Raw genomic sequence first — 288,358 nt, 5'->3', positions numbered from 1 at the left:
TATAGCGCCAAATCACAACAAATGTCGCCTCAAGGCGCTTCATAGATACAGAGAAAAGCCCAACAATCATATGACCCCCTATGAGCAAGCACTTTGGCGACAGTGGGAAGGAAAAACTCCCTTTTAACAGGAAGAAACCTCCGGCAGAACCAGGCTCAGGGAGGGGCGGCCATCTGCTGCGACCGGTTGGGGTGAGAGAAGGGTTCAGCCCTAGAAAACGGCAGCCTACACCGTGGAAACTGTGATAAACAGCCGGGCAGTGCTCACCTGTACAGAAACGACAGTTTATTAGTATTGTCATACCTTGAGGCGACTTTTGTTGTGATTTGGTGCTATATAAATAAAATAAAATTGAAATTGAATCATACAGCAGCAACTCATTTTGTCCTTCAGGCAGGCAAATGAAACATGCACCTTGCAGATTTTAACAGCTTCGCAAATCAAATGCAAAACAATTTCTCGAAAATATCCACAAATATTGATGAATCCACACTGTGGAGCGTGAGTCTGCCGGTACTGCTTTTCATGTTATCTACAGATCGTCCTCATAAGAGCAACCTGGTGAAACTGTGCTGTCCTTAAGGACGAACTCATGTTGCCTGGTGGGAGGCAACCTGTCTCAAAACAATTGAGGCCTACCTGCAATCACTCTCAGGCAGATTTGCGAATGCTTGCAAATAATTGTCGTCTAATTCATAAACCAGCAAGTTGCAATCAGTCGAAGTTAGCCTGCGATGATGAGCGCAACCCATCTGTGCTGTGTAGTCTTTGGGAAAGGGGGCTTGATTGGTTCCCAATTAGTTGTATTCTGGTATATTCCTATACAGATGCAAGGTTAGGTTGCAATTAAACCACTGTCCTGCAGCAACTACGTCACTGTTTGTGGATGAATTTTGGTTCTAGATGTTCTAGAGCAGGGGTGTCGAACTCCAGGCCTCGAGGGCCCGTGTCCTGCAGGTTTTAGACGTCATCCTGGGTCAACACACTTGAATCAAATGATTAGTTCATTACCAGGCTTCTGGAGAACTTCAAGACATGTTGAGAAGGTAATTTAGCCCTTTAAATCAGCTGTGATGGATCAAGGACACATCTAAAACCTGCAGGACCCTCGAGGCCTGGAGTTCGACACCTGTGTTTTAGAGGTTCCAGCTGAAATGATTGAATTTGTGACGTTTGCTGATTCATCCCAATTCATGGCTGTATTATGTAAATGACAGCAGTTCAATAGTAGGTCAGGCCCGGTCCAAATCTTTGACACTGCCACTTCACAGGTGACAAGACCACAAGCTCATTGCACTAATTGGTTGCAATTTTAGTTCATGCTGCAGTCTCCAACCACTGTTTTTCCCCACTGTGACTGTAGCATTACACACCATCTCAGACTCTTTAACTTAACAGCTTGAAGCTCTCATTAAGGTTAACTGTCAGAAGGTTTGCCATGGCGATGACCAACTTACATACAGCAGCAGCCCACCTGACTTTATGTTTCTTCATGTTTTCAAATGTTGTGGCTGCCAGTTCCCACTCACCCCCTACTGTAAATGCTTTCAGCAGCTTTCAATTATACATTTGCATCAGTTCTTTTTCCTGTGATGCACGGAGGGAGGAATGGATGGAAATGAAGCTGGAGGAAAAGATTTTGAAACAAAGAATATGGAATCACAACACACAGAAATAAAGAAACAAGCAAATAAATTGAAGAGTGAAGGATGGAGCAGTCAATGGGGACTAACAGATGGAGAGATTAAAACCAAACACAAAGATTCAGCGTGCAAAATCCAGGGCGGAAAAAAAGAAGCCCTGAGAAGCTCCACAGAGACGGAGAAGAAGAGTAAAAAATGAGGCCGATAAGCTGGAACGACGCAACTTTATTGCAACTTCTATTTATCCATTCTCCATCTTTGTCATGGGAGGAAAACATCCTGAAATAGTAGTGTTGAAGACAAGCAAAGAGAGAAAAATAGGAAACAGCCACTCGGTCTTCCACGTCTGACGTCATTCTGATCTTTTACCCCCTCCCGCCTCTTCCACTCTTTTCTCATCTGTTCTCATGTATGATTTAACGCTGCTCATCATATATTAATGATCTGGTCAAGTAAACGGCTGTCTTGGAAGCAAGAATGTGACAACACGAGGGCAAAATCTACCTAACAGCCTTCCACTGTCGGTGTTGAGATTGGATTAACTTTAGCCAATTCTTCTTGTTTTTCCCCCGTAAGCATCGATGGGGTTATTAAACTCTTCCTATTCTCAACATTCTCTGATAGGCTCATTAACATTCTTAGTTTTAATTAAAAATGCAAACCTATTTTTTAATAGCTGCACAGTTTCATCAAATCCAAATAGTCTTTGAGTCTTATATAACAAAAAAAATTATTATGCCACATTTGGTTGCCTTGGAAGGTTTGTAATTCTCATTGCAGTCAATATCTATTACTTAATGAAGCATGACGCATCTTAAGGCTGTCACCAAGGTGATTAACATTGTGCTTTATTACAGCGGTCTCCAACCTTTGTTGCGCCACAGACCGGTTTATGTCCGACAATATTTTCACGGACCGGCCTTTAAGTTGTTGCGGATAAATACAACAAAATAAAACCAGTACTAGTATCAAAAAAAAGAAGATTTAGTCATAACACACGGGAAAAGACACAGGGAAACTGAGTTAACGATGAAAACGATAAAAAAAAAAAATACAGATTAAAAACCCTGAAAACCATAAATTTCACACCCGAGCCTCAAGTCTCGCGGACCGGTACCAAACGACTCACGGACTGGTACAGGTCCGTGGCCCGGGAGTTGGGGATCGCTGCTTTATTACATTGCAATTGACAATGTTCAAATATGATTTGCTGGCACTGAATAAATGTCCAGTGATAAAACAATGTGACATTATACCCAGGCTCTTTTGCTTGAATCATATAGCAGCGCTCCAGCTTTAAACTTCAGGTAAACATGCAAACATAACCACTTGTGCCAAAGTAGTTAGCATTACACATCGAAGGACAGCTGCAGGAGAAAAAACTGAGCACATGTGTGCGGGGTGGCTGTAGCACCGGAAGGTTGTTGGTTCGATCCCAAGCTCCTCCAATCTACATGCCAAATATCCTTGGGCAAGATATTAACCTGTTGCCCTCCAATGCATCCATCGGAGTGTGAATGTTAGATAGAAGCACTAAAACTAAAAAAAAAACCTTAGATAAAGTGATTGGGTGAATACACGAGTTGTATAAAGCGCTTTGAGTGCTCAGTGAGAGTAGAAAAGAGCTATATAAGAACCAGTCCATTTACATGTGGAAACACAGCTGACCCCCACCAAAAAAAAATATTTTAAACAAATGAGCAAAATAAAATAAGCTCATGCACGGCTGTATCTTGGCACCGTGTTGCTTTGAATTGAATGCTAATATTTCATGCAAAACTCAAAAAAGCCTGTATATGTAAAGCAAAAGGTTTAAATAATATACTCTTGGATTTGTGTGATATCACAGAGAAAGAATATCCAGGAGATGTGTTTCCTGCTGCAAAACACAGAAGCCCCGCCCACCTGCTGTTCAGTCCTTCTGTTATTGAAGGTCAGCCAATTAGAAGAAAGTTGGCTTAGAGCAAGAGGAAGTAAAACTGGATGTTTCAGCCAGAGGTTGAACTGATGGGGCTGCACTACATGATACATTTTTTGGAATTGTTAACATTCCGAAGCCACTCTAGTAGAATCCAAGATTAAAAATATGAACATATGGATAATGCAACACTCTATCATCAGTACTTTATTAGAAGTAGATGCCTTGTGGGCATATGGTCAAACATTAAGTTAATAATGCAGTTTTTACCTCTTGTTGGCACTAGAACAGCAAAAGTCAAGGGAATAAACTCAAGTCAGCAGGACTCATCACATTCAGCATCATTTACAAAACAGAATTCAGTTGTGATCCTAAACATAAATCAACTGACTACGCCAAATAGTCTTCAGAAAATCTCCTTTTGTGTCTCTCTAAGCAACGTCTAGACTTGATATAATGAAATTTCCTGTTGTTTATCTCAGAATACTGTGGTTTAGGTGTCCTCAGTTTGCAGTGAACTTCACATCATTCCTTGCTGATATTTACAAGTTGAGTCTTTGGCTTTGGTTAACCATGATTTAGTTCACTGAAATAAAAGTGTTTCATCTTTTTTCCAAAATGTTTGCTCTGCAACCTCTTCAGGTCCACGGATATCTCTGTCTAAATGTCTTTTTTGTACTGGTAACGTATAAAGGAAGATCAGCGAGGCAGACACCAACAATCTGATGAGGTTTGAAATTTATTGCTTTTAAACATGTAAGTCCAAATGGGATTCTCCAAATCTACTTAAGCAAGGATGCTCATACCTGACATTTTTTTATGAATCGAAAGTAGACGTGTGTATTAATATTAAGACTAAAAGAAGACAAGTATTTTATTGTAAATTAGCCCCTTGAAAAAACTGATTATGTTGTAACATTGAAAGATCTTAGAAAAATCAAGCTATTTCCCTCATGACACTAAGAGCAAGTAGGGGACGGTAGGGACGGTGAATACCAAGAGCTGTGTCCCAATTCATAGGCAGCATCCTTCGGAGGCCGCATTTGAAGGCCGATTATGTCACAGCCATGCGACGAAGGCTTTCCCAATTCAAAGGCTGCTCCAAATGCGTCCTTCATTTCCCTGAATTTGAAGGATGGGTTGGGTGTATCCTTCGTGGCCCAACCTATCCAAGAATACATAGCGCGGCCCAGCCAATTACAGTTTCCAACAATGGCGGCAGCTACTAGTTTTAATGTTACTCTTTCTGGGTCACAAAATACACTTTTTAACGTATTTTCGGGCGAGAATGTAGCTGTGTAAACTTCAAATATGTGCTCGGTCCATCAAAACATCATATATTTGCAAAAGTAGACGGCTGAATTTATTAGACTCCACCGGGACAGCTGGTGAGACAAATCTGAAGGCTAGACCATCCCATTTCACAGCCTTCTCGGTCTTCAGAGGACCCGGCCTTCGCGGTCTACGTGGGCTGGATGCGGCCTATGAATTGGGACATACCTAAGAAAAGCCTCGTCATACCTGCAGAGATCTGTTGCTGAGACAGTTCAGTTGTGACCCAAGTGGTTGGTTGACAGCCCGATACCTCCCCGATACCTCCCCGATCCCTCCCCGATACCTCCCCGATACCTTCCCGATACCTCCCCGATACCTGGGAACCTTTAAGGTGGCGTAAGTGAGATATTGCATTCATAATTACATGCTGATATACACAATATGTGGTTTTGGTGTCATAGGCCAGCTGTCCACATTGCCCAGAATTTAAAAAAGTTCAGCGGGCTTGGAAAATGTTTTTTTTCTCAGTGCATGGAAAAAGACTGTAATTAAGAAAATGACATTTCTGAGTGAGTGGCGTGAATATAGACGATCTCCTGCCTTGCTTGAGTAATGACACCTTTGGTTGATTGACTGTCATTAGAAGCTCAAGGTGAGGGCTTTTAAGCAGTGGGATATATATATCACCATGCCAACCACTGCCAGGGCTGCGTGCGGCAGCTCGCCAAAATCTCTCTCACTCTCTCCGTCTCTTTCGGTCTCCGCCCCTGGCACATGAAAATCTACCACTTGTCTCTTTCTCTCCCCTCAGTCTTCTTCATTTACTCCTCCTCTTTCTGTCTGCCCTCTTGCACTCCTCCCATCACCACCCGGGGTGCCGACAGTTGGTCTTACCGAATGTGAGCCCTTTTCCAAATCCTCCTCTCCTCTTCGGCCCTATTTGTTTTATTCATCTCTCTCTAGCCATCATTTGCTCCCCTTCTCTCTCTCTCTACCTCCACCTGCCCTTTCCTCTACCTCTTGTCTTTTAGATTCATCTATCTTCTTCCCTCCACCGATTCTGCCTCTGTCTGTCCTTTTTCCTTGCCCTTCCCTCCATCCGTTCATCTTCCTCCCTCTCTTTCCATTTACTGCCGGCCCCTGAAACCTATTCATCTTCCTCTGACATCTCCACCACTCTCTTTCTCTCTGCCCCCTTCATCAGTCTATCCTTCTTCGTCTACCTATCACTCACAATACCTGCACAAGTGTGTTTATAACCTGGAGGTCTCAAGAGGTTTTTATCATTGTCCATCAGGGGAAATGAGAGTAAGGAAAGTGAATGAGCTGCACAGAATATCTCCGGGAATCGTGATGCTGTCACATGTATGAATTCTAAAAGCCGGTCATGTCAGTGAGCATACAACTCTCCAGCTGCTGTATTTAACAATGCAATAACTGATCACGTCAGCCTGATCAGAGGGATGAAACACTGCAATTCATACTTGAATAGGGAGAAGAAAAATGCACTAAATTATTATTAAATGTAGGAACGATGTGTGTCATTCACTCTAGTTTTAGTTACCTGTCTTAAAAGGGATGCAATTGACCCCTTACATGTTTCAGGCTTTGACTCTCTCGTATCTTATTCTCTTTGAAAGCTGTGACATCAGGGTCGCTCAAATGGGGATTTATTGATCTGCTTTGCTTGTCCTGCTTGTGGTAAAGAGCAATTCGACTATATCAAGCGCCAGGCGGTCACATTATGTTCCAGCTCAGCTGCCAGCCGATCAAATCACATTATGAACATGTGCAGGGCTGTCTTTTGACATGGAAATTAAGAAGCTCATCGTTATGGTGAGTAATCACCACGATGTATTTGAACAAAGTTAGTTGGGCAGCTACCTCATCCTAAAAGAAGTCATGAGGTATTGGCTGTTGTCAATGTGATGACCATACCAGCGAGAAAGAAGGTCAAACTAATGAGGGTAAAATGCACTATGAGCACATAAGCTAAACAATTATACTCCTTTTGAATTGATCTCTTGTGGCTACCTATACAGTTGCAGTACTTTCATTGCTGGCTCCAAAGAGCTCCTCACAGCGCACTCTTGAACGTATCTCTGCTTTTTTCAGTTGTTCATTGGATCAACAGATCTCTCTCCAGTTTACCCGTCACCTCCAACTCTATCTGCTATATATCTATCTCTCATATATATACTGAGCATGAAGACTGAAAGCCCTCTCCACACTAAGCTTTACTGGCAATGCTTTTATTCCATAGTGAAGAAATCAATAATCACAAGCCATAAAGCACACTACCAAGTGCTTGTGAAAACAGCGAGTGTTTGTGCATGATCTATGTGAGTCTAGTTCCAGTCCACTCTGTGCTGACATTTTAAAAGCACTGGTCAGTCTTTCTTAAACTTTTTTTTTCTCTAGCAAAACAAACTGCTTAAACGTTCCCCCGCTATTAATGCACAGACAAAATAACAGAGAAGGAGGCGTAGGCACAAAGGAGGACGATGATGATGCAGGATTATAGACGGCAAACGCTGGAGCACTGAGAAGAACCACTACGGCAAAAGGGAGAAGGTGGAAGAGGTGATAAAGAGGAAATGGTTGAACTTTAAAGCTGAAAACATGATACACTGTATCATTCTCTAAAATGAAGAGACAAAGAAGAATAAAAGTGAGGTGATGACAGGGACAAGAGTTCGATCGAGAATTAGTGGAGGAAAGAAATCGAAAGATTAATAAAAAGGCAGATGAGAGATAGACGCATGGATGTTGAGATCAGCGCAGAAAAACAGGACAGAGAAGAAGAGAGCAGGGCAAAAACTGAAGGGAAAGTAAGTAGAGAGGAAAAGATAAGGGACAAATGGGGAGGGGGGAGGGCAGCAGGATGAAACAGATAATGTGGTAAATAGAGTCAGATGGAGAGAAGAAAAAGAACTGGAAAGGAGAGTGAGTGCTTATGTGAGTCACATCATCTCCACAAGCTATCAGTGATTTTAATGACTCTGACATCAATGTGTGTGTGTGCATGTGTGTGTGTATGAGTGTGTATCATACTAGATTACCCTGAGGTAATGCAGTCAGGAACTGGCTCATCACTCTTCTACAACAGCGTACATTCATCATGTCAGAGTGAGGTTTCTCAAGCACTGGACTGAGACCCAAAACAGGTTGCAAGTTTCACCGGTGGGTTCCCACTAGACTGATGCAAGAGGATATGAATTGATATCCTTTGTGAGAGTGAAACTGATAAACTTCAAAGCAAATAACAGCTGGTAAAATCTGAACAGAAACAATTTTTTATTGCTAACCAATGACTCAAAGATCAGTGAACAACAGTAAAGCTATTGTTATTATGAACTTTTATTGCTCTATGTACTTATAAACTCTTCTCCATAAATGTTCTGCCTGAATAGATAAAGGAGACTGCAGTCTATTGTTTTGATGAAACTACACAATTATCAACCAAGCTAGCAAGCTAGTTAGCAAACAGACTGCAAACGTGTTAGCCTGGATAGCTTCTTTGTCTCTGAATAAATAAAACAACCAATCTGCAACAGAATCCGACACTCTTTTTAAAAAAATATATACAAGTGTTAAAAAGTGTAAAGATTCTTTCAAAATTAGTTAAATGCACAAATGAGCCAATAATAACATTGAAATTAGCAAAATACGGGCTTTGTAGTAAGACAGCTAACATGCTAACTGACAAAGAAAGTAATCTAGCAATAAAATCATATTGATCAAATTATGTAAAATCCTGTAAAATATAAAATTATGTAAAATTCTGATGAAAAAATAAAAATAGAAAGAATCTTAGAGAGTTATTGTGACTGCTATCAACTGCTCGATGGCTAGCATGTTAGCTGTTAGCTATGTTAGCTAACCAAATACAGATGATTTTAAACTACTAGATACAAAAGTGATGGTTTTTATTGGATTATTGGATCCACATAATGTGATTTTTCAGAGTCAAAATTAATCTTTTAAATCATCATAAATAAATAAAAAACTGGATACTGTCATTATCATCACCTACAAGCATCTCCTTCCATGGAAAAATGTCCCACCTGCAACTGACCCAGTTTATCGTTTTATTTAAACACTTATCAACTGATTGCACCTGATTGCTAACACAGCTGCAATCAGAATATGTCTCCTATTTACATTAAAATCTGCCTGGTTTTCTAGTTTGGTAATTCCAGCCAAGCTGCAGAAACAGAAGCCTTGCAGGAGGCTGCTGCTACGATTTCACTTGATTTCATTAGTTTGTTACTGCCATCGGAGCTAAAGGTCACCGCTCTGGCAGAATTTAACAATCCCCTCCAACAAATCAGAGGGCAAACAATTAGTTAATATGAGGCAATGGCTGCAGTATAACTGCAAAATGACTGAAGTGAAAACAGAAAAAAGGGAGATAAACTTTGCTATTGTTACTTTTCTCTACAGAACAAGTTCCTCTGGGTTTTGCGAAGCTATGATGGGATGTTTTATTTTTTTTATGCTTTTACACTTTATAGATCAAACTATTAAATGACACAAAATTATCATTATTTATCATTACTGATAGATTTACCAGTAAAAATGTTACATTTAAATGACAGATACATTTATGTCATTTTCTAACAAAAACAGAACAGTAGCAGATGACAGAAATCGATGAGTATTTAAAAATATATTTATATAGATATAAATATATATAGATAGATATATAAGATGGCATAGAAAAGAGTGCGTTGGTTGAGCGTCTTGGCAGTTACATGTTGGTGTTTTAGATCCAACTGCGGACACTGCACTCTCATATGGTAGCAGCTTCTCAACTGCACAAACTAGTCCACCCTAAGGCACACCCTGCTTTATTTTTTATTTTACTCTAAATGGGACAATGACTTATCAAATGAACATAATGCTATAATAGTATTATAATATGGCTTAAAAATAGCTAAATGGCAAACTTACCAAGAAAGTGTTTAAATGAAGTGAGGAGTAGGTTAAAAATAGACTTAAAGTTGGACTTTGGTACATAAGAAGTTGCTCTCTGATGGCCCTTACGGAAACGCGGGGTGAGAATGCAGTGGTGGTTTCCTGAGTTTATGAAAAAGTGAGAGAAGTGGTGTAAATCATAAGCTCATATTTCCTTCTTTTGAACACCAAAGTCCATGAAGCAAAAACTGCAACATGAAGCAATGAATTTAGTCAGCCTGCTGAGAAAGAGTCTAAAAGCTCTAAGGAAACCCACAGTCAAAATAAAGAACTGGAAAAGTGGCACTCCAGCTGACCCAACCCATGTAACTCTACCTTGGCCTTCTAATAAACCGAACTGTGTGAGTCCTTTAGTGTGGTTTCAGCATGGCAGGGTAGAGACCGGTGGAACTGGGTGGGTGAGGGACTGTGCGGTTGTGGAGCAGAGACTACAGGGGGGTACGGTGTATACAAAAGGGCAGGGACCAGCAGCCCTCTGCAAGAACTCTTGGTAGGTCTCAGAGCCATGATTACAAGGCGTGCACAGTCCACAGGGGTTTGATGACAGGGATTCATTGGCAAGAGTCAGCGTGTGCTGTACTTGCGTATGTGGGTACATAACTCAGACTGTAGAGTGTGTTTGTGTGTGAGTGTGTGCATACTTGGCAATGAAAATTGCTGGAACTGCAGGGCTAAAAAAACAACCACAGGGGAGCATGTAGGGCGATGCAGTACAAAGACAGAGACACACAGAGCGCGAGTGGCAGCAGAAACAGGGAGTGACGGGGATTCTAGATGGCAGAACAGAAAGAGAGATTTAAGGAAAGGACGAAGACACAACGACAGCGACGGAGAAGCACACATCCAGAAAAAGACGGAAGCAGCAGGCTTAGCATTTCAAAGCTGTTCTAACTGAAGGCTGATTTGGATGCTAGCAACACAACATCATGTTTCTGATATGATGTGAAATCTCTCCAACTTCGGCGGTCAGGCCACTGGCTTCGTCTCAGACCCCGCAAATCAACAGAATTTTTGTTTTGCTGCTTAAACAGCAGCACCGCAAGAGGAAGAGGCAGAGGAAGGGAGGGCAAGAGGAGCCAGAGGCAGGGATTACAAATGGGTAAAATGTGTGTTTAGAGAAAGCCCGCGGTGCTCTTTGGTTATGTGTGTGCGGCACTGCAAGTTGAATAACTGTAGTAGGGAGAAAAATGTCAATAGGCAAAGAACAGATGGTGGCTGCCACATCAATTTTGATACACAGCTGAAACGTAAGACGCTCGGGCCCGCACACGCGAAGAGAAACGGATGCACATGCACAATGAGGCGAACACAGAAGGCTTCTACCGTTGTAAAAGATGTTGACTTAAGCTACTTACTCTGACTGCTCTGACATTAAAGGAGATGAAGAAAAGTAGGGGGATATAAGAGTCAAAAGGCACAGAGAAGGAGGAGAAACAAGAAGAGGCGAGAGAGGAGAGGAAAAGGGAGGATAAAAGCTCGCATCCTCTCTATCCTCCCTCTTTCGCTCCTCTCTGTCTTTATTTTTGCTCTCCGACTCTGTCAGCAGTCTATCTCTGACTGCTCTCAGTCTTTCTCTCTGTCAGGCAGACCATGACTGCGCCCAAATGTGATTTGCTTTTTAATCTTCATAATCCACTTGGCCAATAAATGTTTTGCTTTACTAATTAAAGAACAAACAATGGATGTGTGTCCTTCTCTCTTTCTATCTCACACACACACACACACAATAGATGCGGTAGATGTTTCCATATCTCGCAATAAATCTTCGAGAAGAGTGGGCAATGGGGGGGCGCGAGATATTATGGAGAACGTGATCAGACAGACGGTAGTTTTGGAACTTCCGGTGCAGACAGCACAAAAACAAATCCTTAGAAGAAAACTACAAATTAAAAAAAAAGAAAACAGACAACAAGGCTTCTTTTCCCACTCCTATAATTTCTCCCTTTTATTCTTTATCTTTCTGTTCTTCGCTTTTCTTTCCGTCGTCTCCGCTTTATTGTGCTTACAATGGGAGGGGATCAAAAGTTGCTAAGGCAACAAACGGGGAGAAGACAAGAAAGAGGAAAAACTCTCGCGGTTATGGAAGCATCCTGACGTTTTTCAGCAGAACAAAGGGGGGAGGGGGAGTTTAAAGTGTTTATCTGTCCATTTGCAGGCTGTCATTTGAACCTAAAAGGATGCAGGCCTTATAGAATAGACAGGATTAGAATCCAGCTGACAGAATAAATAAAAATTGTCATGAAAAGCACAAAAATATGTATCGCCCTGATGTCTATTGTTATAAAAAGTCTTTCTGTGTAGCACCTCACTTTCTAAGTCTAAACTGAACCAGTGAGTTTGTGTTAATGAGGAAATTCTCCATTTGCTGCAAACAACGTACTTTTCTGCACCATAATGCAGCCTCAAGAGACAATTGGAATAAATGTAAATGCTATCCTAATCCACCTCTATATACACACCATAAAACTTTCAATTAAATCTGCCATCATGGAGTATTCATAGCACCTTATCATCCGAGCAGGAGCTCTCAGACTACAGGCTCACTAGTGGTTCCTTTTCCAAAGGTAAGAGGAGACGCAGAGCCTTCAGCCCTGAGCCATCCTGTAGTTATGCTGCTATAAGCCCAGACTGCTGTGGGACTTCCTCTGATATCCCTTCTTTTCACTCCCCACATGTTCAGGTATCACCTGCCTGTCTTCCTGTTAAAAAGGAGTTCTTCCTTCCCACTTTTGCCAAGTGTTGCACACAGGGGATCATCTGATTGCTGAGGTTTTCTCTCTAATATTGATGAAATGAGCTTAAATTTTTCACCCAGAGAACTACTGCTCACTGGACATCTATTTTTCCTACCGTTGGAGATGGTCGTGTGGGAGAATCCCAGCAGATTTCTAAATACAGAGACTGAGGCTTTAACCCAGAGTTGTTGTATCCTGGTTTAATTTTTGGTTTGCTTTTCCTTCCTCGTGTGTTTAGGTTAAATCTAACTTACCTTGTGTTCCATTGTCGGTCTTATGCGTCTAGCTGCTTCCTAGTCTTTTTAGTTTGGTGCTTTGTCTTTAGTTTTGCTTCTCTTGTTACATCATCAATGATTTGTTCCCCAGATGTTACTGCTCCCTGATCATCTTTTGAACATGGTGATAGAGTATTTCTTTTGTTGAGAAATCCACTGTTTGCTGCGTGTTCTCCTTGCTCTGCTTGACCCGAGTTTCCTCAGCATCCTTATGATCACTTGGATTTTTTGGATCAAGAAGCATTAGAGCTGGTTTATCCTTGTCTTAAGGGTCCTGGATTTGGGTTGATAAAACGTTATCCTTCACACAGGTTTAGTAGTATAGTAACTAACACGAAACATTCAAAATCACCTTACATACTCTGATTCTTAGTGTGAACTCGAGCAGGTCGTTTTGCCTTAATGCACCCAGTTTCTACCTTGTGTCTGGGTGAATAGATGCATGCATTAATGGATAATTGAACAGCCCTACCTAAAAAAAAATGGTCGGTGAGTGTGTGACCAAAGATTTTGCTTGTTCACTTGAAAAACAAGGCCTGAAAAATGTACACAAAACAATCTATATACCTACTAAAAATAAAATAGAAGATGATTTAATTTATTTATTCATTAAACTACACATGTATATTATTCTAGGTCTAACACAATATAGGGTCACTCTTAAAACCGAGATGGTATATTCTGTATAAAAAGAAAACGTCTGTGAAAATAAGAGAAACAAGCATGGGACTACAAGAGTAGCGGCCTAACAGAAAAACGTGTGTCTGATTTGTTAATGCTAATGCAGTGTTAGTAGGCAAACACTGTGTGATCAGTCACGTTTGTCCAATTAACTTTTGAAATCAAAATAAAACACATCATTACAATTTCAAGATAGCACCCAGAAGCTGTTTTGAAATGTGCTCCATGGTTTTAGGGTGTATTTTTCTAATAAGAGCTCTGCTGCATAAATATGCCCGGCAGGAAGCACTATCCATCTTAACTAACCAGGGAAAAAAGCCTGTGTGTGTGCGTGTGAGACACAGATACACTGCTCGACAGCTTCAACGTGTGACATTCACACAAAGCAGCAGGCAAACATCCAAACAATGAATGACAGAAACATGTTTGGAGCATCGTGTTTGTGTTTTTCTGCTGCGCGATTGAATATTTGTATCATTACCAAATATGTGCTCAGACTTTTTTATCCTGGTGTCAGCTCCATCACGTCTGATAAACAGCACGTGCCAAGTTTAATCACAGATGATGATTTAAAGAAAAGAGTTTAAGAAGTGTGCTGACTGGCAGGATCGACACGATGTGAAGAGATGTGCATTGTTTGTAAAAACCTGAAAGCGCTGTGATTGCGCTTGTGTGTTTGTGTGTGTGAGTTTGATGATCTGACACCAGCTAGATGAGCAACATAGATGATTGTGTGGAAATGAAGCTAGCTGCTGACACACAAACACAAGCACCTGGAGCAACAATCAAGCTGAAACACTGACTCTGCGTCTGTATTTATATGCACACACGCCCACACACACATGCACACACACACACGTGCACACACACACACACACGTGGTGGATTTGGAGTTCAAAGGATGTTTTATTTTGGGAACAGCTTCGGGTTAGTCACCCTACATTGGTGACAGACGGAGAAACAGGTTGCAAATATCAAACACTTTACAAGCACTGCAACATGCTCAAACACCCACGCAAACACACAAACACACACAGACTCACATTCTCACTCTCCTTGTATTTCCTTCCTTTCTCTCTCCCTTAATTCCGAGAAACATCTCGCCAAAGGGAGGATGTGTTGTTGTAAACTTGCTAGCTTGCTTCTCCTTCACCAGCAGCTAATGTATGATCACAGCTCTTCTGACAGCTTTGTCAAAAACACTAAGAAATTGTGTTCAGGCTCATTAAAACATAACGCACAATGGCAGGATGCTGGGATTAGAGCAGATGAAGTGGTGATACGGCCGGTGCATTCTGGGTAGTGTTTAAGTGGATATCTGTGATATCATTTTGAAGCAAATTAATAATTATGTATCACTCAGGGGATTGTCGTGTGAGTCTAAATGATCTAAACTCATCAAACACTTACTGTCCAGTTGTATCAGAAATGCTTTAGATTCCTCCAGATGTGTCTCGGGTTGTACTTTTAACTCCATTTACAGAGTTTAACCAGTGAACATAAGCATAGCCCAAAGTGGGCACTGTTAACATGTGGGGTTAAACGTTACAATGATTTACCTGGCCTGTACCACTACACTTGCTGTCTCTGGAACATCTGCCCCCATTCCGTCTTTCACATAATGGTATGATCCCAGTCTGTCTTTGCATGTGATTGTTACCATCAAAATAAAGTCCCACCCCTTCCTGCATGGATTCCCAGCAGAGCTGAAGATTTGGCTCCGCATACAGTCGACCCATTAGTAATTGAGATGTGAAATTATCCGGCCCATGAACGGTAAGTTTGACCTCTAAATCTCGAAGCATGAACGACAGTTACAGTTACGGTAGTCGTGAACACGTGTTGTCCAAGTGCGTAGTTTTTCCGTAGGACCAACGCAAAGCTATGCACAGCTTTGCGTTGGTCATTGTTGTTATACCTGTTTGCTGTCACCAGGGGGCAGTGTTAAAAACACTCCTGTGAGCTACTCTTGCCACCATCTGTTGTTGGTCTTTGAATGAGCTGCGGAAAAGAGCCAAGTTGGAACATTCAAAGAGGTGAAGTGAAACAAAGTGTTCAAATTCTGCTGACGTTCCCAGTCATGTTCAGGCTCATTTTTCTACCTGCGTCGAGCATAATCTCCATATATCTCCAGCGCATATCTCCAAAATACACGCTGCCTGATTTTTGGACAACACAATCATGTCTGCATAGGTTGCATAACTTTAATCCTTCACCCTGCACAACAGCATGTTAATGCAAATGGATACAAGTGCAGCACCATCCACCCACACATAATGTAAATAGTCAATGATCCTGGATGACCTCACAGTTTAGTCACTGGTAATATTCTGCTCTCCACTGAGTTCACTTATACAGTTCAGAAAACACCAGCCAGCATTGCCCGCTTTACATTCACTAAACACCAAAGATGGTCCTTGTTATTACGGCTTTTCCTCTCATTATGCAAAATGAAACCCCCCTTACATAAACCATATCGAATAAAAGAGCCACACAGGAAGCTAAGATGTAGCTTCACCTCGGTGTTTCAGTACGGTGTTATATTTGGTTCTAAAACTACTTGTACAAATACATATTCCATTCTTATGAGCTAATATTAGCCCAAGCACGGTAGCATAATATAAATAGTTCATATAAAATCTGCCAACAGTGGCAATCATTTGATCACAGTCAGAGCCCCTTTGGCTGCAATCGAGAAGCTTGGCTGATAAATTCACCCGTTTTTTTATTCAAAGCCATTCGAGGGAGCAAAAAGCTGAACAGGTGCTGGAGTAAGTATGGAGTTCACACACACAAAACCAACATCCATCCATCCTCTTCCAGACAAAAAACAAAACATTGACCCCCCCCCATTTTTCAGAACTCAGTCGAAGTTAAATACCTCATCATTCATATGCTCACATACTTTAAAAAAGTCCCAGAAATGGTAAGGATGAGTGAGTGCACACTATATGCACGCATGCACACACACAGTGCAAGGCAGTAATTGAACAGGCGTTGGCACAGTTCGGTGGCGACACCTGTTTCAAATTTATAATGAGCAGCCAGGGGAGAGGACCACACGCAAACACAGCCACAGACGCGCGCGCACACATTTTTCTGCAGCTTGGCTGTGAATCTGCACTGAGCTGCAGGTCATAGGGAGGCTAAGAATAAACAGACCCCTCTCTTTCCTGCTTCTGTATATAGTACTCACACGCCCTCTGATTAACAAAGGCCTATCAAAGGCAGAGGTGGCAGATAAAGACCTGCAGACAGAAAACGGAGCAAAGCTCGTGAAGTCCGACGGGGAAAAACAAAAGGGTAATTAAAAAAACACATTTGTTCATTAATTAGCTGAACAGAGAGAGAATTAATTCATTGCTGCAGCATTTAATGGGAGTCCAGACAGTAAAGAAATGTAGATGCACAGTGCTATGTGGGTAACATATACTTTTACATATACTGGATCCTCCCATTTGTGTTTACATATCACTCTGGATTTAATCATTATTTACTATTAATCTCTGGCTCTCTTCAACAGTGTGTCTTTTCTCCTGTCTTCCTCCTCTCCCCCAACAACTGGTCATGGCAGATGGCTGTCCTTTCCTGTGCTAAAAGGGAGTTTTTTGTTCCCACTGTCACCAAGTGCTTGCTCATAGGGGTCCTTCGATTGTTTGGGGGGTTTCTGCATAATTGACCCTGTGCACGAGAAAATGCTAACTTCCTGGTTTGACACCAGATGTGGGGTTGTACATTTCCGGTAGCTTTACTTTGCGGTCAATCGCTACTGCGAAGATATCCTCCAAAATCATGTCCAAAACTCGAAAACGGAAAAAAACCGATAAAAAATCTAATGATCAATTTTGACGTTTAAAGCGTTTGATCGATCAGTTGTTTACATCACTCAACACAAGCAGAACTGCAGCAGAAGACACATCGTCCACATTCAGAAGCACATCTCTGTATAGTGACTGGTCTTATGATTTAAACAGGCAAATGTTCAGCATTCAAACTACAGGTGAAGAATAGTCAAACCAGATGTTTCCCAATATGTCGAGATCAGCTAGTCAAGTACACACCTACACAGCATGTTAACGAACCGTGAAAAAAGCCACACAAAAAATGAATGATTGCTGGTAACGGTTTCTATACATTAGTATTTACGAAGGGTATGTTGTGACTTACCTTCAAAATTACAGCGGTCCCTCGTTATAACGCGGTTCACATTTCACCTCGCTGTTTCGCAGATTTTTTAGTGCAAGTTTGCATGCTTATTTTTTTTACATCACATTGTGTCCTGCGTCCTGATCGCTGCAGACGATCTCCTCCTTGACGTCTCTCCTGTACAATACAGAATCGCTGCATCGATCGCTAGCAGTGTGACTCTGAAGAGCAGTACTGTATGTCCACGATGTCCACGAAACGTTTTGCACCTTCAAAAAATAAAACTGGCAACTTGATTTCACCTATCGCTGGTTATTTTTAGAACATAACACCTGCGATAAACGAGGGACAGCTGAGAAATATAACATTTGAATCCCTTTTCTCTTTTGCTCTGAGGCGCGGGGATAAATATCGACAAGTCGATGAACATCATTTACAGATATATTGGGTAAATGCCCGAGACATCTATAGAAATGTAAATCGCCGCTTGATTCATTCACTTGCTTAACTTGATTTGGACCGTAAACAGGGCGCGAATAGGACACCGGAAACAAAGCTCCCCACAGGAGTTTCCGCACCGGAAGTAGCATATGCTAACGTGCACATAGTCAATTGCAGGGTCTTTACCTTACAATACTGAGGTGACTGTTGCTGTGATTTGGTGCAACATGAATAAAGTTTAATTGAATGTGACTGAGTGAATTGTACAGCAGCGTATTCAGGTCCGACTTGACTCACCCACAGACTTGCTTATGCTGTTAAGTCGACGCCTTGATTGAACTGAGACATCTAAATATTGATACGTGCATCTGTATCTCATAACACTGATGTATTCCATCACAGAAAGTGATGCCATACGGGTACAAGAACTGGCTAAAACGGTCGCTTTTGTGTTACGCATGTATGTGGCCACATTCGTCATTTTTCTCCTGTCACATACTTTACAGTGTAACGCTAGAGCTTTAGGTGTTTGCTGCATTAAAGTTTTAGTTTCACTTCGCTTCTGCGGGAGCCCTCATACGTGATAGGCTCCTTCAAGCGGCACACACCCGGTTTTTAAAGCTGGATTTCTGTTTGAATGATGACATCATCTGGGTTATTTTCAGAAATCTGAAAGCTGCTTCTTCGTCTTCCTTTTAAGAGGATGTGCAGGTTGAGTAGTTCTCCTCACGACTGACATTAATGTGTAAAAATGGTTTTGCTTAATAAAGGGAAGCTCCATCTTGGGCTTCTGAGAGCGGACACCTTCAGCACGACCTCTTGGAGTATCTGTGATGTAGGGAGGCAAAAGAAAAAAGGACTTTTCCTTTGTGGGCTCAGCGTAGCATTACATTTTCTTCTATAATAAAATCGAGTGGAAGCGCCTCTTCCTTCTCTTCACTTCGCTGTCAGTTCAGCTCCAGCAACTTTTAGATTTCCCACAAGATTTTTTTCAGCTGCACCTGACTCGCCCTTCGTCATGTTTCCCCCGTCTCAGTCCGTTCTCCTCCTCTCACCACTTTACCGTTTTCCTGAGCTTTAAGCAAAGCTCATTCCGGCAGACAGCGTGAATGACAGATTAATGTTGGGTTGCTTAAATGCAGGATATAGGCGAAAGGGGGTAAACAAAACAATTACACAGATTGGAGGAGAACTCAAGGAAGTGGAGGGAGGCGTGTGGACACTGAGTTATGTCTGGGTTGTGATCCAGCTGAATTGCTTTGGCAGCAAGTCCCTGTTCTTACGGTGTTGGCTGGAGAAGATGGGGAGAAGGATGTAATTAAGAAGAGAAGGTGGAGGGAAATAAAGGTGCCAGGTAGAGCGAGAGGAAGGGAGAAGAGAAGGAAAAGTCTGACAATGTAAACAAGCAAAAGGTGAAAGGCAGAGGGGAGCAAGATGCAAATGAAGAGAAGTCAAAGGTGCGCAGAAGCGAGGGATAAGTGAGAGAGGAGAGTGATGGGAGGTGAGGTATGAGGAAAAGGTGGAGAAGCAGGAGGAGGGCTTGAGAAAACTCATCTAAAAATCTGCCAGGAAAATATGTGAGAGATTAGTGTGGAGAAAACATGATGAACTCCAGAAATGTGATGAGGCAAAGGCAGAAAGCAGAGGGGAGAAGGAGAAACGAGTGCAGCAGATTAAAGCAGGTTCACATTAGTGTGCAGGAGGATTTTTGACAAGTAGTTCAAAAGCACAATGATGAAAAGAGAAAGCACACAGAGAGGGGCAGCAGCGAGAGAAGATGAACAATAAGTGAGCACAGACTGAATCAGTGAAGTAAGAGAGAGAGGGAGTGAGACGAGAACAAAAGGGGTAAAACCGTAAAGAGAAAGAGCCAGTTACTGATGACGAGGGCAGATCGAGCCACCTTAAACCCAAAGTAATGAATCAGAAGTGGATGGATAGACTTATTTAAGTATAAAAAACAATATCACATTGAGAAAAAGCAAAGGAAAAATTAGTTATAAGCGCTGACCGGCGAAAAGAGCGAGGAAATGAAAGGTTAGGGTCGGGGAATAAATGCAGAGGTGAAGAATAGAAGGAGCGAGGCGGGAGACGCCAGGATGGATAGATCAATTTACCACAGGGGCTTTCTCACCAGCATATCCCTCGCTCAGCTGGCTCACACTTCTATACATGGAAACATTGGATTATCGATCCATCCCCTCCTTTCCCCAGCAGTCACCCTGCTCGTCTGAAGCAACAGCTTCAAGGCCTCTCAGCGTCTTTGCTTTTGCTTTTGTATTTGATGCAAACTATACACTGTCTCCATTCCTCCTCAGCTCACAGTCTCAGTCACAGAAGGCATCTCAGCTTCTTTTGCAAGTGCTTTGGTTGCTAGCAGACACTTGCTAACTAACCACAGAGCTGTAGCAAAAGCTAAGGAAATCCCAAAAAGTTGATTCGGTTTACTGGACGTAGCGTTTTTGTTTTTTGCGACTATTTTCACCTTGCAAACAACCTCCTGCAACCACTCACCAACTGATCTGGGACAACACTTTTCCATAGCGAGTGGTGGTTACCAGTGCATGACTGACTGGTCTCTATGCTTGTGCGACTTTGGCTTTAGCAATCTAAACTAACTAAAATACACTGTTGGTTGATGTAGATCAGCAGAATCAGAATCAATAGCTTTTTGTTTTTGCAGCAGTCGTTTATATGCACAATCTTTAGCAGTTCCTTTAAGTATATTAAATACATTAACTATGACTCCATGACTCCCATATATACACTGAGTTATTCTCCGATGCTTCATAAAAACATGCCCTTCATTACTAATCTACATCCAGCAGAGGAAGACGCTCATTGCTGCTTATGCTTCACCCACAAAGTTGCAATCTCTCAGGGTTGAAACACACTTTACTAAGTGATCTTTTTAATCCTCTTTAGCAAACACACCACCAATAGTTTAACTTTCAGCTAATCTGATCTGCTGCAGTCTCAGACCCACTGATACCAGCGTTGTATTTAACGTCCTCTGCTCATATAACAGCAGCTCTCAGAAGACTGCCTCAGCTTTACAGTTTGCATGGTTTGATTACACTTAACTCTTGTCTTTTGCTTTATCTTCTCTCGCACTCCCTTTCATCTCTCCCTGACCTTGCAGCAGTGACTGCACCATCAGCACATCGCTCCGTCCCAAACGCACAAGAACACGCTATGACCTGTGCTTTAAAGACGCTCTGCTTAGAGGTTTGCTGGTGTCAGACGTTTGTGTTCATTTGTAAATTCTAATCTGATGCAATCGCAAACCACTAAATCGAACACCAGCCCTTCACCTTAGCCAACATTTAGTTCTAATCTGAACTCCAAAGCCATAATTTTTCTTCTCAAGCAGAACTTTGAAGGCAAATATTCCCCAAAGGGTCAAAAACCTAAATCTAGGTTTAACCTTAAACCTCACACACACACAAAGCTTTTGAAAACACACCGATGTCATAACACCACCTGGCTCAGACCTTATTCACTGTAACCTTGTCAATCTAATAAAATATTCTTAAATTATGCACAGATGTCCTCACGCTTACATCTAAAAGTCTAATTGGTCCTCATACATATAGATATGTGAAACCACACACACTCTTACACACACGTACGCAGAGGGCTTGCTTTATGGGCCCCGAGTGGCGTTGGAGAAACTGCATTCCCAACCATTTTATGTACTGGTCAATTTAACACCGCTAACTTCAGCATATTAAAAATGCATGCGCCCAAGGACGCAAGAGCAATTTTATGAATGTGTATGTGTGCACCCATGTGTTTGCAAGCATTTAATGCAGAGAAGCCTGCCTGGAAATGTGACATTATTACACTGTTATCTACCTAATAGAGCCATTTATACAGCAGAATACTTGATTAACCTACACAGCAATTTCTGAGTAGAAATCAATCACAGGAAGGAAAACAGAGGGAATGTGAGGGCGTCATTGTTGATCCATTAATGTCCCAATCTCCATATGATGTCACACCAACCGCAAAATGTAAAAAATACACCAGGACGGTGGTCAAAGGTGGATGAAATGTGATGCAGACAACAGCGAGGTACTCACATGGTCTCATCATTCTGAAACTCCAGCTTGCCTGCAGCCATTTCGTAGTCCTCCCCTCCCTTAGCGGTTCCATCCAAGGTTCGATAGGGAATGGCGACCAGGCCTCGAGCCCCCGACGTCCTGAGCACCTTCACCTCCATCACGCCGACACTTTCACTCACCCTTTGAGTGGCACTTTCAAATGTAAAGATGCCTAAGAATTAATGAAAGAAAGAATTTATTTCACAGGGGAGAAACACTAAAAAGCTTGACAAACACCTACACACTCACGCACTAGCTTGCTCTCAGAGGTGCACGGTATATACTGTACAGTAAGAGGATAGCAGATCACTTCCCACTCTCTCTGGATGAAACACAATGGGTAAACACCCACTCTCCACTCATCCACCTGCATTTTTAACTCCCTGGATGTTTTCAAATTGCAGAAAAACGTCGCAACACTGGAAGGACGGGCTCTTTGTCACCTTCTAATGATGCTGTTTTATGGACACCCAGAGGCGACAACCTATGGCACACCAACAGATTCATGTGGACTCCTGATAGCAGTAAAGCACAGGTTTACAGGGTGCAAAAAGCTGTTCTACTTTGCAGTGTAAGCACAAGGTAGGCGCTTCGCAAAACAAATATGTCTATTTGACTAATGTGGAATCAAATACCAAGAAATAGTGAGAATTGAAATTTCAGTTTACAAAATGTTTAGATATACAGGGTGGGCCATTTCTATAGATACACCGTAATAAAATGGGAATGGTTGGTGATATTAAAGTCCTGTTTGTGGCACATTAGTATATGTGAGGGGGCAAACTCCTCAAGATGGGTGGTGACCATGGTGGCCATTTAGAAGTCGGCCATCTTGGATACAACTTTTGTTTTGTCAATAGGAAGAGGGCCATGTGACATATCAAACTTATTGGTAATCTCCCAAGAAAAACAATGGTGTGCTTGGTTTCAACGTAACTTCTTCTTTCATGAGTTATTTACAAGTTTCTCACCACTTATAAAATGTGTTCAATGTGCTGCCCATTGTGTTGGATTGTCAATGCAACCCTCTTCTCCCACTCTTCACACACTGATAGCAACACCGCAGGAGAAATGCCAGCACAGGCATCCAGTATCTGTAGTTTCAGGTGCTGCACATCTCGTATCTTCACACCATAGACAGGATAAACAGGACTTTAATATCACCAACCATTCCCATGTTATTACGGTGTATCCATATAAATGGCCCACCCTGTACATCAAGCAGCAGTTTCAGGGGCTAATCTCCTCTACAGTTCGGTCCTCTAACACAGCGGTCCCAACTTTTTTTTGCCACGTTTAATGTCAGACAATATTTTCCGACCTTCAAAGTGTCGCGGATAAATACAACAAAATAAAATGATACAACCAAGACAAAAACTGTGGTATTTTTGTAAATATAATAATAAACGCGAATTCACTGTGTAATTGTTTAACTTTATTAGCGGGGTCGTCCTGAAATGCGCCAACATTGAGAGTGACATCCTCCTCTCTGCCCCTTAATGCTCTCTGGTCGCCATGGTAATATTTCTTTCAAAATCAGACACACAACTATAACATGGGAGAAGACCATGTTAACGATAAAAACCCTGAAAACCATAGATTTCACACCTGAGCCTCAACTCTCACAGCCTGGTACCAAACGACTCACGGACCAGTAACAGTGGCCCTGGCTGGGGACCGCTGCTCTATTGGATACATGATTGTGTGCTAGGCTCCACTGCTGTTAACTTGATTCAGTGAACGGGACTTTGCACCTTGTTGGTGCTAATTGCACTCACAGCCTGTCCCAAAGTCAACTTGTCAGGTTTTATCAAGTGAAGTTTTGGTATCCCACTTGTACGTTACAAAGCATTAGCATAGTCTGGCCAACTAACCTAACTAACCTGAGCTAGTATTCAGGGTCTCCTCCAAACATGGTCACTTGTTGTTTACTAATAACAGGATGCTAAAATTGAGGCTTTAAAAAAGAATTTCACAAACCAGTGTGTGATGTGGCCTAAATATATGGAAGGCCACAAGTGCCACAATGAATTGAATAAATAGATCGTTACATAATTAATTAAATGTGTCATTAATTAATTAAAATTGGAAATAAATAATTTTGTAAATGTTTTAAATTGAATTCCTTGATATTTTATTATTTATATATGTAATCATTCAATTATTTCTATTTTAATTAATTAATGACACAATTAATTATTTATTTAATTCATTTTGACACTTGTGGCCCTCCACAATATTATTCGGCGGCAGGTTTTCCCCATAGGAATCTTAGACTGAATACTTTAAGGTGTTAAGGTCTGAATATCACGACACCACGTGACGTAAGGTGAAGCTTCCTTTTACCTGCGTGATCATCGTCATAGATGGTCACTGTGGCAGTGTGGTTGTCACCCAGCACGGCTTTCGGGGTAGCGCTGGCATCCAGAGGTGCAGTGCCAATCTCCGGATAGCCAACGACACGAGGGTTACTGAGGTGAACGTAGAAATACTCATCTTCCTCGAAGATGTCGTCATCAATGACGCCCACTGTGATCTCTGAGAAAATAATTGTTATTTTAGCATCTTGCTCTCAGGTGCAAAGTAATTATAATAATTTGCTAACATTTTTAATGTAATTACATTTTTCCCCGTGAAATCACTAGCAAAAAAAAAAAGAAAAAGGAAAGAAAATCTGCCTCAGGAGCTGCAGATGACCTCTGCTATTTGAGCATCAGTTTCAATGACATGTTTATTGAAAATATGTCAGAAATTATTGTAGTCAGTGTTGTTTTTTTTACCTTTGAGGGTTTCTCCCGGCTTGAACAGCAGCGTTCCCTCTGCAAACTCATAATCTGAACCTGCGTTGGCCGTACCGTCCTCTGTGCGATAATCCACCTGCAGGAGATGGGAACACAGAGGAGTGATGGGGAGAGAGCAAAAAGAGTCATCAAGATGAAACACAAGAGAGCAGATATGAAAAGGGCACATAAACACAAAGGGAGAGGGAGAGTGCCAAACAGAGGGAGAGAGAGCGATAGAGAGGAGGACAGCAAAGAAGAGGCATTTGGGGAGATGAGGACAGAGGGTAAGAGAGAAGAAGAAAAACAGCTTCATTAAACCAAGCCCTCTGGTCAGAAACAGGCCGATATTAAAGACTTTGAAGATAACATAAGAAAACCTCCCACGTATCCTGTCCTTTCTCTCTGTCCTTTCAACTGCTTTGTGTTAATTACCCCCCTCCTTCTTATTTAGACAACACTAGAACCCAAATATCTAAAATGCATTTAGTTCAAATGGCTTCAAAGCCATTTTTTTCTGTTTGAAGGCAAAGCTGTGTCAGTCACTCGGTGCTGCTAGTGCTACTGAAGTCAATCCCTAGCCTCTGCTCTATTTTTAGCACCTCATGAAATGTGTATAAGTGATATATTTTTAAATGCATCCAATGGTTGGATGATATTTTCGGGATTAAATGGAAGCTGGGTAATACTCAAGAGATTCTAAGATATGTGGATAGCTGATTTTTTCCATTTTAGGCTGATGTTATATCGTCACAGCCCGTGATTATATAAGAGCTGAGTTTCCTCTAATGCAAGATGCTCTATACTCTTTGAGCGCAAAATTGATGACATCTCGGACAAGATCACGGCTCTCCAACGGGAGATTGAGAGACCAGTGACGGACTGTTAGATCAACTGCAAAATTGACATGCAGTTGTTTGCACTATGTATGTATGTGCTCTCTGTGCAGAGGAGCTTGCTGACCTCCCACAAGGAGCCCAGAATGAGTAGAGCTGTCTTTTTTCCCTCTTGCCCATTATATTGTACATTTGACAGTTTTTTCACTGCAGGTGTAAACTTTGCATGTGACAAATTGATTGAAGATAGATTGGGGTAGCTTATCAGTCAATCATGCTGCTTGGATGAGAATGACTGTTTTGGAGCTGTATTGCAGTGGGTTCAAATTAATGACTTAACACTACAGACGTGCCCTCAATAAGACCCCTAGTATCTGTATATAAGGGACGCATTTTAACTTACATTATATTTATCTTAATTTAACAGCTGAAATGACTGTTCAAACCTTCACAGTGTTGCTAATAGTAACAAGTCCACTGTGATTCATCACCTAACTCACAGAAAACACAGTTTGTCTTTTGTGTAATGCTAAACTTTGATGTTTTGCCAACTTAATCGAACCAAACTGTGACTCAAGACTTCAAACAATGATAATTATTTCAAGTTCACCCTCAACACCCTCAGCTAATAAAAGCTTGCTATCACACTAGCACCGTGTACATGTTGTAGCTACAAGCAGAGCTGCTAAGAGCTGCTAATATCACACTGTGCATGCTGGATGTGAAAACAGCCACAGTTTGCAAACACAGTTTTTCCACCATATCTGCTTAAAAGTTGATATTTTGACTTGCTTCAAATGTTCAATCATAAATTGTATATAAACTTAGCACATAAAGTAAGTAAACATGATTTGGCCGATTATTTATTTGTTGTAACAATGCTTTCCCCGATGCTACATTTGTAAGGAAAATGCATTTGTAGGTTGAGCAGCAGAGTTGAGTATACTCTCTGCCAACATCAACCAGCTTATTCTGCTACTCACTCTTGATTGTTGTCGTTAATTGGATTGGATGATTGCAGCCTGAAGAGGCAAGACATACTGACAATTTAACAATTTATTCATTTAATAGACGGGGGCCTCAGTAGCATGTGGCACACCATTCAGAGCCACAGCAGCCTTGCACATCCTCCTCATGCTGGTCACCAGCGTGGTCGGCCATATCATCCTGCAAACCCTGGAAGAGTGCCTTCAGTTCATATCTGCTGATGCCCACTTGGTAGCCTGTCTCTGCCATCACCTCTTCAGTTTAGACCTTCAATTTCCTGGTTGCCTGGAAATGGTACGAGGGATCACTCCAAATGATGTTGCAGCTTAGTTTTGCAGAACACCAGCTGGAGGTTACCTGGATAGGGCACGGGGTCTATCCACATCAGCCAAACATGGCATGCTTTGATCAGACACCAAGTGACCGCTTTAACAAGGTCCATGCTCACATGTGCTGCTAGTCAGGCACCTGATTATCAGCACCGGGGTACCAGGGTCAAAACAAGAGTCAAAAGCAGAATAAACCGTTTGGCAGTAGCATAGAAGATTTGGCAACTTTTTCAAAGGTGCAACCCACATAGTCAACTCTTTTGCTCTACCCACAACTGCATTTTTCTTAGACATGTGTCACTTTTTAAAGCGAAATAAACAGGCTTTCCAACCGTATAAGAGTCATTGCCAGGAATCATTAGAAAGAAGAAATAATTGGCAATCACAAATTTACTCAATTTTTGTGCAAAGTTAAAATAACAGAAACTCCGGATCTCTAAATTGAACTGAGTGACAGAAGTGAACCTGCATTCTTGCAATGGCCACCAATGCAAGTCTTCCTGTATTGAAGTCTACATCAGTAAACATTTTCATTGAGTTGATCAGCTTAATCTTACCTTTAACGGTTATTTAATGCAGCATGATGTTCACATTTTGGTCCTTTTGAAAACAATGCTTGTATTGGGAACGGCCTGCCTTGTGCTAACATTGCTAAATCTTTTAAAGGAAAAAGCACTGTGTAGATGTTTTTTTCCTGTGCTTTAAAGCCTTTAGATAGTAATGTATGAGTGCAAAGTAATTCGCTTTTAACTTTCATTGACCCAGCCATCAATACGAGGGAGCTGTCTGAGAATACCTAAATGACACAAATAATATTTCTTTTGTCTCTTGCAAAGCATCCTTCAGCAGACGGCTGACTAAGGCCGTGCCACCAGCAGAAAACTGATCTCTCATCACAGTTTAATTTGTAAACAAGAAGAAGAATAAAGGAGAGCCAGCCTTGCGAAGCAAACGTAGTAATGCTGAGCAGATCAGATATCAGCCCACTGACAGAGACTCAGCGGGAGACTCTCTCATTCAGGGAGAGCTCTCATTCATAGCCAGCATTAAGCCACCATTAAGTCTGAGATCAATGAGCCTTTGCAAAAGGATGTGCGCTTTCTTTGAGTAACAACCTGAGCCAGAAACTAGAAATCTGGAGATGAAGGTGTTTTCTCTGGTGCCTCTCAGCTACTCTCCTCTGCCACCCACTTCTCTGCCTTTATCCAACCAGGAAAGAAAAACAAAGGTGTTCAAAGCCTCTGGAGGTGAGCACATGACACAAGATCTGCTTAAGATAGAAAAAGGTGTCAGGGAAGTCAGCCCACAGAATATTGTTGTTTTCTCTGCTGTCTCTGCTGTCTGCTTTTATTTGCATGAGACTCTGCAAGACTTGTTTCCCTTAAAGACACACTCACACACACACACACACACACACTCAGTTTTATTCATGATCTACTGTCCATCCCTCCCGTGCACTCACCTTGACAGTAACTCCAGGGTCACCTCCATGTCTGCCAACAGTCAGCTTCAGGGAACCACAGTTTTCAAAGCACTGATACAAAGAGGGTTCAAACTCAATCCTGATGGTGTGAGGGTCATCCTCCTGGGCCTGGGTCTCATGGCTGCTTACCACCTGAGAAAAAACACGCTCAATGTCCCAGTAGCTTCAAATGTAATATAATGGAGAAAGGCAAATAGAGTGCGTGCCTCACCTTGCGGGCCTGGTCAGCAGCGTGCTTCTTGAGGATGTTACCTGCTCCGATCATCATCCTGGTTGCCTGGATGCGGTAAAATGCTCGGCTCTTTTGCTGCTGCATTAGGACCTAATCAACAATAAACCGTTTCATGTTAATTTAATTTGCTGTGGCCCAAACAGCCGTGCTTTTATGAAAACAATCACTTTTAAAGAGAGAGCTACAATCTGAGAATTTTCTCCTGGGAGATCCTACACCGCCATTCAACTCAGTGTCAAAGGTCAACAGCAGATCCCCTGACATTTCCAGAAAGATTGTCTGAAGACAGACAAACTAAATCAGTGCAATAATACTGACAAAGAATCATTTAACGTTCTTTTCTCGTGTAATAACTTCAGGCTTTGGTTGCTGCTCTCTTCACTGCCAACTTTGGTTCTAATGAGGTTTATCAATCTATAAGGAGCGCTTTTAATAAAAACGTATGGCTCAATAGTGGTGTATTATCCCAACGATCCACTAAATTGAAAATGAACAAAGTGGCCACTGTAGCTGCGAGATCATTAGACTAAATGTGGCCTCAGAGCCGAGAACGCTGCAATTTATTCAAATTTAATGGAAGTGAGCTGACAGAATCTTTAGATAGAAGGAATAAGTAAGTGTTTAGTTAAGAAACTGATTTGGGTTTTTGCTGCATAAGATCACCCAGCTCCATATCCCATGACGGCAATTTCATTTTACATTCAGTGATTCATTATGACCGCAAGAACTGAAATTTAGCAAGTCAAGTTTAATCTACAGGGCAGCTGTCATTCTTATTTACAGCACGGACTGGAGGGAGTAGCTGCAGGGATAGGGAGGCCTGAAAGCAAACAAACCTCTGGGAGCTGACCAGTGCACATTTGGCCCGCCAAGCTCCTTCCCTCCCCTCCTTCAAAACCGAAACCAAAGACATAGAAATGAGTTGGAGAGGAGGCAAAGGAAGGAATTGGTGGGAAAGCAGAGAAAGGGAGAGCAGCAGAGACAGCTTCTACAGCTGAAATGTGTGTGCTGCATAAAAAAGAGGAATCTCTAATGAGCCAAATAAAGTGTGAGCAACTGCTATAACAGAGAGGAGTATGGGTGTGCGCTGACCGCTAAAATGTGGTTACAAAATGCCAAATTTAACTATGAGTTAAATTTTGAACAAATTTTGCTTAAGGTATCACAACCAACACATCACAAATCTAAATTCTCCCCAAAAAATATTAACTTGAGGCCCGCTTAAGTTCCTCAGCAAAGCATTTAGCTACATCTCTTTAAAGATTAACTCAATCGCTGAGAAAAAAAGGCAGCAATGTTACCGCAAGTCAATATTTTTAAGGCTTCCAGGGTCCAGAACGGGCGTTCATGTTAATATATTTAGCTTTCATGTAACTTACCGGGCAAAAAATCACCTGGATGGCAGAGGGGTGAAGGTTTTCCTGGTGTCAGTCAAGCCAACAGACAGCTTCAACTCAGTACACTGGTTTAATTAACACTTAATAAAACAGTTTTACTGTGTGTTAAGCTGAGAGAGACTGAGATAATGTGTGTAGCTAGCTGATGCTCAGCCAACTCAATTAACCACTTGCTAATGTTTTTAGTTTATGTGAACTGTGTTTGATTGAATGAGACTGCCGTAAACGTTATAGATTTTCCTCTTTGTAACTTTGTGCTGTTTCCTCGGGGAACTGCACCTTCCTCTACTTTCAAAGCCACACTGAATGTGTCATAGCACCATTTCTGAGTCATTATCACCCTCAGAAGAGTAACATATGGAATATGACTCACGTTTGCTCGTGTGCTACTGGTTTAGATAGAAAATCTGGAAATTGAGTGAAATAATAATATGTCAAAAGTCTGAGAATCAAAGAAGTGAAGTGAGAGAACCATTGAAATTTTGCTATTTGCTATTAGCTTTTGGTTGCTAGCTTTTATCTTTATGTTTACTAGCACCTCCAAAACTTTCCCATACCAGCACATACATATCTCATCGTGTGCTACTGGTTTAGATAGAAAATCTGGAAATTGATTGAAATAATGATATGGCAAAAGTCTAAGAATTAAAGAATGGAAGTGAGAGAACTATTGAAATTTTGCTATTGCTATTAGCTTTTGGTTGCTAGCTTTTATCTTTATATTTACTAGCACCTCCAAAACTACCCCATATCAGCACAAACATATCTCATCTTTCATAGTCTAAATGAAATCAGTCTCTGTGTAATTTTCTGTAAAACTACAACATTTCTAGTGGAAGTTATTTTCAACAGAAACTAGGGGGGGTTGCTTTACAGCTTATGCTAGCCTGAGCTAAGCTAATCACTCCTCTGTTTGTAACACCGCAAAACTTCTTAACTTGATTTAACAAGTTGTCAAAGTTGATTTAAAAAAGTATTAATAGGGGTCATGATATATTAGCATTGATGACAATCATGGCATCTAAAAAATGAATCAGTACTTACAGATAATAATAATAATAAGATATTAATACTGAGAATATTCCAGCATTAGCAACTATTTTTTGACACTCTAATATACAGTCAATGGCCATGTCATTGGATACACTTTGCTAGTCTTGGGTTGGACAACAACAACTTGTTCAAAACATTCCTCAGAGATTTTGGCCCATATAACATAATAATAGCATCACACATTTGCATCCATCCCAAAGATGCTCTGTTGGATTGAGATATCTGGAGACTGTGAAGGCAATTTGATTGCAGTGAACTCATTGTCATGTACAAGAAAGCGTTTTGAGACCATTTGAGCTTTGTGACGTGTTGTGTTATCCTACTGGAAGCAGCCAGCGATCATAATGGAAAGGACATAGTCAGCAACAATCCTCAGGTAGGCTGTGGTGTTAGAACAGTACCATTTGATTGGCTGATTGGATATTTGCGTTGAGTAGTTGAACAGGTGTACCAAATGGGATGGCCAGTGAGTGCAGATGATGTTGTACTGGTTATTAGGCTGTATACCATGTATAAGAAGGCAAAAGTGTATAGCTACTACTGTTTTATAAAATCCTGCTTATTATTAAATGCCAATGAACCTGTTCTTTGTATATGGTTTTAGAAAGTTATTTGAATCGTGATAATCATGTGGTGGAAATCTGATATAGTCATGACTTCCAAAGCTTAGACATCAATGGGATTGGGTGCTGCTAACCTGATAATTAGCCATCTCAATCAGCTGCTCCATGTCTTTATCCGGGTGCCTCTGCTTCAGCTCCTTTAGCGTCCTTGCCATGTCCCTCCTAGCCTCGTCCTCATCGTCCTTTGCTCCTCCATCCTCCATCATGCCTCCATCCATCCCGCTGTGACAGTTCAGCGCCATCTGTCCGTCCAGCTCCAGCATGTCCATCTTGGTGAAGCCCCCTGGACCCAGCACTCCACCCCCTCCTCCTCCATCCATGCCTAGCCCTCCATCAGCCCCACCCTCTGTCTCAATGATGATTCCCCGATTCTTGTCGGCACGGTAACGCTTACGGACATACTTGTAGAAGAGAAGGCGGCGATCGGCCACCCATGCCTGGACCACGCAGAGTGGGAAGTAGAGGAAAGTAAGCACTGCCTCCCACACCTGAATGAGAGAAGAGATGTGGTTAAAAGCGTTTCTGTTTTATTCTCCTCCTCTTATTTCATCCCAGTGATTTCTTTCTTTACACTTCAGCAGTTTTTACATAAAACTGTCCTCACCTCCACCTCTCCAGGGGAAAAGACACTCAGAATCAGGTAGAGCCAGATATAGGCGAAGATACTCCAAGCCGCTGTGACAAAAAACACCCGAAGGTGTTTGATTTTGCGCGTTTCTCCGTCGGGGACCACATACACACACAGAGCGATGATGACGAACATATTGAAAGCAGCGCTGCCCACAATGGTGCTGGGACCTAGATCACCAGCCTCAAAACCGTGACCGCACACCTGCAGTTGGAGGTGAAAATAAGATTACTGTCTTTCCATTACATTCTCTATCAGTTAATCTGACGTGTAGCCTGCAGGCTCATGTTGCACTGACCTCAATAACAGACAGCAGTATCTCGGGGGCACTGGAACCCAAGGCCATTAGAGTGAGATTAGAAACAGTCTCATTCCAGATTCTCACGGTGGCTGTGGTGGTCTCACCATTCGGCTTCTTTATGGTGATCTCCTTCTCCTGGGAGGTTATCACCTGGAGTGGAGAGGGCGTAAAGAAAGAAGTAATACTGGATTTATTAGTTTTATACAGGTTACCTATTAGTGGTCCAATATCAGAAACTTATAGTGCAATCTAATAACAATTCAAAGAATATTCATTGACTTACCTCTATAGAAGACATGAACCGGTCCGCTATAATACTCATGCCCAGGAACATGTAGATGAGTGCTACAAAGTAAACAATGGCTCGTGCCACTTTATCTCCTACAGAGGGGTTCTGAGGGTTCCAGACAGGCAGCACCACTCCTGCAATCAAAAGAAAAGAAAAAGGTGGAAAAAGGTAAAATCGTTTTTCAGCAATATCACAGGGAATATTTGGTTGCAACAGTGTTGTGTAATCATTCTCCGCCTCTCTAATCCTATAAAGCCTGCCACTGTGAGCATGTTGTGGAAACCACAGAGGCAGCATAACCTCATTAAAGATTATTGTAAGTGGGAAATTTTCTATATGGTCCCATTTGTCCTACTAAAACTTAGTGGAACTGCTAAAGTTAATGAAAGCATGAAAACTTACCCCAATGTGATCAACGTTCTAGATTTGTGGCATTAAATTGACATATTTCACTTTTAACTCACCGGTGGCACATTTTTGCTCATCTGGTAGACCTTTCTGATGCCTGATGTGAGACTGTCGTGAATATTCTCCTGACTTTCTTTCACTTTCATAGACCATTGACACCTAGCAAATATGTCCCTTCAATGTTACTTGCACATCTGGACAGGACATAGAATAGAATAGAATAATCCTTTAATTGTCCCACAAGGGGAAATTTGGAATGGACTATGCTGTTATAAGAAGTTATACTACTTGGTTTAGAATAATTAAGTGGTATCATAAGAGAAATACACAATACTGTGCAAAACGTTTGCGTCATGCTTCATTTTTTAATATTTTGCTAAGAAAATGAAAAATGTGCAAAAGTATATAAAACAACAGCACAGTTCATGCGATTCTAACAAGCTCGACGGTTATAGTTCTGCTTTAGTTCTCCAGGCTTCTAGAAGGACATCCAATCCTCATCTTTGGCTGCTGGCTGCTTTTTGTTCTGTTCACTGTCAGGATGATTCAACACTGCTTCAAAAATGTTGAGCTCCATACGCTGAGGCGGTGTTCCCTAGCATGTTAATACTCCATAATCAGCGAAGGAGAAAATGTGTTGAGTGTCAGGCTGATCGTTATGTTTATCGCTTCTCCTGATTGCAAAAACTTGGCTGGTACACAGGCAGCCAAACTAGAGGCGTAACCCATTTTATTGAACCCTCTCAGTTCACTGCACTCACTGAGAGGCTTACATGCAGAAGTCTAATCATGTCAGTGCTTCTTTACTTCTTTACAGTGCTTCTTTCACATTAAACTGCAGTTTTCTCACAGACCCACCTTCCTGACAGGGGTCTCCACCAGAGGAACAGTTTTTCTTTCCGGCACCTGCACTGACCGATCCAGGGCATGACAGCAACAAAAAGAAGGAGAGAAGGAGGCAGAGAAGGAAAGAAGAGGGAGAAAAGTGGAAAGGGCGGAGTGAGTTGAGAGAGGACGGAGGCTTAGACATGGCTGCTGGAGCCATTTCTGCTGATGTGGACCTTCACTGGACTCTACCGAGTTGTGCTCTGGGTCAGCTCAGTGTAGGTCGATACCTAAAACCTGGAGATAGACAGAGAAGGGTGGATTACTTCACTGTTGATTAACACCTATTTATGAATTTTCACACGAACTGTTTCAGTTCACTTAATTGTATTCAGTATGAAAATAATTGTTAGGTGTGTTCAATTAAAACGTTCTGAAACATGTGAGGAAAACAGCTCAGGTGAGCTGTCAGCGAAACCTTATATGTGTGACGACTTTTTTTCTTCCTAGAAGTCAATAGAACATAGTTGCAAAGTGCTTCACAACGCATTTGAACAGATACAATGAAATGAAAAAGCAATAAAAGCAATAATGGAAAGTCATTACTTAAAGAGAAGTTTAAACAGAAAGAGTCTGTAGAAGTGCTGTAAATAATGATGCACTTGTAGCCAGCATCTGTAATGAAGTTAAAACAATGAAGCTGAAGCAGATGTAGCCAGCTGGAGCTGCTCGAGAACCCAGATGAAAAAAATCAATCACTACAGAACAGTCAATAGCGGCTTTGAAGCAAAGCAGACAGTAAGAACTTGGAGATTGCTACACAGTTACATGTTCCATTGCTAAAATATGAGCACAAAAACTCTATTTTGATAATAAATAATTAACAAAAGCACCCTTGGAAAACTGCAATCACAGACGATGGTTGTGCTTTCATGAGAACACAATCAATTCTGGTCAGAATCAGTCCTGGAGAAATCCACAGGGGATGTTTTCATTGCAGAAAAAGAAATCAGTAACTTTTGTGTCTCTTGTGGCTTGTTTGCTGTCTGTCTAGTACAATGATCAGCATGCTCCGCGTATCCCCACCATCAACAAATTGGCTCGTTCATTTACTCTTTTAAAGGCACCAGTTACAGTGGACAGAGTGGATGGCCCCAGAATAGCTAAAACATCCAGGGTCCTTTAATAAAACTGTTCTACAGACTCTTTTCTGCATTAAACAGTCAAATCTTATATGAGGGACGCAATTTGAGCTCTTAGCTACGGCGCATGTTACTTTTTTCAGGAATAGGTGGAGACCAAAACAGAGCTAAAATCTAAAATACTTAATTTAATAAGTAGATAGCCCCAAACAAGAAATGTTTGCCTTGCCATGTTTGCAATGTGACATTGTGTTATTGCTGTTTACTGTCTCTACACTGCTCTGCATGTAATCATTCTTCTCACACCCACAGCCAGTTGTGGGAGACGGTTGCCCCGCCCTGACACTGGTTCTGTTGGAAGTTTCTTCCTGTTAAAGGGGAGTTTTTCTTTCCTACTATCGCCAAGTGCTTGCTCATATATAGGGGTGGTCTGATTATTGGGGTTTCTCTGAATTATTATAGGGTCTTTACCTTACAATATAAAGTGCCTTGTTGTGATTTAGGGCTATATAAATAAAACTGAAGTGAATTAAATATCTCTCGCCAAAATGGATCAATCCATCCCTAGATTTAAAGATTGCAATTTCACTCCCTGCTATAGAAGACCGAACAAATAAAACTCTGAATTTGAATGTAGCAACATTTAGCACTGATTCCTTTAAATTTGGGCATTTTTCTGTTTCCACCATTGGCCTTGATTGTAGTCTTTCATGTGTGAATTTTGACTCTTTACACGCAAGTTACTGCAGCATTTAAAACAAAGAGCAGCTTTAAATGGCGCTCTTTGCTGCACATTTCTCTGGCAGCGAACATAAGCTAAGCTGGAAACAAGCAGTCGACAGCAGAGACACAACAGCAATCTGTTTTTGTGACGAGGAGTACAAGTGGCTGTTCAGGGTGAACGGTTTGTGAGGGAAAAATGCACCAAAACAAAGCGAAGCGAAATGGTTTGACCAGACAGCGTTAGGTCAAACAAGTGCAAACGGTCATGGAGACAGACACGCACACATGCACCAATACACAAAAAACACCCAAATGCACAAACTGTGTCAAGCACCCTCATGGTGCAGAAGTTCCTGGCCTCGTACTGACATCCTCTCAAACAAACACACACACGCTCCACTCTCTGGGTTAGTCCACTCTGGACGAATAAAAACTGCTGACCCTGTTTTTACACACACACAGCCGCGGTTAGTCATGAGTCGTGACATTAGCGTCAAGTTGCTGACCCTGTCTTAATCTATCTTCCAGGGTCTCGCCGCTCTGACAACAACCTGTCACTTTAAGTCACTTCTCTCCTCCGCCGTCTTCTTCTAACGCTCCCTTTTCTTTTTCAGTATTTATTTTTTGTCCCTTTTAACCAAAAATGACTTCACTCCTGCATTGCAGCATGCTTGGTTTTGTTTTCAGTGGTCACATCTCAGGATTATGTTTAGAAATCATGCACGTCCTCCTGGTACTAAAATGTGTTTTGGCAACTCTGTACACACGTTATTCTCTGAGGGTCTTTATCTTGGTTTTTTTTTTTTTTTTTTGGTAATTTATTTCAACATGTGAACAATATACAAGTACATTTAGAAAAGAAAATAAGAAAGAAAAAAATACTGTACAAATTACATGCAAAAAAATTATTAATTAGACACGCAGTCATTGAATTAGACGTGAATATACTTCACTTATGCATGTAAAACCTATCGTAGCCTTGAGCAGAGATGAGATATTGGGGAAGCTCACTTTTTTGTGCACTCAAACTTTTTTTCAGTTTCTACTTGTAGTCTTCAGCACCGACTCCTTGCGGCTGTTTGTCAGACTTCACACCACTCCCTCTGGAGCAACAAAAGCTTTTTCTTTTTTAAAAATTTGTTCACAGGCTTAGATAAAAGTCTCTGTTCAGATCTGTATACATTCATATGCAAAATCCTTTAACTCCCTTTATCATTTCTGCTTCATAATGTCCTTTTGTGTTGCAATACGCCGTGCGCCCAGAGCCCTGGAGGCTCTCAGTTCTCGGGCACTTCCTGCCTTGCTCGTTAGTAATCCAGCCTTCAGCATGTGACTTTTCACCTGTGGGCCTACAGCCACGCAGCAGTGATAAACGGAGACAATCCTCATAGCCTCCCATGTTAAATGGTCCAAGTTTACAATGTTAAAAGCATGCACATTGACTACCGTCCTGTTGCACTGACATCCGTCATCATGAAGTGCCTGGAGCGGCTGGTCAAAGGTCACATCTACTCCTCCCTCCCTGACACACTCGACCCTCTTCAGTTTGCCTATCGGACAAACAGAGCCACAGAGGATGCCATCGCCCTGGCAACGCACACCACCCTCACTCACCTGGAAAAAGGGAATACATATGCAAGGATGCTCTTCATCGACTACAGCTCTGCATTTAACACCATCATCCCCTCGAAACTTGCCACGAAGCTCGTCGACCTTGGGCTGGGAACACCAATCTGCAGATGGATTCTAAACTTCCTCACAAACAGGCCCCAGGTGGTGAGAGTTGGTAAGCACACCTCCTCATCACTCATCTTAAACACAGGTACGCCACAGGGTTGTGTGCTTAGCCCCCTCCTATATTCCCTGTTCACACACGACTGTGTTGCTAAACACGAGTCCAACACCATCATCAAGTTTGCTGATGACACAACCATCATAGGCCTCATCACAGGCAATGATGAGACGGCCTATAGAGAGGAGGTGATGGCGCTGTACGAGTGGTGCCTGGAAAATAACCTGACTCTCAACATCAGCAAAACTAGAGAGATGATAGTGGACTACCGGAAACGACCAGTCAGAGAACACCAGCCCATCCACATCAACGGTGTCAAGGTCGAAAGGGTCAGCAGCTTCAAGTTCCTTGGAGTCAACATCACAGAGGACTTCTCCTGGACCCTTCACACAGACACTGCTATCAGGAAAGCTTGCCAGCGGCTTTACTTCCTGAGGAGGCTGAGGAAGTTTAGCATGAACGCCAACATCACCTCAAATTTTTACAGGTGTGCAATTGAGAGCTTGCTGACGAGCTGCATCACAGTTTGGTACGGAAGCTGCTCTGCCAGCAGCCGTAAATCACTACAGAGGGTGGTGAAGGCAGCAGAGCACATCACTGGCACGAGGCTTCCTGCCATTCAGGACATTTACCTCCAGCGATGCCTCCGTAAAGCACACAGCATCATCAAGGACCACAGCCACCCAGCACGTCAGCTGTTCTCCTTGTTACCATCTGGCAGAAGTTACAGGAGTCTGTCTGCTCAGACTACAAGACTTAAAAACAGTTTTTACCACCAAGCCATACGACACCTCAACCACAACACTTAAACACACACAACACAGCACTCAGAAGCTACCCTGCAGCTTCACAAGTACTCTGTTTAATGTGCACTGGTCACTTCACTTTATTGTCATTGATATTTATATTTAAAAGTACAATACTGTAATTTTCTGCTGCTCATTCCTGTGCAATATCCCATCTGCCCTCCCGTCATATTTCTTTTCAAGATTTTCTTATTTAATCACTAGTGTACATATATTTATATCTATAGATACATATATATTTAGTCATCTTTTCTCTTTTACCATGTCTCTCTAATATTTAGCTCCTTACTATTTTTATATTTTTATATTTTATTTTATTATATTTTATTATATTTTCTGTACTGTATCATGCTGCTGAGTGACTGCTGCTTGTCAAACACATTTCATTGCAATGTTGACCCTGTGCTAACTTGCATATGACAAATAAAACTTGAAACTTGAAAACATTCATTGCATGTTAGGACTTCCAACTCCTCCAGGCAGGAGATAAGCTAGCAGGCTAACAACAGCACAAACAGGAGTAGCTCACATCAACAGCTGGTCTACAGATTTCTGACAACATATGAAAATATGAAGATGAATTTCTGAATTTCTATTCAGCAATAGTGAGTGGTATATTTTTGTTTCTAGATTTTTCACAGTAGTAGTTGGATCATTTTAAGTCATAATCATCGCGTTGCTGCTGAAAAGGTCCCTAAAGCTAATTTCTGATCCTTTATTTCCTGTTTTTCTCTTACTTGCTTGATCTCCTTTTCCATCTCCCTCTCAGCTTCGTTGTCAGTCACCCACGCCTCCTGCACCCTCATGTCTCCACGTCAATGTCCTGTTGTCCTCTGTCTCTCTCTCTCTCTGCCCACATGGACTGTCACCACTTCACGTCTCAAGCACCTCTTAATATCCCCCGCTAAACCACTCTTTCACACCTCCTTTTAGTTCAACATCCCTGCTCCTTTTATATCATCCTGATCGGTAAACAAATCTAAAGCTCTTACAACTTAAAATATCTACACAGTTCATGCTGGTGCAAACGCTGGTAATGGAGGGAATTATGGGTAAAAAAGTCCCCTTAGTCTTATATAGATTTCAGCTCTAAATGTCTGGTGAGAGCCTCTGGATGGGCTTTCACAAACACAAACGCAGGGGCTAAATGTAGAAATAAACAGATGTGGCTTCATGTAGCCGTAGCTGAAGCTTACCAGCTCGATTTGTGTCAAGTTTCTTCTAATTTGTATTGTATTATTTGTATTAGCCTTTTCCAGGGCTGAGTTGAGATGCTTTCTAATTTAAGGAGCATTCTTAAATCAACCTTTAAGTGATAATGTGCAAACAGAGATGTCGGCACACAGATTAGAAAAGGAAAGATGAGCAGAATAATAGGAGATTGTACCGACTGAAAGTAGGACCCTAAGAACATGTAACCCTCAGTCATCTTTTATTACACCAGGAAAAAACACATTTACTGTTTGTTTTCCCAAAAGTTGTCCACTTAATGTTTATTACAAGGGGCTTTGTTCGTAAGACCTAATACAAATTACTGGAGTATAAGCAGAGGAAAAATTGCATTTTTATTGTGTTAGTCGGATTTTCCTCGAGGCTTGAGGCCAAGTCCGAGGCTCCGAATGACTTCTTAACCCTGGTGCTTATGTTTGTGCTGCATTTGTTCCTTATTCCCTCAAGACTTTGTGTAAGAACTGAATCATTCTGACTTATCACACACACAAAATGATCTCTTCTGACATTAAAGCAATGCTTGTGTGTGTGTAAATTAGAATATCAACACATGCACTGGCACAGAGACAAATACTCGGCTGCGCTGATTCACACACAAGCACAGACACACTCCTGCCAAATGGCTTTTTCTGCTTTCACTCAAGCCGACAGGTGTTCGTGTGAACTTAGGAATGTGTGAAAATACCAGTAAATTCGATCATTGTTTGATGCTTGTCGCAAGTGTTGGATGCCACTGCAATTACAAGGATGAAAGGACTACATGGTCTACATTTTTCATTAAATGCCATTCAGTGTTTGCACACTTTGTAATCAGTTCTCTTTACAGGGATTCAGCGTGCAGCGGTAGACTCTGCTGTTCCTCCAGACTGCCTTTGCCTGTCCCGTTTGGTTGTTTTGCCATCAGAATTATTGTCTAAAGGCGAAGAAAGATGCCCAACGGATTTACTTTACCAAATTGACCATCCCAGCCTTGCTGTAATGGTCTATTTGATTCACCTTTTATTGTTTATTTTATTTATTTTTTATTTTCACTTGCTAGATACGGGACAGACTTGAATGAGGAAAAGAAAAGGGAGAAAGGAAGAGGGGGAAAAAACAGCGGAGAAGAGGGAAGGGGATAAAGGGCAAAAAAACAAAAACCAACTAAATAAGCAGACAAAAAAAATACATATATCAATCACCTGGATCACCTGTTGAGAAAGAAAATAAGCAGTAGAAAACAAGAGCAATAGAATAAACAACATCATGATGATATATGTGAATATAACAGTAAATACTAAATATTAAATATTATTGTGCAGCACGTAAGCTCGACAGCACACAGTGTGCTTTAAGGTAGGAGCCAAAAAGGGTGTAGTTTGTGTGTGTGAGCACCCGTGTGTACACCTGTGAGCATGAGCGCGCTTGTTTTTAAAAGGTTCCTTCATGTAATGATCTGCTAGAGGGTGTGGGGGGCCACTGCCCCGTCCACCAGGGCATGAAGCAGGTATGGAGGAGATCAAGACTCCAGACATCCAGAAGCCCCCAGAACACAAGAGACCAAGGAAGACCAACAGAGGGGCAGCTGCGCCACTGTCCCAGAAAGAGCTGAGGAGAGTCCCAGATGATTGGTCACTCAGCAGCCACGGAGCAGAAGCCAGGGGGGGTTGCAGTGACGTGCCCGTGAGCTCCACTGGCCGCCAGCTGTGCCAGAGTGACCGAGCCCCAGGCCGAGAGTCCGAGGGCACCCCACACCCAAAGTGGCCCGAGCGAGCCCCAGGCTCCAGGCCCCGATAAGCAGCCACCAAGGAGTGAGCTGGTGTGTACCTGGGCGCCCATCCCCGGACACAAAGAACCACCAACACACCGATGTCTGAGGGCGTCTGCCACTGGCAGGAGAAGTGGTGGGGGGAGATAGGCCTCCAAACCTTAGAGGGCCTGAGATGTCCCCAGAGAGGTGGCGTCTGATACCCAACCTGACATATAGACACAGACATACAAACATCCATTCCCACCCTCATGCTCTCATATGCACTTACTCAACACTCAACCAACGTGGAGACAGACATAGAGAGACACTGTACACACTATCACACTCCCCAAGCATACTCTAAGCCCCAGGTCTAGGAGGGGGAAACTGCACCCAAACCCAGGTGGTGTTACCCTTTTTCCTGCGGTGGGGAGAAGCAGACCGCCCCGACTCCGCAGCAGCAGGGAGGCCCCACTTTCCAGACCCCAGTCGGACGGCCAACTCCTCCTCCTGGCCCCCCCGCTCCAGCAGGTCGCAGAGAACGGGGGTGTGAGAAGACTCCAAACCTCCCTCCACCCGCTCATATGTAGTGTTGATATATGTGTGTTCTAAGGTGCCTTTAAAACCCAGGAGGGCATGGAGCTACCTGCCAGAGAGCAGCAGGTAAGCGCATAGCCCCTCCTGATAGCCCTCAGTGTCTACGTGTATTTAAAATTGAGAGGTGGGCAACGACGCCAGGGGTGAGGTGTACACCCTGCCTTCGTACATACAAAGAGTTGATACAATCAGGTGCAACCACAAAATTTTAAAGGTGACAGTAAACACTGTAACATCGCCCACTGCTTTGTGCAGTCCTCTTTTAGAGGCTGAACATTTTTCTGTCACATCTGAGATCTTGAAACGAGACATAACGAGCAAGCGGTGGATCTGACCGAGAAAACGAGGGGCTCTGCACAGTTGAATGGTAGTGACCTCTTTATCATTTATTTTACTCCAAGTGGGCACAAAATGTATAAAATGAACATCATGTGCACTGAGTAAGACTTCAAACTAGTAACAGAGATCATAAACCAGTCAAGAAAGTGTTTACTGATGGATGAAAGGAACCAAAGCCATTTTCTCCTTGACTTCTACACGACTTCTTTTTGCAGCCAATGAAGTCGCTCCCTTCTGGCCATTAGGAAATTTTATATAAATCTCACTTTTCAGACATGGAAGCTATATCCATCTTTTATAGAAATAGCAATTATCTCTCTTATAGAGTGCTTAGACTGCTCTGTTTTAGTAGTCAAGGGCTCATCAGGAGCAACTCAGGGTTCAGTATCTTGCCCGAGGAAATTTTGCAATACAGACTAGAGCAGCCAGGGATTGAACTACCAACCTTGCGGTTCGCAGATGACCTGCTTTACACCCAAGCCAGAGTTACACTGCCATGACCATCGTCTTCGTGCAATAATTTGCAAACGGGTCAACTCTTTTAGCGATACAATTGTACAATCTACAATTTTAACTTTATTTGAAACCAGCAAACAACACAGTTCCTATTCTACACTACAATCAGACAGATCTAAGCAGATACACCTGTTGTTCGTTCTTTTTGCCGCTTAACTATCAGAGGACAAAATCTAACCACAGGGATGGACGAATTAACCAGCTTTAAGTAGAGAGACTGGAAGATTAGATGAAGGCAGACAGCCTTCGTGTTCACACGCTCTCTAAAGCACGTCACAAGCTTCAGCCCGCTTAATGGAAGCAGCGAGACAATTGACTATGATTGTCGATTTGCATCAGCTGTCTTTTGTTGATCTGCCTTTTTTGACAGAGCACATCACAACAAATAGACGCACATGCACACAGACACACACAGACACTGTTGTGTTAGGAACAAATGACATTTGATTCAACCGGCTGCACTGGTGTCAAGCTCCCCTTCTCTTCAGTTCTAAAACGCCTTATTTTCACATAGCTAGCACAACCCCAGCTAAACACACCACATAAAATTTTGTTTAAATAATGAGCCAAAGTGGTATGTCATCAAAAGCAGCTGTGAGAAAAGGTGCTTTGCTGAAATGTGAGGGTTGTGTGGCAGTACTTTAATATGTTGCTGCTCTTTCAGATAAAAGCTTTATACAAATACAACACAGGAGTGGCCAGACCCAGATTTATGTACTCTCTGAGGACTGCAAATATGCATTTCATTGCATTCTCTATTTGCTATCTCCCTTTAAATCCCAGGCTATGTCTTGGTTTTATGGCACGGCTGTGGTGTGTGCTGTTTTGAAGGTTAGAAAGAAAGCCGATGTGTGGCATGTAGGTAGAAATATTACTTGTCAGGATGGGCATTTTTATCTTCTCATCTCTTGCTACCTTTATTATGCCACCCCTCCAGACTCGTCCGCATCCTCCTTGTTATTAAGTTTTACTCGCTGTTCATATAAACAGCTTCATTCTCTTTCTTGCCAGACCTGAGGCTTGCAGGTATAATTATTGTTAAGCATGTAATTTATATACTGAACTCAGTTTCTATCGCTATCAACAAAGTCGCCCTACCATGAATGATGTCAACGTAAAGCTGAACCGCGGTGCTGTTTAAAGGATTGGTCACAGTTAGCGACATCTATCTGCACCTTAACTACTTGAGTGTTAAAGGGGACGTAAGACTATAAGATTTTAATTTTACATTTAAAAGAAAAAATGGATGTGGATACTAATCGTATATAATTTCAGATGAAGCCTTATCGTGCAGAATGAGACCTCCTGGTAAGTTTTTGTTCAAAAGATCTGGAGTTGGTTAGTTAGTTAGGATAAATCTTTATCTTCATTAGGACTGAATATAAAAACAGATCAATTTTCTGATATTTTCTTAAATCTGATAAGCCTTAAGCCTTTGTTGCAGATCTTTCTGGTATTGCTGACTGTATCTCCTTTCAGTCTGAACTTCACGTTTGTGCATTCTCCAAAAATGGAGCTATAGACAAACCAATGCTAATATTATTGAATCTCACTTTTCACAATCTTTTTCACCTCTTGAATCTATTCTTTCATTTTGTCTCAAACAAAAGTGTCCTCACTTCTTCACAAAGAATGACAGAGAGCAAGAAGAATCCACCATAACTATGTCTTTAGAGTATTTGTGTTTATGGTTGAATGTGCATGGATTGAACTCTGCAAATTAACTGGTGCCGTGCTGTGCGCCAGAGTTTACTGGGTGTAAATGGGTGCGATGTTAATATTGTGTTTGTGTGAAAAATGAAATGCATGCATGACTAATTATTGGCTGAGTCAAGTTCAAGGCTTGCAGGGAAAGAGGTAGAGGGGGTTTGGCGGCAGGGTGGAGGGGTGACGTAGCAAGACGGGGAAGTATGCAATAAGACCGAGAGGTGAACCCAGGAGGTAGTGGTCACATTGGCCTGAGGGACATGTTGCTAGAACAGCTTGGTTTCTCGGGAAGGACAAGATTAAACGTAAGATGAGGATGACGCAAGTGGGGAGCAGGGGGGTGGCATGGAAGAGGAGAAAGCACAAAAGCGTGCAGGGTAATAAAGATAACCCAAGAAATGAGGAGAGGAGATGAAAAGAGATGTAGAAAGTCGTGGAGAAAGAGAAGCAGAGTGTGTGTGGCTCCGAGATTACAGCTATCGAGTGGCTGAAGAGCTCATGGGATGCATAATTAGGTAGATTTAAGGGCAATAGTGAATGCGGCCTACTGGGCCGTGGATACAGCTGTCCAAGTGTGTTAGAGAATGCTGTAAAGTGCTCCACAATCTCCAGAGCATGGTGCAGATTTTAAAGTGATAGTAATGCACGCTGAATGGAAAGAAGTGACATAGGAAGCCTCTAAATAACTTTATAAGTCACCGTAAAGTGTTGCACATGCTTCAGCGAGCTTTGGATTAAAGATCCGTGTGTCCGTGTATCTGTAATTCCAAAGAGGATAATGACTGAAAGCTAGCTATTAAATCCATATTCTGGGTTTTGCAGTGTTATATTCAACTCAATGCATTTATAAAATGAATGTATGATTCAAGCTCGGATCGGAGGAACTGTAGCTGTGATTGAGGACGGTGCATCCACAGAGAGAAATGCTGCATCAAAAGTATTTGCAATGCTCACAAATGCATCCCACCGGATCTTACCTATTCCTCATCCGCCTTCAGTTTAGGAGAATGACACGAAAACTTGTAACAGTGAATATCTGAAGGCAGGTCACTACAGACCTGTAATGTGAAAAAGGTGTAAACGGTTAGCCAATTATTTCTTGAAGCGGGATCTCAGCAAAACGACAAACACTGAATATGTATTTTTAAACTCAAATGCAGTTGGAGACGCGTTTATCTTTGAAGTTTATCTGCCCAAATACTTCACAGGCCAACAGCTGCAGGCGTTCAGGAGAGTTTGTTAGTATGTCGCTAAGGGTGTGCATGTGTGTGGTCAGTACTCGTCTGGTCACTCAATGTTTCTCCCTATAGGACTGTGCTCAACATCGAGCTGCCTCGGGCTTATCCATCACCCTGAGGACAAACGCACACTTTTATACACACAATCTTGTTTTCATGACTTCAGAGGACATTACATTGACTTATATTCATTGTCTGTTGAGCTGCTTGAACCTGAACCATGTCTACTTAAGTTAACCTTAACTGAAATCTATTCGTCCTGAACCTTGAAACATGTCTTCACCTTCGAATTTAATGGTTTGTAATGGTTTGTACTATGGGTGCTTGGCTTTTGTCCCCATAAAGATGAGTCCCCAGAATGAGACAAACACATTTAGGTCCCCACAATGTAACTAATACCGGCGCACACACTGGCACACTCATGAGACCCATAAGCTGACACAAATTGGAGAGATGTGCTTGTACATATATCAGTGTGAGATGTAATGATTTATAGCAATTGCGCCTATGGCTGAGGTCAAAAGGTTAATCAGAGACAAAGCAAGCTCACGTGCAATCCCATGGCTCTTGGTACAACTTCTCTCTTTCTCCTTTACTCTTACATTTATTCTGCTTCCTTTATCTGTCAAAAAAGTAGTGATATGAATTTAAAAACAGTTCCTGTTTTTGTCATGTGGCTTTATGGTAAGTGGGGGTTTTTTTTGGCCTCTGAATAATTTAAGTGGTGAAGTGAAGTTCATGGGTAGAGCAATCTTGGCATTTTTTGTACTGCCAAAAAAAGAGCACCGTACAAATCTCACCACAGGGTATCGAGTCAGTGTCGGTTAATACTATCCTGTCTGAAGTGGCAAAACATCTCCACTCTCTTCCTTTTCCTTTATATTTAATTTTGTTTGTTGTAGTTTTTATTGTGGTCCAACTCTTGCTGTTACATGTTGTTATGCCACATAAGACTGCGTAGACTAGAAAGATATGGGCCTGCAGTCCAAGTTCTCACTTTCCGTTTCCTTCCTCACTATCTGTTCCCTCTTCGCTTTGCTGCGTAACATGTGAAATTTTGTGTAGGCATGAACATTAGCCAAATAAGCTGAAAATGGTTTTAATGGGCTGTGACATTAATACAAGAAAAGATGATGCATGATATGATTATGCTTGCTGTGTGGGGGACGTCTATGTCCATTTGGGTGTTTGTGGACGTTTTTAAAGTTAGTTCGTTGTCCTACGTTGTGTGTGTCAGATACGAGAAGCACTGAAGAACTTCGGAGGAAATTAATTTGTTTGAATGCATAAATAAGGCTGATTTTTGCCAGTGGCAGAGGTGGCCATGCATATTCAGTATATAGCCCAGAAGATTACTGGCTGCTCTCTGCCCAGTCTGGAGGCCATTGCAAACTCCCGATACCTCAGCAGAGCTGGCAATATCATTAAGGACTACTCTCACCCCAGTAATCAACTGTTTGAACTATTACCGTCAGGCCGACGGTACAGGTCACATAAAACCAGGACAAACAGATTCAGGGATAGCTTCTTTCCCAGAGCTATCACCGTAGTAAATAAGCACAAAACAATTAAACCTGCTTAACTATACTTGCCATTGTCACTATATTATGCTGCTATCCTGTATATATTGTACTTAATATTGTCTGAGTACTACGGTTGTTTTATTGTACTTTTTATATTTTACATTTATATTTATTTTGCATTTTGCACCAAGGGAGTGGCACTCCAATTTCGTTGTACTTTGTACAATGACAATAAAGGCTATTCTATTCTATTCTATTCTATTCTATTCTATTCTATTCTATTGTGTGTGAGTGTGTGTAGCTAATCAAGCAGCATGCAAAAAGTAATAATATGCAGCTGTGATTTTTTTTGCTCCATAGATGACTTTTTAAGTGAAATGCAAATACAGATATCACAAGGAGAGTTAACATCTTTCACTGTAATTCTAACTGTATAACTACCAGTGTAGTTAATGAGGCAATGCATCCTCATCCCAGAGCCAGAACTGGTAACTTAACACATGGGCCTTTGCAATATTGTACGCAAATTTTAAAGAGGTCTTAAGTCTGCATTAAGGTCTAGGAGGGGTGGTGAATTTTACAAGTGTCACGATCTGCCGGAGAGAGGAGGTGGACCCAAACGCAGACGCCTGAAGGCGAGAGTGATGTTGAACAAAAAGCGAGCTGTTTATCAAAGGCTGGATGATAATACAAATAGAAGGCAAAACAAGAAACCAAGACTTGACTAACTAACCAAACTGGGCAAATTAAAACAAAGTTAAAACACAAAACACAGGGAAGCCAGAACGTGAGACCTGGACGAGAGAACTGAGGAACACAACGATACCACAGAGTCGCACAGGCGACACGGGGTGAGACAAAGACACAAGAGGAACCTCACAGAGAAATAACCGTAACGTGGGAAACCCAAAACACTCAGAAATATAGGAAGGACTAAACTTGAGGCTAAACTGAAACTTAAATCATCATAATATAAAAGAGTCAGACGGGGGTTGCTCTCCCATTCGAGAGCTCTGTGTTTTAAACTTTCTTTTGCCAAAATATGTCCCTGCAAAACTCATCATTGAGTCATAGCAAAGAGCACCAAAGGATTTCTTATGCTATGAGATGCCGGTCAGTGCCTTTGATAATATATAACACATTAGATATTACTTGCTGAGCTACTGCATACAAACATTTACTGAATGGTGCTGGTGCCTGGTAGTTTGGACAGCATTGGATAACAGTGGGAATTTAAGAGGTGCAAAAGTTTTTATTGCAATAGTCAATAGTTTTAAATACTTATAATGTAATATAATAGTTTATAATAGTTAATCTAATGAACTTTTCTCTATTTTTAATCACGGGAAAGTATTCCTAATCAACAGATTTGACAATGTTTTTTAAAGCGCTTCCTTCTTTATAAAAGAAAGCAGCAGCAAAATGCAGTTACAATAAGATGCTTTTTTTGCCATAAAGATATAAAAGGTTAGAATAAATGGTGTTCATTTTACAAAGTGTCTGACCAAGAATACATGCTTACATGTTTTCTGTCTTATCTTATCTTAGTTTAGCTTTGCTTACTTTAGCTTGTCTTATCTACATGCCCAACTGAGCACACACTGATATGAAGCTGCAGTAAAAGCTGAGGCGGGTTCAACTTTCTTTTTTTTTTTTTTTTGCGGTTTTAGATGAGTGAACAAACTCCATTAAAATGAATAAATGAGATGAATGTCTTCAAGGAGAATTAGCTTAATGTGAATTTTAAATTTTGTGGCTAGTGGTCAAAAGTCTACTGGGCTTTTTGCTCTCTGGTAAAACACATTAAGCAGCGACCATAAGGGAAAACAACACGACTTTTCCCATCTCAGACTTGGGCCATTTTGAATATAACATCAGAGCTGTAGACTACAAATACACTGCAAAAACTCAAAATCTTACCAAGTATATTTGTCTAATACAGGGGTAGGCAACTCCAGGCCTCAAGTGCCGGTGTCCTGCAGGTTTTAGACATCACCCTGTGTCAACACACCTGAGTCAAATCATTAGTTCATTCCCAGGCCTCTGGAGAACTTCAAGACATGTTGAGGAGGTAATTTAACCATTTGAATCAGCTGTGTTGGATCAAGGACACATCTAAAACCTGGAGGACACCGGCACTCGAGGCCTGGAGTTGCCTACCCCTGGTCTAATATCTAGTCAAAATATCTCATCTAAGAATTTTCATTGGCAGATTTTTTCCCCCTTATTTCAAGCAAAAGTATCTTATTAAGTATTAAGTGAAAAAAAATCTGCCAATAGAAGAAGTGAAAATTCTCCAGATCCAAGATGTACTGTCTAAAAACAAGTTACTATATCTCACTGAAATGTTACTCTGTAGCTAATTGTGTCTTATTTTAAGTGTGACAAAGTACAGTGACAAAATAGAAGTAACAAAATACTTGTTCCTTGTTACTTCCCACCTCTAAAGACTACCAGATGTGTTTTAAGATATTTGCATTACTGTTTAGCTTGCACAAATACCATTTAATATTTATACACAGCTCGCAGGCTGAGAGTGTTTTCCCTCACTTAATCTTGGTATTTTTTCTTGCTGAAATTTTTATTAAATTAATAGTAAGTTGGTTGGATGGTGGTGAAATGAAAACCATTCCATTTAATTTAGGGGATTTTCACATACTTCACTGAAGAGGTATGTGCCACCCTGCCTAGACCTCCTACCCCTCCTTTGCCCGTGCCACTGTTGGTTGGTTTAATTCCCTGGTCTTACATTTGACTAATTACAGTGTCTCTTAAGAAAAGTGTAACCCAGGTTATTTTTGCTGCTTCAGTTTAAAATAATTAGAATTATTGCTTTCTCTGGCCTCTTATTGCTTTGAAAAGAGGACAAATATAAGGATTGACTCATTAAATGTGCCTGCTGAAAATGTGGCCTTGTAGAACGGGCTGATTGTGGCAAAAATTCCAATAATCAAACCTCTCGATTAACTCCCATTCTTTTTCACAGGCTTGTTTGAAAGTTATGGCAGTTTTGGCATTTAGTTGTATGGTTACTTAACGGTAAGAGGCTTGGGAATGCATTAATTGCAATGAATGTCCCCATAGAAACAACCAAACCAACATAGGTGTCTGTATGCGTGTTCCTCCCTTTACTGCTTGAGCAGGCAGTTTGAGTTTTAGCCAAAATACAAAAACAGCTCATCCAAAAAATCTTGGATTTAACACTGCACTTGATAAAGGTCCAGTGATTACCGCTATATCGGGAGAGAAAATTAAATTACTAAACACTATGTAGTGTTTATAACACTGTTCATTTCTGATTTTTTAGCATCAGAACTGGATTCTGTTAGATTAGAACTTGTGGCACAGTTTGACAACAAAATCCAGATGTGGTTTGTGTGTGTGTGTCAGTCACAGTGAAAATGTTACCACTGCACAGATGCAAGTTGGTCTTGTTTGCTTCTTCCTTTCTTTTCCGTCCTTCCTAATCACTTCCTCCCCTGCGTCTTTCTTTTGCCTCTGCTCACCTCCTGATGTTCTCTTTTGCAATCTGTGTTTGTCATTACCTATGACATTACTCATCCAATTTTTTTCTTTCATTTCATTCATGCTTCTTTCCTTCTGACTCACACCCTTGTCTGGTAACTCGGTGTATTCTTTGCATGCAGTCCCCCTTTCCCCCCATCTTAGCCTGACACTCTTTCATGCAAGTAAACAACAGTTTTAATAAAAAGTGTAAAGAAAATCCTCTTGTCACTGTGAGCTTAGAGGATGCAGAAAGAGACAGAAAGGGACACGGGTCATTTGCTTGTGCATGTATGTGTAATTGTCAATGGGAAGATGAGGATGAATAGGGGAGAGAAAGCAACCGCAAGAGCAGTTATTGGTAGCTGCATTAATCCCTCCTGATCTCTCTCATATCCCTGAGTACTGGAGGATGCATCTACACACACCCACACACACACACACAAACACACACACACAGATACACAGATACACACACATACATATATAAAGAATACCTGTCAGTATACATCCACACACACAGTACATTTATTTTAACATCACACCGAGATGTGATTTTACTCCCTCTACTTCTTTTACATACTCAAAGAATGAGTGACTTTCTTCAACCCATGTGGCCAGAATAAGTTTGTTATCCCATTAGTCACTGTGGCAACAGCACCATGTGCTGTAAGGCAGCCATTTTCCACACTCTTCATGCTTCTAGTTGTCACTTTTCAGTTTCTATATATAGACATCTATTTTTTCCCCTCTTTCCTTCTATCATGAAACCTCTTACTCTTTGCTGTCATGCTTGGATGGACTATTGAATGGGACTATCACGCACTGGCACTGGGACTCTGGGAATAAGGAGGACCTTTAGGCTTCACCTACAAAAAAGGTCACAGAAAATGACTCAGGGAGACCAAAATTATATACAAAACCTTCTTTTCAGGCAGGACTATCAAGATTAATCTAAGGGAGATTTCTCTCATAGTAGTTTATAAAAAGCATTTATGTCTCTTTTCTGGGATTTTCCTGCTCTGTCATATTCATGCATGGAAAGTCTGACATGGCGAAAAAAGCAGCAAGACCCTAGAAACAAATATACAGGTATCACCGAAGACTGATATGACAGCTAAGAAGGACACAACAAGAAAGGTAGAGGTAGAATGGAGGAGGGTTGCAAAGTAGCTTGCAGATGACTTCATGCACTAATGAAAGCCTATCCTTGATTTCTAAAGAAATATACGTGCCTTTGACAAAAAAAACTAATGCATCTAAAAGAATTAGTGGTGCAACAACTCAAAAGTCTCCTGGTTCAGATCGGATCACGGTTTTAAGTCACGGATCGGATCAATTTTCGGATCAGCAAAAATAGAAGAAAAAGACAAAAATTTGACTCGCCATTTACTTATTTAAGTATTTTTTGCCCATTAAAAAACATTCAACTGAAGACTCATTCCACACACTTATATAAAAACAAATTAAGGTGCAATATGGACATTATGGACCATGCTGGGCATCCTCTGCACATGGCCATAAACAACCAGAGGAGTCTGTTCAGTGAGAGGTCGCTTCTCCCAAAGTCAAGGACCAGCAGACTTAAAAAGTCCTTTGTCCCACACGCCATTAAACTGTTTAACTCCTGGCTGGAGGGGAAATGGTGACAAAGGAGGGGGGGGGGACAAGTAAGCTGTAGTGCCTTTTCACTGTGCAATAGTTTTTGTTAATATCCAACAGTGTAATAGACTCACAATACTTCTTGTATTCTTATTCCTATTTATCCCTTTTGTATTCTCTGTATTTATATATGTGTGTATATGGTATATTTCTGCTCACATTCTGCAACTTCTGTCGGTGCTGTGCTACTGAATTTCCCAGAGGGACCCACCCGAGGGATAAATAATCTAATGTAATCTCTTTTGCACAACGGAATACGGCCTCTCGTCTGCAGCTTTTGTAATAGCTTTAGCCCGGTCGGATTGGGCAGCAAAGGGCTGCTTAAATGCCGCAAACTCCTCTGCTCCTCCACTTGGACCGCTAGCGCTGGCCATAACTACCGATTGACAGACCATGTGCACCATACACATACTTTTTTTTTTCTTTTTCGAATCTTCGGATCACGTTCGTACCAAACCGTGGAGTGGGATCGGTTCGGATCAACCGTAATCCGTTGCACCACTAAAAAGAATCAATCAACATTTTTCTTGATTCAACATTCACAAAACCTTTTTCAGTTACATATGAAACTGAACTTTACTGCTCATCAAAAGTGTTTTTAAATTTATAAATGAATGTTATTTGTAATATTTGTGTATTCATCCACAAACCGGTCGAGCCACAAAAATAGCATCATCAGTGAATTGAAAACTCATTAAAATTATGAAATAAATGAAAGCTGCAAGCAGCGTTGAAAGGATCCTCACACCCCAGCATGTTGAGCCCAAGACCTACACCCAGTAGGTGGTGATGGAGATGTAATGTAATGTCACACTGATGCACTGATGCACTGATGTGGAACCACCAGTTAAAATCTCATCTAGATCAATGAGGATTATAACCTCCGGTGCCTTTCTTCTTTCCACTAGGCGGTGCTCTAATCGTTGCTGACGAGGGGCATATCGATCCGTTCGGGGCTCGACTCTCATCATGCCTGTAAAGTTTTGACAATGCGTCTTTGAGTTACAGCAGTTTCGCACGTAGCGAATGATCAAAACTCGACGTGCCACCATGACAACGCTGTTTCACGAAACCCCAAAAGCTTCGCAATTTAAAAACACAAAGGTCTTTAGATTTCACTGACTAAAGATCATGTCGATCTGATGAAATCCCTAGAAGTTCCTTAAAGTACAAGAACTGAAATCTGCAAAAAATGTCCCCGAAATTACATGTTCAATTTAAAATGGTTGACTTCCTGTTGGATGGGGGCTATTGTTCCAAGAGACTTTTTTGTACATCTTGATATCTTATATCAGGCTGCCAAATTTCAGACTCATAGATGAAACATAGCGCAGGGGCTGACCTTTTGAAATTTTTTGTAGGGGGCTCTGTGGCTCCATGAAAATGACCATATAAAAAGAAAGCCTTCCTGGAGGTCGGTGCCAAAATTCATGAGTTTTTGAGCTTTCCAAGCCCCTCGAAACTCACAATTTTCACAATGAAGCATCATGAGGGACTGATGTTAATATTCACTGCTTTTTAGGTGGGTGGGCTCAACCCGTGAGGAGCAGTACATCAAAGTACAAGACATGACATTTCCTGTTCCCACTAGGTGGTGCTCTTACTATTCCTGACAATGGGGATATCAATGTGTTTAGACGGGACTCTTATCATGCCTGTGAAGTTTGGCAGAGATTGGACTGGATTTCTTATGAGTTAAAGCAATTTCGTTCTTCATGTTGCAACATCTAAATTCGCCGTCCCCACCAAGGTCACGCCCTTTGACGGAAATTTACAGTTTTCAGTGTAACCCAAGACAAGCTCCTTAAGACTTTCCGGGACAAATTTGATGTTGCTGGGGTCACTCACCTCTACACTGTATCCCAAAGTGTAAAACATGACATTTCCTGTTCCCACTAGGTGGCGCTGTCACCAGTGTCAAATATGGCAGTTGCAATTTGTTCAGGGGTGGAGCCTTATCACATGTGAGAAGTTTGGTCCAGATTTGACAATGTATGTGGGAATAAGAACAAATAAAAATTTCATGGCGAATGATGGCACCACAGCCACGCCCTGTGACGAAAACTCAAAAGCTCGGCAATTTAATGTGGCACAAGTCTGTAGTTAAGACTGACCAAATATGAAGTTGATCTGATAACATCTCTAGGAGGAGTTCACAAAGGTACAGCACCTGAAAATGAGAATTGGCACGAACATGTCAACGTCAATTCAAAACAGCGGACTTCCTGTTGGGTTTGGGTCTATGGACCCCAGACTTTTTTGCTCGTTTTGCTATGTTACAAATGTGCACCAAATTTTATTCATATAGCTCAAACTATGTGTTCATAGGACTTCATTTAACCACGCATAGGTGGCGCTCTAGAGCCATTTTACCCTGCGAAACCATTACAATCTGTAAATTTTCACCAAAAAGTACTCTTGTATGCTGAGACATTACTCTAATTCATCTGGTTTGAGTAATCAGCCTGTGCAGGATTCATTCTTATTTAAAAGATGAATAAATATAATAGTTATTGCTACAGTTAGACGTTTCAGGCAGCCACAAAGGTTCATATTTATGCACCTCTGTCTACCCTCAGTCATTTTAAAGATTCACAAAGCATCTTCATCTGCTGTGTGACACACTGAAAACCTCTTAATTTACTGTTGCAAAATTCTGCCACTAATACTAAACAATGAAGAGGACAGCACTTATCTTGAGTGCGGTGCAAAAAGAGCCAACCTGATATCGGAGGTCATATAAATATAAAAGCAGGGATTATCAGAGAGAGGGACAAAACAAAATGATAGTGGGGCTAGAGAGAGAACAGGCCTCTGCTGCTGCTCTGCTGTGGCATTACCACAGCGATTAATGGGATAGGGAAAGTTATTATCATTATCATTATGGGTATGAAATGAGTGGGTGATGCTCTTAGAATGCGTGTTTGTGCGCTGAGCGTGTGTGTGAGCCAGATAGGAGAAACCAGAGAGTAGTGTTAGCAGATTATTCACAAGGAAAACATTAACTAAATCAATTAGATTACAGGGGTTTCCTCATAAATTATGCTGTTAAGAGGGGATTACAATAACAGGCTGAAGCTAAGTTGCCATACAAACAATAGATATCCTAATAAAAATAAAAACAATTACTCTTAGTAAGTTTTGTGTAATGATTCCTTTTTAGTATATATATATCAACAATACGCAGTGAATAATGTTGTAAATAAATAAGCTCAGTGGCAATAAAGCAAATAAACATTGGTTTCCATGCACCATAAACAGACTCCCATCCAAAACAAAGATACCAGTTTGCGAAACTTTTGGATTCCGTTAAAAAAGCCAAAATGTTGGAAGGAAGTCTTAATAAATAGCATTTATTGCTTTAACATCATCCTTTAGACACAAAAATCACAAAAAAAATAAACTCATGACAGTCTTATAGTGGCATTATACTTCTGTTTTAAATACGTCATAACCACAAACCTGTTCATTACCACGCTATGACTAATCTGTCATGCACATTCTTGTTGATTTGTCTGAGGCACACTGTGCACAGGTATAAATGCTGCCCATGGAGTCAGCCACTTGTGTAGGCTGCATCGTAGGCTCTACATAGATTCAACGCGCTTGCAGCTTCTTCCACTTATCCAATTCAGGGTCATTTTGGGGGGCTGGAGTCTATCCCAGCTGGCACAGGGCAAGAGGCAGGGTACACCTAGTCCCCAGTCTGTGGTAGGACTAAAACAGGGAACCATTCACACATAGGGACAATTTAAGATCACCAATTCTAAATTGGCATCATTCCATGCATGTCTTCGGATATTGGGAGGAAGCCAGAGCACACAAAGAACCTTCTTGCTTAAAGTTGACTGTGCTAACCACCGCACCACCCAAGCTTCAAACTAGAAATCATGCACACAAGTCTTTGAAGACATAATCATAATGATTTTAATTAGGGATGCAACGATACCAATTTTTTCAAACCGATACGATACCGATACTTGGATCTGAGTACTTGCCGTACAAAAACCGATACTTCTACCACACACACACACTGAATTGGAAGACAGGTTTTATTTTATTCTCTGCCGATAATAAATAATATCTTAATAAAAATGACCACAAAAAAATTTCAAGTGAAAAATAAGCACTTCTGTTAAATTATTGCAGAGTGTCCACATTGTAATTTAACAGAATATCACTGAACTATTGGCACTGTCTTTAGGGGATGTCCCCCTAGTGGCCAATCTAAAAAACTACAACAAAAAGGACAAGCCACCCTCTGATTTATGAAATAAGCTAGTATCGGTTCATGGTATCGGTTAACTTTTACGAGTATGAGTACACGCACATTTTACAGTATCGGCCCCGATACCCGATACCAGTATCGGTATCGGTGCATCTCTAATTTTAATAAGACGTCTGGAAAAAAAGACTGGTGCAGAAAAAACAAACATTTTAGATCCAGAACAAGATTTTTTGTACAAATCCCATTCTACTCTTTCTTTGCATCTTCTTCCTCCTACTCCTACAATAAACCACAAGTGATCTACATGTCCTGAAATACATCTTACACAACAAAGAATGATGGTGCCTTACTTCCTCGGTTTCTGGATTAAATGTAGAATCGTTTTTTTCTGTATTTAACCCATCCTGAGCATTAGGAGCAGTGGGCAGCCACCATCTGCAGCTCCCTGGGACAAATTCCAGCTGTCAGACGGTGCCTTGATCAAGGGCACAATGATGGACGAGTTAACATGTTTTAGATGGTGGGAGAAACCAGAGCTCCCGGAGGAAACAGCACACAGTCTGCATAAAGAGTCCAAATAGTGACCTCGCTTTGAACCCAAGACCTTTGTTGTCCTGAGGCAGCAATGCCCTGAGCTTCCATAAGTAGTTACATTCTCCTAGTTATGATAATTTTGCATTTACTTTACATCAAAAGCTTTTTACTTACATTAGAAGAGAAAGTAACGAATCTGATTGCATATTGCTAATATGCGGCACGCTATCAAACGCCTCATTTATTGCTCCAAAACTATTATATCTTCACCAAGGTGCAGGCAGTTGTCTGTGAATCCTGAAACGGTTTCTGTCTTTAGCACCCAATTCACAGTTACTGCACAGCGCAGTAATCGGCTCCACGCCAATGCAAGAGTAAACAGAACGTATGCAAGCACGGGCTTTTCTACACGGTGTATTCTTGTTATTAAGTGTAGCACCATTTCAGCAAACACGGTCCTGCGGCTGCTTATTTTGCTGCAGTGACAGGGTGGGCAACGCAGAGCTCGATATCTCAGTATCTATTAATAATGTTTGCTCAGTGTTTAAAAGTTTGTTCTACCACTAAATCCCCCCAGATACCGGGAACCAGAACATGCATCTCTGCTCGTAATCCTCATAAACCTGCTAATAAAGAAACAGCAAAAAACTTCCCTGCTGTAATTATGCAATGGGAGGGGGGTTAACTGCTTTTGTGTGTCTGTGGGTGTGTGTGTGAGAGAGAGAGTGTGTGTGTAAGAGGGTGTGTGGGTGGAGAGGGAGCTTTCATATTTTTACTGTTGTGCAGACAATTAAACATTCACATGCATGCAAATTGCAGCTATAGACAATGTGGAGTAGCTGGAATGAACCTTTACTGCTATTATAAGGAAAAGAATAGTCACTGTTCCCGCCAGCCTGAGTGGCTGCACACACACACACACACAGACACACACACTCCGACATCAGTTCAGATTTTCTTCGCATATTCACACAGGCACAAACAGTAACTGTAAAATGCAAATGAATGTGGATAGACCTTTACTGCCACTGTTGTAATGACTATAACAGTTAAGCAATGAGGTTGGCAAGACTTTTAACAGGTGCAATTAGCAGAGTGACTCACACTGACACACACAAACGTGCACACAGCAGCAGTGGCTTATCCACAGATAAGCAAACCAAATCCACTTCGAGAATGGACTGCGAGGCCAAGAAGAGAGGGACAGAGCGGAGACAAAGGCACCGAGACCAAAAAAAAAGGAGAGCGATTTGGATTAGGTGGTGAAAAATCTTCCAGGTTCTGCAGCCAATCAATTCGTGGCATCACCAGCAGAGTCGCCAGCAATCAGCATCTGAATGGACCTCGTTACCTCAAGGTCACACACCTCCCCAGACACACACACACAAATGAAACTAGACAGCAGCATGAGAGATCGAGGGCACCGCACTATTTCTAGAGAAGTACAATTTCAACATGCTGTCTCACTGTCACTTAAATTCGCTCTCTTCAGCTTCACCCTCGAATGCTCATCTTACAAACAATGTCAACAACCGTCTAAAGACAAGCAACAAAAAAGACTTCTACGTTCTTTGTTGTTGCCACACTTTGGGTCTTCTTCTCTGCACTCTGTCTTTATTGACTATTTGAGGAGCTCAGTGAAAGGATTAACCGGCTCCTTGTGCGAGCATTGATTAGAGAAAAGCGCGGAGCTTAAAGAGGCACTCATCTAGATGTTTCTAAGCCCGGTTTAGATGTTCGGTATTTTCATGAGAAGTTCTGAAGAAGCTTAATCACAAATCTGATCTAGCATCATGCACGAAAGAGCAGGATCACCGATTATTGTACTAAAAGAAACTCGATGTTGTGTTCCAAAGTGGCGTTGGACATATCCATCCATCGCGTTCGACTTGTCCAATGCAAGGTCACGGTTAGGCTGGAGTCTTTCCTATCTGCCATGTCACATTACAGCTTCAGCATTTAGCTCCAGTTTGATGACCTCCCTGTACTTTTAATGATGAGTTTTGATACATCAGTATAGATGTGGTTTGATAGGCGTTACAATAATTTTTCCAGGGGTAGCTGGAGAGGCGGAGACCATTGTCTTCAGTATTCAAAGGTTCAAGGGTTACTCCTAGAAGGTTTTGCAAGGGATGGAGAGTTAAGGCACTAGTTGGAGGTCTGAGATGGAAGATGATCAATGCAGCAATGACATGAGACATTTGGTTCTGTTTGAGGGAAAGCTAAGGTTGGATAATTAAAAAAAAAATACACTGCTATATATGAGAAAAGATATCTAGAATTAGACAGTAGTGGTTAGATCTGCTCACTTTCAAAGCTCTCTCTTACACGCAGAAAGACACAAGGACCGGTCCAACAATTAACACCAACCTGAAGTTTAAAGATAATTAAAAGTCTGCGGCAACACTTGACAACCTGCCTTGTTTTGTGAAAATGAAATGCTAAGACAGTAATTGCTCTCGTCAAAGCCACCAGACTCCATTAACAAAAACAAGTTTTTACCTGGTAGGAAAAAAAAGTTTAGTGCGCCAGTTCCCTACAAAATAACACATTAAAACATCAAAGTCACTCTGTGGCATAAACTGTCCAACTAATCGAGGCCGCGAAAGATGAACAACTCACGAGTCTGGAAGAGTCGACTACACTTAATTGTTTAAAAGAGCTTTTTGACAGCATGCAAGACAGTGAAAATACTTTAATTCCATCTGGATTATTATTATTATTAGATGCTAAGATCATGTTTGCTGCCGAGTGCTGACCTATTGCCATTCCTAAACATAAGAAAAACATCATGGCAGAGTATCCATACTGCCCAGTTTAGATAAAGGACAAGGTTAAAGTGAAAGATGCCATACTTCCTGCATGTGGTGGTAAATCAACTAATATAGGCTTTTTGTTGTGCTGAGCTGAGACATTTAATATTTACTGTTATTTTAGAGTCTCTGCGACTAATGTAGACGTGAAACGACACACTGGAAAAGTGTTAGCATGTTAGCAGCTGGCCCACATACAGAGTGTAAACGATGCACGAAAGTAAAGCCGGAGTTGTGGTGTCTTATGTGTGTTTGGTCCGAGTTCAGAGAAGCCACTGATAACATGAATGAGACAGCCATCCTCTGTGTACCGCGCTAAAGTCCGAACCAGCTGACTGTTGCATCACCGGATCAACAGCAGGAGGCTTGCGGTGCACACATACGTGCACACAATATCCTCTTTTCTCTAGGAAAGCATTTCAGAAGCATAAGCCCCATATGCTCAGAAACCTTCAAATCACCTCTTGATATTTTGCAGGAAGGAAGCTGGCAGCAGGAGCGACTGCTTTCCAGCTGTTCGGTGTGGAACCTCGAGAGGCCGCAGCTATAGGTGTGATCCAACTCAAATCAGCCGTGAGGCAACAACAAGGAGCTCTGGTTTGAGTGTTGCTGGGTAATTTCGAGCACATGTTTGAAGGTCTGGCTAAAGCCTCGCAAGAGGTTGTTTCTCCGACTGGAACAAGGTAATCAGCGTTTGACTCATTAGAAATAAATTCTCTTAATTAACGGGCGCCGCAATCGATAGAGGACGAGGAGGTGAAGAGAGGAGAGGAGTTTATATGTTTGTGATGTGACTGATAAAAGAAGAACGTAGAAATCATCAGCTGAAGCAGTGAGCAGAGGAAATGAGCCTCGAGAAAGAATGAGCGCCAAGGGGCTCAAGGAGATATACGGCCTGACTAATGTGGACGGTGTGGATTTCCATTACAACCTTGAGGGGGAATTAAAAACCTATGCACACACAATTCCAGTGACAGTCACAGAGAGTCTCTACTCATATGCAACGTCACATAAAAACCCTAAGAAAAAAAACAGCATGCAACATTAGCTTCTCATCTGTATTTGTTACAATTCTCCAATAATGTCTGAAAATTCTTCTGTCAATCAATAAAAGATGCAGGAGAAGAAAAAAAAAAGCAAGACGTACTATCCCGTATAATGTGTCAAGTAGACAAGTGTGCAGTCTGGGATCAATTTCAGGAGCAGTCACGCAGAGCGCTTTGGCCACGGCCTTCATCGAGCCTCCATTAGCTCAAACTGAAGTGAGGGGCGAGAATCGGGGAGGGGTGGGGTGGGGGTATTTCAGCCAATTTGTCTGGCCTCTAATGCATTCATCTCTGTTCAGCAGACGAGCGCAGGATGTTTAATTTTAAAAACGCTCTCCATCTCAGACCCCCGCATTGCGCTATGGGATCAATCCTTGCAAGAGATTAAAGAAAGCAAAGTGGAATCAGATTACCTTGAGTTACTTTTACAATACTCTTCTCGCAACTCAACTCATCAGCAGCGACTGATGACTGAGTTTCACGGTAATGGTGCTAATGGCTGAAAAATACGGTGATGTTCCAATTTTAATTTTTTTTAATTTTTCTTTGGACCTTTATATGTGATCTGCTACTCGCAGGGAACACGGTGCAGATAGTCTTTGATAAAATAGCACCGGAAAAGACCAACGTTTCGCTAGTCATAGTCATTTTTACAATATTGCCACTCAGAAATGAGCCACGAGTTGCTTTTTCCATAAATTTTTCCTCAGGAGTTGAAGTAAATATAAAATTGAGGTGAGGTGCACTGGTGAGGGTGTAGAAGGACAGACAAACCAGTCTCTGATTATGCACACAATCAGCCTGAGCTGAATTTGATTTAATGGAAGCAACCAGCAATGTTAGAGAAATAAAGTACAGAAAGTTATTAAAGTTCCATAAAGAGCTTTAGAAGGAGTAGCTCTGTAGGAAGCCAGAGTTTAGAAATTAAAGATAATTACAGCACAGAACCAAATTTAAATCAGAGCAATCAGAGCAACTGAGTCAGGCAGAAAGGTACTCTTGTGTTCTCTATGAGGATGAATTACATTTTTATTCCACTTTTTTTTGCAAAGTCCCTTGAGAAACTATTTGTTTAACAATGTTTCTAGTCCTATTTTGTATTATTCTAAATGGGGAGGCTTTTATTTTGACGAGATTGATAGAAGAAGAATTTCTGTTATGTAAATGTTCTGCAAAGTAATCCTTTTTGGTATTTGTGGAACTGCACAATAGATTTCGTGTCTTTTACCAAAAAGGTGCAGTACGCTCGCAAAAACAATCAATTCTTATTTGGCCTGTCAAACCGAAAACTGTCACTTTTCTATGAGCCCGGCCAAGCCATCTGTAATTTCTAATAATCTGTCCAGAGCAATTAAAAGAACAGGGGAAATCGCAGTGAAATCTATTTTGTACCACAATGGCCCTCATAAAAAATGCACATTACTGTCTCCAGAGTGCGAAAACTAATCACTGCTGCTTTCATTCCTGAAAGAGCCGAGAGTTTTCTACTGGACTCTTGATGATGCGCACACTTATTGTCCATTATGTAGGTGGGAGCTTCTGATCCCACCTCATTCCTGTAATGATAATGGCTTCTCGCAGCTAGCTGTTAATTACTATTGCTGCCTCCATGTGTCTAAGTGTGTGCGCGTGTCTGTATGTATGTGTCTACGTGCAGCCATGGGTTAAACCGCCCCTCTGCTACAGTGAGGCACTTGAAGAAACAGGTGCTGCTAGTCCCTGAGTCACCCCGACCTTCTGATTGGTCCACCAGCACACGGTCACAGACACACACGCGCGGCGACTGCAGCTTGATGTGGCGTGGTGATGTCGTAGCATTTGATTTTAGTCATCTGCACTCGACAGAGCCATCTGGCTCGTCTGCAGGGAACCACACATACACACACAAACACAGTCCAGCGCAACATTTAACACCGAAAGATGCAAAATGAACTAATTTAAACACACCGTGACACTAAAAATGTGCAGATTCTGTTTGTGAATTCAAACCTGCACACTGGTTTGATGGAGAAGAAAGAAAAAATTACAGTAATTATAATGCGTGACATCATCCACACCCGCAAGTCGTATTAATAACTTATTTATGTTCACATAAAATTGAATACATCCAGCCTGGACTCATTTAGGATGCAGATGACCTTCTCTCACAGCACCCTAACAAATCATTCCCGGGATGCTTTGGCTTTTCCCAGGAGTGAAATTTATGAGTGTCTGTCTGGCACTCTCAACCAAGCCCTGCATTAAATTTAAAGTATTGAAATATTAAATGCAGGCATCCGAGAGAGTGTAAACATCCGTATATGGGAGGCAGTGGAGCTCCCGGAATTGCTGTATTCGCACTGCACTTCCCAGACTCATTTGTCAGTTAACGTATGGGACAGTAACATCATTCCCTTTGATTTTCTCTTTTAGAAAGTTTTACTTTCCATTTGTTGTTCTCTTTTTCTTGTCTGTTAAGCCATCCTAGCTTTTATTACTCATGCATACTTATACACTTCTACATTTATTTTTATTATTGAGCGCTCTGTTGATGGATGAGGCTGTCACTGCAATGCATTCAGTAAAGAAAATAGAGAAACGTACGGGCCCGAGGCTGCATGCCTCCACCAAGGCTGAAAATTCCCTCCGAACAGTGCAAGAACCGAGTCGCTGGACTCAGAACAACACCTGGATCCAGACAACAAATTTGAAATGATTGTGAGAATATATGTTCAGTCTCTTCCAATTCGTGGCCAGTTTAGAATCACTATTTAACCTAGCATGCATCTGCTTCAGTGGAAGCTGGAGAACCCCGTACATACACAAATAAATTCATCTGACCTCACTATTTAGCTGAAAGCACCAAAAAAACCCAAACAAACTAGAAGAAAGTCTTATTGACAATCTTACTGATATGTGAAGTTAAGCTTATTACGTTTTTTTCCTTCTTAATTTTAGTTAATTCTATAAATCTTTTTCATAAATGATGGTAAAATGGAGCAAAATGCAGGTAGAAGGATTGGCTTTGGTGTCAACAGTAATGCAGGTGTTATCCATCCCCCTATGGCCCATCCCTGCAGAGTGAGAAAGAATGAGGTCATGGACACAAGCAGCCAAAAAAAATTTCTGTGTTGGGTGGTTGGATCAGCCCTAGGGATGGGGTAAGGAATCTGTGCGTCTGGATGGAGCCACTGCTTGCTTGAATTGAAAGGAGGTGCCTAAGGAGGTGTGGGTAATGCTAGGAAACTTCTTTTGGAGGTTATCCAAGAAATGTCCAGATGGGAGAAGACCAAGGGCTAGAATTAGAACATACTGGAAGGATTATATATGTGATCTGGCCTGGGAGCATCTTCCCAACCTGGAGAACCTGGAAGACTGCCAAAGGAACTGGAGAGAAAGACATCTGGAATACCCTGCTTAGCCTGGTGGCACTGGATGGACGGACGGACGGACGGACGGACGGATGGATGGATGGATGGATAGATGGATGGATGGATGGATGGACGGATGGATGGATAGATGGATGGATGGACGGATGGACGGATAGATGGATGGATGGACGGACAGATGGATGGACGGATGGATGGATGGATGGATGGACGGATAGATGGATAGATGGACGGATGGACGGATAGATGGATAGATGGATGGATGGATGGACGGACAGATGGATAGATGGATGGATGGATGGATGGATGGATGGATAGATGGACGGATGGATGGATAGATGGATAGATGGATGGATGGATGGACGGACGGACGGACGGATGGACGGATGGATGGATAGATGGATGGATGGACGGATGGATGGATGGATGGATGGACGGACAGATGGATAGATGGATGGATGGATGGATGGATGGATGGATAGATGGACGGATGGATGGATAGATGGATAGATGGATGGATGGATGGACGGACGGACGGACGGATGGACGGATGGATGGATAGATGGATGGATGGATGGATGGATGGATGAACAGTCAGTATACATACAGGTTTCAGAAATAGTATCAGTAATATTTAGCTAGAGACGACTGTGTAAGAACAATTGCATTTTCACCTATCTGCAGTTCTGCATTATTAGCCACTGTTAGATCCAACGGCAGTGTGGTAGTGGCTGCTGTTTGAGGGCAAATTGTGTGTGTGCGTGCGTGTGTGTGTTTCTCTGTCCAGGCAATCCAGCTTTTCTTGCGATTCAATCACACAATCTCTGCACCACAGCCTCACCTTATTAACCATTAGGCCCCAGTCGTCTTTGCTAGAATGACTTTTGTGCAATCGTATTGCCAGGCTGGAGCTAAATTGTTGTACTAAATGTAATACACAAACTACTTTCGATTCCTCCATTTAAATCCAGTATTCTCCTCAGAAGTGTTGCGAAGGTAGTGGCACGCCTATGTTTCCTTGCATGGCTGTGCACGTCAGAGTTAAATGCACATACTGAAGTGTCACACACGAAGCGCTTCAGTATGCGGACATTTGTGTCCTGAGAAGACTATGCAAGCGCATGTCTTGGGATTATTGAAGCCTAAAGTGACTTCATTCACCTAAATTTATAGTGCAATTTTACCTAAAGAGCATATGCTCTTCAAAGCTTTTAGGAATTTAAGATGATTACGTTGTACCATCAGGGAGGCATCTGATCTGCCCCCAGTCACTCATAGATGGTATGTGGCAAGTTCTCTAAGATGTTGGGAACAATCTGCAAAGCAATAACCTTGAAAAACTGTACATAAGTGTAGCAAAGAGAACTGGTGATGTTCTAGAGGTGAAGAGTGGCCACACCAAACGTCAATCTGATTTAGTTATACTTTGATTGGTAAATAAAAGCTACTGATGGCTAGAAGTACTTTAGAAAGACTTACTTTAGTTTCCATGCTTTTCATGTAAAGTACTTTCAATATACTCTAAAGCAGCGGTCTCCAACCTTTTTTGCGATGGACCGGTTTAACGTCAAAATATTTTCACGGACTGGCCTATAAGGTGTCCCGGATAACTACAACAAAATAAAATGACCGAGACAAAAACTGTAGTATTTTATAAATATAATAATAAACTCGAATCCACTGTGTAATTGTGTAACTTTAATTAGCAGCGTCCTCCTGAAATGCACCAACAACACTGAAAGTAAGGTCCTCCTCTCTGCCCTTTAAAGCTCTCTTGTCGCTATGGTAACGCCTAAATACTTATTTCAAAATAAGACACACAACTACAACACGTGAAAAGACCCAGGGAAACAGAGTTAACGATAAAAACCCTGAAAACCATAAATTTCACACCCGAGCCTCAACTCTCGCGGTCTTGGGGACCGCTGCTCTAAACCTACTTGAAAACAATCAACTGTATTAAAGACTCCAAGCTTGAAAGCAAAGCTAATGAATGAGTGCCTTAAATGTGCATTCATCTTGATGGCCACCAGGTTGCAACTCCTCAGGTTGCAAAAAGAAGTAAATATGTCGAGTATACAGTCTGCGTTGTTTGTTGAATGCAAAGTCATGTTCATTCTGTAAATTAAGATCCTCATAGAGGATGGAGGCTAAAACAAGGTATGTTTTAGGGCAGGTGAGCATAACGGTTACTAGTTAGCACTGTGACCTCCCAGCAAGAAATTAAAATCTAGTCTGAGGCCTTTCTGTGAGGAGTCTATGTGCTCCTTGTATCCGTCTGGGTCTCTCCAGGTACTCCAGCTTCCTCCCACAGACAATTTTCATAAAAGGTGATTTTAAAGTGAATTGGTTTGACCAGTTATTCGCCTCTGTGTGTTAGCCCTGCGACAGATTGGTGACCTGTGCAGAGTGTACCCTGGCTCTTGTCCTATGGCAGCTGGGATAGTCTCCAGCACCCTGTGACCCCGAATTGGATAAGCAGAATAAAATGGAAGGACCTTTTACGGTAGTTGCAGCTCAAACCCTTGCTAATAAAATCTGGTATCAAAATAAAAAGATGGTAACGGCAAAATGGCTCAACTTCATGGTTAACATGGCTTCACTAACCAGTGGCTAAGTACATGTTCTTTTTAAAAAAATCTCTGCTTAAATCCCTGTACCATCTCCTTCATGTGCCACCGGCTCTGAGATAAAGTCGAGAGACCTCTGTTTCAGCCTCTGATGTAGATCTTTCAGAAGTGTCACATTAGATGAGACAGTATGTCTCTGACTTTCACATGGTGCTGATGAACAGCGCAGAGCACCCAAAGGGCAAGAGCTAGATGCGAACCACACACATATTCTGCATTCATTAAATCAAGGGTACGCCAATACTCTGATATCAGCATGTGCACAACTCATAATCATGTCTGATGGAAGGTTTTCGACCTAGTAGAGCTAAACCACAGAGGTTGAGGATGCTTGTGATCTGAATGTGATGCAGTGTCCTTGTTGTGGCTACCACTCGTGTTCTCTTCTGTTTATCCAACAAGTGCAGAAAGACAGAAAGGCTGGCAGCTTTGTGACGCTGTATTTCTGCCAATTCTTCAGATTCTGGCATTCTCCTTCGATGGAGCTGTAACGCTCTCGTTCTCTTTCTCATCGTCCCCATTATTTGATAATTTTGCCCGTTTTTCCTCTCTCTCTTCTTCTGTTTTTTGTTCCTCGGTACCCATGGCCTATATAACCTCCATCTTCTGCCATTTGGGCACAAACCTCTGATCTACATTCCACTGATCGTCCATGCATGTCCATCCTTTTCATTTGTCTCAGTGTTTCTCAAACTCCCACAACACAACATCAATTTTGGCTTTTCTAAATGGTTGAAATCAGTGTTATTCTTCATTAAACAGCTGGCCAGCATCCATTCTTTATCTCCAGCATATAATGGCTTTCATCTCTTTGTTTCACCTCACAAAGTCATTATAATGTTCTAATTAGGTTTAATCTGGTCCCACGCTCCATCTCCATACCAATCAGCCGTCCATTCTCCACCACCTGCAGCAGCCCTGCACTCCACTTTGCATCACCCTCTCATCTCTGCTAATCTCTGCCATTTTTCTCACCTACTTTGCCTCTCACACCACCTCTTCACATCTATTGCCTGCACTGTCCTCTCCACTTTCTCTGCCTCTTCCATTCACATTTTTTGCTGCACATTTTACTCACTTCATTGCTCCCTTCCGTATTTGCCTCGATCTTTGTTCCCCTGCTCTTGTGAGTTACATCGCTCACCCACTTCCCCCTCCTCTGTCATGTCCTTTCCCCCCCTCTCTATCCTTCTGAATCCTCCCTCTCTCGGCTCATTTCCACACGTATCTTTCCCTCTTTTGTTTCTTTCCCATAAATCCAAATATCCTCTCTCCCAATTTCTCTCTTCGTGGCACAATTGATTTTGTACATTTACCGATGCAATGAAACAGCGCAAGCTGTATAAATCAGCATCTTTGGGACATGTGGCAGCGGGTAAGTCAAGCTCAACAAAACTAATTATGTCAGTGTGGAAATAGCTTCCATGCTAAATGATTTAGAATAAAGGAAGAAAAGAAAGAGCCAAAAAAGCCATTGAAATTTGTAATTAATCAAAGAGGGGAAAAGGGGAGAGAGGAAGAAAATACAGCCTCATCCATATTGCCAGTGGTTAGCAGCTAATGAAAAAGACCTTTTTAATTATTCTTCCCCAATCATGTGAGAAGGCCTTTATTTGAATCTGGCTCACCTCTTGTCCTCTTTGGTAGTGCATTTTGATTAGCTTCCTGTGTGTTTATTAGCAATCCTGTAGTAAAGCTTTGCAGGAATTTAGATACTGATCAGTGCAAGGATTCATACCGCACATGGAAAGGTCCTACGTGTAATCAAAGGCCTGCTAAAAGAGCCGTTATAGGGTTATTTTGTTAATGCGACCGCTTAAATGGACTTCCATCCACAGGCTGTGAGCAGATCAGATGGACAGACACGCCTTTTCTTTCAATTCTCTTTGTATTTTTTATTTATTTTTTTGCTTTCATTTAATTTAATTCATGACATAGCCATGAATTATACATGAACAATATAAAAAATTGCACAAATTCAACTCAGAAATTAAACATTTATGCCATTTCCCTCTCCTCCTCTATCTGTCTGCCACTCGCTCTCTCAGTGTCTGCAGAGTGCCTACACACACACACATACACACACACACAAAATGAATGGTGCGCGTGGACCTATAGTGAAGCAGCGGTGTGCAACGGACCGAGGGAATTCCAAAGGTCAAAGAAAAACCCAGAGCTTACGTGTAAATACAGACACACGCCATCACACATGCACAGCTTACACATGCAATGCACCGTTTGCCGACACAGAGATGCGTAGCTAATGCAGAGCGTGCACAAAGATGCAAAAATATTAATGAAATCCTAAAATGTGAAATGAAAGCCCACGAAAACACAGACAAGGACCGCACATGCACGCGCTCACACCTCACAGTGAGTTGCAGTATTGTCTAAATGGCAGCGTATTGAGTCGAGGGCGAGTGATTGAGTGACTCACTGTTGCAGCTGACTGCCTATTTGGCTGTCTGCATTGCCAAAAGACACACACGCAGAGTTAATGCACGGGTGCACTCACAAACACACACAAATACACACAAACAGACTGCAATGAACAGTTTTAAAGGTGTGTAAGTCAGCTGAGGAGATGACTCATACCTGTCTTCAGACACTGTTCCCAACAACTGGGGAGTTTGACTTTGCCACCACCTGGCTGCCTGACCTGCACCGTGTGCTCTCTGGACAAGGACTTCGGTACATATGGAAATAAGATGAATAAAAAAATCATATCCTTGAATGTTTAGAAAGTTGTTCCTGATCAACATCATATGCTTGACTGTCTTTAATGCTGCTACAGTCTTCCTGCAGTGATTTATGCTGGCAAAGAAATGTGAAAGCTCTCTGAAAAGAAATAGCAAATAATATTCAACTTTTATATAAGTTTTTCCTCATGATTCAAAATTATTCTCATGCAATATAATTACAAGAATTAAGCACGAGTCAAGTATTATTCAAGTGTAATGGAAATGATGGTTATTCTATTTCCTTTCTATGTGGGCAATTTAACAGAGTGCCTACTTACACTGAATCTACTATTTCCACTTGCATTTATATCATCATTGAAGGGTATATGCTGACATTTTAATAAAAATTCTTATAGCTCATGACAAATGTCTTCCAAAGATTGATACTACACTTTTGTTTGTATATTTAATGCATAGCTATAGCATGGAGAAAGTTAGCTCATTGGGAAAACTAGCAGCAGGGAGACCATACATTGCTGGAGACACATGTATCCATGAAAAGTATTTATCTATCCACAAAATCGCAACTTGTTGTCTACCCATTTATTTTAACTATATATTAAACACACACGATGCTTTAGGTTAGCAGTTTTTCCTTGTGGCTTGTAAATATGCTAAGCTAAGTGCTTGAAGCCTCGATGTATGTAGCATAAATACAATAAAGAAATTAAAGTTTCTTTTTAACAACAAGCTTATAGGCCTATCTGTGTTTCCTAAAATGACTAACTTAAACAACATCTTTTAGCTGTGTACTGAGAAATCTGTCAAGTCCTTAAATTACTTTGAGTCAGATGTTAGCAAGTCAAATACCGCTATTGCTAGCAGATTATTTTACATTGTAAATGTGCCTGTAGCTTCAAAAACTAGACAGAAAGCAGAGCATTTGTGGTGCATTTGCATGGTTAGGTAATGCTAAAGGCTATAGAAAGAAAAACTTAAGAGGAAAATAGCCTAGCAACAACAAGACTGACCTGATGAGGCTCTTTGAGGCATGGGTCTGTTTGGGTTACCATAAGCATGCTAGCCTATAATTCCAGTGTACCCTGCTAGTGCAGTAATGTGGAAAATACATTTTCAGAAGACTCTCTGCAGTCATGTGACAAACAAAGCACATCCCATGATTCAGTAGTTGAACCACATTAAGCAGTGTCTTTGTTATAGAGGAATTTTTGTCCGCTCTTCTTTATAATGTTTCATCAGGTCATTGAGGTTTGAATCATATCTGATGTCTGGACTTCGACTGGGACATTACCACACCTTGAATCTTTTGAGCCATTCCAGCGTATATTTGATGGCTCTGTTGTTCTTGGGATTGCTGTCCTGTTGATTGACCCAATTTTGGCTAAGCTTCAGATGTTGGACAGATGGCTTTACTTTGATGTACAGTGATCGACTCAATCGACGTCTTTGTGCTATGCTGTGTTTGGGTTTCACCACATGTGTAGTTGTGCATTACAGTCAAACATCTCCACTTTGATCTCCTCTGTCCAAAGGACATTGCTCCAGAGATCTTGTGATATGTTCATATTAAACATTGCAAACCTAAACGGCTCTTCTCTTTTTAGAGAGAAGAGCCGTCCTCCTGGCAACGTTTCCAAACAAGCAAATCCTTTTCTAATTGCAGTGTCATGAAATTTCAAATTTAACATCCTAACCGAGGTCTGCAGAGTCTGAGGTGTAGCTGCAGTTTCTCTGAACATTGCATGGACTGACCTTGGGCTAAATTTGCTTGGACGTCCACTGCTGGGAAGATTGTGGCTTTGTGTTAACACACACCTGAATGCTCCACACTGGCAATTTGACAAAGCATCACCTGGCTGCTATTAACCCTCTTAAATCATATGAAAGCAGTGATACTTAGTTTTTCCACGTGTCTGCACAGAGTCACCTGAAAACTTTCTTTTTCACGACTGTAAGTAGAGGGTACAGAGACAGCTAAAGAAAAGTGTTTCGTTATTTAACTTAAGTTAGTGGATTCTTAGCCAAACAGTAATTTTAGACAATTATTCCTGCTCTTTGAGAAGTCGCCGGAGTCTTACATGTAAAGACAAAATCCAATAAAAGCAGTGCTGGTAAAACTGTTCTCAGAGTACTTTTCTTTCTGCAGTAGCAATATTCAGTTTCTCGTGCCCTCAGGAGGCCTCAGTATCAGCAGCAGGCAAGTCGGCCAATGACAGGTCTGACTGCAAGTCATCTAATTGTGATGTCTTTACTTTAACACGACTTGGTGGCCTAGCCGTCTGACACCCAACCACTCACTTAATAATCACCCCCACTAGTGTGTTTTCTGCTGAATCGCTTCTGTCTGGTGCGGGTCTAGCCTCAAAATACACTGCCGAGTGTTGTGTTAAAAGGCTGCTCTTAAAACAGTTTTTTGAGAGACATTTCAATTTACTGAGAGATATTTTGAACTAGTTGTTTTTCTAACAAAAAAACAACTAGTTCTTGAGGAGCGGCCATGGCATGCGTCGCTCAGTCACAGGTCATTTGAGGAGCCTGGGTACTCGTGCTCTTGCCCTGAGCGCCAAATATGCCAGCACTGTCACTCCGTCAGCAGCAGAGCCAGAGACAAAAGCTTCACTTCACAGCCTTCGCTTTCTTTTCAAACACAGCACGTCTGTGCAGTCTGTCAGAGAAATAAATACGCTACACCAACAAGCGGAAAAGAAAAGGACCGAGAATTGCGACGTGCATCACCTACAGGTGTTTATTGTGTGCTATCGAGCATGTGAAAAACAGTGGCACAGAAATGATGAGCCAAAGTGTCCGTACGCAAGGGCGCATTTCTAAAGGTCACATCCAAAAGCTCGTTCCAGGTTGTGATTTGAAGCAGTTGAAAAACACCAATTGATATTCCACCATAACAACAGCACTCCTGAGTCGTTATGGATTTTTCCCGAATCTCCTCAAATCCCCAGTCCCTGCTGAGAGCAATATCCCCCCTACCTAGCACCTGGAGGAGTACTTTTGATTTAATGTCTTTCAGTCTGCTGCAGAATGAAAAAAAAAATCTCAACCAATTTTCTGAGAATGAACCAACTAAAATAAAGCCACAGAAAAAAATTACCAACTCGCTTTATTGCAACTTGGCTCTGATTCTTAAATTGGATCTATGAACACAACACACAGTGCAAACTTCAGAGAGACTCAGCTGATAACTTAATAATAGCTTACTAATAAGACATGAATTTCTGTGTGTACTTGAGTCTCTAATTATTATTGAATATAAGTAGGTTTTAGATGGTTGGTCAGTTAAAAAATTAAAAATCTAAACATGTCATCTTCGATTCTGCTCTTTCATATGTTTTGCATGTCGTCACTGCAGAAACTGAGACGTAAAAAGAGAGAAAACCCATGTTAGTTTCTCATTAATCCGATGCTTTGAAGTACTACGAGGTACACATAGTGCATATTATGCTTACTATCATTTCATTCCTTTTCCTGTTTTACTGGGAGCTTTTTTCAGCAGGATGCTAGAGCCATAAATCAGCCAGGCTGGCATTGCAGCAGAGCGTAGTTTATTGCAAAAACTTGCCAAGCAGAAACACCAATATAGGTTTGAGATGATGTAGAAACAGAGAAACCATCAGACTGTTTAGAAGAGAGGACTGACCTGCCTTCACAGTGTGAAAAATCCTCTTCACTGTGCGTCCTACTCAGGTCCAGCAGATGTTTACACTCCTGCCTTTTTTTAATGACCATAAAAAGCAACCTGAGTAGAAGTGGAACATTGAGCTCATGACTCCAAATAGGCCGATGCTTATTCAAAGCTGGCTTTAACAGACTGTAAATAAAAGATGGCCACCATAATCTCGCCATTACTGTTGTGCTCTGTAATGTTGTTTGATCCGTTTGCACAGTGAAATTAAAACCTCGCAAAGACAACCTAACTGTCCGAACATCAATATATTTGTGATTTCAATAACAGGACTCACATTTTGGTGCCTGGATTTTAGTTTTATGGGCAACACCATCATATCTTCCTTCACAAAATCCACAAATCTGCTCTGTGATCTTATTTTTCAATTATTATTGCTGTTTGTCAGATGTCATTTAAAATGCAGTAACAAGAGTCATTTCAGTGACTCGCGTTAATTGAACTAAAGCCTTGCAATAAGCTATAAACTGAGCCAGCAGCCACATACACTTAAAGCATCCCCACACTTAATTATGACTAATTCTGAGCATCAGTAAAATTCAAGCAGCTATTTTATAAAAGTGGAACAAAAAAAAGTTAACCTGACAACAGCTTTTTGTAAAGTTGGCCATTTTTTACACAGGAGTCTATAAAGAGTGACATGTCTGTGAAGGTTCTCAGTCATCCAGGTCATCGTAGTCAAAGGAGCTTGCAAAGAAAAGCGTCTGGACTTCTTTAAGTTACTTGAAGACGTTTCACCTCTCATTCGAGTGAAATTAAAACCTCGCAAAGACAACCTAACTGTCTGAACATCAATATATTTGTGATTTCAATAACAGGACTCACATTTTGGTGCCTGAATTTTAGTTTTATGGGCAACACCATCATATCTTCCTTCACAAAATCCACAAATCTGCTCTGTGAAGTGGCTGTTTGGTCTCTCCAATTGGAGAGACCAAACAGCCACTTCACAAGCGCATGGCACAACACAGAAGAGCCACCTCCACAGGACGAGACTCAGCTGTCCATCTGCATCTTAAGGTCAAAGGTCACTCTTTCGAGGATGCCAATGTTCACATTTTGGACAGAGAGGACAGATGGTTTGAAAGAGGAGTGAAAGAAGCCATCTATGTCCACTGTGAGCGACCATCTTTGAACAGAGGCGGTGGTTTACGACACCAACTCTCTGCCATCTATAATCCAGTTTTGAGATCCCTTCCCAGACGCCTTAACGCCCACTCACATCCTGGGCCATCTGACCTCAGGAATTCGCATGATAAGGTGGGGCCAGGTTTCACAATGAACTCACCCAAAACTCTGGCTGATTGGGACCCACACCCAGTTTCACACCTTGGCTCAGGCGATTAGAGGATCATCAGGGGGTCCTTTTGTCCCTCTGTGGGGGGAAACTCCCACTAGGTTTATATCTGGGACTCTCCACCATTTGACCTTAGAACTGAAGAAGCTTCTCGGATGAGAGGTGAAACGTCTTCAAGTAACTTAAAGAAGTCCAGACGCTTTTCTTTGCAAGCTCCTTTGACTATAAAGAGTGACTCGCTTTTAGAGCCACCCTCAAGTGGCTGTTCTAGGAACTGCAGGTTCGCCACTGGCTTCATTTTTCAGCCCTGGTTGCTCGGCTTTAACAGACAGGTGTAAGTCTTTTTTAGCAAATAAACAACAGACTAGCAGCTGATTAATGCAAAGCCAACTCTACCTGGCTCAGTTTCTATACCTGAATAGAAAAGAATGAAACAAATCTTTAAATAACTGCTAAATGTTGTATTGAGCACATTGTACATGTCCCTAATGAGCCTGTGTTTCTATTGCCCCCTCAGGGCGACAACTGTATATTCACAGTGAGATCCGGGAACACATACACACAACATAAATGAATTATGTAGCATACGCTCCAATAACACTTGACTTCCCATCTGCTCTCGCTTAAAGACATCTTGAGCTGTTCTCACCTGCTCACACAGAGACACGCATACACAAACTCAATCTCTACATTTACGCAATCTACATAACCAGCGATAATCCACATTATTCTGATTGGCCGGGAGCACACAGGCACACGCACACTGAGATGTAGTGCAGCTCTGTTACCACGTAGCTCTGCCCTTCTGTGGTTACACACACCTGCTTCACAAACACACTGTTTTTCCCACACGCGCACAAACACACACTTGCATATAAAATCACCGCAGCAGCGCATCCTTCAGCGACATAATCTAAGACACAATGAGAAAGCATCGGCAGTAGTGGAGGGGAATGCATGTGTGCAAGAGACAGAGAGTTAAACAAAGGAGAGGAGTGCAGAAAGTAGGTCCGATACTGTTTCTATGGTGATTAATGAGATACAAAAGTCTTTAACGTTATCATTATGGGTACGAGAGGAGTGGGTGACTGTGTGCGTTTGCGTATGTGTGTGTGTCTTAGAGAGATAAAGTCAAAGCAAGATGGAGACAAGAGAAATGAGAAATTCTCTGTGAAATGAGTTTAGCCCCCCCTCGGCTGCTTTTCTATCTTTGGATCGATACCAGTTTCTCCCATGTAAGTGGGTGAAACTGGTCAATAAAAACACACAACATGTATAGAGATTTCTGAGTAAATCTGAGTGAAAGTGACTTTTATGCCTTCCTGTCTATTTTGAAGTACGAATTAAACTGCGGCCTCTGAGCAACAACTGCAGGCACCGTGACTCAGAGAGGGTCACCAAAGGACCAAAGGAGTATATGTGAGCCTTTGACTGGAGGGAGTTGGTTTAAATCCCTGGATTGGCTTGGCAAAACCTGACAGGAAAAGATGAATGAGTAACATTTCCCAGTAATTCAAGATTTTAAGATATGTTTTTTTTTCTTCTTTGAGCAAAGACTTACACATCCAGTGCCCTTGAAGTCTGGGAGCTGTACTCGCCAGCTCTCATACGAGGAACACAGTCAGCAGCTTTTTTAAAGGAAAGAAAAGCTGAAGAACCACGATTATTATCCTGTGTTAAAGTCTAGTGTTTTGCAAGTCCATTTATCTATCCTGACCTCCTACTTGTACCGACTTTGTAGCTCTTTCTGTGTCACCTGACTTCCTCTTTTGCCCCTGTCATAACTGCTTTGACCACTAGAGGTCACAACAAATGTCAGTGGGTTATAATAAATGACTTGTTTTTGATGCAAGGACAGTTACAGTGATGTACATGTGAACCACGGCTGTTTTAAAAAGAATCCTTGGCATTACGTTCAAGTTCAATCCAGCATTTAAGCTCTGAGAGATGTTTTAGACCTGTGAGAAGTGTAGTAATATCCAACTCTGTCGGTTATTCCATTCACTATAGTACAAAATGATTAAAAGCTGTTTTGTCTAAATGGCAGTCTATGGTTTAGCCATACCACATCTGTATATTTGAATATGCTTTTGGAATATGCAAAACAAGTTTCAAATCTCTACAGCTTGATTTTCACACCACGTTTAAAGTAAGCTGTAAGTAAGGGCTTGGGAAGGTTGGAAGTTGTACATGTGAAACCTCAAACTACTGCACTATTTGTAGCTGATGTAAGCAAATCACTGCGCAGAATGTGAATTGTGTCTTGCGACTAGTTTATCGGCTGACTTTGCTGTAGTTCTCTACAGGCTATTCTGTCATAGCGTCCCCATCAAACATCTGGCTGATGGTCTTTTCTTTATGTCTAGTCATGTCTGAAAACGTTTTTCAAAATAAAAGCTGAACTGACATCGGTTCGAGGTGCGTCTTCAACACACCCAGATGTTCTAGTAAGACTTCCAACCAAGATAAAGTTTGTGACTGCAGAATTATTTTCAACTACCTCTTAATCAGTTATAATAAAATTAGATAAAGCAAACATTGTCAATTAAAAGAATGTGGAAAGAAATACTGTTCAGTGGTGATTAAAATGCAGAATCTCAAGCTTCCTTCCTACTGAGCTAACTGCACAATCCTATGCATTATGTTCCTCATGCAAATGAATGAAACAGAAGTCCAGATGTGCATAACATAAATAGCATGGATAGATTTCTAATGACTTTTTTTTTTTAAATAGCTCTGATAATAAAAATCTGTGTACATGTAAAAGATCTGAGGCCATCTGCTCACAGCTGTGTACTAACTAAATTAGTTGTTGTTTAATAAAAAACAATGAAGCATCTAATTCCTGCAATAATCTGATTTATTTTTCTCACTTTGTAAGAGGCCATCCGACTAAACCTCTGCAAACTGCATTCAGTTTGTGCCGCTGTGTTGACCAATTTAGATGAGTTTCGACCAAGTGTCACATTTACTAATTGGGAGAAAACAAACAAAAGTTGCACTCTTTTCTAAAAACAGGCGCAGTCAGTTAATTTCAGTGTCAAGCGCAAACCATAAGATGCTCTTTTTTTCACCGTACGTCAGGTGTTGCACGCTTGATTTAAAAAATTCTCCTACCTATATTTTAAAACTTAAGAAAGAGACTCCTAGAAATACATATGCAGCAAGGTCAGTCACAAAAATTTCCGAGTTCCCACCTCCTACAAGCAATCTACACTACCTGCCCAGCATCACCATGAATACACTGCAACTTGCTAGAGAACAAAGGAGTCAAAGAGTGCAGTCATTTTCTCAGGAATTGGTGGAGACCAAAAATGAGCTAAAAGTAAATTTAAATAATGTATTTGCAATGTTCAGGTGGCAGATAAATCCAAGTAATAACCAAGGACTCTGAAGTTCCCTCCAGAGACTTTGCTTTATTTTGTCTTATGCCTCTAGGCCACAGGTGTCGAACTCAGGCCTCAAGGGCCGGTGTCCTGCAGGTTTTAGATGTGTCCTTGATCCAACACAGCTGATTCAAATGGCTAAATTAGCTCCTCAACATGTCTTGAAGTTCTCCAGAAGCCTGGTAATGAACTAATCATTTGATTCAGGTGTGTTGAAACAGGGTGATATCTAAAACCTGCAGGACACCAGCCCTCGAGGCCTGGAGTTCGACACTCCTGCTCTAGGCTTACATCAAATGTATTTACAACTGCAGCTGTTTTCAAACAGTCTGCCGAGTATGTAAATCAGCAACTGTGTGTGGACACATTTGCCTAATCACATTTAGAAGGTGAGAATATGTGTGTGTTTACAGCCATCTCCGCTGGTCTGCTAAGTGCTAAAACATCCATAAACAGCAAACACAGAAACAGCAAAATGTTGCAGGCAATAAATTTGTATCATTTGAATTATTTTTCATACGTAATTACATAAAGAATGATGATCAACAAGAAAACAGAGAGAACTGTGGTATTGATGATTTGCTATTCCACGCCTATTTCTTATGCTAAAGCGATTCCATCACCAAATCTCATATCCTCCTAAAGTGAAAGTGAAAGCGTTAGTGCATGAGCATTTTAAAGTTTGATTAGGGGACTCTTGTTTTGCCGAATGAGTCACATTAAGGCTGGTTGATCGATTCACAGATCCAGGGGTCGATGCGACCTATCTGAGGCAGGCATGAAAGCGCTTTTGAAGCTTTTGACCCTCATCCGACAGCCTACTCAACCAGCATTCATTAACCAGATAATCCCACTCTTAGCTGTGCACACTTTTGTGTTTTCTCACAAAGAGACATACATACATGGGTACAATCTAATGCTCCTACGTCTATGCATTTATCTGGTAAATCCATGTTAGCTGGGTATACTTGTTTGTGCGGTTTGAGGATGTGGGGTCGGATTTGTATGTGTGTAAATATTCAGAGGTAACAGGCTGTACAGCATGTATTCGGTCTTTGAAGCCAGCAATTAGCAACAGGCTCATTGTCAGGGTGTGAGATTCACGCATGTGACGCTATCGTGTGTCTGCATACGTATGCGATCGCATTTGTGCCTAATGTCTACTTTGATCTATCTAAAAGCATGTTTGAAGCTGCGACTGAGATTCAAGCAAACCAGCGACAGATTTTCATGCTGATAATGGCAGAGTGGACAACCAACACAGTGAAGAGGGAAGTAAGAATGAGAAACGAAAGGAAAGAAAGACTATAAGGCAGAAGAATAATGGCAGAATGATCCAGAGGAGGAAATGAGGAAAGTGTCATTGGGGCCTGTAGGCTGAAAAGGCCAAAGAGGTTTCCTGAACCATCAGAAGACAGATGAATGGTTAAGTGTGTATGAATGTTTCATTCTACTTCTAGATCAGGACTGCGTTAGAAAATGAACTTAATGAACGTGGCTCTGGGGCTGAAGGTTAATAGCTGCATTTGTAAGATGGATCTGAGGGAAATACAACTGGATGGGCTCAGCCATTGGAATAAAGCATAAAATGAAGAATGAAAAATGTATCCAACAGAAAACATTGTGTCAAGTTGGGACATAGACCTGCTTGCCATCACCTACATCTAGATGGTCAAGCACAGACGCATATCGCCATCACCTCCTCGTGACAACTGACTCCCGTCTATTAACCATTCTCATCTGCCTCCAAATCCAATAAAATTCTTCTTGACAGACTAACAATAACCTCTAAACTGGTTTAAATCCAATCTTTTCAACCACATTCGTTCATTAAATTCTTAAATTTCAAATCCCAGGAACTACTGGTGTCCCCCAGGGATCTGTCCTGGGGCATCTTCCATTTATCATCTGTCTACTTCCACTTGGTCATATCTTCTGTAAGATTAATATCAGTTTCCATTGTTATGCTGATAATAATGTATATTTTATTGATTACTCTCAGTGAAGTTGTGGGCAGCCACTAATCAGGCACCTGGGGAGGGACGGTAGCTTGCTCAGAGGTACCTTTAGGGTAGCTGTTCAGTGGATTCAAACCCCTGACCTTCCGATCATGGGGTGACTATGCTACCTACTGAGCTATCCCCGCCTACACACAGCTGCACCTATCTATTAAACCCATTACCACTCTCCCACCCACCGCCCTGTGTGTTTCCCTCCAGGAAATCAAATCCTGGTTCTCTTGCAGATTTTTCAAAATGAACAGTGATAAACCTGAGGTTCTCCCCACTGGCACCAAATCCACCCAGTCTAAATCTAACAGTTTTCCACTCCATATTGATAGCTCATTTTCTCCCTCCTCTCAGATTGCATATGGCTGTAAACTGTCTAAAGTTGTAGAATCAGCACTTCTTTGAGTTTCAGCTCCACCTCAGCACTGTGACTTTCAGGAAGACTGAAGTGTGCAACAGTCTTAGCTGGGTGTACCTATTAAACTGAGTGTTTTGTAATCAAAAAAACCAACAGACATCAAAGGCAAAATCCCGATTCGGTTGTTTTTGCTGTATTTTCATTTTTTGTCACTGGAAACACAGACGCACGCACAGTAATTCAACCTATTGTTAATATATAAATATTCAGTGGCGCAGCGTTAAAATCCTGTTTTGGTGAAAGAGCGATCTACCCGTAGATAGCACTGATTCCATAATCACAGATAACCTTCACACCGAATAGTTGTGTAGACAGCTGTTGTATGATGTAAACCCTATACAGAAGGAAAATTCATCTTCCAGTGTTGCTATAGGATTTACTGTGATAGAAGGATGGCTACCGTTTCCCTCTCTCCCTCATTATTCTTGTTTGTCTGCTACTTTATTTCCTTTCTCAGCTTTTCTCATCAACACTTATTCTTATTGCCACATCTTCTTGCTGATTATCACCTGTCTCGTCATTTCACTTGTTAGATTCCCTCCTGTCTGTCTCCCTCATTATCCCTCCCCCTTTTTTTGTCTCACAGCCATCTCCTCTCTCCCCTGTTTTCCAGTAGCATTGCTCATCTCGGACTGGTGCTCTCGCTCATCCTATCTCTGTCATTTCCCACCTTTGTTGTTTACCAATTTTATCTCCTATGACTCTCTTTCCACAATCACTGCCATATGTCCTTATTATTGTCTCTTAATGCTCAGCTCAATGTACCATTCAATCAGGGGAGATCCTGCCCTGTAACACCTGATCCTGCTTTAAAATTCCCATTCTACTTTTCCATTTTTGCTCCAGCCTTTTTCCCCTATCCTCCTCTTGCCCACCCATTTCTTCAATCCATTTGTGCATAATCTGGCGCTGCAGCATAAACCCCAAACCTGGCTTATATAATCTGATAAGAGTCCGCACACACATGCATACTTACACAAACACACACACACACACATACAAGCTGTCCAGACACGTTGCATGCATGACTGCAGGCTGGTACAGAATGCAATGTGTACGTGTGACGATGTGTTCACAAGTGCATGCATTAGCAGTCGTGAAATCTTGCAAGTGTCTGCTTCACTGGACCTGGTGGCTTGTATGTTTTCATGTTCATGCGTGTGTGGGAGTGTGTATGTGCAGTCAGGATTGTCATGGCCGGTGATTTCCTGATTGGTTTAGGAAGGGATGACCATCAAAAGGAGAGGTACACAGGAGGACAATAAAATAAAATAGAACACATTGATGACATGCATTCCTAAATACTCTAATCCAGGATTTCTCTCTTTGTATTACTCCCTTCACTGCACATGTACATGCTTTGCTCAGATGCTTGCATTACGTGGAACATCGATTTCTCCATGCTCACTTTTGCTGTTCAGGTTTTGTTTGGTTTGGCCTCCTCTCCCAGCTACTCAGTCCGCAGTGTTACCACGTTCAAAAGGGCATTTGTGTCAGCGTGAACGTGAAAATAAAGCTGTTGTTGTCTCTCATCTTTCTCACTGAAAATAATGGGCTCTTTTGTGAATCCATTTCAGAGATGGAGTGATTTCACTGCCTCTCTGAGTCGCTCCTGTAAAGCGAGGAAAGGGCAGCGCGGGGGTTTTATCATACAGGAAAGCACTGAGCTAATGAAAGACGTGGTTCCATTTAACTTTATTAGTTTCACCACAGCTCTGTCACTGCCATTTGCCGAACACAAACAGATGAAACACAGTCGTGCTATCCATCTGCTCAGCCATCAAACTGTACTTCTTCTTGGCATCGCTCGCACAGAGCACACTTCTTTTTGCATCCGTTCAAAGAAGCAGTCATTTCTTATCCCTGCGGGGGTATTTACTTGTGAAATGAAAGAAACGGAGGACAGAGAGACCAGGCCTCAACTCTAAACATAGTTAGGAGTTTAGCCAAAGAACTTGCAGACTCTTAGTTAGAGGAAAACAGTGATGAAGCAGTGGAGCTGTGATGAAAATAAAATCTTGGTAAAAGAAACGAGATGAGAGCTTTTGGGAAAGCATCTGAGGATTTAATTAGTTCAGTAAATTAAAGAAATTAGACTAATTATATTTCAATTATATGCTAGTCTGCACTTATAGCAATCTGTAATTAATAGTTAATCTTCAAAAAGAGATTTTATTATTATTTTTTAAATAAGATGCTTCAGACTGAACCAGTTAGCTATTTTGGCTTATGTCCTCTCCCAAGACACATTGTAAAGCACTTTGTGGAACCAGTTAGATTTATGCTGCTATGGAATCAGTGTACAGCACCTTTAGATCTACTATACTGTCTATAAACAGTATACATCAGCGGTCTCCAACCTTTTTTGCGCCACGGACCGGTTAATGCCCGACAATATTTTCACGGACCGGCCTTTAATGTGTCAAATACAACAAAATAAAAAAAATAAAACTAGTACCGGTACCGAAAAAAAGAAGATTTATTCATAACACACATGAAAAGACCCACGAAAACCGAGTTAACGATCAAAACGATAACAAAATAACGCTGAAAACTGATAAAAACCCTGAAAACCATACATTTCACACCTGAGCCTCAACTCTCGCGGCTCACGGACCGGTACCGGTCCGAGGCCCGGGGGTTGGGGACCGCTGGTATACATAATACTGATAAACTGCAGTCGTGTGAGCACTAACCATGTGACACTGGTCTTTTTGGATGTCACGTTCTCATCTCAACTCATCACATACCGACAATATGTGACAAATCGCCTGTATGTTGTATCTGATAGAGTTATGGTTATGGTTGGTGCTGGAATAGAAGGGTGGAGCGTGTGTTACAGGCACAAGCGGCATTCTGTTGGATTCAATTGAGAATCCGGAGTGGATCACAAGGACGCCGAAGAGTACCTTTCGTGTTACTATGAGACACCTCGGGATGTGACAAATCATTGTTATGTTACGCATTGGGAATGACAATGATCTGGACAGCAACCATCGGGCAGTCACCGGTCGTAAGGGAAAAAAATGTGCATTCCCAGACTGGTTGGTGAGCGGTTGCTGGAGGTCACTGGGTAAAATCAGTCGTATTCATTCACTCATCTTCACTAAGCCAAGGATGTAATAGAGGTTACGTCTAAGTCAGCGTTCTCGCACATGTACAGCTAATGAGAAATAACCTCCCCTGTTTTTCTGTCTCCCTCTGCTCTGTGGCGTATGTGCAGCTCCTCTGTTCTGTCTGTGCTAGCAATAAGCAATTACTGTTATAGAGGGTGAACAACACTACATGAATCAAATGCAACATTGACTTGTAATACACAGACACACACACACACAGCCCCCTCAGTTCCCCCCACATGTTGCATGCTCCAGGTCTAACAGTTTTTCTTGCATAAACACTGTATCGCGGGGAGAAAAGCTCGCATCATTGAGACCAACAAAAACAGTAAAGTTCTACTTATAAATCCATTCAACTGTATTAATAATCAAATAATTTCAGATAAATAGAATTCAGAATATTTGGAAAAAAAAAAAACTCCTTTGGCAAAGAGGAAGTATTCCCAGCACCCATGCTTGGAGCACTGCATGTACTGTATGTACTTAAAGTTCAATCTCCTCCAGTGTGTCAAGACGGTGATCCTTCAACTTGATTTTCATTTCCAGTTAGTGCGCCAGCCTGTGAGAGAACATTTTTCGTGTGGCCAAAAAACTGTATTCACCGTGCTCTGAAATGGCACGCTGCCATGCACCGCAGTTCATATCATCAACTCCAAATTGCACTGCACTAGACTACTGCACTGACAGGTTCACCTGGCGGACGAATGGACACTTAATGTTTAAGCAGAACGACTCACCTGGCTCGCTCGCTCTTCAACTGAATTGGCTGAAGCTCTGAACATCAGAGACGATCCTCCGCATGAGATCTGAGTCAGTTTGAAAGAGAAGTTGATGTTTGCTCTCCGTGCAACTTTGAGATCAGTGATGAAATCGTGCATCGCTTGGTGTAAGTGGCCAGAATGGGATCTAAAAATAGCAGCCGCACTGGAAGGTGTGTGGACATGCCTGAAAAGATGACCTTGAATGTGAAAAGGGCCAAATTTTAACTGGGTGAGATTTTCAGATTTGAACTTTTTGGTCACGTTTCACATTTTGCCACATAGATAGACGTGAATTTAGAAATTAAATTTAATACCAATGTCCTTATCAATACTGATTATAGGCTGGACTGCAAATGGTGTAAAACAGAGGCCTAGAGGCATTAACATCAGCATCAAAGCAAGTGTTACATTACCCCTGAGTCTAAACAAATACAGTGTAGCAACAGATTAGAACAAAGAATTCCTTATATGATACAAATATGCAAAATTTCACTGCTGCCACTGTTTAATAATGAGTAATGCCAGCACTAATAAAAGGAACTGATAAGCTTAGTGATGTGATGGATTGGTTATTTTGAAACCAGTTCTCAATTCGCATCCTCATTACTTGAAAAAAGGCCACAAAAGTAACTGTTGAAAGCTACTATACTACACTATAATATAATAGACTATGTTACTTAACTAGCATACTGCATAGAGCATAGGTGTCAAACTCTGGCCCGGGGGCCAAATTTGGCCCGCAGCCTAATTACATTTGGCCCGCAAAGCCATACCAAATTACTATTAGAGCTGGCCTACTGGTATTATACAGCTAATATATATATTGTTTAGTATTAAGCTTTGCTTGTTCCATATTCAGTTTTTCAGCAAAACTAATTTGAGTCCATAAGAAAAGATTCATTCTTATATCTGGAGGAAGATTTTTTTTCAATAAATATTAATGTTAGCCCGCGACTTTGTTCCAGTTGTGAAATGTGGCCCACTGTGTATTTGAGTTTGACACCCCTGGCATAGAGTACGCATAGAGCCAATGTTTTACATAATAGCCAATAGAGTTTGTATCACTACACCCTGTGAGCACTTTTCCTTGGTATTTACCAAAAGTTGCAAATTCACAAAGAAGTCAGTTTGACTAAATACACGACTGCTCCAAGCCTTTATTTCTTTTACTGTTTGTAGCACCGCTTGGAAGTCACACAGACTAAATGCCTCCGCTACTGCAAAAGGCTGTGACATAAAAATGGAGAGAAGCTTTGAGCGGAGGTGTAAAGGCGCGCAGGGCGAGCGCAGCGCAGACACTCAAAGACCGAGGTTCCCCCAGGACCTCACGTTTAAGTCCGCTTATACTTTAGAGAGATACAGAGTGTTGCTATGTATAGGTGTGATGATTTTTATTTGTAAACTCCACGTGAGCGCATGCGTATGTCATCAAGGCCCGGCAGCAGAGGTTAAAAAAGAGACACAGAAGTAAAGGCTCTGTATGGACGTGTGCGAGAGTAAGTCGCTGCAGCAGAAACTAGATCCATGAGCAAAGGAAAAAGTGCGCATGGAAGCGCGGAAGTTTAAATGTTCACGCTCAGCATTCATATTAACTTATTTATGCATGATATGTGTGTGTGTGCATGTGTGTGCGTGCATGTCTTGAGGATGAGATGGGGAGAGGGGAGGTGGGGGTTAGCATGCGAGCTCCCTCGGGCTTTTTGCTATCCTCTCTGTGTGTGACATTAGCAAGGGATGGAAGTCTGAGCACTGTGCTGCCAGTACCTCTCAACATCACACACACACACACACGCACAGAGGCAAAAACAAACAAACAGAGGCTGGCAGATACTGGATATGAACATCTGCAATATGACTTGCGCTTGGGGAGAGAAGAGTGTGTGTGTGTGTCTGTGTGTGTGTGTTTGGGAGTGTGAACAAACCACATCCGTGACTTCCCATCCATAGAAAAGCGAAGGAAGATTATGCTGATTGTGAGTTGCATAACACTGTACTGTGTAAACGGCATTATGATACTGCATACATTACACTACACGGATTATCTGAAGCCACATTTTGGTATTCCTGTACGCCTCACAAGAAACGCATTGCAAGGAGTGCAGGCTTTGTCTGCTATATAACACAAAACAGATTAAGATCTGCTTTGTTTTACACAGCGGAGAAATATAGGGGTGTCTTTTCTCGAGAAAATGGAGAATTCCTGGAATTACCAGGACTTCAGGATATCAGGTCTATTTGTTTTATAAACTGCTCTGACAGTGTTGATGTGAAGCCACACAGAAAAGGTTAAAAGGACAGACAAAGACAGAACAGAAGGCGTGGGGAGGGGGGCAATTTGATATCGCTGCGTTGGTGTTAATGTTGCACCAGCACCATGATTGCAACTGACCAGTTTATTTGATGTAACGTGATAGCTTGGTGAAAAACAGGAGAAAGGAGAAGTTCGCCTTCAGAATGTTCTGAAAAGCTAACATGTGACCACTGCTATTGTTGTGAAAATGCATAAAATGCGATCTATTTTAACCCAAAGTATAATCTTATCCCACAGCTAGCAGACTAGTTCTGTTGTCGAAATCTCGTCGAACCATGAGTGAAAACTGAAAAATTCCAAAAAAGCAGAAGAAGAAAAAATTTGCATCATTTGCATCTGTTTTATTGACCACTTATCCAATTCAGGGTGCTTGGGGGGCTAGAGCTGCTACAGTCTGGGAACCTTGGGAATCACAGTCATTCAGACCTGTGGCTAATTTGAATCCGAAACTCAACCAAACACACATAGGAAGAACGTGCAAAGTCACAATAGAAAGGCCCCCTGAGTCAACCTAGTATGAAAAAAACGAATCAACATTGCCTTTCCGTTTTGTGGCATGGTGGTGCAGTGGTTCGCACTGGCACCTCGAGGCAAGAAGGTTCTGGATTCAAATTCAGGTTGGGGCCTTTCCGTGTGGACTGTGCATGTTCCCCCTGTCCCTGTGTGTCCAAAAACATGCCTTCGGTTCGGTTAAGTGATGATTCTAAGTTGACCATAGGTGTGTGTGTGTGCAGAGTGTACCCTGTTTCATGCCCTATGCCTCCCCCCGCAATTGGATAAGCAGAAAAAAATGGATGAATGACCTTTTGGTTTCACATACGACACAAACCCAATCTCCTGGAGAAAATTCTCTTTTGGGGCCATCTAAGACAGTAATTTCACATACAAGAATGACAAAGCAGATAAGAAAGACATTAAGACAGGACACACAGAGAAAATTAAAGTGGAAAAGCAACATAAGGGTAGACAGGAAATGCAAGAAAAAACACAGAGGGCAGGAAACCAACAGAAAGTAAACCTGTGTTGAAAAAAGGGAGGTTTATCAGTGGTAAACATATAGATGTTCACACACTTCATTCCTCTTTTAAAAGAGCGTACATTTCTTTCTTTAACCATCCAGTGCAAACCTTTCCATTCAGAAAAACTGTAACCTTTTCCAATAACCTGCAGCCACCATTTCCAAACACCAAGCTGGGTACATTTGGCTCTCTAAAGCTCTCAAATGGCTAAAATGGAGAGGCTACATAGTCCCACCGACTGCCAGGTTTGGCAGGGTTGTAGGTCAGACTTTTTAGATCAGGTTCACCATCATCAGTGTCGCTGACTCTTTGTTATAAAGCGGGTGTTTAATTTCTGATCAGATTTAGATAGTGGAAGTAAATACTGCTTTTTTTCAAGTGTCACCCAGGGCTGGTGAGTGAAATTTACTGTAGTTCAAAAATTCTTCAAAGCATTCTTTAAAAGCAGAGCCCAAGGTTGTTCATTTGCACTTGTGGAGCTGCCAGCGACTGAAGTTGATTGAGTTTGTTTTTCCATACACAAATTCCACAAACTGGCCTAGGGCTTAAGCGATTTAAAAGGTCATTATATTCTTCATCTGTGCCCATTTTCACAGTTGGCTGGATAAGTCTGCAATTGTCCATTTCACATCTTTCCTCCCATTCATGATATTAAAAGAACAGCTTGCACTGATTCTGGCCTCAGAGAGTAGCGAGGAAAGGACACAAGCAGGGTTGTGTCTGTCTTTCACCCTCTCCTCTGTCCCATCTTCTATCTTTCACAAATCGTAACTGCTTTAGTCACTTTTCTTCACTTAGCACAATTTTATTCTGCCAAGCACCAAGCCATCCCTAAAATGTAATTTAAAGCAACAACAGCACTGCAGACAACCATAAGCAAAATCTCCAGGACGGTCTGCCCAGTGAATCACCGCATGAGGATCAAGCACACGCAGATAAGACACAGACAGCCACAGACATAGAGAAAGACACATTCAAAGACACAGTCACTACCTCTCACACACTGTGGTGAGTCCAAGTGTGCATATCATATGCTGAGGTTACTCACAAAACAAATGGCTCTCCTCCACCTCGGTGTTTTCTATTCTTAGCAGCAGCAGGGGGAGCCTCTCTGCATATCAATGCTCGGCTCATCATTAAACATAATCTGGTGGGATGGTGATTGTAATCAGAGCAATATCGAATGTGTCTGCAAAAGAGTTTTTTGGTTTTTCTGCAACAACTTTTGCTACATACGTGCACATTTTTAGATTTTGTGGAAAAGCCTGTCATTGTTTGCCAGATGATGATGATGGTTATTTTATTAGAAACAGACCCAAGGACTTAAGGACGTAGAGATGACTGAGAGCAGCAGAACTCATGTGGGATTTTAACTAATCCACCAAGATCAATGAGACAAGGAGTCCTGGCAAGTGCACCTCCCTCCATGGTTAATTTGGCACAGGAATATTCTACCAGCAGCTTCAGTTACCGAGTTGAATGAAGAAGTATCTGCCAAACTGATGAGCAATGAAACACACTCGAGTTACATTTACCATCATCCTGTTGTGGTGGGGCGTGGTCTGCGGATGCCGTGCAGGTGCGTCCGCACGGCACCGTAGACCACGCCCCACCACACCTGTTATTCCTACTTATGACCACAGAGGCCAAGCTGAACAATCCAGCCACACTCGGAGGGATTAATTTGTTGGGGTGCCTTCGGTCTTCCTCCCTTACATCAGTTGGGCTTCAGTCACCTCCAGAGCAAAACTTGCGCTTTAAACGTGTCGGTTTGGAGCAGTAAGGCACAACTTTTACTTTGAAGGCGAACATTCTCTGTTTGCATCACACCTTTCTCAAGTTACATTACCCTTAACCTCTTAAGCCCCAAGCCTACCTGATCTCCTGCTTTTTGCCCCCGTATCAGGGGGCGTTGGGGCTTAAGAGGTTAAGGAGTAGTTAGGGAGTTTGCAAACAAGTGGGTATCATCCATGCTAACTACAGGTGAGTGCTGCAGTCTGCTAGTGACCAAAGGAATCACAAAGACATGTGACCAATTTCACCTAGTAACAGAGCAACCATTCACTAACTTCATTATACATTTTCCCTAGTGAACAGAGGTAATGATGGGAATCACTAGGCCATTTCCTTGGAATTGTTAGTCTGCCTGTCTATCAATCCCGCTTATCAGTTCTTCCTTTTGCGACCCAATCAGCTGATTTCAATTCGTGTGTCGTCAGAGGAAAATGTTGCCGGAATGGATACTGCTTTTATTTGTATTGCACGAAAAGACAGTGCGTGATGATAATGTGGAAACTACATCCAGGACAGACAACATGCTAACGCTAAACTAGCCAGACAACATGCTAACGCTAAACTAGCCAGGCAGCATTCTAACACTAAGCTAGCCAGGCAGCATGCTAACACTAAGCTAGCCAAGAACCCAGAGTGAAAGTGAATGAATGCCAACCCCAGCGCAGCAGCCATAGCTTGAATTTCATCAGATAACAAACAGATGAACAGTCGTGCTTTCAGTCTCTGTTGCCATTCACTCATCTTTCTAAAGTATAATCAATGTGGTGGCTATATTTGCTTTAAAATCTCTTTGTGCTGGTTTTCAATTTCGCTTTGTGCTTTCGGCTTCGTGTAATACTAATAGAAAGATCATATGTATATCTGTAACGTCCCAGTCATTAAGATAGGGATTTGTGTTGGTGTGAGGGGCTGTAGCCTGTAGGTTTATATAGTTAAATGGTAATTAAGAGACAGCATGTTTCAGATCATTTCACAGAGGAACATGAAAGTAATGTAACAAGCAGTATAACAAATTAAGAAACGTTAAGCAGTAATGTACTGTATTATTTCTGTTCTGTGTAATACATTTATTTTTTTGAGTAACGAGACAAGTCAGCTGTGTGGAACTATTTCAAAGTGAACGAAGACGCGAAAACAAAGGCGGACTGCAAATTGTGCTCAGCGAAATTGTCCAGAGGAGGCTCAAAAGGTAGCGCATTTAACACAAGTAATTTAATCAAGCACCAAAAACACGACAACGAGTACAAAGAGTTTACCCACGCTTATTTACCCACGCTTATTAGCACAGAGGAGCGTAGCTGATGCTAAAGCAGTGGGACGGAAAATAGTTGGGCATTTTAAACATTCCGCCTTAGCCTACTCCCGCCTCGAGGACATTCAGGGACAGCTCAACCAGCCAATAAAGAGACTGCAGCAGGACGTACAGACGCGCTGGAACAGCACGTATTACATGCTCCAGTCCCTCATTGAGCAAAAGCGAGTGCTGGGCGTGTCCGAGCACGGACTCCCTGACTATCTCACCGCTCACCAATGGGCTCTTATGGAGACGACTGTTGCCATCCTCGCCCCCTTTGAGGAACCAACTAAAAAAGTGAGCAGCTACGACGCACTAGTCTCTGATGTCATCCCAGCTGTGACTGTGCTAGTGAGACTTCTAAACAGAGAAACAGACGAGGACCACGGCGTCAAGGCAATGAAAGCAACCTTACTGGCAGCTGTCAAGAAGCGCTTCAGTGACGTCGAGACCAACCCACTGTACTTCATCTCCACCATACTCGACCCAAGGTAAAGTCTGTGTGCTATAGGTATTCAATGAGTATAGCTACAGTACTAAATGTAAGATTATTTTACATCTGAAATATTATATATTTGTAACTAAAATACACAAATACAAATGTATGCAATATATATAATATGAAATACATTTCCCTTATTACTACCAGAAAGTCAAATGGCTGGCATTTGTCAATGCGTAAGTACTCGGTATCGGTATCGGTATCGGCGAGTACTGAAATGCAAGTACTCGTACTCGTACTTGTTTTCCAAAATAGTGGTATCGGTGCATCCCTAATATCGATAATGGAATATGAATTGCTAAATTCTTATCAATTCCCATCTCCAAACGGAGGTTGCCAGGGGGTCACTCACTAGTCTCTAAGCCTGTATAACTGAGGGCTTGTTTACCTGGATATGTCTATTTAGTAAGCGACCCTGAATTTGGATAAGCTGTAAGAGCATGGATGGATGTGTATTTAGTAACGACCTCTTGAAATGGCTGTGTTGAAGAATTGAATCCTAGTAAATCACTGAATACCGGGGAAAGCAAAACAAGTTATTTCCATGCTTTCAAAAAACAATTCATGCAGAGTTATCCATTTCCTTGTGGCTTGCACAAGGAGACGTCGAGTTGAGCGTGCTGCCTGCAGCTCACAGTGGCTGCTTCTTCTAGTTTCATTACTACCTTTAGTATTTCAAGCTAATTTGCCAGACAATGCCAAAAAGTCTGTTTTTTTACTGACACTGAATTTTTTGCGTGACAGTTCCAAAATAAAAGCCAACTAATGGCTCACCAGCTTAAATGCTTTTAATATGATGCTGCAACAGCAGCAAGTGTTTGGTTTGTGTTATCCTGTAATATAATTTGTAGAAAAAAATCAAATAATGGTCAGTTGGTAACATTGCAGCTATATAAATATCAGAGTGCTTTCATCAATTGGCCATAGGTTGAGTCACCACTGTGTTACCTCATTTTTAAAACTGCCTCTTTAAACCCATACACCCTTGCTCCACCCTTTTATTTAACAGCAGTACATAGAGAGTATTGCATAACAGATTGTTTTACAGTTGGTTAATGAGCACTTTTTTGCCACTTACTTGTGGAGATAAGCAAAAAGGAGCAAGACATAACTAAACTAACTCAAAAATGCAGAAAACAATTATGTCTTATAAAGATATTAGATTTTAAAGCAACACTCCTTTTTCTAGTCTGGCATACCTACTTTTGTCTAAACTGATGTTTTATGACTGTCATAGTTCCAATAATCATTCCTCGTGGCTTTTTAGTATGAGTTTCCATATCAATTTGGATAAATACAAAGAGTTCCAGCACTGAATATACCAATAGGTGATTTTACTAATTGCTGATTAATGCTGAGCAGAACTATAACATCCTGACATCTGGATATTTGGGATCCTGACATGCGTTTGCCAGTCAAGTGAAAATGTGGACCAGGCAAACTGCTGCATGCACTCAATGCTTCAGGCTACTAGTTCATCATTTGTAGTTTCCCTCTGAAGGATTAATTGAAGTATACAGGAGTAAGGGCTAAATCAGTTTGCCATGCAAGTGAGATCACTGTTGAGACACCTCAAACTGCTGTCCAGCTTGGAAATCGCACCATTTGGCCATAAACTGAGACTTTGAGAGCAATTTGAAAGTGAGTGGAATGAGTGATGTGAGGGCCCAGGCAACCTAGTTGAACCTGTGAGGGATATCAGGATGTTATTTAATCTGCAACCGTCCTTTTTATAGGATTTTTAAACTCAGAGCCGTTTAAATCAGACTATATCTGGAACCTGTATTGTAATTAGTTGACTGTGTCAATGATTACTGATATTTAAAACAGGATTCAGCCTTCTTTGACACTTTGCAATGATGCAACGCTTTATTTTTAAGTTCATCTGTGCTTTAGTCACGATATATTGAACGCGTTTTCACTCTCTCTCATTGCGTCATGATTTAGATCGTGCTGTAATGTCAAATTTCACAGCTCAAATTGCCAAATGCCCATACTGACTGTTAAGCTGTGGGTTTGATGTCATAAAGTTCACTCCTTGGTCTTAACTCACAGTGCGCTTTCCTCCGGTCGAGCAAACACTGAGGTGCCATTATGTGATGTGGCACTGGGCGCCACCCATGGGTACTGGCCACTTTCCATGAATGTCAAACACTGTGTCAAATAAAAGGATAGGCCAATGGCTTCGTGTCGCAGCGAGAGAAGAGATGAACCACTCGATATATCACTGTCCTCTCATTCTGTTGTGTTAGTGTACTTAATTAATCAACCTGTAGCCAGGAGGCCGTGCTTTAAACCTCGAGGGGCGACTCACTGTTCAGTTGCAGATAGATTAAAATGCCTCATGAAATTATCTAGATTCAAACAGCAGCCAAAACAATTGATGGAGATGGAGTGAACTTTGAAGATTTTAGATAAAGCCGCTGTCCATACACAAGATAAACAAAATTAAAACAATGAGGGCGAATAGCTTAGAAAGCCTGGGGATGAGAGCTGAAAGTTTAATGATCCCTCTTGGGAAGAGGTGGCATTTTACAATATAATTAATCCAATACATATAGTTTCAAATATTTCAATTTTAAATGAATATTAAAATATAAAAATAAATAAATAAATATATAAATAAATATATAGTATGCAAAGATTCCATACTAAAATCAACAATAACTTAATAAGTGAATAGAAGATTACAGTTAAATAAATTCTAATACATTTAAATGTGATATTGTACTATAGTTTTTTGTTGTTTCATGTTATATTTTATGATCCGCCCACATTTTAGTTAATCACATATTTTAGATTGCATACCCTTTAAGCTAACCAACCACCATGAAATTACCTTTTAGCTACAGCATCTACAGTGGCAACACAATTTCAAATCAACCAGTTAGAGAGTAGCGCGGTGGTAACTTATCAATCCTTTTGTTTACCTTAATTGTATTTTTGCATTATATTACACACCAGGAGTTGTTGTATTAGGCAGTGCTAAAAAATAAACCACATTGTTGATGTTGTAACTAAAATAATTCACTTCATCAATGCAAGGGCACTGAATCACAAACAGACTCCAGATGGTGACATAGGCTGCCACAGGGCTGTCAGGTGGCTCCGTCTGGGCAATGCTAAAGTGTACGGGACCTGAGATCAGAAATTTGAGTGTTTTTGTGAGAAGAGAGTCAAAACATTACAGATCTCTCAGATGCAGAGGAAGATGGGTCCTGCATTTGCTTTTGATGTCACTGCACTAATGAATCAACTAAATACAAACTGCAAGGCCTACTTGCACACCCTGGTAAAGGCTTTCATGACAAATTTGCAGTTTCTTCCATGCAAGACAGTTGGAGAGCAGCATTAATAGTTAAATTGAAAGAAGCCATACTATCAGTACAACATGCTACTAGCATAGCCCTTCAAGTCAGAATCTCTCTCAAAGAGGAGAACTTCCCACACATAAGGTGATATGCTCAGGTCACGGGATTAAATTTTGTTGTGACCTCCTGAGGCTGGGTTTGTGTTTCTCATGGAATTTGTTAACCACTACACTACGAAGCTGCTTTTTTAGCAATACATTTCATTTTCTTTTTCTTTTAGCTTATCCAGTTTCACGACTTCATGCCATCTGCTCATCCACAATTCACAAGAATCGCTACTCCTCCTAGAGCATTGGTCATAAACCTACAAATTCACCCAAATGTTACTCAAGGTCAATGTAAAGATCACATTTGTCATTTTACACATGATAAGCTATGAACTGTGAGAGATCATGAGTAGGGATGGGTACCGGTATGCGGTGCCATGATGGCACCGGTTCTGACATAAACGGTAGTAACCAGACCGAAAAGCAGCGCACATTTCGGTGCTTTTTTTTTCCTGAGCTGTGACACACTTTAGATTCTAGCCAATCGTTTTACGTTTCCGAGGATAGTAGGCGGGTCCATGTACGTACATTCTTTTAGAGCAGAGCTACAGATTAAAAATACTCAAGGCGAAGCGGTCAAAAGTCTGGCTGTACTTCACAGCAAAATATGCAAACTCAGCAGCCTGCAACAAGTGCTTTAAGGTGACTGTTACTGTGATACTGTCAAAGGAGGTAACACCTCAAATCCGATGAAACACCTGACGACGCATAGTGCTTTTTTTTTAAAGCCGAGAAATGCGCTGTATTTGATAGCTTGCTGCGAGACCTCACACCGAGTGCGGGTGTGGCGCCTGTTATCGGACCCGGAGTTTGCAACATCCCCCAAAAACCCGAAGAGGAGAGTCCTGGCCCCTAGCCCTGCCAGTGTAGCAGAAATGATGACTGATGATGGCAGCAGCAGCCGTTCTTCTCTGCGTGAGTAGCTTAATGTTGTTCGTGTGTAATTTACGTTGAGTAGGCTAACCATGTTATTACATTAATGCATGTAAGGTGAACTAGCAAACACCGTCGTAGTTACATGAGGCTGTCTTCTTCTTTGATGGCAGATACTCCCTTCACCCTGGCCAAAAAGGCTAAAATGACCAAAGAAAAAGTGGAAAACAGTTAAACATGAGAGGTTTTTGGACAAAGTTTGTGTTTTTTCCATTGATTAAGCGCTGCTTCCAGCCAAGAGTGATACCATATATGCCCCATAGCTGCAGAAAAGGCTAACATTGTTATCTTTTTACAAAAAAACAGCTGAACATGAGAGGTTTTTAGACCAATTTTGTGTTCTCCATTCTTTAAGCACCGGCACCGTTTCAAAAGTACCGTTTTGGCACTGGTATCGGATAAAACCTAAACGATACCCATCCCTAGTCATGAGTTAGTTAGCTATTATCTCAGTGTTATTTTAGTTCCCATTGATGAGCACAATAACTCACAGGACTGTTAATGTTTAAGTTCAAATCACTATTTAATAATAATGTGCGCAATCATTTTAATTAGATTCATGCAACTATGCCGTGTATTCTATGTGATACAATCTGTTTTAGATCCCGTGTTAATATTACGTCCGAACACTGTTTGCTTTTAATAATCACACCAGGGCAGCTAAACTAGAATACTGGTACAGCTATCATAAAATGGAACGCAACTACTTTGGCATTATATATTAACCCTGTGGGGTTTAAGTTATAATCATTATGCTTTGGAGGCAAGCATAAAGTACCTTTTTGGAAAAATTTTAAAAAGACATGAAAGCATAGGGTTGGGGTCATCACTGAAGATGACACGAGAGAGTTGAGTGCATATCGCTTATCCATTATGTTTTATATATATATATATATATATATATATATATATATATGGGTTTTTTTTTTCACACCCACATTAAACACATTATTTTCTAACTTGTCATCTTAATTATTTATTTTTAACTTTTTTCCACCTAAGATAATTATGTTAAAGTATGTTGCTTTTTGAGTTTGGCTTTAATGTCTTTACTTGCATCAGTTCATTGCTAATTATATCACACCAGTTGCTGTATTACAGTTTTACATATTCAAACTTACTGATCTATAAAGGCTTTGACCAGTATGGACCAGTATGGACCAGTATGGACAAATATAATAAATAATCAATCAGTGCCATCAGGAAATATTTTAGCCCTTGAAGATAACAAACAACTGATTTGTGATCGCAACATTAGGCCAAACAGAAATTTGGCTACATGTAGCCTACCACTCAAACAATAAATCAATTAAACAATTCATCAATTAAAAGAAGACAAAAATGTATCTTCTAGCTTAATAGAAGTTCCTGCTCCTTTATGCTCCTGCCAACATGAATAGGTCTTCTTTTTTATATTTCACAGTATTGTCAATATAATGTTCTTCTGGTACACAACTCAAAACAAGGTTTTGAAAGCTGGCACTACTAACCGTGTGTAACAAACACCCACACACAGGAGAAAAAGGGATTATGACCACAGGGTGTTTCCTGTCCCTCCCAGCTACTGGACAGATGCACTATGCTTAAAGTAACAGGTTCCCTATGCTCAGTAACCACTAACAACACAAGAAACCAGAGACCGGTGCCAGCGAAACACATAATCAGATTAACATGGACAAGAATAGAGGCCAAGATGTGGGTTACCACCTTCTGCTGTGGGGAAGTGAGTGTGTTGTTTAAGTCATTAATGGATTAGCTGAGGATACCGTCACAGGAAAAGACGGACACAGACAGGGAAAGTCCTGGATATTTCTGGCATGCAAACACCCTTAGCTAGTAGGCACCCTCCATTATGTGCATACACAATAAACACACAGACCTAGAAACAACATATAAATGTGAGAACTTGACCAAATCATTGTCAATATTGACATTTCTAGGATTAGGCGCTACACAAATAATGAATAAATGCATGTGTTTTTTCTTCCAAGCACCAGGTTTCTCTGAACTTGCAGTTATTCACAGTCACCGCTCACACAAGCAGCCAAAATCATACTGTTGCTGCTTTTGGAATAGTTGAGAGCCAAGATATAAAGCAAAAGAATGTATTATCATTTTTTAAGCTAAAAAAAACTGTTGCTAACCTCAAAATGTGGATAGTTTTCCTTCCAGGAACCATCAGACTTATTTTGACCCTTTATTAATTCAGAAAAACAGCTTTGTTTGTCTAAATTGCAGAAAATTGCTACCGTGTAGACGTGGCTGGATAGCAACACCTGTGTAAAAGCTGCTTAACACAAAGAGTTACTCTTGCTTATATGCTGGGGATGGATTAAGATATGCAGATTAATTTATAGCCTACATTTCCTTAGACAGCTTGGCTCCTTGAATTATTGAGAGGGCAACATATCTTTGGGTAAATTATTTATCATTGTTGAAAAAGTTCTCATCAGTAGCCTCATCATGTACCCCGCAGCCCAGCCATCATCATTGACTCTCCACCGTCATCGTGCTCCATAAACCATCAACGTCATCTCCATTATTTTGTTGCCAATTCTTCAACTGTTATAAAAACACCTCCACACCGATGTGTAACACCTATAAGCAGCAGCATCCATTTATGTTGGGACTGCCATCATTAAAAGAGTCACATATCAATCAGCTTTGGTATCATCACAACTCCTTCCATAAATACGTTCATCACATTCATCGTCACCACCACCAGAATCAACAAATCGTCACAATAATCAGCTCCTCTAAAGAAATGCAAGAACCTGAATGGTATTCATCCAACTTTTACATTTCGATTATCATCAGCCTTATTTCAAACTCACAGGATTTTCCTTTCATCCTATTGTGCTGCTATTTCACCCCTTTCAAATCCATTACTCTCGCGCCCTGACCCGGTGTACCTAGCCCTAACCATAACCTTACGTCCCCGCACTTTATTTTCTTGCGCAATCCCCAACCCGGCTCAGCAAAGGTTATATGTCTTAGTAAATTTTACTCCATCGTTCGCTCTCCAGCTGAGAGAACAGCCGGCGTGGATCAAGATCCTCTTATCATACGACACAGGCTACGCTGGTTCTCACAGGAGACTGCGCGCCGGACAGATGCTTAATTGGAACGGCACTTGAATGCGTCTCTCGCGCAGGGCAGGACTCCGCGGTGTCGCAACACACCTGAGAGACCTCCCTGGTCATGCGGGGCACTCCGGTGTCTTTCAGTTTCAACGTCTATCTCTTCCGCCTCATCAAAGCACTTTCTCGCTCCTTATTTACGCACGCGTGAACCAAATTCTGCACCACGCAGCGCCCGCTGCTAGGGTCTAGACAAACTGTCAAAGTGAATGCACCTCACATGCCGGCACACTTCTTAAACACGGTGACTGTCTCCTGTCACACACAGGGCTCGCGTAAGGGCAACAAAACAGTTTTAACAATGCACATAAATTCATTATAACAGTGGCGCGATATTTGTGTCCTCTCACCGGTTTGGTACTCTGGAAAAAGCCCAGGTCGCGATCCGTTCATTGATTCACTGGCTGGTGCCTCTGTCTGTTCATCCCTGCCCTCCGCTCGTTTCCTTATCCACCAGCTGAATACACGTCTCTCCTCCTCTCAAGCGGCGGCGGCGGTGACAAAGCACGCGCACTTCACCCGCTGGCTCGCTTGCGCGCTCTTGCGCCCTCCCCTGTATCTCCCTCGCTCTCTCTCTCTCTCTCTGTCTGTCTTTCTGAGTGTGTGTATGTGTGCGCGCGCGCTTCTGCCTCTCTCTCGCGGGAAAGGAGCATCTTCCTCCTTTCCCGAGAGAGAGAGATGGAAGAGAAAAAGAGAGAGACTGGGCTGAGGAAAGGATGAGCTGATGTGAGCAGGAGTGCAGGGATAAGACACAGAGCAAGACAGTGGCTGTGTGTGTGTGTGTGTGTGTGTGTGTGTGTGTGTGTGTGTGTGTGTGTGTGTGTGTGTGTGTGTGTGTGTGTAGAACGGGCACAGAATGAATGGAAACCAAAGCAGCGTGTAGCCCAAGCAGCACTGCACTGATAAACACAGACCAGTGAGAAAGACAGAGAAGGGGAGAGGATAGGAGAGGAGAGGAGAGGAGAGAAGAGAATGGTCAAGCTGAGAAGCAGCAGAGATAAGAAGAAGATAAAGATGAATTGAAAAAAGGGCAGCCTGCTCAAGTTCAAGGCTCCTACCAGTAGGTATTTACTGTACACAGTGAATCTATTGATTATTTCTTCTATATTAGTAGTTTAATAAAATGCACTTAAGGACCCCAACTTCAAATAAAGTAGATTTACATCAACCAACAGTAAACTCATCTCTAATCAGAGAAAATGTAACCATAACCATTCGCTTTTAAAATTGCCAAAAGGAGGCTCCATTTGTCTATAAATCAAAGCAATGCAACATGAGCTACTCTGTCCCCTAATGACCTTTTGTTGTAAGGGATATGAAAACTTGCATTACTAAAGAACAAGTGACAAATTAATTACGAATGTTTTGAAGTATCAGGAACCATGACCTGGATAACGCCCTTTCTAGAACTTAAAAAATCATTAGTTACTCCCTTTGGGTTGCCACATCAAGTAGTGAAACATCATGCTGAGCAGTTGTTTGTCATCACTGCAGGTTGTCTTCCCCATGGTGCTGCAGGAAAGATCTGTTTTTATGACTGTTGATGATATGATTGTAAAGTGGATTCCCTCTCCCATTCATCAGTTAGCTAACAAACACATAAAATATTCATATTTAAAAGAAGAAGATCAATAATAATCAATAATTACATACTAGCAACGTTGTCAAGACATTGTTGAAAGGCTCATTTTTTGCACTAAAGTCTTGGTTTTACTGGGAACAAATAAGCATCTTATTTGTGCTGGAATTTATTCAGAGGCCGGTTGAGTACTCTCTGCATTGCTGCACCTCTTTACAGAGGAAGAGGAATGGAAGGATAGCCTCCAAGAGATGAGATGAGGACGTGACAGGCCAAGAGATGAATGAGGGGTGAGAAGGGCAGGGAGGGATGCAGGAGCTGTGTGGGATGGGTGCTGTGAAGATGGGACAAGTGGCGAGGGTGAAGAAGAGGAGTGCAAGAGTCATTGTAAGTAATGAGAAAGCGGAGAGGAGTAGTTTAACATGATCCGTCTTTTCGACACAGTTGATCAGAGGTCTGTCTCAGCGTGAAGCATGGCCTTTACACCGCAAGCTAATTCACACCCGGAGGGAACATCACAAACACACACGAACAGCTCCGGCCCAGCTCTTTATACGCAGAGAGAACACAACTTCACACACACACACACAAATGTAACCGCATATTCATAGTTGGACATGAGGACACACACGCAGCATGCTACGTTTCTATCACATCTACTGCGGTAAGTCCACAAATTAATGGCACAGAGGGCTCTGTGAACAGTGCATGTAATATTAAAGGGCTCTTCTAATGAACACGGTGGTCTGTGTCTGAAAATAGGAAAACGTTCCCTGTCAGAATAATTACTAGAGCAAAAATAACACATTCCCTTTTATCACCTCTCTTTTTGTTTGTCATCTCGGTGCTTTCAAATGTTGCCCAAATCAAGTTTAAAACGAGCCAAATATAGGCCATAAATTCATGGTTTCAACTACAGACTTTCAGCTGAGCAAGATCTCTCCAACGTGATCTCGTAGGTCATTTGTGCGAGCGGAACGTGATCAGTCGAGCTAAAACACTTTAACACAGTGAAAGGCTGCACTTTTATACAAGTGCATGTTGTGCCTAGACTGCATCAAACAGAAAGTGAAAAGTAAACACTGATGAAAAGTGAAATTTAAAAGCGGTCTCAAAGGAGAGTTAAACTCTTATCCTGGTCAGTCAGCTGTGTCCTTGCCTCCTTTCCAAAGCCTCCTACCTTCTCATGTGGAGTTTTAGTTGGAAATACTCCTGTAAGTTGTAGCTATAGGAACAACTGACTGCTGTGATCATTCATCTTTTATTTAGAGATCTTGCTGAAAAGATCAGTTCATTGATTTGTGGTGCGGCCAAAGCAGGAAATCAGGTGGTGTTTCTACAGAGCAGCAAACCCCACAACGGGAGGGGACTGGGGTGGACAGATAGGTCAACAAAACATTGGCATTCACAGGGGTGTTGTACTGTTAGTTTCCTATTTGAGAAAGAAAATCTGTGTTTATTTTATCAAAGGATAACTACAACATTTTCTTAACCATGTGCTTATTTTATATAACAGTGAAAAAACAGTTCTTAGAAAGTCTTTTTATAGAGCAGAGGGACTGGCACAATGTTTACTTTCTTGAATGCGAGAGAGATAAAAATAACAAAATTCTTAAAAAGCATATCATTTAAAAAGGATGAAAATGTGCCTTTAAGTGGAACAGTGTTTTTTAAGGCTTAGAAAGTCAACTAAGGTCAGTATGAGAAGAAAAGGGGAACTACTAAAAGTATTGAAACATTTTATTATAAAAGTCATTTCATAAAGGAACGTAATATTCAGATTCATATAATGCTTTTCATTTTTTCCCAGCTGTTGTTCTGCTTGCTCTCTCAGCACAGCATCAAAATATTACAGACCCGGCACCAATTAAACTTCGCCCATCTCCTCGTGGTGTGCTTTTGCCTGCTTCTGCTAGTATATTGCCAAACAAACCACAATGATATCTTCTAAGAAACCTGCATTTCCACTCAGTTTCTATGGCAATGAGAGAATAAGCAGAACCTCCTTATCTCACTACTATAAAACAGCTGAAAATGATGACGGTACCACAGGGCAGAGGGGGTCTTTGAAAGCAGCAATGTGAACAGCCTCAGCCTGGAGGATAATCATTTCTTTCCATTAAATATTATGTTGTTCTTTTAGCGTGAGAATCCTGAAACTGTAGCATGCTGGTTAAACGTCTGTTAGCTATACACAGAACTGAGTCTTTCTTATGTTGTCAACAAGTTCTAGATTAGTCAAAGACACATTAATGTATTTGTATGTGGATTAGTCTAGTCTGTTTTTCCTTCTATAAGAATGGTTTCTTTTCACCCTTCACCCATCCAAGTAGATGGATCAAGATGCATCTTTCAGGTCCTGTGTCAGGTCTTTGCTGAAGTTTACTTTTTATTTCATAAGGACATGACTTTCAGATACTGTCCGTCTGCTGCTGATAGTTTTAGACCCGTCACCTTTTTTTTTTGCCCTCCACTTGTCCAGTTTCCCCGAATTTTTTGCACACACTGCACATCATGCCAAATATGCTATTTGCAGCTAATTTGGGATTTGCCTTGTTGGTGTGAAAATACTTCTGAAAATGGTCAAACTAAAAACGAGTGAAAAAGGAGCCAATGCCGAAATTGAAAAAGTCTTTCAGAACTACTCAAGACTATCCAACCTCTTCCACTTATCCTTATCAGGATCCCGGGGGAGGCGGGGCTGGCTAAAGCTACTGTAGGGCGAAAGGCGGGATTCACCCTAGACAGATCTCCTATCTGACACAGAGTGATAGGCAACAACTATGGGCACCAACCTAACCTTAACTCAGTCCCACAAACTGTACATGTTTGGACTGTGGGAGGAAGCCAATGTACCCAGGAAGAATCCACGCAAACACGGGGAGGACATGGAAATTCCACACGGAAGAAGACGACTGTTTTTTAAAAAATCCAAGAAAGTCTAGCTCCAACATAGAAAGAACTCAGGTGTGACTCAAAACCTTTGCACAGTACTGTATATAATATTACTATAGGATAATGTTGCTCTTGACCTCTGCATTAGGTTATTTTTCTAGGCAAATGTTCTTTTTACCCCTAATTTAGGCAAATAAGTTATGTTAATAATCTTTCTCAACCATTTGCTTACATGTCCCTTAGAAATATTAACTCAGCAATACCATGGTTTAATTTGCTGAGGACACGCTAATCTGTATTTGATGCCTATTAGTCAGTGTCCAGCAGTGTTCCAGTCATCTACACACATATATTAATATATATATTTAAATATATATATACATTGAGGTATCAAAAGTAGAAAAGTAGAAAATTAAGATTTGCTTTGTTACCACAGCCACAGACTGTGGCACTTGCACTGATAGCGGTTAACAACCAAAGCTTTGGACTCCCTGAATGAACACTGCATGCTGTAGTCTGTCGTGTGTTTAACAGACTTTGGCAGACAATCAGCTGGCACGGCTCTAAAGGCAATAAAAAAAAACCGAAGCTAGTTCTTCTTCACACTGATTTGCTATTCCCTATTCCCATCCCCTTTGCAGCTGATATAAACTGCTCTACACTGGCTGCATACCAATACAGTGCAACTGCTACAATACTGTATTAAGATATTTAACAAGTGTTTCTTATTCTGCATTCTTTTGTTCTGTTATGTCTTTATAGGATTATCTTGTAAATTACAGCAGCGGCTCTCAAACCTTCTCAAGCTATCAATTGCATTTATTAATCTTTGACTTTAGATAAGTTAAGTAGCTTCAATTTGTATTTTTCGTCTGGTTATCCATGCCCAGTGGCTCAATCTTCCACTTGTGGAGCCCACTCCACAGTCTGACAATCACTGAATTACAGTGACCACCAAACTAACAGATGAGCAGAAACCTCCAGTCAGAAAATGTGATAAAAGAAAGAGTTTGACATTTTGACAAACCTTACAGTGAGGGTTGTTAGCTTAGCATAGCACACAGACTAGACGCTAAAGGCAACACTTAAGCAGGGACTATACTTTTTGCATCCATGAGTCCGCTAAGATTACTTTACAATGCAACAATTACGCATGCCCCCCAGGCAGCAGATTTTAAGTGGAAATTAAAAACGAATAGCAGGCCGTTACTCGGCCATCGGGTCTCCAACCATCTGTGTCTGGAAAAGAGTTTAATCGAGGCTTTAGAGTTAGCTGACCGCTTATGCCTCATTTTACTAAAATACAAAAACAGCACATTGTAGTTTTTTTGGACCTTTTCCTTCCCTAAAGTCTAAAAGCACAGCTCAGCTTTATAAAAATTGACACACCTCTCATGTTTCCTGACATTAGCACATTAGCTTAGCAAGAGGCCTGAAACTGTGACACGGCTAAACTGGTTGTGTTTGATGGCAGCAAAAACCACCTACTAGTGCCTCAAAAGTTAAAAAAATAAAATAAAATAACACATTTGATCTCAATCACAACTATTTTTACCCTCACATGCTAAGCTAACTAGCCGCTAGCTTCTCTTTCATCGCCTGTGTTGTCCAAGTAACACGGGTAAGCGCATTCCCCTAAATGTCCCCCCAAGTGACTATTGCTGTTAAATTTTAGCCAAACAATACTCAAGTAGTTTGTCTACCTTCTGCGAAGGCTGAGAGAAGCTCAGTTCCCTCCCTCCATTCTCACCACATCCTACAAAGGGACCATCGAGAGCATCCCGACCAGCTGAATCACTGCCCACTTCATCTCAGACAAGACCGTGCAAGAGAAAGTGAGGACAGCTGAGAATATTGTCTCGCCTTTTTGCATCTCAGATATTTACACTACACGCTGCCTACACAAAATCACCAGTTTTGTAGATGACCCTACACACACATTTACACACTTCACACAAACTCTATTCCTTCCTGTTGCCTGGAACAGGTGCTGAGGTACTCTAACCTGCACAGCCACACTATCTAACAGAGACTAGTCACTCTCATCTTTGAGCCTTTGCTGAAAACATTTCTTTCTTAAATTGCTTCAAAGATGCAACACATAAAATGCTGCAGAGGCCAGAGAAAGTCAGCCTTAGAAAGTTAGTTTTACTGTATATTTACAACATTTTACTATGAAATTATTGTCCTCTTTTGAACTATCTGGCACACATGGGTTGATGTTGGTGCACGTTTTGTCGATTCTGGTATTCTCTATACTCTATAGTAGGGCTGGGTATCGTCACTGATTTCTAGAATCGATTCAATTCCGATTCACAAGGTCCCGAATCGATTCGATCCACAATTCGATTCGATTCACTTCGATTTGAATCTGGGAAATTTTGACAGTCAGAAATATTATAATTCAGATCAGTACATTTACATATTTTTGTATCTATAAAAAGGAAGCTGACACACGCAAGACTTTATCAAAGGTATCACAGCAGATGCCTTTGTGTCAAAGTAGCTGAGGATAAAACACAGAAAAACATGAAGGTGATTTTCCTGGCCTGGGATTTTATAAAAATATTCTGCAGTACATCAAAAACGAAAGAAAACCATTAATCAACACATGAACATTACCTCTGAAGTTACAGCGGTTTTATTAGAGACATGGCTGAGCGTTTTGCATTTTGCATAATTTTAAAAAGTTTAAATTTGTTCAGTATTGAACGGCAGAAATTAGGTTTTCTTTTCAGAAGTATATAAAACGGGGAAAAAAACGTCTGCCGACAGCGCTGTAAACAACGGTAGACTTGTGCGTAACAAGCAAGCAAATAATGCAGAAAACAGTACAGAGAGAGGGGGGGGAGAGAGCGCGAGCACGCACGCACGCGCGAGAGAGCTGTGCATCCTGGTGGAAGCAAAACAGTAAAAGTCAGAGTGAATACATGACGATGTTTATGTGAAGCGTAGTTTGGATCTTCTTTTGCTGCTGGTTCGGTCAATATTGTTTGGAGAGACATCAAACTAACAGCTTTACAATCAGCGCATAAAGGGCGTGAACACAAAGCGCGGACCCGCCGACAGATCAGAATCAGCGAGCTGTCGGCTTTCAGCCCCGACTGTGAGAAAGGCGACATCTAACTGATTCTGATCCGCGGGTTGCGCTGTGTGTTTACGTCTTTGTGCAGAATCCGTGTTCCTGCTCTCATTTACTGTTTTAGCTGTTTGGTGGTTGTTGAAATTTTGTGAGGTTTAACCTGAGATTCTGGCGTTTCGGGCAAAATAAATTTATATTAAAAAATCGATTCAGGATTTTAATGAATCGATTTTACGTTATCCAAGCCAGAATCGATTTTAATCGATAAATCGATTATAAAAACTCACCCCTACTCTATAGGAGCTGTAGGTTATTATGTGACAATAAAGCTGCTTAAGTCTTGAGCCTGTAACATCAATTTCCTAATGGAAGAATACAACTATTTCACAATATGCATCTGCAGTCACATCACTTTCACTTCCTATAAGATGTTATATTAGTACTTTTAAAGAAATTCCAAAAACAACCAGCAAACTTGTGTAAACAAGGCGCTGCCTGAAACACCCTAATGTAATTACTGAAGCTATGTTCAGTAATAAAGTCTACTAGAGGCCAAAGTCCCCAACTTTCATTACGCAATCCTCTTATTTCCCCATGAAGACCGCTCAGACCTTGGAAATGATTACACAGTAGCCTGCTAATATGCTCCCACTCCGCTTTATCTCCAACTTTATAAAGCACCGTTGGCTCCTGACTATTCATGAGCTGCCTCAAACTCACTGTGTCAGACAACTGAAGCAATTGTAAGTCATGCTGAGTACAGTCCATGGGGGAGCTGTGAAACAGAACATAATGATGATGAGGAGGATTGTGAGCAAATGAGCCCCGATCCTTTGCGAGCAAAAAAAGTATCACAGCCACATTACACCCTCTCACGTCTGCTCAAAAACACTGGATAAAACTGTATCGTTTGCTTGTATATGCACCCACGGTCCTGTCCTGGCAAACCACATCCACAATCAGGAAAACATATGCTCCCACACGCGCCAGTTGCTTCTTTTCTGTCCACCCCAGGTTGTCACAGAGCTAATGGCCTTACGAGTGCATCAAAGCATCTCTGGCTGTGGTGTTGTGGCTGTCGAGCTCATCGTCACTTATAATAAAACTTGATTGGTAGGGGCTTATGTGGCTCAGGGAGCGGCTGTTATGCGCACAAACAGTCTATGCGCTGTAGCATTCGTGTCCATCTGTTCAAACACACATGCACATACTCATACATATATACATGTATATATATTAATTTTTTAAAAAGGCATAAATGATGGCAGCACTCAAACCCAGCTGACATATTCAGTTGCTGGGTTATTGGTTTGTGCTGAAAAGGCGCTGCATAATCAGGGGACAGAAACCAATCAGACCCGTGACAGAAAAGCAAAGCCCAGGCACAACTGTAGAAACCCCCCCTCCTCCCCCCCCAAATCCCATGTATCCTGAGCTCATGTCAACACCATCCACCACCCCCGCAAACACATTTCTAATATTCTGCGCCCCTGCCGATCGTTGTTGTTGCATAATTGCTGCCCAAAAATGAAAGGAGAAGTTTATGCAAGTGATGCAAGTCATTTATGGAGACTTCCACTTTGCAATGATGAGTGTAGCTGTGAGAGTGTCCAGTACAACCGTGCTGCTGTGCATATAAACTGTCAAGTTTGCGAGCCCGCGTATATGACCGTGTGATACTTCTCTCTTATCCTTTACACACTATAGCATTTATTTCCTCTTACTTTACTTCTGCTGAGCATACACACACGGGAACACACACACCTACTCGTATGCACCTGAACGCCCTCCCTCTCTCTCTCTCTTGTGTCTCACACACGCACTCACGTGGTTCACTATAACCTGGAGTGTTGCAGGGAAAATGGTCCGAGTGCAATTCATCACTTCTCCTCTGTTTCATCTCTCCTCGAGCCATAGTGACCTTTCACTGTGATTCATATTACCACACACAAGCTCACAGTCGCACATATATAGGCGCAGATACACACTTTTTCCTCGCATGTTATGCCAGCGTGCAGTTTCGAGCTTCGAGGTTTAAAATGTAAAGCTGAGTTGATGAAATGTTCACTAGCCAGCGGCGACTGGACTAAGTTCTACAGTAGCTGAGCGGAGCATTGTGATGACCTAAGGATGAAAAATACATTGAGTTATTGGCCAATGGGTTCCAATTCCATTTCCTTTAATGATGTCCATCTATCACAGCCTTTATTTGATTATTTTTATGCAGATTTGTATTGTTATGGTAATGTTACAGCTACTCATCCCATTTCTGTTCTGCTGACTGCGCCGTCCTGGTGCCAACAGCGAGTGTAAGTTCTCATTAGAATTCAATAGTTTGTTAAAGTAATTGTGTTTCCCGCTCTATAGTTTAGTTTTTTTTAACAGCACTTCTCTCTAACTTTGCCAACTGAAAGTGCAATCGGAGAAAAGCTAAAGTGTTTATCGTGACACTGTGTGAACCTTTTTTTTTTTTTTTGAAAACAACTCCAAAAGTGAAATTACAGAAGCCCCCAAAAATGTTTTACTCACCTCTCGAGTTTTACCTCGTAAGGGCTCTTAAGATTTTGTTACCACCTGAGTGAATCCAACAAGCAGCTTGTTTCTATCAAACAGCATCAATTAAACACAAGCGATGGCGCCATCAGCGAGGAAGCTCCTGGTGAACTAGTTCAGCAACCCAGATACAAAGAGGGAAGGAAGGAAAGAGGGAGAACTGAAACTACATGAAAGAGAAGCGGAGAAAAGAAATCAGGGTGAGTCGAGGGTGAGACGGGAAGTAACGACAGATGAGGAGAGAAGAGGGGGAAACAGGCAGAGAGGGGCAACAAGTGATGGAGGCAGAAGGGCAGACTAATTGAAAACAAAAAAATAAGAGGCAAAAATGATGAGCTCGTGAGTGGGTGAAATGATGGAGAAGAGGATTAGTCAGTGAGGAAGATGAATCTACTAATGCAGATACCGTGTACTCTCGTCTGGGCTGGAAATGTGTCTTGTTTTGCAGCGTGTTTCTCCTCTCCACCCAATTTCCTGCCTTTCATCAGTGTCAGTAAGCAAATAAAATCTTTAAGGAGGATGGATTACCCCTTTTTCTGGAGGATGGCAAGAAAAACAGAGGCCCCAAGCACAGATACTGAAAAGTGTCGCCTGATACCTTAAAATAAATTGCTATAACCCGACACTTTTGATTCAAAAGACAGCAGGTTAATGCGGCAAATCAATATATGGCTGGCGGAATAAACACAACTGAGATACTGTTAAACTGTTTCAACCATCTTAGCTAACATACATAGTACAAACTTACAAATCCAGTGTGAATTAAAAGGTCTTCAGCCATGACCACCACGGTTAAAAGAATATTGTCATATCCATCTGACGTCATTTACCGCATTTTTCGGACCATAAGGCGCACTGTCGATGAACGGGTCTGTTTTCATACATAAGGCGCACCGGATTATAAGGCGCAGTAAGCAAAACAAAACAGTCAGATAAGTCAGACTTTACTCAACTCATTCTTCCTCCACTTCGGTACCATTGATTAATTAATGTTGAATTCTCTCGCAGCTGCTCCATTCCCATGTTGTTGCAGTATATTAATGCCTAACCTCGTATTGTGGATGGATTATCCTAGTTGTTTTCTTGACTGAAGTTTGGTCCGTTTACAGCATCCTGCCATGCGATTGCATTTGTCCCTAACCATCAGGAACCCTCGTGTTAACTTTTATCGAGTGGAAAAAGTTAGCGTTCATCCTCCAGCTTCACTGTTTATTATGCTAATATAGCTATGTTGCTAGCGATCACGTAGCACATCATTATATACCAGCTAGCCCAACTTCGGTAACCCTACAAAAGTCACTGTTGTTTAGTTAGCGTTCATCCTCCAGCTTCACTGTTTATTAGGCTAACCTAGCTATGTTGCTAGCGATCACGTAGCACATCATTATATACCAGCTAGCCCAACTTCAGTAACCCTACAAAAGTCACTGTTGTTTAGTTAGCGTTCATCCTCCAGCTTCACTGTTTATTAGGCTAACCTAGCTATGTTGCTAGCGATCACGTAGCACATCATTATATACCAGTAGGGTTGCCAACTCCCTGAGAAATAAATAAGGGACACCTCGTGGCCAGGGCCGGGCGACCCAGTTGTCTTCACCCTTCCCAGTGTGGTGAATTTTTTAGCTCTTTTTTTGTGTGTGAAATTATTTTTTTTAACCATTTGACTTGAATTTGATTTAAGTAGATGCGTATCCTTTGTGATATCAACACATGGGAAACAAAAATCATTTAGCCATTTATTTTTAGCTCAAAATGACAACATTAACACAATAAAACACGTCTCTTTCTTAAACAGAAGCCTGTCATGCTTAACTTTTGATAATAAAAGTAAATCTTTCTTTAAAAGAACTCTGTCCTGCTTAACTTAAAATTATATAAATTAATAGAAAATAATAGAAAGAAAAATATTCTTGTAACAGTGCACATTTAGTGCATTTAGTGCAATTGGCTTCAGCAGAGGCATTATTTCAGCTTTTGCTCCCGTTTGTAAACCCACTTGTTCCCATGATTACGCATCATAACTCATCATCATTATTCATCTATGTATTACTTTTATGTATTACTCATCTATTTGTTGTAATCATCTATCCTTGCAGTTGTTTATTACACAAAATAAATTATATTATCACACTTCTGGCCACATAGCGCTGATATTCACTGCACATGCCCATTTTAACCTTAACCAGAGGGTTTAAAAACAAACAAACCAGTGTTTACCATATCTGGTTCTGCCGTGGCCTGGTAGACAAAAATTGGTTAAGGGTTCCCCGAGCTTTCACGCCCCTCATGTTCTTCATGTGCCCACCATTAGAAGCATGCCTATGGAAAAAGTGCGCCGGCACACAGCGCAGTGCGCTTTATAGGTGTTATCGTGAACTTTTCCAGCCAGGTGTTTTCCTTTTCCCATTCTTCCCTGCACTTTTGCAGCCTTTTTTTCTTTCTCTGAGAGGCACAAACATTGCTGGTCTAATGCTGGGCTCACACTGTGCGATTTTTGGCCCATTTTGAGCCGATTTTTGAGTCGTGATCGGCCCGATTTTGGCCTTCATCGTGCATAGTGTAGTATACGTGGGGTAACGAGAAGCGATTAACACCTCACGACCAGCTCCCGATCGTCAATCGCTCGTGAGGGTGTCACCGCAGCCGCTCACACTGCTCACGCGCAAACACGTAAACGTCGGTGAAAAAGACGGAGCAGCACGGCTGTGCAGCGTGTGATCTGGACACAAGCGATGGAGGCACCACTTGTAGAACTTTGGAAAGCTCATCCGAGCCTTTTCGATGTGGCATCACCAAATTATCACGACCACAACAACCGTGAAAATAGTTGGATTTACATTGCTGCTCAATCACAGCTGCCTGATCATGTTTGTCATTAGTAATTTAGCAATGTTGATGGCGGTGTGTGTCTGTGTGAGTGAAAGACAGAGAGGGAGAGCGAGCGACAGATTTTCTGTTATAACCTTCATTTTATGGAGGCACAGTGTGACTCAGGTCGCATCAGAGCATCGGGCGGTATAGTGTGAGACCTGCATCGTGACCTACGAACTTATAACCCATGCGAGCCAATCGTGCAGTTTGAAAATCGCAGTGTTTGCCCAGCTTCAGGTGTACTGTCGTCTGAGACTTGCACCGCAGTGTCGGCGTTTATTTCCCTGTTGGCCATGCTTTTTGTTGTGGTCATCTGTTGTCTTCCGGTATTTTCTCCGCAAGCGACCTTTCCTCAACCAATGAGATGAGCGGTAATCTGAATTGTCATACTCGAATTGTCATAAGTGTGCTGTCAGCTCATTGGTCACAAAGCAGGGGCGGGGCTGGGAATTATGGTTTCAAACAAAGCGTTAATTACATTAAAACTTATAGACTACTTTTGATTCTCACTGTATTACGGGACAAAGTGCGTCCCTTATTAGCTCAATACGGGACGTGTACTTTTGTTTCTAAATACGGGACGATTCCGTTTTTTAAGGGACGGTTGGCAACCCTATATACCAGCTAGCCCAACTTCAGTAACCCTACAAAAGTCACTGTTGTTTAGTTAGCGTTCATCCTCCAGCTTCACTGTTTATTAGGCTAACCTAGCTATGTTGCTAGCGATCACGTAGCACATCATTATATACCAGCTAGCCCAACTTCAGTAACCCTACAAAAGTCACTGTTGTAGTTTTCTGTCTTCATTTTTGGCGGAAGTGATAGCAGAGCGGTACATTTAAATTTTTTCAGAAATCTTAGTCAGAATATGGTATATCATGTTTAGGTGGAAACTACTGAGCTAACTTCCTGCTAACTTCTAAATTCGCCAAAATTAATAAATTCTGTAATGCTCAGACAATCCATAAAGCGGTGCGGCTTTGTAGCTTACCAGAGTCATACTAAAACATTTTTTGACAGACTTTTGAGCGCAGTGTACCACATAAAATCGGTTCGAGGTCAGTAAGCACAACCAGAATTCATACATAAGGTGCACTGTCTATTTTTGTGAAAAATAAAGGATTTTAAGTGCGCCCTGTAGTCTGAAAAATGCAGTATATTTGGAGGTTCGGCACAGGAACAGGAGGATCTCCACACAGATCTGAGCAGGCATGAATGACAGTATCAGTATTAGACACAGCACAAAAATCACAGTTTGGAAGAAGCTGGGTGGCAAAACGGCTTGCAGATGCATGCCAGCTTTGGACAGGCTTGAAAAGCGAGCGCGTATGACAGTTAATCAGCAAATATTGCTGGGACTGCATAAAGCTTGATCTCAAGGCCTGCATAAACTAACTCTAGCTCAGTTCTCTTTTAATAGTGAAAATAACTAGCACACATCATAGATGTATCCTACAGAATACTATCACATTTCTCAGTAGAAGTTTCTAGATCAAGTGAAATTAGACTTTGCTCTCCCTTTGAACCCAGAAAGCCAAAAGAATAACTGTTAAATGTTAACCAGTCTTGTTCTGGTTGGTACCATTCATTTTAAATTCTTGTTTAGTGAACAAAACGGTCCACAAGTTAAAGTGTGTTTTACCCTTTAGAAATACATTTGCACTTCATTACGCTGATTGAACAATTTCAATTTGTAGGTACGGCTTCACGCTAAAAAAATACTGATTAGCCAACAAAAGCTGAATTAAGCACAGATAATTAAAGCTGCACTCTGCTAATGGCCATATTGTGGTCATTAGCAGAGTCCTTGCTTAATCATGCATTATTTCTTTTGAACTCACTGAAGAAAGGCTGATTAAGACCTGGAATTATGCACAACTATGTCAGGTTTTACAGTAAAAGCCTATCTGAGCAACCTTTTTTATATATAAAAAAAACAGCTGCTATTCATTAAGTGTCATTATACAATATAATGATAGTTAATGAATAAGTCTGTACCTTAATGACATATAAAGGATACATGTGTTTCAGATGAGCCTCTGAACTGAACTCACACACACAGCCTAGACCAACCACATGAAAACAACCCAACCATGTGATGATACTGGAGGGTTAAAAAAAAGAGGAACAGACAGAAGTGTGTGGGTTTTTTTCTTTGTCAAAGCAGAGAACTAGCTGGGTGGAACCTTTGCTAACCTTCAGCTCATAGAGAAAGGCAAACAAACCTTTGTTAGCTACTGTTGCTTCTTACCAAAATCAATAATCAAGTATTTAAAATAATTTGAAGTTTGAGAATTGAGATAAGGAGTAAATTTACATGAGGTTGGAGCTACTTAGCTTACTTTGTATAATAACTGCAAATCGGGAAATTAGGGCTGGGCGATATGACCCAAAATTCATATCTCGATATTTTTTTTAGCTGGATGGCGATATAAGATATATATCTCGATATTTTTTTTAAAGCCATAAAGTAAGAACAAAAAGAGAGTTCTTAGTCAAAGCTGTGTCCCAGATGTCACACAGGCACTTTTATTAACATACAGCATAGATGTACATGAAAAAAACTACTCAAAAATAAATTATGAGCATTTATTAAATAATAATGCTCCATAAATAAAAGAAAACTATGTTGTTTTTGTCCATAACAAAAAGCTAGACAGATTTCACAGCTGCCCTGTTCCCAACTTCTACTGCGTGACTGACAGCCTGGAGTTTGAAATCCGCTTCAGGTGCCATTTATGGTCCTTATACACACACAGTACGGTAATATTACGTTGAAGCACATTGCGTATCACTCCGCGAGGCTCCTCGGTAGCCGTAATGCTCCGACAATCCATCAAGCGGTGCAGCTCCGTATCTTACCAAAGTCGTACCAAAACATTTTTTGACATATTGCTGAGCGCTGTGTACCACATAAAATCGGTTCGCGGTCATCAAGCACAACCAGAATTCATACAAAAGGCGCGCTGTCAACTTTTGAGAAAATTAAAGGATTCTAGGCCGTGCAGTCCCTCTGGGCTGCAAGGCGTTAGCGCGGTTAGCTCATTAGCGTGGTTAGCTTAGGCGAGGCGGAGTAACGTTGCGTAGAGACAAAAGTGGACGAAAGAGAGACAACCTTGTGGCTCCACAACTCTAATTATAATGTAACATAGACTATATCGATATAAAGGATGTTGTCACATCTTGTATCTCGTATAAAAATATATCGATATTTAAAAAAAAAAAAACCTCCATATATCGCCCAGCCCTACGGGAAATCACTACTCTGGTAATTTCACATTACAGCAACTCAACTTTTTGCTATTATAAATGAATACTGGTTTTTAAACCACCAAAAAATAACAAAAGTGTAAAATGTCATGTTCCAGTTTCACAAGTGGCTTTGTGTTGAATTATATATCTTCATCAAAGTCACTTTTATTTCTAAATAGTAAATAAAGATACCATTTTGCGATATTTTTGATTCTGGTAGGTGTATTTTTCGATTCTAGACAGAGCTAGGTTAGCCGTCTTCTTTATTTTCATTATTTATATTAAACTCTGCAAACTGGCTACAGATATGAAAGGGGTGCAAATCATCCCAGTCCAGAGCTGACACATTTGGGCCCTGTGTGGGCTCATTGTGACATGTTTGTCTCGGTTACAGCTCTGGCAAATGTTATGTGGAGTGCATGTGGCCCAAAAGTCACCAGGCTAGACAAAAACACAGCTGTGTTTTGTGGCCCAGATGTGGCCCAAATGCCACTACATAGCTATACATATAGGGTGGACTTGAGGCTGAGCTGAGTCATCGTGAACCAACAATAACTGCAGATATGGACCACTTTTGGTCCAAACATTGATTGCTATAAATGATCAAAGCACACTGCTTTCCTCTGTCAGGCTATTACTTGTTTGTTTGTTATCAGATGGGATCGATTTGATATGTTTTGATATTTTTCTGCACTACAGAAAAATACATTTTTACCCATTTATATATTCCCAGGCTTTAAGACCTTAGGAAGAGCTGGTTCATAAGACCAGCAAGCTAAACAAGGGCGGGGTGGATCAAATTAGAAAGCTGCTAAATGCCAGCTTTGTGATCACAGAGTGACTTGGTAATACAGCAAGGGAGCGGTCCGTATATAATGAGCATGTACCGAGAGCAGTGATGAAAGGGCTCGAGTCGAAGCAGCGGGCTGCAGGAGTGGATTCACTCTGATGTAGGTTAAGTTTGCTCTCTCTCTGTGTTCCTGTCTCTTTCACATGTGCCATCCTTGAATTTCTGTCTCTCCAGCTTATTTTTATTCCGTCAGACGATGTCACCTTCTCAGCTCCTCCGTTGCCTTACCTCTTCCTCTGCACTCTCAGACACCTCTCAAATCTCTTGGACTGCTTTTACTTTTGATCTGTTCATCTGTTGCTTTTTCACTTTCTTTGTCTGTATTGCTGCATTTCAAAGTAGCGGGTACACACTGCATTTCTAATATTTTTTCAGAACTGGGTAACCAAATTGTCCTTTTCTTTCATACCACCTTTCTTTTCTTTTCTTTCTCACTCAGCTATTCAAAAACCCCTTCTTCGCCACCAGCACAGAGCTAACTGACTGAACTTGGAAAATATTCGAAAGGACAGAGTGCAGCTGTGGTGGTGCCAGTAGACAGGCTGTGTCGGGGCATTAAATTGAAAGGAACATTTTGGGATCTGCTTGGACACAGCCACAAACACACACATACACACACACAGATGGGTGCACTGAAACACACTGAGTGGTGGTTTGGAGACAGTGTGGGAGTGCATACGCCTCCATTTCCCAAAATAACTAGCAGATGAGGGGCAGGGAGGCAGGGCGAGGTTGGTACAGGGAGATATAAATGGATGCTAATTGTATAGCTCCTTCGGATAAAGCTCAAATCCAGCAGACTCATGCACAAACGCACACTTTCCGAGCTTCCATGCTTGCGTGTGAAAATTATCCTGATCATACAGAGTGCGTAAGAGCTTTGACACTCACACACTGTCATGGATGGCAGTTTTAAGGGGAGTACACACACACACACATACACAGATTAAAGCAGATATTAACTGTATAGCTTTCCAAATCCAACCCAAAGTCCCTTGTATAATTTCTATGAAATCCATCCCAAAATAGAGGTCAAAAGAAGTGAAAAAGAACAGATGATTTAATCATTTCTTTTCTGAGACGATCCATTAGTGTATGAAAGGCTGACTGTGCAGACTTTGGATGTTTGTCTAAACTTGTAAACTCACATTAGCTCCATTTGGATACACTGAATCAGAGAATGCTGCATCACATCGCTTCAAATCACATCACAGTATCCACAGAAACAGTTTGTTCCTCCTGTTCAAGTGTCATTTACTGACTCTGCAAAAACAGACTGATGGAAAGATGGAAAGAGAAGAATGATGTAAAGGTGGAGATGAGGACTAGAGGCAGCGTTACATTTTTTAAAACAAGTTAAAGGTTAATAATTACATGGTTGACTTTTCTGTGTTGATGATGATGAAGTGCAATCCACATGGGACATTGAGCCATATACAGGTTTGCTTGAGGCTAGGCTTTCACATTATCAGTTCTCTGACAGACGCATTATTGCTGAAGCCATAGATATGCAGGAACTCCCTCTGGAGCTGTAGTTACACGTAGGATAACAACAGTTTATGCCCATTACTTTCTCGACTTAAGTTGCAGCTCAGTTTGTAGTCCTGCCTCCCCACCTGGTGCTCTCACAGGGAATAGCAACAAATTGCTGTCAGTCCTCCCTGCACTTCATTCCAGGAAGAAGAAAAGAAAAGAGCATTTTTCATCATAAATGTAATTTAAATGACTATGGAGTTACTTCTACCTGCTCTTTGTAATGCAAAGTTTATATTGTATTTATAGTCATATTAATCAGATACAGTAAATGTTTAATCCACTGCTGAATTAGCATGTTTGTTCACTTAAATGCTCACTTAAATTAAACAGTCTCAAATGTTTGGGACACAACAATCAGTCAGTCAGCCAATTACAGATACACCCAATCTCAACTCATTATATAAACTTATCTATAAAGCATGTCTGTCCACAGAATCAGTTTCTTCTGTTGCAACCTCTCTTCCAGACCGATTTATTTGGAAATGGAAAGATCAGTCACCCTCAGTTTGAAGCTCTGTGATCCAAAAATCTTGGATCTTAGATCATGGGGTGACAGTGATTATGAGAAAAGTGGTTGATTAGCCCAAAACTACATGGGAGGAGCTTATTAATGATCTGAACGCAGTTGGGACCACAGTCACCAAGAATACCACTGGTAACACATATACCATAATTGAATTCATAACTGAAATTTTGCAGCACCCGCAATGTACAGGCCTGTCTTAAGTTTTAGCTCGACCTGCCATGTTTGAAGAAGCTGAAATGCTGAGTATTACCTGAAGAACACCATCCCTACAGTCAAGCATGGAGGTGGAAATATTATGATTTAAGGCATTTTTTCTGCTAAGGGGACAGGACGACTTCACTGCATTGAGGGGCCAATGGATGGGGGCACGTACCATAAAATTCTGCCCAAGAACCTTTTTCCTTCAGCCAGAATACTGAAGAAGGGTCATGGATGAGTCTTCTGGCATGACAGTGACCAAAAGTATACCGCCAAAGCAACAAAGGAGTGGCTAAAGATGTCTGTGAAGGTTCTCAGTGGCTAAAGAAGAAGCACATTAAGATCATGGAGTTCCCTAACCAGAATCCATCGATTATATATAAAATCTGTGGAGCAAGCTGACGCTTCAAGTTCCCAAGCAGTGCAGTGCAAAACAAGAAACTCTAGATGTTCCAAAGTTTTGGTGCTTTGGTTTAGCACAGTCATCCTTACCTTCACATGGGTACATGGAATCATAAGAAGGTCCCTGTCTGAACCTAAAAACCTTACTTGTAGACCTGGAGTGGAGCAATTTAATAAAGGTAAGTCCACACTTTAAGGCCATAAAAGTCAGATCCACAGTGAAACTCACTTCTGTCCAGTGACAGTGATGCTGAGGTGAGTTATTGAGGATATCCTGAACCTTTCTGTCTGCTTTTACGCTTTTAGCTGATGCTCGCTGGCATTAGTGAAACTTTCTTTTAAGTGGATCTAACATTGTAAGACTCAGACATTTAGCAAATAAACTCTCATGAGACATAAGAATGTAAGCAAACTTTCTATCATAGGAAAAGGGTCTTTTTTCTTTTTAGGACACTCAAAACTAACATTAGCTGGCATATTAGCTTATATCCAGTTGCTGTTGTCATTTAGCCAGATGTCTGGAGATGGGAGGGTCACATGTTTAATCTGCTGATGATAATTACTGACAACAATATTGGGAAGTTGGGAGACTCCCTAATCAGTTTTTAATTACCAACAAAATTAAAGATATTTCTTATAAATTAATACACAGAATTTATCCATCTAAAGATTATCTTCAGAGCAAATTCAAATTAGACATTGATACAAGCTGTAACTTTTGTAAAACTTCCAAGGAATCTACTATACATCTTTTTTTGGTTTTGTAACCTTGTGCAAGATTTTTGGCAGAGCTTATGTGTTTTTATCTCAGAAAATGTATTTAAAGGATTTGTACTGTTTTGGAAATATGTTTTATTTCGTCTACACAAAAAACAAAAACAATTCAACATTGATAACAGACAAGTTAACTTGTTAATTTTAATGGCTAAATTTCATATTCACAAGTCCAAATGTTTAGGAAGACATCCCTCTTTTTATGTATTCTCCTTTGAACTTGTACAGTATCTTAATTCAATTAAGAACTCCACTAACCCAAAAGCTATAAAAACTATGGGTGTTTGTGGAAAAAATCAAGATCTTTCAATCACTTTATTATTTGGTTTGATCAGTTACTAGCATGTTTATATCGTAGGTTCTGAATATTGTTCATTTATTTGTTTGTTTGTTTGTTTGTTTAGATGTTATGCAATCTTTTTTTTTTGTAGGTACAACACCATTAATGTGGTACTTTTTAATTCTATTTTGTATTGTACTGTTGTTTAAATAAAGGCTTGAATGAAAAAAAAAAGTATTTTCATTGGCATAATTCTAAGTTCATAAGAAGGCATCAGTTTGTTAGGAGATATAATGACACACTAATAAATGTATATTTTATGAGTGCAGCATATTTTTTCCTATTAAACTAAATAAAAAACAAAACAAAAAACAAATAAAGACTAACTGTAAAATTGCAGTACTTTTAATTTAAGAGCATTTTTTTATGCAACCTCGGTATTATATATTGTGTAGGATTGTAAAAGCGGGACTCTTAGATATAAAGTGTTATTATGCAATTTTACGAGAAATCTAGCAGTTAATTGGTATTGCGCATCTACGCTGCATATTACGGTAAGCCGGTGAGACAAACAAAGGCACAGCCCAGTCCTAGCTCGCAACAGTGACGTCAGCGCGCCGCTGCGGTGCAGTGACGCGCGGCGATTGGGTGAGCGCGGAGCTAAAGTGTGCAGTAGAGTAAAAAGACAAGACGCGGACAACAACAGCTGCGACCGCATGAAGCAAACTAAAGACACACTCGCACTTTTGAGACTCACACGATAAAGATTCGGGTAAGGAGTCGTTTTTTGTGGAGTAATTTCCTTACAAACGCTGCTAGCTAAGGTTGGCCGGAGCAGCTTCCGCCCTTAAGGAACTTTCTTTTGTCCTCTTCAGTCAACAACAAAACAAGCGACAGAGTGTGTTTACCGAAGAAGAAGGTGTATTGGTTAATTTAGCAACAGTCAAGGGTCAAATCCTTATTAATAACACCAAATACAGGTCCGTGTTGTCAAAACAAGTCTGGTATCTTGTGGGTAGTTAAAGTGAAATACCTTTGGACCGGCCAGTATCAGGGGCATTAAAAAGAAAGATATAGCCCGCTGGGTGTGCTCGGTGGCTGTTCCACCGATACAATGAATTATCCCATTTTACGAGTCTTAGGTATATTTACACATATTTGGGTAATGTGTTATATGACAATAAAATTGCACAATTGCAATATAGAAACTTTTTGCAGTGCAGTCTTCTGTTAGAATAAGATGTAAATTTAAAAAAAATAATCAATTTATCATTGTGGGTTTTTTTTCTATATCTGCTTGAAAGGTCAAAGGCAAAGCAACGCCAGTATTAACCTGCTGTGGTCATAACAACATTGATCTGTTATGTGCATGCACTTAAGGACACAGTGTCATTTCTTTAACCGTTTTTGTCGTTCATATTTCTAACACCACCCTGTCTCTCCAGATGTCAGGATGGCTGCAAACTTCAAAATTTCAGACAGTGATTCAGAGACATCAGAGGAGGTAGGGGAAGGAGAAAACCAGCAGTCAGCAAGACAAGTTCAAGAAAGCAAGCCCCAGACACTTTCCCTTCCTGTAATCAAAACGACAGGTAGGAACACAAAATAAATTGTCTGATATACTGTGGAATAGCCAACCCCTTTGGACCATATCAAGACTTGAAATTGTGCATAATTAGATTTGTGGATTAGTGATAACTCCCCAGCTCACGCATTCAGATATGGTCACATTGCACCCGGTTTCCAAAACAACAGCCAAGACCACAATGCCATGCTTGAGGCTTTCTGACGATCTCCCACAAACCAGAGGGTGACATCGCTGTGGCTTCCTCTTTCTGTTATGTACAGTTTGAATCACGTGGTAGAACTGGGGGGGAAGCAAGGTGTGTCCTTATTACAGTATGATATTAATTTTGGTAAGCAAACAAAAAACAGACTTAAAACACACTTGCTGAAAAGCTGATTGGTTTGTTTGTGTCTTTTAGTACAACCCAACCAGTGGCACCCACTTGGCATGACGGGTGCAATTATGTGATCAGATTAAAACACTGTTGTTTTTTTGTATATGGTTGTAAACATGTTTATAGCTGCAGTATTTATTTTTTTTAACTGTACTTTAAGAGGGGAAGCTGTTGGGACTTGTGCACTGGCTTTACTGTTCAGCCCTGGATGTTGCACCTTGTTGTATGTTGTGGATTAACTGAGCAGAAGTTCTGTTGGCAAAACATATATTGCAGCATACGTGACCACAGCCTGCTCTAGATGAGATCCCCCCCACCCCTTTATTTAGCCATTTCTTGGCTGTATCTGTAGAGAAGTTTAGAATCTATCCTTTCTCCTTATTTTTCTTGAGATGCATTCTGGGGTGGGACATTAAAATGAGGTTGAGCTAACCTGTTTTGCATTTTGAATTGCTTCATTCAAAGCACTATAGGAGGATGTTTTGGCTCTTTTTACCGTGCAGCTGAAAAGAGCCAAGATAACAGTGTACAATAACAGTCGCTTGTCGCAGAGACAACTAATGATTTAAATTCCTCTATTCCTACATTACTCTTTATTTCCTCCTTTCTATCTGCCTTACATTAAAGCAGCGGTCCCCAACCCTCGGACCGGTACCGGTCTGTGAGTCGTTTGGTACCGGGCCGCGAGAGTTGAGGCTCAGGTGTGAAATGTATAGTTTTCAGGGTTTTTATCGGTTTTCAGCATTATTTTGTTATCGTTTTTATCGTTAACTCGGTTTTCCTGGGTCTTTTCACGTGTGTTATGAATAAATCTTCTTTTTTTCGGTACCGGTACTAGTTTTATTTTGTTGTATTTATCCGCGACACCTTAAAGGCCGGTCCGTGAAAACATTGTCGGGCATAAACCGGTCCGTGGCGCAAAAAAGGTTGGGGACCGCGGCATTAAAACACTCTGAACCTATCTCACTTTTCCTTTTTCCATTTAGCTGCTGGAAGGCTCAGGGTGAACTCAGAGTCCCACACTTCCTCAATTGCCAGGGATGAGGAGCTCATGGCTAGAGGGGAGGATGAGGTCTGTACTCCCACAGAGGGAGACCCATTCAGGCGAAGGTCAAAGTCAGCTCCCCCTGCTCTGTGGGCTGCCAAGAAGTACGGCAGGCAGCTTCGACGAATGAGTGACGAGTTTGACAGCTTACTAGATAAAGGGGTAAGAATGGGAGTGAGTCATGGCTTAAATTAGTTTTTTGGAAAAAAAAAATAGATGGTGATGATAGGTTGCTAACTTGACATTATTCCTCTTTCACTGTGCAGGAGATGAAGCTCAAGAAGCTGCACCACTCTAAAACCTGGTGGAGCTATCTCTTTAGTCACCAAGAGACTGAAGGAGAGAACAACCATCTTGAAAACCACAACCAACGCACTGAGTAAGCACTGAGAGGACAAGGATACAAGGTCTGGAGGAGCGGATTGGGGAAACTGTAGCCGAGAGACAATATTTAAGATCAGAACAAGACTGAAGAGGATTTGGCTCGATCAAAAAGAGTGGGATGTGCAGTAAAAAGCAAAAAAGTACATGTTCAGTGAATCCCATCGTAGTCATGCCATTTTATGTCATTGTTAACTACCTTTAAATAGAACTTTTGTACTCGTGTTGAGTGTGGTGTAAACAATGTTATTGGGAAGTCCACTGTGGAATTGAAAGGCAGCGATGAGGAGGAACTGCTGCCGGAATCCTGCAAAACGGATAAAAAGATGGGCCGAGAGAGGGGCTATAATCTCTTCTAAACACACAAACAAAGCCTTGTTTAGTCGTAGAAGAGACGCTCGGTTTAAAGACGCTTAGCATTACAGTTGTCTCTCACGTTGACATTGCACAATGTGCTGTGTATGGAGAGAGGAATAACACCTGACTACTGAAGGCCAAATTGAATGCTGTTAGATTTTTTTTTTTTTTTTCCTTCCTGCTTTCCTCATTTTCATGAGGAAATCTCCAGATGCTGTTCGTGTTTGACTTGCACGCTCATTTTGTGCCAAAATGATCTGCCGGAAACAGGAGACAGTACTGGCATTCAGTTTAGGCCTCTTCTTAAACAACTGTACTCAACTATCATCTGCTTTATATCACAAATTTATCCCAAAAAAAAAGAAATCTTTTACAAGGACAATCTCTGATGCAGAAGTAATATCTTTTTTGTAAAACTTCAGGGATAATAGCTGAGGGCGTTAAACAGTAAGGCACAATCCAATATGAATATGTTTTTAAAGCCTTGGACGAGCATAAAAAAAAACAATTGAAATTTCTATGTGTAAATATTTTAACATTTTATGAAATGGTAAAGGGTGGGGAGGGGGTGAGTAAGATGGTTTAGCCAGATTTTATTAACGAGGTTACCGTGCCGTTAAGCTCGGCTAACCCAGCAATAGGCAGTGTACAATCCATGGCTGTTGTGATAAATGTTGCGTGCTGAGCTCTCGGTGCATGGGTGAATACAGAGTCCAGTCACATTAAAAATGAGGGATTTCCACTTGCTTTTTGCTTGAAGGATTTTCAGGAGAAATCGCATCCTGAGGTTTTGTTTGTTTGTTTATTTTGTTTTTAATCAGTTTAAATGTGAGTTGATCACTTTGACCTGTAAGGGGATGTGATTAAAATGGGCTCATAAACTCTCCTGCCTTAGCTTTAGAAGTGCTGATCATCAGCTTTGCTGGTGTTTTTTAGGCACGTAAGGCGCATAATATGTATACTTTATGGAAATTCTAACTAAGGGCAAAGATCAGCATTTCTGTGCAGCTCGGTGAACATGAGTGGGCTACTTGTGGCTTGTTTATAAATACGCGATTGCTGAAAATGGTAGTGGGTTTGTTCAAGTCGTCTTACTCTTCCTTCCTCTCGACTTGTAGCGTTGAGTTGTGAAGTGCTCGGGTGTGCAGGCATTTATATGGTTTTCAAATTCAAATTGAAAAATATATATATGCGCATATAAATATATAGCTTGGTTTTTAATCAGAGAATTTCAGACAATCAAACGGTGGCCACTTTACCTGACACTCATCCTGTTCTACCATCCTGTTGGTCACATGTGTTTTGACTGGTCATTTGTCAAATTTAAACTACTTCCCATTATTAAAAAAAGGGATGAGGAGTTTTCTGATATATTTCTAGAGACACGAGTGTTTAAGCAAGAAACAGCATTCTGCATTTTAACACGTTAGACCCATATTATCCAATTGCCGGGAGTGCACACACAGTTTTGAGAACTCTGGGTCAGATTATAAAGCTTTACTCTGCTGAAAATAAAGATCAGATGGAATTTAAATGAATTTAATGTTGCAAAGAACTGCCTTGAACATGCTGTGACCTGTGACGCCGCATAGCCAGCCTCGTCTGTTTACCCAATTACAGCCTTAAACTTCACTGCTCGCTTTCACAAGTTACACTCAGAGGAAAAACAGAAAGCACAAAAATGTCCCGGTGCATTTACTGTCATGAGATTTTTAAGTGACACACGCGTACACTATAAAATGGCTGATGTGGAGTTTGGCAACGCTTTTGACTTTAAACATCTGTGACAGTGAACACACCCCAAACCTGCCTGGGCACCTGGATTTTTTGCAACCATCCTTAGTATTACTTGAATCTGGAGATGTGTGTGTGTGTGGAGAAAATAAAAATGTAATATTACTTTTCTTATTTTGGTTTCTTTTTCATTTTTAATGACTTGTAAATGTATTTTCTCTACAACTGTGAAAACTCTGGTCTAAATAAATAATTTTAAGAGAGCTTTTAAAAGGTATTTTGTTCTTTTAATTGTCTACTACACAGGCTTAGAAGACCTTTGAATTATGTTCAATGGAGATTTCTGGTTAGTCAAAGATATTAGGCAAAGAAAAGGCAAGAGATTATAAAGAATAAGGAGCAACAGTTAAACTGACAGATATGTAAAAGTTTTTGTTATCCAATAACAAAGGGAAAGGTTCTCACTAAGACATGGCTTATGGTTGACAATAAAGTCATGTGTTGGGTGACGCTGCATAGATTTAGAGTTCATACCACAATATGCTGTACTTTTGTCTTGAAATTAACAAAGTGTCGACACAAAACCTGTAACAGCTTTAAAAAAAACAACCCAAAAACACAACCCCCCCACTGTAAAACTGAAGACAAAAAGGCATCATGCTGGTGTTTTAGGCGACCCCTGACGGATCCCAGCAGTACTTCTGTCCACAGTCCAAAGCTGACAGTCTGTCCATGTCTGCGTCGCTCAGTGTAAAGTCAAAAAGTCTGGCGTTCTCCTGTATTCGGTCTGCGTTTGATGACTTTGGGAGCACGGCGACACCCTGCTGCACCGCCCACCGCAGCAGCACCTGAGGAGAGGAACAGAAGAACCTTAAAATGTTTGCAATAAAAACAAAGGTATACCCAAGATAGCAAAGCGAGTGGGCTCACTTGTGCGGGGGTGCGTTGGCACTGCTTTGCCACCTCCAGGACCACAGGATCAGTAACCAGATCTCCTTGGCCTAAGGAGGAATATGCTTGAAAACAGACTCCATACTCCTCACAAACACTCTTCAGCTCTGCTTGGCACAGACGTGGGTGAAACTCTACCTGAAGAACACAAAAAAAATGTGAGATTTCAAACAGCTGCTAATGTCTTTCCCTGTCCTCCATTCAAACTCCTGCATTGTACCTGTAGGACTGCAGGGGGGACTTTGCAGCTCTGCATTAGTTCTCTCATGTGAGCCACTGTATAGTTTGACACTCCAATGGCCTTCAGCTTCCCCTGGCCATGCAGCTCCTCCAGCGTGGCCCAACTCTGAGCTCGGTTTCCTGGGATCAAATATTGATTAGGACCTCATCTCTGCTGTTATTCAATGCCTGCTATGTCGCAGTGGAGGAATGAGAGAAGACAGCTTGAATGGTTTTTGTGCAGTTAGTGCAGCAATGAAATATAGATCACTCGAAACAACTGGGAAAAAAAAAGTGGAGTCTACCTGGGTTGCTCTGATCAGCCACTGCTACACCCTGCGTGCCAGGCCAGTGAATCAAATAGAGGTCAATGTAACCCAAGTCCAGCTGAGACAGGCTGTGAAGGGCACCTTCCATAGCCCGCTCACCCTGATCCTTAGGGCCCAGCTTACTGAAAAACAGGAAGAGAAACAGGGATCTGAATGAGCAGCGCAACACCTCAAGTCAGCTTTAGTGCCCCCAATGTGTTCTCTTAGAAATCATGTGTCAACTTATGCTTTAGAAGCCTGTGCATCACCTGGTTATGAACACATCCTGTCTGGTCAAGCCGTGCTTGGGCAGGAGCTCCCTCAGGGATCGGCCCAGGTCGGCTTCATTCCGGTAGACGGCTGCACTATCAAAGGCCCGGTAACCCGCAGCCAAGGCGGCATCCACGGCCCGATACACTTCTTCAGAGCCGTGCAACTTGTAAGTCCCCAACCCCAGGAGGGGCATTTGAACCCCAGTATTTAGGGTAACAGAGGAGGTGGTGGTGGACGACATCCTGGACTGCAAGGCACTTCTTTACTTTGCACCCTGTTAGGAATAACTGGTTTGCCAAGCTCTGTCAAAGACGGACAGAGAAAGTGAGTTTAGCTGGTTTTCTGCTGCCCTTTGTCCCATTTTGTGTGTTACATCACTGGAAATTGTTTGAAAGCACTTCCTTAAACTTGGTAACAATACAGATTTTATCTTGTTTCACTAGACTTTTTGGTGCTTGTCTAACGCAAAATAAGAAAGGCAAGCAACACGAAGATGTAAACTAACATCACTAATTAAGCTGGTCACAGTGTATGAAGACTATGACACTTGAAGAGCACTTTTAATAATTTCTGTAGGCAGACACGTGGACATTGCAATGCAGGAAGGGGACGGTATACTCTAATATATAAACAATTTTACGTGAAAAATATTTCCACCCCACCTTTTTTTCACCTCAAGTGACTTCTTTAGGAAAGGCGGTGCATACACTGGCAGTGTCCTCTCAAAGAAATTACTAACAAGTTATAAAGCAAAGGTAACTTCCAGCTGAGCACAGTTTCCTACTACTAGCTACCATATGTGGTCAGCTGACAGTCACGTGACAGTTGGGTCGGTTTTCGCCGTCACCATAGTGACACCTGCTCTGACACTGTGGATTGGAAGAAGACGTGAGGGATCCAACGAATCACAGCAGCCCGAGCGGCCGGAAGGCGGGAATACATCCTGCTCGGCAAATCTCGAGACGAATTAGACGTTTGATTGACGGATACAGATTTAACTGTTCACGGTCTACTCGAGGTCGGAGATAACCCAGTGAACGAGGTAGCGAATTCGAGGTCGCCGTTTTAAGCATTAGACAATACGGTAATTTTAAAAAAACTAAAACAAGAGAGAAATTTTGTTTTTTTAACATATGTAAAGACAGCACTGCATGTGAAATTTGCCCTGTAAAGCTATCTGAACATTTTCTCCCTGCTGTATTTCCTATTGAATCCTCACTATAACAATGAATACATGAATTGGCTAATTTTCTCATTTTATTTCCTAAGCTCATTTAGGTCGACTATGCCGTTGCAGGCCTTCTCATTTCCTCTCCCAGAAACTCGATTCTTTAAAGCAGGGAGTTTCATCTACAAGTTCACGATCAGAGGAGGCTCCAGCTACAGGCAAGACAGTGTTATACACAGTGTTTCGTACTCAGGCTCTAGTTTATATGTACACAGCTCAGAAAAATGAAAGGAAGGCTTTTTAATCAGAGTATAGCTTAACATTTGCTAAACTTCAGCAATATTGATGTGGTCAGTTAAACAGCAGATGGGGTTGTTAATTAGCTTCAGCTGCTGCAGTGTTAATGGAATTAACAAAAGGTTAGATGGTGTTAGAGGCTGGAGGTCACTGACATTTTTCCCCTCCTGATCGTTTGTGACTATTTTTTAAATAGTTTTGCATCTGGCTAGTATCAGTGTCACTGCTGATAGCATGAGGTGATACCTGGACTCTACAAAGGTTTCACAGGTAGCGAGACTCCTCCAGGATGACCGACATTCTCGGGCTTGCATACAAGCGCGTAGGAGCCATGCAAATTACTGGGTACTATTTTGAGTTGCTCCAATGAAATTTCGGCCCATTTTCAGAGTTTTTCGAGTTCAGTTACTCTCTAGGTTGATACTTTTCATTTTCAGGTAATTCTGCATGCTTTCATTCCTAATACACGACTCAGTCAATATCAGTATAGTTATCAAGCATCTTAGTCACAATGAGAGACAACTGTAATGCTAAGCGCCTTTAAACCGAGCGTCTCTTTAGTCTACTACTAAACAAGGCTTTGTTTGAGATCTGATGTGTTTTCAAAGTGTTCCTGTGATTTTGTGATCAGTGCGTTTTGCCTCTCTTCAGTATAGAGAATGAACCAACGTCACATCCCCGCATAAAAAAGCAGAAATAAACATGGTAGCAGTCGAATCCTAATTGTGTGCTAGTGAAAACTTTCTTGTTTGCTCGTTTCTTGGTAGTCTTTCTCCAAACCAGAATGAGCTTTACTAGCATTTTCAGCAATGAAATAATTTAACTGTGTCTAAGCCTGAGACGATTCCACTTCCACGTGTATCTCTTCAAAGCAGAGCAAACCTGCAGCACAGCTTGAAATCAGTACACGCGCTGCAGAGAAAGTAAGGATTCAGGTTGCACCTACCTTTTTTCTTCTTGCCACGTGGGACATCCCTTTTCCCTTGATAGTCTAAGTTCTTTAAAGCACTGTAAAATGTTTTCAATCCCCAAATCAGTTGGGGAAACAGCTCTGCTTCAAGCTTTGATGATTTCCGTGCTTTTAATGCCACTCGTTATAAGGGTTTCTGTTATATATCACGATATATGATTCCTGGCAGTTATTTTGATCAGCAAAAGAGAAACATATCTCACTGGATCTGTCTGTCTATATTCCAGGATAATGCCCCATAATAAAAGTCCGAGTGATCCTTGATTCTGCCTTAAAGCTATTTTCTGTTATTTAAAATACAACATACATGTTTTTCTTACACATTTAAAGCCCTGCTGCACTTAACCGTTTCTATTTCTGTCAGGACAACTTTAATCAAAATATTCTCACCACAGTGTGTCATATTTGGTCGTACAGTATGGCTCTGCTCTGGTGTCCACCCACACTCTATCGAAGCAGCAGCAGCAACAACAGAACCTCAGTGGTAACGGAGGGGGTGGAGGTGGGTTGCAAAGAAGCTTGCAGAGTCATCAAAAACTATTCATGCTGAAACGGTTTAAATAGCACAGTTCGTATGGGAATTCCAAGCAGGATGGCCAGGTTGATAAAAAGCTTTTAGTGACACAATAGATATTATATTTAACTTTACTGCTTTTGCTGCTTTTGTAATAAGTTGACAACTTCTTTAAGAGAGAAACTTTATGTGAGCATCTACGGGGTGTGTCTCAACAGCCAACAGGATGTTATGGGAGAAGTCGCCTTCAATCAGGAATTAGAGGTAATTGTGGATCCTCAGCACTCATGTGTTCTTTCACACACTGTTCTTTTTAGATCCTCTTTTCATGTTTGTGCCTCTTCTTCTCTGTTTTAAGGAAATTATTAGAACCGTTCTTGGCAACCTGGATGACCTTCAGCCCTTCTCCTCCACCCATTACATCATCTTTCCTTGTATCCTTCACCTCTGCATCATCTCTGCGTTTAAGCGCCTCTCATCCCTCAATTTGACCCATTATTTCTCTACCTATGCTACTAAACTGATATAATGCCATTATAGACATGTGATGAGGATCACAGAAGTCCAAATGTGAATGGTAGCTCCTGCCTGGTGTATTTTGTTAACTGTAGCTGTCAGATAAGAAACAGTGGGAGAGTGTGTGCAAATATGATGAGATGAATCTGAGCGTCTACCCTTTCACTCTTATCCTCTACCTGGAGAAAAACATGCAGAACGGTGAGGGCAGCTGCACGTCTGCTGGATATCTTGCAGCTTTAAAGCTGACGTACTAACATAACACACTATAAAGTAAAGGAAGCTTCAACTAAACTGATGTTCACCGTTTTTAAAAAAAAAAAAAAAAAAGTTTTAAGGACAGAATCTGGGAAGAGAGATTTAATTCGTCACCCTTATTTATCTTTTTGTGTCGTCAAAAGCAAAATGCAAGCAGAGGCATGGACGAATACTTTATAGAGATTTAGCAGTTTTCTATTCTTTATTTTATGCCACCTTGTTGCTTCTCCTCTGTCCATCTCTTAAGGATGACTCCACTTCATCTGACAGATAAAATATGTCAAATGGCCCATAAAATATAACAATACATCATAACACAGCTATATTGTGCAATACCTCATATTAACTGTTTTCATTTAAAATTATGGCTCCAAAACAAAAAAAAATTTTCCCTGTTGGTTTACACCTGCCTTCTTTATAACTCATCTTTAAGACACGAGGAAATAAGGGAAGGAATCAAAGAGAGAAAATCTTGGAAAATGAGAACAATGATCAAGGATAGTGTTCAGGGATGATGATATCTCATGTCAGTTTATTTTTTGTTCTTTCAGGGTCTCAATCAGTGGAGGTGAGTGGATTATTGCGTTACTCACAAGACTACACGAGAGAAAGAAAGAAAGAAATATATGTTGCTGTGGTTAGTGCCGAAAAGTTCTGCTCTGAACACATAGTTTAAAGTTAAAATCAGTGACTAGATGAAAAGGTTGTTTGATGTTTTCCTTATAATATACTAGAGTGCAGTCAGGTAATACAACTGTACAGTCGAGTTGGGAAGTCATTGAAGCGTCTTTCTGTAGGAGGATGATGTAACGCAGCACATCCCCTCCATTCCTGAGCCTCAGTTAAAGAGAGATTCACCACTAGAGGAGGCCATACTAAAGGACTTAATCAATGACATGGAGGCCGAAAACAGGGTGGCAGTGACTGGGTGAGTGTTCTCTCTCTACATACATCTCTCAGAAACTGCATTTGCTCCACTTGTAATATTTAAAATTGTCTTTGAAAATGTAAAAATTGCATATCTTCAACACTCACCTGGTTCTCTTGTGACAAGTTTTATGCTAATGCAAAACAGCAGAGGTTGCACTTGGTTTGAAGTGAAATGGTGAGGTAGTTGAAGGTGGCGAGAGAGCAGACACATAGTTAGCTACTCCCCTAAGTTGGGCATAATAAACCCACCACATACTTTAACAGGCCAAATAAACGTGAGATGATGGGCGGTGGGAATGAACAAAGAAGTAGAAAAATGAACCGGTAGCAAGACAAAGCTGCGGTACAACCTGGAATCGTCTTGGAAAGCGAAGATGGCACAACAGAGGAAGTGGACGGCCAAGTTCACAACGAGACACTCCGAGTTTGGTTTGCTACAATCGGTAGAGACATAAAAGACCTTACGCAAGAGCTAAAACCCGAACTAAGCACCAAGGTTATTATCGTTAACGAAAACCAACGAAATAACAAAAACTAGAAGTGAAAAAACATTTTCGTTAACGGAAATAAAAATGAAAACAAAAAAAGGAAAACTAACTAAAACTATAATGAGTGTTCACAAAACTAACTAAAATTAACTCAATTTATAGCAAAAATGTGTTTAGTTTTCATTGATGTGTGCGTGTCATACAATAGTCAAGGGTGAAAATGAAGTTTAGTTTCCAGATTTTTTTCTTGCTGTGTCTCATTATGCCAGCAGGTGGCAGTACGTTAGTCGAGTCGTCTGTGTTGCTGCTCCGTCCACGCGCAGAATCATGTCAGGAAAAGTCGGGAGCCAGAGTCCAATTTGGGATTACTTTGAATATGACTGTGTTTTGGATAAAGCAAGTGTCTTGTAGTGGAAAGAGACAAATTATGAGTGTGAGTCAATTACCCTCAAAAAGTTTATCGATTCACTTGAACCAAAATTACGAACACCCGGTGCTGCAAGAATTAATAGTCTCATTGGGGCCAAGATATACATTTTATAGTTGCCTGGTATCAATGGTTGTTCATCTGCCTTTATTTATTTATTTAAAGAACCCATAGGTGGGAATGTGAGTTGTCTGTCTCTGCGTGTTAGCCCTGCGACAGACAGGCGACCTGTCCAGGGTGCAGTATGGTAGCTGGAATAGCAACATACCCAAGGATAAGCAGAAGAGAATGACTGATATGATGAAACTGGGATTTTGTTACACTTAATTATTGCAAACACAACTAAAACTATAACTGAAACTAATCAAAACTAAACTGAAACTAAGGATTTTCAAAAAAATAAAAACTAAACTAAACTAGCAAACAATTGGTAAAAACTAATTAAAACTGATATAAAATTGAAAATCTGAAGTCAAAACTAAATAAAAATAAAAACTAATGAAAATTGCAAAACTATTAGAACCCTGCACTTTAAAAGACGAACTGAAAAGAGAGTTAAAAGAAGAAATTGGTGCTCTTCGGCAGAAACTTGAGCGTAAGCTAACTGAGCATGTAAACAAACTATAGACGTAGAAGGTGAGCCTCACTGAAGCCCAGGTGCACGTAGCAGATGGAGTTTTATCTTCAAAGCTGATGTTCGAAGCAGGAAAAATGAAAAAGCGTAACGATTTGAGTGAGTCTAACAAGGACCAAACTGTGATGGCTGGATTACTGGGTCAGAACATCTCCAAAACTGCTGCTCTTGTAGGGTGTTTCCGTCTGCAATGGTCAGTATCTATTAAAGTGGTTCAAAGAAGCAACAGTGGTGAAACAGAGACAGGGTCATGAATGGCCAAGGTTCGTGGGGAGGCTGGCCTGTAGCCAGTAGCTCGTCTTATCCAACAGACGAGCTACTGTAGCTCAGATTGTGGGAAAAAGTTATTATTGGTTCTGATAGACAGTTGTCAGAATACACAGAGTATCACAGTTTGTTTGCATAACCACAGACCAGACAGGGTAATGTGTAACATACCGACGATGTGTCACACCCCTAGGTGTCACATAGTAACAAGAAAGGTACCCTTCCGTGTCCTTATCAAACGCTCGCGGCAGTAAGACACGCTTAGAGAAGAGGCCAGCCGTCCATTCCAGCCCTAACCCTAACCTTAACCCTATCACATAGTGTTTTCCAAAGGGATTCGGATCTGAAAGTGAACAGATTTAATGTACATAATGTGCAAATATTGTGCAAATGTATTGTTTATAAGGTTGGGGAAACCTGCAGTCAGACTGAAGACCGAAGAAGTCACTTGCATGTCTCCAAACGTGTAACATGCTGATAATTTGTCACAGTCGTCGGTATGTTCCACGTTGGGATGAGAACGTGTTGGTCAGGGTGTCCATGGTGGCCCCTGTCCACTACTGGAAGTACCAACAATGGGCATGTGAGGATCAGAACTAGACCACAGAGCATTAGGGCAAGTGGCATGGTCTGATGAATCACATTTTCTTCTACATTATGTGGTTGGTTAGGTGCACTATGGGAAGAAGGCAAGCCGACAGAGTACGTGTGATGGTTTGGGCAGTGTTCTGCAGGGAAACCTTGGGTACCACCTACGTAAACAGTGTTGCAGACCTTTGAAATCAAAAGCAAAAATGGTTTGAGGAGCACAACAAAAAGTTTGAGATGTTTACTTGACCTCCAAATTCCCCAGATCTCAGTCCACTCAAACATCTGTGGAAAATAAGTCTGATCCATGGAGGCTTTACCTCGCAACTTATAGGACTTGCCAGATTCCACAGCACACCTTCACGGGTCTGGTGGAGTCTGTGCCTCGACAGGTCAGGGCTGTTTTGGAACCCAAAGCGGGACAGATTTGAGTCGACAATTTAAATCGGACCAACACAACAACAACAACAACAACAACAACAAAAAGGTGTCCAGTTCTGCTTCCTCTAAATTAGATCCAGCTCTAGATTTAAAACAAATGCAAATTGCAGAATAACATTGTTCTAATCCTGACTTCATGGATTAATCCGTTTGCTCCCTGTACATTTTAGAATTGATTTTAAGATAATAACTTCTAAAGCACGCCCGGACCTGCCCTCTGCTTCATCTGAGCCAGTCACAGCGTTAGATCCACGGATGGAGCCTTTCCAAAGTCAAGTTTTCAGTCTGAAGGTCACCATCCTTTTTCAATTGGGGCCTTAGAAGAGGACATAAAGCTTGTAGAGTCAGTTCCTTTAAGGACTCGCTTTTTATGTGATGACATCTTTTATCGCCCTTTTTCTCACTTTTTTTTCTATTGATTAACATATTTTAGTCTTCTGGTGTATTCGTTATAATTATTATTATGATGATGATTATTATTATATAGGATCGGCCCATAGCTGACATACTTTTGGCTATCTGGAGGACTGCACCAATGCACATCTTGTAGCTTCTGTATTGGCTCTGTGTACACGCAGAGCTCAACAAAGCGTCACCCAGTGGGGGCCTTAACCCTCGTTTAGATTTACTCTATTTCAGGTGAAATAAGGTGACTGAGTCACTGAGGTGACTGACATAAGTAAACTTTCTCGGAAAGAAGCCAGTGCATATTTTTGTGTTCTCCTTCGGAGTCCATTTATGTTGCTGTTATAAAAAGATGCGAACAATAAGAGGACACTTGTTCATACAAGTATTATACTCGCACAGTTTAGGGATCAAAATCAGTGTCCTTGTTCATAAAATCACTAAGTCATTCATTTTGACGACCACTTTGTTTCACACACACAAACGCACGCTTCAGTGGTTCTTGCAGTTATGAAACAAGCAAGAGGCGCCACCTCAATCACTCTGACAGTCAGATCAGTGGGGCGAAAATTATTATTTGAAATTTGTGCACACACATAAACAAGGTCCCGTGTTCCATCTAGTTTGTTTTAACTTATGTAAACAGAATTGTCTCCTTTTTAAAACTCAGGAAACACACACACACACCCTGCAAACGGCACAGCCTCAAGCATCAGAACCAATTCACAGGAAATAAAGTTTCACTGAGATTTTTAAGCCTAGTCTTAAAAGTAGAGATAGTGTCTGTCTCCTGAATCCAAACTGGAAGCTGGTTCCACAGAAGAGGGGCCTGAAAACTGAAGGCTCTCCCTCCCATTCTACTTTTAAATACTCGAGGAACAACAAGTAGGCCTGCAGAGCGAGAGCGAAGTGCTCTAATAGGGTGATATGGTACTACAAGGTCATTAAGATAAGATGGGGCCTGATTATTTAAGACCTTGTATGTGAGGAGCAGGATTTTGAATTCAGTTCTGGATTTAACAGGAAGCCAATGAAGGGAAGCCAAAACAGGAGAAAGATGCTCTCTCTTTCTAGTCCCTGTCAGGACTCTTGCTGCAGCATTTTGGATTAACTGAGGAGTTTTTCAGGGAGTTTTTAGGACTTCCTGATAATAATGAATTGCATTTCTACTGTTTTCCTGTGAAGCAGGATCAGTTATAGTTAGGCTCTCAATTGTATTTTTAACACAAGCAACCATTGGTCCACTTTTCTCTTTTCTGGGCCTTGACTCTAAATGATGGTTATTTTCAAACCTCTCTGTATCTGGATTTAGAAGTTCTTGTTTTTTGCACACAAATCATATAAGCACTGCTGTTTTTAAGATTTCTGGCCAATCGGAAGCTTTCTGAACCAGAAGGTTTCCTTAGTCACAAGAAAAAATGAATAGTTTAGTGCCCTTAAGTTTCTTTGTACTTGCTCACTGACCTAATATAGTGTGGATGGCAGATTATGTTAGATCTAAAAATGTACAATGATATTCCATGGAAGGTTGGCTTTTTTTGTTGACATATACTATTTTGATAAGCAGACTCTTAATTCAGTATAAGGAAGCAGTTAATGATGAAGCTTATGCACAAATTTCATACACAACTGGCATTGTGTAGTTATCTGCTCACATGGCAAAGTACTCCCACTACATTTCTCCCACTGTAATCTACACACTTCCATGTGAGACCCTCGCTAACTCGGGTGTACTGGCTCCCATCAAATTCAGGGTCCACTTTAAGATGCTGTTTTTAACTTTTAGAACAACCACCAGCATCTTAAAGTGGACATTTACATCCATACATCCCTAGCAGGTGGTTGTGAACAGGGCCTGCCTGCTGTGAACTAAAGGAGGCAGAGCCTTTGCAACAGTGGTGTCATGGTCCTCGGTCGTTGACCCAGCATTTTGTGTTTCATTTTGGTGTCATCTTATGTTTTGTGTTAATTCTTATTTTGTATTTGGGCTTAGGGTTTGGTTCTTGTGTTTAGTGCTTTAGTGTTCTCCCTCCTGTGATCTGTTCGTGTCCCGGAGTTTGTCTTTGTGAAGGTGTGTGTCTGTTATCACTGTGTCAGCTTGTGTTTTCCTGTCGTCTTGTGAATTAGCATCAGCTGTGCTTCCCTCCTGTGTGCCATTATCTGATTACCTTTTGTGTGTACATATAGTGGGTGTCAGTCTGTGCTCCTTGTCGGTTCGTCTGTGTAACCTGTGTCATCGCTACGTCTCTCTGCGCCACACTCTGATCGCCCTTCCCAGCTCTTCGTCCCCTGCGTACTTATGTTTTCCCCGCGTGTGACTTCGTGAGTTACAGTTTCGTGTTTTGTTATTATTAGTTTTCCCCAGTTCAGGTTCATGTTTAGTTCTGCCCTCGCCTTTTGTTATTGAGCACTGTAAATAAACCTCACTCGCATCTCCACCACTGTCTGCAACTTGGGTCCTCATTCACTCCACCACACGGCTGCTGTGGTGGAGTGAGCAGCCGTGGCCCCAGACTCTGGAGCTCGCTCACATTGAGCCCGAGATCTGTGATGTCTTTTAAAAAGCACCAAAAAAAAAAAAAAAAAAAACTTTTTAAACTTGCTTTTGGCAAATAGTTGGTTCTTATTTTGTTCTTTTTTTTGTGTATTTTATTTATTTTTTGTCATTGACCTAGCAGATTAAAGTTCTTGGACTAACATGTTTTAACAGTAGGCTCTTTATTTGGCCGGACTTGGGTGGTGCTTTCTGTGAAAATGGTAGAACCTACTTAGGAAATGACAAAAGCTCTGATAGTTTGCTGTTACTGTCACAGTATCAGAGAGAGTTTTTAAGAACTGTGCAGACTAGTTACAGTTAGTATAAATGTAAAAGAAACTAGATGATCTAATAAATGACCAAAGATCCGCCATCAACGATGTGATTCCAGGTTCTGACTGTTTGCTTATGATGATAGAAGTTAGCTAGTTGCTGTGTGTCCCTTACTTTTTGAAAGCCAGCATTAAAGAGCAGTACCACTCTCTACTATCTTGGATATGTATATATTTAAAGTAACATGGTAATCGTCAATATTCCCCCCCCCCCCCCCCCCTCAGTCTGCTGGGGTTTTTTTTATGTAAGTGTGTAATTTGGTTATATTATCATATTTTAAAGACTGCTAGTTTGTTCGAGGCTGGGTGTCATGCCCAAGAAAAGAAAAAAAACATCCTTCAACAATCCCAAAATTTCATCCTGGGATCTGCAAGTAACTGCTGCAACTGTTGTGCCACCTTGCATGCGTCACCAATCAGAAAGACGCTGAACACAAATTTCAAAGTGAACAAATCATAAAGACCAGGCCTCAACGATAGTGATGTTTGCTGTAGTGAGACAGCTGCTCAAAGAACCTCAAAGCAGCTGTAAAGCCAGTTGAAATGTTTGATTGCTTGTTCCTCTGCCTCAGGGACTGGGTCAGGTACTTGCATTCACTGATTCAACTACGGTTTGTGAATAATAGCAAAAGAATTTAAAGGTTTATGTAAGGCCTTGTTTCTAAAAACTGAAGTAGACATGGAATTGGACTTGTTAACAACATCCTACGCAAATACACAAAGGACTGAATGCTGATAGACGGGCTAGATTTAAATCCTCAAATATATCACCTTAATCTGTGGAGCCACAAAAATCAAAGGCGAACATTTTCCATTTGATGACAAAGGTATCGATCTGTGGTGGCCGAGCGAGCATAACGCACACTTAAACGATCACACCAACACACTTAAATCAGGACAATTATTGCCGAGGCAACCAAAGCTGACTGACAGATCTTCTTGTATTTATAATAAAGTTCCTCAGATACTTTTAAAGTTGTCTGTGTCTAAATTACAGCAAGTTGGACTTGGTCGGTGAGCACTCACAGGGAAAGACCAAAGAAGATCCAGGACACGTTGACAAGGTGATCCTTTCCAGTTCGACGTTTTACTCGTAACTTCTGATCGATTCTCACACTCGTAAAATTGAAGCGTCAATCATTGTTTAGAGTTTACCGATTCCAACGCTTCAAACTCTAATGTCAGTCTTGTAACACCCTTTCATTTCCTCTCTGACACACACACTCTTGTAGCATCTTTGTCTTTATTGCAGCCCGAGGCTAACATTAGCGCAGACAGGTAGGATAACGAGTGTCATTAAGGTTAATAATAGCATTACATCAGACACAGAACTCTGTAGTTGTGTGCATGTGAGAGAGTGGTGATGTGCTTTGGTTTAATTAGCAGTGAAATCCAAAATTACCCCCTCTCTCCGTTCCTTTCTCGTTCATGCCCTTTCATCTAACCTGATCCTCTGTTTCTACATTTGTCCACTCTGTCTTTTTCCACCTCTCGCTTCTGTTCCTTTTTTTCCCCTTCAGCATTTGTTTCAAGTGGAAAAAATGATTTAAACTTGTTATGTCAGCCCATTGAGTTATTATTGTCTTAACACTGAGAAGGAAGTGTCGATACAAGTCTGCGAGCTTTAAAAAGAATTATGTTCGAACGTTGTGGTCTTGATGATGTTAATGTACATACGAGCTTTAAGAGGATGGCAAACATTTTTATGAAATTAATTTCAATTTAAACTAATGTTGACTGCAAATTTGTGGTTATTTTAAGGAGGTAGTTTGCTTTTCACATGTAGTTTTAGTAACCCAGGACTTCACTTACTGAAAGAATTTTGTGGTCGCGTTTGGCTGTTTCTGTTCACCGAAACAGCCAAATGTGCACTTGCTGGTCACCTTATTACTTACTATTATCAGTTTGGCTCAGCTTTTGCCTTCAGAACTACCTTAATTTTTCATTACACAGATTCAACAAGGTGCTGGAAAGATTCCTCAGAGATTTTTCTCCGAGTCTTTCACATGACAGCATCACATAGTTGCTACACATTTGTTTGCTGAACATCTGTGATGTAAGTCTCCTGTTCCGCCAGATCCCAACTCTACTCTATTGGATTGATCTGGAGACCGTGGAGGCCATACGAGTACAAAGAACTCATTGTCATGTTCAGGAAACCAGGTTGAGATGATTTGAGCTTTGTGACGTGTTGCGTTATCGTGCTGGGAGCAGGCATCAGACGATTGGCTCACTGTGGTTGTGTACCAATGGATGTGGTCAGCAACAGAAATCAGAGAGGCTGTGGCGTTTAAATAATGCTAAAGTAGTACTACGAGACCCAAAGAGTACCAATTGTGTACCACTAACACCAACTTGAGCCATTCATATAAGGCTGGAGGGATCCATACTTTTATGTTTTTACACCACATTCAGACCAAGTTGAATTTTGCAGCAGAAATCAAACTCATCAGACCAGACAACATTTTTCCAATCTTCAATTGTCCAGTTATGGTGACCTCATGAATTGTACCCTCAGTTTCCCATTATTAGCTTACAGGAGTGGTACCTGGTGGGGTCTTCTGCTGCTATAACCCATCTGCTTTAAGGTTCCACATGTTTAGCTTGAACTTCAGCAGGTCGTCTGGACCATGTCTTCACGTCTAAAACCATTGAGCGATGCAGTGAATGTGATTGGTTGGTTACATATTTGAGTTAACAAGAGTTGAAAGAGTGCACATAACAAATTGGCTGTTGAATGGACCACTGAAAACCTCATACTGGCTTAGCTAATGCATCTCTTCTTATGCCCTTATGTGGCTCTGTCCTGGTCAATTAACATACTTGAACATTTTAGATTTGTTTTGGGGTTGGTTTGTTTTTTTAAATGCTTTTTGGGGTTATATCACCATATGGGAAAAGGGGTGAAAACAAGTTATAGCAGGTGTGTGTTATTTATCTACATTTTCTTCTCTTTTTTAAATAAAAGCAGCCTGAGATAGTACTGCAGGAGCAGGTGACACATGTGAGACCAGGATTTCTGAAGCAGCTGGCCAGGTCAGTATGACAGTGCAGTGCCAACACCATCAGTAGAGTTTTTCCTTGAATGCTGCAGGCAGACACAGCAGGGTAACAGTCAGACAGTTGATTGATTTTTTTTACACCCAGGGGAGAAACAAGAGCTGATTTGTACGGTCGATCTGCTGATAAAATAAGATGTCAAAGATTACAATGGGTTGGGAAGTCCCACTCTGCAGGAATGCTGTAATTCCTGTGCATGTAAGCACAGAAATTACAGTATTCCTGCGAAATGCCTGCTCACAGTCGCCCGATGTCCTTAGGCATATCAAGGACTGACATGAGCATGTTCTGAACGAGCATGCCAAACCATCTAACAAGTCTTTTCGTGGTGGTAATGAAATACAGTAGCAGCTCTGTGGGTTGAGCCCAAGAACCCTGTCTTAATGTTATCAAATGTGCATTTTGTTCACTGCAACAATCTCTAAACGTCTTTGTTTTTTTCTCTTTGCAGCCATGTCTTCCCTTTCTCATTGTTCGTCAAAGATCCAGAGAATTAGAAAAGCATTTCCTCAGTAATGTTACCAACTGAATTGTTTATTGATATGATGCGTGTACAGTGAGACAGTGATGAACGAGGTTGATAGGAGCACAAACTCACTCAGCATTTATCACTTAATTCAAGGCTGAATTTAAAGTTAAGCTTAGGGATAGAGGTTGTGGTTAGGCATGTTATGTGACCGCTTAAGTTTATTTGTGCGTGGTTGTTAAGAAAAAAAAAAAAGAGAAAATTCACAGAAATTATTTTAAAGTTGCAGAATAGAAATTTATTGACATACAGTTTCATTACAAATTACACAGTGCATTGTTCCTCTTTTTCATTTCCAACATTCTTTGGTTTCATCAATAGATATTATTTACAAAATGACTTTAGTTCAGATTCTTAAATATAAATAAATTGTGTACATTCTTTGGTCTCATGACTGTGATTAGTGGTTACTACAAGAATGACATTCCTCATATATTTGAGCTTTACATTGTTTCCAAAGACGGTATTTCAACTTTTTTGTTAATCGAATAATCGATAAACTCGACTGTTTTATCGACTGCTATGTTTTCATTCCTTTTATATTAAAGTCATTCTAAATCTGACTTTTGGTTCCTGCTACTGAGTCACAAAGTGTGATGAAAGATGATTGAATTATGAAGTGTTTGCCAAGCCTCAAAGCCCTGAGGCAGCACTATAAAAATGTTTAGTTTGTGTGCAGTGTGTGTGTGACAGAATGGTTTCTACAGCCTAAACTCAAAGCATGTCAATCAAGTTTCTCTTACATCACATTTTACACAAAAAAACTAACAGTACATTAAAAAGCGTGAATTTTTCATGCAGTAATAAAGTAGAATTTACTGTCTACAATTTTTGTTTTGTTATTTCATTTCCTGTTATGCTCATTTTCGATCTTGGACTTTACTAGAGTAGCTTTGCATGAATCACATATCAGATTAATCTTTAATTATCTAATACTGAGCCTTGGTGCAGCCCCTCAGCTCTTCCGCTGTCAGAAATAAGTCATTTTAGCTCCTCCCCCTCACCTCAGGCTCACTTTGTTCTGATTGGCTGTCTGTCTTAAACAAAAGATTTGAATTGTGTGCTATATATGTAAACTATATATGTTTACAGCCAAAACTCTGTGCTTCTGATGACCATATTAAGGATGAGTTTAATTAATATGAGTGTCCACCACTAAAGCAAAGTATATATATCTCACAAAATTAAGGGAAAGCATAATAGGTCCACTTTAGTGAAGGAGACCCTGCTATGAAAGTACCATATTACAATGTCAGTTACAGTTAATTTTGTTCAAACAAGCCAAAATGGACAGCTCAGTATTTTACTGCCTACACTGTAACCTGGTTTCTCATTGTGGTTAACATTAGTATGCAGTATAATATCATTGTGTATCAATAGCGTGATTTGCGGCACATGTCACAGCGACACGCCTTCGCTGTCAGGATCTCTATTTCGTCATGGTGACGACCCTGCCGGCAGTCCAGGCGAACTTTGACCTAAGTGAAGAGAAGCCAAAGAAAATGAACAACAGTAAAAATGAAGCAGTAGTTGCTCCTATAGTTGTTTCCTCAACAACTCCCACCTCTTACCTTGGCGTCCTTGCTAATGGTGCAGCATCGTGAAGTGGAAGTGATGTTGTGGGTGAAGTTGGAGGCCACCAGTACCGAGTATCTGGATGGAAAGGCACTGGACTCACAGTAGCCCACGCAGGCGTAGACCAGATGGGTGCCTTTACATGTGCCGCGACGGTCGCTGCGGATGGTCACGTTGAAGGCTGGAGGAGGGGGAAAAGTACAGGTGAGTGTTTGGTTTGCAGATCCATGCAGGAATTTAAGACTAACCAATAGCTCACGCCCAAAGAATCATGGTCTTTGATATGCATTCGCACTAAGTCCAAGAGTGCTTAGTTAAGTCCCACTGTCATACAATGAAATGCATAAGAGTTCTCAATGTGTACATTTTCTCACCACTAGATATCAGTAGATTGCAGATTCCAATCAACTGAGTTCTGTTTTCATACCTCTCCCAATTCAAGTGCATAGTCCTTGCTACGGTGGCTGCTGTAGGACAAACGGCCAAAAAAACATTCAATTTAGACTGGGCTGATCTGTTTGGACTGAATCTATCCGGGAGTTTTTCCCTATCTGTGGAAGGCTGCCATTTCCACATTTCACCTCACCTGCCAATGCCGTGTGAAAAGTGTCCAACTTTTTTTACACTGGGAGACGCTATAAAATTTGTGAAAAGAGTCCCATACAAATCATCAAATCATCACGTGAAGGAAGCTTGCTTACTGTGGTGATTTGTGAGGATATGCTAAACTGATGGTAGTGTTGCTTTTTTTCTTTGCCTCCCTTAACTACTGTATTGTCTATTAGCTACTGTTAGCCTCTATCAGCTGACAATAATAAAACTTTCTTTGAAGTGACACTGGTGCACTTTGGCACTTAGCGAATTAGCACTCATGTGTTGTGAGAATGTAATGGAAACTCAAGCTTAGCATTAGCTGGCGCAATGCTTTGGTATACTGCAAATGTGGTGGGTCTCTGGCTACATGGTGGAGCACGGTGGTTTCCACCAACTTCAGACCAGTTCCTATGTATTTTTAATGCATGAATTATAAGTTTATGAGAAAGCAGCATTGGTCTGCTCCCAAGTAACCTTAGGTAAACTGAACCCTAAGTTGCTCCCAGTACGTCCATCAGAGTGGGAATGTTAGACAGAAAGCACTTAGGTAGAAAAGGTATAGAAAACAAGTCCATATATGAATGAATGAATAAATGAGACATGGTGTATAAAGCATTTTGAGTGCAGTGAATAGAAGAGCACTATATAAGAACTAGTCCATTTACCTTTTATTACATACCCCCCTCTCCCCCCCAAAAAATGCTGAGTGTACTTTTTAAGTCTACAATGAAAATGTCAAAATGATATTTTGACCTGGGACAGACTGGCGTCCTGTAGAGTGTAGCCCAGCTCATGCTATGGCAGCTGGGATAAACTCCAGAACCCCGCGGGGCCGCTGAATTGGATAAGTGGAAGAAAGTGGATGTATGATACTTTGACAAGTACATGCAAATTGATTATGGGACTATTACTTCTGGGTCATGTTTATAAATGCAAAAGCCTATAAGTCAGTTTAAATCAGACCTCAGTCTCTGAGGTTATTCATCCATGAAAAAGTAAAATATGTTAAAATAAAAAAGATCCAAACCACAATTATGAAAAGTATGGTTTGGCACTGTCAGGATAATGCTGCTAGAATAGGACATAAGTCTGTGAGGATTTAATGCTAAAAGCTAACTTTGAACAAAAAGTATATCTAAGTGGACACTGCAGCAACACTGAACTGTTTCCATTCTGGTTGGTGAAACTATATTTGAAGCAAAACACCAAAAATTTGGTTCCTGTTTGGTTTACAGTTTGGAAAGTAACCGTGTCCACTGGCCGCAGTGTCTGCTGAGAAACAGCCCACACTGGAAGAGGTTTGGGAATTGATCATCGCATAAAACTGTGCAGCCAAAGGTGGGGTGATTTCCGTAGTATGAGCATACTGAATCCGCAAATCATCTGTGAATTTCTTCTGGTTATCTCTTCCACAAACTTTAGACCTTTCTTCTTTCTTTTTTTTAACTAAAAAGCTAGCACCTGGAAACTGAACTATACAGTTTAAAACTTACGGTAAAGGTGACAGCCTGGGGTGAGGACATCGGAGCTCCAACCAATAGAAGAGGAGAGCAGCAGGAGTGAGATCACTGGTAGGGCCAGCAGGCAGCGATGTGAGGTCATGCACAGCGACATCTGAATGGTTCAAACAGAGGGATACGTTAAATGTTGCTACAAGAACCCAGGAAAGAGAAAAAGTGTTTTGTCCCCAGCTTTTAAGGAAATCATGCAAAATGCACAGGGCCAGTGGTTTCCGATCCTTGGCGCAATAAACCAGAGCGGCCTCAGGACGGCTCAGAAGGATTATTGCTGCACAAAAGAGTTTTTCAGCTTTGTCTTATTTTATTGCCTGATTTCCTGTAAAATCTTGGAGAGTTTAACCTCTTTAAGCCGAGCAGGCATTGTTTGGTTTTGAAGAACACGCCAAAAAAAAAGCTGGAGCCAGTCATTACATCACTTAAATCAGATTTGCATTTGGTCTTCTGGGCCATGAAGAAGCCATGATGTCTTTTTTTTTTTTTTTTTAATCTTCTCAGGATGAACTTTCCCCTCAAATGAAAGGCCTCCTGAGAGCCTCCTGCTCTTTCTGCCAAGGTGGTTTCCCATCCTGCGTGTCTGCCTGTGTGTCACTCGGTTGAGTAACGGCTGATGTGAATAAAGACAACACTGTCTCTATCTTTACAGTCTGCTTCATTTAACAGGTACCCGCTGACACACGCACGCACTCCGTTTAAGTTCACAGAACGTACACAGCCACAAATATATATGTCGAACACAAGTTGCGATCGATGAGCCTGAACACCGTAGGTTTGACGTACCCACCAACTTCACCCACACGTGTGCAAACAATAAAGTCACGCTTTCCTGGGAATTTCACGCTGCTGACCCCCGCCCTCTAAATTTGCAGCTCTTTCCAGCTCTACTTCCGAGGAATCACGACTGTGGCATTGGCAGAAAGGCCTGGGGGATGCCATTAACACTGCCTGTACAACCAAATCAACAGTCCAGCCGCTTACATATGACCGCATGACAGTAGAAATTTCCCCACTTTGGGAAAAGTTTTAGGCTTCTCTGAAAATAAAAAAGTAAAAGTTAAATATTTAGCTTTAACTTAACCTGTTTCCTTAACCCTAAAGCTCTTCCTGTGAATATGATACACTAAAATAAATACATATTAGTGTGTTATATATGTTTGTTTGTTTGTTTTCATGTTACGGACTCCAACCTAGCTGAAAATTAGCTACACCGGTGAGATGTAAAATGAGTTTCAGTGTTCAGATTGTAAAGATCTAATTCATATAAGACCTAAAAACCATTGTGTAAATGATATTCACTTTGCTTAGTTTTGCAAAGATAATTTTAAAAACAAAGGGATACAATTGTAGTCATGACTTTCAAAATAAAACCCCTGCAAAACTGCATCATTTGGATGTATTTTTGAGAAATGCAAATGAATAAAAAATAGCATTTTTTTCATATTTATGGATACTTGATATGACACAAGATGTGCTTTTACTGTGATATGTTTCTTATTATATAATACATGAAAAATCCTCCCACAGGATGTTAGGAAGCGAGAAAAAAGATGAAAGCTCTTCCTTAAAATTTAGTAATGTCAATATAATCTAGTTTGTAGGAAATTAAGAAAGAAAAAAGCACCATTTGGTTTAAATGCATTAAAGTTTAGATCTGGTGTAAAAAATAACCTAAACAAAAAGGAGAAGGCTCTTACCTGGAGATGCAGAGCTGAGAGTTCTCAAGTGCAGGGGTGTGTCGTCTGACAGGTGTCTGTGAGAGAGTGCTTGTTCTGAGCCTCATGCAGGGATATAAGTAACACAGGTAAGAACGAAGGCACTTATAGCTCTGGACACGCCCACAATTAGAGAGCTGAGCGTGTCTGAATCTTTTTTCTTTTCCTCTGCTCCCGTTTTCTCCTCCTCTGTGGCTGCTCTTTCTACCTGCGCGACAAAACACTTGTGGTACTGAATTCTGTCTGTATTCTAAAATCGAGGTGAACCTTTTTTCCTGAATGACTTCTTCTTGGAGCGTGTTACCATCCCTTCACCACTCCCTCCCCCTTTGTCTCGGGCTCCCCAGTTTTTAACCTTTTTAAGGGGACCGCTGCTGTGACACAGAGGAAAACTAGATAGGTTTTCCATCAAGCTCACAGCTTTGCCCCACATGCATGCACGGAGACACACATGCACACACGCACAAATCGCACAGGAAATAATAATATTGTAGGCCTCGGTTGCCAGTTGATACACAGCACGAGTGAACTGAAAGGCGGACCTCACACAAGCCCATGCAGAGTCGGGCTGGCTTTTCCATTTGTGGCTGCCGGAGGAAGGACGGGGTCAGGTTCGAAGATTTTGTGGGTTTGGGTCAACTGTGTGTGTATGTGTTAGTAAGAGAGAGAGACACATGGTAGGTATATTGTATATTGTGGGGAACAGCTGGCTCTGCTTCTCTTCTTCCTCATCATGAACAGAGAGTCAGCTTAGCAACCACCCTCATCCAAACTCCAGCAGGTAAAGACATCCTTTTAATAGACTCCCAGATTATTAGTTGGATTTTTAACAGCAGCTTCAGCAACATGTCGCTAATGTCTCAAACTGCCAGATCAGACCGCTGATGGCTGTGTAAATCTTTAAAAAGGTTCCCGAGGGATGCTTTAATGTCTTTGGTTTTTCATTGAGTTTTATTTAATGCTGTGAGAAAGAATCTGGGACCCGAGTCGACCACTGATGTTAGGCTATACAACTGTGGACCTTTTAAAGCCATCTATGCCCCTGACAGAACTGGATATTGTGCCAGTAGAGACGATTTTAAGAAGTCAATAAAGTCAATGAAACTTAACTTTGGTTTGGGTTCTTTGAACAGATGTTTCTGAGTGAAACTGTCACTCGAGCTCAAAAGATGTCAGAAGGTGAAACTCTGCAAGCAATTTCTGAAGGTAACAACAGTGAGTAAGACAGGAGGGCTGCTCTGTGCTCTTATCAAAACTTTGCTTTCTATATGTGCCTTCAAAGATTCTGCTCTGTGATTTACTTATAGATAAATGTGGAGAGAAAATGCAAAAATACCAAGTCTTCAGTGTTGGGGAGTAACGGAATACATGTACCGCCGTTACGTATTTAAAATACAAAATATGAGTAACTGTATTCCGTTACAGTTACCGTTTAAAAAGGTGGTATTTAGAATACAGTTACTTTGTTGAAATAAATGGATTACACGGCGGTACTTCCCTGTTTCATATTGTCGCGGGTCAGGCCTGTTTGGGTTTTGTTTGACAGCTACGTTCTGTTGTTCCAGGCGGCAGCGTTACGGTTGCCATGGTTACAGGGTGACGCTCTCTCTCTGCGTGTTTCCTGGGTGAGAGAGGCCTTTTTGTTGTTGTTGTGCTAAGCTAATAGGCAGAATGCTACAGGTATAGCGCTAAAGAATGTAGCATCATAGGCAGTGTAGTCCGTGCTGCAGGGAGAATGGACTGCCATACACGTTATGTGTCTGTGAGCGAGGGAGGGAGAAAAAGGAAAAGTACGAGCTGTCATCGAGCAAAAACGGGAGCTGGAAGCATGTAAATATAATAATAACCACTGCAGCTAAGAAGAGTGCCTGACGAGCCCAGTTGTAAGTAAGCTAAGCTTACTCGACTAGCTTAGTCGAGTAAGCTTAGCTTACTCGACTAAGCTAAACTAGTTTACTAGTTTACTAGCTAAACTCGACTGTACACCGCGTTCGTGTTTTCCTCCAAAACAATAAGTTCCGTTGGAGCAGCTTTTCAACGCCTCTCTCTGTCTCTCGCTAGCAAAGTTGACCCAGACAACAAAGTAAAGCTAGTTTTCGGCTAGCCAGAGGTCCCTTTACTACGGTTCAGAGCCGCGGACCTTCAGTAACAGTAATAAATCACACAGCAATAGTACATTCATGTAGTTGTAAACAGCATGATAATATATTAAGTAATCCAAAGTATTCAGAATACGTTACTCTCATTGAGTAACGTAACGGAATACGTTACAGAATACATTTTGGAACATGTATTATGTATTCTGTAATGGAATACATTTTAAAAGTAACCTTCCCAACACTGCAAGTCTTATCAAAAGATTTAGACCATCAGCCATAAAAACACTAATACTTTAAAACTTTAAATTGGTTTAAAACAAATTACTAAATTACTAATTTCACATTTTTATATTTAGTCCACATGCTGGACTTCTTTGAGAAATTAATGAAACATAAGATTTAACCAGTAAATCTGATTTTCCTGTTCAGCAAAGCCATAATTTTAAAGACTGTAATCATTTTTGGCATCTTAATAAACTGCTTTTTGTAAAAGCACAGATTTTAAAATTTTTAAATTTTAAAATATGATTCTGTTTAAACTTCTTTTTAATTAAAAAAATGTTTACTGTAAGTTATTTAGTGGAATTATTTTATTTTACTTTACAATAGCAAATGATAATTTATACACCACAATCAAAAAAAAATGGCTTTAGAAAAGAATCGGCTGATTTGCACTGTAAGGAATCAATCAATAAAAATATACATAGATTAGAAACATTTTTAAAATTTCAAGCCTGTTGCTTGTAGGCAAAAGTTAGAAAGCTGGGCTTTTCTTCCTTGCAGCTTCTGCTCCCTGGCTTTTAAAGACACCTACAGTGTCTCACTGTGAACAACACTGAAAACAACATTGCAAAATATATCAATACATCATTAGAAAATTAGAAATATAAAATAGTAATGACGCTGTCTGGGATGGAGAGATATTCTGTAACTATAACTGTAACAATATTAATGACAATATTATCATGTGCATTGTTGACAAGACATGCATGGATTTCGCTTTGATCATGACTTTGAGTTTGTAGCTAAAACATGGTAACGTTTCTCACTACAAGGACACTGTGAACACTTTATTTGAATGACATAAGCGGTTATATCTCCATGGTACTGCAAAGCAGTTCAACCCCTGAGAACATCGGTGCTTCCAGTGTGTGCAGCCTCACACACTCTTCTCTCTCTCTCACACACACACACACCTTCTTAGGAAAACACAATTATCAATATGGCCCCTCTACCCCAAACATTCCCACTCCAGTTATGTCAATGGAAAATGGAATGTGTGACATCATCACCGTGAACCCCTCACCTATACACACACGGAGACATAAAACTATTAGCCTGTTGACCCCACGTGTCATGGACGGTCACAGTGTGTGTGTGTGTGTGTTTCCTCTTATTCCATGCCAACCAGAAACAAAAAGAGAGGTTATAAATCTGAAAGGGCCACAGCACCTCATCAGGAGTCAATGAACTGAGTTGAAGCGCACACATGCACACACACACACATATTACTCCAGTGTGACTCAGCGGGGTGACTGATGTTTGTATCGCTCAGTGTCCCCGTCGCTTTCAGCTGCCATGGAAACCATGGCGTCTTGAATAACTATAATATCATTAATGTGTCCGCTTCCACTTCTGCCCTGTTATTTTAATCTCATTGTGTGCGTGTGTGTGTCTGAAGTGAGGGTAGGGATATTGTGTGCGACTGTTATTCTAAGCGGCGTACGTGTGTGTATCATCACGTCTGACGGGATATTGTGTGTGCTGTCAAAGTGTTGAAGTCGATGTGAGTTTGAGATAAATTACGTGTGTGTTATTTTGGGCGCAGAGACAAAGCACGGAGAGGATTAGACAAAGTTTTCCTGTTTCTAAGATGATGTTTTAATCCTGCCGACCCATTTACTTCCACTGATAATGCAAACAACCTTAGACACACGCACACACACATACACACAGACGCACAAATTAACAAGCACGCAGTCTTTTACTTTTTCTGTATCTTTATAATTCCAACAAGTGACACAAATCAGCTGTAAATAACTATTTGTGTGCATCTGAAATAGCATCGTATATCTCAGACTGCACACTCAAGCTCACAGAAACACACACACACACACATAGAACACTTAACTAATTTAGACTGACAGGAGGAAAGTGGAGTTTCCACAAAGTGAGCTCAAGGTGTACCATTCTGAGGACACGTGCACACACACACACACGGAGGAGTGGAAATATAAAAAGGCCAGCATTGTCTACAAAAAGCAGAGCAAAAGCCTGTGGAATGTATTCCTGTGAACTCATCTGACAGTCAGCGTGCCGAGGAGCATCAGGATGTCACTTACTGGATTAAACTGTGCCGGCATCCATTTAAACAGTGTGAGATTTATTTGAAGATGCCTGACATGTGAAGCTGCTCACACTTATTTCCATTTCACTTACAGCACACTGTTTAACCACTTGATCTCTCACTGTTGATACAGTGCTAAATCCTTTGTAATCTGTAGGTAAACCAGGAGGCAAACTGTGGGCATGTGTCAGAAACTGCAGTTCCCTTAACGGCCACTTGAGGCTGGCTGTAAAAGTGAAACAATAACCACAGACTCCTGAGTTGAAATGTTCGACTTTACAGCGTTCAAAAGCATGTTTACAGCCTGTTTTTTAGTCTCTATAGTTTCCCTCCTCATATCAACTCAACTTGGTTCATGCACTCGGACATTGTGAAGGCTTGGAGTGGAGTGAGGGGATTGCTTGATTACTAAGGAGCAGAGATGGGCAGTAACGCGTTACTTGTAACGCGTTACTGTAATCTGATTACTTTTTTCATGTAACGAGTAAAGTAAGGGATTACTATTGCAAAAACGGTAATTAGATTACCGTTACTTTCCCGTAGGAACGCTGAGTTACTGCGTTACTAAAACCGTGATTTTTTTGCTAGAATGTCTCATGACAGTGACACGTTAGTGACAACAGCTGTGTGCAGATCAACAATGGATCATATATGAGTGTGGGAGAGAGTATGAGCGTGCAGCGTTTAAAGCGTGGAAGTACTGACCTTATTTTGAGTTTGATTCCATAAAAAGTGACAAAAACATTAGTGTCCGCTGTGCGTGGGAAGAAAACTTCTTTTTACAGCGAAAAAAACCCTAAACTTCCAAGCTACCATCGAGTGCGCAACACCTTAATGGGAAATTCACAGAGAAGCTGCCGTATCCTTCCACTGACCGCTGCAGCACACCTGCACCAGGGTAAACCTCCGCCTGCCCGACTCCTGCTTTACAGGTGAAAATAGAGCAACAGGACCGCTAGTCTTTGACTTTATTTATTTTCTGCTGTGTTTTACTTGCATCTATTTGAAAGAGTGAGTGTAAACACAAAAAATATTTTATTTTATGTGCTGGAATGGGCAGAAAATAAGTTTAAATGTTAAACAAATTTCTTCCAGTCAGAGAATGGTGCATATAATTAAATTTTTGCTTGATGCTTAAAGTTAAAAGATTAAAACTAACAAAAACAAGTTTTAAAAAGAGACTTTTCCATCTGATTACATTTTGTATGATGGATTATGTAGAAAAAGTAGAATTGGGCTGAAAGATCTATCGCTTTATCACCTATTCAGGTTGTAAAGCGTGTTTTAAAAAAGTAACTAAGTAATTAATTACTTCTGAAAATATATAATCAGTAAAGTAACGGGATTACTTTTTTGGGGAAGTAATCGGTAATTAGTTACTGATTACTTTTTTCAAGTAACTTGACCAACACTGCTAAGGAGCCATGACTGTTTTGGGTTGGGTGGTTTTCACCTCCAGTAATTGAAGGTACTGAACTGGAACTCTGTGTTTGTGCTGCTGGTGCCTTTCTGCCTTGTTTTAATTGAAATATTTGACTAATAATCTGGCTTGCTATGAGGTGGAGCCGGTCCAAGTAGAAGAAGAAGTAATTCTACCATTTTATTAGTCTGCGACTTAGCATGCGTTTAGCATGTGCCTGTGGTATGTGCCAGTACAGATTACGAATGCAGCTTATAACTCTTCATTCGTATTATTGTCAGGTAAAGACATCACATTAGTACAGACAAAATTCCAGCAATCAAACGTCGCCCTATGAGCAAGCACTTGGTGACAGCGGGAAGGAAAAACTCCCTTTTAACAGGAAGGAGCAGAACCGGGATCAGGGAGAGGCGACCATCTGCCAAGACTGGTTGGAGATGAAGGGAGGAAGACGGGACAAAAGAAACTGTGGAAGAAATTACACTTGGAGTTGTGTATAACCACACAGAGAGCGGATAAAGGTGAGTGAAGAAGAAACTCACCTTGCGTCATGGTAAGCAAAGTGCTCTATTGGGCCACTTCACACACTGATGGGTAGAAAGCCTTTGACTAGCCTGCCTTTGGAATTAATGCAAATCTGCCCACATATGTCCTTCAACGCACATATTAAACAAATATGTAAGACTGCGTTCTTCCATTTGCGCAACATCTCTAAAATTAGAAATATTCTGTCTCAGAGTGACGCTGAAAAACTAGTTCATGCATTTATTACTTCCAGGCTGGACAACTGCAATTCATTATTATCAGGATGTCCAAAAAACTCACTGAAAAGCCTTCAGTTAATCCAAAATGCTGCAGCAAGAGTCCTGACAGGGACTAGAAAGAGAGAGCAGATTTCTCCTGTTTTGGCTTCCCTTCATTGGCTTCCTGTTAAATCCAGAATTGAATTCAAAATCCTGCTCCTCACATACAAGGTCTTAAATAATCAGGCCCCATCTTATCTTAATGACCTTGTAGTACCATATCACCCTATTAGAGCACTTCACTCTCGCTCTGCAGGCCTACTTGTTGTTCCTAGAGTATTTAAAAGTAGAATGGGAGGGAGAGCCTTCAGTTTTCAGGCCCCTCTTCTGTGGAACCAGCTTCCAGTTTGGATTCAGGAGACAGACACTATCTCTACTTTCAAGATTAGGCTTAAAACTTTCCTTTTTGCTAAAGCATATAGTTAGGGCTGGACCAGGTGACCCTGAATCCTGCCTTAGTTATGCTGCAATAGATGTAGGCTGCAGGGATTCCCATGATGCATTGAGTTTTTCCTTTCCAGTCACCTTTCTCGCTCACTATGTATTAACAGACCTCTCTGTATTGAATCATATCTGTTATTAACCTCTGTCTCTCTTCCACAGCATGTCTTTATCCTGTCTTCCTTCTCTCACCCCAACCGGTCGCAGCAGATGGCCCCGCCCCTCCCTGAGCCTGGTTCTGCAGGAGGTTTCTTCCTGTTAAAAGGGAGTTTTTCCTTCCCACTGTCGCCAAAGTGCTTGCTCATAGGGGGTCATATGATTGTTGGGTTTTTCTCTGTATCTATGAAGCGCCTTGAGGCGACTTTTGTTGTGATTTGGCGCTATATAAATAAAATTGAATTGAATTGAATTGAATTGAATCTGGAGCACATCTGCCCACATCTCAGTAAATACATTGTAATTGTTACCATTTCCTTTCATGTGCACTGCTGTCATGTCTCTGATGGCAGACAGGCAGATGCCATGTCCAGGAATCTGAGAGCTTGAAAAGAAGGCAAATGGACCTCTTTAGGTTTCCGAAGATGTTTTGCGTCTCCTGTAACGAGGGCTGTCTCCTTTGGTGCTGGTTTCGAGGGTCCCGCGGAGGTTTCACCTGCTAACCCCAGTGATGGTAATGACCCATCCGTTTCTTTAATGTGATGACTCATATGATCAATAGCGAGTTAACAGCCCTCACCTCCCTTGCATTAGCTTTCCCTTTTATTTTCACCCATGTCGTCTTTAATGTGAAGCCTGTTTTATGGTACAGGTAACTGCGTCCCATAGTTTTTGCTTGCTTATAGTGTGTTTTTCCTAATGCCTTTAAGTATTACATGCTGACTTACCTGAAGGTAATTCCACCCTGCAGAAGAAGAAGAGCTCTTGCAAACAGTGCACTGCATATTACCTGTTTTTTTTTTTCAGACATTGATGTAAAAGTAGGAAAACTGCGGGCTGGAATTTTATTTTATTTTATTTGTGAGTATTCCCAAACATATTGTATCCAATTTCTGTATAACTTGGTACACAAGGACAGGAAAACTGTTACATTACAAAATGCATTCAATGTTAATTTTTGTGCAGTCTATATAATGAGAAACCGAGTATCGTGAACATTATGAGTATGACATTACTTGTATTTTTTTACAGCAGATGCAAAATAGATGCACATTATTGTTAGTTGACAAAGTCATGAAATATCCATCTTCCTGGACTTTTTTTGTTTTTCAGTATAAACATCCTGCTGTTATATCTTTCTAAGTGCTATCACCACCAACTTAAAGTTTGAATCACATGTTTTTATCTTTTTTCAGTTCAGCCATCACACTGTTGATGGAAGCGTTTAGGGAGAGGAGAGCCTTGTCTGTCAGAAGGTCTCACACTCTGTGTCCTGTGTGGAGCACACATCGCAGTGGCACTCCAGAGCCACGGGATAGTGGTAGAGAGGGGAGACGTCAGGCTGGCAGCCGGGCAGCCGGGCGGTCATGTGGCGACTGCGGTTGTACGTGCACACACGGTGGTGACGGTGGATGTAGGGGGGTTCTGGTACAGGTTTCTGCACACACACACACACAGAGGTGAATCACAGGTTGCAATTGGAGGAACCAAACTTCAGTGACTCTCACATGAATTAAAAGCTTTTAAGAAGTTGAACTAAAAACAAAGAAACATAAATTTTGGTGGTTTTTTTTGTAAACTTCAAATTTTATGTAGTAATAGTTGACATAAAAAATCAGTCTGAAAAACACAGAGACTGCAAATTGTTGTTGTCTAAAGTGACCCAGAGCTACAGCATTAACATGTCAAGTTTTCAGAAGTACAGTGAAAGATTGGTATCCCCTGACTTGGATCTGAGCATTTCTTATAAAAAAAAAGTTACCAGAAAGCTAACGAGACAATAACAGATCATCAGCTTTGTTATAGTTTGGTACAAGTCCTAGGACATGTAGGTGGGACGTTCAATCCAAATATCGATAGTTTGATACCAGTTTTGGTTAAAAGCACTTCTTCCCTGCACATTATGCGCTCGTATATCCCCCATGTTTCGATTATTGTATCGTCTGAGTCGTCTATGTCCTCGTCCTGGATATGTCTCTTCTAAGATGTTTTCCTGTTTTGTTTGCAAATGAATTTGTTGTTTTTTAAAAGATTGTTTCTAGCGCAATGTTTCTATCTGCTACCTTCAGTATATAGCCCACGGTATTATGTGAAATCTTATTTACTTATTTTGTTTATGGAAGTAAAATAATATACCTCAAATATGCACTATGAAAAATGCAGGTGTAAATGTCTTTACACCTGCAGTGAAATTGGACCCCCCCGACCATACATACATAGCAAAGACAAGACGTGGGGAGACAGGTCAGAGAGCCTATCGCATTAAAACGACAGAAAACAACCCAAAGTCCTTTAGAGACAGGCGTATTTACATTCCATGTCTTCAAAAAGCCCAGTTTCAAAATACATAAAAAGCTGAAAGGTGTGTCATTACTGTGTATAATAAAAATCACAGTGATTAGGCAGTCATTAAAAAGTGTTCATGATTCATCTCATAAATTAAAACACACTGCTCTCCCCTATACAGGCGGACTCTATAAGTTAAAAGTATCGGTATCGGTATCGGCCCCATAATTACTTAGTGTCGGATCAATACCAAAATTTGTAGTATCGACATCTTATTAGTGCACTAATAGGAGATGACTAATTTATTGGATGTTTCAGTATCCCAGCGTTAAAGAAACAAACTCCTATGTAGGTTACAAGTAGCTGATGTGACATTTATTTTCTCTGTGTGTGTCTGTGTGTGTGTGTGTGAGAGGGAGAGAGATACCTCCCACGTGTGACAGCGCCCCCAGCAGGCCTCTGTGGTGATGCGCAGCCCCTTGCAGCCAGGCTTGTGGGCCACAAAGGAGAACTCCCGCACTGCGCATCCACGGAAACCCTGGAGCACTGTTGTCACGTTGACACACAGCACGGCTGCCCCGGCAACCAGCAGGAGGAAGAAGGAGAAGGCGACACGGTGGAGGTGCATGCTGGGTATAATGGAACAAATAATAAATAAAGAGGGTTAGGTTCAGCAGCTTTGTGGAGTAAATCATATTATTATTTCACTTAATCATCAGGAACACATGATGTGGTGTGATACATGGAAAGATGCTATCATTGATATTGAAGAAAAAAATATTAAATGAAGAAATATGATCACTAATTACTTAAAGAATATACCTATACAGTGTATATCTCTTCTTGTATATTGAAAACAAGTGATAATAGTCAGTAAAGGTGGTGAATTGCCAATATTTTACATGAGAACAGAAGTTGATCTACAGCAGTGTGGCAATGAGCATGACTCACAACTCCCTCTAGTGTCTACTCTGGCTACTGCAGCCAGAGTAGACACTAAAAAGTTGGACACAAAAACATTTCTTAGTGTTGAGTACAAACATCTTTGCAGATGGGAAACCTGACACTGGTGTTTACGTGCATATAACCTCATCTTCGTCTTCTCTTGTAGGAAACAGAATAAACATTTGTGTCTTTTCAAAGGTCTTTAATGCTACAGGAGACGTTTACTCAAAAACTGAACATTTTCAAGCAACCCACCTGAAGTTTGCTGAAACAGCTGGATTTAACTCAATGTGACCAGACTCTTAACTGTTTCACTGGTTTCTTTTAAGAATACATAAAACCCCATTAAGTTAGCAGAAAATTAAAGGCTTTCAGAAGCTCTGGGACCACTGTCACTGGACTCTGTAACGACTCTGTAAAGACTGCGAAAGCATCTGAACAAAACCATGCACATCAGGCTCAATTTGTTATTGTCGCATACCCATCCTACCTTATTTTAAAAATGTTTCAGAAGACGATCTCTCACCTTTTCAGCTGAAGATCTTTCAGAGGGTTTGAGCTGCAGGACTCAGGTCTCTCTCTGTCCGGACAATCCAGTGAATGGAACCAATCTGTCCTTGTTATTGTTTTTAGAAGGCCAATAGGGCGGACGGACACTCTGACATCATAGCAATTACAATAAAATACCATTAGAGACCCCAAGCCAGAAATAATGGAGACTCCCTGGAAAATAATGATGCTTGTCTGTATTTTCTTAACCTCATCCTGTATTGTATCTCTCTCTCTCTCTCCCTCTCTCTCCCTCTCTCTCTCTCTCTGTGTGTGTGTGCAGTTTCATGTGGGGAGTTGCAGTACTGAACTGTACACCAGAGTTACAGAATGGATAGAAATATACACAAATCTTGGTAATGGTTGTTGGTTTAAAAATGACTAATAACTTAAAGACTACATATATATATTTAGTCTTTATATCTATCTATCTATATATATATATCTATATATATATCTATATATATATCTATATATCTATATATATATATATATATATATATATATATATATATATATATATGTACAATGTATTGTTATGATTTCCAAAAGTCATACTCAAAATCAAATGAGACTGAGTGTGACAGCAGGCTTTTGTCCTTGAAGGTCCTTGTGCATGTCTGGTGTATGTCCTACCTATAAACTGTATATAAAAGATGGACATAAGTCTGAAAAGCAGAGAGACTGTCTTTAACCTGCATTCTTTCTCATTCCCACTTTGGCACTCTTCAAAAATGTGTCGTACAAAAAGACAAAAGAAACAAAATGTGAATGCTGTTGAACAAGATGATTATGCATTTACTGTAAATGATGATAACATACCTGAGAAACTTGCTTTTTCTGTTGGGGGAATAGAGTTGAAAATGCTAGTTGAATCTGGAGCTACAAGTAATGTGATGGGAGAAAACATGGGAAAAGCTAAAAGCTGAAAAGATAAAATGTCACTCATATGTACCCAAAGAGCAAGGAATTTATATGCATATTTCTCAGCACAGGCACAGATGTGAAATCAAGATTGGTGACAGGACTGAAGAGGCTGAATTTATTGTGATTAGAGGTAATGGTGAACCACTTCCAGGGGAAAAAGACTGCTACAAAGTTAGGAGTGTTGAAAATAGGTGAAAATGTGGCGGCTGTCACAGATTTAAAGCACACCCTTAAAGAAGAGTATCCAAAAGTGTTCAAAGAAGTAGGAAAGCTAAACACCAAACAGATCAGCCTGTACATTGATCCTAATGTGAAACCAGTAGCACAGCCACTGAGGTGCATACCTTATCTTGTGAGGGATGCAGTGGAGAAAAAGATCAATGAACTAATCGACATGGACATTATAGAACGTGTAGAACAGGGGTGGGCAACTCCAGGCCTCGAGGGCCGGTGTCCCTGCAGGTTTTAGATGTGTCCTTGAACCAACACAGCTGGTTTAAATGGCTAAATTAGCTCCTCAACATGTCCTGAAGTTCTCCAGAGGCCTGGTAACGAACTAATCATGTGATTCAGGTGTGTTGACCCAAGGTGAGATCTAAAACCTGCAGGACACCGGCCCTCGAGGCCTGGAATTGCCCACCCCTGGTGTAGAAGGACCTACACCTTGGGTAAAGCCTGTAGTGGTACTCCCAAAGAAATGTGACAAAGATATCAGAATGTGCTTAGACATGAGAAAAGCAAATGAGGCAATAATCAGGGAAAGATACCCCATACCCACTGTGGATGAAATCTTGCAAGGACTAAACGGCTCTGCAATCTTCACCAAACTCGATCTCAAGTGGGGATACCATCAGCTAGAGCTTAGCCCGGAGTCAACAGAGATAACTACATTTGCAGTGCACAACGGAGTTTACCAGTACAAAAGGCTAATATTTGGAGTCTCATCAGCTAGTGAGCAATATCAATGCACTAGCGGTCATTGAAGGAGTTGAGAACATTTTAGATGATGTAATCATACAAGTAGCAGACCAGGAAACCCATGATAAGCACCTGCATGCTGTGATGAAGAGACTTTCTGATTGTGGCCTGACACTAAACTCAGAGAAGTGTCAGTTCAACATGGACAGACTCGTGTTCATGGGAATACTGCTGACGCAGAAAGGCATCGGCCCAACTGAAGAAAGAGTGAGAGCTGTGGTGGAAGCCCGAGAACCGAAGAACTGAGGTGAGAAGCTTTCTTGGACTGGTAGGTTTCAGTAGCAGGTTCATAGCACAGTTGGATATACTCTCTGAACCACTTAGACGTTTAACTCGAAAAGAAACTATGTTTATATTCAGGCCGGAACAAAAGCAAGCATTTGAAAGACTAAAGACTGAGTTAGCCAGAGCAGGTACCCTAGCCTATTTTGACAAAGAAGCCCCAACCAGAGTCATAGCAGATGCGAGCCCTGTAGGCTTGGGCGCAGTGCTAATACAAATACAGAACGGAGAAGAGGTACCAGTGTGCTACGTAAGTCGGAGTTTAACAGACTGTGAGCGAAGATATTCTCAGACAGAAAGAGAAGCCCGAGCACTGGTATGGGCATGTGAGAGACTACATCCATATGTGTATGGCAGGAAGTTTGACCTCATCACAGACCACAAGCCATTAGAGGTCATATACAGCCAGCGATCTAAACCTTGTGCACGCATAGAAAGATGGGTTCTCAGACTGCAACCACATGACTTTAAAGTAGTGCACATTGCGGGAAAACAAAACATTGCGGATTCACTGTCAAGACTGCTGTCTGACACCACGTCAAAAGAGATACACAAGCATGAATCTGAAGATTTGTTGCAGTTAATGCTACTCCAAGAGCACTCACAACAAGAGAGGTTGAAGAAGCCTCTGCTACAGACTCAGAATTAACAGAAGTGCGAAGAGCTATTGAAAATGGACACTTTGAAAAATGCAAAACATATACACCCATTGCAAATGAACTGTGTGTCATCGGCTACATAGTTTTGCGGGGAACTCGCATTGTATTGCCGGAAAACCTCAGAGCTCAAGCACTGTCACTAGCTCATGAAGGACATCTAGGAATTGTTGGAACCAAACAGCATCTCAGAACAAAGGTTTGGAGGCCAGGGATGGACGAAGCTGCAGAAAAATGTTGTAAAGCTTGTCACGGATGTCAAATAGTAGCCAGACCAGATCCACCTGAACCACTGAGAAACACACTTACCGGATGGACCATGGCGAGATGTGGCGGTAGACTTACTGGGACCGCTACCTTCGAACCACTCAATACTTGTACTGATAGATTACTACAGTCGGTACTATGAGTATGATATAATGTCATCTACAACTGCTGAAAAGGTCATTGACTCTATTGACTGTATATTTAGCAGACATGGGCTACCAGTTACCATCAAATCTGATAACGGCCCACAGTTCAAATCTGAGTTGTTCAGAGAATATTGTGAAACTAATGGGATCAAACATATAAGAACTACACCAACATGGGCTCAAGCACATGGAGAAGTGGAACGTCAAAATGCATCATCGATGAAAAGAATCAGGATTGCACAAGCCGAAGGACTTGATTGGAAGCGAGAGCTAAGAAAATATGTGACAGTTTATCGGAGCATTGAACATCCAACCACGGGCAAAAGTCCAGCAGAACTCCTGTTCAACCGCAAAATGAGAGGAAAGTTACCGAACATCAGTGAGGCAAAAACAACGGAGTTGGACATGCAAGACAGAGACGCTGAACAGAAAGGAAAATCAAAGATTTCTGCTGATGAATGAAGGGGTGCTGAGTATTCAAAAGTTGACACGGGAGACACAGTGCTGGTTCAACAAGACAAAGTGAACAAGTTTACAACAACATTCAACGCAACACCACACAAAGTTGTAAGCAGAACTGGAAACCAAGTTCACTGCCAGGCTACCTGGCTTTTGGAGGACTCGGCCAAATTAGACCGCGAAGGCCGGGTCCTCAGGTGGATGCAGCCTCTGAATTTGGACACCCGGTGAAATCCAATTTATTTTATTCCGAGTTTTTTGTATGTATGTCACCCCCCCCCCCCCCCCCAACAGCCCTTTTGAATGTCTCAAGTTTGGCAAGTATGTGATAAGCAGTGTTGGGACTAACGCGTTATTAAGTAACACGTTACAGTAACTACGTTATTATTGTGGTAACGAGCACGGTAACTAGTTATTATGCCAAAATCAGGAACGCGTTAGTCGTTACTGGGATTTAGATAGGGTCGTTACTCGTTACTTCGTGTGGTGGCTATCGCGGAGCTTCCACAGATTCTGTAACATTAGCAAAAGGTTAATGCAGAAGGAAAAGAGACCCGAGGCGGCCGCCGGTCCAAGTGTGAACTGAACTTCAGGTAAGAAGTTATGACCTGCAGGCTATCCGAGTCAGATATAAACCAAGTTTAGGTGGAGTTTATTTTCGTTATTCTGACTTTTTCCGTACTGCGTACTAGCTAGCATGACGGAGTTTCTATACAGCTGGGTGGGTGCTATGAAGTTAATGATGTTGAACTTTATTTTGTTCATAAGTTATTAGAGTTGCCAACCGTCCCGTCTGGTATTCAGAGAAAATATTACGCGTTTCTTATTGAGGTGAAAAGGAACAGTTTGTCCCGTAATTCAGCTACAATGAAAAAGACACAAAGCTGGAGTTATTCTGTGTCTTTGCTGCACAGCTGCCTCTTCTTCTTTCATTCTCCCCCCTCCCTCTCCTGTTTCTACTTCAATCATGAAAACTGATCAATGATCAGCTGATCGGCTCTCTTGTTTGTTTATCGCCCACTTTGCGCCAGAAAGAGGAAACCAGCCGATGTCGCGCTAAACAACAGCAGCACGTTTAAGCTTGATCAGCTGTTGTTAGAATTTATTTAATATTAATTTCTAGTATCAGCTGATGTTTGCTGGAGCCACAGCTGCAAAAAAGCTGCTGGTCATAATATCGGTTTGGTTATCTGGTGAGAGGGAAACATGAAGATGAAACCAGGAGATGTCCTTACTGAATCATCAGAGCTGAACAGGTGATGGAGAAACAGGTTTACCTTTTAGGTGACATGAATGAGTTGAAGGGAAGTTATGAACTGTTTCTGAGAGACAGATAACCCCAGGATCCTTTTTTAGGTAGCTGACAGCTGGTAACTGTGCAGGTGCGGATCTAGCAAAGTTTTGCCAGGGGGGCCAGGTAGGGCATTAACAGGGAGAGGTGGGCACAAAGAAATAATTTTCTTTCTTATTCTCATTTAAAATGTCTAGCTTTTAAAAAATAATTATCTGAATCTTACAACAAAGGATTGATAGATTGATGCATATATACCATCAGAACAGTATACATCACTGTCACAACAGCGTTTGTTTTCATTCAAAGGCTTTATGAGTTTTCCTATAATGGCGGGCCAGTCTCTAGTCGAAATGCCCGGGCCGATTTTTTGCCCCAGTCCAGCCCTGTATGCAGCTCATCTGCAGTCTGGTGTTGCCTACATCTTCCTAGTCAGAAGGCAGAATTTCTGAGTTCTGAGTACAATCAAAGCACCACGACTGCAGTTTTTGTGTTGGATGTAAAAGGCACACATGACGCTGTGACGTAGGCTAGAATCATGGCAGCAGTCAATGATGGTCCAGGCGTGGGATTTCTCTCGTGGAAATATGCACATTATCTTTTCCTTTCTATTGGTAGGTGGCACAGTGCACTTGTGGCAAGTAAGCAAGCTAGAAGACTGGCAAAGTTATGGAAGCAACACATTAATAAGAGAATTCTGAGTAAAACCAAAGTTACTTTCCCTAGTAACTAGTTACTTTGAAAGTAACGAGTAACTTGAAGTAACTGAGTTACTTTTGATAGAAGTAACTAGTAATGTAACTAAGTTACTATTTTAAAGTAACTTACCCAACACTGGTGATAAGTATCGCAATCATGTCTGGAAATGGAAGAATCATTGATAGGAATTAGGCGACGCAAAAAAGACACAGACTCCAGAGTGTTTTCTCAAAGTGAAGTTTTAGTTTTTAGCACATTATATTTTTTTCTCCATTCTACTTCCCTGTAATGATACATACAGTAGTAAGCCACTCTACATTCAAACCCCCCCACCACTGTGTTGGTCCCCAAAATATACATCTTCTTCGTCTGCATCATCTTTATCATTTTCTCGTTTTTTTTTTTTTCTTCAACACAACAAACAGACCATTGGGCAGACAGTGCAAATCTAGAAATTCAGTGAAATTGCTACGTAATGCAGTAGTAGGTTTCGGTAACGTTATATTCTCATTCTGTTGCTCTGACTTATTGCCATTCTATCGTGTCTATGTCTTTTCTTTCCTCTATCTTCCCCCTCCTGTTTTCTTTTTTTGTCTTTACTGTCTGTCTTTCATCAAATCCACCCACATCGCCCCTCTGACTTAAAGCATTTGTTAAAATCTGGCCTCCTGAAAACGGCCACAGAGAGGAAATGCGAGCGTCCATGAAAGCAGCGCTTGATGGCTGTCTGTGAAGCGACGCCGGAGCTCTCTACAAACACTCTCTCCTCTCTCACTTCCTGTTCTGGAGCAGTTCCTGATTGGATGGCAGAATGCTAGAATCGAGTAATATTATTATTAATCATTATCATGGAGAATTCTTGAACAGTGGGAGCTGGGGTCATCCCAACAACAACAATCTAGAGGGTTTGTGAGTAAGCAACCCAAGAAAAAAAAAAATCATGAAGCAAACCAAGTTTAGTGACAGCGAGGTCAAGTTTTGTCTCTGTTCGATTGTGTTTCTGAGTGTCACCTGCCTGAATCAAGACAATGTTTGAAATCCCAAAAATGGAAGGGTCTCTCGTTGTCAGCCAGGTGGCGACGTGGAGTAAATTATAGGATTTAAGAAAGGAAATGTTCCACTTGTTTTTGGAGTTTTAGGCGATTGAGGATGACGACGAAATCAGACTTTGCACTCTTTTTGCAAAATACAATCAAAGAAAAAAGTCAAATTAATGAAACCAGCACCAATAACTTATCTGTAGTTGCCCGCTTCTAGCGTTACCCACAGACTTCAGTGGTGTTCAGTTGTCCTGTTGTTGTAACGATAACTCAGGCGCCTTTATGTGACGGTAGCTATCAAACAGTCGCACAATGAGTACCGGAGCTTTGTGCTAAATTGTGACAAAATGTGGTTTTTGGCGCCAAAGGTGACATACGTTGTAAGGTCTTTATAAAAAAGAAAAGAAAGAAAAACGCAAAGCCGCTTCACCAAAGTTTGAACGCAACAAACCCTTTTGGTACGAAGCTGGAAACGATTTCGAAACATTGCTGATTCAGACAAGTTTTTAAGTGAGCGTCTAGGAAAAAAACGGTTCTGTGGGTTTTTTTGAAAGTTTGGTTTGAAGCAGCCGACACTTAGTTCTGCCTGTCAAGCGTAAAAAAAAAAGAACAATCAGTTTTGTTTCACGATACATTCGGATTCAAACCCTGTCCCACAGGAAGGAGAGAAGGCGAGAGAGAGAAAAAGAAGCAAAGAGACGACTGCTTTCTCCCGTTCTCTGTCGCTCTGTCTACGCATATCTCCTGCTCGCCGAATCACTCACTGGATACACACTCAAGCACCCACGCACGCAAACACATGCGCGCACACACACACGCACACACACACAACCTGACCGTCAAATAAGGTTACATTTCCTGATCAAATAGAAAATAAATAGCATCAGACTCAGTTTTCCACAAAAAACAAGATTATACAAAAACCAATAAAATTAACAACGTAATTTACAAAGCAAAATCATTTCTCATCAAATAAATCTACACAGAAGGTACCTTTAAGACAATGTGAATATCAAGGACGCAACAGGAGTAAAAACAAGAGTGGGAGGTAAACGTTTCAGTGTGACACCCACTTCCTGTCGTCACCCCCTAAAAAACACAGATTATCCTGAAAGAATGAAAATATTGCTAAAATAAATTTTTTTTTCAGGTTTTTTCCTCCCTATCTTGTATCCCATCACTCTATCATAATGATCAGACAAGAATAAACAGATTTTTGTTGATTCACATCAAAAAAAAAAAAAAGCTTCCTCATCATGGTCACCATCTAGCAGCTTTTGGTCTGCTCGAACCTGCAGACGTTCCAGGCTCAGAAATCCAACTGGATTGCTGTGTTTTTCTTTTGATTTGACACACATGCGGTGGGTTTCATTCATTCTCATGTGTTGGGTGGGCTTTATGAGTCTGCTTGGATTCGTTTAAATTTAATACTCTGTGATGAGGTTCTAAATTAGAGAATAGACACACGTACACACCAAAAAAAAAATCATCATTTGGTGCCAAATTAAAATTAAAGGTGAGCTGTGGAACTTTTAACCAATAAGAGATGATAGATAAAGCATGTTTTTATGACTGGATCCAAGTTTTGTTTGCGTGTAAGCAACACATTCACAATACTGATTTCATGCTGTTCTCCTGATCCAACATTAAGTGGCAGCAAAGAGCGACGAAATGTAGAATTTGTGCCAGAAAATGCTGGAAAGTGAAGCAAATGTGCCCAAAACCGCAGTTCCTCAAATGGCCACTTGAAGCTCTCCTGTTGAAATATTTATTAATGGTGGAACCCAACCTAGCTGTCTGCTAATCTGACATGTCAACTACACCCACGTGGAAAGCGTTTGTGGGCTTGGTGTGCTCTCTTAGAGCTCGGTTAAGAAGCTCGATCATCCAGGAGGCGCTCAGACTAAAGCTGCCACTTCACCACACAGAAAAGAAGTCGGTTCAGGTGGTTTGTGACCAGGATGCCTCCCGGGCACCTCCTAAAGGCCCATGTATGCTCAACATTCTCGGCCTCGTGAATGACAAAAGTGGCGTCGTATCGCATGCATCAAGTTGCGCTTGGTTACTTTTTGGTGCGATCGTGTCAATTTTCACAACCATTTTATTGACACAGATTTACAGATTGCAACAGTATTGAAAAGATGAGACCTTCTGGAATAAATAAACATTCAGTGATTTCTTTATTTACGATTTTGACCGAACCAGCGCTAATGTGGAGGTTCTGTCTGAATCGCGACGCCTATCATTTAGGAAAATACTGCGGCGAGTACCGAGTCGTGGCAACACCATTATTCGCAGACACGACGACCAACACGTCGAGGATTAATTACCCATCAGTCACGGATGGATGCATGGATTGAGGCTATGCTACTCCCATTCAGTGTATGCACCTTGCTAACAAAGGTTGCTATCATTAGCCAAACTTCAAAACAGGACTTCACAAACCAGTGGGTATCATCACAGAAGCTAAACCTAGCATATGTAGCTTTTTTTAGCTAGCAAACGCGGATGTTAAAAATGTAAATTCACCAGGCCTTCCGAACAGACAAAGTACATTCATGATGAGTAAGACATCAACGTAAAACTGTGTTTAGAACAAAACTCCACACGGCACCTTTAAAAAAATGATTCACGAGCTTTAAACGTGGAATGTTTGGGGATTTCTTTGTTTTTTAAATCCACCACACCACAAGTAATGAATGAAAGCAAATCCACCCATGCCAATCCAGTTCATTCCTCCTCCTTTTAAGGTCTGCTAAAGGGGAATTCTGCTGAATTTCAGCACTCACATTACAGCCTCATACATTTAACACGTGATGTGAATTCAGAATTCGAGTGGACTTCCCCTTTATGATATCTGCTACACTAGTGTTTCTCCCGTAATACACTACAGAAATATCCAGAGACATATGTATATATATAAAAACATTATCATCATCAGTAGTACTTAGAGTAGAGTAATAGTAGTAGAGTAACAAGTAAGAAGAAGGAACATTATTGTACTTATATCATCATCTTCATCAGCGGTTATTAGGGACTTCAGGCTCATCCTTTGGTGGAACCCGGCAGACTGGGAGAGGAGTTAACGCCAGAATCAGCCGTGTGTGTCTGTGTATGTGTGTGCGCGTGTGTGTGTGTGAGACAGTGTGATTTAAAGTAATATTCAGGTGCATGAATCAGCTGTTTGGCGTGTGAATTGTTTAACCTGGATAAACTCTCTGTAGCTCTGTCCTCTGATATTTACAGTAAAAATGTACCTGCGCCCGCGTCTATGTGGCGGTTCGTGGGTTCGGCAATAGTTTTGGGACTTTTGTGTGAAATTGCTTCTTTTGTTTATTGATGTATTGTGCTATCCACGCATGAAATCAGCATCTCTGACCAAAAGATAAATACGAGGCCACGGCGCAGACTCGTCCTCCCTTAGGCGACTTAGAAATGTGTTAAACGTGGTAAGTGTTGCACCAAAAGAGATGTTATATCTCTCGTTTTGAGGCAGATTTGAAGCAGGCCAGCTACCGATTTCAGGGCACCGATCTGCCGTTTCCACGAATTTAAATTTCCACAAGTCTGCACTCGGACAGTATTTATCTTCTGGTCTGCAACATAATGTGTGTACAGCAAAACGTGAACCAGTTTCACACAACTCTGTTAGAAAGAAGGTACAGTGTTTACCTTGGATCACCGAGTTTGCGCCTTTTTACAAAAAGCAACCACCTCCGTGACACAAGACGACAGAGAAAAAAAAACAGTGGACTTGTTTTGTACCTTTTTCTGTCTCCCAACACTTTTACCGTCATCTTCCTGCTTTCTCCCTGTCCCCTAACCCTCCCCTTCCCCCCATTTCAGCTAATGGAGTGACACCTAGGTGGCGCTCTCCCCGGCTCCAGAAGAGGCCCCGCTGGGCTTGGGCTCGGGCTGGTCGGAGTGAGCTGTCTGCGGGGAGGAAGGGTTAAGCGTGTCCCCTCTCTCGCCTCGCTCCTGGAGGTTGCGCTGGTTCCTGGCGGCCTCCGTGAGCATCTGCATCCGGCGCTCCTGGTACTCCTCCAGGCCTCGCCAGAGCTCGGCACGCTCCCGTTCTCGCTTCAGCTCCCTGGAGAGGCGGCGGAGAAAAGAAAATAATTCATTATAATTAATGATTGTAGATAAAGAGTACTTGATTAAGATGTTACATCTTGTACAAGATATTCTGACGTTTTGCTAGTAAAATTAATGTTGGCAAATAGTTGAACGCAAACCATGCTGCTACCATCACCATGCTTTATAGATGGAATACGATTCTGATGCTAGGGTACAGTGTTATTATTTCCCTGAACACAACACACAGTCACAAGCATTGTTCATACAGCCTATTGGTTTATCTTTACTGGGCTTTACATGTAGCAAAATGCAGACTAGCACTTTCTCTGATCAATAGCTAAAGAGATACTTTTAGTTGTTAAAAAGTTACCTCTGTTAACTCTTTTTTTGTCTTAGGTTTCAAGAAAACATCTTTGTTTGTTCCACATTTGTCTTGTGAAGATTAGCCTTTGATAGCTAACAGTTCTTGTTTGAGTCCTTTTCCTTTAACTATAATTTATATCGGACTGCCATCCCTGACTCTAATTTCTACGGAGCCCCTGCAGGGGACATGGGAGAAAAAAAAATTAAGACGGACTTTTGCGAGATCTCGCAAAACTAACTCGGGATCTCGCAAAACTTTTGCGAGATCTCGCAAAAGTTTTAGCCGCATTCTTCCCATTAGCTCGAGGCTAACGGGAGGTCTCGACCTCCCGTTAGCTTCGAGCTAATGGGAGGTCGAGACCTACTATAGCCGGGAGGAACACCGCTTTCCCGGCACATCGTGCCTCGACCGCCCGGTCGGCTTCGAGCCAGCGTCCGAAGAATGCGGCTAAAACGTTTGCGAGATCTCACAAATGTTTTGCGAGATCCCGAGTTTGTTTTGCGAGATCTCGCAAAAGTTTTGCGAGATCCCGAGTTTGTTTTGCGAGATCTCGCAAAACTTTTGCGAGATCCCGAGTTTGTTTTGCGAGATCTCGCAAAACTTTTGCGAGATCTCGCAAAAGTCCGTCTTAATTTTTTTTTCTCCCATGTCCCCTGCGGGGCTCCGTAAATTTCAGCTTCTATTAAAATGCTAATTCTTACAGATATGTAATTCTAGATCTAGTTTGTGAATAACAGGGTCCAAAATTTCTATCCTAAGCGAAACTTAGATAAATTTATCCAGTCTTTACTTCATCACTTAACAAATAAAACGTGTCTTTTCATTAAGAGATGATCAAACTGCTGAGCTATCCCTGTAGATTTTATTTTCCTCTGGTATCTACTATCTTGAGGTTGAGGCTGGAATTATGATGTGATCCGTGTCCAAAAGATGACCTAAGCGATACATACTTACAACGTGAAATACAATGTGACGGATAATGGAACAAACGCCGCCTAAAAAATGACTTGGTTCTTAGTTTCTTCCTCTTGTTGTCACCGTCGTATCCAGTGACACAAAGACACGCACAAAAGCAGTGAGTCACACTCACTTCTGTTTCTCCACTTTGTAGGAGGCAGTGAGGTCATCAAAGAGTTTGCTGTTCATCTCCATGAAGGTCTTCAGCACGTTGTAAATCAGAGACACGATGGTCCTGGAGAAACACAGATGGGTCATCAAATGCTTCAGTGATGGTGAGAATATGAAAAAAGTCATTTGGTGTGTACCTAAAAATTTAAATGAATAGTGAAAAGTAACAGGAGCTTGTATAGTAATATGGCAGTATAGTATCAGGGTCTGAATACTGTGTGTGATAAAGACAAGAATAAAAGGACTTCTGTTATGGCTAACTTAAGGGTTCCTACCAACAATTATTTTCATTATTCAACTAATTTGTAGCCCAAAATATGACAAAAGATCTTTCCAAATGAACTCGCCACTAACAGTCTAAACTCATAGACTGAATATAAAAGATGGACACCAGCTCCTGCCTACTTTAAGCTGGAAAGCTTTGGCCTGAGTATTTTACATGTTGCCATCTTGGAGGTTTGTAACCGAATATTACGAATGAGGAGCAGATCTCTGTGAGAAACGGAGGGTTATGCACGCTCGTGGCGTATCATCGTGTGAGCCACACGGCTGCAGACTCCTTTTTGACTCTAATGGGACCATAAATTGAAAGTGAACATCAGGCTGTATTCATAAGGACTTGAAGCTAACGACTATGCCTCTGAACCTTTTTGTAACCAAAAGACACCCCCGCCCCCCCTCCACTGGCTTCAATCTTCAGGCCTGTAAGCTACTTCCATCTTTGATACAGTCTGTGTCTGAAAGCATCGTTCAATTGGTCAAGACATGGGACGGAGAAAATCTGGAATGAGGTATTGTTTGGTTTGACGCATGCTCAATCATCCAGGTAATTAAATCCCCAAAAGTTGAGTCTGTTAATCTGGATGTAGCGTTTTCAGTGGGAGAAACATGACATTGATAATATAGAGATCTCAAGAATTTACAAAAACATTGTAAAATATGATACACTTGGAGTTAAAGGTTTAATCACATAAGCTGTTTTTTTCCTCAGTGGTGCTCCCCGATGACCCTTTTCACCCTCTGACTGGACAAGTTGTGATATTTGCTCGTAACAGAGGTTAAGCTCCACGAGGAAAAGCTACAAACAAAAAGTTATGATGGGAGTGGTTATGCGTGCCACTGACTGGTTCCAGTGCTCCTTGGAGACTCTGTAGAGGGTAGCGAACACCAGTGGAAGGATGACTTGACAGTTTTCCTCAATCAGACTGAGGATGTATTCATTGTTCCAGAAGTAAAGAGCCCGCTCCGCTACCTAAAACACACACAGACACGGACACAAAGAAGAGTTGATTTTCTTTCATCAGAGTTGTGCAACATTCTTTTTATTAAACTGATTCGTCTAAGAAGTAACTGATTTCCCAGCCTAATACCTGGAGCTAATCAGATTACTATAATCACATTTGTTTTAATCCTGTCTACACCCAAAGCGGTTTTAATCTGTGAGTGACTTCTGTGGTTATTGTTTCCACTTCTGCGTTGTTTTAGCACCTGGAAGTGAGGACTGGAGATGCAGGCTGCTATCTGCTTGAAGAGCGGCTCCTGAATCCGCATGAACTGAGATGGCTCTATCACATCCAGGATCTCCTCGATCTCCCCCAGGAACATCACCTAAGTGCGTGCACATTTTTTAAAATGCAGATACAGAGAGATAGGGAAGGATGAGTTAAATTGACACAATTGCAGCGATGCAACAGTTGAGGAGAAAGAAACATCAACAGCTTTTTTGTCGTCATCGGTCTCACCTCTTTCTGCGTGCAGGTTTTAGGCCAGTACTTGAGCAGCCCTCTGATGATCTGCAGAGCAAATATGAGCACACGTTAAGAGAAATAAACACTGAAGCCATTAGTTCAGCAGGGTAGCTGGCTGACATCCATCTCTACCATCTCCAATGAGTCATTTCCATGCTCTGGCTTTTGCATTAAGAATAATGTCTTTTAAGTTTTCACTGACTCTCAACTCGCTGCATGGGTAACATTAACCATGCTGCTTAAAACTCATACTTGCTATCTGTCTAAAGTCTAGGATCATGGGGTTATTTTAGTTATTATTAAAAAGGCAAAAAAAAGGAGAAAGATTTTTAAAAACAATAAACTGGTTTCTTCGGGGGGTAAAACTAAAAAGGCGTGCAGCTAAATGTTCAGAATAATTTTGAATTTCCTGTAAAGTGTGAACAGAAGTATATCTAAACCAAAATAATGAAGTTGTGGGCCCCAAAATCAAATCAGGAAAAGATCAAATTCACAACATATGGCTGCCCCTTGCTGAGAGTTTTTCTTTCCCACTGTCGCCAAGTGTTGGTTCATAGGGGCTCATCTGATTGTTAGAGTTTCCTCTGTATTATTCAACCCAGTATCAGCAAAACGTGTAATAGACACACCGGTCCACCGTGTGCATGTTTTGCCTCTCCAAAATGTGAAATAGACATGCACGCATGTTGCAGCACCAGCAGGGGGAGATAATATCTTTAAAGCCAAGAAATCAAAAAACATATGGAATATATTCCAGGGTTAATATGTGTTTACATGTAAATGTGTTAATAATGTCAGTTTAAAACTTTCCCATGATTATTATATTGTTTGCAACTTTTATTGTTTTCAACTTACTGCAACTTCTGCGTGTGTATTCCCTTCACGTTTTGGAGAAGAAAAGCGTGAAATGGACACACTTTACGGTGATATCAGGTTGTATTTTTGCCAGGTCTTCACTTTGCAATCAAGAACGCTTTGAGGCGACTTTGTTTTGACGCTTTATGAATGAAATTTAATTCATCCAATAACTTTTTGTGAGTTTATCTCTACAGCTGTGTTTCCTCACTTCACAAATAGTCAGATGACCCACTGTTTACCTTAAAGAAATTATTCATACAGCTTTAAAGCGTCTATGATTATTCACATGCATTATTTTCTCCCATATTTTCAGTTCTTAGGAAAAAAGAGAAAATCTTTATAAAACGTGTTGGAATAAGTACAGCGAATGAAGAAGCAGTCTTACATATTCAGTGACTGTGGCATCTTTCTCCATAAACTGCACCACACAGTAGGCCAGCTGTAACGACAGAGAACACGGGGTTACGCACACACAAACTGCCACACTCACACCTACGCACTCTCTCTCTCTCTGGCGCTGTCAACGAGACAATGGGGAATTTAGCACTTATCCCTCAGGATTACACACTGCTAAAGATCGGAAAGACAAGTTTTCCAAATGTGCGCGAGTGCGCGTACGTGTGAGTGTGTGTCTGCAGCTACATCAGCTTTTGTCTCCTCTTATATTAGCGGCAATCATTTCCTATTATTCTGAGATTGTGTGTGCATTTCTGTGTTTGCATATGTGTGTTCTGCGGTTGCCCCCTCCGCCCAGGCCGGTTGCCGTGGCGAGTGGGCACCGTGGCGACGGAGACTGTGTGTACGTGTGTTTACTTCGGAAGGAGTGATGTCACACACGCAAAGTCCCTTAAGGGCAATGTGAGATAGAGGTTAGACCTCTTGTCTCTCCCCCTCCGTCTGTCCTTTGACTGGTTCCCAGTATTACACTAGTGGTTCATTTTATCTTCATAAGTTAGAGCCGAAGTGACTCAATTAAAAGTTTTTTGGGATTATACTGTCATATTATTGATGTTTTTAGATCTTTTTGTAGGACAGTTATCTCCTTTGTTGTTCCTTCCTTTGCCACCTTGTTGAACTGCAGCATCATTGTCTGCCTCACTGTCTGAGCTTTCATCTCTTGCAGATTTTTCTGTCTAATCTCCCCTTTTCTCCATCTTTCTTGTTCATCTTCTTCTCTTCCTTCATCCAAGACTTTCCTATTGCTGCACCCGTGGCACAACATGTTTACAAAAATACAGTGTAAGAGGGAGTGGCGGCTAAAAAAGGGAGTGTTGAAAGCTGGAATATAAAGAAAGCAGGAGAAAAGAAGAGGATTAAAATAAAGTGGGCAAACTATTTAAAGCATTAGTGAGGCATTTGAGAAACTTGGGGTAAATATGACATTGGATTCTGCTGTCGAGTCAAGGTTTGCGGTTGCATGAGGTCATTGTTAGGCAGGGATTATGTAGTAGACTCCTGTGGACCTTTGTAAAGATTTTACTGATATTGATTTGTCAGGATGACAGGTCAAATTAAGCTCTGTTTTTGGAGCTGAAGTCATTCTGGCAAGCTACTTGATATTCTGTCAGGAAATGCAAGGCAAGCCCTGCTTGCCCAAAAAAAAAACTAGCAAAAGACATTAATTAAAACCCAAGTGAGTGCTATCTCTGTCCTTGCATCCCAAACAATCTGTTCCATAAGCTTCTCTCATTGCCTGTTTGCACCATCTTTTAAATTACTGTCATCTTCTGGCCACAGTTGGCTAGTGTCTCTAAAAGCAGCTCTGCTTGCCCCTGGTTCCATTGAAATCTGTCTATTTCATGCGCATGCCTGTGTCCAGTTAGCAATGACTGGAACATGTCAAGCTAAGAGGCCTAAAACTTTTTCTGGTTGCACATGTGAGAATTAACTTATAGCATATCAGTTTTGTGCTTGTTAATACAGTATTGGAATACAAATATTACAGCTAAATAAAGCCCATGACCAAATCATCTTCGTAGTGTCTCTATACTGTTTCCACACTTTGGAATTAAAGAAAATAAAAATACTGAAATCAGAGGAATGAGACCGTCCAAGAAGGACTGCTTGGTTCATAAAAATAAAGTTATTACTATCATAATCCGGTCGTTAAGTCTGACGTCACTAGCCGTGTCTGGGCCTAAACTCCGCTGCAGGTCCATATATCAAACGATCACTATGGCATTACTGAGAGTTGAAAAACTGTCTAAAGTCTTTCATCTTTAATAAAATGATCAGCGTTCTGCTCTACCAGATGTAACAATTGAGTTTAACATCCAGGCATCCATGAAAACGGAATTTATGACATTTAACGGAGTTAGAAGTTAGCAGGAAGTTAGCTCGCTAGCTTCTATCTAAATACAATATAGCATGTCCTGACTGCGGGGTTTTGGAAACAAATTAAAACGTACAGCTTTGTTATCACTTCCAACATAAATGAAGACAGAAAACTAAACAGCAGTGACGTTTGTAGGGTTACTGAAGTTTGGCTAGCTGGTATATAATCATGTGCTACATGACCGCTAGCGACACAGCTATGTTAGCATAATATAAACAAGCTAACTTTTTTTCTACTCGATAAAAGTTAACGTGAGTGTTCTCGGTGGTCAGGAACAAATGTAATCGCATGGCAGGATGCTGTAGACCAAACTTCAGCCAGGAGAACAACTGAGATAATCCATCCACAATACGAAGTTAGTCATTCATATACTGCTGCATGGGCTGGGCTGTAGTTACATCTGTTACAGGCATGGCCCTTTAAGGGTGAAGCCTGATGGGAAATGTATTTTGGAATGTGTGTAGCGGGACTGCCATGTGTGGGTGTGTGGAGAGAGAGCGGAGAAGAAGAAAAGTAACGGTTAGCTACAGAAGAGACGGAAAAGAAATAAATAAAAGGAATATAATAACTCCCTCGACAGCCAGAGTTGTGTCGGCGATGTTCGCTGTGAGTAGACTGTTTCAGCCCACTGTACCCGGTGTTCGTGCCTTGGAGAAGAAATAAAGTTCGGTGAAGCAGTTTCCTACGCCTCCTTCGATCTTTTTGCTAGCGGAGTTCACCTGTATAGTAAGCTGTTGCCGGCTACGAGCCAGTTACGGAACTTTCAAGTAACTGCCAGAGGTTTCCTTACAACGGTTCGGACCGCGGATTTGGCGCGGTAACACAGCCTAAGGTTTTAAAAACTGAGCTTAAATAAATGATTAGCGGTAATAAAAGCTGAGGGGGGTCAACAGTGATCACTGACTGTTTTAGGAGCTTTTTGAGATTAAATAGAAGAAAATACAAAACATTAAACATGTTAACAACACAAAAGCCATATTAAACGCAGACTACTTTAGGCCCGGAAGTAGGATTCGTCACGTCATCACTTAACGACCGGATAATGATAGACTTCAGTCACTTCAATACATCTCACACTTCAGTATCCACAGTAACTGCTCAAAGCCTAACTATATGCTTAAGAAATGAAAATATGTATGTTTTTAAAATCTCAGCGGCAAACAGTAGTGCATGGACCTGCAGCCGAAAATAACAGCCATAAATCGCTCAGGAACACACTTTTTAATTACACTGGTGACACAGTTAATGACTGGCAATGGTTAAGGGGTTAGGAGAGCAGAGAACTCCATTTGTGTTCATGAATAATTTTGCCAGTGCACAAGTGAATAATAAAAAAGCCCCCGTACTGCATCCCTTGCTTCCCCATTTTATAATCAGATTCCGATCATAAACGCTTGCCACCCTGGAAGTTCCTGTTGCTGTATATGAGTTTATATCTACTGCTGAAACACAATCCATTGTTGTTTTAAGAAGCTTGCAGCAGCCAAATAAGCGAAAAATTGTTTAGCAATGTTGTGTTTAATTTATGTTGAAGCAAATATATCTGCATTTAATGAAACATGTTTGTGTGAGACAATGTGGACATGTTACTGATGTTACTTGTGTTATTTTCATCAGACAGCCAAAGACGTGTAGCTCAGTGTAAGCTGTGATTTCAAACTGGCCGTAATGTGAGAGTGTGGTTATCTGTCTGTGCTAACCACACGATGGGCTGGTGACCTCCAGAGTAACCTGTTTCCACTCCCTATGATAGTTTCGAGAGACTCCAGCCCAGCCCCCTGTAACCCTAAGTGAGAGAAGCTGTTAGGAAAATGGATCGCTGAATAGATGATTAGCTTTACTGAACCCACAGTGGGGCCGCATACTCCAAGTCAGTGATATCAATACATTCAAATGTATTTCAGTGCTCATCTTCTAAGATGTTTAAACAGTTTGCTGTGATATCATATTTTGATACCGGCATCCAGAACTAGGTCAGTCCTGAACAGCCACACCTACTGAGTACAAAACTGCCATCCACAAGACCCTGCTTCTCCCGTGACCCTGTCAAACCGAGTGTGTGTGAGTGTGTGAATAATTTATGTGTGTGAACCACAGGGAGAGGAGAGATGGGGAGAAATGTAGGGCACAGTGATGCTGAGACCCAGAATACACACAGACACACATTTTGTGGGGAACAAACTGTATCTTCTGCATAAACAAACAAAGTATGGCACAAATAAAATGCACAGGCGTGCACAAACACAATAGACTGGCAGCCATCTGTGTCACCAAGTATTATAATAACCCAGACACACATACTCGTACACAAACACCAAAAAAAATCAAAGGCACTCACACACGAATGTAACTCAGATGTGAGTGCATCTCTCAGCGGCACTATCTGCGACTCAACCCTGCCTCCTAGTGGTACATCTGACACATTGCTAAAATGTCTAAGTATTACCAGGAACAATTTTAGACACATTAAGCTCACTTACTTCTTCTTGGGTTCATACATATATTCAAGCCAGATGTTTGTTTAGATGTTTTTAAGTGCAGGAGACCAATCAGACAATTACAAAGAGATTTTGGTCAAGGTGACAGGTAGAGTTTAGGATAGCTGATTAAAGTGTCTGTCAAGAATAAAAGCAACAAGCTACCTGGAGATCTTTTTTTTTTATAGATTTAGTTTACAAAGACATGAATATAAAACTGTGCAAAAGTCTTGAGCTACCCTTCATTTTTTATAAGTTTTTTTATTCAAACCAGTTGAAACACAAATAGAAAGAAATACAGTATATCAGGCAAAAACAGAGTTTGTGCAATTCTAAAAAGCTTAAAAGTTAATATTTGGTATGACCACCTTGATTCTTAAACACTTACCTGTGAGGTGAGCTTTCTTTTAATAATTTATTTAAGGAATAATTCTCCAGTTTTCTTGAAGGGGACTGAAAGATCTGTTCTGTTCTCTGTCAAGATGATCTCACGCTGCTCTATGCTGAGGTCTGGGCTCTGGGAGGCCAATCCACGGCTGACGATGCTTCACTACTCATAACATTAGTCGTCTCCGTCCTTTTCTCTCCCCACACCCGCCTCTGCCTTTCTTGTTCACAGCCTGGTCACTTCCCGGATCGACTACTGCAACTCTCTTCTTTTCGGACTTAGTCAAAAATCTCTCCATAAGCTTCAACATGACCTGAACTCTTCTGCCCGAATTATCACCAGGACCCCCTTCTATGCACCACATCACCCGTGAGCAGCAGCTTCATTGGCTTCCGGTTAAATACCGCATCAATTTCAAGATACTTTTGTATACATTCAAGGCTATCCCTCATCTCTCGCCTTCATACCTCTCTGACCTGGTTCAGATCACCATTCCCGCTCGGTGTCTCTCTTTTCATCCCTTCCCCTCAGCTAGCCACCACAGGGCGCAGGGCTTTCTGTCGCTCTGCCCCCCGCCTTTGGAACGCCCTTCCTCCTGAGATAAGAAACATCACTTCCCTTTCTCTTTTTAAGGCCAGACTCAAAACTCACCTGTTCACAAAAGCCTATTCCACATAAGCTTTTCCATCCTGCTATTTTAATTTATTTTATTTAATTGCTCTATGTTTTATCCTTATAAATTTGTAAATTGTTATGTTTGTTGTTGTTGCTTGTCTCTATTCTGCTGTGTACAGTGTCCTTGAATATTTTGAAAGGTACTTTATTAAATAAAATGTATTATTACTGTGTTTTTTCTGTCCAAGTAGGTTTTTTCACTGCATGGGGAGTTTGTTTGAGATCACTGTCAGGCTGAATAATGAAGTCTTTTTCAATCACACACTTTCCAGATGGTATTGCATGGTGCCTCTAAATCTTACAGAACTTTTCTATGTTCATAATTTGATCAGTTTTGACAAGTTTTCCAATACTCCTGACTTAAATGCAGCCCCGAACCACGACAGAGCCTCCATCATGTTTTACAGATAGCTATATCTCTCAGGTCCTGTGCGAGGTCTTTGCTTTTTTGCTAATTTTATCTTAAGACATGAATTTTATACACTGCTCATCTACTATAAATACTTTTTAGGCCTGCCACTTCTTCTTTTCCCCACGACTTACCCACTTCCTCAATTTTTCCCAAGATATACTCTTCGGCAATCACCTTGATGGTGAAAAAATACTATTTTTTGCATGCCAAACTGGGTTATCTGTGTGAGTTTCCATAGATTCAGCTCAAGAAATGGGAGCAAATTATGTGTTTTACGAAAGGCTGCTAGTACCAGAATCAGAATCAGAGTACTTTATTAATCCCAGAAGAAATGATGTGGTCACATTTGCTCCAAGACAGTAAGAACAGTAACTAACTAAACTAAATTAATTAATACAATATATTAAGAAGTTACAAAATATAACAAAATAGCTCTAATTATAAATATCCCAGTATATTACAGTAACAAAGTACCTAAAGAATCCTCTAAAATGGACTGAAACTGAGTGAAGGCAGGTATTTTTGCTTGAAAATGTAACAAATACAAGCAAAGTACACATAAGGACACAGGAAAGTACGGCTGCAAGGAACATCAGTCATTCAAACACATACTCTCCTCTTCATTCGGATGTAATTAGGGCATCAAACGACATCAAAAAATGTGACTGCATTCGTGGTGATAAATGGGTGTCAAAAACTGTTTCCCATGGTACATAAAATCAAAAGAAGCTGACGGCAGGGCTAAGCTGACGTTAAAGCACAAATATAAACTGGTAGTGAGGGTAGCATAGTCACCGACCTGCGCGTGGAAGATGGAAAGGGACTTTGCCGTGTGTAGCGGGATGAGGACCCGAACCAGGAACTGCTTATGTTCAGACTTCAGCGGCAGAGCGAAGCCGTTTATGATGCTGGAACAGAGGAGATAAGAAGACAGTTAAAGGCGACCGTCGTTTCTCGGGGGTATGTGGGGGTTTTATGACAAAAAGCACGTGTACTTTTACTTAAGTCATCCTGTTTAAAAATCAGCACCACAACCCTCCAACTTTAAGGCCACCTGTCCAAAAACATCACCTGTTACCAAACGCGATCTTCTAACGAAAACGTTTCAATCAATGAATGGTGCGAATGGTGATATTTATTTACACCGCAGCATCATGTGTTGCTTCAAAAAAGAAAAAACCCTCCTCTGAGTCACACATGTGTACGCCTGTGCATTCATCTGTGCTCTCAGACTCTATTTTCGTACTGTGTCCGTTTCCGAGTGACTGGACAAGCGCGTGGTCTGCTCTGTTCACAGCTGCCCACGGAGAGAAAAGTATGAGCAGCAGAAGAGTGGGAACTAAACTTGGAAAGTGCGACGCTCATTTAGCTGTAAAACGAGCCGCCCGTCAGTTTTTTTCACGGGCGATTCATGTGTTTGTTTGCATCAGTCCGTCCGTTTGTCTTCATTTCTAATAGCGCTGTTGTCAGTTTAACAGAGGAGTCCTTCAGTAATATCTCCCTCCTGCTGTTCCTCTAATCTGTCTCTCTGCTTCCTCTCTCACCCTCTTTCTGAACGCCTCCCCGTCTCCTCTCTCACCCATCTCTCTCCCGCACTCTCCATGTGTGGGAGGAGCTATAAATACCTCTGTTACCACCAACATGAATACAAACCTCTCTCTCCTCTCCTGCTCCCTCCCCTCCCTCCTTCCTCCACTTCTGACTCACTGTTCACTCACTCGTCCCCTCTCCGGCTCCATCTATCCCTCCATTCCTCCTCCTTTTTCCCTCACCTTGGACTCGTCCTCTCCCTTGCCTTCCTCGAGCCGCCACTTGTTTCTGAGATCGCCTCACTATTGTCAAGAGCTGAAAAGTTACTGTTGGTCTCTTATGGCAGGAAAAAAACACTCTCAGTCTGGATACATCCTTCTTTTTAACTCCCAAGTATAACATCAGACAAGGAAAGACAAACACACAGGGCAGAGGCTAGACTCCATTAGCCGAAATTCCCCTGAGAGGAATTAATATTTATTGTTTCTGATACTGATTTGTTTGCATTCTTATTGCTTATTCCTTCTTAGGTTTATTGTCTTAGTCTTTCCATTTCTAAGTTATCATTAGCACATCTGTTTATCTGCTCTGGCTACAGACTTAAAACACGGATGCAGCTTCACAGCGAGGCTTCACTATCCAACATCAAGAAGCTGATGTTCATCTTTTACTCCCTGTCTGTGACTTTAAACTTGTGCCTTTGTGGGTTTCTCTGCCTTAGATTTGCCCTTGTTAGCATAACAAGACCATTAAGCTACCGCTATATAGCCTGCTAAAAAGCTAGGTTGTTATGTAGCTTTAGATTATATGTCAGCATCAAACCAGAACATCAGTAGCATTGCAACTCATCAGCTCACAGGTTACTTCACAACATTTTGAGTGAAGACTCATTATGCAATGACTGTTTGCAAGGATGCTGTTCTTTTGCACTGTAGACAGAGGGGCGCCTTGCTATCACATTAGCTCATCTGTACTTTAGCCGGATGAGCTAAAAACATTAAGCTAACTTAATTCAGATTTTTCTCTGGAGTCTGTTCTGTTTTAAAATGGCTTTCATGGCTACAGAAGAGGATTAAGGTCAGAATTCCCCCAAATAATTTTTTTTAAGTGGCCCTAATCCTCATCAATGCAAAATTGATATAATGCTAAGTACTCATCTAAGCTACTAAGCATCTAAGCTAATCTACTGGAAGCAGTACATCTACTTAAATCCAGAACTATTTTTGTGTCTACTGCAGATGACAAATTTGAGCAATATGACTGGAAATTTTTATTTGTTGCTAGCCAACAATACTAACAGTAGCTCTTTCTTTGGTGCTAATTCTAAAGTTACAACCTCTTCAGCTAATTAACAACAGAGCAATAAATAGATGTATACAAATAAATAAAACAGCTATAACTAATATCTGCAAATATGTAAACATGTGGATAAAATGTTATTACTATATTATTGCTATTATTATTATTGTACACTGAACAGTCTTACAGGAGCTGGTATAAAGGACCTCCAGAGGTACTCAGTCTTGTACCTTGGTGCAATCAGTCTTTGACAGAAGGTGCTACTGTGCTATTACTCTATAACTACCAGTGCATGGAGTGGGTGTTGATCATAACTGATTTGAGAGCATTCTTCTCATGGCCACCTGCTGGACTGTCTCAAGATCAGAACCGACCACTGAGCCGGCTTTCTCGATAAGTTTGTCTACTCTGCCCCTGTCACAGGGGAAAGGTGTCCGCACCAGCAGACCACAGCAAAGACAGAGCACTGGCCACCCCTGTATGACACTTTGTCCCAAGAGTGGGCAGATGTCGCTTGACCTTAGCCTCCTTAGGAAATAAAGTCTATTGCTAAATATTATTGCTTAGAATATCAAATGTAACCATAACGGGTCCACAGGTGTTGATAAAGAGGCTTTTTTCCCCCATCTTGGACAGAGCCAGGCTATCGCTTTCTCTTTAACCTAGTCTGATATGCTAGGCCAACCACAAGCTCAGCAGCTACCATGAAGACACGGTGTTGATAGTCGTTTTTTATATCTCACAATGACAGCATGCACATTTCACTGATTCGTCCATTCTTGCTCCTGGTTGTTTACATGTGAGGCTCAACATAAGAAACGCGTGTTTGTTTATCAGTTTGCCTTTCTTCTTCGCTGCCTCTTCATTTCTGTCTTCCTCATATTTTCCCTCACAAAAGAAGGCAAGAAATTAAACAAACCTGTGAGTCATATTTCGTTTATATCTTTAACCCCCACCTCCTCCCGCTTCTCTCCTTTCTGCACCATCGCCCACCTCACCCCTTTACTCATTCCCCTCCCTTGCTTACTCTCATTTCCCTTGCCGTCACCCTGGGTTGTCTTTACTTGATAAGAAAGAAGGAAAAATAAAAATGCATATTGTTTTATGTGCCGTGCAGATGCAGCAGCGGCTGTGCTTTGTAACCAGTTTTTGGTGCCGGCTGTCTCATAAACAGAAACAGCTGGCATGTATAGAGTATATGTGTGTGTGTGCAGCACAGCAGCAGCGTATAGTTCAAACGTGTGCTTTTGCAGACAAACCTGCCGAGGATTTCCAACAGTTCCGCAACTCCATTGAAGTGCTCAGTTTCATATATGAACCTGAAGGTCAGAGACAGGACACACACAGGCAAAAGCACTATTAAATCAAGCTACAACTGATAGTTAAACAACACTAAAAACAGGAATTAGATAAACATTAAATAAACAGTTTTATCTTTCTGTAAAATGACCTGTGCGTGCATGAAAGTTGCTAGTATTCACAAATTTCCTATCAAACCATGTCTGAAGCACACCTCTGTGACATTCACAGTTCCAGTGAAGTTTATACACGTTTTAGCAGTATCACTATTTAAAAGAAAAGTATTGCATTTTGTTTTCTTTGTTCTCTTTTAACATAGTTTTTAACGTACTTTAAAAAGTTTGTAGTGCAGAAAAAAGAAGAGCAAAGTGCAGACTTTTCTTATTTGCCCTGTTAAACCTATTTTAATATATTCAATTCAATTTTATTTTATTTATATCGCACAAAATCACAACAGCAGTCACCTCAAAGCACTTTATATTGTAAGGTAAAGACCCTACAATGATACAGAAACACTGGTGACAGTGGGAATGACAAACTCCCTTTTAACAGGAAGAAGCCTTTGGGACAACCAGCCATCTGCCACGACCAGTTAGGTTTGAGGGACACAAGACAAAAGACATGAAAATACTTCAAATAATTTTGAGTATAATAATGTTTTTGTTATAGTTACATTTTATAATTAAAGATTATTATATTTATACTGTCTTAAAAACACATCCTGGGGAATCTTGAAAGAAAGGCTCATATAACAGTATCATTCAGTATCAAACACAAACAAAGGCAGTAGAATTTAAAACATAGTTTTAATGGTAAAAGATATTCTATGAAAGTTTGACCATACTTGAAGTAATGTACTGAATGACCACGTATCATTTCCTGTATACCTATATGATGCCAGTACAAACAATGGCAATAAGAAACATATTTTTAAATAGCTCTGTAGAGCATTATTATCGCTTTGACTTTCAGATCAATCGATCGACCTTGAAGGACAGGTCAGAGAGGTCATGTGTGACGTGATGTTTTAAATGTTTACACAGTGCTTTCTATGTGTCGACAATCAACATCACACTTGTAAGAATCATAGTTTCCAAGTTTTACATCTTTTTGTCAATTTTGAACCAATATAATCTTCTATAATCATCTTCACGACTGATTGATCAACCAGTGATTTAGGACACATGTAGGATGAACATTCAGTGAGCTGAACACATTCATGTTGTGTTTGTAGGAGAAAGAATACAACTGATTAAAGATTAAAGCTAGATTTTACCTTTTTGCTACAACACTAGTTACATTAACAGTCCTGTTTTCACTCTTAATAATCTCCTTTATAAATTAAAAGTTCTAGTACAACAAAAATACTAAGCAGACACTACAATTAAGGAACTGCTGCAGGATCCAAAAGATCTTTTCATTTCTTTCTGAATTAACACTGCATGCAAACCCCTGTAAGGGCTTGGCAAAGTAGAGCCAAACCAATAAACCAATTTTGTTCTTGCAGAACAGCAATAGCTCATTTGGAGCTCAGGCTATAACCTCAATTAGAGATACAAAGAGCCAGCATTTAACAAGTATTCTCACAAGGTGCACGCTGGTTTAAAGTACTAACTCTGAGGTCATTTTGTGGCTGTAGCATAATTATCATTTATGCAGGATAGATGCACAAAACGTGGTTTCTGAGCCTGCTCCCCTTCCTGCTCATCGTCTTTGACTGTCATGTGATGTTTAATTATTCGTTATTTAAGACAAGGTCTTAAATAATCAGGCCCCATCTTATCTTAATGACCTTGTGGTACCATATCACCCTATTAGAGCACTTCGCTCTCGCTCTGCAGGCCTACTTGTTGTTCCTAGAGTATTTAAAAGTAGAATAGGAGGCAGAGCCTTCAGTTTTCAGGCCCCTCTTCTGTGGAACCAGCTTCCAGTTTGGATTCGGGAGACAGACACTATCTCTACTTTTAAGATTAGGCTTAAAACTTTCCTTTTTGCTAAAGCATATAGTTAGGGCTGGACCAGGTGACCCTGAATCCTCCCTTAGTTATGCTGCAATAGACGTAGGCTGCCGGGGGATTCCCATGATGCATTGAGTTTTTCCTTTCCAGTCATCTTTCTCACTCACTATGTATTAACAGACCTCTCTGCATTGAATCATATCTGTTATTAACCTCTGTCTCTCTTCCACAGCATGTCTTTTATCCTGTCTTCCTTCTCTCACCCCAACCGGTCGCAGCAGATGGCCGCCCCTCCCTGAGCCTGGTTCTGCCGGAGGTTTCTTCCTGTTAAAAGGGAGTTTTTCCTTCCCACTGTCGCCAAAGTGCTTGCTCATAGGGGGTCATATGATTGTTGGGTTTTTCTCTGTACCTATGAAGCGCCTTGAGGCGACTTTTGTTGTGATTTGGCGCTATATAAATAAAATTGAATTGAATTGAATTGAATTTTAAATGAGCATGGGTTGGGTGGAGGTTTGGTGTAGCTTGTACCTGAGGAAGATGTTGTTGATCTGTTTGCGGATGTAGGCTCGGAGGCCCAGCAGTTTTCCGTAGACGCGGTGCAGGATGGTCTTTAGGTACTCCCTCTCCCTCGGGTCCTCGCTGTCAAACAACTCCAGGAGCTACACACACACACACACACACACACACACACACACACACACACACACACACACACACGCATTTGCTATGAATGAAAGTCTGCACCTGTGAGTACTGCACTCTATTTCTGACCTCCTCACTCTTACAATTAGTCTCTCAAACTTCAGCTTCTGGAGAAAAATCAAACATTTGTACCAAATGCAGCAGGATGTTAACAACACATTAAACATTAACAAAAGTCAATTTTTAATACATGCACTGAGAGGTCGTAGTTGATGAAATTTGAGAAGTATAGCTGCATGTTTAAGAGAAGGGCTCCATTTCTTTACACCTTCAATGCTTTGGTTTTGCATCTTTCCAGAAGACAAAGAGAAAAGGATTACCTGCAAGACAAACTTCTGGTCCACGTAGCGTTTGGCCATGGAGGGCTGGAAGTCCGGGCTCTCCAGGAAACGCAGAAAGAACTCATACACCAGCTGAAAAGGAACAAACACCACAACATTACACAACGTGTCTGTGTTTTTATCTTCAGTGGATAGTGTGGCATCCAAAATGTCAAACTATTCTTTCAAAGACACACACGCATTTTGACTCATCTTTTCCTGAAGATGCTGTAAAGTGACTGTACATAATGTCTAAATGTCATCTGGGTAAACATCGAGTCTATGCAGGATTTCTGGGTTTTTTTGTAGGATTTGCATTTGTAATTGATGCTGGCTAAACTCATAATGTGTTGGCATAAAACCTGAGCCAACATTTAAATGATCTAAATGATCCCCCCTCAGGTAAACACTCAACACAGCATTAAAAGCAATTTAACCCCACTGTGAGAGAATTAACAGTGCTAAAGGCATATTTTGCCTGCACTGTGCTTTTTCTTCCATTACACCTTCGTGTTAACTTAGATGACGTCTTGTAAATCTCCAGCAACACGTGACTTTGCATGTCACACGGATGTATGGTGTGTACCTGCAGGTGTGGCCAGGAGGCTTCCAGTGTCGGCTCATCTTCCTCAGGGTCAAACTCTGGATTCTCGCTGGGTGGGAGAGTCCTGAAGATATTTACCGAGATCTGGAAAAAAATCATAAACGCAGGCAAGGAGAAGGAGGTAGTGTAAAGTAGAGAGACAGGAAGTAGAAAAGATGAAAATGCAAAGGGAGGAGGAAGAAGAAAAAGAGATTAGTGAAGAATAAATAATGCATTCTCGCCAATTGTGGATTTAATGGGCAATAATTCAGAGATGAAAGCAGGCGATGAATCCTTTTTAATACTCTATCGCATAATGGACGTGGCAGCCTTGTTACCTTCAGTAATCACCTGCAGTTTGAGGACGTTTGTGTCACTTTAACTCTCGGAAAAGTCGCCGCAACAATGAAACAATTCTCCTTCCGATGGAACGTTTCCAGGAGTAAAGCTGTTGTGTTTGGTGGGTGTCTGTGATAATTAGGGATGCACAGATACCGATACTGGTATCGGGTATCGGGGCCGATACTGTAAAATGTGTGTGTACTCATACTCGTAAAAGTTAACCGATACCATGAACCGATACCAACTTATTTCATTAGTCAGAGGGTGGCTGGTCATTTCTGTTGTCGTTTTTTAGATTGGCCACTAGGGGGCCAATTATTATTTTATTTGTTATTTATTTTATAATTTTTTTATATTTTATTATTTATATAATAATAATTATTATTTTTGTTTGTTTACAATATGGACACTCTGCAATAATTTAAAAGTTTATTTTATTCTCAAACCTAATTTGTATTTATTTTATTCCAAACAGAAGTGTTTATTTATTATTCTGAAAGCTCGAGACAGTGCCAATAGTTCAGTGATATTTTGTTAAATTACAATGTGGAGACTCTGCAATAATTTAACAGAAGTGCTTATTTTTCACTTGAAATTTTTTTGTGGTCATTTTTATTAAGATTTTATTTTTTATCGGCAGGGAATATAATAAAACCTGTCTTCCAATTCATTGCATTTGTGTGTGTGTGTGTGTGGTAGAAGTATCGTTTTTTGTACTCTGTATCGGCAAGTACTCAGATCCAAGTATCGGTATCGTATCGGTTTGAAAAAATTGGTATCGTTGCATCCCTAGTGATAATCTTTTATGTCAAATGACATCTACTTAGCAAGCGTGAAGATGTTTTGGGATGAGGGAAAAACGTCTTTCTGTGGTTTATGTTATCAGTTTCCAAGCAACTTCCACTACTGCTGGTCACACTTGAACAGCTGAAGGTTTAACTCGCCCTGTCGTTACTTGCTCATTTTAAAGCGCTGTGTGAATCTTGGATAGGCCAAAATCATCTAATCTGTTCGTTTTTCCATCTCACTATCTTTAAGATTGTTTATCTGCTGCAACTTTTCCTACTGTGCATCTCCAAACCTTTGACTATCAAAGAGGTCCAGAACATCAAAGTATCTTAAATTTGCACATTTCATTTTAAGCTTGATTAAATTACTATTTAAACAGCATAAACACTTTTTATTTGGGTGAGCACACACAGCCGCAATCATTCGGCGCACTGCTCGTTCGACAGCTGTCCAGATGTTGATCATCAACAGAGGGAAAACCATAGATGATGATCGGTAACAGCACTGTTGCTCAGAGTGCTGTATTGAAGAATATCAATGGAAAGTTGACTTATAGAGAAGGACAGCGTGATAGAAAAAGGTCTGCAAGCAACAATGGTGACCTCAGCTTTGAGAGGATTGTCAAGAAAACTCGACAGAAGAACTTGAGAGATTCATGAGTGGTGGGCTGACACATGAAGAGTGAGCACGCATAGATGTCTTCAGGAAAGCAGAACCAGAGACATCATCAGAAGCGTCTTGTGTGGACTAAAGAGAAAAGGAACTGGACTGCTGCATTATACACTGTGTTTTAGTTGGAAATCAGCATCCTAGAGTCTGAAGGAAGAGTGGAGAGGCTCAGAATCCAAGGTGTTAGAAGTCCAGTGTGAAGTTTCCACAGTCTGTGATGATTTGGGCTGTCATGTCATCTGCTGATATTGGTGATGGTGGCGTTTTTGTTTTTTACAAGTTCAAAGTCAACACAGCATCTGCCAGGAGCTTCCAGAGCACTTCATGCTTCCTTCTGCTGACCACAGTACTTAACTACTACTAATGGTTTACCGCGTCTGTTATTACTGAGCTTGATTGGCGAGCCCACTCCTTAACCCCACAGAGAACCTATGGGGTATTGTCAAGAGAACCAAAAATGCAGATGAGCTAAAGGTCACTATCAGAGCAGCAGTAACATCTCGTCAGTGCTGATCTGCTCCACGCCACAGCACAATGACGCAGTTATTTATAGGAAAAGAGAAACAAAAAGTCACGAGTGCATAAATGAACCGACTTTCTTTCTTGGCAATCGCATTATTTCCATGATGCATACGTGTTGACATCACTGTGAGGACGTTAGCATGACTTTAACCTTTAACTCAATACCACTGGGTAATAACACAGCATCACAGAGAGTCTAGCTCGACTTAAAGACTCTTAGGTTTGCAAACCTAGCCTCGCTTTTTCTTCTTGGCATGTTTCTCCTACGCTGCTTTCATTCCATAATGCTGCACTTGGCTTTAAGAGTTTGATTTCTAAGCTTTTTTAAGTTCATTCACTTTCCTTCCACCCCATCCTCTGTCCTATCAGCATTTTCACATCCTCTGGGTATAGCACCTCTATCTACTGCTGGCTTTCTTTTCCTGTTTCAGACCCTCCTTTCTCTCCTCCTCTCTTTATCCTCTGGGATCTCCGGAGTCCACACTTTCACTCCACTCTTTCTTCCTTTCTTTTCCATCTCTCACACTCTCTCTCTCACCATCTGTGCAGCCGATTGCTCTTTAGCACCTTTGTAAGCATTCTACTCTTCTCTCCCGTCCTCCCTTTTTATTTATCTATCTATCCCTCGCTCATCACCTTTGTTTATCTCCATTGGTAACTCCACCGGAGATCCTCCATTGGATACCACACTGACTAGCTTCTCTTTATTTTCCCCACAGCTTGGGATGGGCATCCAGGTGTTTGACAGGGACTGACTCACAGGTGAAAATGTCTTTCCGGCCTTCTAGATCTCTTCTCCCTTCAAGTATCAGGCTATCGATTCATTCGTCCACCCACCACTGTTTGTCACTGTCCATTTCCAAAATATTCCTGGTTTGGTTTTTGGATAGTGGATATTGGAGAATATTGCCTTGTACCTGAGGTCTCTTTTTTAACCCTTCCATTACTGTTTTAGTGCTTTTTAAAGTGCACTAATTTTCCACCTCTCTATTCTTAAACCGTACTACTGTAACTTTGTATTAATTGCATTTTTTTCTTTATCTTCGCCCGTGCCTCAGTCCAGCCCCTCAGTTCATACTTCGTCTGAAACAGGCTGTTTTAGGTCCTTTCTCCCAGCTTTCTTCTGATTGGCTGCCCCTCAGAAGCACGAGATTTCCACGGATGTTTGGAGCTTTTACTTTTTGTGGGCATAGCCACAGCGCCAGAGCATCTAAAACCTGAGCTTCAAGCTCACAGGGATTTGTATACATGCTATCCTCATGCTTAACATGAACATTTACCGCTGGAACCAGGATTTCTGCCAGTGTGTTGCAAGTCTAAGAGCGCTACCAGTATTTATTTTGGCAAAAGAAAGAACCTTTACATTAGATAATGTATCCTCCAAGCCCACATTTACTGTTATGTATTTCCACACATAAACAAAAGCTAGAATAAACAAGGGGATTAAATAACCAGCAGAATAACAGTTTTACTAGTTACGCTGCTATCCAACCACTTGTCTCCACTAATGATGTTTCAAGAGATAAATCGTTCACTGCTGTATGTAAATGATGTTATATATATTTTATGCTGATATCTGTACACATTTGTTGTTATGCTGGAAATGGGAAATAAACAAATTCCCTGGTGTGTTTGTGTTCCTACATCTCTTCATTGTGCAGAGCTGCATATACACAGTGCTGATGTCTGTCTGCGTCACTGCACAATTAACCAGTAAGCAAAAGGGGCGTGCCACATGTTCAATATTTAACTGTACTCGGAGTGCTTTAAATTAAGTACTATGTACTTGTTTTAAGGGATTTTTATAAGATCAAAGAAAAACAGTAACCATGTAACGAATAAAAATTAGAGGAACATTTGTGCATCCTTTCAGTTATCTATGAGCTATGATCTTTATCTTTGGGCTGGAATTGTTTGCACTGGTGCATCATTTTAACCCCTAACCTCCCCTCCTACTGTACCATCTTTATAGCCTCCGGGTAGAGAGGCTCTATGAGGACTCCTCTGCTCGTGGCCACGCTCTCCACCAGCTCGTTGAGCGCCGCACGTTTGATCTCCTTCCCTTTCAGGTCGGCCACGCAGTCCAGGAAATCAAACAGCACGCAGCACTGCTGCAGCTTCTTACAGAACAGGTCGTGCAGCTCTGCCACCGGGGCGTCTGGACAATTGAGAGGTAGGAAGAAAGAGAGAAAGAAAAACGTCAGACACAGAGGTTAAAAAAAAAAATGCTCCCCTGCGTGTAGAGTGTAACGCAGGAAGCTGGGGTTTACGTATTGTTTGGCGCGGATCCTCTCTAAAAGCTATTGAGGGATAGAGAATATTACTCTACAAACACATCTGTACACACCCACGCATACACACACGACTGTCCACACACACACCTTCCTCCAGAGGGCTGTGTTGTATCTCACTCCTATTACCTGTCAGATTCACTCCTTAGACCAGTTTGTCACGATGAAACTACCTGCTGCTGGTCGTCACGTTGAAATCTCATGCCTCCAAAAACTCCACTTTTCACAGAAAAAGAGAAAGCGCCTGATGCATTTGGATTACTGAAGCCCTAACTCATACAATGAGTTTTAAATTGATTCCACAGGCCTGGGGAGGTGGGGAGGAGAGGTGCAGAGGTGCGAAACTCAATGCAGCCTGTGAAGCTTTATGCAAAAGAAAAAAAAAACATAAAAATCCACACAGAAAATAGAGAGCTGCAGGGTTTGACAGCAGCCCAATGGGAATGCTTGGTTTCTTTTTATGAGTAACCAGATGATTGATGACTCAATAGCTAAAAATAGCAGCAAAAAATCCACATCTAAGTGAGATGTACGAGAGGCTTGCACTGAAAGATAATAAACAAATCCATACGGAGAAAAATTATGTTAAAAAAACTAGTGCAAAATACTAAAACAACTCCTCTGTGCTAACATGCTAACAGCAACAATGTAAAAATGCTAAGGTGTCATAGGATGACTGTCATGCAATATTTGTAGTGTTTTCTCCGTGTTCTTTGTTGAATGTGCTGACCTGCACGTGTATGACTTCATCCTCAATTAACGACGTAGATATGAAAACGTTTTACTCCAGAGTTTGCATCCGCTTTTTTGACTACATTTGATTACAGTCAATTTAGTTTTGTCACAACAATATTTCTTTCAAAGCAATTTATATTGTACGGTAGAAGCCTTACAGTAAAACTGAGAAAAGCCCAACAATCAGATGACTGTCTGTGAGCAAGCATTTGGCAACAGTGGGAAGGAAAAACTCCCATTCAACAGGAAGAACCCGAACCAGAGCCCGCCTCAGGGAGGGGCAGCAACATTTTTTAAAAATCCAATTGAACCAGCAGCTAAAATTTTAAAGTCTAAGGAGCTTGGAAGAAAAAGCATCTGGACTTCTTTAAGTTACTTGAAGACGGTTCACCTCTCATCTGAGAAGCTTCTTCAGCTCAAAGATCAAATGGTGGAGAGTCCCAGATCATCCCGGCCCTTCTGGCCTCAGGAAATCACATGATAGGGTGGGGCTAGGTTTCACAATGAGTTCACCCAAAACCTTGGCTGATTGTGACCCACACCCGTTCTCACACCTCGGCTCTTTTGGGGGGGACACTCTCATAGGGCTTAAATCTGGGACTCCCCACCATTTGACCTTAGAACTGAAGAAGCTTCTCGGATGAGAGGTGAAACGTCTTCAAGCAACTTAAAGAAGTCCAGACGCTTTTTCTTCCAAGCTCCTCAGACTACGATGACCTGGATGAAAGAACCTTCACAGACCTAAAACTTTAAAAATAACTAAGTACAGATACATTTTTCAGCATGCTAAGAGAAAAGTACTTAATGCATCTGTAAACTGGTGTAAAATTACCATACTTAAAAACATATGGCATTTAATTGCATTGAACTGAACTGGTGTATACTGGTTACTCCGTATCCTTTCAGTCTGCTATGTCCCATTAATCTCCCTCTGTCAGAGGAAAAAAATACAGCTTACCAGTGGCTGGGAAACAGTCTAGACTAACTGTGTTCGAAGGTTCGCACACTCACACACACAGCGGGAGTGGATTAATTTTAACCCTTCTTAACCCCCAGGTGGGAAGCACAGGAGGGATATGGGAGTGCTGACTAGAGCTCTTCCAAGCCCCAGACCCCTCACCTATTGTGGGCACACCACAGCCATCTGCTGCCTTTGGCACAGAGCTTCACAAGGATAGACGAGGACTGCCCTTTGCTTGAGGTGTGAGAACATGCTCTGTCGAGTCCGTTTTATTTCATCGTTTATGCCCTTCTGTGTTTTCCATACGGTAATATCTCAGTCACGAGATCAGTGACCCAGGTTATCCGAATTTGCACTTTGGGGTTAGGATCAAGGTTACGTTTTAGAGCCTGGTCCAGGTCTTGTTTCTGCTCCATGAGTAATCATTCCATCAAGCTCTTCATCCTGATGTTTCTACAACCTTCTTGCCTTCCATAAACACTAATGGCTGCGGTTGGGGCTGGCATCCACTGAGCTGCACTGAGTGGTCAATTTGTTCTTGAATTGGAGCCATTTCTCTGTGACTGGACAAACGTGTGAAAGCCAAGTTCGCACAATCTTCTGACTATTTGCGACGGGAAAAAAGCGAGTGTGAAAAGTCCATGGGTGAACTACTTCTTCTGACAACTCGGAGAACAAATGCGAGTCTAAAAGTACAAACATTTTCATGTCGTTGACGTGAAGACGTGTCCCACCGCTCCACTTTTCCTCGCTCCTTCCTAATCTACCACCCCCCGTCCTTCCCATCTTTGCAATCTTCTCTTCTGACTCCTCAAAGCTCCACACCCCTGATTTTCTCCATCCTCTCCCAACCTCTCCTCCCTTTCTGCTCTTCCTCCGTAGGCCGACTGTGAAGGTGAAATCTAATCCGTTTTTAATGGAGAGTAATTGTATGAAGATGTACCGTGCGGGACTGAGAGGAGGAAGGGAAAAAAACTAACACGGCAAGGTGAAAAGAAAAGGAAATGAAAAACTGTGTTTGTGCGCTCGTGCAGACAGGCAACGAGGACGGGAAGTGAGAAAAAGAGAGGAAGGATGAAGGGGATAAAGGGACTCGGTGGGTCGTGTGAGAGCAAGTGTGGGAGAGAGCAAACCAAAAAGCCGAGAAGAGAGGGGAAGAGTAGGGAGATGACAGCCACAGACGGAGCGGCTGATCTCACCCCGTCATGCCGCTTACAGGTTGACGTGGTTAGATTTAGAAAAAGAACTTACAAGGATACAAATTGAATACACAATGAGACGGCAGACGGATCAAACTGAGGCGACAATGAGCGCGTTTCAGTTTTTTGCAGGTCACTGCAGACTCGCTTATTCAAAGCAGCTTTAATATCATGTCAGTGAAGCCATTAGAATATCAACTAAGGATCTTAATCACACTGAGTCACTTGTGACTGAGCTATTTTCATGTTTTCTGACAATCCAAATTGACCGTGCTCTGACTGTAACACCGCTGCCATTAAAAGCAAGCGGTTACATTTTATTTTTCGATTTAGTGCGTCTGTATTAGCTCAGGACATCCATCATCGACGTGGCATACACAGACACACACACCAGCGTTACATCGCCAGCATACAAATATAATATATCCCTTAAAATATTCCCAGTTACACTCGTGTATTAGAGCCGGTAAGCAATCAGTACTCAAAAACTGCTTTTCTAATACTTTTTTTTGCTGCTGGTCTTCGTACGGCTGCAAAGAGAACAATTTTTTTCAGACATGAGAAGAATAATTGATCAGTTTGGTCTTTTGAACTTCTTTAGTTTTCCTTTATATGTAACGTTCTCAGCTTTAGGCTTTTTGTTTTGGTTTAACCTCATTTCCAGCGATAGGCTGGTATTTTGAGGGGAAACGGATCTAAATCCTGCTGAACACTGCCTGCCCATGACCAAAGAGTGAACAAAGTAGGCCACTTTGCAAATAAAGACCCAAACGTTTGTCTCGGGAGAGGTTGGAGGCCAAAACAGCGCCAAAAGGAGAGTGAATATTTGTGTTGCATTTGTCAGGTGCACAAAAACATGTCCCCAGGGTCATAAATGCAAATGTAAATGCTAATGTAATCAGACCACTGCTAGCAAACCCACATCAACTTTAGAAAGTAAGCTGCTTCCAAATGGCAAATTAATATATTACTGTACAACATCTTATTGATTTTTATTATTTAATCCATGAATTAAAGTTTTAGAGTTCAGGCCGCAATATGCTGTCGGGACAGATTCGACGCACCATAGCATGGTAATTTTAAAAAGATTAAAAGTGTGTTGAAGATGTTGATGCCGAGCATGTATATTGTTCACATCTACCCTAAAGACAGGGACTGTCACCCTGAAAAAAACCCCATTTCCACTAAGATAGAAATGTTTCATCATAGGACGAAGATGTTCACTCTGTGTTGCTGTGTACGGGTGGTTGTTTAGCTCAGAGGCTAGACGCACATAGTCAAAAACAGCAGCTCGGGTTCAATCCTGTCCTAAGTGTCTCTGCTGTCTTTCTTTCTGTGTCAACATGTTTTTTAACAAAGCTGAAAAGAATAACTGTGTATTCATTTGCAGTAACCATTCCTCTTAAGGAGAAAAGTGGGACCAAAACACACCAGCCAATTGCGATCACTTTCAGAGGGTCAGCGGTTCAGGTTTTCCCTTTAATGTGTCGCCCTTATGTTCACTACTATTGATGCACGATAAAAATACTTTCATATTAATTTTTAAAAATGCTGAAGGTGCAAAAGGAGTTGAAGGTATAAAAAAAGCAATTTAATTAGAAAGTTGTAACAGTAGCTGAACTAAAGTGATCAAGAGTTTATGTTCGGCTTAGGGAAGAAAATTAAATTAATAAAGAAGCAGTGCACAGTTTATGGGATAAAAGCTCACATATAATGTAAGAATGAAAATTAGGATCATTTTACTGATACACAGAAGTTCATTTGCACATAAACTGAAAGTCTTAAATAGCTGCCTCAAACAACTGGGCCACTATACCAAAATACGACCATTTATACAAAAGAAAGACACAATTACAAAATACAGAGATCTTTATGTGCCGAGGGGATCGCTTTTTCTCCTCGAATGCATTTTTATCCAAATCAGAGCAGCATCTTTGTGAGGTTTTTCCATTGAAAAATCAAAGAAAATCTACTGTCGTCCACTCACACCTGTGTGTATTATTTATTAAAGCCTAAAGGGTTTAAAAGAGTAACTAAACTGTTCTTTCTGCAGGTCAAAATACTGTTTTTATATTAAAAAATACTGATTTATAAATTCATATGATACAGTTTCATTTCATGTCTAAAACATTCAGGTTCACACAGTGGAGCTGATGTTATGATTTTTACTTGTTGCTAAAAAAAACACCTAAATAAATAAATTGTGTCAAGTGCTGTTGTCATGCATCTTGTCATGTAGAGTTAAATGCTAAATTCCTGACACAAAGCTCTCACTGTGCAACGTGGGAAGGCAACATGTCATAAAAATATAGTTTCATTAGTTATTATTAATCTTAGGCTCTCTTCTGCACTTTGTTTTGGGGCGACTGTGGCTCAGGGGGTTGGGAAGCGTATCTGTAACCAGAAGGTCGCCGGTTCGATCCCCGGGCTCTCTGTCCTGGTCGTTGTGTCCTTGGACAAGACACTTTACCTACCGCCTACTGATGTTGGCCAGATGGGCCGATGTTTCGGTCAGTCTGCCCCAGGGCAGCTGTGGCTACAACCGTAGCTTGCCTCCACCAGTGTGTGAATGAATAGTGGTATTGTAAAGTGCTTTGGGTGCCTTGAAAAGCGCTATATGAATGCAATCCATTATTATTATTGTCTTCCTCCCCTCACACCCCCAACTGGTTGTGGCAGATGGCTGCCCCACCCTGAGCCCGGTGCTTCCTGTTAAAAGGGAGTTTATCCTTCCCACTGCCACCAAGCTCGTGCTCAAAGGGCATTGTCTATCCCCTTTGTCTTCTTTATATATATAAAGGCAACTCTTGTTGTGATTTGGAATTGAAGTTTAATTAAACAGAAAAAAAAAGGTGCTCGATCCAGAGTCAACACTGCATTATCATCATTGTGGAATCACATGTTAACAGTTGTAAATTTGCGTTGTGCATCAGCAGCAGGGTGGTGATTGTGTATCAGACGTTTACCATGAACGAACGCATGACCTGAACAGATCTGGTCATGAAGACCACAGGCACGGATGACGTTTTAGCGAAGCTGAGCCATTTTCCTTTAAAAAGGGTTTGTTGACCATAAGAGAAATCTCCAGCATCTGCTTTCCACACAGAGAGGAGAAACGCTCGGTGGCTGATTAAGAAAAGACGATGGACCACGGAGAAGGAACAGACAGAATGTGACGTAGAGTAAAAATGTGAGAGGAGGGTAGGGCTGATTTGGTAACGGGAGCATTAAAATGTAAGAGCACGCTGCAACACCATCAAAACACAAACACTCACATACCCCCAGCTGCATGCGACTAAATATAGTCCTGCTGGAGAGCGACACAGAAAAGAAGGAAGAAGAATCTGGGGAGGAAACAGGAGAGAGGAGAGGGGAGCGGTACAGGGTTAAAAGATGACATCATCCCCTTCCTCCTCATCCTTCTGCTTCTGTCTCGCTCATCTATCCATCGATAGGTTCCTCCCTTCATTTTTCTCCTCTGGTCCCTCTCTTCACTCATTCATTTCCCTTCCCTCCCATCGCTCTGATGTTTTTTTTTTAAATAAGCAAGTACAGCTCTGCTCTTTAAATAAGAGTCATTCTGTTTGGGGCTGAGTGTGTGACACAGAGAGACGGCAAGAGAGGAGGACAGCTTCTGTTTTAGCTACCATGCAAGCCGCCTCTGCAGCCCTGTCATTAAGCGCACACGCTCAATGCACAGATAAAGTGACGCAGAGAGGAAGATAGGATGGGGAGGGAAGGGAAGAGGGGGGGGCAGAAAGAGGTAGAGGGAGATAAAGCAGAGAATGGCACAGTTATAAATAGTAGAAGGAAGCTACAGCAGCTATCAGAGCTGAGACACCATGCAGCGTGTAAAAGTCCGGGCGGTATAAATATCACCTTAAGGGGTTTAGGTGACGCGCTTTAAGTCCATCTCTAAATAATCTAATCCTCCTGAAACACACGATCTGTGCACATCGTGGCAAACTGTCAGGGAAACATGTGCAACATGTATCTTGCTCATATAAACAGCATGATTAGGAAGAAGCGAGGGTTGCGATGTGCGATTAGACGTCCCCCGTTTTACGCGTTTTCAAGAAGACTGAAGTGTAAACAACAATTTATCTCCCAGTGAAGCTCAGGACCAGTGATCCTGGTGCTTTAAATTAGAGCAGGAAATACTTGGAAGTTGTTATTTAGTGACGGTACTCAGAATTGGTAATGAGACCAGCTGGGTATTAGCATATAGGATGTAAATAGTGTTGTATGTACAGACTGTTAGAGGCAATCGAGCCCATACTGGCAAACAGAAATGGTTAAAAAAAATGTGGTGTCTTTTTTGCTCTTATTATATTCCTCCAAGTCAGCTCAGATATCAGAACCGCTTATCATGAAATTTGGTGGCATAAATGTAGTGAAAGGGTATTCCAGACGTCTGTTCTCCAGTTTCTCCATCAGGTGTCCAAACTACCTCAGCTGGCTCCTTACAGTCTCCGCTCTAATTCATCCCAAAGGTGTTCTATCAGGCCGAGGTCAGGACTGTGTACTGGTGCGCAGTCACAAAGTTGGGAGCAGGAAACTGTCCAAAATGTCTTGGCATGCTGAAGCATTAAGAGTTCCTTTCACTGGAACAAAGGGGTCGAGCCCAACACCATAATCCCTCCTCCTCCAAACTTGGCGCAAAGCAGTTAGACAAGTACTGTTTCTCCTGGCAACCGCCAAACCCAGACTCGATTGTCACACGGAGAAGCGTGATTCACCACTTCAGGGAACACTTCTCAGCTGAGTCCAGTGGTGACGTGCTTTATACCGCTGCATCCGACATTTTGCTTGTCCATGGAAACCCAATCCATGAAGCTCCCTATTCACTGTTCTTGAGCTAACCTGAAGGTCACATTAAGTTTGGGGTACCATTGGGTTTCTTAATTTTTGTAATTATCAGAATGATATGAAAGCTTTAAAAGGTTAATCAGATTTGTGCAAATGGATTATCTTATTTAGTTTATGATCTGCTTTTCAGGAAAATTGTACAAATTGTGGCATTAAATAAATTAATATATGAAATTGCTATTCAAACTTCCAGGCTGCACTTGAGCTAATCAAAACTGTGACTGATTGTCACAAGTGTAAGTTGTAAGAGTAAGTTTTGGGGGGGGCAGTTTAATTAATGTAGTGCTTATTTTCTGTCATATGTATTCTGTATTGTTATTGTTCTGTATTGTAATGAATTCAGAATACAAACTATCTTCTTGAGGCAAAAGCTCAGGCTCCAAGGTGCTCTAAACTCTCAGTTTTAGACATTTTTTACTAGTCTTGGGTCCACATGACATCACTGAGAGAGGATATTCCTAATATGGTCATCTGGTCAGGCAAAAGTGGATTATTCTGAACTGTGAATCATGCAAAGCTACTCTAGTTGAGTCTGAGAACAAAAATAGTGAGCTTGACATGAATATTAAAGGTCTAATTTAAGATAAAGTGAGATGTTTTGTATCCAGGAAACCAAACGGACTATTTATGGTGTTGTTCAGCTAAAACACCATGAAGAAACATGATTGTACCCTACAAAGACTGACATGATCTTTAGGCAAGCTGATTTTGTCATCATCGTGGTCTGAATTTTTAAGCAGGATGTTTGAAAGGTCGAAATAAAATTTACTATAAACTTTAGAAAGGATTTGTCTTGTGGCTTTTAAGAAAGTGACAATTATCTCTTTTTTTCCTGTTTTTAGGTCAAATCATCGCTAGGACCTTCTGAGCAAGGTTATCGTTAACGAAAACTAATGAAATAACGAAAACTAGAAGTGAAAAAACATTTTCGTAAACGGAAATAAAAATAAAAACAAAAAAAGGAAAACTAACTAAAACTGGAATGAGTGTTCACAAACTTTCACTAACTAAAATTAACTGAATTTATAGCAAAAATGTGTTTAGTTTTCATTGATTCACCCTTGACTCATACAAGAGTCAAGGGTGAAAATGAAGTTTAGTTTACAGATTTTTTTCTTGCTGTCTAATTATGCCAGCAGGTGGCAGTACGTTAGTCGAGTTGTCTGTGTTGCTGCTCCATCCACGCGCAGAATCATGTCAGGAAAAGTCGGAAGAAAGCGCCAGAGTCCAATTTGGGATTACTTTGAATATGACTGTGTTTTGGATAAAGCAAGTGTCTTGTAGTGGAAAGAGACAAATTATGAGGGACATTTCTAAAGGGAAAAAATTCCCACAAACCTTAAAGTGCACTTGAAAAGCTCACACAAGAAGGCTAACCTAGCTTACCTTGAGAAGGTAAGGGAGCACACTCAACCCTCATCCCCAGAAAACAGAAGCTAACCCCAGGCAAGGCAGCGTGATGCATCCCGAGACAACAGGACGGGGATATCTACACAACTGTGTGAGTCAATTACCTTCAAAAAGTTTATCAATTCACTTGAACCAAAATTACGAACACCCGGTGCTGCGAGAGTTAATAGTCTCATTGGGGCCAAGATATACATTTTATAGTTGCCTGGTATCAATGGTTGTTCATCTGCCTTTATTTATTTATTTAAAGAACCCATAGGTGGGAATGTGAGTTGTCTGTCTCTGCGTGTTAGCCCTGCGACAGACAGGCGACCTGTCCAGGGTGCAGTATGGTAGCTGGAATAGCAACATACCCAAGGATGAGCAGAATGACTGATATGATGAAACTGGGATTTTGTTACACTTAATTATTGCAAAAACAACTAAAACTATAACTGAAACTAATCAAAACTAAACTGAAACTAAGGATTTTCAAAAAAATAAAAACTAAACTAAACTAGCAAACAATTGGTAAAAACTAATTAAAACTGATATAAAATTGAAAATCAGAAGTCAAAACGAAATAAAAATAAAAACTAATGAAAATTGCAAAACTATTAAAACCCTGCTTCTGAGTGCCAAAAAACAAGACAAAATCAAATTTATGCATCAGTAATTTCTGATCGTGCATGCTAAAGTAAAACATCCACAGTATGAAAAAAACGAGGTTGAAGTGAAGCTTGTTACTGAATAACAATGACGCCGACAGCCACATCTGAAGACCTGCGCTCCAAATCGGCATTAAATTTTAATAGCGGCAGATATCAAAACACACAGCGAGTCTTTATGCCGTACTCAGCCATTCTCTGTGTGACAAAGGCTGTGAAAGAAACCTCTGTCATGGCAAAAGATTAAGTAGCGCGCTAAGCCCATCTTTAAATAATCCAATGTTACTAATAATACACTTTTCCACCACAAAGCATAATGAACAGAGACCGACTGGGCGTTCAGACCGCACGTTCACATCTGTTGTCTGTGATTTATTTATTTTTTGTTGCTTTGGTCATTATCTACGATCAGATTAGTCGCAATCAGGAAATGGATTTCTCATAAGGATCAATAAGAAACAAGCTATTTGAGCTGCCAAGCATCGCCACTCGTCTCCTTTCTTAAAGTCCACACTGGCGTTGACAACAGAGCGACTTTCAAAGATGTTGAAAATCTCCTTCCGAAACTGAATATTTGCTGTGAGAGATGTAAACACAAATTGGAGACGGTTAGTAAACAAATATGGGAGAAGGTTATCCCAGCTGGAGACATCCTCAACATTTGATTAGCAGCTTTCTGCGTTGCTGTTGCTGCTGCTTTTCACAAACAAGGAAATGTGATAAATGAAATCTCACATTTCTTGTCCTTGATTTAGGCTGAGCATGATTTTTTTTTTAAAGCTGCGTGTGATTCATTGCAAACTGGGAACAAGCTCCTTGCAACGTATTTATTTTCCTGCTTTTAATATCTCACCCTTCTAAGAGCATTTTCCTCAAAACGACCGTTCACGGCTCGGCCAGGATTTGATGACTCTTTGTTTGCCTTGCTTTGCACGTGTGCATATTTAATAGCGAAGCACCCACAAAGGTCGAAACTTGCAGTGATTCAATCAGAGAGCTTATTTACCCGAGCATCGCTGTATTCCTTTAAGGATCCCCTGTTTTTTCAGTGACACTGCAGCGCGCGTGCTTATTGCATTGCTGGCCGTTTCATTACATCCTCTCCCCTGCAATATCCTTTTTTTATTTTATTTTATTTTTTATCTCTACCGTCTCTCCTCCTCCACCTGCCAGCTTAATGCTCAGTCATTTCCTCTCTCCTCATCCACTCCATTTCTTTCATCATCCCCCTCACTTTCTCCCCCCCACGCTCCCTCTTAATTGATCTTAGACAGTCAGAGAGAGCAAAAACTACTCCATGCCTGCTGTAACCCAATACCAAGGCCCATCCAGCTGGCCCTAACGCACACACACAGAAAGAGAGAAAGAGAGAGTCATTCAATCGCCCACATGCAATCTGTGTGAGAAGGTGAATGTTTTACAGTAAACAGCACATTTAAAACAGAGCCTTCTGTACATTCATTATTTTAATGTGGACAAACACACAGCCCAGACAAGATAAAACACAAACATTTGAACACAGGGGCTGCTCATGTGGGGTTATGATACGCTGCACGGACAATATTTCCCTCGTTGACAGATACAGTATGTAACCCTAAAAAAATGAGAGTAGTGAGGAAAATGAAATACACAAGGATATGACATAGCTTTAAATACTTAAACATGTGCTTTTTTTAGGGGAAATGAAAAATGTGGAGATTCAGAGGTGGATAAAGTGCACCTCGGCTTAGCTCTTTGAGCTCTGTCACATTCACTGGTGTGGCTAATATTGGCTAATATTTGTAAATATTTGTATAGATACTGTAAATATTATTGAATTGTGGGCATGTTTGGTTAAGTTTCTCTACTCTATGACTCCTCTGCCATAGTTTTATTCCACAGGTTAGTACATTTTGCCTTGTTAGCATTAGCCATCAATGGACTAGCAGAGCACTACTGATGTATATAAACACTCATCATGACCATGAACGTCACGGTAATTTGGGGCTTTTAAGGATTTTTTTTAACTGATTATACAGCAGATACCTTTGATGACTAAAAAACAAGAAGTGAGTGCAGAAGTCTGAATTTTTAATTAAATGTTCTCAAATCTACAGGAGTTTAATCAAAAGTTTAAAGTTTGAATACAGAATCAAATAGATAACTTTAATTAGATGATTTTGGTAGCCATCTGATCTTCTTGCGGATTGGTGGAGTTCATTTATTTTGTTGGTTCCCTGTCACGGACCAAGCTTTTAAACTAATGTTCAAAATTGCTGAGATCAGAATTTTGGACGGCCATTCCAGATGCCCGATCGGCTAAGTGAAGATTCAAGAGTCATTAGTCTAAACAATTGTCTACCTCTGTACCAAGATCTGGAAGAAGACCCAAAATGTCTCAGGAACAACTCAGGAACCATCAAGGCTCAATCATGCCATGAACTGGAAACTGCAAGAACACCAGCTTCACTGTCCATGGTGAAGCACACTTTATATCACCTGACCAAGAATGAAGCCAGTGCTCCAAAGTCCAATGCCAAATGCATTCTGGAGAAAGTTTGATGATAAGATGAGACAAAAATAGGGGTGAAGCTGAAGCTTTTAAACTTTAAGACTTAAATACTAACCAAGCATGATGGTGGTAGCATGCTCTGGGGCTGTTTGCTACCAGTGGTATTTGTACATCGCACAAAGTGGATAGAATAGTGAAGGAGGATTGTTGGCTCAAACTTGGATACAATTGGGTGTTCCAACAGAACAATGATCACAAACACACATCAATGCTGGTTTTGAAACAGATACATCAAGCTAACATTAAGCTTCTGGAATGGACTTCCTAAATTCAACTCAAATCTATTCAAAATTTGATTTAAAGCCAGTTCTGTGCCAGGAAACCAGAAGATTTAAATGATCTCCACCAGTTCTACCAACAACAATGATCACATATCCAGCCAGAGTGCCACAAAGCTTCGAGTTGGTCCAGCTGCAACAGGTGAGTGATTTTAACCATATATCAGTGTGGGGTGCGTGTATACATTTAATCCTGTATGGATTAGAGAAAATTCAAATTTGTGTGCCAATTCTATTTTTTTTTTCAGTTCACTAAAGATGTACGCTGTATGTTGCACCCTGGAAAAAGAAAAGTTCATCACGCCCCTGATGAGTGTATGTTAACTTTTGACCACAACTGCAGATGCTGCCTTCAAGCTTGTGAGATGCAGAAGGTTTGACCTCTTTCTATTAAAAAAATACTTTGTGCTGCTTTGTGACGTTACAGTAAGAAAAATGAAAAGCAGCCAGCAGACCAGTGAGTGCTACTTCACAGGTGTCAATATTATTATGACATATAAATCCTTTTTAAGCTACCTAAATGAAGTGAATTAAACTACCTTACGTCAGATAAAGCAGACAAAAAGAGACAAACTATATCAACAATATGCTGACAGTGAAATTGTCCTTTGGCTAAGCTGTATGTGTTATTATGTTAAGTGATTTTAAATCATCTAGCAGAAGACAGGCATGGACAGCCATACTGAAGGGGAAATACTCCGAGTCATCTGCACCTCTTATTACAGAAGACTTCAACCACACTGGATACTGGTTTACATGACGTCAGTAATCCAGTCAGTTTTTACATGATACAGTTACTTTTTATGGGAGTAGCAGCTGCAACTGTGATTTATATTAGAGAATTATGATAGGATACGCATAAAAAATAAAAAACTGCATTTTTATTTAACTACAATTCTTGTGTCATAGTTGCAGCATTTGCAGAGCATGCCTTAGGCAATGAGGTAGCGTGGCCGAGCGGTCTAAGGCGCTGGATTAAGGCTCCAGTCTCTTCGGGGGCGTGGGTTCGAATCCCACCGCTGCCAGACTTTTTCTTTTACATAACTTCCTTAAGGATTAATAAAATATTCTGATTCAAGGTAGAAATGCATTGTTGTGTTCTCAATCCACAGCTCTCTTAAAAGTGTAGCCACTATGTTGCTATAAGTTTGCCCATTTTCTGCTACGTATTAACGCAAAGGTTTACACAGCTGCTTTTTATCTACACCTGCCGGTCACTACATTAGGTACACCTGTTCAACTGCTCATTAATATCTCATCAGCCAATCAAATGGCAGAAACTCTGTACATATGATCAAAATGAGCTGCTGAAGTTCAAGTTAAGTGCTGATCTACTATATTTTCCCACACAACCATCTGTAGCTAGATGGCAGAGGTCAGAGGAGAACAGCCAGACTGTTTTTATTTGACAGAAAGCCAATAATAACTCAAATAACCACTCATTACAAACAAGAGATAAAGAAGAGCATCTGTGAATGCACAACAAACAACATGAAAGCGTGTATCCATCCTGCCTCCTATCGCTGGTTCAGGCTGGTGGTATAATGGTACAACCGAGGTTCCGGTTGGTACTGTTATTGACCATTTCCATCCTTACATGACCACAGTGTACCCATCTTCTGATGGCTGCTTCCAGCAGGATAACACCAAACCAAAAAAAATTTCAAACTGGTTTCTTGAACGTGACAAGGAGCTCACTTTGTACTCAGACGCCCTCCACAGTCACCAGATCTCAATCCACAGATTTACGTCACAGACCTGCAGCTACTGTGTGATGCTATCATGTCAACATGGACCAAAGTCTGTGAAGAATGTTTCCTGCACCTTGTTGAATCTATGGCGCGAAGAATTAAAAGTAGGCTTCAACCCGGTACCGCTATTAGTATCTAATAAAGTACATTATAGAGCAGGGCGATATGACCAAAAATATTTATCACGATATACATTTGAAAATTTGCAATAACGATATAACTGACGATATAATTGACACTAGACAAAATACTTTACAACTCCTCAACTTTATTCGTGCAAAAAAAAAAAAATCAACGTATTTTCACTTAAACAAGCAGCTGTTTTTATGTGCATTAAAGTCGCTGACAGTTTAACCAAAAGGCATTTCCAGTGGAAATTGGCCAACATATCCTCAGCATAACCATGTATAATATCCACAAAACTTAAAAAGAGGTTATACACACAATATGGTAACATTATGTTGAAGCACAGTACTATCACTCCGCGAGGCTCCGCCTACGATAGCCGCAACGCTCCGACAATCCATCAAGCGTTGCGGGTTCGTATCTTAGCAAAGTCGTACTAAAACATTTGACAGATCTTCGAGCGCCGGGTACGACATAAAATCGTTTCGAGGTCAGTAAACACAACCAGAATTCATACATAAGGCACACGGGATTATAAGGGGCTCTGTCAATTTTCAGAAAAATCAAAGGATTGATTTAAGTGTGCCGTATTTTCCAAAAAACACGGTAATAACGACGGCCCGCTAGCATGCGCTACCAAAAATAGAGCTTTGTTGTGTATCTGACGGACGAAAGCTAAACCAGTTCCACACCACTGAAGTTGCTGCATTTTTACAAACCAGTTCTGGTTCATCCGTTTCATTCAACGATCCGCTTTTGCCCTTTTCATTCTCTGTCGCCGGCACGCTTTTTCCGCCATGTGCGTATGAAAACAAAGGCACTGCGCATGCGCGTTTTACCCAAATATTTCATTTTCCTATCGTTGCCCAACATTATACCGGTATTACAGTGAACGGTATGATATGGCCCAGTCCTAGTACATTATGTCGTCTTGAACACACATTAAATACAACAGCCAAAGTGGCCGGTGAGTGTACATCACCAGCACGGTTTGCACTGAACCAATGGAAAGAGTAAGACTGAACTTTTATTAGAATTCATCTTCTAACTCAAAGAAATGTCCTTATCCCATTAGCAGAGTGTGACGCTGCCAGATATTAACCCTTATTTATTTTTTAACTTCAAACACAGTAAGTCTCATAGTGAACAAAACTGCAGTCTTTTTCTAGCTACATAAGATACCATTTTCTTATTCTGTTAGATTTTAGCATCTTCTCTAAGATTTCAATATGAATGTCTGACGGCGTGTTTTTTCCTTCTAATCCCTTCATTGTTAGCTGTGAAAATGGCCCATTTTCGAGAACATTACGAAACACAAGCAGCAGTGTATTTTTGTACTTTCCAAATCAGTAGTGGGAGCGTTTGAAATGCATTTCCTATCAGAAGCAGAGGCACTAAAAAAGCATACTTCGACCTGGTAAAGAGCATTCAGTGGGCTGATAACATAATCAGGCAAATGAAACGCTGCTAAGAAGCACACTTGCAAAAAGACTGACTACCTACTGTGCGTATTTCTTATCTTAAAGGGGAACACGAGCTTCGAAACTATTACTTCACATAACCACTTATTCAAAACATGAAATGACATTCAGGTCTTCCTATTATCCCACAATGCAATGCATCAACTCACTATCTGTTACTCTGTGAAACAGAGTCTGATTGTCTGTAGCGCTTGTCTCGTGTTTGCAGGGTGTTTCGCAGCTTTTAGAGCTGCTTAAATGCTACATCGACTGGCAGAATGGGTTTTGTTCAGGTATGGGAGATTTAACGCTCTCTAAGCTCAGACAGCATCCTTTAGGGTCTTCCGTTATTTGAAGACACTCAGCAGCTCTTTGAAAAGCCACTGCTGCTGGCAGCCAGTGATGAAAATGTCAAGGACGGAGAACTTCATGCATGGCTATTCGCTTATGAGAATATTATTTCTTTGGCATGGTTCAAATATCAGTGAGAAATACCAACGCTAGTTTGCACACGGGCGGCTGTTTGCATGGAAATATGTGCATGCTGCAGTTTTGCTGCTTTCACATAAGTGTGGGAGGTAATAATAAACAACTAGGTATCAATTTTTGATGAGCAGAAATCCAACACCATGGATGACTGCAAGAAACAGCTGTGGTGAAACAAATGCTTTATTATTTTTTATTTATTTTTTTGCCCTTCATTTGCTGCAGTTTTACCAATAAGATGGTGAGCCTGAACAAACTGTCCTCGAACTGGGACGGCAAAACTAGAGCCTCTGGTGGCATTCGTTTTACAGGAATAGTTTGAGTATGATCATCTTGTGATTTCCAAATACAGATACATGTTTGCTTATGCCCTAATTTTAAAAGTAGAAAATGAGACATAGGGCAGGGCTTGAAGAAGAGCTTCGACCTTCCCTTTACGTTGGGTCTCCTGTTGATCCATGTTTGGATTACATCATTCACTACAGTCAAATATGCAACGTAAGCTGTAAAAGTGGGAGAGAATGAGCTGCTGGGCCGGGCTGAGCAGAAAGTCTGCTTTGTGTGTTTTCTCTTTGAGCCCCATGATCTCCCCGCAGATGCACACACAGTCACACACAGTCACACACAGTCACACACACTCAAACCTTGGGAACATTTTTCAGGCAGCTCAGAACATGATTGTTGATCTGCTGCATAGTAAAACCACAATTTCGACTTTAACTCATTTATGTGGCACCAAATGACAACAACAGTTGCCTCACTGTAAGATAAAGACCCTACAATAATAGAGAGAAAAGCCTAATAATCAAGCAAGCACTTTGGCGACAGTGGGAAGGAAAAACTCCCTTTTAGCAGGAAGAAATCTCCAGCAGAACCAGGGTCAGGGAGGGGCACCCTCTGATTGGTGGTAAAACCTGAAAAAGACCTATTCCTAAACTCTAGCTCCTATCATGCTTATTTGCTATCTGGACATCACTTCTCTGTACAGTAATAACATTTGTCCTGCAGTGCAGGTGCTTTTATTTTCATTCACCATGTGGGCTTTTCTATTAGCACACATATTATTTCACTTTAACCAATCACTGTTGATATTTCTACCAGCAGCAATGGCACCTCTGCTTTGATGTTATAGCTCGTGGTGTGTTTTGTTCTTCATGTCGATTCAGTCTGTTTGAGAAAGAGGTTGTGCGGATTGTACATGACCTACATGAATTACTGTAAATCAGACAAGAACGTAAGCACAGTGGAAGCACAGGCCTCTCGTATACTGTACTATATTAAGTGCAACAGGAAGAAAAGTGCGAAACTTAGCTGCAGAGGGAACAGAGACTGAGTGGATGTCAAGGTCAGTGGATGTCAGGCCTGCTCACAGGAGTTGCAGGTTCCTGTTTTAATCTATGGCGACAGCCGGCTCGGTAATCTCAAAAATCATCCTGAATCACATATGTGCAAATTCTCTTTGGTGTGGGAAAAGGCCACAAATCTTAATCACAAGTTTGCGCGTCTGCTGACTAGATGTCGAACAGGAATGTGACCTTCTCTCGTTGGCCTGCCAGCAGCGACACAAGACCCGTGACCGAGGAGCTGTGCTGGTGTCTGTGGCCCCAGGGGAGAGCATCGCAACTGTCAAGGAGCATTGAGCTAACAGCCTGTTCTCTATTTAGGCAGGCAACTGCAGTGCACCTGAACAAATGGAGGACTAAAACCGGGACAAACTCAACGAGCACCCCCAGCTAATAATCCTGCAATCAAATTCTTCTATAATATGTAAAGAAAAAAATGGATCTGACTGGTGAATCCCTTTAGGGATATGTGCAATTAATTAGACGATTAAATATTTTTGCCCTCTGTTGGCACCAGAAATACTAATAGGTTAAGCTAATTATCCATATTCATTTATGTGCAACAGCAATTAACTGTTTTTCTAGATGCCTCTAGCCAGCACTATAGTCCCATCAGACAGCAGCACCACTCTCACTATGTGACAGGAAGTTTTATACAAGAAAGGTGGAAAGTGAGACGAATAAAAGCCTGGCAAAACACAGCTGGCATCTACCATACAGTCATTGTAAATGAACCTGAATCCATAAATCATGGAGTCTATGGTGCTAGCAGTGGTGTTGCTAATAGAGGTGGCAATCACATGACACATAAAATCAAATGTATCTAATAAAATATTGATATTCGGCGTCTATGCATTAATACAATATCGCCACACAAAATATTGCCATACCACGCTACATATCAACCCCACCCCCACCCATACATGCAACACTAACCTGACTGTATGTGTGTGCAATGTTCTGCCATTGAGTTAAGTGGTTTAAACCGCTATTCTTTCTAATGGCTAGCAAAGGCCGACTCCCTCAGGCGGACAGATCTGTTAAGAAGTCTGTTGGAAAACGAGCCTCGACATCTTTGCTCTTTGACCTCAGTGAACACTCTCCTGATGAGTTTAGTTTCAAATCCTATCCTATAGTACTGTATGATGTCTTTTTTCTTAATTCTTGATCCCTGCTAGAGTAAAAAAGGATAATAAAAACAGTGTGGCATGTCTACCAAGCAACTGACAAGTCAACGAGCCAGTATCTCTCAGTTTCTCAGTCGGATCCACCCTCGCTCATCATGTCCGGTTTCAAAACACTGAGATGGAACTGGAAAAATGCTTTTCTTGAAGCTTCATATTGGATTTTACTGACCCAGAGGGTGACGTTACGGTGACTATCCATTGTTATAGTCTATGTCAAACTCCAGGCCTCGAGGGCCGGTGTCCTGCAGGTTTTAGATGTGTCCTTGATCCATCACAGCTGATTTAAATGGCTAAATTACCTCCTCAACATGTCTTGAAGTTCTCCAGACGCCTGGTAATGAACTAATCATTTGATATTGGTGTGTTGAAACAGGGTGATATCTAAAACCTGCAGGACACCGGCCCTTGAGGCCTGGAGTTCGACACCCCTGGTCTATGTGCTCTGCACAGCAGAAAGTCACAAACATGTTATCAGCATTTAAAAAAGCTTCGGTTATTAAAGAGGTCGATATAAGAGCTTCAAAGAGCTCAAATATCTACATGGACAATGTTCAACCTTTAATGGTAATTAATCTGATCAGTTCTTACTTTCTTACCAGTCAATTAATCTATATGTTTCACTCATTTTAGTGACTTGGTTTCCTGCAAAATGACCTCTTTAGGATTTGGATTGCTCATCGACTAATGGATGGATGGGTGGTTAGGTAGGTAAAGAGCTACCATGTGTTGCTCACTTTCAGACTGATTCGGGTATTTTACAAAAGGAAACAGGGAAGAGAGGACCGCGGACAGTTAGATCCACTTGGCTACGTTCCCAAACCATTAACTCCCAGCGTCTTTACTGGACACCATCCTCAAGTGTTTTATAATTTTTTAATGCAATGATGAAAGTGTGGAGAGAGTGGAAAGGAAGGCAGCGCTTTCACCGTGTCTAAAACATCGCTGATGCCGGTCTGTTGGCTCTGTATGTGCTGATATGCTGGTTCTCCGACTTTATAATCACCTGCTTTTGCTGAAATTGAACCAAATCTCATTTGTGAACGCTAATTATTGACATCTATTTAAAACTTTGCTGTTAAAGCTCAGTTTTAACAGGAAAATTTTGATTTCAATGAAGCAGAACCACTCAAAACAAGAGCACGTGCTCATTGCAATAAAGGGGATGTCTAATATCACGATTTCATGAAACTGGAACAGAAATGTGAGGTTGTGTCAGCTGTTCTTAAAAAAAAGTATTCCTGGATCTTTTTTTAAAAAGAGTCTTTTACTAATAAAGGATTTAACAAATCATAAATTTCACGTTTTAAAAAGGCGTTTCTATTTGTATTTAGACCAAATGTCCTCTGCAGATCGAGGCAGCCGCTTTGAAGAACCAGTCCTAAAGCACAGCGCCCAGAGAGCAGTGAAATGCCTGTGTTTGTGTGTGAGTGTACGTGCGCACATGCATGCTGCGGGCCAACTATGAATACACTGTAAAAAAGGATTATAGGGACCCAGTATCCTTCACCCTTCATCTGTGGATTAATTGACTTTCTTGGCTGTGCCTGCTACTCTTTTATTAGCCAGTTCAGTGTTTCCAGATCAGCTCCCTGTTTACTGGAGTTTCACAAGTCTCATGTGTTTATCTCACATTATTCATCTTTAATGCAAAAAAACCTTCACAGTAGTCTTTAATTTGTCTGATTTATCCCTAACTATCTGAAGAATAATATTAATAACACTCCTTCATCTTGTAATTCAAGAAACACTTCGACGTCAAATCACCAGCCCTGAATCTCGATCACAAGTCAATACCTTGTTCAACAACACACTAGCAAGGTAGCTGCTCCCTTACACTAAAGTTTAACCAGTCTGTTTTACACATGTATTTATGTCATATCTGTGAAATTCGCCGTAACAGTTAATATGACTGATTACAGCATCAGTATGTGGTGCTAATTATGGTCCATTGCCAGCATTTTTTAAAATCTAGCAACCTTAGATTAGCTGATACCTGTCCACACATCTAATAATGTAACTGTAAATTGTATGTTATATAAACTGCTTTAGCAGGTCTAGAACTGCTTCAAAATTGCAAGCTGCTTTGCAACCCACCTCCAAGTAGGGCTGGACAGCTGAGCTTTAATCTCAATCACAATTTTGGTTCATTAAAATAAATAAAAATGACTGAGCAATGCCAAAACTGCATGCTCTGCCAACAAAGCGCAAAGCAAAGGCAAATCAAGCGCTCCCTAAATCGGCGCCTGATACTGTGCCTGCATGTGCCAATCACAGCTGTTCCCTGGACCGCATAATGTGGAGTTCCCTGAGCGCGCTTGACCTCCGTGATATGCAACAGATAACACAGCACTGACACAAAATTCAAATTTGTGGCACAGCAGAAGGTGAAGAGCTTGTCCCTTGAAGCAGATCGTCATCTGTTGTTTGGAAATAATTCAGATTTAGGGCAAGAGACGTTAACCAAGAAGAAATCATAAGGGCGCCACGTGGCTGCACTGCAAAGAAACACAAGTTAGCCAGCCGTCTAAAAACACGCCACAATCTGCAGCACGACCAGCGCACGAGGCCGAAGAGAAACGGCGCAGCATCCGACACAAACTCGCACGTCCGGGAAAAGGAGGCTGCACAGCATGTCGGCGTGTCAACACCACCCACAAAGATGAAGTCTGAACTGAAGTCAGTAAAGCAATCGCATCCCAGTTTGCAAGATATGGCACAATACGTGACTGATAATCAGTAAGTAACGACGACTTCAGCAAAATGGTCGAGACACTGGACAAAAAAGATGTTTTCGCCTTTTTCTGCAAACCTGCGCTGATGGCAAAGATCACAGGAGAAGTGGAAAGGCATACACAAGTTTCAAGTTTAGTTTATTTACATTCATCATGCAGGCACCACGAATGTATTTTGCTTCTGGGAGACGCACAAACACACATTCGTCTGCAAAGATAAACTCAGGACTGCAGCACAGTGTTAAAGTGAAGCAGCTCTGTTGATTTAATTTTGCATTAAGCTTTGGTACAATTTATATTTTATATTTTTCTTCAATGAGATGCTCTGAATTTAGATAAATAAAGAGGAGCAAATTTATTCTGCTGCAAAGGAATGGTGCAGCAAATGTGCAAACAGTTTGCATGACAGTGAAGTAAAAGCATTTCTGCACTATAATTAGTGATTGATATTGATCAAAATAACTGTGATAATCATTTCCCTCCATCCCACGTGACTCAATAAAAGTCCAAATACAACTCAACTTCCAGACATTTGCTGTCCACCTCGCTACACCTGCTGTTCTTAGAGATCTGCACTGATTCTGGACTGAACTTTGTCTTCGTCTAAACCACAAAAAAATATATTTTTAAGACAGATATATTTCACAGGCTACTCAGATCGCAAAGATGGAAGCTATGAATGGATTCCATGCTAAAAGGGACCATTAATATGGTCAGTGAGGAAATGAACCTCTCAGAGATCAGCTAACAGCTTGAGGAACTTTACACGATAATACTACAGATCGTGGATCGGAAGAGACCAGAGGACTGGCCTGTTTAAGGCTTCTGACCTGAAAAAGACACGCTGTTAGATCATTCCTGCTGTCCAGTCATTCATAATCTCTGAACTCAGTTGAAAATGTTGTTTTTCATTCAGATTTCCCAAAGCCTCCCTTTTGTACATTTGCTATTTTACATTTAGTGACTCACTTTTCACTGCAATGCCTTTTGAATACCACTAACGAGAGAGTTGGCTTTAAGCGACTGAGAGCTTTTAGTGAAAATATACGGTTCCATGTGCAAATAAGTTGTTTTGAAGCAAAATCAAGCGCATGTTTTAAAAAAGTCCTTGGTTCTCTATATTTCTGCTCTAAGCCATCCATCCCACTGATCCAAATCAGGGTTGTGGGGGTGCTTGAGCCTACCCCAGATGCCACAGGGCGAGAGGTGAAGGACACCCTGGACAAACAGACTGTTACAAAACTAACACAGAAACAGCCACAGAGGCAGCACAGTAGTGGGGAGGTTAGTGCTGTTGCCCCACAGCAAGAAGGGCCTAGGTTTGAGTCCAACCTGGGGGCTTTCTGTGTGAGCCAGAATAGTTGACTGTTGCTCAGCTTAAACACTGCTAAAGATGTGCTTTTATGATATATTCTAGTTCGCTGTTAAATGTCAGGTCTTCCAGTTTCATTTCTGTCATGTCACAAGAATGAGATGAAGCTTTGCTCAGAGCTTCGAGTGCAAGAAGCAGGAGGAGGAGTTCAAATTAACAAAGAGAATGTGACTCCCTGGAGGGAAAAACACCCACAAGTCTGTCTACACTTGGCCTACATACTGCCCGTTAGAGACTTCCCCACACCAGACGCTTCTCCTGCTGCAGAATCTTACTATCAGTTCCTCAAGGGGGTCCAGAAACAGTGCAGCAGCAGTAGTGCAGTAACTGGGACTTCTACAGGACATGTGCAGAGACCCACCTCAACCAAAGGCGCTGTACTGATGCGGTAAAAACCTCTTATCACCTTGCTGCACACACCCCTCGCTCACGTGCTTCAGAAGAAGTTCAAACGCAGGCGCGCACACCGCACGCCTCCTCTGAAAGCACAGAGGTCTTCTTTTCAGAGGGTTAATGGGAAGAGATTGCAGGCTAAGTGAAAGGGAGAGTAACCTTATAAAGAAGGGTCAGAAGGACACACGAGCACATGCAACCTGCTTTTGTACTGTACACGCAAGCGAGAGAGACGGGAGTAAAGTCACGAAGCCAGAGAAGAGCAAGAACGTATATAAAAAGGACGGAACATGAAGCGATGGGGTTTGTTGACTGAGTGAAGCAAAGTACAAATTTATTGATCTGGCCAGCTCTAACGTGTACTCGCTGCCTAAACACAAAGCCTAGCAAGAAAATATCTGCTGTTAAAGAACCTGTGCATGAAATCAATGCTGCAGCACGTTTATAGAAAAGCCATAATGTCAGTGAACTCTTTTTACGCCCGTTACTGTTCAAGAACCAAACCAAGCATCCAAAACCAAAGACATCAGCAAAAGCTCACAGCTGGATTCAGAAAATTCTATCATCCATGAATCCATGCATTTACTTCACTTTACTATCTTTGTTTTACTTTACAGTCCACTGCATATTCGTTTAGCTATTCCAATCACAGGTTTTCCACAGTATGTTATTGGGATGCACCAATTCCAGGCTGGGCTAAGAAACAAATCTTCATTATAAAAGATAAACAGAAACAATCTTTGAACATTTAGCCACCGCAAACATTAATGCACACGTAAAGCAGGCCATGCCTAGTGGCTTGACCAGGAGGCTTCACCCAGGCAGGTAGAATATACAGGATACGCAGGGTGGTGCTTTTGCATCCTCGGGGCTTGAATCTAAAAGGCCACAACACGCCTGCACAGATCAAATTGGCCTCTGTGTAGTAACTGCAGCTCTGGGATTACAGCTATGGCAACGACAGACCTGCAAATAGCGCAGCTCTGCCTGTCTTCATGGTGGATGCTGCACCAGCCTGAATGTCAACATCTTTGGAGTTTCACAGATTTTACAACCCGATGTTTATTCACCGAGGCAGTCTTACCGACAGTGACCGTCAAGGGGAGAGGCCTCATGATGGAGAGACTCTTCTCTCATCCTCCCCCGCCCCACCCCACTATCAGCCAATCAAGAAGACAAGCACATGTTGGATGGGTTTGCTTAGTGTGGGTGAAAGTGGTCAATGCAAATGAAGTGACTCCATGCAAGCAATTCATCTTCAAGAAAACAAAAGACAAATTATAAAAAAGCTCAAAAGGAAGCATGCGGTCTGCTGAGAGCTCGTCTGAAACAAAAAAACAGACACTTCACTGTCACCTGACTGAGAAACAGTCACATCTCAAAACCACCTAAAGGACAGAAATGCAACGATGATTCAATGCACGGACTACTTCTGCTCCTCCACTGTAAAAATTCACTGCTGCTTTAAAAGGACCTTAAACTGATTCTGTTATTATTTGGCTGTGAAATACTGCGATGGTCATTTTTTCACTTGTTTCTGACATTTGACAGGAGGGGGGGGGGGGGGGAATATGCATGACATATGTTAATCTATTAACTGCTAATGAAAAGGACTGTTTGTCCCAGCACAGAGGAGAAGAAGAATAACAACAGCAAAAACAACAACAACAGGCCTTTTACATATCCAAAAGAAGACAGGCAGCAGATCTGTTAAATAAACCAAATCCACCACCGTCACCTCCGCCTGTCAGACCTGACAAGGACTGAGAGGAGAGCATGTTTAAGTGGAAACCAGTCAGTGGATAAGTGTGTGTGTTGTGTTTTAGTCATGTAGGTGAGCAATGAAGGCAAACACAGAGAGTTGACTGTGACCTTTTACTGTCACAGCTTTCTCAGTGTCACATGTTCCAGCTGTTGTTTCTCACATTGATCTGTGGCTGCTTTAGGGGAATCAGAGCCTCACCTTTGAGCAGGGGCAGCGGGGTGAGCTCCACCTGGGAGCTCTGGTAGCGGAACTGAGAGGAGCTGTGGGACCTCCTCTGTCGGGCCCTGCGCATGGACCTTCGCGGGAAGCCATCCACCTTCTCCGCGGACGGCACCGAGAAGCTGGTGGTCGGCGAGGACGGGCTGGACGGAGGCAGCTTGGTCGTCTCCATGATGGCTGGAGGTGGAGGTGGTGTGGATGCTTTTGCGAGTGAATGTGTAATGAGGGGGAATGTTTATTAAGAGGATGTAAGGCTGAATAAAGCAGAGGATGGGGGGGGGGGGGGGGGGTGGCTATCTGATTCACAGATGGATTATCAACTGATCAGAATAAAAAAAAGTGGCTCCAGGGGTGGTGGTGGTGGAGGAGGAGGAGGAGGAGGGAGGAGGAGGAGAGGGGTGAAAGATAGAAAGTATGGAAGGGGGAGAAAGGTGCAGAAGCGGAGGAGAGGTGAGGAGAGGTAAGGAGAGGTGAGAGAGAGCTAGATTTTCTAGGGGTCCAGTCACGTGCTGCGCGCCTCGTTGTCTCTATCAGAGCCGGACTGGAAATGGCATCTTCGTCATCGTCATCATCATCCTCGAAGCTTCAGCTTTTCACACACAGATGAAAAGAATCGCTTGTGTATCATCGCCGTGCAGGAGTAGCTTGGAACAGCTACCAGATGATGCTCAGACAGGCGCGTCTCCTCCTCACACACACACAGACACACACACGCCTCTGCTGCTGCTGTATTGGCGTCACACACCGCCTAAGTCATCAGCCTGGATTTGAATGTTTATTTGCTGTATGATATCAAGCAGCTGAGCTCCTGATAGGCTTAAAAAATAAAGACAAAAAGCACCTCCTGTTTATCCAGACGCAAACAAACGCCCTCCGTGCCACTTCACAGCTTCTTCTTCTTCTCCTCGATTTTTTTTTATCAATAAAAATCAGTGCTCGGTCCTGGCGGTGAATGATGATATCATAAAATCATCAATCTGGGCCCACTTCAGCTGCGGCATCACTGTTGTCCTCCTGCCTCGTTTTCCCCCCTCTATAATGGGTCCTTCTTTAAACCGTTAAAACCTGATTTTTTTTTGATTTTTTTTCTTTGATTTCTTTGAAGGCTAAAGATGTTATAGTCCACTCAGCCTCCTCCTCCTCCTGCCTTCCTTCAACCGTATCAGGGCGGGGAAACAAGCGGTCCCTCACCGCACCGACATGTGCAGGTCCTCCGATGTAACGGCGAGCCCCGCAGCTCCGCTCCGCTCAGCGTCTCCCTCCGCGGTCAGAGGACAGGGAAAAAAGGTAAATGAAAGAAAAAAGAGGCCGCTCCTCCGCGCAGGGGCAGCCGGGAGAGGAAAAGCTGAAGGCCTGTGTTATACAATAGCAAAACCGTCTGCGTCTGACACACTGACGCGGTTTTTTTTTTGTTTTTTTTTCCTCCTGTACCCCCTTCTCCGTTCCCGTTATCCGGTTGTCCTACAGCGACTCAGTGAGCTGCGTCAACGTGCACGCGATGAGTCGGGAACATACAGGAAATGAAGCTTCAAGACTTTCAAAATAAAATAGGCTACCTGTGCAAGCGTGTGTCTGGATTGCCGAAATCAAGCCCCTTTTCATAGACTGTACATAAAAGATGATAGTAGACAAACTGACGTCACTTTTTGTCAGTGACGTTTCCTATTCTATATCAGCAGCTACTTGAAAATCACAAAAGAATAAAGAATAACCAGCTTTATCCTCATAAAGCTGGGTATAATGGCCATTAAGGCCAGTACACCAGCGCCGCAACATCATCACACAGTCACTTTTATTAATGCTCGCCGTTAAGGTGCTTTAAGACTCTGCAGCATTCAGTAGTATTATTTTGCTATTTCCATATAGTTGTGTATGTTGTACCGGTGCACGCTACAAGAACTACAAGTGCACTTGTTGCCAAATGCAGTGATCTGATTGGTTAAATCTGTGTATCTGGATCTGGAAATCGAGCTTTGTTCAAAAAATAAATGCTGCAAATTCATCCAGCAAAATTACTCGGTCAGTGTGAACGGCTGTATTAATGATAGGTGAATCCCAAAAATCTTTTTGATTAACGATATATTTGCACAAAATTTTTCTAAAGGCCTTAACTGTGACCATAATTTATAAAATGAACGTCGCGCTTTAATAAATAAGACTGGAAACTAGTGGCCTTGACCTCTAGTCCCTGGTCCCAGGTAATTCTAAACAACTGTACTTCTGCTTTACAACCAGAGGAGTAATTGTGAGAGCATTTGTGGCTTAACTTTACAGACCTAAAAGCTGTTTTAGCCTGTGAGGGTTACTGGTGGAGCCTAAGGGGCTTCTGTGTAGTCATAAAAAAAAGGAAACTTCAGAGATCTAAATAGATTTTAATACGGCAACCCCTTAAGACAGCGCCTCAGGATCATCATGGATGTCAATAAGCCTGGTTACTTTGGTAACTGCAGTGCTATTGGACTGAAGCGTTAACTTGCAGGTAGAGATGAAAGCAAGGTTGAAAGTCAGTCTAGACAACAACAGCAAGATGTACCAAATAAAAACTGAGCTCAGGAATTCTTTCTTTATAAGTATAATGGATGTGCAGAAAGAACTTCTTACTGTTCTACACAGATACTTTCATGGTTAACAGAGAAAATCCAACATGTTTAACTTCTTTTCGTGTACAGGCACTAAGCACTAAGGCGGTCAGCTATGATGAATCTTCTCTGGCATTTTTCACTGCGGAGTACAGGCTCAGCCAGCAAAAAAAAAAATAATAATAAAGATTTTATTTTGAAAGCGCTGAGCAGACGCTGCCTCGTCTCACTCTCCGCGTCTTGACGCAGGTTCCTCAGCCTTGAGGTGGTGCAAGGAGAGAGAGGAGTGAGCCTCCTCCACTGCGGATGACGCTATAGGATGGAGTTATTTATTTATTTGCCTTTATTTACGCGTGGCCGGCCCTGCCTTTTTAAAGCCGCTCGATTATAAGCAGGTGTTTCATCGGCGTTCCTGCTCTTGCCGCACCACTTTTGGCTTTCTCACTGCCGTTTCATCCAGTAAAGAAATATCCCCTCCTATCCTCCATCAGTGCACCGCTTTGACGCTCACCGCCTCCCCCCCCATTCCTCCCCCTCCCTTTTCCCCCATTTTGCTCTCCTCCTATTTGAGGTGAAGCTGGCTTTGAGGATCAAGTCCCATTCATTGTTCTTCAGCCCGCTCAGCCACTTGCTCGCGCTCACTCTCTCGTAAGCACACACGCACGTGCATTTAAAGGCGCATTTATCCGCGCCTTTCATCTGTTTCTCAAAGTCAAACACACACTGATTTTCTCCCCATAAACACACACAAGCCTATTGTATCTCATAGAGACTACAGTGCAGTCAGTGCTGTAACTGCGCATGCGTCATTTGCTTTACATTACATCCTTGTCCCCTATGTGGTGTATCAGGTGAGTTCACCCAGTCATCTTCCGGGATAAAGACACACGCACACAGAGTTTACAGCGTGGGTCAGGGCAGCATTGATGCTCTGCTTTACATTTGCTATCAGGGAGGCTGTGGTGCTGTTAGAGACACGCTGGTTAACCAACATTCAACAGCATTTTGGAGCTTTTTATTAGAGCAGTCTACAGTTGTTAGCTGTGCACAGTGGGCATTGTGGAGTCTGTTGGGGCCCCTCCAACCACCATTCATCACCATTATGTTATGAGTAGTCTGACAGCACCAACAGCAGTCCTCTAAAACAACAAGGAAAACATTACTACAGCAGAGACCATGTTTATTTTAGCAACAGTGACCAAGACCAGGTTGTCTGGTTATGTAGTGTTAATACTATAGAGCGCTGTGCAAAAGTAACTCCTCATTCTGTTATGCTTTGACAGAAACAAGAGGAATAGATGCACTGGTTTACTGAAAGGTTTGCAAACATATGAGGATATAAATACCAAAAATAGAGTTTGTACAGTTATTGAAAGTCACAGCCTGAACTCTCTTAGACAACTTTCTTGACATTATTTCAAGTAATCTTCAGGAAAAGTTCTCCAGACTTCTTGAAGGACATTCAAAGCTCTTCTTTGGATGTTGACTGCCTTTTGTTTTATCGCAGCAGGCGACCACCCACTGAGACTATTTCTGTCGAGGCTTCTGTGAAAAAGTGGATCAGTTGAAGGTCCAGATGCCACTGCTGTAGTTTAAGGTTTCTCAGCCCTCAGGGCACTACCAGGCACCCGGTGCCCCGATCAGTCATCTGCCTTGCCTGGTGTCAAGAGGCACATCTGGCTATATATTACAGAATGTGCATAATTCTGCTAATAGACCCTAAACAAATATTCATATGTTGTGTAACAGCATATGAATGACTGAGCTGAACTGCTTGAAAATTGTACTGTATTATAACATACAAAATTTCAAAAATTCAATGAGGACAGCATTTTTTTTAAAGCATAAAATCCATTTTAATATAATTTTATTATTAGTTTCCTTGTTCAATATATTATTTGATCAATGATAAATACAAATACTACAAAGCCCCACAGCTGCCATATGCACAAATATACAGGTATACCATATAGGCTGAATAGCAAATATATAAAATAAAAAAAATAATTTAATGAAAGGATCACTTGGAAAAAACACTTTTTCAGCAGCAGTTCCTTTAAAAGACATTAATCCGCCTCCTGGTTAACAGGGTCAAATCACTTGAAATGAGCACAAAAAATGTACTAAAATATAAATTGTGTTAAATTGTCAGTTTGGACCAACAATTTTATATTTTTTATGGAAAGCAAGAGCTGCATCAAATATAGCATCTGATTTATAGAAAGATTTTTTTAAATTACAAATGAATTAAAATTACAGGGTAAATACTGCTCCCAATCCACCTGAAAAATAATGGGTGAAAACCATTACTCCATGCACAGCATACTTGTGTGCACCCCCCATCACCCACCCCTTGACATCCAGAAATGATTTTTATTTCTACGTCAGCTGTAATTATCCTTTTGGGCTCTATGAACAAACATAAAATGAATAACTTCAGCAACAACAGCTGCAGGTCCGTCTTCAACCTTTTAAAGTTTTCGTGGGTTAACCAGTCAACGGTTATACATAAGAGGTTATTAAATCTCATAGTGTGCTTCTACATGGAAGTCATGCTTGTATAAGCAAGTCATAAGAGTGCGTGACAAAGAAAAAATGACCAAACAAACACTAAAACGTTTCTGTACAAGACTTTAAAATGTTATAAACATGATCTGACTCAACCATTGTCAATGAGCTACACTGTTAGAGAGTTAGCTCCATCTGGTCGTTAAGTGATGACGTGACAAATCCTACTTCCGGGCCTAAAGTAGTCTGCGTTTAATATGGCTTTTGTGTTGTTAACATGTTTAATGTTTTGTATTTTCTTCTATTTAATCTCAAAAAGCTCCTAAAACAGTCAGACCTCCCTCTGCTTTTATTACCGCTAATCATTTATTTAAGCTCAGTTTTTAAAACCTTAGGATGTAACTACAGTCCAGCCCATGCAGCAGTATATGAATGACTAACCTTGTATTGTGGATGGATTATCTCAGTTGGTGGTCCTTTTACAGCATCTTGCCATGCAATTACATTTGTTTCTGACCACCGAGAACACTCACGTTAACTTTTATCGAGTGGAAAAAAAGTTAGCTTGTTTATAATAATTCTAACATAGCTGTGTCGCTAGCGGTCACGTAGCACATCATTATATACCAGCTAGCCAAACTTCAGTAACCCTACAAACGTCACTGCTGTTTAGTTTTCTGTCTTCATTTATGTTGGAAGTGATAACAGAGCTGTACGTTTTAATTTGTTTCCAAAACCCCGCAGTCAGGACATGCTATATTGTATTTAGATAGAAGCTAGCGAGCTAACTTCCTGCTAACTTCTAACTCCGTTAAATGTCATAAATTCCGTTTTCATGGATGCCTGGATGTTAAACTCAATTGTTACACCTGGTAGAGCAGAACGCTGATCATTTTATTAAAGATGAAAGACTTTAGACAGTTTTTCAACTCTCAGTAATGCCATAGTGATCGTTTGATATATGGACCTGCAGCGGAGTTTAGGCCCAGACACGGTTAGTGACGTCAGACTTAACGACCGGATTATTAGCTCTGATAGCTGGGATCACTACATTCTAATGCAACCTTGTAATAAAGCAGCCCTTCACAGTGGATCACAGGGAATTTAGAAGGCCAGCGATCCCACCAGGGCTTCATAGTAACTGTACCAATTTCATGAAAGTGGCTGATTTCACTTTAAGATTTAAATATCAATTAGCAGCAGTAGCAGAATATGTGCTGAGAATGTGTGTCTTCAATTAAGATTAAGGTACAGAAATAAAAAGAAGAAGAAAGTGAGTAAGGATGTGTTGTTAACTTTGGCACTGCCCTGTGTTTGTACTGCAGCTTAGAAGGAAATTTATTCTGGTAACCTTTCCGTGAAGTTGCAAGGAAGTGAGAGGACCACTCCACCCAATCTAAAATTAAAAGTTACAAGTTTCACCATGTTGACTCAGTTTTACTATGTCTCCTTTTTCATGATTTAAGAAAGAGCGGTGCCTTCAAATGATTACTGACTGTGGAAAAATGTCTTTTTAGACACTGGAATTTATTGCGTTCATTCGCATTTCAAAATCCTCTATTCTCAGTTAGGATGACTGGATTTTGGCTTGAAATTAGAGATTTCTGCTCAAAGACCCTCAAAGTTCGGGAGGCATTTTTATGCCACTCACTACTAAGCGCAGACATAAAGATTACTTTAGTCTCAGAGAGGATGAAATAACCTGTGACGCTGGAGGTACAAATACATGAGAATCTAGTCAGCTACTGGTTGCATTCTGGAAACCGCAGGGTTCAGATTGACAATTTTTTCTGTGACCAAACCAAATGGAAGCTCAATCATGAAATCGCTGCATTTTCGTAACAGAAAGCTCAATAAACAAGTAGCATCTGGTATGAATATGAAATATGACAGAAGACATTCAGTTACTAGCTTGAGTCCAGAGGTCATCTCCTCACAACACATAAATGACTTTTCTGTAGCGCTACTGGTTATTATTCCCACTTATGAGCCAGTCAAAAAAATCATAAAGTTCAAGTTCCTTTGAGGGAACCTCTGGTTGTGGCGCCAATGGCGGAGGTTCAGACGGAGCCCTATCGAAGCTGCTGGAGGTAGCTTGAGATATATCGAGTGGACCGGGGACAGTGAGCAGGGAGAGCAGAGACACACTGTTTGATGTATTGTCTTGATCATAACTCTGCTTTGAGGAAAAAGAAGGCACGGGTGATGGCTCCAAACCTGAAACGGCTGGAGCTAAAAGAGAAGGAGGAAGTGGATTTTGAAGAGGTGATGGTAAAAAAGTAGACGGTGAAACTGAACTGCTTTGGTTTCCACTGAAGCGACATGGAGGCAGCTGGGGCCCGCAACCCGGTGCTACTACACCCGCGCTTCCAGCCTCTAAATGGGAATAAGGGGGTGTAGCGTCAGCTGTAGCATTTAGAAAAGATGTTTTCTCCTTAAAAAATCCGTCTGCTGTGTAACCCATTTCACAGAGGGTGTCTTGCTCCGGCGTGGGCTGCGCAGCTGTGGAGAGCACACCGGAGGGAACGGGGTTTGAAATAAGGCCGTCACAGATGGGTATACCATTTGTTGTACTTGAGGTCATTATAGGTTCTTTGCTAAATAAAGAGTGCGGAGCTGTGTATGTGGTGAAAGATGCTGAATAGGGAACTGTCACTGGGCTGGAGGAAGAGGAGGAGGAGGAATTGAAGAGCTTAGGTGAAGAATGAGTAGAGGAGGCTAATGTTGTGTTAGCTGGAGGAGAGACGTGGTTCCTTTTGACGTGGTCAAGGCTCTGAAGTCCCAGGCTGGAGGTCATGGAGGTCAGAGAGAAGGGGAGCGGAGAGGAAGCAGCCGCGGTGGAGTCCGAGGCCTCGGCGATTCCGTGATGGTTGGAGCTGGTCTGACAGTCAGCTGAAGAAGAACCCGCAAGGCTGGAGGGGAGGCGGCAGTAAGGTTCGTGACGCTCCAGCGACGTCGTGTACAGGTGCAGCTCCTTTTTCAATGCAGCGATCTCCTTATGAAGAGCCGAGTTCGAGTGCTCAAGACTCTGGAGTTCCTGAGGAGACAGAGGGCAAAGGGGAAAAGGAAGCGATTAAATAAGGGGGTGGGGGAAAAAGACAAAGCGGAGGGATCAACAGTAAAGAAGAAAAGTCGGGTATATCTTTATTATCCCTAATCGAGGCGCTCGCCAGCCATAGAAACTTATTACAGACATACATCAAAGGACAAACAATGAACGCAATCACATGCCACCCACATAATATCACACCAAGCCTGTGCTGCGCAGTAATAAAACGACACAGCGAAACAATCTTAATGACGCTCCTTTAAGGCTCCGAGAGTGTGCAGCAATAGAAAGCACAAGAGGCATAAAGCGGATGAAGTGTGGCCAACGCCAGAACCCCAAAGGAGAACTGAAATATTGCTCCTAAGTGACAGCGCTGCAAGATCAGCACGAAACGAGTGGGTAGGCGGTGGAGAGAGAACAAAAGGTGATTCCTTGCTGATAAGTGCAGACTAATGCATGGGACTAATTAAGGAAAATTTAGAATTGAAATGTGGCAAAAAGCTTTCTCAATAAACGTGCCTTTTTGGAGCATTTACAGCGGTTTTCTTTACATTTAGCGGTAAACGTAAAGCACTTTTGAGATGCTCTTCCTGTTTTTTAGTGGTCATATATACATACTGTTACATTGGTGGCCATAGTTTCAAATACATACAACTAATGAACTCAGTCTTTAACAATAAAATCCACTGTTTTTGACTGTTTTTGACTGCAAAGAGCAGATAATAAGAAGAAAGTCAGACCTCAGTAAGTTAGGCCTAGAGATCAGCTGATGGCCCTCGGTAACCCCCGTTCACTATAGGGGGAAAATAAATGTATATTCCACGACCACCTCTTCGGCTTTGGCTGCTAGCAGAGTCGCCGGTAGTTTGCAACTCCTGCAAACACTCGCTAGCTAACCACCAGCCGGCCGATAAACTTGAAACAGTGTGGCGTAAACAAGAAGCAAACAAGAACAAAGACCTTCAAAGTAAAAGTTGTACCTTATCTCTAAAACCAACACACGTTAAAAGGCACATCTTCTTGACGATGAAGGCAAAGGTTCTTTGTTTTTAGCTGAGGTCACACTTCTTCCCAAATTTCACTACTGCCACAGACAACTCAGCGTCTTCCATAAAAACTAGAGGCCATCTCCGACTAACCAAAGCAAACACAGGGAGATAACACTGACGAAAGGCAATTTCGCCTTAAGGCGATGCCTAAAGTGGGCCGGAACAATCCGGAGCAGCATTCCAGCTCATTCAGTAAAGTACAGAGTAGTTAAATGTGATTGGCAGATTTGACTAATGCATAATGACTAATGATTTCATTTGCAGCCTGCTTTCAGCTGACAGCATGGAGATATCTGCGTAGTTTCCAAAAAAAAAATGTAGTTCCTAAGAACAGAAGAAAAAGGAGGTCAGCATACAACGCCCTCAAAGATATGAGAGAGAACAGGAGAAGAAGATGATAAACTGTTTTCAAAGTTAAGAACTTTTCAGCAAGGGACATTTGATAAAATGGAAATGCAAAAATTAATATGCAGCTTGTCTCTAAGTGACTATTTTCACCCAGCAGTAAGGTTCCCACAGCTGCCAAATCCCACTTTAACCTCTACATGAAAGAAGAGCTTTTAAAGGAATGGGTGAAACCAGCGGCTACACCAGCGTAGGATTATTTTGAACTGTGACCCATTCAAATCTACTCTAATGAGCCGTCACTTCAGCACAGCTAACATTCGTCTACTTTTAACATTAAAGTGTAAACTTGACAGTTGCCCTGAAGAAGAGTCAGAGCTGTGCTATGCAGTTGTGAGTCACGGTCTCTGTCCCATTGAGTTGTAAGCTGCTGACACAACTTTGAGTTTTTAACAAGTTCGAGTGGCTTGTGGCAACGACACTTCCCAGAACTTCAAGTGAAGCACACACACACACACACAGCAGAACTGAAAGAGAAGGAAAGAGAAGGAAAGAGGGAAAGCGAAAGTGCGAGTTCCCGACACAAAAAAGACACGCACACACATTCACACCCATTCATAAATTTGGTACACGCAGACATATTGAGCAGGTTACAACAGGTAGGATGTAATCTAAAAGGAAAATAGAGCTTAGTGGTACTAAAAGAGCACGAGCTCGGGTGCAGCACAGCAAACCTGTGGTTTTGTTTTCTCTTTGTCAGAATGAGAGTAATTAAACACATTTTATGAGCGTGAACTGACGGACGAATCAGATTAGTGACATGACAGGAGAACAAATGCTTCTTTTTACTGCACAGAAACCTGAATTTGTACTACTCAACCTGTTGGTTAAATAGGACTCTGTGGCTTAGGCTCATCCTCATGTCCACTCATACTTTTTTGGAATTGGAAATGGCAAATTTTTTAGGATAGTATTAGAAATAAAATTGACCTAGGCTAAAGAAAATTGTACAGAAATATATATACATATGAAGCATAATTATCAAATGTATCAAATGTATCAAATTATCAAACGAAACTGCAGATGTCATGTGACGGGAGAAATTTTAAAACTATGAGCCAAGTAATCTGGCCGGAATAAAGAAGTGCAAAGTTTAGCAAGATAAGACAAGAGGAACCTATTAAAGGTCTCACAAACAACCAAAGCAGGTGACCAGTGAAGTGAACACAACGCAGGAAGCGTGCTAAGATACGGCATTCCCACCGTGCTTAAAGATGCACATCACCAGATTAACTGTGTGCCACTGCTTATCAAAATCACCAGCATATGACGATGCACTATAACTTAGTTCCATTTAGCTCTTCATGTAGCTAGTAGCTAACATTATTGTTGTAACTTTATTACATTTTATTGTTTGATAACAGCATTTTGGTTATTTTGTAAGTGATTTAAGTGTTAGTCACATGTTTAGTGAGAGCTGTTAATTATACATTTAATTTTTTGCTAAAGGGGAGCATTTAACAGGTATTTTCATTAGAAAACTGCGTTTCCCAGAATTCTTTGTGGTAGACGAAAGTTACTCTGGGGTTTTTAGCTAGCAAATAAAGTTTCGGGAAGCCATTATATGTTGCTCCGAATGTCGAGTTGTACATTCCCCCTTTTGAAGCCTTATATAAAGACTATCGTTTCTACAACTGATTCCGATCCATTTTTTTGCTAAGTGGATTCGCCACAACAATTATTTCAGTATTTTAGAGAACACCGCTACCTGAATACTTTCTGCTTCAATGGATGGGTTTCAAATCTCAGTAAGAAATCTTGAACACCAAATTTTACAATAACCCTTCTAATAGTTGTCATAACTGTAATGCATGTATGACTTTAAAACAGTTTTCAGGGCTACATGCTGTTAGGCTTCTGAGTAAGCACGCGGTCATCAAAGATACTTTAGAAATCTGACTGAGTGCTCTGGGAAGCGTGTCCGTGTGTGTGGATGTGTACCCTGACCTGTGGAATTTGCACCCGCCCCCCAGGGGAAAAAAAAAAAGACAGGCAAGTACAGACTGAAAACAAATGCGTCTGTGTGTGTGCGTGTGTATATGTGTGTGTGTATGGCAGACAGGAAAGGGAGGGCTGATAGGGAGGGCAAAGCAGAGGGAGTGAAAGTCCTTCTCCTAAAGCAGGCTATTTACAAGAAACGCCTGCAAGCATGCTGCCAGATTACACAATACGCACGCGTGTGCACGCGCACACACTGCTCATCAAACAGGCTGTGTGTGAAAAGGAGACAGAAAGTGACAGAGTCAGAGGATGACAATGGAAGGAAGCAGAGGGGTAAAGGAGTCAGACCTCATGAAGTTCATCTGCTCTCTCTGTCTGTTTTCTGCGGCTCTTCCTCGCCGCATCCCTGTTCTTCTCCCGTCTTTTTGTCCCTCTGGGTCCCGTGTGTTGTCCCCCTCTTTCTCTCTCCTGCCAAAACAACGACAGAATTAAGGCGAAATATCTGAGGTTAATAAGACCGCACAGTGACACAGTGGGCGTTCAAGTATGCACTTCTATTTTGACTTTGGCTTTCTTCTTTTTAAAGGGCGTGTATCGATTTCATTTCGATACCGCATTTTGGTTTTAAAGGTATAACATGACTTGCAAGGTCATGAGACAAACCAATCACATGAGACGGTGCGTGTGGCCCTTCAAAATAAAGCAGGTCAATAATACGTGAACTGCAGCGCGTGATGCGAAGCAAAGGCGAGGGCTGACAAACCATATGACAAATAACGAGGAAGCTTCTTTTTATTGCACACAATAATTCAGGTCTTTATTAGACTACACCTTCCATTCATTTCATGAGTCCGATTTTCTCTCAGCACGGCTGTTGCTGACTGTTCTACAGGCAGTATATACAATCTGTGCATACTTTGCAAACACACACACGATAACTGCAGTAAATAACCTGAGCCGGACATGAACTGAGGGTTCAGGGCACCAGAGGTGGAAGACCAATACTCAGTTTAAAAACTAATAACAATAATGATAATTAAGGCACTAATAATTTAAATGAAATTTAAATAAATCACTTATTTTACAAACAGATCTGTTTGGAGGGCTTAAAGTGGATCTGAGTTGATAAATAGTGGTTTTAGAGGCAGTGGGTGATGATTATAACTAGCATGACTAATAATTAATACTATATATTACTATATATTGCTATATATTACTATACATTAATGATAATAATTATAACTTTAGCTTTAATAATATATCATTTTTATTTACAGTGTAAAAAGGAAAAAAAGCCAGAGGTTCATTAATCAGAAGAGGATCTGACTCAATATAAACAGTGAATGGGTGTTATACCTGATGTAGCCCATTATTATAACCAGTATCTGTGTGAATTTTACATCACATAAGGTTACTCTTAGCATCAACAGCATGAAAAGGTCCATAGGATGACCTGAATATGGGGATTTGATGATCGAGTCAAAAGACGAGAAAGAGGAACTTACCGATCCTGCAGTACTGCTGGGGCTGGCGGACTCGGACTCGGACCCGGAGTCCATGAATAACGGGGACATCTTGACCCACGCTCCTGCAGCAGACTGGCTCACCTGTCTCGGACCATGAGTGCAGCACGGGAAGTATCCATTCATACGCGATTATCGGGATATCAGGACAGAGCAGGAGTGCAGGTTACAGAGCAGGTAATGCTGGGACCTGTTGCCGTGCTACAGACTAACATCGGATGTGTTGCTTGGTGACTGCGGGGCGCTGAATGAGGCGCTCAGTCGCTTTATCTGATGACTTATGAGTTCAGCAGGTTTGGCAACAGATGATGCAACATGATGCTGCGGTTCTCTTTCTCTTTCGGTTTCTCTTTATTTTAAACTGACCCGTTGCCATGCAAAGCTGGAGGGGGGTGGGCGTGCTGCTTTCACGTGCAGCATGTTAGTTTCACTCCCCTGAATGCGTTATGTTAAATGGCTGGGGAAAGTTTCACAGGGGCAGGAAGCGCTCCGGTCTGCTGACCATATATAGACTAAGGTGTCTCCTTCCCCACGTGCAGGGAATTTCTGAAGCGGATTGCCAGGAAATTGTTATCCAAGCCTCCAGAAACAAGCCAGCGCCTGGAAGAGTTTTCGGCAGAAAATGATGTAACTTTCCACAGAAACATTTGAGCTCTGAGGGCTTCAGGTCTTCTAAGCCAAGAAGAAAATGGCTAACTCATGGGATTTTCAGAGATACCTGATCCAGCCTGTAGGCTGAAGGGTTTGTTTGTTTTGTCTGCATGTCACATGTGTATAGTGACAATAAAATGCATTCTATTCTATTTTCTTTCTCTCCTTTAAACTTAGCTTAATATTAGAAGCTGCCCTTACTGCCCTTCTCACCAAGGGATCCAAGTTTAAAATACAACGCGTCTGGGAAGTGTTCACAGCACTTCACTTGTTCTACTTTTTTGCATTGTTACAGCCTTATTCCACAATAAATACATTCATTTTTCTCACTTTGTAAATATGGGGTATTGTGATTTGAAAAATTAATGTAATCCCTTTTTTTTTAGTGTAAGGTTGTAAAATGACAAAATGTAGAACAAGATAAGTGCTCTAAATAGATCCACTGTATGATATATTCGGTTTTTCCTAAAAAAAACAAAAAAAAAAAAAACCAAAAAAACCCCCCAAATGCTGCTATTCCTGGTGTTAAAGAGTGAAAATGTTTTCCAGCTGAAGTGGTGTGGGAAAGTACCAACAAGGTAGGTGGTGTATCCTCTTGACAGGAAATTAGAAAGGGAAAGTTGGTGGTGAATTAAAGACATACGGGAAAGCATTTGAAGGAAGAGTCTAGAAAAAAGAGAAAAAGACAAAAAAAAGTGAGAAATGAACAAAGTGCAAAGAAGAACTGGGAAGCTAAGTGTACAGCAAGAAAAAATGTTTAGAGTGCATTGAATGTGAGTCTCGACAATAAAGGAAGGCGAAAATAACTTGTCAATTGGCTAGACAGAGATCGAGCTGGAAAGGATGCGCAGCAGGTTGGGGTGATTAAGGATAGAGTTGGAAATAATGAGTCAAGTCAGGGTGTTGACAAGATGGAAAAAATACTTTTGAGGAACTGATGGGTGTAGAAAATGTAAGAAAGAGTAAGATGGGTGGATCATGGATAAGAAAGGGCAAAGTGAGGGCAGCTATGAAGAGAATGAAGAGTGCAAAGGTGGTTCGTCCAAATGACATACACTACCAGTCAAAGGTTTGGACACACCTTTCCATTTAATGGTTTTTCTTTATTTTTACTACTTTCTATATTGTAGATACATCAAATGTTATTAAGCAAGATATATGGAATTATGTAGCAAAGAAAACATTGATAAACAGCTCTAAATATGTTTTATATTTTAGATTCCTGAAAGTAGCCACGCTTTATTGACAAATGTTTTTTCTGTCACAGGTCTGCCTCGTCAGGGTTCATTTGTGGAATTTCTTGCCTTCCTAATGGGGTTGGGACCATCAGTTGTACTGTGCAGAAGTCAGGATGATACACAGCTGACTGTCTTATTTGACAACTGTTAGAATTCATTTTATGGCAACCAATCGCATAAGTAAAGTGAAACGATAGTCTGTAATTTCTTTAAGATCTGAATCTAAGTCAGTCAAAATTTGAATGTGTCCCAAAGTGGAGTCACAAAAACCATCAATCGCTCTGATGAAACTGGCTCACACGAGGACCGCCCAGGAAAGGAAGACCAAGAGTCACCTCTGCTACTGAGGATAAATTAATCTGAGTCAGCAGCCTCAGATTAGAGCCCAGATAAATGCCACACAGAGTTCCAGTAGCAGACACATCTCTACATCAAATGACCAGACCGCACGAATCAGGCCTTTATGGTCAAATAGCTGCTAAGAAACAACTCCAAAGAAAAGCAACAAGCAGAAGAGATTTGTTTGGGCGAGGATACAGAAGGAATGAACATTAGACCAGTGGATATCTGTGCTTTGGTCTGATGAGTCCAAATTTGAGATGTTTGGTTCCACTCGCTGTGTCTTTGTGCAATGCAGAAAAGGTGAACATTCATGGTTCCCACCGTGAAGCATGGAGGAGGAGGGTGAAGATGCTTTGCTGGTGACAATGTGGGGCATTTACTGAAAACTGAAGGCACACTGAACCAGCATGGCTACCACAGCATCCTGCAGCGATATGCCATCCTATCGGGTTTGCCTTTAGTTGGACCATCATTTATTTCTCAACAGGACAATGAACCCAAAACACACCTTCAGGCTGTGTAGCAGCTATTTGACCAAGAAGCAGAGTGATGGAGTGCTGCTCCAGATGGCCTGATCTCCACAGTCACCTGACCTAAACCCAATGGAGATGGTTTGGGATGAGATGGACCTCAGAATGAAGGCAAAAGGGCCAACAAGTGCTCAGCATCTCTGGGAACTTCTTCAAGACTGTTGGAAAACCATTTCAGGTGACGGCCTCATGAAGCTCAGAGACAATGCCAAGAGTGCGCAAAGCAGTAATCAAAGCAAAGGGCGGCTATTTTGAAAAACATGTTTTGAGTTATTTCATACTTTTGTGTTCACTACATAAGTTGATGCCTTCAGTGAGAATCTACATTGTAAATAGTCATGAAAATAAAGAAAAACAATTAAATGAGTGTGAAGTAGTCAGACTCGAACGTCAAGGAAGGTGGTAGGGAAGCAGACTATGCAGACATTTCAGGTTTCCAAGGTGAGCAATTTATTTACAGTGAACTTAATAAATACACACGGCTGTGTGTATTTGTAGCCTCGCTACCAAACCAGCATTTCATCTGAGGAAGTTATCCCAGAGAGAAGTAAAGCAAGTGTGTAAGTTCATCTCTCTCTCTCTCTCTCTCTCCTGCTGCTACTTCAATCGTGAAACTGATTAATGATCAGCTGATCGGCTTTCTGTCGCGAGTCCGTCTCTCTTCTTAGTTTTTGGCCCACTTCTCACCAGAAAGAGGAAACCAGCGGCTGAACAACAGCAGCACTATTAAGCTTGATAAGCTGTTGTTAAAATTTATTTAATATTACTTTCTACACCAGGATCTTTTTCTATGCAGTTGACGGCTGCTAACTGTGCAGGGGCGGATCTAGCAAAGTTTAGCCAGGGGGGCCGATAGGGCATGAACAGGGAAAAGGGGGCACAAAGACATACTTTTCTTTCTTATTCTCATTTAAAATGTCGAGCTTTTAATAAATAATTATCTGAATCTTACACCCAAAGTTTTAATCTTATGTAAAATATATAGAAGTCCATTACTGTATATAGTAACTGTTAAGTCTAATATACCCTAGTAAGCTATACTACTTTTTTCTTTGGGAAGATACCATCTGTGCAGTCTGCAATTCTGTTGAAGAAAGATGTTGAATCTATTTAATTATTCTTGAAAAATAATTTATTTCTGTGCATTTTCACCCTGCATCAAATTAAATTTGATTACATCGATTAAGCATCATGAGGTGGAGGGTGGTTCCCTATTATTTTTTTTTTTTTGCTGGGAGTTTGCAACCCTATTAGTTAGGTTGCTTAATATTTCTGCTAAGTACTCTTTAAAATACCAGAATAGGGAGGATGGAGTAGGTTTAAGTTTATTAGATTGATCAGTGCTGCTGAATTATGAAATATTTTGGGCGCAGTGTATTTTTTACATACAGGTATAACAGAATAGCTTTGGTGTTGTTATTTATTTAAACTTGAGTATAAACTTATACAAAATGCAGCAAGATATTAAATAAACAGTTTTATTGATTAAAAAACACTATATCGGATTCATATCGGTATCGGCAGATATCCAAATTTATGATATTGGTATCGGTATCGGACATAAAAAAGTGGTATCGTGCCATCTCTAGTATTAACGAAAGGAAAAACATTCAACAAATCCCTTCTAAACCTTAACACCAACAAAAGGAAGCATCTCTATGGAAAAAGAAGCCCCTCCACTTGGTTTGACCTGCTGATGTCATGTGTGACATCATCAGGACTTTAAAATGAGGAAATGCCAGGCGGGCGTTTCCCCACACCTGACCCTCATCAAGACTGAAAAGCCAAACAAAGTAAGTATGAACAAATGACTTAATCTGTAACATAATAAAATATAAAGAAACATGTAACTGAGTATTTAGCTTAATTTGCAGAATGTTTGATTTGCCGGCAACAGAACACTTACACAAACAAACCCGGGATAGTGAGTGAAGCAATGTTACTTGACAAATAGCAAATCATAGCAAATACATAGAAACAGAATAATGTGTACAATGTGCAAAGAAAAGGTAAACACATATGGGACAAATGGAGAGCATTGCAACTGCTCCTCCACTTTGTCACAATGAGAAGGTGTCCAAACTTTTGACTAGTAGTGTACATGTGGAGGGGGAGAAATCTAGGAAAGATGGTAAGGGACTTTTTAATCTTGGAGAGTGAGAGGATGCCTGAAAAATAGAGAAGTATAGCTACTGATTTAGAAGAAAAATGGTAATGTGCAAAGCTGTAGTAACTACAGAGAGATAAAGCTGATGAGCCATACCATAAAGCTACAGGAAAGATGTGCTGACGAGTTGCTGAAGCTAGGTTAAGAACAGAGGTGACGATCAGTGAGCAGCAGTAAGAGCACTACAGAGGTGATGTTTGCTTTGACGGTGTTGATGGAGGAGTTTAGAGAAGGTCAGAAGGAGTTGCACTGTGTTCTTAAGGATCGAGAGAAAATATAGGATAGGTCAGACGAGAGGAATAGTGGTGCTGCATCAGGAAGTCAGGAGCAGCAGAGAAGTATGTGAGGGTGGTGCAGGACATGTATGAGGACAGTGAGCCAGGGGATAGGATTACCATCTTGCCCCTTCTTGTTTGCAGTGATGATGGGCAGGTTGGCAGATGAGGAGCCAGAACTCTCCAGCAACTCTGATGTTTGCACATGACATTATAATCTGTAATGAAAGCAGGGAGCAGGTGGCAGCATGCTCTGGAGAGAAATGGTAAATGGCCTGTATTTGTATAGCGCTTTTACTAGTCCCTAAGGACCCCAAAGCGCTTTACACAACCAGACATCCACCCATTCACATTCACACACTGGTGATGGCAAGCTACATTGTAGCCACAGCTGCCCTGGGGCGCACTGACAGAAGCGAGGCTGCCGGACACTGGCGCCCCGGGGCCAGAGAAGAGGAATTAAAGTCAGTAGTGAAAGTGAAAACTGTTCTAAAATAAGTTGACTGCTTAGGAACGCTGCAGAAGTGCAGAGTGTGAAAAACAGCATCACTATCAATCACAAATATCCACAAAAAAAATCTTGATTTTCACCATCTTGTGAAGGCACCGCTGCAGAAGTATTTGCATACAATGACATTTGACCACATCCACGCCAGCTCCCTGTGAGGGAGAGCTATTTATAATAATATGTTTTACTTAATGTAAATAGAATAAATTAGTTATTTTAGACCAATTATTGTTAGAAATGTCACATCTTACTTAAATATATTTTACATTTAGATTAACTGACCTGTTTAATTCTCGCATAAAAAAATGTTGTTAATTTAAATTGTTTTGTTATCTTAAGTAAATCACGCAAGAAAAAAATGAAACAACTCAGATTTTACTTTGTTTTTGTTTTCATTTTTTTTTTTTTTTTTTTTGAAGAAGAAGAAGAAGAAGAAGAGGGAAAGAGCTGGTATGGTAAAGATTTGGGCTACAGAGCCTGAAATGTATTTATTTTCTTTGGTTCTCTGTATATTAACTTAGATTAATTAGATTTTTTAATTAGATTTATTAATATGTATTAATAAATGTATTGTATTGTATTGTAGCTTGTGGGGATAGGTTAATTGGATAATCCAAATTGTCACTAGGTGTGAATGTGCGAATGAATGTGAGTGTGAATGGTTGTCTGTCCCTGTGTGTTGGCCCTGCGACAGACTGGCGACCTGTCAAGGGTGTACCCCGCCTCTCGCCCTATGACAGCTGGGATAGGCTCCAGCGCCCCCTGCGACCCTGAAAAAGGATAAGCGGAAGCGAATGGATGGATGGATTAATAAATCACATTTATCCTAAAAAGGTGTCATTGCAATTTTTCCAGTGTATTTTGGTAAAAGTTAGAAAAGAAGCGCCAAAGAAATCTTTGCAACAATCTGTAAAGTGGATTCAGTGGTTGAAATCTGTGGTAAAAATAGCTGCTTCCTAAATGAGTCTCGGTGGTTCCATAAAGAGTGTTAACCATTTATTAACATTCAAGCAGCTATAGGATTTTTCACATTTATAACTCCTAAATGTAAAAATGTTCACATTTCTGATGCTTGTTTTCATTTTCACAGGATCGTTAAAATTTTCTATTTTGAAAATTAGAACATTCCCCAAACCGACTCAAATGTGTAATTTCCACAACAGACACAAGTAGGCGCTGCCGCAAACCATCACAGTAGTTCTCTGGCCTCCACAGCCCGGCCACACCTTAAAAAAGCACACTGACCAATCTGCCGGCGCCGGAAGTTAAAAGCAACCAATCCACGTTCTCTTGCTGCAAAACCAGCCAATCGGTGGCTACATGGGGCGGGATTAGCACTGTGGCTTCTTCCTGAGTTGCAATGCTGCTTATGAGAGCCTAACATTATCATACTAAACTTTAAAATTATAACATACATTTATTACAGTATAACAGTTAAACGGGGCAGCGTCACGATGGGTTTACTAACAATTTTGAAGAAGATGAAACAGAAGGAGCGCGAGATGAGGCTGCTGATGCTGTATCCTTTCTGTGACAGGTTTGGCTAGGCTGAAAACAAAGTGGCATTCGTGCACTTGGTTTATTATAACTATACATGTATCAATAAGAACCCGAAAGCTTCTCTGTGTGTCTGTGTCGTTAGATAAAGATGCCGGATAACGCCTTTCTCTTTATTTTTCCACTGTGCGGATTCATCCTTCTTGCTATGCTAACTGTTACACGTATTCCAGTAAATATACGAGACGCTGATTAATCGATTAAAACCCCTCAGGTGTGTGAGTTGTCTTTAACCTGGCGCGTGCAGAGGTCTGGACAACGCGGGGAAGACGACCATCTTGAAAAAATTCAACGGGGAGGACGTCAGCACCATCTCTCCCACACTGGGCTTCAACATCAAAACGCTGGAGCACAAAGGGTAACGCGCGCACGGGCTCAAACACGCACACACGCACGTTGCTTTGACGCCCATGTTTCTTAAAAAAAAAAACTAATCTAGTCACGGAAAAATTTCAAAGATTTTCGATATAATAATCTAAAATTAAAATGTGCCTATATGAATATGAAAATAGGTTTTGTGTATTGTCTTGTGTGAAAACCATGACAAATAATAAATGAAGCTTCAGTGTAATAAAGGAATAAAAGTCACAGGAAATACTTTATCCCTTCAGATCTATTTGCCTCCATTTCCTTCCGCCTGTGGTGCCTTTTGATTTGGCTTTTATTTCTGTGTGTCAGCCTGTTAAATCCAGAATCAAAGTTAAAATCCTTCATCTCTTAAATAATCAGGCCCCATCTTACCATAAAACCAAATGAGACTGTGGCTGTATCCCAATTCAGGGTCTGCAGCCTCAACGATCCTCAAGGGCTGCGTACTTAAAGACCGCTAAGGCCGGAAGTGCGAGGCTTGTGAAATGGGACGGTCTAGCCTCCGTCGCGTTGCCCAGGTTGCCTAGCAGCTGGAAACGTTTCATACAGCTTTGTTTGACAGAAATGAAGGAGAAAATCTTTTGTTCATTTGTTTGTTTCTACATGAGCTTTGATCATTCTCTGATTAAGCTCAGCTATTGAACGGAGTATATTTTAAAGTAAAGGCTTTAAAACCAAGTTAGTACAAACGTCACTAATGTCACATAACTTTGCCGACCGTAATGTTTTAATGTTCTTCATTATTAAACATTTGCACAGAAATAAGTGACATAATATTCAGTACTTACTTAAAGTTTACTCTTCGGGCGCCCCTCATCTGCCGTTTTTATTCGGCAAAATTATCCACACCCACCGCCGCGCTATGCATTCTGGGATATGTTGGGCCACGAAGTCTACACCGCCATGTCCTTAAAATTCAGGGAAATGAAGGACGCATTTGAGGGCCGCATTTCGAGCAGCCTTCGAATTGGGACAGCCTTCGTCGCGTTGCTGTGACGTAATCGGCCTTAAAATGCGGCCTTTAAGGCTGCAGACCCCGAATTGGGATGCAGCCAGAATCGTCCCAATAGAGCACTTCGCTCTCAGGCTGCTTGCCAACTTGTGGTTCGTACGGTATTAGTAGAACGGAGGCAAACGTTTGCTGAAAACCTTCTGTGTTAATGTACAAAAGTATTCTTTAGACCTCTTTTTTTCTAGCTCAGTCTGTACATTTCCATTCATGCCTCCCACTCCTTGTGTTTCCAGGTTTAAACTGAATATTTGGGACGTAGGCGGTCAGAAGTCACTGCGCTCCTACTGGAGGAACTACTTTGAGAGCACAGATGGGCTGGTGTGGGTGGTGGACAGCGCAGACAGACTCAGACTGGAAGACTGCAGACAGGAGCTCAGCGCACTCCTCCTGGAGGAGGTATATGAGAATGACACACAGTGGAGTGACAGAATCCTTTATTTGGGTTGTTTTGTTTTTTAAAGGATAAAAGACTTTAATATAAATGTAATGGGTTTGCGGTAACCGTTAGACCAGAAGGGTAGGTGTGTAAAAATGTGACGCTCACTAGTCCTCAATACGAGCCTTAACCTGGTATTCCGCCTGTCATTTAAAAGGAATATTTCGCCCTAATGGATCAGAAGTATCCATTTATATTTAATAGAAAGCAAATCTTTAATCGTTTTTATCAATCTTGTTTTTTGAGTTGTCTGGACTTTCTATATCTTTTAAGATATTTTCAAAACTGGGCAACTCACACTGGCCTCCATGGACAAACACCCCTAAAAGCCAGAGTCAAAATATGTCAATTTGATTTCAGTATGAACACGTTATGCTATTTTTAAATAAGCTGCGCTCCGTTCTTTGCAGAGGTTAGCTGGTGCAACGCTGCTGGTTTTTGCCAACAAACAGGATTTACCAGGAGCTCTGTCCAAAGAGGCAATACGAGAGGTGAGCTCTGCGCCCACTTGACGCTGCATTTCAACAATGATATAGTTGCATATATCACGGTGGATGCTGACACTTTGTTCTTCTGTAGGCGCTGGCCCTGGATAACATCAAAAGCCATCACTGGTGTATCATTGGTTGCAGTGCAGTAACAGGAGAGAACTTGTTAGCTGGCGTGGACTGGTTATTAGATGACATCGCTGCGAGGATCTTCACTGCTGACTGAATGTTTAACTGCAGACCAGCTGGTCTTTGTTCATGACCTGCAGCCTTAAGTGACTGAATGCTTTTATACTTGTCCCATCAACTAATGACTTACCCAACCGTCCTGGGTTTGCACGGATTTAAAGGAGACAGACCATTGTTTACTTGTATGAACCCAGTAATAAAAGTTCATCCATTCTTGTGGCAAAACACTCCATTTGCCTTCTTACAACATCCACACTTGATTCTTGCAGACTTGTTATGCTCAGCTTTATGTTGTCTAAAGTTCTTTGACATGCAATTCTTTGCAAATTCAGGTTGTATCACAAGCTCCTACAGAGACAAATTTGGTACTTTCCACCATTCTTGCACAGGCCAGTTCTGCATAATTTATCAGCCTCAAGCTAATCCTTTGACAGCATTTAGGTTTGATTTAATTTGTGCTACAACACAAAGCATCCTGTGTTATCCGTTTAAGCCAGAAACCTGACATTCTAAGAACTTTCACTATTAAAATGTTTTGTTTATCGAGTCTCCCCACAGTCACACTTGAAATAAAACAGCTCAGTCTGCTAAATTTTAAACACTTTATTGTTTAGTTACTGCAACTTTTAAGTGACAGAACCCCACAAATGTAAACATTATCACAGGTGTCCACAATTCCAGTGTAGTTCAAACTGCAGTCATCTTGGTGGCAGCACACAGGAGAGCGTCACGATGTGGCGTGTACCGTCCAATCTGCAAAGTTTAAAAACAAACAAAACTTAGAAACATGGAGGGCAGGAACGCTCATGTTATGATCAAGTCAGTTTTAAATCAGAGTACACCAATCAGTCATGAATCTTCAGACTGGGGCGGTAAAACAACCTCATCACTTCTGCTTAACACTAAACCGTTGCCTAATTAAGTAACTTTTCCAGTTTAAACTGGTTACTCACCATCGTGACTGTGCACAATGTCAGTCTCGTGACATGAGGTGCTGGACACAGACCACATGACTCCATTGCGTCAAACAAGAAACCTGCAACAGATTAAATATGTTAGTAGAGTCTGCTTGTGGAGTGACTGAGAACACAGTTTAGCTGCTGAGATCAGAGTATACCAATCAGTCATGAATCTTCAGACTGGGGCGGTAAAACAACCTCATCACATCTGTTTAATGTTTAACTGGACATTAAGCTGCTGCATGCTGTTAAAACAGAACTAGTGTTTGTACTCACCAGCATGGACCGACTGAACCGACGATCTGGTGTTTAAAGCTGTTTAAAGACAGACAAGTATTAAGTATCCTGCTGAAGCTCTTTTGGGGAAATGTCAGACTGACATTAACACTAGTGAAGCAAATCTATAAAGCAGCATTCAAAGCCACTGTGTTATAAAGTGTCAAAGAAGTTTAAATATGACATTTCTGGGATGTGATCAGATGACCACCTGTCAGCCATGCCTCAGTCAGCACTCCTTCTCCATCAGAGCACCAGCAGGTCACCTTACACCTGGAGGGGTAACAATTCAGGGTTCTCAGCGCCATGCTGGGCCAACAGGAGGGGAGACCAACCGAGTGTGAGGGGGTAGAGTCAACCCCCTCTGACTGCCTTAGCCAATTCATCATTTGCACAAACCCAGCAGTACTAAAGTCAAGATCCAGAGCTTTCAGTCTTATCAGACAGGAAGCATGACTGTAGTTTTAGACCTTAATACCAGAATCATTCATCCTTTATTTTCACTATGATCCCTTTTCTGTTGATGTTAACATGCACAGCACCTACCTAGGGCTTGCGTCCAGCTCACAGCTTCGACAGGCAGCTCTGTCCTGAAGGACGACACAAAGTTACATTAGCAACGTTTGCTCACAATGACGTTAGGCTACAGGTTTGATCCTGTGCAGATAAACATCAGATGATTCACAATTCCATTATGTTTCCATTCAGACTGTTGGTAACCCCAACAGGTTATCCCCTTATTGCCAAGGCAACACCAGTGGGTTCACCTTTTCAGGTCTGGCATTGACACGAGGCGTAAGACGGCTGCCAATATCATCATACAGGAAACTGGAGTGACACGCATCAGTCTAAATAAAAGTTTTTAGAGTCCATCAAGCTCCAAGCCTCCTACATAAAGATGTATAAGATGAGCACTAAAACGAAGCTACAGAGTTCACCCACCTGGACAAACAGCTGGGATGTTGCAGCATCTGGAGTCCAAACTTCAGCTACCTGTAAGATGATTGCATCAAGTCAAGGTACAGAAAGGAGGTTCAAGTCTCACAGTGTTCTTTGTGGACCGTCACTGACTTCAGATTTAAATCTTATCAACAGCAGTTCAGACGAACGAGATTCCAAAATTTCTCTCATCATTTTCAGCAGGTCTGAATATTTAAAACTGCAGATATATTTTTTTAACATACCTTCAAACAGGAAAGCCTCCATGGAGCTGCTGAAGCAGTCATCAAGTCACCTGACAACAGAAATCATTTACATCACTCAAGTGGCCATGCAGATTGTATTATGACAAATAAAATACACAGATGATAGAAAATCCTTCAAAGTGAAAAGCTGCAGTTGCTCAGATGTTTGTGTCGTTTCACATCGGGTCAAAGTGAGCTAAGTTTCATCATCACTGAAACTGCGCTACAGATGAGACGTCTCGTCTCTGCACGACAAGCTCAACAGAAAGAATATTCAAGTCTTAAATTCTTACCTTGAAACTTTCGACTGCCTTCCTTTCCTAAGCATTTGGTGGAAGTCCCTAAAGGAGAAGTTGGACCGTTAATAAAAAGCAGGGACTACTTCCTGTGCCATTAAGGACTTGCATGTTTGATCAGGGCTTTGGTGACAAACTGCCATGTGACATATGTCGTCCAGGTGTTTGATGGGTGCTATCCATTTCATCCTTTCAAACGGTCAGAAATGCCTCACATTATGGAACCAATAAATTAATTAATTTAATTTCAGATTCAATTTCTAGAATTTGGGGAAATTGGCATTTCTGACAATTTCACATTAACCTGAAAAAATTAAAGCTTAATACTTACATGCTGATTTGGCATCACTTCCTTCTGAAACAACTCCAACTTTAGCCTAGCAAACAAATACCAGACTGTTAATCATTTGCAATAACTAACATTTACATGTTTGTTAGCCTAAATTAAAGGGTAGTCAGATTAAAGGTTGACATCACATTAATCAGGCATATGCTTGTCATTAATGGTAATCATCATGCTTAAAACCCCACTGTGGAATTTTAACGGTGGAAAATCTTAACTGACCTCTGAATTTAAGACACTCTGAACACTGCGGGGTTCACATCAGAGGACCTACACAGAAAAACATAAATATCTTGGTTAATGAGATCTGTATTTAAGCCCTCAAGAAATTAGAACTAGAGATTTGGCAATTCAATCACTGCCCTTAACTTTAAACCACAGTCATTGTCTTATAAAAGTGTTTTAAGAGCTATTACAGCACAATCAGGTTGGGGCCTTCATGCTGCTCAGAATCTGGTAAAGAAGCTTCTTCAAAACGCTGATTCAGAAAGAGAGAGTTCCAAGACTCATCACCGCAGCACAACATGCTCGTTTATAGCCACACAGATGTTTAACTGCAGAGCCACTGAGAGAGATCATTCAAATGCCTAATCCAGATTAAAATCTGAAGCACTCAGAGCATTTTCTAATTACCTGATGTAGGAAGTGTCATCACAGGCCATGCCTGAAACCAGACGAGGAGAAAAAAATATGGCGCCGTTAGAGAGTTGTAAAAGAAAAAGCATGAGATGATCAGTGGTGATTCCTTCATGCTACTCAGTGTTTGAAATGCTGTCTTCAACGTTTTTATTCAGTGAGAGAGTTCAAACAGGTCATCACAGTAGCATGACCTTTCACGTTATGCCATTTAATGCGTTTACGTGACCCTACTCTCCACCTTATAATGCAATAAAGCGAACCTGTAAACAGACATTACCTGTGCAGGAAGCACGTTTCCAGCAGCTCCACATCTGGAAAGGAAAGAAAGAATGCGTTAGCATTCTGCAGCTAGCAACCAGCTAGCCATGCCGTTTACCACGTGACCGCTAAAATCTAACGTGCTACTGTTCGTGTGAAACAGTATGAAAATTGAGTTTAACAGCGTCTCAAATCAGAATAAAAAGAGTGCAATCACTGCCATTCAGGACAGGTCTGTGAAAATTTTCATCATTTAGAGACGCTGTTAGTTGCCGTGCGGTCACTTCTGAAGCCATTAAAATGCAAACCTGCTTTACGCTTATGTCTCAATACTGGATGCATCAAGTAGAGAACATATTTTTATTAGTAGTGACAGAAGTTTCAGTCGAAATGTTTAAATTCTGCTGGTGGATGGTTGAAGATTACGCTAAAATCTGGTCCGTGCTCAATGCAGAGAAACTTCTAGCAAAAACACCACGCAGCGTTTAAAATAGCTGAAAATGAGACGTGAACTAACGTGAAACTGCAGTATCACTACAGTAGTTTCTGTAAAATCAAACAATTAGTGGATAAACTCTGCAACTGAACTAAAGCGGCTAAGTGTTGCACAAATCTTACCTCTGCCAGAACATCGAAGGAAGTGGAAGAAGCGCGCGGTGCATCTCGTTTTTATGTCCCGCCTGTTGGACTCCGCCCACCGGCAAACGTCACCGAGTGGCTAACGCTTATCTTGACTCTTATCTATATTCAGCTATGGGTGAATTAAACTGGATAGAGTCTTTTGTACACAACCTAAACTCTGTATTTTTAACGCAAGAACATCGCTCTCAGCATGTAGCTGGAGAAAGCCTACAGAGAGTGGATTTTACTACGTCACTTCCGCTAAGATTGAGCGCCATTTTTACCTCCACCAGATGGCAGCAAATACACGGAAACAGGCTGCAGATTTTACAGACCTTAGTGAGTGTGTTTTAGCATAACATATATTTAAACAGCGGAGCACTTTACTATCAGTAATACCTGCGTAGCCAAATAATGCAAAAGCAATTTTGACTCAGAACACGTGATTTTCTACTCTTCCACCCTCCACATTGTTATTCTTTCATGTAAATATCCTCCATTCCAGCACTGGGCGAGATCAGGATCTGGGTATGACTATTGCAAACTAAACATTGTTCATTTACTGGAGTGATTTCTTTTCACTGAGTTCAGGATTTAAACACAACCTTAAATTAGGAATTATTTTTTTACTTATCATCTCTCATTCCCCTCTCTAGTCTTAACTTGTCCCCATGTAGAGATAATGTCCAAATGGCTCGCTTATTATGCTCGGATTCTCCAAAGTGTAAAAAAAAAAAAAGGACATGGTTTTATCTCTCTCTCTCTCTCTCTCTGTTTTTTTTTTTAAAGGCAGAAAATAAAACACTGTCCAGCCATCGATCTGGAACACACAGTGCTTGGATGAAGTATGAAGTGCTACCGCAACATGAACAATGTGTTTCTGATACTTCCTGCCAGCCAGCAGCTCATGTGTGAGGGCAAAATAACCAGATAGTGACAGCAAATGATGAATCCAACCTGAAACAGTACGTTCCATGGTAACCAGAGCAGCTTTTGAAGGAGCCATCCAAGCCAGGGCGTTTCAGCAGAGGTTGGACCACTGCCTGTTTAAAAATTACAGGTACATCACCTAAAGTCAGGCTGCTGTTTATAAGCCTTTGAATATAAGGTCCAATAGTGCCCCAAACTTCTTTAAAAAAACGAGGGGGAAGGACATCACTGGGAGAACCAGACTTGATTTGGGTGACAATTTTACCCAGATAGGACAGAGACACAGGTTCAAAATGGCTAAAAAAAAATGCTAAAGGCGTAAAAATAACAGAAGGGGGTAAAATATGTGCTCTAATAGATAAAATCTTGTCCACAAAGAAATTTAAAAAAGCTTCACAAGTTTCAGCAGAAGCTTCTGTACAGTTTGATTGGGGAGGGTTAAGAACAGAGTTTAAAATACTAAATAAGACACGGGGCTTATGGCAGTTGTCGTTAATAACACCTGCAAAATAGGCGGATTTCTGGTTCTTAACAATTTTCTGATATTTATGCCAGCTATCTCTTAAGATATCATAAGACACTTGTAGCTTGTCTTTTTCCCATTTGCGTTCTGCTTTTCTGCGCTCTCTTCGAGCAGCCCAAGTGATGTCGTTCAGCTGCGGCTCAGACTTCAGTTTAGGCCGCCTGACCTTCAGAGGAGCAACAGAAATGCTCACTGCTCACCCTAGGGGGCGTCTCCCATTTTGACCTCGGGACTTCTAGGTCATACTCGGCACAGATGTTTCTGTACACTATGCTGGACACTTGGTTATGGCGTTCCCTCTATGCCCTGCCTGCTACCATCTTGCACCCTGCTGTTATGGATCTCGTGCTTAGAGTATATACATATATATATTTGCAGACATCTGTTCAGTATCTGTGAAGTGGACAAGGGCAATAAAAAAATAGATGAATGAATGTTTGAAAATTAAAGACCATTTATTGCATTTTTGTCACATCTACAAACGTCCATTATTAATAGTTCTTAAATACAGTCGCCAGTTTTACAAATCAAACACATAAAAAAGACACAACTTTGCATTCAAATAGAGAAAATATGCACTATTTAATATGACTTTTTTGACCAAAAATAAGCATTATCTTTTTCTGGACAGACATCCAAGCTTACACCTCCCTGCTCTGTCCCTTCAGGTTTAATAACCTTCACTAGAACACACACGCAGGGACCTCATGAGGAAAAACTAATAAGCTGTAATAGAAACTCTTACATATTCCTTTGCACAAGGTTGGACCCTGTCCGTCTTTTTCACTTGCAATAAAGCCTACATAAATAATAGAATATGTCCATAATAAAGTTTAATTACTGCATGTCCTACACTCATAAATAGCTTGTCTGATTAGGCAACGAGCACCACGGATAATCCTACAGAAGTATGTATTACTCCCCAGCTAAAGTCCATCAGTCAGCTGCTACGTTTGAAACTTTCCACCCCCTTTGGTTACACATCAACACTCGAGGAGTTTCACAGCGCTAAACCAAAGGAAGCAGAGATCATTTGCACTGCGAGTTCTTAGTAACAAACTGGATATTAAGAGCTAAAATGCTCTTACTTGACTAAAACTGGAGATTAGAAGGGGACGAGCAGCTGCTGAACTCAGTCACATAAAGACCAGAGATTTCTGTTCAGGCCAGTCTCATAGACTTCACTGTAAAACCAGCAGCCCATCGAGCCTGCAGTTTGTGTCCTGGCTAAGGTGCATCCTAATAAGGCGATAAAGGTTCAGCTGAGTAATTAAGACTCAGTAAGTTACATAATTGATTAATATTCCTGAGGTGATGACTCAGACACGTCATGTGGTAAATGTTATACAGGCAGGATTGTCCGATACTTTGCAGCAGTCGCGGTAAAACGCTGCATGACCCTGATATTATTAAATATTAAGAAGCCTCAAGCGTCATTGTCCATCTCTATTGAAATTCTGCTAACACCGAATTGTGCTGGTGCTTCTTCTTCGACGACGGTGAAGACGACGATGGCGAGGAGTTCACCGGTGCGAGCGTGACGCTGTAGAGGTTGGCGACGAAGGCCTCCCAGCCGCGGCGCAGTGCTCGGTCCAAGGCCTGGTGGGAGCAGGAGGAGTAAGGGTTAGCTACATTACAGCCGCTGACAGGTGACGAGAAGAACCTCAGATGTAGTTACAATGTTGCGATGATAAAGGCACGCCCACATGGCAGCAGTCTCCCCTAGCAGGACATTGCATCACAGACAAAACAGCTCAGCAACACCTCAGGGAATGTGACACAGCTGCTCGAGCGCCCTCGAAACTCTACATCACAGTCCGATCGAGCATGTGTGAAACAATGGAGCAAACTGCTAGGACCCAAAGGATCCCACCACAGGAGACCTCGGTGCTCTTGTGTTGATAATGAGTCAGTAGCTGTTTTGTGGCTGAGCTCTTCAGTCTTGAATTGAGTTTGTAGTTAGATGCTGAATTTAAATTGGCCAAGCGCTTCATTAAACAGGTAAAATAATAATAAACACCTGGAAGTAGCCATTTGCTTAATATAAATGTATTACTGGAAGTTTTTCTTTGAATTTTTAAATATGTTGAATGATAATGTTCGACATTATCCTGCTCTGGGCTCATTTCTTGCGCACTGAATAAAAGGATTTTTCCTGGAATTCACTGGAAGTATACAAATTAATGATTGTTTCTGTTGTGTCGCAGCACGGCTGCTTCCTGGGAAATTCCAAGAGACACGCTATTGACCTTTTCTATAAAAAGAACCAATGAGCTTCATTTCCATCTGGAAAATAATGAGCTCACTGGAAACAGGTTGTGAACCGAGGCTGTGGTAACTCATGACTAAATATTTAACCAGCGCCGCACACTGAGCAGAAACCGACCAATCGTCTGCAGAGCGGAGCTGATTAACAGCACTGGAATGTTTTTTCACGGTGTGGGGTTTAGCAGGCGGGTCAGCATCACCTGACCTCGTTCCACTGATCAAAGGACATGATAGAGGAGCCACGGGAATGTCACCTGTGTGTGTGTCAGCAGGAGCAGAAATTCTTTACAATAACCTGCTTAATTTTTCGTCATTAAAAATGACGTAAAGGAAAAACTCATTTGTGGGTGACTTCATGTGCCGTGACACGCACCAGTGGCCGCTGGACCTTGGACGCGCAGTGGCAGCATGTTATTAAGGTGATATGATAGTCTCCATGGCAGTTAATAACCCAGAGTGCATTACGTGGAGGATGGCGAGGGAGAACTTTACCCCTCTGTTCCACACATGCTGGGCGTGCAGTTATACAACCTTCAGCTTCGGCTTAAAGTTTAACCCGACGGAGCGAAGCTAAATATGGAGTTTATGTAAATGTGACAAACTGAAGAGGAAGTTGACACAAGTCTGCAGCCTAAAACAACACCGCACATTTTCTCTCACCTTGCGGTAATTTTTCCTCTTCACCACTTTCATCCCTTCCTCTTGCTCCTTCGTCATCCTCCTCTCCTCCTCCTCTTCGTCTTCTCTTCCTCTCTTCTTGTCTCGGATAAGGACTTGGTCGTCAGCGTCCTCCCGAGCCGGGAAGTGAACGAGCACGGGTTCCTTCTCCCTGCCCGCCTTTTCATTTTCTTCCTCCGCCTTCTTCAGGTTCTCCATCTCTACCTCAATCTTCACCCTGATGAAGTCAGCTGGACCCTCCGTGCCCAGGCTGGGCCTCTCTTCTCTGGCTGCGTCCTCGTCTGCTCTCCCCTCTTTCTGCTTCCTCCTGGAGCTTCTCCTCCACCTGCTGCTGCGGCGGCTGGGTTTCCTCCTCAGGAGGCTCTCGTCATCATCTTCCATCATGCCTTCGCTGAAGCCAAACACCTCGCCTTCTTCCTTCTCATCAGAACAATGCACCGCGGTGATGGATGGGTCACTCGACACTCCCTCCTCCATGTTGCAAACATTTACACCAGTCTCCTCTACCTCTGTGGCGGCCTCGGGCTCGTCGAGGCGACCGTAGAAGCCACTCGATTTGTCCAGAAACTTTGGGGCCCTGATGGAGCTTCGGACTGAGCTCATCCTGGAGTTCCTGCCAATAGCCATCTTTTTGTTGGAGTTTCTTCGAGCTTCTGTCTGTTACTTCTTTTGGCCTCTGGTGCACTTTCTCACACACTCGTTCTGCTCCTGGTTTGTTCCTGCTGAGAGAGGAGAGATTAGAGTTTAGTGCTGTTACATAACCCTGCCCTCTGTCAAACGCACAGTCTGATCCATTTCCATACAGGCAGCCAAAATTTCAAGAACAGTGATTGGAGATAAAAGCTGAAGGAAAAAGCGTAAAAGACCATAGACGATAGATAATTACTTTTCACATCAATGTGAGTATGTGTGTGTTTTATCAGCCTGTCTGGATGGTAAGTACTGTACAACAGATATGCTATGCAGGCGTCACAAGAATGTCTGTGTTTGAATATCGGTGGCCGTGACCGAGCCCGCAGGTCAGAGTCAATGTTATCGGGGTTGTGATGATAACAGATGTCAAAAAACTGAACGCGCAGCATTCTTAGCGCTGGAGATAAACACACAGGGAGTCGGACAGCCGGATGTGCAGCCAAAATCAATGACTTCAGACTAACTGTCGGTGTCAGCGACCTGCTTGTCTGTCCATTCTCCACCTGTTCTGAAAGTTAGTCATACAATCTGCTTCAAACATCGGCATGGGTTTTTCGGGGGTCCCGTGTAAGCACAGTGTCAAATCACGGGCTGTTTAGATGAGTTCCTTATATTCTGGCTGTGTTGGAGTGGCTGATGACTGCTCCACTCCGTGTGCAGGAAGAGTAGCATTATTACCTCCACCAACGAGGTTATGTGCCAGTGGCGTTGGCACGACTGATCCACGCTAGCGCGTTAAAACAGGCTAATCCGCATTAACGAGGTAACGCAGATCAATCCGTGTAAGGGGTTACTCGCCGTTAACACGTTAATGCGGCTTAAACGCGTTAATGCTGTCATTACAACTAACGCGATTAACAATTAACCCATCTGGAGCGCAGACTGACTCAAAATCCCTGAAATGTCTCTGTCAACGCATTTTGGGCAGTTTGTCCATTTTAATCGCGTTAATCATTAACCACGTTAACGCAGCCCTATTAGAAACTATTGCCAACCTATTGAAACTTCCTTATAACATCTTAAATATCATGTCACATTTGACCTCTGACCTCTACAATGTTATATAGAGCTATTTAAAATGACAATAGGTTTCTAAACATTTAAGCTAATTTTAATAAACAATGAAATGAATGCTACAAATGTACAATATCCGCATAAAGAATAAACAATACAAAACAACACTTATTGCACTTGTTTTGTCCAAAAAGTTGTGTGTATGTGTGTGTCTTTGTGTAAGTATTGGAAGTTTACTGTACTTGTTGGGACCAAAATCCTGGTCAAACAAGTTTAAAGGCATTTTTGAGACTCAAAATGTGGTTTTGGTGACAGGGTTACATTTGGGTTATGGTTTAGGGTAAGGGTTAGGGCTAAGCATTCATTTTTCATGGTTAGGGTAAGTGGCTCGGCAAAGTTCAACTTTATCGTCTTACATTTGTCGGCTACTCTTATTTTTCTCTCCCCTTTAAACCATGACTCATATTAACGCTCACTTTAACCAATACAGATGCAGCCAATAGAAAAAGCTCATTTTAATTTTAACCCTAAAAACAACTTGAAACGCTCAAACAAGCAAAGGCAACACGAGGTTCTACACTCAACTGCAGCAGGAACCGTTTTTCCAGTTTCAAAGATTTTGGAGTTTTCTCTGAGAAGTGACGGCTCTCGTGAACGTCGCAAGCCACACAATCAACGAGTGTCTCTTAGAGCGCTCCTCCTTTGAGGCTCTCAATGATCATTGCTTGCTCGACTGTTGTGTGAATTAACAGGAAATCATGTTAATCAACTTACAGATGTGCCTTTTGGGCAGAATTGCAACTGCAGCAAAAGCTTCACTCGTACTCTCCGCCTGGTGGGACACTTTTAATTAATAAAAGAAAAGCGGCCAAACAAACATGTGTGTTTGAAATGAGACGTACTCAGGGGTTTTGACCCTGCAGTGAAAAAGTGCAAGATCGCTTTCCCCCCTCCCTCCCTGTTAATTACCTTGTAAACCGTTTCACCGCAAGTTACATAATAACCAAGTCCACACTAATGCTCGTCTGAAGGAGTACACTTCCTGCTAATAACCAGAAACTGCAGACATACTTGGTGTTCTTTTCAGATCAGCTTTGTTTTTGAAAACAAATTAAGACTTTGGATTGTTACAAGGGTGGAAACAAAAAAACGTCCTTCTGTGCTCTGACAAACGGTGTCCTGGAAATCTCGAAGACTTGCGAAGTGCAGGTAACGTTTCATATAATGTGCAGATTGCAAAATAAAGACTGAAAGGTGTCGTGTAATAGGAGGCGAATAAAACAAGGATGCCTTAATTAAAGTGTTAAAAATTAAACAGGGCTGAGAAGCAGCCCAACACTGAGAGCATTAAACAGGAGTGCCTGCGTGCCTGTGGTAGCAATGCCTGCTACCACATATTTAACAGTAACGCCTTCAACAGGTGAAGAAATAGTTGGAGCCTTACCAGATCTCTCGCTCTCGTCTCGTTCCCCTCTCGGTGTGTGAGTCTGAGTGAGTGACACGGAGCCAGGAGCGCTGCTTATTGCCCTCATACACGTCACACGCCAACCCTGCCCAGACCTGCACAGTCTTCGTCACTGGTACGAACACACACGCTGTAAAACACTCTCCCTCTCTCCACCTACACACACACACCTTGTCATTACATCCTTGAACACACACTGACTTAGAGATAAAGCCATGTATTAAACAGGTCAAATATTAACTTACTGAAAAAAATCTCAGCAGCAGCGCACGTCCTACCTTTGCTGGGTAAACTCGCGGGATCCAGCTTTAGAAGCTTTGCAGGGATGAAGCGGTGGGTCGAGTCAACAAAGTTTTGCCTTCAATGCTCAATGCACCAAGGTCTCCATGGTCAAATAAAGGATTTATTGGTCCGAGATGGACACGAAGCCTTATGACTGAGAATCTATGATCATTCAATCTCTGATTTAACTCATACTTTGTTTTAGACAGCTCTTTATAGATTAACCTTTTATAAAAACTCTATTCACTTTATTCTGCCTGTGAGCTCAGTTATTGCACTCTTATGCATTACACCAACATACAGTGTATATCCTGTTGTCCTGGAGAGGCTTACCTGAACAGTCTGTTAACTTTTTGGATACTACTCTGGATACCAGGACTTCCTCCCACAGTCCAACAATATGTAATTAGTGAGGTTGGGTTAAATGTTAGCCCTGTGACAGTCTGGCGACCTGTCCAAAGTACAAAAACCATTTACATACTGCATTAATCGATCATTTTATAATCAAATTATTTGGAATATACATTTCTCTTTCATTCAGTTAGCACTTTATCATCAGCTGGTTATGTTAACAGGACAATTCATCACTCGCTTGGTGTCCAGATATCAGAATGAATCAACTTACTTCAGTTTCTCTCCACACTTTTTATCCAGGCTGCCTGTCATGTGGTCTGTGTCTGCGGTTGCAGTTTTGTCTTTGTTTTTGTCTGTAAGTTTGTTAGCTTATTATTAGCTGTGATGGAATGACAGGGATCGTTGTCCTTATCCTCCTTCCCATGAGAAGATCAGCTGGACTGTATCCATTTGCCAGTGGAGTGGCGTGGTCGGCCATAAGGGCGAAATAAGGATCACCAGAGTTCTTCACTTCTTCACAGAATGTGTTGTTGACATCAGGAATATAACATTTATGTACCATTCTGAACTGCATTAAGTTAGTGTAGATATGTTGCATGACCTAAACTAGACTGACTGATATGTAGAGAACAACTATAGTTTTTCCACTCTTGCACGAACCTTGGTCGTGATTCAAATTGAAGGCGTTCCTGTGAAACATGTTATTCTCTCAAAACACAGATACATTCATCCAAACACAAATAACACATTAATCTCTCTGCAAATCTTGCACAAAATCTCCCGTAACTGGTTGCATTTTTTGATTTGTTTGCCACAAAAAAGACAGCCGCTTAAATAACACTTAAAGCTTGCACTTTGCTAGAGAAGCAAAATGAGATCAAGCTATTTGTTTTGAAAATCAAAGCGTCTGCTTCATGTGTGTTTTTTGGTTTTTTTTTGTTTGTTTTTTCTTCTGCCATATCCACCCGTTTGTATCCAGCGTGCCTGCAATGATTTTTAAATCCAGCAGATGTCGCTATTAAGCAACACACCAACACGGCGTAAACACGGTAAGGGTCATGTAGCGCACACTCCGTGAGGCCTCATCTAGCCATCACTAGTCTGATCTGATCTGATAAAACAGTTAAGTTTGTTTCTGTCACTTTGTGCAGATCTAAAGGATCTTATAACTTACAGCTGCTGCGTGCTAGGTGGGCTAATTTTTGTGAATTGTGGGTGCAGCTCTGTGCAGCTAACCAGCAGGTTAACTTTAGTTATGTCTGTTGTAGATTCATCACTCTGGTCTCCAGCCGTGGAGCTACAGAACACAGGGAAGATGTATCCTGCCATAAATCCTATACATAGAAAAGTAGTAATGGTAATGTAGTTGTACACATGTTCTATATTAACAAACATTTCAGACTCTGTGTAATTGTTTAGTCATTGAAGTGTACACCGCAGCTGGAGCTAATTCACTCAATCACACCATAATTTATGAGAACATAAAAGCTTCTCTGTTTTTGAATGAATCAAAAATCACCATGAAAGAGCTGATCTGTGCTACACATCAGTAACTTGCTGTCTTGAGGGTTTGTTGACTTTTTGTAGATGTAGTTTGCCAATTTAACGTTAGCTGTTGTTTCCACTGAGCACTGGTGGATGCACTGATTTATCACTGGTATTTCTACAACGGCAGTATTGTTTTACTCCCTTAAAACATAGGTAGCTTTTTGTTCTCTTCACAGATGGCACAATAAATGACGTAGCCATGAATCCCCCTTGTGGACGTGTAACTTAGTGTCGTGGAGGGTATGTAGTGCTCTTCACTGGTTAAATTTGGACAAGCACGCCCAAAGATCAATGATTTGTTTGGCCTTCTCCTTTCTCCACAAGGCAAACAATTGGTCACGTTCTAATGAAAGTTTTAATGAAAGAAAGAGCTTCACAAATTAAAGCGCATTAACACGAGAAAACGCGGTCGATGCAGGACACTTGCAATACTTAGGGAGGTGTCGTTTCAGTGCAGACAATCCCACCAAACGCTTTCAAAGCATACAAATGTGGCATGAACTGGATTCAGTAGAGCATCCGTGTTTTTTAGTTGCACGATGAACACAAAGAGGGTGTTGCACCAAAGACCTCACTGTGCTTGGATTTCTAGCAGACCGCCATCTGCAGCTTGTACGAAAGACGTCAACTCGTCTGCAAACACTCGCCATTGACACAATCGCATTTCAAATCTATGCGTCAAAACGAGTCAAATGATCCACAGGAAGACCAAAGCCAGCGTCAGAGACCTTTTAGATGGTCTGAACATAAAACGGTGCCATACGACGATCCCACATTCCTAGCTCTGTGAGAAAACAGTCTTCCAGATATGCCGGAGGCCTCCTGAATTTGGATGGGAAATGCCTACTAAAATCAGAAGTCTGCTGGCTGGCCTCTGGCTGAACAATGTCTGAAACAGGTTCTTAGGCGAAGCCTCAGGTGGATGAGTAGAAGTTTCTGGTGCCCCAGGAGTCCTTGAAAGATTGTAACTATTTCTTATCAGTGTGCTTATCTTGGCTATCAAGGTCTTGGGTCCAAATCCACCTGCAGCCTGTCTGTGTGGAGTTTGCATTTTCTCCTCGTGTCTGCATGGTTTCTCTCCGGGTACTCTGGCCTGTTCTCGTAGTCAAAAGACAGTTAGTGGGTCAATTGGTCATTCTAGCCTTAGGTGTGAACGGTTGTCAGTTCCTGTGTTGGTCCTGTGACAGGCTGGGACCTGTCCAGGGTGTACCCTGTGCCTCACCCTAGGACAACTAGTCTACAGCCCAGCTGTGAGCCCAAAATGGATAAGCAGAAGAAAATGGTTAGATAGCTTTAACCGTGTAAAGAAAACACAAAAATCAAAACATACATGATTGCTCTTTCTCCCCTTTTTGGTTCATAAATGAATCTCAGAGTCTCAATTAAGAATCACGCGCATCTCATTTGCGTTACTGATACTGAAAACAAGAAGGACAGACAACATTATCATCAGAGTATTACAACAATTAAACGCTGGACCATATTTCACTTCTGACTTTCCACAGGAAAAGTTACTTCCCCAGCTGTAGCTCATATCTGAGACCTCAACCCTGTGAATGGATGTCTGTCTGTGATGAATACTGTTTACCACAAAAAGCAACAAAGTAAAAGACAAACACCTGATGAAAAAATACGGTTGTGCCAACATCTTTGTCTCCGTGCACATATATGAATACTAATTCCTTATGTACGGATTATATCCCAAATGTGAAGCAATTAGTGTTTTCAGACAAAGAATTTTCTCAGATGATAACATTGGTAACAATGTAGCAGCTTAGCACTTTCAGAACTGTATTAAGTTAGTGTAGATACGTTGCATGGCCTAAACTAGACTGACTGATATAGTTTTTCCACTCTTGCACGAATCTTGGTCGTGATTCAAATTGAAGGCGTTCCTGCGAAACGTGTTATCATCTCAAAACACAGATACATTCATCCAAACACAACTAACGCATTAATCTCTCTGCAAATCTTGCACAAAACCTCCCGTAATTGGTTGCATCCCTGATTTGCTCGCCACAAAGAAGACATTTAAAAACCACACGCGAGTCAGTGTAACACCCTGAACTGTTAACTTCTAATGCAGGCAAACCCCGGAGTAGGAATGTGTGTATACGGATTAAAATCAGTTAGCCTGATCAATGATATGGTAGTGTTTGCACAGTGAACACTTTGTCTGGGTGGGACTGGAAGTGGGAGCTGTTTACCTCTGTGTGTGTCACATTTAATAGCCCTTTGTGCACCTTCATGTAAACGCATGCAGAGGGTTCCTCTGCAGCTGTGATGACACACCATCAGGAACACACACAGATTAGTTATTCATGACAGTGAAACTCATACTTTTACAGGTAATAATACAACTTCCTTCAGTATCACCGCTAATATCGTCTACTGCGTGTGCGTGCAGCTGCACTTGTGACTCATCGTGGACCAACAGTGGCGCGCATGTAGCTCTGACTTCAGCTCCTCTTACTCATCTCCCACTGCATCTTCATCTTGGAGTCCCTCCGCACGCTCCAAATATAGTCACCAAGTGGGCCGCTTCCCCTTAGAGAGGGCGTACCAGCTGTCAATCACGCAACTTCAGCTGTTCTGAGGTTAGAGAGTCCCCGCCCACGAGAGAGTAATCAGCCATGACTGAGCAGGTTGCAATGGTCGCTGTCAGGCACAGACAAGTTGGGGCTCGGTATCTGGACGGTGAGGTGAGGATGCGGTGAATGTGCTGAACATCCGGCTGGAAGACGGCGTTATAGACGGTGCTAGGTGCAGACGTGATAAAAATAACAGACACGCTGCGTGACAGGTCAGAGGAGAGGGACCGAGTCATATATCACAGCTTGACTACTGAAAGTGACACGCTCAGACAGAGAACAGATGTGCACAATGAATGTGGTGTCAAGTTGCTGCAGGCAGTAAAGGTTAAAGCCTGTCTCACTGCAGACTACCTCCATGATTTTCAATATAACTGCTGTTTAAAAAAAACTAATTTTAAAGACAAAAAAGCTTCACTTAAGTTCAAAAGAACTGGAGACAAACAAAAGTGACAAAACGTGTTTTTTATTACTTTTATTTCCAAGGCCAGGGACAGACATGATCACACTGTACAATGTAAAGAACAGTAATAAATACATTATACACCAGTAGAGAAGTTACTTACAGGCACTAATTACACGTAAGCAGGCACTAGCTGTTTTTACAGCGTCTGTTGCATTGCAGGGAGTGTGGAAGATGACAAAGCCCAGCAATCTTTAAGTACCAGGGATTTCCTGCCCGCTGGAGGCAAATTCAAGTGTTTTTCTGATCGCAGCAGTGTCGAAATGTAACGCGTTTGTTTATTGCATAACTCGTTTATACGCGCTTCAGCAGAGATGTTTGTTTAACCACTGCCTTGAATGGTTTCCACTTTGAGCGTGGTTTTTAAAAAGCATCGCTAAAGCTGCTCAGAAAACACTGGGTTAAACTAGCTGTGGTGTGATGACACCAGTTACAACCCAGAACTTGTGCGTTGGGTGTGGAACCATTACGCGGGTGTTTGTCGTGCCCGTGTTGCTAAGTTGCACCGCTTTGTCTGCAACACGGGTTGTTGAGGGCTTAATAAAGACGCAACAGCAAGTCGTCCGTGGGGTTTGTTCACTGCTCGGCGTGTTTAGAGAGCACCGTCTCAGTCATGGATATTTTTATTGTTAAAAAAGACGTAAGTATTCACTGCCTTGGCTCTACGATGCTTAATCCTAGTCATTGTTATTACAGTTTGAGTAAAGATTATTGACATCGCTTTGATGCTGATGACTTGTTTTTAGGGGTAAAAAGGAAAAAAAAGGATCTACATCCTGAATATTGACTTACAAACACAAAAATCAGAAGCCATGCATGAACTAAGTGCACAGTTGTAACTGATCCTTGGCCTGAAAACTGGAACGACACTGAAGGCTGCACTGCTAAACCAGGGTACACATTATATCCATGTGATTGAGGGACCAGAGCCACACCTGGGACCACATCCAATCAAAACTGTCCAATATACTGTTTGCTAATATTATCGGCCGATATCACAGATATATCCGTATCATTTCATGTTTTATACAAAACATAAAGCTGAAAAAGATCGAGGTGATTTAGAAATCTTGTCACAGTAAAGTAGGCAAGACGGCTAATTCCTGGAAAACATACTCTAGATATTAATATCAGGTTTTTGTTTTAAACCCCCTAAATATATCGGTATCTACCACAAATGTCCTGTATCTGTCAGAGTCTAGTAGACGCTTCCCTTGTTAATCATTTGTATATAAAAATAACAGTTTGCACAAAACGCTTAGACATGAGCTCAAATAAGCAGCTCAGTAACACTAAACATAAAATTCAGACCCAGAATTGAAAAAAAGATAAATGTGTTCTGAAATCATCACCAGCCCAAATCTGCTGTGTGAGCAAAACTGGGGTGATAAACAGTCCAACACCTTCAAAGTAACCTTTCGTACTTCGTTATCACACCCACACTACTGAAATGTACACGAGGGTCCTTTGAGCTGCTCCCTTACTTCCCATGGGGTCACGCTAGCAGACTTAACCCTTGGGACTGCTAATAGGAGTACACTGGCTTGTCCTACCCCGACGCTGCATTTGTGTCACCTCCTAGTCCCTACCCGGGGATCTTTGGCATGCTAGGCAAAGGTTTTACCCACAATAACATGAAGCCACAAACATTTATGATCATCTAACAATAATGATAAAATGTAGTTTTTTCCCCTACAAGGCAGTTTGTGAATGAGACACTCACAAAAAAAGCTTGGTTGTCTGTATTCCCCCTTCTTTCTTCATCATCATATTGACTCAACTCACTATTTAAAAAAAATGGAATGAAAAACCAAATCCTTCTTTTTAAAATGCCACTCGATGTTTTGGAAAAGATATATACACGGTTTCTGCCTGTCACATCATTTATACATCCAGCCCCTGTTAAAAACATCTAACTATTGCCGGGAACGGGAAACATCACAGGCGTCTAACTGAGCTACAAGAAAACAGAAGTGATACAAGACGACCCTGCTATGAGACGCACCCTCCCTCCAGTTTTAAGCCGCAGTGTTCCAGCAGCAAGGCTTCACAAACTAATACACTGGCGCCCCCATCAGGTAGCAGTTTAACATTGACACCGACTGTACTGCTAAACAAGGATTGCAAACTCAAAACTGAAAAAGACGCACACACTAACATACAATCAGCACAGTTATGACAAAACACACACTCGGTACACATCTATATTTACAACCGGGTGTAACAGTCTCTCAAAACCAGGTTCTCTTCTGCACTTTAGTGTTTACAGTATTTACAATGCAGTTACGTATGCAGCATTAACAGCAGAATATAATCACACACTGTGTGTGCATGTGTGTGTGAGTGTGTGTTGATGTGCATGTGTTTCCCTCAGACTTCCACAGCAGGGTCTGAACCCAGTCCCTGAGCCTGCAGCGCCTCCTCTCTCTTCATCTTCGGTTTCTCTGTCCGTGTGTGCCACACCAGCACCTGCAAAGCACACAAACACACTATTACTACACGTGACCTTATATATAAACTGTTACTAGAATTGTAATGCGACTACTGCAAATGCCAATGCACGAACACTTCTTTCTTAAAGGTCTCTTTTTCTGCGATTTCCATAAATCATAAAGAAAAAAGACTGAAGACTTCAAAACAAAGCATTTCACACTGAATCATCTGTTCTAAAATAATTATAGACAAGTCTTCATTCTTATCTCTTAACACACACGTACTTTAGTGCAGTTGTCTGCTTTGGGCTCCAGTTCATCCATGGTAACCAGTCCCTGAAGAAAGCTGCTTTCCAGCAAGCCCATTGGTGCCTCTCCGTCAAAGCATGCCTCTGGATTGGCCAGGACCAATTTAAGGGAAACAGCGAAGCCAGCCATGTCGATCGGAAAGGGCCGACTGGGACGCCAGCCGGTATGGAAGCGAACAACCTTAAACAAACCATCGTAAATATGATCTCAGTATTTTAGATCAAATGAAAAAGCTGAAAAGCTTAGCTCTTAGGTGCAGTTAGATGCAGGGGTTTTTTTGCATCTTTAAAACAGCAGCATGGCAAAATGTCAATGACCTTACCTTTCCTCCTTCAACCACAGGCCTCTCATACTTCATCCCACCAACCAGGCCCACCGGCCAAACTGACACCCGCTGTGTGCTCCTCATCTGAGGAAAAGAGGACATTTGTTCGCAAGCATCAGCAATAAGCCTAATAGTGAAAGAAATAAACATAGTCACACACTTAAATATCCCACCTCCTCAAACAACTGCAGGCTGTATGTGTTATCGTCATCAGCAAAGTACACCACTCCTTGCTGGTTATCCCCTCCTTGCTGAGCCCTCCTGTCCTCTCTAAGCCACCGTAGCCCTTCGTTTCTCTGCTCCACCCCACGGGGCTTGAGCCAGCTGGGGTCACCCTGAGCAGGAGAATGACTCAGTGTTTTTAAATAAGGAACAAAAAAATTGCAAGAACATGCATGGATAAGACAAAAAATAAAATAAAATTGAACGAACCTCCTGTAGTTTGCGGTCCTTGGCGGTGGGCATGTGTAGGTGAGTGTAGGTCAGGCCGCTCTTCATCAGCAGGTCGGTCACCAGAGGCGTCTTGTGTGGCGAGTCCTCCACCAAGATCCAGTGGAGCCGAGGGACATGGAGAAAAGTCTGGGACATACGAGTCAGCTCGGCCTTCTGCACCAGCCTGAAAACAGATGGAAATCGGAGAGAGGGTGAGATCAGTGCAGGAATGCACAGCGGAGGGTGGACACCAAGCATGGTCGCTTGGAAGACTACCTTGCATATGTCGGCGTGATAACAAAGATGGTGGGCAGGGGCGGTTTGGCTGGCTGCTTCTGAGGTTGCTTTGTTACTTCAAACTTCCTCATCTCCTCCTGAAGACGGTGTAGTTCCCCGCGCAGCCGAGATATGGTGCGGTCTTTAGGGAAGTCATGTTCTGTACAGTCACAGCGCTGGCCTGCACAAACAAATCAAAGCAAAGTGAAGCTCTGCCACTCAGGTTTGCACATTTTTGACTCCTTTACACCTGCTGATGCTGTAATTTTATACCATTATTAATTCTGCTCATAGGTAGGATTCACTTACCGAGCTGCATCAGTGCATAGATGAGGCCCAGGAGCGAGACCATGAAGTAGAGCAAAAATACAGTCTTCAGCTTTAGCTTCATCCTCGTTGCCATGGTGCCCTGACTAGCTGAAAGTTGACAGAAAGTGCAACTTGTTCACGCTTTTCTTATTAATCCAGTTGTTTATGTTCTGATGAAGTTGTGCAGGCTGTAACCGAGGAGCTAAACTGAGTTCAAATGTACCCAATTTGACACAAGCAACATTTAGCTTGCTAACAAGCTAAAAGGGAAAGCATTCCCATGCAGCGGGACGTTTCTGAGAAGCTAACTGAGGAAAAGTTGAAGCTGTGCACGGGTCAATGTGGCCTAACTCCTGACGAGGTCGAATAACATGAATCTAAATTGATCTCAATGATAAACCAGTGGAAGCTAAGCTGTATTAACCAGACAAGCACAAACATTCCCATTTTTTTCCTTTTCTTTTTTTTTCTTACCGGAGGCGACAATCGGCGGAGCTGAGCGATGGACGCTCAGAGCTTCATGTCATTTTGGACAGATGTGAGCAAAGGCACCTCACAGCATCCATTCATTCGGCTCAACTATGACATTTTTTTCTGCAGCTAATGTACCAACAGCGTCCGGTTTCTGTGCGACGCGAAAAGGAATCCCCCTCGGAACATTTACAGCCACACAGACGGTTCCAGAAGCGGCACAGAAATCTGTGCAGCGTAAAAATGAAAGAAAAAAAAAGGTACTTATCAAATTAATTATCACTCATTTGGATAAAACAAATATTTTTAAAATCTTAAAAAGGAGGAGCTCATTCTCTTGACAGTACTTTCGTTAGAGGATTTTTTCTTTTAAGGTTGCATTTTAGGGTCAACTTGAAAGAAAGCTAGAACAGAGAGGTCAGAGGTCAAATGTGACATCGTATTTGAATGCAAATTATAATTTAAATATTTTGAATCCCAATATATAAAATTCCATATGTACCTGTATGTTGTCAGTAAAAACAGTGATAGGAAGAAACTAAATAACAATTATTTATTTGACCTTTAGTTCTGACTTTGGAGGAAAGGTCAAAGGTCAAATTTGACATCGTTTTAAATCACTCCACAGTGCATTCTATATGTTGGCAATATACACCACACCTATATGTTAAGCATCAGTGACTGGTCTATACAGGCAAATCGGCAACCCTAACACAGCTACATGTGTAACAACAGCATAATAAAAATCTGAAAAACTGGTTTCCTGGCACATAATAATGAATAATTACCTATAAAAAGAAAAATACAAAATATATTAAACCTTTCCATACATATCCGCTTTTCCTGATGGAAATTCACGTATGTTTAAAAAAAAAGAAAAGAAAAGGAGGCATTTCTTGAAAAGTCAAACAACTTTCCTTTATTCGTAACATTATTTGTAACATAAAACACTGACAAGGCAGAATGACTTAGTTTTCCCTTTCATTGTCATTTACGGACAGGACTGGAACACTCACTCTCAAACACCGAGGTTTTTTTTTTTTTTTGCCTTTTATTAACATCATGTTTAAAAAAGTGTTTCTCCTGTAAAAGGCCAAGAAATGAAGATGGATCCACAACAGCTTATATCTTTATATATATTTATATACATGTTGAGAAAAGACCAAAAGCAGTATCTGGAATTTTTTGTATCTGGAACCATTAAAAAAAAAAATTAAAAAAAAAAATTAAGTCCTCACTGACTTCAAAGTAAATTAAATTCAGGCTCATTTCCAAAAATTACATTTTCACATAAGTTTTTTTTTTATTTTTTAATTCCCAGTGAGCCTTTTTAAATTCTTTATGATTATTTGTTTTAACTGCCCACATGCCTGGATTGAATATGACCACCGAGTGCAGATCCAGTCTCTGTTCAAACTTTGTTACATTTACTTTCATGCAACTTCACATTTTCAAAGAATAGAATAAAACTAAACAAAAATCTCCTCCTGAATACCAGGACTACTTTCCGGTTGTTTCTTTAAACAGGATGGTAACAAGACTGAGCCGTGGGTCAATCCAATCCAGCCAGCGGCTGACTGACTGACAGCGTGGCTGTTAAGTACAACAGATGAGGTTTGATTATGTTTGATTAACCTGAGAGAGAGAGACTGTCAGTCCATCGATCTCCTACCCCTATGTACAACATCCTCTTTTTTTTTTTTTTTGAAATTGTAACATATGAAGTACAAAATTTTTTTACTGTACTATTCAATCAGATAGTCTAGTCCCCGCAAACAAGCATGTTTAGTTGTTTCTGTTCCTCAGAGTTCAACCAAGCAAGAAAAACTACCATGTCTCCAGGTGCAGAATGTACTTTTAGCAGGAAACAACCAAAGCTTTCATCCCAGGATCCCATAAGATTTTTCTCCTCAAACCCTTTAGTACCAAGTATTTATACCAAGTGTGTCTACTTCACACAACAGCCTCTAACTTCACGTACTTGTAGCAGGCTTTTCATTATTATTTCCATTATTGTCTGTCATTGGTGTGCTGTTACAGTAGTGGATGCAGCATATGTACACGTCCTCTCTGTGAACCAAAAAACTCAGAGTTTAACACAGAAGCACTGTTTCAGACATGTTTATCTACTCCCGGCTTTGTGTGATGTCAAGGCGAGCCTTAATATAGATGACAATTGAAACCATCAGTTTGTCAGGGATAGGCAATGAGAGGACAGCTGTCTTAAAGGGACAGGAGCTGTAACAGCTCATTTGAGACAGTGGATAAAATAAACTGCACCAGAGGCCAGGATAGGATAAATAAGGATTATTTTTAACTGAATCATGCAAAGCCAGAGAAAAAAAAAAAAGGATACATGGAGCTGGAAATGTGCATAACAGAACCCCATTCAATGCAGTCAATCTCAATTCTAAATCAATTAAAAAAAACAAACACACAGCAATTTAATCCAAAAACACATCAAAGGCTTTGTGAACAGGCGGGGATTCATCGTGGTTAAAGTGGAATTAAGATTATTCTAGACCAACATGAGAATTTTAGATGCTGCTTCTCGCAGTGGACCTAAATTTTAGAAGCCACTAGTCCGTAATCCTAATATAAGACTAGATTTACTCCACCCGCCCCCACCCCCAAAAATACCTAATCAGGAGGGGGCCAGGAAAACAAGTTAAGACTGTGGAAGAACTAAAACAATTTAAAAAGCAAGAAAAAGCTCCCTCAAGTGCGCTGCCGTTACCCTCATCTGCATCCATTCACGTGTCGTTGTCAAGCAGCTATATGATCAAACGGTGACCTCTGTTGATGCTGTTCCACCTTAAATCCACAAGATATGAAAGAAGTGCAATGGAGGATGGACTTAATTGTTTTTAAACAGGCCTAGTAGCGTCAGATTTGTTGTCAGAAACTAAAAGCAAAGAGGGAAACGGGTGCACTACGAAAATCCGAAAGCTCAGTAAAAATGAGAATTCTGTGGCAGCCGTGGGTGCAGGTCAAGAAGCAGGAAAAACTCAAAAAAAAAATGAGGCCGAAAGGTCAAATGATGAATTTTTCACAAAGATGTCTTCTGTGAAGCTGAAAGAGCATCCAGTTACAGCATGCATCTCTGATGAGGCGATATGACACAGGTGGGAACACACTGGGAATATTTACTTAGTCGGATGCAGATTTACAGCAACTGATGAAGTTGAGAAAACATTTTTTTTAAAACGTATTTTACTGAGACTCGAAAGAAAAAAGGCAATCTTGGAAATCTCATCTGATAAGCTGTAAGCATTAAAAGCGAGGGAGACATCGAGACATTTACCTGATCGAGGAGGCGGGTGGTGCCGATGGTGTATTGTAATCATGTAACAGCAGTATCACGTGCCAGCTGCTGCTAGCTGCAGTGCTTCTGTTACAGAATAACTTACAACTAGAGTCAGAACAGATAATATTACAGTGCAACGGCGCTTCTTGTGCTGGTTTAACCACGACCTAAACTCGGGCTCTCACATGAAGCCCGATCCGAGGACCCCGGTGCAGTGAAACAAGCAAGTCGTCTCAGTGCAAAGTCTCCAGAAAAAACCCCGAGCTGGATTGTAGAAACTGCCTAACTCTGAGTTATTTTAATCTGCTTATTTTGGATGGTTTTAGTTGTGATTTCAAGACTCAACTAATTCCGTTTTACACTTGAGAGACCACAAGTGGGGAGTTTCTTTAATACAGCTCGAGGCCAAGAGTCAACTTTAGGTCTCGAACCACAGTTTAAGAAGCAGATCCAATACAGTATAGCAACACAGAGAGATGATGAGAGCTGCATGGGATAGGATCGGTGTCCGTGATGGAGACCGTCAGCTTTTTCTTGACTGGAAACTAGTTCTGGTAATAACAGCGTTATGAGAATGGGAAGAGATGATTTGGACAATGAGCCGAGGGGCTGGAAAACAAATCAAACAAACAAAACAAAAACATAGAAAAGGCTGCGTGCGAAAGCTCACGCTGCATCGAGATGCCGGCTTTTAATGCACAGGTGGGTTTTCCCACCTGTCGGCCTCCATAATTCAAAACCACTCGTGGACTAGCAGGCAGCTGAAGCTTTCGCACGCAGCCGGTTAAAGTTGCTGGCTTTTAACCAATCGTGTGGCGTAACCGAAGCCGATCAGTGGCAGCAGCCCCCGCAGTGTCCGCCCCCGTGGGTGTGTCCCGCCGAGGCCTCGCCGTGCTTGGTCCGCCTGCTCAGGATCTCATAAGAACAGTCGTCGCCGCAGCAACCGGACATGCTCGGTGAGGTCTCATCGATCTCAAACCTGGAGGTGAGGGGAGATGGCGAGCTTCGTTAATGGGAGACCGAAGAAGAAAGACCGTTTCCTGCCTGTATGTGACCTTTAGATGTGGGAACTTCCTGGAGAGTTAATGCACTAATGATGGCGATCACATTAACACGCCATAACTGTAAGACCCGCCAGTCCCACACGAAAGAGAAAGTAAAAGATAATTCAATAAGGCAGCGCCGTGATGTCTCCATTATCCCAATAACAACCCTCAACAGTCCTCGTGTTTGCAGCGCAGTGATCATAACAAAACTGACTGTGGTATCATGAGATGAGGACCACTAAAAATGAAAGTCACCAGTTCAGTGTGGGACTAAAAGGGAAATCCGGTTGCAATCTTTGCTTCTGTTCCAGTGTTACGACATTGAATAAAGGCCAGAGAAGTTCCACATTTCTCTATGATTTCATCTCATTTGTATTAAATTTAAAGTTAAAATTCCTGGATTATGTCCAGAAATACATTTTTGGGAACTGCCAGCTTTGCCCGTTCCTTTCTGATCTAAGACAGCAGCTTCATGAGAAAGAGACTAACCCACAACACCTGTGGAGCCATTAATACTGAGCTGTGAACCACGTCATATTCTAAGTAGCTTGCAAAGAAAAGCGTCTGGACTTCTTTAGGTTTCTTGAAGACGTTTCACCTCTCCTCCGAGAAGCTTCTTCAGAGCAATTGGTGGAGAGTCCCAGATTATAAACCCTATGGGAGGGTCAGGGTGTGGGTCACAATCAGCCAAGGTTTCGGGTGAATCCATTGTGAAACCTAGCCCCACCCTATCATGTGATGGCTTCACCCGAAACCTGTTTTCACACCTTGGCTCGTGTGAGTAGGCAGAGGATCAATAGGGGGTCCATGACCCTCTTGGGGTCATTACAGACTACGATGACCTGGATGACTGAGAAGCTTCACAGACAACTCACCTTATATCATATTCCACAATAATATAATATAATATAATATAATATAGTGTCCATTGAACATTTGTCTCATTACAGTTAAACCCTCCATATTTCCTAAGCGTTAAAGAGCCGGCATACTCACTGTAAAGCTTCTCTGAAGAACTGGTAGGCCCCTTTGTTCTGTTTAAAAACTGTCAACATCACCTTCTTCATCTGTGTACTGGACAGAGGACAAAAAAAAGAAACACTTGTCTTTAGTGTAAAGTGACCTGAAGGCGTGACCATAGACTGTATATAAAAGATGGATGTAGCTAGGGATGCAACGATACCAATTTTTTCAAACCGATACGATACCGATACTTGGATCTGAGTACTTGCCGATACAGAGTACAAAAAAACGATACTTCTACCACACACACACACACACACACACACACACACACACACACACACACACACACAAATACAATTAATTGGAAGACAAGTTTTATTATATTCCCTGCCGATAAAAAATAAAATCTTAATAAAAATGACCACAAAAAAATTTCAAGTGAAAAATAAGCACTTCTGTTAAATTATTGCAGAGTCTCCACATTGTAATTTAACAAAATATCACTGAACTATTGGCACTGTCTCGAGCTTTCAGAATAATAAATAAACACTTCTGTTTGGAATAAAATAAATACAAATTAGGTTTGAGAATAAAATAAAACTTTTAAATTATTGCAGAGTGTCCATATTGTAAACAAACAAACAAAATAATTATTATTAAATAAATAATAAAATATAAAAAATTATAAAATAAAATAATAATTGGCCCCCTAGTGGCCAATCTAAAAAACTACAACAGAAATGACAAGCCACCCTCTGATTAATGAAATAAGTTAGTATCGGTTCATGGTATTGGTTAACTTTTACGAGTATGAGTACACACACATTTTACAGTATCGGCCCCGATACCTGATACCAGTATCGGTGCATCCCTAGATGTAGCCCATGTTTTAGCATTTGTTTGTTATGATAAATGTGCTGTGAATGCGATGTTACAGTCAGCTGTAACCAACTTCACAGTCACCAAAATGTTCCCTCCCATAGTCACACAACCAAAGTTTTTTACCTGTTAGCGATGAGCTGGAGTATCTGGATGAGAAACTTGCCAAGCCCTTTCCTCCGCACTCTGCTCTCTAACTGCACCTCATAGCTGCAGAGCGAAGAAAGAGGCGCAAATTTAAAAAAATAAAACCTAGAATAACAGAAATGAGGTTTGAAATCTTTTCTGAAATCCACAAACACACGGCTGGGTACCTCACCAATATAAAACCTCCTCCCCGCACTCTATGTCGAACCGGAAGTGGGAGAAGGCCACGGGGGAGGAGTCGGCGTCGCGGGCCAGCAGGTACCAAGCCCTCTCGTCATTCATCTCCTCCCTCTTTTCCCTCTCCTTCCATCCCCACTCGCTCTGCTCGTACCTGCAACAGAAAGACAGCAGACGAACTCGAGTATGGACCAATAATTGTAATTCTTTGCTCTCAGATTTTTCTAAACTGGACAAATACCGTTTAAAACTGAATATGAGACAATATTAAATACAGTAACTCAATCTCTACCTTCTTTTTATACTCTGCGTTTAATTCATGGCCTCAGATCCACATCTTGCCATGTGCCCTTATCTCATGTCACAAAAAGAATTTCTGGCCTATCTGCACTCTGCTCTGAAAAAGATAGGTCACTCTGTTCCTGAACTACTTCGAACTCTGAGAGGAGGCGAGAACAGACTTCTTACAGCGTCTGCATGTTGGCTCTTGTGAGTTCGAAAGCCCACTCCACAGACAGCGGGTTAAGCGCGGTCACTCTCTTGCACTCTATCTGCAGGTTCAGCCTGGAATGGGAGGACAAGTCAACATGTGAGTTTATGAGTCTGTGTCTCTGGGAAAAGTGGCTGTTCCCTCCATGCGGAAAACACAAAAACAAGAATGAATTTCATGGAACGGGATACTGAATAAATCCTCTGCGGGTGTACAAAGCAGTGCGTACCCATTTCTGTCGTATTTTTTGAAGGCTGGGAAGGCGGCCAGGGGGTCTTCGAGCTGTGAGAAGAGAGGGCAGAATGAGAAAACGCTAAACTATCAGCACTCTTCTCCTTTAAGCAGCCTTTATGCTCAATGACCTGAAAAGCCAAATAAGGGCAGGACAGGCTACACGTCCATTAGTCATTCACGATGACACAAAGGGTCAGCTTCACCTTGTTAGTGTGAAGATCAAGACTACTCTCATCCTTGGACAGATTTTGGCACACTGGGCCAAAACCACAGACACTCAGGCTCAGAGAATTTAAGTATGAAGGCCAAAGACGGACCCTCAAGATCAGGTTAAATTGCTCATTTATTCATTTGAAACTGTGGTCCACTTTAGGGGATTTTCTTGCATTCCTTTGCTGTTATCACATCCACCACAGTGGGGGCAACTCATTTTGAAACAAAGTGACACAAAAGTAATCGACCCAGCCAGACCCATCGTGATCCCAATGAGGAAGCTGCTGCAGCTCAGATCATGTTGTGCGAGCTGTTTTCCTCCAGTTTGCTAACGCTCTAGCCAACCTCCAAGCTGCAGGAGCCGTGCATTCGAATAGACGGGTGGGGGATTTAATGATGCAGATTAATTATGCATAAAGGCACACATGGTGCGGTATTTGCCTTTTCCTGTCATGCCCATATCAATTAAGGCTGTAATCGAGGTGAGGAGGGCATCCCCGGGCTTTTTTTTTTCATGCCTTAAGCTTACAATGGAACAGCGTGCGAGACAAAAATCAAATCGCGCATTTTTAACTTCAGTGCAAAGCCACAGCAGAAGATTTCTCCTTTTCACTCATATCCACAACTGAGGTACCTTATTGGCTGCGTCTACTTTGGCGCATACGGCGTCCATAGCTGCCCTCTCCTCCAGACGTCTCGCTTTCTTCTCCTTTGCTCTGTTGGACTTCCTCTGAAGACACAAAATGAACGGAGAGGGAAAAAAAAGCAGGGGACATTTGGTGAATTACAGATGGATCAGAACGGCATTTTTCACCCTGACACAGACACACAAAAAATGCAAAATCCTGAGATCACTACAGACAAAGAGGTGCTATAACCCTTTGCCTTTTTTTAACCACTTAATTTATTCCCTTCTCTGCTTCGCATGATCAATGCCAGCCATTTTTCACCACTTCTTTACTGGTGAATCGATCTTCTCTTGTCAAAGAGTGTAACCTGTGCTGACGAAATGACAAGGTAATGCAGCATTCTGGCACAGCAGCTACAGCCTGTCAGGTCACAAGAAATCACGATGAAACCTGGTGGCAGCAGAGCTCACAAACACAGAAGCAGGTAGTAGCCAGAGGATACCACTGTACTTTTTCGCCAACACACACAAAATCGGTCAAACGTAGAGTGCGGACTTTCCCACTCATCTGAGTATTAGCAGATCTTTGAATTTCTGTTTAATAATGACGCGTGCGGCTGTACACGTTTTAATTACGACCCCAAAGCCACGTGGCAAATCAATCAGAGAACAGATTGACCCTCAGACACTACGCATGAGCACATCCGGGAAGATCGAAGCTCCAAAAATACATCAAGGCCTGGAAAACAATGAAAAAGCAGAGCTTATTACTCTTAATAACGTGATTATTGTCTCTGACATGCTTTCATTCTAAAGCCATTACAGCGGTATAGTATTTCTATAGCCTGTGCTGCTCCCTGTGGGAAATTTCTCTGATACCGTTACTCTCATTAACCCTGCTCCTGGTTTGATGTCCAAAGCATCTGCATTGATGGTGCAGCCATAACTCACACAAATGACCCTGATAGCGTTTGCTGTGCAACATAGAGATTAGACACTTTAACAGTTCCTATCCCCATCCTCTGGACCTGATGTAGTGATTTTTTGTGGCTCCATGCCATTTAGATACTTATTTGTCTGGTTGAGTCAAACAATCACAAGTAGTATTAGTGCATTGCCCTGGTTGGAAGACTCCATGAGTTATTAGAGTTGGTCGTGGTGCGTTTAGGGTGCAGAATTGGTGCTTCACTGGAAAAACAACTAGACATTAACTGAATTCCTTCATTCCAGGGCTGAGCAATTATGAAAAGGAATGCCAACTTTAGCTCCAAGCATTAACTCTGTACCAAGCACAGGGAGGCTGCACACTGAGCTGGGGAAGGGGGAACACGTGGATTGGTTTATCTGGAGCCAAAGAGAAGGACAAAGTCAAGTCTAGCTAAAGTTAATAAACTCAGCTTTACAGCTTCAGAGTGTGTGCAGGCCTGGCTGGTGCAGACAGGTAGCTCATATTATCAACTTCCAACATGTGTGAATTAGCCAAGGCCAGGTGGGGGAAAGACCCCACATCCTGGCCTGTTTGGAAAATGTACACACACATACGCGCGCGCACACACGCACACACAAGTGACTAGCATTAATGGTTAGCAACGCACTCGCCATTTGCTGTAATGGCATTCCCCGACAGCTAACAAGGCTAGCGGGCTAACAATGTCACAACACACATGACATGTTAAGTGTGCGCAACGCCAAGGACAATGCAGTAACCCAGCTGAAAACGTTATAAAAAGCCATGTGTGTGCTCGAGCTAACACTACAATGCTATGTTACTGGGTTCATGTTTAGGCAGCTAGACGGCTAACAGCCAAACCAGCACCTTCAGCCACATCCATCCACCATGGTCTTTCTCGCTTTCCCCCTCTCCTGCCTTCCTTCTTTCTTTCTTTCATATCTCCTCTGCTTAATCAGCCACTGACGAGCTAAAACCTTTCTTTGTGCCACCTCGCTTCATATATATATATATATTTGGGGAAAAACACATGGAACTCACCCCCATTTTGCTGCCGTATCTGCTCGATCCCCCTGGAGAAACACACCTCTATTGTCCCGGTGCTTTGCTGAGTTATTAGTATCGTGACTACAGGCAGAAATAAGGGGGCCAGATGAATATGACAATGATGGATAGTGTGCTAACAAAGCTAGCTGGCTGGCTACAGCAGACGACCGAAGGCTTTGAAAGAAGCAGCAACCGGCTGCGAATTTGATTCCAACGTGAGTGAAAACCGAGCCGTTTAATTTCCCTCTGAAGTCGGATTGGCGCCAAGACTGCGAGGCTGAATTATCCGGGCTGCTTCGTTGCCCTTTTCTTTTCTCCTCTCCGCCGCGTCCAGCTATGCTGCGTTCACGTGTTCCACCTCACCTCGGACGTCTGACACCCTTAGACCCAAATAGATTTAAATAGTCTTAAGAAGACTATTTTGGGTTAGGGTTACCCTAAGGGTTACCCTAACCCTAACCCCTACACTATTTACTATAGTGGTTTAAAAGAAAACTAAAACCTAAAAATGTTAACTTAACTAAAAATATAAAATGGAAAACGAATTTAAACTACATTGTTTGTTTACAAAGCTTCAATAATCATTCAATTCAATAATAAGTTGGGGTTTTTTTTGTTGTTGTTTTTTAACTCTGAGCTGTAATATTTATTAATATGGTCATCAGGAGCCTCTGCTGCATGTTTATTTAGACTTGGATGTATACATAACTTTAAGAGTTGTGGTTTTTTTTTAAAGCCAAACACTTAACATGTTCAAACAATAAAAATGTGAACTGAGATAAGCAAACCCACCCTGGAAAGTAAGTGAATTTAAGCTGAATTGAGAACGAAAATTCAAAATTAAACGAAAATTAAGACTTTTTTTTAAGGCAAACAATAAATATAGAACCTAAACATAATGTGTAGTATCCTCACATACATCTACTACATGAAAAGTGGCACTGGAGAAAAGCGTATATAGAAAATCAGCCACTGTGAAAGTGTCTTGAGCCTGCAGTCCATCTGAAGACCACTAGATGGCGACAGCTGTGTTGCAAAAATACTTGAGGTCCTATTGGAGTCTAAAGTAAAACAGTTTCCTGTCTTGACCTCTGTAAGCACGTTGATGCTTGATTTATGATCTCAGTTACTCATTTGGAGCTATACTGAATAAAAAAAAATGAAGCCTATTTTGGCTTTTAGTCAATCTATCTTTCAAAATAGATCTGTATAAAGCTACACAATCATTTGCTAACTTATCAATCACATGTCATCAGCCAATGAGTGTATGGTTTCACAAATCTGCACCTACACGTCACATGTGGATTTTGGCAATCAACAGGGCCACAGTGGAAACAATCAACTCAATGTTTCACATCAAGAATTAAGAAACCAGTGCATGACACACATTTATACCGTGTGTGTATTACTGCCAATTGACAAAAACTACAGGAATTTACTCACCAAAACTAAAGCACACCTCCTTGAACCATCTATAGCGCATAACAAGCCTAATTATTTTTCAGATAATTCCACTAAATCCTGTAAAAGAGACTAACAGCAAAAAGTCACTGTTCAGTGATTCCAGTTAATGGAGATGAGTAACTGTAGCTGCCAGTGTGGGATGAAATGAAATAATAATTATAAAACAAATAAAAGTAGTCATTATGCAAATCCCCTTACATTGTGTTGGTGTAGTAAAACTTTAAGCTGTTTTTTCCATTACTATTCTACATCATTTTAAAAGGAGCCAAGTATCCTTGAATTATTGAAATGATACAGATTTCACTATCAACTCAACTGTCACACCTAATTCTGCTGTTGTTCTGCTCACAAACGTTGCGTAAAGACCACATGTTTAAAGTATATCCTGTGTGTATTGACTGCAGCTTTCTATGTGTACTTGAAAAATGTCTGGCAGCGGTGGGATTCGAACCCACGCCCCCGAAGAGACTGGAGCCTTAATCCAGCGCCTTAGACCGCTCGGCCACGCTACCACGTGGGAAGTGGGTTTCCTGAAAGAGCTGTTTGTCACTTTTCTGACAGTACCTGAACGCACCGCTGTGTTAGCGCGAACATGGTTTCCTTGTTTGTGACGACAGAGCGCCAGACAGCACAGGTCAGGAAGCACGCGGCACTTTCAGAACCAGGAGGATGACCTCTGACCTTTACGGCTACTCCTTCTATGACAGAATAATGCTTAAAACGTGAAAGGTTCATAAATAAGAGCAACACAACAGGCTGGGAGTAACATGTGCGGCAGCCACAGTAATCTGGTAACTCATTAAATACATTTTTTCCAGTTCTGGTTCTGAGTCAAAATCATACAAACCTGTAAAATAAAAGTGATCGTGAAGCTTCCATTGGTCACCGTGGAGCACCTCTACATGACGTTACCGTCACTCAAACGCGCATGTATGACAGAAAACGCACGTAAGCATTGTATTTTCAAATAAGACCCTATAGCCGAACATTTCTTTTTTATAATGCACCGACTGTGTTCTGAACAAGTTTTCTCAGCGTGAAAACAAACCATCCGCATTTCACGCGTGAGCTTGTTCATTTTCCTGTGCTTTGTCTGTGTTTTCATGCAAAGCAATGGAGGTTTGGTGAAATTATGGCACATTTGCCTTCTGAAGTCACTCTTCCAGTTTAGGGTGTTACAGCATCTAATGCTAATGTTACCACTTGGACCACTTTGGACTTCACTTTCCACATCTGCTCCAGCTGTTCCTTCAGCCCCTGGTACGCCTCTATTTTCTTGTGCCGCTTCTTCCTGATGTTGCTATCCGCTGGGATTGCCATATTTATCACCACTGCGGTCTGCTTCTCCTTCTCAAACACCAATATGTCTGGTTGTCAGTCTGGTTTAAGTCCCACAGGACCTTACCTCCATCAGCTTTGTCTCCCACCAGGAGTTGGAAGCTTCTAATTTCAAAATATTTCTTTCTCACAATATATATTCAATACTTCGCTAGCACTTACATCACAATACTTTACATCATCATTATTACTAATAGTAATAGTGGTTAAATAATGTAATACTTTACATGGAAAAGAATAAAAGAAAATGATTTCAAAGTATATTTACATAATTATTGGTTGGAATTTCCAGTAGAAAATTTCCGTGTCTTTTCTGCTATTTTGCTAAGATTTTATAAGAATACAAACCAAATACTCCACTTTTCTCAGTTGTGCATCTATAGCTCGTAGTTAATCATGCGAGTGAAAGATAACTGCCACAGCTTGAAACCCCATGCTGCTCCGGGCAAATCTGGCATGTTTGGAGAAGGAGTTTGCCACAGTGACCAATAGGTGGAGGTGTAGGTTTGGGAAATTAGCCAGTTCATACTACAGCTCTTATTTCATTCTACTGACGCTAGAAATGAAAGTTTTTCTCAATTACTCTAATTTTTTTTTATTACAGCGTTTGTAAAACAAGATGCATTTCCCCAATCAGCTCATACACGCAGCAAAACATTGCAACTAATGTAAAAAAGGTTGTAATTTAAAAACCTTTAACTGTTTATCAAAACTGCATTAAACTATAACACTGGTCAGCAGTTTTTTTTTTCCAGAGATGAAATGTGACATTTCTTAATGGCTTTGCTGAATCCAAATATAACAATTTAAATGCATGATTGGCTGTTTCCCACGATGTTGAACTTTTCACATTTCACACTTATATACATTGTAACATTTTAAAATAAATGTAAAAAAAAAACAGTTCCACGTAGAGACAAAATTAAACCACAATACAAAGCAGCGTTGTTCAAGTTCGGTTCACACAAAGGGTCTGTTAACGGTAAATTTATCTGGGCTCCAGCCTGCCAGGCCAGACCAGCATGTTGTGTTTAGGTGGGATAATGTTATGACATGTAACATGACATGTTGGTTTCTTCTTCTTGGCTGCATGTCTCTCTGTGGATCTCCACAACCAGACTTAGTTCATCACTTAACAATGTGGGGCACCAACAGTGAAAATGCAAATGTTTAATTTGCATGTCATTGGTGCGCGCTCTGGGAGTCACGTCACTTAATATACTTTTAAAAAATCATGCAACTTTACTCTGCAGCATTACACATTTTCTGCTACTGGAAAGGACAAATTTAAGGTCACAGTACGGGTCAAAGGTCAAACAGAGAGAATATATTTAAATTTGATATTTGCTTGTGATGCTTGATACCTCCACCTGGGCCACTTCTGTCAAAATTCAGGGCTTTACTTTATTTATTTATTTATTTCAGAATCACTGACTTTTTTTTTACCCGTGTGTCGCCAGGTGTCGAATTCTGCTGTGCAGAAGTAACACAAACCTTTTAAGGATTTTGCATGTTGTTTTAAGAAAAAACTTTGATTTGCATAAATCTGTAAAGATTTAAATTCGTTTTCAGCTCATGTAAATATCGCAGGATGGTTAAACTTGTGGTAACATTTTGTCTCCTTAGGATGGCCCTGCTGTTTTTCCTAATAACAGCCAGGGGTCTGACCTTGATTTTCCTGCTTTTTTGTGGTTTCTTTACCACAGTGACTTCTTTCTAATGCCTTATCCAACAATTGGATTGTTCGCACTAGATCAGTCTGCTCTAAATGGAAGCCAAGCCAGTAAAGGTTGACATAAGAGTTTATATTTCCTATACTGCCTCATCATTTATCCTTGTTAGGGTATACTTTTTACTACTGAGCATTTCTCCTTCTTTGTTAGTGTCTGCACATGTTTCAGCACATTCAGGCAAATAATTAGGCACAACTGTCAATCGTTTGAACAGTTACTGCCTGTATAATATGTATGTTTAAATGAAATAGCATGTGACACGAGAAGCTACTTTCAGCTGCCTCCTCCTTCGTCACAAGAGGTCACCACAGCAGGTAGCTCTGCATATTTGGCTTGGCAGGGTTTTTACAGCAGATGTCCTTCCTGATAGATGCCTCAAAGGGATTTGTGTTTCCTCCCAGGATCAAACCAGAGAGTTTTCACTTGGTAGGCAAACATTTAAACCAGTAAGGTGAAGAGTCCATCTAGTATTCAAAATCTGAATGAACATGGAGGAGCTGCTCAGGTAAAGAGGAAGCAAGACTATAGATTCGTCATTGCTTTTACTGCAGGAGGGGGGAATTTATGAGGACTGACTGTCAGTTGCTGAATGGAGTGACAGATATTAGAGTTATTTTGTTGCTGTAATACACTGTTGCATATTTTATTTCCACTGTATATGTTTGTTTTTTGTTTTCTGTATTTTTTCCACAAGTTTCTTTATCACTGTGTGAACAGACTGGTCAAAAGTAGAAGACTTATATTTCTATAAGTCTTCTTATAGAAAAGACTTATGTTTCTATAAGAAGACTTATATTTCAATAAGTCTTCTTAAAGGAAAGACTTATATTTCTATAAGAAGACTTATATTTCAATAAGTCTTCTTAAAGAAAAGACTTATATTTCTATAAGAAGACTTATATTTCTATAAGAAGACTTATATTTCTATAAGTCTTCTTATAGAAAAGACTTATGTTTCTATAAGAAGACTTATATTTCAATAAGAAGACTTATATTTCAATAAGTCTTCTTAAAGAAAAGACTTATATTTCTATAAGAAGACTTATATTTCTATAAGAAGACTTATATTTCTATAAGTCTTCTTATAGAAAAGACTTATATTTCTATAAGAAGACTTATATTTCAATAAGTCTTCTTAAAGAAAAGACTTATATTTCTATAAGAAGACTTATATTTCTATAAGAAGACTTAGATTTCTATAGGTCTTCTTATAGAAAAGACTTATGTTTCTATAAGAAGACTTATATTTCAATAAGTCTTCTTAAAGAAAAGACTTATATTTCTATAAGAAGACTTATATTTCAATAAGTCTTCTTATAGAAATATAAGTCTTTTCTATAAGAAGACTTATATAAGAAGACTTATATTTCTATAAGTCTTCTTATAGAAATATAAGTCTTCTTATAGAAATATAAATCTTCTTATAGAAATATAAGTCTTTTCTATAAAAAGACTTATATAAGAAGACTTATATTTCTATAAGTCTTCTACTTGTTAGTAAATATCTGCTGTACCAAGCTACAGATATTTATCTGAGAACACACGGCTGCTCATCGTGTGACTTGTTAAGGGTCACACATTATCACACTTTGGCTCCTGTGAACTGTAACGACTCGCATGATGACAGAGGGTGGGTCAACGACTCTCTGGACCAACTTCAAGGTGACAACCCCACTAGGTGTTAAATACCCAGTACTCAGAGTCACAGCCTGTCGCTCCACGTAACCACACACTCTCAGTTATCTCCCTTGAAAAATATCAGGGAGGGACTGCTATGTATGCGGCACTCGTCTGCATCTTCCTATATTCTGATGCCTCTCACCGCCACACATCCTGGCTCCTCATCCATGGGCAGACGGTGGCCCTGGTAAAATATTTATATGCAGGTTCCTGCTTGTTGCAGTTTTTCGCTCTTGCTTTGGCTTCGTTCTCAAATTGCGTTTAACGTTATCAAAAACATAAGAAATGCTTCACGGCGTTTCATTCAAACTGAGGATTTTTCATTGTTATTGTTTGGAAATGTTTTAAGACATTAACACAAGTGACTTAATATACTATCTACAGTTTACATGTGGGCAAAGTAGATGTATTGTTCTCAAGCAAATTCAATATTTGTGTTGTTTTTTCCACATTAATAAGACTTTTGACTTAAAAGACTGATGTCCCAGAAATTAAAGGTGGTATTATTCTGCAGCTGACATCTAAGATCCCGACAGATGAATCCTCCAACAACACAATTAGAGTGCAGCTTACATTTGTGTATCCAGGAGCACGATCCTGTCCATCATGTATTTTACACTTTAAATGTATTGATTTATTTATACTGGATCAGTTCGATGGTGAATCAGTGCACCGAAACTGGTGTATGTTCTGAATAATGAGGAGGTAGCTATTCTAGTCTTCTTTTAAATATTGGTCATAAATGTCTTTGTGAGCAAAATTGATAACATTTCTCTAAAACGTGCTGTTGTTATTTCATTATATGAGCCATCGCATTCAGGGTAAGCCTAATTCTCAGAATAAGCCAACCCCACAGGGTCGTGAACATCACTTAAGTGGAGTTATAACAATTTGTGAAGATGGAGGAGAAAATATTTCTCAGGAGAAATAGTCTGCCAATAAAAAAGGAACAGGGGTAAGAAAGTAAAGCACAAGGGCTCAGAGCTGACATGCTGGTTCTCCTATTATCGCCTATTTGTTTTAAACGACTGCTGAAAACTCATTTTCATAGATTAGATTAACATTAATCTTGTCCCCTTTATTTTTGCCGATAGTTTGCAACTATGTGCATGTATATGTTGGCATGAATGTCTGAACGTATGGTTGATTATGTCTGTATACTGATCTTCAACGTGAAGCACTCTGTAACCCTGTGTTTTACAAATAAAGTTGTTGTTTTTTCCTGTCGTTGTAACTGTAGTTGATTATAATGTGTGACCACTGAGGGAAAAGTGTTCTCCTCACAGTGCACGACAGTGTCAGGGTGCTTTGTACAAACTAAACCTGAGACTGAAGAAGTCACTTGGGTGAGTGATGAAACGTTTCTCCCACGGAAAACGCTACGTCCAGATGAACAGAATCAACTTCTGGAGATTTACTTACCTGGATGATTGAGAATGCATCAAGATGTACAAAGTAAACATGCCAGTGAAATCAGCACCTGAAGAATATTCACTCAGGAAATCCAGCATGATTCTGATTTCATCTCCTCACAGTTTAAACACATTGGTTTACACATCACTGAAATAATTTGGTATTTTGGTGAAAGTGACTTTCGCTAGTTACACTAAAAAATAAACCTTGACAGATGATTAACTATTCTGGCAACGCTGCATTTAAAGTGAAAAAAAAAAAATAGGAAAAGCTGCTTCAGAATTGAGAACATCAACATTTTTAGCAAAAAATGTGCAAAAGCTGTTTGTTTTAAATACTTCTGACTTTCACCCGGGGGCTCTGCAGACGACATAATGTGCATGTGATGATTTCCACAGACTGTTACGTCTCTGCTGAGAGGAAACAATCTATTTGGATCACAAACACATATACAAATTCCTCTTAATTCTCAAGTAAAACCTTGTCCTCATGAGTTCAGCATGTGTAGAGTTTTCACTTTGGGACACAGTAGCAACATTCTCCTCAGAAAAATAATAATCTGGTGCAGTAGGCATTCGATGTCAATGATGACACTGTTTTATTATTGTGAAAAGTTCATTTGAGACGAGAATAAAAGGTTTTGAGCAAGCTTCCACATTTTGCAGGTTAACTACAGTGTTTCCTGTACATATGAACAGTTTGGGTTACTGATTGTGTACTGGGTTTTTGCTAAATTTAAGGGTCTTCAGCTGTTAACTATGGTTACATATCATCTATGATCAGCTCTTCTATATCTGGAGCATACGCTCTCAAATCCCAAAAGACTCTGTTTATCAGTAATTGTAGTTTATGACATCATACTGGTGAGTAAAGGGTGGTGAAGTAATTCTGAATACCATGAATTGCCTTTCCAAATAAATTTTAATCTCATTGATCAGACGTTTTGAAGCCGACTGAAGGGTCGCCGCCTCAGTACTTTTCCACATGTTGGCGTTGACTAGAATAAGGCCAGCCCAAAACAGAAGGGTTAATTATTAGACTCTGGATTGTTGACTCTGGGAATTCTTGGTTAGGTGGGATATGAAATGGCCACCGACACAAGCCCACCCACTTTTCCATAATGCAAATAAAGGCCCTGTGTATGGGGGTTTCTCTGTCTCTCAGTAACCTCCCCAGCGCAGATGGCCCAGTCTCTAAACCCCGCCCACAGTCTTTTGTCTTCAGGAAATCTGTCTCTTGGCTGTTAGTAGAAAAACTATTTATTTCATGTGTCAGTAGGGGGCGCGACGAAGCCTACTGAGGCCCCATACTCACTGTAACAAGCAGGTCTTCTTTTATTTTTGGATGCATAGCCACGGCAGAAACACAGAATTATAAACAGGACCTGAACAGAAACTATTCGACTACATTTTCTTTTGTTTTGTCTGTAAATATGCACAGAGACCAGCATATGAGGGGATACTAGAAAGCAAGCTGGCCCCCCCTCCCACTACCACCCACACATGTACCGATATAAACGTTCACGCGCACAACTGTGAAGCTCAGTAATGCTCTGTGCATACATACATAGATATATAGACAGGCACAAACCAAGAATATCAAGACAAGGACAGATGAGAGAAGAGCAAAGTAAATGAAGATAGAAGAGAAAGGATGAGGAGGAGGAGAGAGGTGAAAGATGAGGCAGCAGGGAGACACAGAGAAGCAGAGGGGAGGAGGATGAGAGAGGGAATCAACAGATGCAGTGTGGAAAGGACCGAAGGAGACTGGTGGATGAGAACGAGGCCTCTATCAGCACAGAGAGCTCTGCAGCGTAGAACTGAAAAAGAGAGACTCGATATCCAGTTCGTGGCTGTCTCACTGTTAAAAATGCTGCACAGGATCCATATTTGACCTGAAATATCTGATATCTGCCTCCAGAATCCCACGTCTATCTCTATTCACTGGAAATATTTAATGTTTTATTTATTTTCAGGCTACTCTCACCAGATTTGTTTTCATTATTCTCCAACCGATTGATTGTTAATGCGAATGTCTGATCAGCTGTCACGTCTGAAGCACCTCAGTGCGTTTAGGCATATAGACATCGTCAAGATGTCTATATGCTGTAGGATGGGGAAGAAAGGTGATTTTAAGTGACTTTGAAGGTGGCATGGTTGTTGGTGCCAGATAGATCATCTGAATATTTCAGAAAGAGCTGGTCTGCTGGGATTTCTCCCCACAACATACTGTAGAGTTTACAGAGAACGGTCCAAAAAACAGAAAATATCCAGCGAGCAGCAGTTCTCTGGCCAGACTCCTTCAAGCAGGTAGGAAGGCAACAGTAACTCAAATAGGCACTCGCTGCAGCCAAGCCATGCAGAAGAGCATCTCTAAACACATAACACATCGAACTTTGAAGCAGATCGATTATGGCAGCAGAAAACCACACCTAACGTCAATCCTGTTAGCTAAGAACAGGATAATGAGGGTACAATTCACACTAAAATTGGACAATAGAGGAAAAACAGTGTTGGTCTGATGAGTCCCAATTTCTGCTCAAACAATGAGATTTATCACAAAATGACATGAAAGGCTGGGTCCAGCCAGCCTTGTATCATAGTTCAGACTTATGGTGGTGTAATGGTGTTAGGGATGTGTTCTTAGCACACTTTTGGGGCCTTAGTACAAACTGAACATTGTTTAAACACCACAGCCGTTGTTGCTGAAGATGCCCATCCCTTTATGATCACCATGTACCATCTTCTGATGGCTGCTTCCAGCAGGATAATGCACCGCATCACGAAGATCAAATCATCCGAAACTGGTTTCTTGAACGTGACAAGTCACTAGTCACCGACAAATTCACATTATGGATGCACAGCTGACAAATCTGCAGCAACTGTGCGATACTGTCAGGTCAATGTGGAGCAAAATCTCAGGAATGTTTCAAGCACCTTATTGGATCAGCTTTGAAGGCAAAAGAGGATCCAGCCCAGTGCTAGCAAGGCGTACCTAATAAAATGTCCACTGAGTGTATGTGGATCCAACACCTCTAAAATGTAAAGAAGTGCCATTTGATTGGATACCTAATAAACAGAATTTTGATAAAACTCGTCAAAACTCAGTTTTATATAAGAGCATAACTCTGGTAACAATGTCTGTTTATCAAAAAAGTGATTATTACATATTAACATTGTTATTTAAACAACCCTCTGACAATTAAGATTTTTTTCAGTAATGTTAGGACCTCAGAGCGTTAGATTGCTTCTAAGATTGCTGTGGCTACCGATTATATCATCCCTTAAAGAACTTTTACTGACGACCCGCTGAACATCACTTGTCACGGTTTGCACTGGCAGACCATATGGAGGAAGCAGGAGGACCCAAATGCAGACACTTGGAACAAAATTATAATATAATTTAACAAAAGGCGAGCCGTTTAATTGTGACTGGTACAAGGTACAAAACAAAAGGCAGATACACACTGAGGCTAAACTAACCAGAACTATGGGAACAACTAAATGCTAAACAGAAGAGACAAAGAACAAAACCTTGAACATGATAAAAACCTGGAAACATGACGAGAACTCAACAGACAACCTGACACTGAACAAAGGGAAGTGGAAACACATGAGGAACATAGCTGACACAAATTAACATAATGCCACAAGGGAAACAAAACTATACACACTGAACATGGAAACATGAGACTGTCAAAATAAAACAGGAAGCTTGACAATATGACATGGAAAACACAGACATGAAAGGTATAGCAGACTGGGGAGACGGAATGATACACAAGGAGAGGAACATGGAACCAGATAATGGGAACGAGGCACAGACATAACTAAAAATCATATATAGAGGACAAGAGACTTACACAGGAAACAGAAAACAACAGAAGGGAGCATGGATGAAACTAAACAAAACTTAATTACACTGAAAAAATGGCCATGTTGGATTTACTTGATTCAATAGTGGACATTGGTTGCACACAAACGTTTTGCTTTGGCAGAAACTTAAACAACTGAGTTAAACCAACACAACTTATTCATAGTCAATAAACCTGTGCATTTTGTGTTCATAAATGATTGAAACATGTTTAGATGAAGTAAGTTGAGCTCTAATATTTTAATCCTTCACAATTTTGTCATTTTATTTCAACACTATTCAATAACCTTTACCACAGTACTACTTGATTACTTAAATACTACATGTTGTCTTCATATTACATAATGTTCAACAACGTCTAGAGTAAAGTTGAATGGATCTACAACAACTACCTTTTTCCTGGTTGCAGGGGGGAGGGGGGGGTTTGGTTAGGAGGCAGGGTACACGCTGGACAGCTCACCAGTCAATCACATAGACACAAACAACCATTTGCATTCACGGTGAATTTAGAATCACCAATCAACCTAAGCTAACTCGAATAACTGCATGATTTTTAACTGTGGGAGGACACCAGAATACCCAGAGAGAAACCAGTGCAAACTAGCCTAACCACCATGTCACCAATCCAAGGTTGACAAAAGTAGGAAAGCTATGATTTCAAAGCTTGATGCAGAATTTTCTGTACGTTTTTGTCCTTGACAGGTTAAACCACAATAAAAAGCAATAGCATACACGTTGTGTGTGTGTAGTTGTCTGCCTCTTATAACTCCAGTGATTTTCCTGCAGTTTGAAATCTCATGTGATCTTGTTAATTTCATGAGTCCAGCAACTAACCACTCTTACTAGATTGTATCATGTCATCTCAACAAGAACAAATTAAGTTGTTGAATTTCATACAGATCCTACATGATTTAATTACGTTCAAGATAGAAACATGAAAATTTTGTGTTCAAATTACAAGGTAGACTTTTTTAATGTAACAACCACCCAATTTACTTCTTTCGGTATACCAAAAAAAGCAGAGGTGGCTGTTCGACTTGACTGAGATGGATGCCTTCCTCAAACCACGATCCAAAGCGTGTAAGACTAAAATCCCGTGCAGTGTCGCGAGATTTAACATTGCTATATGTGATTTAACATTGACTTACTTCACTCGAACATGATATGAACAATTTAATCTACCCGCTCTGCATATTATGTAGTTTCTACACTGTATAGTTACACTTAACTTTAAACCATGAGGCAATTGTGTTAAATACACGCAAGATGCTTACATAAATCCAAGAGCTGGCCAATTCCTTTTTTTCAGTGTAAGACATGCTAATAATAACACTAGAACTTACCATTACTCTAATACATCATAAGAAATCAGGTATACAAAATAAACTCAAAATGCTGGGTCGCGCCCTGACAGTCACTAACTGTACCTCTTCAGAGCCCTGGAGGCCCTTGTACCAGCCTAGGCTGTATCTCTATTTTTTATTTTTTTTATTTTTAAATGACGGCCACCATTTTTCAACAAAAGATGCCAAAATGGCATCACCGGCTTACTGTGACTCAAAGGGATTTGTTGTGTTTGATTTGAGTTGCATCAGCTTTGGTGACGTTATAGTTAATAATTCAACAGATTTATTAGCAATAGTGCTAATAAGTGCTTTACACTGCAATTTAGGCTACAAAGCTGAATAAGTAGAAGTAAACGTGTCAATATGTACTAGAGCTTTTAAGTAAAAAATGTGCTGGACAGCTAAGGTGTAAAGTTTGAACTGAACTAAAGACTCAAAAGCAAACTTTAATTTGTCTAAAAGCAAAGTCCAAAAAGGAACCAAAAGAAACCCACAATCTTCATAAGAAGCCAAAAAAAGAGAAAATTCACCTGGGAAGATACACTGATGCGATATGAAAAAGACTAAGAGGAAGGACAGGACTGTAAATACACACAGACGATACATTGGGGTTTGGAAATAAGACGGAAAGAGTCAAAGTTGAAACTAATCAAGACAATCTGACAATCTGGAAATAAAATTCAATACCAGAGAATAAAAGAAAACTAAAACATGAAACTAAAGACAGACAGTAGATGCAAACAAGAAACCCCAGACTAAACATGACTCAGAGAAACCCTGGGGAGGATAGAATAACAGAATCGAGGGAGAAAACAAAACGTAAAAATATTACAAACCTGAAGTGACTCACAAGACTGACAAAGCCCAAGCAGGAAGTCAAATCCTAAAGAGTGTAATAAAAAACCCAACTCAAATAAAGCAACAACAGATGTTAAGCAGAAAGGGGCATACTAACAGTATTAAACAAGAATCCAGACCTCAAAAACACAACCAATCCCAGATCCCAGCTGTTACTGGGTAAACTTTAGGGTGTTTTTTTTTTAGTTGAAAAAAGTCAATATTACCCCAAACCTAAGAGATTGCCTGAGGCTCTTCAACTTCTAAGAGTGCATGAACAGTTGTGTTCTCTAAATATGCTAATATTATTAAACTGTGTGAGCCACGTAAGAGTCAAAAGCTGGCCATGACGCTTTTTGTGTGTTATTTTTTACATTTTGGACAACTGAATTTAAGGGTTTGGATGAGTTGCACCTTTTTGCAGCTTTCTAGCCTTAAGCTACAGTTTGTGACTGGTACTGGATAAACTACCTCTGAGTTAAGCTGATAAACCAAGGAGGCTAAGTCCATTTTTTCCACCTTAACAATGCTTTTGACCGTAAGAAAGGTGTCTCAAAAACTGAATGTTGTGTTTTTGTGCAGTTTTTCAGTAAATTATGCCCCAAAGCAGGGATCCTGACTATCTTCTGTGACTAATTTCCACCGGAGTTTTGCATCAGTCAATACTGACACTAAATCTGCTGAGTGCAGTCATGCTGCTAACATGGCTGATAATGTATGGCAGTGTTAGTGCTTCTGTGTGTGTCTTTTTAAGTTCATCTTGTTGTATTACAGCTTATACTAAGGCCTGGAACCTACTTGTGGGGGTTTGAGCACTACATGCTGAGTACAGAGCCTCAGGAAATTAACACCTGATCTGTGAGCAGAGAGTGCTTTACAGGGGGGAAAAAGGTAAAAGTGATGAGGCCTTGAGACATGGCTGCATATCTATTATGCAAGAGTTCCTAATTTCTTGTGCACACGATGACATTGCAGATATACAGCAGGCCGAGCTGTGCAGCAGACACTCCAGTGATGTTATTGTCCTTTTAAACGTTTACTCAGCTTGAATTTACATACCCTGATCCATTTCTGTCCGATGAGGCCTCATCGCATTTCACCGTGGCACTAAAACGAGCAGAAACATTCAGTGGTCCTCCAGTACAACGGCAGCTACAACCAACCTCGGCAGGAAGAATCCTTTCTATTGCATCTGATTCTACATCTTGCATCTCTTGAGATCAGAGAGACTCGGGGGAGTCAAAGGAGGGATAGATGGAGGGATGGGAGTCAAGGGGAGGAGGGGGACTGAAGACTTGGGGAGATAGTAGGGGAGACACGTTGTGCCCCAATGGAAGAGAGAAGAGCACACAGACTGACAGATAGACGGGCTAGAAGGAGAAATGAGACAAGTGGAGAGCTTGGGTGTGTGTCTGTGTGTGGGGTGGGGGTGGGGGGGAGGAGGTGGAAGAAAGAGTGAGCTAAAAAAGAGAGTAGGAGGTACACTCGGCTCTGAGAGATCGAAGAGAAACCGAGCGCGAAGAGGAGGGAAGGTGGTGGGGGGAGATGGAGTGACAAGTGGAGGGGAGGACTGAGGATGAGGAGAGGAAAGGACAGAGAGAAAAGGGGGAGGACGGGTAAGGGGAGAAGGGCTGAGGGGAGAAATATAGCAGTTGTTCATTAGTGAGGATGTGTTAGGGACTGGAGGACTGAACACGAGGAGAGACAGTGGAGTGGAGGGGTGAGTTATGGACACTGACTAATGAGAGGAGAAGAGGGAAGGGAGACACCAGGGGAGAGGAAAGGAGGGTAGAGGAGGTGGAAAGGGTGTAAATGAGACTGGAGCGGGAGGAAGAAGAGGGAGGGAGGAAGAAGAGGAGCAGGGGAGGGGAGGGGGGGTTAGAGAAGAGCGAAGCGAAACTGATGGGGGAGGGGAAGAATTTGCACGTACGCACACACAGAGTTGAAAACTGCAAGCGACATGAGAGGGAGACACAGGGGAGAGGGAGAGGGTAAGGAGGAGGCTGAAGAGAAGGAAGGAGGGGAAGGGAGAAAGACAGGAAAAGAGTCATTACTGGAAGGTAAAGGGGTGAGGAGGATGTGGAAGAGCAGAAGAGGGGAGGAAATGGACAGAGGAAGGGGGAGAGGAAGGGAGAGGAAGGAGGAGAAAAAACAGGGAGGGGGCACAGAGAGAAGACAAGAGATGAGGGGGGAGGAGAAGGAGAATTAGGGCAGATATTTAGGAAGGAAGAGGGAGAGGGGAGGAAGGAAGGAAGGCAGGAGAGAAAGGGGGTAAAGTAGTGAAATAGAAACAGGAGCAAAAACAAGGAGATGGAAAAAGAGAGAGAGAGAGCAGCAGTGAGGAGATAAGGTGAGAAGTGAGAGGATGAAGAGGAGGAGGAAGTGGTGATGCCACAGAGAAAGAAAGAAGAGAGAAAGAGCTGGAGGAGTTTGTAACAGGCTGTTACATGTCAGCAGCAGGCACTGGTGACGGGAGCAGTGGCTTCTGTGAGAGTGTTACTGCGAAGGTTACTGGGTCTATTCCCAGCATCAGGTGAGAGAGCTCCTGCTAAAGCTAACACTGAAACATCCCCCATTCTGCTCACACACACACTCGTCCACCTGTGAACTCACACGCGCACAGGCTCGTGCACACAAACACATCCAGGTCACAACTCTTTGAACTGTTCTGTTTTAAATAAATAAATAAAAACGAGCACACTGAGGCTATTCATCTGA

General features: G+C 41.4%; 12 protein-coding genes, 1 long non-coding RNA gene and 8 other non-coding genes across 33 annotated transcripts in view; 5 read left to right on the top strand and 16 right to left on the bottom strand.

Annotated features, from left to right (window-relative positions):
- The window catches only part of slc8a4b (solute carrier family 8 member 4b), a 136,370-nt gene extending 36,337 nt beyond the window's left edge, over nt 1–100,033 (bottom strand). The window contains exons 1-12 of one of the 5 annotated variants that reach the window (XM_085137862.1): nt 99,646–100,033; nt 34,405–34,668; nt 33,133–33,272; nt 32,847–32,999; nt 32,525–32,752; nt 31,995–32,408; nt 30,227–30,241; nt 28,827–28,937; nt 28,595–28,747; nt 24,981–25,077; nt 24,547–24,738; nt 22,180–22,372 (exon numbers count right to left, since the gene is read on the bottom strand). In XM_085137862.1, the coding sequence (XP_084993988.1) occupies nt 22,180–22,372; nt 24,547–24,738; nt 24,981–25,077; nt 28,595–28,747; nt 28,827–28,937; nt 30,227–30,241; nt 31,995–32,408; nt 32,525–32,752; nt 32,847–32,999; nt 33,133–33,272; nt 34,405–34,591 (1,883 nt within the window). In that variant the 5' untranslated portion in view covers nt 34,592–34,668; nt 99,646–100,033. Of the gene's footprint in view, nt 1–22,179; nt 22,373–24,546; nt 24,739–24,980; nt 25,078–28,594; nt 28,748–28,826; nt 28,938–30,226; nt 30,242–31,994; nt 32,409–32,524; nt 32,753–32,846; nt 33,000–33,132; nt 33,273–34,404; nt 34,669–70,093; nt 74,864–99,645 lie in introns of those variants that run through there. The other 4 variants (XM_085137889.1, XM_085137870.1, XM_085137878.1 and 1 more) reach the window with 4 other exon arrangements.
- A 20,663-nt stretch (nt 100,034–120,696) lies between these two features.
- Nucleotides 120,697–124,203, top strand: badb (BCL2 associated agonist of cell death b). Its single transcript, XM_085153822.1, has 4 exons — nt 120,697–120,865; nt 121,539–121,685; nt 123,041–123,261; nt 123,366–124,203. The coding sequence occupies exons 2-4, from the start codon at nt 121,547–121,549 to the stop codon at nt 123,480–123,482; spliced, it is 477 nt and encodes a 158-aa protein (XP_085009948.1). The 5' UTR covers nt 120,697–120,865; nt 121,539–121,546; the 3' UTR covers nt 123,483–124,203.
- Nucleotides 124,204–124,634: 431 nt separating this feature from the next.
- Nucleotides 124,635–128,137, bottom strand: LOC146521695 (uncharacterized). Its single transcript, XM_085153813.1, has 6 exons — nt 127,985–128,137; nt 127,319–127,624; nt 127,047–127,192; nt 126,743–126,882; nt 126,502–126,660; nt 124,635–126,419 (listed from the first exon to the last, which is right to left on the bottom strand). Exons 2-6 carry the CDS (start codon nt 127,561–127,563, stop codon nt 126,240–126,242), a joined length of 870 nt encoding a protein of 289 aa, XP_085009939.1. The 5' UTR covers nt 127,564–127,624; nt 127,985–128,137; the 3' UTR covers nt 124,635–126,239.
- Nucleotides 128,138–128,234: 97 nt separating this feature from the next.
- majin (membrane anchored junction protein) lies at nt 128,235–142,060 on the top strand. 8 transcript variants are annotated; one of them, XM_085153816.1, is made up of 10 exons: nt 128,235–128,364; nt 128,592–128,708; nt 130,490–130,535; nt 130,630–130,705; nt 130,890–130,988; nt 131,597–131,682; nt 131,843–131,973; nt 139,091–139,157; nt 141,062–141,129; nt 141,605–142,060. In XM_085153816.1, the coding sequence occupies exons 2-10, from the start codon at nt 128,608–128,610 to the stop codon at nt 141,648–141,650; spliced, it is 720 nt and encodes a 239-aa protein (XP_085009942.1). In that variant the 5' UTR covers nt 128,235–128,364; nt 128,592–128,607; the 3' UTR covers nt 141,651–142,060. The 8 variants fall into 8 exon arrangements, 7 of the variants coding, with proteins under 7 accessions (XP_085009942.1, XP_085009944.1, XP_085009943.1 ...); XM_085153818.1 differs by having other exon boundaries at nt 128,243–128,364; nt 128,601–128,708; XM_085153817.1 differs by having other exon boundaries at nt 128,243–128,406; nt 128,601–128,708.
- Nucleotides 142,061–142,495: 435 nt separating this feature from the next.
- On the bottom strand, nt 142,496–148,965 carry gpha2 (glycoprotein hormone subunit alpha 2). Its single transcript, XM_085153823.1, has 3 exons — nt 145,342–148,965; nt 143,251–143,435; nt 142,496–143,157 (listed from the first exon to the last, which is right to left on the bottom strand). The coding sequence occupies exons 1-3, from the start codon at nt 145,460–145,462 to the stop codon at nt 143,053–143,055; spliced, it is 411 nt and encodes a 136-aa protein (XP_085009949.1). The 5' UTR covers nt 145,463–148,965; the 3' UTR covers nt 142,496–143,052.
- A 6,216-nt stretch (nt 148,966–155,181) lies between these two features.
- Nucleotides 155,182–158,522, bottom strand: LOC146521692 (glycoprotein hormone beta-5-like). The gene is made up of 3 exons (XM_085155537.1): nt 158,101–158,522; nt 157,057–157,258; nt 155,182–155,781 (listed from the first exon to the last, which is right to left on the bottom strand). Exons 1-3 carry the CDS (start codon nt 158,262–158,264, stop codon nt 155,593–155,595), a joined length of 555 nt encoding a protein of 184 aa, XP_085011663.1. The 5' UTR covers nt 158,265–158,522; the 3' UTR covers nt 155,182–155,592.
- Nucleotides 158,523–164,051: 5,529 nt separating this feature from the next.
- ppp2r5b (protein phosphatase 2, regulatory subunit B', beta) lies at nt 164,052–218,616 on the bottom strand. Its single transcript, XM_085141634.1, has 13 exons — nt 217,098–218,616; nt 191,305–191,501; nt 187,025–187,126; nt 186,439–186,531; nt 185,945–186,075; nt 183,419–183,478; nt 180,130–180,238; nt 173,429–173,482; nt 172,180–172,230; nt 171,926–172,045; nt 171,562–171,689; nt 170,400–170,501; nt 164,052–168,958 (listed from the first exon to the last, which is right to left on the bottom strand). The coding sequence occupies exons 1-13, from the start codon at nt 217,288–217,290 to the stop codon at nt 168,730–168,732; spliced, it is 1,569 nt and encodes a 522-aa protein (XP_084997760.1). The 5' UTR covers nt 217,291–218,616; the 3' UTR covers nt 164,052–168,729.
- LOC146521691 (uncharacterized) lies at nt 168,952–179,269 on the top strand. Its single transcript, XR_014870909.1, has 3 exons — nt 168,952–169,626; nt 169,662–175,629; nt 176,255–179,269. It is a non-coding gene; the product is annotated as an uncharacterized LOC146521691 (long non-coding RNA).
- Nucleotides 205,228–205,309, top strand: trnal-aag (transfer RNA leucine (anticodon AAG)). Its single transcript has one exon. It is a non-coding gene; the product is annotated as a tRNA-Leu (tRNA).
- A 1,058-nt stretch (nt 218,617–219,674) lies between the features above and the next one.
- On the bottom strand, nt 219,675–233,397 carry batf2 (basic leucine zipper ATF-like transcription factor 2). Its single transcript, XM_085141645.1, has 3 exons — nt 230,155–233,397; nt 228,998–229,117; nt 219,675–225,242 (listed from the first exon to the last, which is right to left on the bottom strand). Exons 1-3 carry the CDS (start codon nt 230,296–230,298, stop codon nt 224,169–224,171), a joined length of 1,338 nt encoding a protein of 445 aa, XP_084997771.1. The 5' UTR covers nt 230,299–233,397; the 3' UTR covers nt 219,675–224,168.
- Nucleotides 233,398–237,207: 3,810 nt separating this feature from the next.
- Nucleotides 237,208–241,499, top strand: arl2 (ADP-ribosylation factor-like 2). Its single transcript, XM_085141622.1, has 5 exons — nt 237,208–237,402; nt 237,688–237,798; nt 239,055–239,217; nt 239,668–239,748; nt 239,837–241,499. Exons 1-5 carry the CDS (start codon nt 237,338–237,340, stop codon nt 239,969–239,971), a joined length of 555 nt encoding a protein of 184 aa, XP_084997748.1. The 5' UTR covers nt 237,208–237,337; the 3' UTR covers nt 239,972–241,499.
- Nucleotides 240,760–240,831, bottom strand: LOC146521687 (small nucleolar RNA SNORD31). The gene has a single exon (XR_014873502.1). It is a non-coding gene; the product is annotated as a small nucleolar RNA SNORD31 (small nucleolar RNA).
- Nucleotides 241,035–241,104, bottom strand: LOC146521686 (small nucleolar RNA SNORD31). The gene has a single exon (XR_014873501.1). It is a non-coding gene; the product is annotated as a small nucleolar RNA SNORD31 (small nucleolar RNA).
- Nucleotides 241,500–241,868: 369 nt separating the features above from the next.
- Nucleotides 241,869–241,994, bottom strand: LOC146521684 (small nucleolar RNA SNORD22). Its single transcript, XR_014873503.1, has one exon. It is a non-coding gene; the product is annotated as a small nucleolar RNA SNORD22 (small nucleolar RNA).
- Nucleotides 241,995–242,236: 242 nt separating this feature from the next.
- On the bottom strand, nt 242,237–242,307 carry LOC146521683 (small nucleolar RNA SNORD30). Its single transcript, XR_014873504.1, has one exon. It is a non-coding gene; the product is annotated as a small nucleolar RNA SNORD30 (small nucleolar RNA).
- Nucleotides 242,308–242,506: 199 nt separating this feature from the next.
- Nucleotides 242,507–242,571, bottom strand: LOC146521682 (small nucleolar RNA SNORD29). Its single transcript, XR_014873506.1, has one exon. It is a non-coding gene; the product is annotated as a small nucleolar RNA SNORD29 (small nucleolar RNA).
- Nucleotides 242,572–243,743: 1,172 nt separating this feature from the next.
- LOC146521681 (small nucleolar RNA SNORD36) lies at nt 243,744–243,816 on the bottom strand. The gene has a single exon (XR_014873466.1). It is a non-coding gene; the product is annotated as a small nucleolar RNA SNORD36 (small nucleolar RNA).
- A 2,583-nt stretch (nt 243,817–246,399) lies between these two features.
- Nucleotides 246,400–252,598, bottom strand: LOC146521680 (uncharacterized). Of its 2 annotated transcripts, none has more exons than XM_085141595.1 (3): nt 252,061–252,598; nt 248,892–249,628; nt 246,400–247,562 (listed from the first exon to the last, which is right to left on the bottom strand). In XM_085141595.1, exons 2-3 carry the CDS (start codon nt 249,534–249,536, stop codon nt 247,410–247,412), a joined length of 798 nt encoding a protein of 265 aa, XP_084997721.1. In that variant the 5' UTR covers nt 249,537–249,628; nt 252,061–252,598; the 3' UTR covers nt 246,400–247,409. The 2 variants fall into 2 exon arrangements, with proteins under 2 accessions (XP_084997721.1, XP_084997713.1); XM_085141587.1 differs by having other exon boundaries at nt 248,892–249,631; nt 252,061–252,596.
- Nucleotides 252,599–254,203: 1,605 nt separating this feature from the next.
- b3gat3 (beta-1,3-glucuronyltransferase 3 (glucuronosyltransferase I)) lies at nt 254,204–262,113 on the bottom strand. The gene is made up of 8 exons (XM_085141575.1): nt 261,877–262,113; nt 261,403–261,510; nt 261,094–261,274; nt 260,818–261,001; nt 260,559–260,720; nt 260,383–260,469; nt 260,037–260,240; nt 254,204–259,788 (listed from the first exon to the last, which is right to left on the bottom strand). The coding sequence occupies exons 2-8, from the start codon at nt 261,494–261,496 to the stop codon at nt 259,690–259,692; spliced, it is 1,011 nt and encodes a 336-aa protein (XP_084997701.1). The 5' UTR covers nt 261,497–261,510; nt 261,877–262,113; the 3' UTR covers nt 254,204–259,689.
- Nucleotides 262,114–262,765: 652 nt separating this feature from the next.
- naa40 (N-alpha-acetyltransferase 40, NatD catalytic subunit) lies at nt 262,766–272,335 on the bottom strand. Its single transcript, XM_085141609.1, has 8 exons — nt 271,951–272,335; nt 269,967–270,062; nt 269,115–269,167; nt 268,864–268,959; nt 268,391–268,549; nt 268,198–268,281; nt 267,223–267,300; nt 262,766–266,159 (listed from the first exon to the last, which is right to left on the bottom strand). The coding sequence occupies exons 1-8, from the start codon at nt 271,954–271,956 to the stop codon at nt 266,012–266,014; spliced, it is 720 nt and encodes a 239-aa protein (XP_084997735.1). The 5' UTR covers nt 271,957–272,335; the 3' UTR covers nt 262,766–266,011.
- Nucleotides 272,336–273,850: 1,515 nt separating this feature from the next.
- trnal-aag (transfer RNA leucine (anticodon AAG)) lies at nt 273,851–273,932 on the bottom strand. Its single transcript has one exon. It is a non-coding gene; the product is annotated as a tRNA-Leu (tRNA).
- Between the last annotated feature and the right edge of the window lie 14,426 nt (nt 273,933–288,358).

Source organism: Neolamprologus multifasciatus, chromosome 3, assembly GCF_963576455.1.
Source record: "Neolamprologus multifasciatus chromosome 3, fNeoMul1.2, whole genome shotgun sequence".
Classification (NCBI taxonomy): Eukaryota; Metazoa; Chordata; class Actinopteri; order Cichliformes; family Cichlidae; genus Neolamprologus; species Neolamprologus multifasciatus.
This window is presented reverse-complemented; position numbering and strand designations above follow the sequence as displayed.

Excerpts from the sequence above, each read along its gene's own strand:
- badb (XM_085153822.1), top strand. The coding sequence starts at position 121,547 with ATGGCTGCAAACTTCAAAATTTCAGACAGTGATTCAGAGACATCAGAG. Across the intron at positions 121,686-123,040 it reads TCCTGTAATCAAAACGACAG|CTGCTGGAAGGCTCAGGGTG; the intron begins GTAGGAACACAA and ends TTTTCCATTTAG. Across the intron at positions 123,262-123,365 it reads ACAGCTTACTAGATAAAGGG|GAGATGAAGCTCAAGAAGCT; the intron begins GTAAGAATGGGA and ends TTCACTGTGCAG.
- LOC146521695 (XM_085153813.1), bottom strand. The coding sequence starts at position 127,563 with ATGTCGTCCACCACCACCTCCTCTGTTACCCTAAATACTGGGGTTCAA. Across the intron at positions 127,193-127,318 it reads CAGGATGTGTTCATAACCAG|TAAGCTGGGCCCTAAGGATC; the intron begins GTGATGCACAGG and ends CCTGTTTTTCAG. Across the intron at positions 126,883-127,046 it reads GGCTGATCAGAGCAACCCAG|GAAACCGAGCTCAGAGTTGG; the intron begins GTAGACTCCACT and ends ATTTGATCCCAG.
- majin (XM_085153816.1), top strand. The coding sequence starts at position 128,608 with ATGCCGTTGCAGGCCTTCTCATTTCCTCTCCCAGAAACTCGATTCTTT. Across the intron at positions 128,709-130,489 it reads AGAGGAGGCTCCAGCTACAG|CCAACAGGATGTTATGGGAG; the intron begins GCAAGACAGTGT and ends GTGTCTCAACAG. Across the intron at positions 131,683-131,842 it reads AAGAAATATATGTTGCTGTG|GAGGATGATGTAACGCAGCA; the intron begins GTTAGTGCCGAA and ends GTCTTTCTGTAG.
- gpha2 (XM_085153823.1), bottom strand. The coding sequence starts at position 145,462 with ATGTCGCTGTGCATGACCTCACATCGCTGCCTGCTGGCCCTACCAGTG. Across the intron at positions 143,436-145,341 it reads CCCAGGCTGTCACCTTTACC|CCTTCAACGTGACCATCCGC; the intron begins GTAAGTTTTAAA and ends CCCCTCCTCCAG. Across the intron at positions 143,158-143,250 it reads CCATTAGCAAGGACGCCAAG|GTCAAAGTTCGCCTGGACTG; the intron begins GTAAGAGGTGGG and ends CTCTTCACTTAG.
- LOC146521692 (XM_085155537.1), bottom strand. The coding sequence starts at position 158,264 with ATGGTATTTTATTGTAATTGCTATGATGTCAGAGTGTCCGTCCGCCCT. Across the intron at positions 157,259-158,100 it reads AAAGATCTTCAGCTGAAAAG|CATGCACCTCCACCGTGTCG; the intron begins GTGAGAGATCGT and ends CATTATACCCAG. Across the intron at positions 155,782-157,056 it reads GGCGCTGTCACACGTGGGAG|AAACCTGTACCAGAACCCCC; the intron begins GTATCTCTCTCC and ends GTGTGTGTGCAG.
- ppp2r5b (XM_085141634.1), bottom strand. The coding sequence starts at position 217,290 with ATGGAGACGACCAAGCTGCCTCCGTCCAGCCCGTCCTCGCCGACCACC. Across the intron at positions 172,231-173,428 it reads ATGCCACAGTCACTGAATAT|ATCATCAGAGGGCTGCTCAA; the intron begins GTAAGACTGCTT and ends TTTGCTCTGCAG. Across the intron at positions 172,046-172,179 it reads AAACCTGCACGCAGAAAGAG|GTGATGTTCCTGGGGGAGAT; the intron begins GTGAGACCGATG and ends GCACGCACTTAG.
- batf2 (XM_085141645.1), bottom strand. The coding sequence starts at position 230,298 with ATGAATGGATACTTCCCGTGCTGCACTCATGGTCCGAGACAGGTGAGC. Across the intron at positions 229,118-230,154 it reads CCAGCAGTACTGCAGGATCG|GAGAGAGAAAGAGGGGGACA; the intron begins GTAAGTTCCTCT and ends TTGTTTTGGCAG. Across the intron at positions 225,243-228,997 it reads GAGCAGATGAACTTCATGAG|GAACTCCAGAGTCTTGAGCA; the intron begins GTCTGACTCCTT and ends CTGTCTCCTCAG.
- arl2 (XM_085141622.1), top strand. The coding sequence starts at position 237,338 with ATGGGTTTACTAACAATTTTGAAGAAGATGAAACAGAAGGAGCGCGAG. Across the intron at positions 237,403-237,687 it reads GAGATGAGGCTGCTGATGCT|AGGTCTGGACAACGCGGGGA; the intron begins GTATCCTTTCTG and ends TGGCGCGTGCAG. Across the intron at positions 237,799-239,054 it reads AAAACGCTGGAGCACAAAGG|GTTTAAACTGAATATTTGGG; the intron begins GTAACGCGCGCA and ends TTGTGTTTCCAG.
- LOC146521680 (XM_085141595.1), bottom strand. The coding sequence starts at position 249,536 with ATGGCTATTGGCAGGAACTCCAGGATGAGCTCAGTCCGAAGCTCCATC. Across the intron at positions 247,563-248,891 it reads AGAGGAAAAATTACCGCAAG|GCCTTGGACCGAGCACTGCG; the intron begins GTGAGAGAAAAT and ends TGCTCCCACCAG.
- b3gat3 (XM_085141575.1), bottom strand. The coding sequence starts at position 261,496 with ATGGCAACGAGGATGAAGCTAAAGCTGAAGACTGTATTTTTGCTCTAC. Across the intron at positions 261,275-261,402 it reads CTATGCACTGATGCAGCTCG|GCCAGCGCTGTGACTGTACA; the intron begins GTAAGTGAATCC and ends TTGTTTGTGCAG. Across the intron at positions 260,721-260,817 it reads AGGACCGCAAACTACAGGAG|GGTGACCCCAGCTGGCTCAA; the intron begins GTTCGTTCAATT and ends TCTCCTGCTCAG.
- naa40 (XM_085141609.1), bottom strand. Across the intron at positions 268,960-269,114 it reads AAAAAATACGACAGAAATGG|GCTGAACCTGCAGATAGAGT; the intron begins GTACGCACTGCT and ends CTCCCATTCCAG. Across the intron at positions 266,160-267,222 it reads TTCTTCAGAGAAGCTTTACA|GTTTGAGATCGATGAGACCT; the intron begins GTGAGTATGCCG and ends CCTCACCTCCAG.